The sequence below is a fragment of the Antechinus flavipes genome, chromosome 5, assembly GCF_016432865.1.
Source record: "Antechinus flavipes isolate AdamAnt ecotype Samford, QLD, Australia chromosome 5, AdamAnt_v2, whole genome shotgun sequence".
Lineage (NCBI taxonomy): Eukaryota > Metazoa > Chordata > Mammalia > Dasyuromorphia > Dasyuridae > Antechinus > Antechinus flavipes.
This window is the reverse complement of record NC_067402.1, coordinates 187,564,651-187,769,095: the sequence shown is the minus strand read 5'-3', so window position 1 is coordinate 187,769,095 and position 204,445 is coordinate 187,564,651. Positions and strand designations below refer to the sequence as shown.

The window sequence follows — 204,445 nt, the reverse complement described above, 5'->3', positions numbered from 1 at the left end:
ATCAACGCATTTGCCTTATCTGAGTGAGAACTATACAACACCCATGATCCCCAATCCCAAACTCGAGGTACTGTGTTATTTAAAGATTTAAAATAGGATTACAGGGAGGACAATGTTTAACACAAAGAAATGAGGCAATGATAGTAGAATCTCCCGAGTCATCGAGGAGATATTTGGAGGTGGGGAGGAGAAACCAGGAGCAGTAGGGTGGAGCTTATTGGCTGACCCAGCTTGTAGGAAGGGAGAACCACAGGAGAAATGAAAGAAGGAAATGCCCCATGTCACAAGCTTATTCTGAAATATGGAGTAGGGGAGCCCAGCAGGAAGGGAGGAATGGGGGCTTTTAATACGGCGGGTGGGGGAAGGAGAGACAGGAAGCAGAATATTTCCATGTGAGGCAGTGCTCTGGGCTTCTTGGATTGCTGACACACTCCCTGCCCCCACTGCCACACCACCCACACACTAGCATCCCCCCACCCACCCTGGGAGAAGATTCCAACCAGAGCAACAAAGATGTTGCATGTATCTTCTGCTTCTGTATAACCACTTGGTTTTTTAATGTGTATATTTTTATGTACGTGTTACCCAGTGTGTATGTATTTCTGTCTGTGTGTCATTGTTTAGGGTCTCCTGCGTGTCCTTTCGAGGTCATTAACAAACGGTTTGATTTTTAAGGATAAAATGACCCCTGGTGGCCAAACTGGAGAATTGGCTCAGACTTCTCTGCCGGCTCTCTCGTGTTAAAGCAGGGGGATGGTTGGTGGTTAGTGCCCTTGATGGCTCTCATCCTGCCACAGAGAACCAGATTTGGTGTCTTTCTAGGGACAGTGCAAGCTCCTATGACAAAAATGTGGGCTGCTTTTGCTATATGAGCTCCATATAGCACTAATATAGCACTAATTTCCATTAGTGTCAATGATACTAACTGGGAAGAAAAGGAATGGCCAAGAAATCTAATGAAATGGATAAAGTATGGGGCACTGGGAGCCCCTCGCCCTCTGAACTGCCCCTATTGGTGGGAGGGACTTTTTTCATAGGGAAAGTGGAGGTGGGTCTCCCATCCTTGAATCCTCTGTTTGCTCATCTTCAGGTGCCTAGAGGCTTTTAATTCCTTTTTAAAGGACTGAATTTTCTTCCCTAATTCCAGCTCAGAAATCAGTTATATTGCTTTCTTATACTGCTTTCTTAATGATGCAGAGGAAAGAGCCCTGTATTTGTCAGCAGATGACTTAAGTCAAATCCTATTTCTGTCACTATATGACTTAGGATCTCAGATTCTTCATCTATAAAATGAGGAGGGGAGAGGGGCTCTTTTATAATTCTTATCAGGTTTGAATCCATGATCCTATGATTCTCACATCTTAATCTTTGAATGTCATCAGAAATAAAATCTGAAGGAAGATTATCTCAATTATACTTGTATGAAGGGACTCCTCCTCCTCCTCCACAGTTTCCCTGTTGTGCTCTGGGTGCCCTTCCATTTTTTCTCCTAATTGTATTCTTGAAATAACCTTCTGTACATCCATCTCTATCCCTGCCCCTAATTCTGCCTTCAATTTTGTATGAACATATCCCTTTATGCAAATAAGCATGAGTAAGCTGTCTCAAGCACTTGTCACCCACATACATACAAATACCCAGATTCCTCTTCCCTGTAACATAAACTTGATCTAATCATGAACTAAGTGAAGTCCATTTAGGTGAGGACTGCTTTACACATTTGAGTTTCTCTAGAGGTTAGTGAGCTCAAACTAAAGCAACCTAAATTAGTGTGATAGTTCCCTACCTACTCTCTGAAAAGAGTCATCAAAAATATAGACTTAGTCCACAGAACACAAGAAAAATGTTCTGGAATGGTCCCACATTGAATTGTGGGGGTGAGGGGTGGATGGGTGGTAAGCAATCTCCACTGAACACAGGCCAACAATCTGTCTCCATTTTTCATTAGCCAATAATGTTCTCTAAAAGAAGGAGAGAATAAGAGCATCTATTCTCTAAAGTAAAAATTTGAGGAAAATTATTAATTCAAATATTTAAATACATTCTATATGCAGATGACCATTTTAGATAGTAGAGAAATGTAAAATTCAGTAAAAACTCTCAAGAAACTTACAACACACCAGAAATGCATTAGAAAGGGACAAAGCCAAATCAAGAACTCTGAGAAGAGCAAAGACTTCAAAGTGGAAGAGCCATTTGAGTTGAATTTTAAAATTGGGATGGAACTAATCAATAGGTAAGAAAGAAAAGGAAAACATTGCAACTATTAGGAACAAACTGCACCATACCCTGTGGAAAATATTACTTAGTGGTCTAGTGTATGTGTTTGATGATTCATTGAAAGAACTGAGATGTTCATTCAGGAAAAGAGACATGGAGACAAGAGAAATAGTTGTCTTTTTGTATTTTTAGGACTGGCTTATGGAAGAGGTAATTGACCTGTAAGGTCCTCTAAGCTTCATAAGGCAGAATGAGGAGTAAAGGATACAAGTTTCAGACAGGCAGATTTAAGTGTATAAGGCCAAAATTTCTAGTTATCTGAGCTGTTTTTTTCCAAGTGGCATGGTCTGCCCAGGAGGGAGTAGGTTCCTCTCATTAAAGATCTCTAAGCAAAGGCTTGATAATTACCTGTTGGGCAGGTTGTGGAGTAGATTCTTTTTAGATAGGTAAGTAGACCTAGGTGTCCTCTGAGGGTCCTTCCAAAACATATTCTGTGATATATGGCTGGACAAATACAGTGGTACCAAACTGTGAAAGACCTAGAATGCCTGACAAAGAAGTCTGAACTTTATGGAAGCTAAAAGTAATTCTTGTTTATGGAGCAGTTTTCCATAAGTTATCTCGTAAAGATCCTATGAATTATATGCCTATTTTACAGGTAAGAAAACTTAAGGCTCATTAAGCAATTTGTTCAAGGCTACACAGGAAATGAGAGAGATGAGATTCAAATCCAAGTCTTCTGATTCTTAAATCTCAGGCTCATTCCATCACACTAGGTCTTTCCATCCCAAGAGGTATTGATGCATTGCAAACAACTGATACCCTACAGAAGTTAATGGTGAAGGGGTGGCTTGCATTATAGTTGCCCCAAGGGGGGGGGGAGGCTGCCCCAGACCAACAAAGGAAAAGTATGTTGCAAAAAGTTGAGAATCCTAAAGATACATTCCTTGCTTGATACCTCACAACATGGGGATGATCAAACAAGTATTTCTGGGGAAAAACTAAGACTTCCTGTAGTTTAAAAAAAAAAAAGAGGGGGGGCATATCCAATATTGAAAATTCAGGCTTGGGGAACAGTGTGCAAAGCAGGCCAAGCAAAGTAGTGTGATGTCAGGTCATTAATGAAAGTTTTTAGGTACAGCAGCCTCTTTCCCTGAAGCAGTTATTCTAAGAGCCACAAGGTAAATGCCCTATTGCCCTCTGGTATAATTTTACTTTCCGTGTGTGTGTGTGTGTGTGAAAGGAAAAAAAATCTGAGAACCAGATTAGGGAGAAAGGGTAATGAAGGACATTAGTGATATATCCAGGATCAAGACAAAAATAAGTTGAGAATTGGGGGTGGGGGAAGCAGTCTGGGACAAAACGATTGGAAAGAGTCTGGAAAAGGGTGAGCTAGATTGAGGGAAGATGGAAGGGAGGGGAGGGAGACAGACCAGTGCTGACACAGCTGAGATGTGTGGAACAGACTTGGGATTTGGCCCACAGGTCAGGCTTCTGGCAATGTTATGGGATGGAGAGGCCTTAGGAGACATGGAGAGTATTATGGGCTGGAGCAGCCTTAGGAGACTGGCCAATATTATGGGCTGGTGAGGCTCAGATCCAACTGGAGGCAGGAGGAAGGGGTGCGGGGTGGGAAGGGGGGAGGAAGGGGGAGGAGGGAGTATTATGGGCTGGCAAGGCCTTTGGTGGCCAGAGGGGGGAGCAGGGGGGAGTTGGCACTGACTGCATGTGACCGAGGTGGGGGTAGCCTGGTGAGTGGAATGGGTGGGGTAGGGAAGCTTATTATGGGATGCTTCTTTGTACCTACTGCAGGACTGCCTCTCTGGGAAATATTATGGGATGGTGTGTGTGTGGGAGGGGGAGTGGGGTTGAAGGATTATTATGGGATGATGGTGCAGAGTGGGGAGGATAAGAAAGCTCTTCTTTGCCCCTCCCCCCTCACTCTCTAAGGTCAACCCTTTCACTCAAACCATTGTCTTCTTGGGGGAACACCTGATAACCAGTCCCCCCCTCCCCAAACACTTCGGTTTTTCTTCCTTTTTTAAACTGCCCCAGCAGTTTCTCTGACAAGTCGCCACCTTGGGTGTGGGGGGGAGGCTCTCATTCCAAAGTAATGGGGGCTAGCGTGTCGCTCCCCACCACCTGTACATCATTCCCCTCTACCTGTCACCACCCCTCAGCTTAAGCCTTCTACTGCCCCACCCCCCCACCAGGGGAGACCCTTGCTGCTTCTCCCTCCCCTCTCTTCCTCTCCGGTTCCCTTCACAGCAGTAACCAGTAAAACAGGCAGACAACTATTATGGGATGGCGGCTCCCGGCAGCTCCGCAGGGAGGGGGCGGTCACCGCGGAATGTCTCCTGTGGGTGGCTATTATGGGATGACCGCCTCTTTTTGGAGGGGAGGGGGGAAAGAAGGCTGACTATTATGGGATGTGCCCAGCACAGCTGGGTGGGGCTGCTCTGGGTAGGTGAAGCTTAGGAAAGAAAGAGGAAATTGAGAGAAGGAAGGAGAAGAGAGTCGAGAAGTTGAAAACTATTTGGGGAGTGGGTGGGGAGACACCTAGAGTCGGATCTAGCATCCTGGTAAGAGGAATCTAGAAGTTCCTTTGAGATGGCAGTTTTGAAAAAGGGACCTTTTCCCTCCCCCACTCCCCTCACTCTCACCGTGCCCTCCTTCTCCAGCCCCATCTCCTCCAGTCTCGTGCCAATGTAGTCCAAGCGTGGACACCTAGATTCTGTTCCTAGCTTAGCAAAGAGTCTGGGTAGATAATTCTGGAAAGCACCCAGACTGATGGGCTCCTTCTCTCCTTTCCCATCCGCCAACTCGGCCTAGGTTCTAAATGATGAACTTTGGAGTGTATGTGGAGTAGTCTGCTTGTGTATCTTCCCTGAGCTGCAATTTATATGAAAAGAGTTCGATATTATTAGGACTGGGTCAGCCACCTATCCATTTGACCCTACCCTCAGGCATAACTGGTTGCCGCATACTGCCCATTCCCATGACCTCATCAGGGTACAAAGAGACAGGTACTCTTCCAAGTCAGTTTACTGTAGGGGAGATGGGAAAATGATTGGATTCCTTTCCTCTTATGAACAGACTATCATCCTCAACTAAAAGAAGGATTAAGAAGATGAGTATTAGGATATATGAGTTCTAGATCCCATTCTCAACCTTTTCTGAGTGTTCTCCTCATTTCATTCTCCTCTGTCCTATGGGAAGAAGATAGAACTCTAAGGTAACCAGCTAGAGTTACTACTTGACTGGGTATATTAGACAGAGGACTATCCTCCTCTGTCTCTAGGGACCAATCACACTGGTGATTTATAATTTATCCTAAGAGTATCATGGGGTTAGGATAACAAGGAGGAAACAAGAGGGATAAAGAGAAATCACACAACACAACACAATATATACACACAAACAACCAACATATACAAATATATACTTCTTGACCCTATATTGAAACCTGTTAATTGGCCCACCTTGTTCTAGTTGACAATTCATCCGTCATACAATAGCCAAATGCTCTTAAAACATACATTTGATCATGTATCCTATCCTACTTAAAAATCCTCAATAGCTCTCTTGCCTCCAGGATAAATATAAACTCTTTAGCCTATTGTTTAAAGCCCATCATAACCTCAACTCCACCACCTTTTCAAATACGTTCATATATCTTACATTTAAGCCAAATGAGACTACTATCCCCTTGGCATTCCATCTCTTCTTCCCTCTTTTCCTTTGCAAACTCTTTCCTCCATTTCTAGAATGCACTCCCTTCTTACTTCCTATTCTTAATCTCCTTCTCTACCTTCAAGCATCAGCTCAGGAAACATCTCTTTGAAACCTTTTTTCATCCCTTTAGTTGTGAGTGCTTAATTTTCTCCTCAAAATATATTGCATTTTCTTACCCATGAACATGTATAAGAGAATATAATTTTCCTGAGAGCAATTAGTCAATAGATATTTATTAAACACCCAGTATATGGTAGACTGTGCTAAGTACTAGAGATACAAAAAGCAAAAGATTGTCCCTGAATTCAAGAAGCTCAAGATCTAATGGAAGAAAAAGCAAACAAATATGTACATACAAGCTATATGTAAGATAAATAGGAAATAATTAAGGAGGGAAGGCACTAGGATTGAGAGATTAGGAAAGGCTTACTGTAGAAAAGGGGATTTTAATTGGGACTTGAAGTGAACTAGGGAAGCCAAAAGGTGGAGAAGAGGAAGAGCATCTTAGATGTGGGGAAATGCCTAGAGCAGAAAAGTATAAATGGGAAGGTAAAACTGGAAAGTAGGAGGTGACTAGATTATGAAGAACATTGAAGGCCAAAGGATTTGCATTTGATCCTAGAGGCAGGTTAAAATAAACTAGAGTTTATTGAGCGTGTCGAGGGTGGGGGGAGGGATGTGTGTGACATGGTCTGACATTCCATTTAGGAAAATCACTTTGTTGGTTGAATGTAGAATGGGTTAGAATGGGGAGAGAAAGGCAAGCACACTAACAGGCTATTGAAGTAGTCCAGAGGTGAGGAAATGAGTTTCTGTACTAGACAAGTGGCTGTGTCAGAGAAGGGGCCATATTCAAGAGTTGTTGCAAAGATGAAATTGAGAGGATTTGGCAACAGGTTGGATGTGAGGGATGAGACATAGTGAGAAGTCGAGAATAACATCAAGATTGTAACCTGAGGTATTAGGAAGATAGTGTTGCCCTCAACAGTAATAGGGGAATTAGAAAAGAGGTGAAGAGGTTTAGAGGGAAAGAGAATGGATTTAATTTTGGACACATTGAGTTAAAACCTCTGACAATCAGTTCAAGATGTCTGAAAAGCAGATAGACACGTGAGATCAGAGATCAGCAGAGAGTCTAGGGCAGGATAGGGAGATTGAGAATCATCAGCATAAAGATGGTAATTAGATTCATAGAAGCTAACAAGATCATCAAGTAAAGTTCCATAGAGGGAGAAAAGAAGACAGCCAAGACAAGAACTCTGAGAGACAACTATGGTTAGAGGATGTACCTGAAGGACGGTCCAGCAAAGGAGTTAGAGAAGGTATGGTCACATAAATAGGAGGAGAAATGGTCAAGAAAAGAGAATATCAAACATTGGTAGTGACCAACAGTGTCAAAGGCTATAAAGAGGTCAAGGAGAATGGTAATCATCATTTGGTAAACATCAGTTTTGTCTTTGTTTCATCAGAACCTACAAGAATTTGTTGGTTGTTATTGAATTGAATGAAAGATGTTCAACAAGAAAAGGTCTGCAAAATGAAGCTGGGATGTTGCCTTACTTGCTTTATTTGTTCCAGGCTTGCTTAGAGACCAGCAGCATAGGAAAGAAGAAAAATTTTCCATGTAGGAAGCTATTTTGCAGTAGGTCAAATTAGAGTTAATAGGGATCTAAAGTAGAATAGTGACAATGTGTTTGTAGAGAAGGGGACTGATAGAAGTATGGCTATAGTATCAAGGAGACTTGGCAGTTAGTTGGCTATGTAGTAGAGAAGTAGCAGAAAAGAATGATAATTGTAACTTCAACAAAAATAAAAGTTTTAAAGAGGAAATAGTTTAGAGGGGATGATAATTCCATTTTAAACATGTTGAGTTTGAGGTTCTGGTAGGATATTCAGGTGGGAGTGTCCAAAAAACAGTTGGTGAAGCAGGCCTAGAGCTCAGGAGAGAGATTTGAGCTGGATATATAGACTTGGAAATCATTTGTTTTAGAGATGACAATGTAATATTTGGAAACTGATGAGATCACTAAGAAAGAGTATTCATAAAAAAGGACCTAATCAGTATAGTCATATAACATTCTCTAGCAGCACTTAGAGACAATGGGAATTGTGAGGATAACCTGAGTCAAAGTTTAGCAATCTGTGAGTAGTAAATGATGAAGAGGCAAAGCATTCAAGGGCAGAAGACATTGTAGAGCTGAATTGGATAACCAGTGTCGTGCCAAGATCAGAGAGTTAACTAGCTATTTTGGCTTCTAGGGCTAACAACACAAAAGATACCTATTTTGCATGTAGTAAAACACAACCAGTTGATCAAGGGAAGAATGATGACAAATTGCAGAGCCCAGGAAACAAATCCTAGTGAATGAATCCCAGAAATACTTTGAAACTGCTGCTAACATATTTAACCTATATTGGATTACTTGCTGTCTAAAGGGAGGAGGTAGGGAGGGAGGGAGAAGAATTTGGAACACAGAGTCTTGCAAGGATGAATTTGAAAACTATCTTTGCATGTGTTTTGAAAACAAAACTATTATTAAAAAAAAAAAGAAAAGAAAAAGAAACTGCTCTAAGGAATGAGAGGGGTGTCTGCTATCCATGGGAACAAAATGGAACTAGGCTGAAAAAGAGCACATTAGAGGTGTTGAGGTATACCTGAGGAAAAGGAAGTATCAAATTTATCTAATTATTTTTGTTAAATGCAAAATTCAGTTATTTCTTAATATGGAATTCTCTCTGAGATATTCTCAACTCATACTCAAAGTTTGAGTTCCCTAGAGCAGCCAATCAAAGGAAGTTGCCTGAGTTCAGTCAGTTACCTTCATCCAGTGGCCAATGCCTGATCAGATAGACTGATGAACTTCTTCACTCTTTGTGGTCAAGTTATTTAGGTAATCTCTTTACACCTTATAATTGAGCTGTTTGGGAAAACTCCTAAACATGTCTTTTCAAAATAAATGTCAGAATTTAAAGCATCATGTCTGGAAAACCTCAGTTCCTCACCCTAGCTATTATTCTGGTCAATACTGTCAAGAGAGGAAAGTGAAACTCAACAAGGGATAGTAGACTGATGTAACAAGGGAAAGTCTTGAAGTCTTAATGAGAATGAAAAATAAGTTTAGGAGGAGTGAGACAAAGGAATTCTATAATTCTTCTCTTCTATAAAGATAGATTATGATCATAGTGAAGAAATTTCAGTCTAAGATCATAAAAATTAGAATAGTTAATCATGAGATCTCAGAAGTGATTACTCCAGTGGGTGGCTAAGGTGATCTAAGAACATAGGCCAGGGAATTTAAGAGGTAAATGAATGGATTAGTGTGTTCTAGTTAACATCAATGTAAATCTGGAGGTTCCCAAGTAAAAAGGCAGGTGTCTACATTTTAGAAAGGAAGATTTTAAACCAGGTATTGAACTCCTTGAGAAAGGTTGATGTCCTGGGGCCTGATAGATGACAGTGAAAAAGTATAAGCATTTAGTTTTATATAAATGGATGGGGGATATATAAATGGATGGAGGATACTTCAAAGGAGAGGCATTTGCTGAATAATGCTGGAAACAGTATATGTAAATGTAATGAATATCAAGGAGTATGCTCCTGTGAAGAGTTTTTCCATAGTAGATGGGGCTCAAAATCACAGGCATGATATGAGCAGGAAATGAGAGTTTTCCAACTGTAGGCTATCGATATAACTAAGAGACTGCTAGGTTGCTCAGTAGATAGAGCACTAGGCCTGGAGTCAGGAGGAGTTGAGTTTAAAGCTGGCCTCAGATACTTATTCTCTGTGTGTCTCTGGGTAAATCTCTTAATCTCTATTTGCCTTAATCCACTGGAGAAGAAAATGGGAAATGACTCTAGTATCTTTACCTGGAAAACCCTCTGGCAGCACTGGCATATTATTGTCCACAGGGTCACAAAGAGTCAGACAACAACAAGAAGAAGGGGACTCTACCTCCAGGGTCTTTTGATATCTGAGCATGGCATTGGTAGCAGGGCACTGGTAAGTTTCTGCTTCTATTTCTTGTCAACCAAATATTGAGGAGATGATGGTAGAATTGGCTAATTGAAGTAGATGTATCTTTTATTTGCATCAATAAATACTTCCAGGGTTTCCTTCAATTCAAGGTCAGGATAGTGATAGAGATGAGGCATACTCAGAAAAGAACTGTAGGAGAAAAAACAACAATGATCTGTTTAAAGAGAAATGAATATTTAATAAAAGATAGAAAAATAAAATGACTACTGTATTACTTACAGTATGTATGTGTGTGAGTAGGAACATCCATGAGGAATGAGTGAGAAAGAGGAAGATGTACAGTAAAACTGGCCAGTTTTTTTATTCATAAGCAAGAATTCAAGGACATTCCAGGTAAAAATCACTTGGTTTGGTTAGAATTCATGACTGAAATTGTTTTCTGCAAGATTACTTTTTCTGTGCCCCCCCATTAAGTTCAATCAATATTTATTAAACATCCACTATATGTAAGATATTGCCCTAAGGGACACACAAACAGAACAAGAAATTTCTGCTCTCAATCAACTTAACTGATGTCTTTCTGCAATTTCTGGCATTGGTGACCTCCATTTTTTGATACTCTTCCCTTTTTAGCTTCCCTGACACAACCATCTTTCCTGATTTTCCTCCTGTGTGTTTAATTTAATCTTTCTCAATCTCATTTGTATCTCCTGTTCTTTTTCTCCCTACTGCAGGAGTCCCTAGGTTTCTATTCTAAGCCATCTTCCCTTCACTTTCCATAGTCTTAGTTTTCAGATTCCATCTTCTCTCATGGGTAACTTGCCATCTGTATAACAGATAACTCCAACATCTATATATCCAGACCTAATTTCTTCCCTGAATTCTAGTCCTGAATCATCAACTGCCTGTTGGGTATTACCACCTGAATGTCCTATCTACAACTCAAATTCCCTGCTACTCCAAACATTTTCTTCTTTCCAGACTTAATAATTTTTGTAGCACATATCCAAAATACCCAAAAATCATCTTCCACTCTGCCTTCGCTTTTACTTTCTATATTCAATCATTTCTCAAGGTTTTTTTGTTTTTGTTTTTCAGCTCTGCTTCCACATCTCATTAATTCCACTGCTCATCATTCATCCCACCACCTCCCTAGTTCAGCTTTTCTTACCTCTGACTAGGACAACTGCAATAGTCTCCAAATTGATATCTCTTCTTCCAGTCTTTTTCAAACCACTCTTCACACAGCTGCCAAGTTAATATTTCTAAAATACATCTGACCATATCTTCAGTGGGTCTGTTTCCTTTGCAATGAAATTACAAGCTCTTCAGCATGGCATGTGAGATTTTCTACACTCTGAATCCCATTGAACTTTCAAACTCTTTTTGTAATACTTTTCATGTACTTTATGTTTCAGCCAAACAAGCCTAACAACTATTACCTTGTGTTTGGCTTTCTATCCCCTCTCTCAGAATCATCCCACAAGCCCAGAATGCTTTTCCTCCTCATTTAGGTTTTTTTCTTATGCTCATCTTCCTTCAGGGTTCAACTTAGGGTACCATCTGCTCTCTGATGCCTCTTCTAACTTACACCCTTCTAGTTGGTATTTTTTCCCTCTTCAAATTATCCTGTATTTATTTTTTTGGTATGTTTTGTATGTATATATGTTTTATCTTTTAAACTTTTTTTCAAAACATTCAAAATACACACAAAGATAACTTTCAACATTTACCTTTGCAAAACCTTGTTCCAAAATTTTCTCCCTCATTCCTTTAGCTCTCCATCTCTACAAGACGGTAAGCAATGTAATATAGGATAAATATGTGCAATTCTTTTAAAAATATTTCCATATTGTTTTATCTTTTTAAGAAGATATATGATTCTTGAGTGCAGAGACAATTTTTTTTTATCCCAAGCAATGAGCATAGTACCTTAAAACCCAACTTCTTAAACTGTGGTTTGTGAACCCATTTGAAATCTTATAAAACTGAATGTGAGGGTCACAAAATTATGATTAATTATCACTAAATATTTTATTTATATACTTATTTTATATACCTATGTACCTGGGGTCATGCAAAAATTTTTTCTGGCAAAAAAGGGTTATGAATGAGAAAAGCTTAAGAAGCCTTAAAAATCTTAAAATATCTTCAGCACCAAGTGCTTAACGAATGTCTTTTTAATTGAATTAAACACTGAAAGAACAATCTTGTATCTTAGGTATATGGGAAGAAATGGATGGGTGTGATGATATTAGGGGAAGGTAAATTGAAGCCCAGAGAGGAACAAGGTTATTTAGGGATCTAGAATAAGGGGAAGATAATATTCCTAGTATCTGACTGTTTTTTGATAAAGGCATTTAACAGAGTCTCTCATGTTACCTTGGTGGACAAGTTGAAAAAATATGGATTATATGAATATGGTGAGGTAGATTCAATACTGTTTGAATGACTAATCTCACAGTTGAAAGTTCCAATCAACCCAATGATTCAATGACTTGAAGATAGATCTCTAGTGGAGCATCCCAGATATCTGTCATTGACTCTATGCTATTTAATATTTTTATCAGTTACTTAGAAAAAAGGCATAGGTGGCATGCTTATCAAATTTGTAGATGATAGAAAGCTGAAAGGAGTACACATTATATGACAATTGGGATCCAAAAATATCTCAATAGATAGGAATATTATGTGGAATCTAATGACACAATTTAATAGAATATATTTAAAAATATAATTATAAACAATACCATGCATAATACAATTCTTTAAATATGCTTTTTGACTAATAATATTTAAATAATTTAATTTCATTGTATAAAATAGTATAACTTTTTGCTTTCTGCCATAATATACTTTTCTCATGTATCATCTGGCCATTATGTATATACTCTATTCTTTCGGTTCTGCTTTTTTAAAAATCATTTTGCATTATTTAAAAAAATCTTTCCAGATTTCTTTGTATTCCTCACACTTCTCAGTTTTAATTGCACTATAGTATTGCATTACATTAATGTTCCACAATTTATTCAGCCATTCAACAGAAATATATCTAAAATCTTATACTTGAGTTTTTAAGAAATCAACTCACAAGTACAAGACAAAAAATACCTGCTAATCAGCAGTTTATTAGAAAAAGATCTAGGGGTTTTAATGGACTTCAAGCTCAATATGAGTCATAAGTGTGACAGCCAGCCATAAAAACTGGTGCTATCCTTGTTGCATTAAAGAGGCACAGTGTTCAGGAAAAAAAAAAAAAAAAGTAGTTGGCACTACTTTCTGACCTAGTCAGATGACTTCTGGACTATTTGCATCGCATTTTTGGATGAGATCTAGACAAGCAGGAGTGACTTGAAGTAGGGTGACTTGGATATTGAGACTGCCATAAGAAAACTGGTTTAAGGAACTACCAGTATTTAGTCTGAAAAATAGAAAACATAGTAGGCAGGATGGGATATAACTATTTTGGGGTGTCATGTGAAAGAGGGATTAAAATTTTTCTGCTTGGCTCCTGAGGCTAGAAGAAGGAGCAAAGGGTACATGTTGGAAAGAAACAGATTTAGGATCTCTATAAGAAAAACGCTTCCTAAAAATTAGAGATATGTAAAAATGGAATGGTCTGTCTTGACAAGTAGTGAGCTTCCCCTCACATGTAAAAGCAGAACATTGATCTGCCAGGTCTGATGCAGAGGAGATTTGTGTTCAAGTACTGATTGGATTAAAGAGCTGTGAAGGTTCCTTTTAACTATGAGATTCTGTGACTGCTCTGTCTTTCTAAAGGAGAAATTGGCTTCAAGAGAGAGGAGGAGATACTTTGTGGTTTGAGGGGCTTAGAAGAGATATAAGTGAAAGTTGTGGGAATGGAAAATACATCTTTGCTAGTTTTTCTGAACCATCAATTCTCGGATTAGATAAGAATACCTGTGTGTATAGGGAAATGAGCCTGGAATTTAAGGGGAAAAATGGTGAATTAGCAGCCTATTATGAGAATGCATTTTGGTGGAAGAAGCCCTGCTTCTGTTTAACCATTAATATCTTCCACAGTGTTTAGATTCAGGAGAGCAGACTTTCTGAAGTCAATACAGAGATTGAGAGAAAAGTCTCGGTTTAGGGTACAAAGCTATTGAAAGCTTGCTGAAGACAAAAAGTCCAAATCCTGCTTATTTGGGGGTATTTCTCTGGGGATTAATGTTTTTCAGGTAGAAACAAAAAGATTTGATGAGATATGGAAGAAAAGCCCAAGCACAGCATGTTGGACCTCTGAAAAGCAAAAGGAACTAGGTAGGGGTGAAGAAGAGGCCTCAGATATTTTCTAAGCATGGTTTTCAGGGTTGGAAGAGGGGGTAGGAACAATCAGTTCACAAGGATGGCTATTTATATAGTAGGTAGAAGTGCCACTTGTTACAGTAGCTCTAGGGTGAAAAAGTTTGATGGGATGGTGATGCATGTGAAGGAAAGGATGGAGAATAACATAGATTATCCTAGAAAAGCAGGGACAGATAGAGTTTGAGGGTGGACTAGTTGAATGGGAATGACAAGAAGCGTTTTGAGATATAATGGGAAAGTCATTAAAAAAGAAGGAATACTATCAAAAATGTAGTGTGTAGTAGGACTATATAGCATGTTAGGGGATTTTAGTGAGTATCCTGAGGAAAATGTTAATATTTTAAAATTCTGAAACTCTGAAGAGATGAACATAAATGTTTCTTAATATGACTAACAGGCTACCTTAACCTGAATCTAGGTGAAGTCTTTCTGGAACTTCCCTTGAATGACAGCCATCAGGGACTTCTTATTGGCGATCATTGCTGAGAATTAGTTACCATTGGTTTTGTGATATTGAAAATCCCAGCTGATTTGTGAAATTATCTATTTCTCAGAACTCCCACAGTGCTTTGTACTGCACTCTCATAGTATCTGATATAAATTTATCAGAGGCATTATGGTTATTTGTGTACCTCTCATCCTCTGCTAGATTGTTAGCTTTTTGAGGGCAAGCAAGGCATTTTGGTGATCCTTCCAGGCCTAGTACAATGTTACAATAATGTCAGAGGAATTAATTAGTGCATTGTAGGATTCTGGTGAGCAGTAAAGTACCCACTCCTGGGCGTGTATGGAGGGGCCTCAGTCCACATAAGAGATAGGAGTTGCTTAGGCATGTTGAGGAACAAGTCCCCAGGGCTTGAGGGTAGGGAAGAGAGCCAGCTGGAGTTTTATGTGATAGTCTTTGCATTGGGCCCTGTGAATATCATGGGAAAGCCTAAGAGTTAGTAAGCTCCATGAAAGTGGCTCATCTACCTGGGAAGGTGTCATGGGTTGGTAAGCCTCACCAGGATTTGGAGTCTAGGAGTCTCCAATTTTCCATATATCCGGGTGGGGCTCCAGGTGATCTCTTTCTGAGTATTGGAGATTAGAGTTAGGAGGCCAGGGTGTAGGCCATCAGAGACTATCACTCCAGGATAGCTCTGGCTCAGGGTGGGGTGGAGGGTGTGTGTGTGTGTGTGTGTGTGTGTGTGTGTGTGTGTGTGTGTGTGTGTGTGTGTAGACTGGACAGTGTGGGTAGCCTCCCTCACCCTCACTGCTCCCGATGATTAGTATGGACTGTGTGTCTGGAGATGGGGGAGGTATGAATGTGAATATTATGGGCTGCCTGGCTGGAAGGGTATTGGGGGGGGGCGAGATATTATGGGATGTGACACTAGGTTGTTTCTGGGCTTATTATGGGATGTCTGGCTGCCCAGCTGCCCCTGGTGTTTACTATGGGATATCTGGATTGGAGTGGAAGACTTGTATTATTATGGGATGTTTTGAGAGAAGAGGTGATTAGATGTCCATCTGTGGGGTAACAGTGAGGGTGCTGATCATTATGGGACATCTGCATATAGGGGAGGGGTGATTATATGGGCTGCTAGACTACAGGGTGAGTGTAAAGGATAGGGATGGTGGTGGTGAGACTATTAGAGGATACTAGCCTGGAGGGGCTGGGGGTTGCTACCAGGGGGCTGGTTATTATGGGATGTCTTTATAGAAAGGGGGGAGACTGGTTATTATGGGATGTGTGTGGGAAGGGGCCCTGAATGGCCGTTGTTGCAGAGGGCGAGGGTGGATATTATGGGATGTCAAACTGGGGGTGGATTGAGGGTGGTTATTATGGGATGTCTGTGGGGGATGGGGGGTGAGTATTATGGGATGTAAGGCTGAAGTGCTGGGAGGGGTGGTTATTATGGGATGGCCATGGAGAGGGAGGGGTGAGAGGGATCATTATGGGATGTCAATCCTGGGGGGTTAGAGTGGGGAAGTTGGCAGGAGAATGGTTATTATGGGATGTTTGGGGAGAAAGGGTTGAGTTGCAAAGGAACTGAGTATTATGGGATGTCCCTAACTCTGGCATACATGTGTATGGAAGTGGGGGAGTCCACGAGTATTATGGGATGTCCGGGAGGTGGGCGGTTGCTCCGGTGACACGCGCGCGCGAGCGATGAAGGGGCGGGGCCAGTGGTTGCCTAGGCGACGAGGGGGCGGGCGTTGCCGGGGAGACCCAGGGAGGAAGGTGGAGGGTGGGGGGAAGGGGACTGGGGAGGGTTGGAGTTGGTTGGGGTTATTATGGGCTGTCCGCGGGGGGGCGGGGCTTGGGCTGTGGGATTTCCCGGCCGGTGTTTCGGGCCCTTTAAGAGGCGAAGCCGGAGCCGGAGCCATTTTCCCCCCTTCGGCCGCGGCGAGGAGGAGCTGGAGTGGGAGCGAGAGCTACATAGAGCTGGACCCCGCGGCTCCGGGGTGAGGAGGGGGCGGGGTCCCCGAGGAAAGACCCCTACACACACACTGCTTTTCTGAGAAACTCCCCGAGGGGTCCCCTCCCCTCTCGCGCTAAAAGCCCCTTCAAAACCGGCTGGCTACCCCCCCCTCGGTCCCCTAAGGACTCGGGGGGAGCAGAGCCCTCCCCCACTCAGGGCTTCGAGGCTTCTTCTCGGACCTCTGTGAGGCCCTTCCACCCTCCAGGACAGTGGGGAAGGGGCGGCTTTTTATTATATCAGGCGCTTACTCCTCTGCTGCCCTTTGCTAGCTTGTTCCCCGGGACACGTGGCTTAGCCCCCTCCCCTAGGTTAGTCCCCAGACCCTCACCCCACCCCTTGCTCCCCATTCCGGACCGTGCTCAAGTCTGGAGACTCCACCCGCCCCCTTCCCTTGGCTCCCTGGAAAAACTGAAGAGCTCCCGGAATCAGCTGCCCTCTGTGGAGACTGACCCCTCCCCGGCGTCCGGGAGCAGCCCCTTCCCGCCCCCCAGTGACCTTCTGCCTTCGCGAATCGCCCCTTCGCAGCCCTCCCCTTCAGCCCGCTCAGCGCAGGCCCCTTCTTCCCCATGGCCCTCAGCTGTCCTCCCACCACAATGCCCGCTTGGTCCTGGAGGAGGGGAGGGCTCCTTCCTTCCTGGCCCTGCCCCACCTTTGGCCCTAGCCTCCCCTACGAGGAGCGAGTATGATCCCGGACCCTTCCCCCTTCCACCCCGAAACGCTGAAGAACGAAGTTCAGCTGAAGTGGGTTTTGCTGTCTGGCCCAAGTGGCAAAGGGAGTGGGGGGGTTGTGGGGTGGTGGGTGGAAAGAATAGGTGGGGGTGGGTGGGGGAGGGGGACAGGGACAGTGCACGTCACTGACTGTTCTCTCTCTTTCTCTGTCTCTCTTCCCCCCTCCCCCCCTCCTCTGCACAGTGACTCGGGCCAGCACAGAGGGCCCCAGGCCGGAGGCAGGAGCAGCTGGGCCAATTCCCTGGCCAGGATTGGAAGGGGATGGCTTCAGGCCTGGGCTCCCCATCCCCCTGCTCAGCAGGCAGTGAGGAAGAGGACATGGAGGTGCTTCTAAACAGCCTTCCCCCACCCCATCCAGGTAAGTGCTCTGAAGGGACCAGAGGCTGGAAAAGAGGAGACATTTGGGGCCTTCTCCAACTGACTCTTTTGGGGTAGGGTTGGGTAATGCCTCTCTTTGCAGGATCTGAGGTGGGAGGGTATCTAGAGGGAGTGGTTCTCTTCTGCAGAGTTCTCCTTAAAGAGGGTGATGGCAGCCATGTGTTTCTGCCTTGGGCATTGTGGATTGAGATGTCTTGGAGATGACATCTAGTGCCCATTTGTGCCTGTTGTAGGGTTTGAGTTCATGGTGAGATAAAGATACTGCTGTATGTGAAACTTAGAATGAGTAAGGTAGCACTAAACTTAGGTTACGGTCAGTCAATGCTTTGGCGCTTGGCATTAGGGTTTTGGGAGAGAATGGCCAAGCATCTCTGAAATCCGGTATGTTTTCGGGAGTGTAGGGGTCATTGCTGCCTTGGAAAGTATAAACAGGGATTGCTGGGTTCTCTTTTTCAGTTTATTTTTAGCCAGTGATCAGTTACCGGTTTTCTGTTCTCTGAGCTGACTGAACTGTGCAAAGTTTGAATCTCGCTCACAGCCGGGATATGGAGCACTTGCAGCCAGGCAAATTGCTGGAGTGTTTTGGTTGGGGAATGAAAGCTGAGGGAATATGTTAATGATCTGAAAGACAAGGTTGATGATTTGGGGAGCAGAGGAGCCCCCCAGGACATTTGAGTAGCAAAGAATCCATGTATTCTTTTTTAAGACTGTCCATCATTCTGTTTAAGGAAGAAATGTTTAACAGAAGACCTTGTGTCTGGGAAAGTATGTTTGTCTTGGTGGAGGGGAAGAAAATATAGGGGTGTGTTATATGTGTTTGGGGTGGGTCCTTAAGCCAGGCAAATTGAAATGTTGGATTTACCCTGTGCATTCCGGAGATGGTACTGACCGGTCCTGAGGAGTAAAGCTTTGGTTCATTGCTCAGATGGGGAGATGTTGTGTGCTTCTCGTGTTTTCTCTGCCTTTAAACTGGCCTTTTTGTTCTCTTACTCCTTTTCTTTTTTTCCCCATTTTCAGATTTTCTTATCCTCACTATTGTCTATTCATGTGAACTTTCTTCCTGTATCTGATCTTGAAGCATCAGAGAGACAATGTAGTTGAGTCTTGGGATTCAGATTCTGTCTTGTTAGTTGTGTGATCATTGGCCAGCCAAACCTCTCTGAGCCTCAGTTTTTTGTCTTTGATTAAATGGAGATAATAGACATACAACTAACTTCACTGAGTTATTATGAAGTTCACATGAGACACTGTATGTTAAGTACATATAGTTCTATATAAATATTAATTGCTCTTGCTGTTGTAAATTTTCTGTTATCTGAGCCAGGCATCTTCTCCATCCTAAAGGCTTCTGTTCTGGCTTAGGTTCCCCAGTGACTCTCTTTTTTATTTTTATTTATTTATTTTTTTTACTCTTGACAAAAACTGGGTTGATTTAGATGCTTCTAGATTTGTGGTTTTTGAAGTTAGAAATCAGGGATATATGCAGTGGAGCCTCTTCCCTTCATGGTTGTTTGGATGTATGTCAATCCCTATCTTTACCTGCCCTTTGCTTTAGTCTGATTTAATGGAGAGCCACATCTTGAACTTTTTTGGTGTGTATAGGCTAAGGAAAAATGAGGTTGTCCTGTTGTCTGAGGAAGTAGGGTGGTCCTAGCCTCTTATTGACAAACAGTAGATTGTGGCCTAGAGACTAAGGTAAACGACAGGTAATTATTCCCTTTCTCTCTCTTCCCCCTCCCCCTCCCCCCCATTGGTCCCCAGGGCTGGGGTTGTTCCTGTCCTAGCTGGAAGCTGTATAGACTCCCAAGATGAACTCTGCCCCAAGCTGTTCTATGACCCAGTTTTTCCACTTTGCCACACCCCGTTCCTGTCCCTTTCCCAAATCTTCCTCTAGATTTCAACTTGTATGATGTTGGCCATGTCAGCACATTCTTTGCCTGAGATATTGGGGGGTATTTGTGGGTGGACTAGGATGCACCTCTTGCCTCCTCATGCCCTTTGCCTTCCTCTCAGAATTATTGGGGTTCTAAAAAGGAGGAACTGGGATGTTGTTGTTCATAGGATAACATAGGAGTGTTCAGAAAAGGCCGTCCAAAAAATTATTCTTCGTGGTGAGATCTAGGCCGGTGTCCTGTTCCCTTGGGAGTGGGAGGGGTTGCCTTGAGCCTAGTCTGATCCTGAGCTAAGTAGGCTAGGGGGCCTGATGGGGCTTTGTCTAACCTGAGGTCTGTTTTCTAGTGTCTAGTCCTGGGAGGGAAGAGCCAGAGGCTGCTTAGGGGGTAGATCTCCAGAGATTAGAAGGTAGAAGCTTAGTATAGAATTGGAGGAAGAATGTTGTTTACGTTCCTTGGGACAAATGTATGAGTCTTTGAAACTTGACGAAAATGAGAGACTTTGTTGGGTATCCATTCAAATGAAAATAGCATTGTGGGATGTGCTTTAGAACTTCTTGCCATGGATTCCCACTACAAACAATGGAATATCAGAAGTATGGCAAGGAGATTGTGTATTTGGGTAACTCTCAATGTCCTACCTATGTTCTGGTCTTTAAAACAATGTTTTTTTGGCAGTGTAACTCAATCTTTTGTTAGCAATTGTCCCCTGTGTATTTATACTGGTTTTCATTCTCTTGAGACCTCTCAAGAAGAATGTCAACTTAAAAATGGGTAAGAGACCTGCATCTGGGGCCTTTTTGAAAGGGGAGGGAGGGAGAGGGAAGGAAAGGAAAGGACAGGAAAGTTCTCATTGAGGATAATTTCTTTCCCCTTTCAAACCTCCCAACACTTCCTGTCTGCCCTGTATTGGCAAGCCGGGTACCCTAGGTGGCTTCTGTGGTCAGGAGCCATTTTCCTTCTCCTAAGTTGTACCTCTCTTACCATTTCTATAATGGGTGGAAGTGGCCAGAGAAGAAGGGAGTAAGTGAGCTAACATGGATTTCTGTTACAAAGGAAGCAACATCTGTCCTCCTCCTCCCCTTTAATGCCCCCTTCTTACCTCACTCTGCCCAGCAGCCTTGTATATAACCTTAGGCTTTGTGCTAGTGTGCCCAGAGCCAAGAGGGAGGGGGGTAGCCAGATGGGAGAAGGCTGGGTTGGAGGGAGTAGTAACAGTTGATTAGACTCGGCCCCAGGGGGGAGGGTAAGCTACTGGCCCCAGGGGAGACCAGAGAGCAGGAGCTTGAAGGTGGGAAAGAAGGAGGAGTAAACTATTGAGGAAAGGGTTGGTGAGGAGTTTTGGGGTAAGTGTTGGCAGTTGAGCCTAAGATCCAGAGGCTCTGGTTGCCCTGAGTAGCAGTGGCCCAAAGGGGCTGGTTAAGGGTGTGGCTACAGGAAAACCTGGAGCTGAATTGTACTCATACTTTCAGAACATTATTGGAGAAAGAGGCATGCTGCTATATCTCCTATCTCTCCGCTGATGTAATTTCCCAGGTTAGGGATATCTTGTCAATTAGAGTGTATCCTGATAGAATATTGGAACTTATTTTAACTTTCCCTGAGAGTTACCTTAATTCAGAAGCTATGTTAATGTAGATAAAGAAAATTGCTCTTAAGGCTCTGGGGCTCTGTGATAGGCTAGAGATGGCTGACTCACTATAGTGGCCCTGTTTAATATGCATACAGTTTTTCTCCTTGGACTTCTGGAGGAGAGTGAAGAAGGCAGATTCCCCTTAGAATTTGGGGAAATTATAGTTGAAGATTCAGCATTGGGTCCTAACATTTACCTATCTTGCTACTTCTCCACATTTTACCCTAATGAACTTACTTAAGAGAATGAAGAAGACCCAGAGGAAGACTTATCAGAGGCAGAGACTCCTAAACTCAAAAAGAAGAAGAAGCCTAAGAAACCTCGGGATCCTAAAATCCCAAAGAGCAAGCGACAAAAAAAGGAGGTGAGTGAGGGTGGCTGAGGTATGGTATGAATGGAGGTAGGGTGGAAAAGAAGAAAAATAGAATTAGAGATAGGGAAAACGTGTGTAAAGGAGAGACTTTGTATAGGAAAGGTCTGGGATAAGCCAGGTGGCTGTCCCAAGCCAGCATGTGTGTAGCATGTGTGTGTCTGTCTCCCTTTCCCTCTCCTCCCCCTCCCTGTTCTAGCGTGTGCTCTTATGCCGGCAGCTGGGAGACAGTTCTGGGGAGGGGCCTGAATTTGTGGAGGAAGAAGATGAGATGGTTTTGCGATCAGACAGCGAGGGCAGTGACTATACCCCTGGCAAGAAAAAGAAGAAGAAGCTTGGACCTAAGAAAGAGAAGAAAAGCAAGTCTAAGAGAAAGGAGGAGGAAGAAGAAGATGATGATGATGATGACTCAAAGGTGCTTCTTCCCCCCTTCACCCCCTTTTTCACGTTCCTTTTATTTCTTTTGACATCTAATAGTCTCTTTAGAGACTTCTCTTGTAAAAAGCTTAACTTCTAGTTCCTTCCCCTTGTGGTAGTATTTTGATTCTCAAGGGTTCCTTCTTATCTCTTATTATGTACCTTTGAAAAGATTGCCAGGGGTTTGATTCTCTTCCCTTGGCCTTTTTAGGAGCCCAAGTCATCAGGTCAGCTACTAGAAGACTGGGGCATGGAAGACATTGACCATGTGTTCTCAGAAGAAGATTATCGAACTCTTACCAACTATAAGGCCTTCAGCCAGTTTGTCAGGTATTTAAGCTAAGACTCAGGAGTCCTTAGGAAGGGAAGGGGAGCATGTAACTCTTTTTCAGTCTCTAGTCTTGCTATTTTGTCTATTTACCAACCAGTGTCTATTTTCATCCTTCCCCAGACCTCTTATTGCTGCTAAGAACCCCAAGATTGCAGTTTCCAAGATGATGATGGTTCTAGGAGCCAAATGGCGAGAATTCAGTACCAACAACCCCTTCAAGGGCAGTTCTGGGGCCTCAGTGGCAGCTGCAGCTGCGGCAGCAGTAGCTGTAGTGGAGAGTATGGTAACTGCAACTGAAGTTGCTCCACCTCCACCCCCTGTGGAAGTACCCATCAGAAAGGCCAAAACCAAGGAGGGTAAAGGTTAGTGAGATAAGATAGGAGTATGTAGTTGTCTTTCTTTATCTTTGAGGTTGAATTTGAATCTCAGATTTAGGTTGAGTTTAGGGAAAATTAATGTTGATAGACTTAGTTTAGACCTATTGTAAGGAGGATTGTCTTTTTTTTTTTTTTTAAATCTATTGCCCAATGATATTTTCAACAAATTTCTGTTAAGTGCCACACATGGAAGGTCCTGTCCTGGGCTCAGGGGATAAGTTAGAAAAGCAGAGTAGTCTTCAAGGAGCTTGCATTTTCTGGGGAGAGGGGATAGGTAGTGGAAGATATATTCTGTATGACAATATGTAGGAGGGAAAGAGCATTGACATTTGGGAGTGACAGGAAAGATTTTGCAGAAGTGCCAATTTTACTGACCCTTGAAGTGGGGAGACGAGGATTTTGACAAGAGAAATGAAAAGATAACATTTCAAGAAAGAGGAACATCGTTTGGAAACTGATTTAATCAGCTTTGGCTAGAGCCTAAAGTGTGAAGAGAAGTAGTAATTTGGTAAGATTGGAGTTAGATGATGGTGGATCTTACTGGCCAGTCTGAGGAGGTAGAACTGTTTTAGGTATTGCCTGTTGAGACACTAAGGGTTTGAATGGAAAAGGAATGGGGCACAGGTAATGACATGATCAGATCTTTTATAGGAATTTTAGTTTAATTGTGGGGAGGAGGACTGGAAGTAGGTACAGCAGTCTGTCAGGGGAGCCTAGATAAGATTTTGATGGCTGGAAATAAAATGATAGCTCTGTGATTTGGACTGAAGAGAATGGATGAATTTATAGGACCGGATAATTGATTGGACAAGTTGAGTTTGAGATGCTGATAGAATATCCAGGTGGAAATGTTAAAGAAGCAGAATTAATAGGTCTTCATAATTGATTGGATTTGGGAGATGAAAATAGAAGAAGTAAGGATAACTTCTGGGTGACTAGGATAAATTAGGAATGTTTAAAAGTGGAGTTTTTCAGTAGGGAAAAGATCATCAACTTTTATTTTAGACTTATGTTTTTGAAATACTGATGGAACTTCCATGTGGAAATGTCTGACAGGTAATTGATGATGTAGATCTGATGACGTAGGAAAGCACCGAGTGGATACATAGATATGGGGGTCATTTTTGTATATGTGATAACAGAACTCATGGAATCAGGTGATATTATCATGAAAGAAGACACAGAAAAAAGGACCAAGGACAGAGTCCTTGGGGACTTCCACTATTTGGAGTTAGAAGATGGAAGGTGGTTTAGCGAAGGAGCCTGAAAAAGATTGATCAAGTAAATAGAAGGAGAAATCAGGGGAGAAGCAGTGTTATAAAAACGGGAAGAAAGAATATCCAGGTACATATGGTAGTTGGAGAGCAGTGGGGTCAGCAGTCAAACTAAAAAGATCAAGAAGGATGGAAAATGCTACTGGATTTAGTAGTTAAATTGTTGGCAACTTTGGAGAGAAAAATTTCAGTGGAGTAATGGGATGAAAGCCAGAATGGAAGAGTTTGAGAATTATGAGTGGGTGGTGAGGAAGTAGAGGCAGTGAGTGAGCATAGATGATTTTTTTTCAAAAAGTTTATCAGTGAAAAGGAAGAAAGGAGATTGGTGATTGGAGCTTGAGTAGGATAGGGTTAAATGATGTGTGTGTGTGTGTGTGTGTGTGTGTGTGTGTGTGTGTGTGTGTGTGTGTGTGTGTGTGTGTTTTAAAGTGTGGTAAACCTGACATATTTGTAGATAACGGGTAGAATCAGAAATAAGATACTAAAGGTGAATGAGGGAATAAAGTCAATAAGGCAGACTTCTGGAAGCCTTAGAGAGTTGGTATTTGCATTTGACTTAACTTTTCTTTTAGGTCCCAATGCCCGACGGAAACCTAAAGCTAGCCCCCGTGTGCCTGATGCTAAGAAGCCCAAACCGAAGAAGGTGGCACCCCTGAAAATCAAACTGGGAGGCTTTGGCTCTAAGCGCAAGAGGTCTTCGGTGAGAATCTGCATGTGGTAGGGTCACCAAATCCTAAGGAGGAAGTACCCTGGAACAGGATACAGCAATGGATATAAGTGTGGGAGGTTGTCGGCAAATGATAAGCTAGACATCTAGTATTGTCCTCTAGTATGCTAACATTCTCTTTGAAAGGTGAGAATGGTACTTTCCTCACCATATACATCTTTCCCTTGGCTGGGGCTTCTAGCTCTCTGATACCTTTTATCCTGCCAGAGTGAAGATGATGACCTGGATGTGGAGTCTGATTTTGATGATGCCAGTATCAACAGTTACTCCGTGTCAGATGGTTCGACTAGTAGGAGCAGCCGCAGCCGCAAGAAACTTAGAGCTACCAAAAAGAAAAAGAAAGGTGTGTTTCTCTTATGTCTTTGTATGGTTATTGGTGAGGGCTCAAATCCCCTAAAAATAGGACTGAGATTTGGGTGTGGTATCATGATGGGTGGCGGGTTGTGCTACTTACTGGGCTTCCCCTCTTCCTTGCCTAGGCGAGGAGGAGGTGACTGCTGTGGATGGTTATGAGACAGACCACCAGGACTACTGTGAAGTGTGCCAGCAAGGAGGAGAGATCATCCTGTGTGATACCTGTCCCCGTGCTTACCACATGGTCTGCCTGGATCCTGACATGGAGAAGGCCCCGGAGGGCAAGTGGAGTTGTCCACACTGTGTGAGTATCTATCACATATGGGCCCCTTTGGACTTGAGGGAGGTTGTATTCTGTGGGGATTATGGGGATGAAGTTTGTGAGATTTAGGGGAAAGGATGAAATTTGAGGGAAGAGATAGATTGAGAATGGTGGGGGGGTGGGACCTAGCTGTGATTTCTTACTACAGGAAAAGGAAGGTATCCAATGGGAGGCAAAGGAGGACAACTCTGAGGGTGAAGAAATCCTAGAAGAAGTTGGTGGTGACCCTGAGGAGGAGGATGATCATCACATGGAGTTTTGCCGTGTCTGCAAGGATGGTGGGGAACTACTCTGCTGTGACACCTGCCCCTCTTCCTACCATATCCACTGCCTGAATCCCCCACTCCCAGAGATCCCCAACGGCGAATGGCTTTGTCCTCGTTGCACGGTGAGTGCCTGACTTGAAAGGAGTGGGGAGGAGTACAATTCACAACTTACAGCTTTATTTTTATATGATAACTAAGCATTTTGAGAGTAAAATCGCAAAGGGATTGATCAGGAAATAGCTTTTTTGGCCCTTTTATAAAACCCTAGGCTACTGGTGATTCTGGGATTCATCTGCCTTGGGCCAATACTGGAATGGTGTAGGGCAATATGGTTAATGCTTTGTCCAGTTGGTACTGAAGTAGTGTCATACTAGAGCAGAGCACTCTGTTCCTGTCCCTGTCTCAACACTGCTTCAAGGATCCTATCAATTCATACTGCTTTATTGGAGCCACATAATGCTCTATAATTTTCCATAAGTCCAGTTTGCCAAATCTATTGACATATCAAGCTTGATTATCCTGTATATTTTTTTTTTTTTGAGAACTAGACATTTGGTTGGTAAAAAGCGATTAGGTGTGAAACATGCAGAAGATTAATTTCTGACTGTACTGATAAGATATAGGCTATGTTAGGCCTACTCCTTAGTGTGCTATATGTTTGTATTTGTTATTTTTCTTAGTGCCCTTCACTGAAAGGTAAAGTTCAGAAGATCCTGATTTGGAAATGGGGGCAGCCACCATCCCCTACACCAGTGCCCCGACCCCCTGATGCTGACCCCAATACCCCTTCTCCTAAGCCTTTGGAGGGGCGACCTGAGCGGCAATTCTTTGTGAAATGGCAAGGCATGTCCTATTGGCACTGTTCTTGGGTGTCAGAACTACAGGTAAGTGAGAGTGGCTGCATGTATTCTCATAACAAGAACTGGGAGATAAGGGGAAAGATAATATTCCAAGACAAAAAATAATATCTTATTTGATAAGATGCTTTCTTTTTTTTTTTTTTTCTGATTATAGCTGGAGCTTCACTGCCAAGTGATGTTCCGTAACTACCAGCGTAAGAATGATATGGATGAGCCACCATCTGGTGACTTTGGTGGGGAGGAAGAAAAAAGCCGTAAACGAAAGAACAAGGACCCCAAGTTTGCAGAAATGGAAGAACGTTTCTACCGCTATGGGATTAAACCTGAGTGGATGATGATCCACCGTATCCTCAACCACAGGTACCAATAAAGCTCATAGTTGTCTCTTGGGGTTGGCAGGAATGGGGGAAGTGGGGGGGGGGAGATAAGATCTCTGTGAAAGAGAATGAGGACTCACTTTTTTCTGTTCCCAAGATTGAACAAGTAAAAAATTCATCAGTGTCTTATACAAAATAGATGTGCAATAAATATTAAAGGAATCCTCATGTTTGAGCTGTTAGAAGAGGGAGGGGAGTTGGTTGGTATTGCACTTGGTCTGAGGACAAGAGCTTATGACCCCCAGAGATAGAATATGCATTAACTCAAGAACACAAAGAGAATGAGGTTTCCTACTGTGACAGTTCTTTCTCTCTTTTTGGTGCCACAGTGTAGATAAGAAGGGTCATGTCCACTATTTGATCAAATGGAGGGACCTGCCCTATGATCAAGCATCCTGGGAAAGTGAAGATGTAGAGGTGCAAGACTATGATCTATTCAAGCAGAGCTACTGGAACCATAGGTGAGTGAATATTTGAGTGGCTTCAGAACAGGAGAAAGAGACATCATAAGGGCAGGCATTTAAAACTCTCTCTTCTTTAGGGAGCTAATGCGGGGTGAGGAAGGACGACCTGGCAAAAAGCTCAAGAAGGTTAAGCTTAGGAAGTTGGAGAGGCCTCCTGAAACTCCTACAGTTGATGTGAGTTGGGACAGAGAAGAGGAAATGACTTAATTAGGTGGGAGGGTATATCATGTCTCTGTCCAGACCATGTTTCATTTGATGGGAGTCCTATAAATAATGACCTGTTCTCTCTAACATTGATTGTTTTAGTAATTTTTCTTTTCCTCCCTTCTCCATGTTTTTGAAACAGAGAGGGTTTTATTTCCTCGCTTTAGCCAGCAGGGAAAACTAAAGCACAAAGATGGAGAAGGGGAGGGGAGGATAGGTCATGAAAAAATTCCTGGAGAAAAGTATTGTGATACAATGGAAAGAGTGCTGTATTTGGAGTCAGGAAAGACTTGGGTTTGAATCTACCCTTTGACCCTTAGCTATGTAACCATGAGCAAATTACTTAATCCTTTTTAGCTCTTGATTCCTCATCTGTAAAATGGTAATATTATAAATATTGTAATAATGTAGTATTACAGATACAATTGCACATACTCGTAGCGCCTTACAAAGTGTTTGAGGATCAAAAAATGAAACGTTTTCACAGAGTACTTTTGCATATATTAATAACAGCATTGGCTCATATTTATATGTACGTTAGAGCTAGATCCCAGCAGTCATGATCTTCAAGTAAAGCTCTTTTCCTTTCTGTTTGTCCTATTTTGGAAAACAGACAAGAAAGTTGCCAAAATGAACCTTAGGAAGGAATTGGTAGAAACAGATTTATTTAGTTTGGAGAAGGGACACTAGAATTTGTTTACCTGAAAATCTTTTAATACCAAAACCTCCCATTTGTTTGATGGATTAGTTATCCTACCAAGAAAAGGAGGTTAGGACAAGGGAAAAGAGGGAATAATGACTTATTCATAGATTTTTGTGTTGATATTTAATTAAGGCTGGAAAAGGCACTTGATATTACGAAGTCAGCTTCATCTTCAGGGAATATAAACTTATCATCTGCCAGTTTCTGACTTCTCACTATTTTTTCTTTCAGCCAACAGTGAAATATGAGCGGCAACCAGAGTACTTAGATGCTACTGGTGGGACTCTACATCCCTATCAGATGGAGGGATTGAACTGGTTGCGCTTCTCCTGGGCCCAGGGCACTGACACTATCTTGGCAGATGAAATGGGCTTGGGCAAGACGGTTCAGACAGCTGTCTTCCTTTATTCTTTGTACAAGGAGGTGAGAAAGAACACATCAATAAGATTAACTTTTCTGTCTTTTCAAAACTATTTACTTATTTAGTGCTGAGGTAGAAAAGGAGAATTTGATGTAATGGAGGAGATAAGATAGAAAAAAGCATTAAGCAACAAAATATAATTAGTAACAGAGAGCTATATGAATCTTTGTTCAGGGCAGGTTGTGCCAGTTTTATCAGATCTGTGGGAGGGATTGGTCTGAGAAGGCCCCATGTAAGAGGAAAGTTTTGAAGGAGGGTCAAAACAGAGTTGGAGGGTTAGATTGAAGATTGATGCTGATCCCTTTTGTTCTTTTTCAAGCTCTTGGTGTGGGAAGGGACTGAGGAGTTGTATATAGAGTGGTTTATAGACAGGGGTAGTTTTTAAAAGAACCTACATGCTTCTCTTCTACCTCCCTCATACCAGGGTCATTCAAAAGGTCCTTTCCTAGTGAGTGCCCCACTTTCTACAATCATCAACTGGGAGCGAGAGTTTGAGATGTGGGCTCCAGACATGTATGTGGTAACCTATGTTGGAGACAAGGATAGTCGTGCTATTATTCGTGAAAACGAATTCTCTTTTGAAGATAATGCTATCCGTGGTGGCAAGAAGGCTTCCAGAATGAAGGTATCTCAGAGGGAGACTTGTCAAGAGGGAGGAATAGCTCTTTCTGGACAAGCCTCTTCCCTTGGGATGAAGGAAAAGGGATGGTCTGGGAACTGGAAGATGCTTTTTACAGTAGAGGGTTCTGAACATCAATGATTGGGCTTCCTTCCTTTGTAGAAAGAAGCATCTGTGAAGTTTCATGTATTGCTGACTTCCTATGAACTGATTACCATTGACATGGCCATTCTGGGCTCCATTGATTGGGCCTGCCTAATTGTGGATGAAGCTCATAGGCTTAAGAACAATCAGTCTAAGGTAAGCAAAGTTTTTGGACTCTCTTGTTATATGCTACCAATTTATTGAAGGTGGGGAATCTCTCAGTAGTGGGTAGAATAGAGAATGGCCATTCTGTGGCCATCCCTTTGTTACAAAGTTTTCAAGGGCTAAATTAGCAAGCTTTTTAAATTAGTAAAGCCGGTTTGGAATTCAATGGAATCAAGTTGAGGCCCATGAGTAGCATGAAGTGATCTGTTTTTCTTTTTCTCTTATATTTCCCCTATGCCCTACTAGTTTTTCAGGGTACTCAATGGCTATTCCCTCCAGCACAAGTTACTACTAACAGGGACTCCTCTACAGAATAACTTGGAGGAGCTTTTCCACCTGCTTAATTTCCTCACTCCAGAAAGATTCCAGTGAGTATTCTTACATTACATACATCATTTCTCTTACTCACTTTAATCTTACTCCCCTGCCCTCCCCCAATTTTTTTTTCCTGTTTATCATATAATTCTCCTTTTTTCCCCACCCTTTGATAAACTATTTTTTTTTTTTTTTGATAAAGCAACCTGGAGGGCTTCCTAGAGGAGTTTGCTGACATTGCCAAGGAGGACCAGATCAAAAAATTGCATGACATGTTGGGGCCTCACATGCTTCGACGGCTTAAAGCTGATGTTTTCAAGAACATGCCCTCTAAGACAGAGCTGATTGTGCGTGTGGAACTGAGTCCTATGCAGAAGTGAGTTGGAGAAATGTTCCCCAAAGGGACAAGAAAAACACTAAACCCACTAAAAATATTTAGAAAAATCTGCTTGTCCCCTGTAATATTTCCAATATTCACACTTTGCCCTATTCTGGGAGCATTCCAGTCCTGGGGCATCTGGTGATAGGGAACAATTAAGGCCTGAAGATGCTATCAGTACCAGTGTCAGAAAATGTTTTTTCCAATTTTAGTCAAGTTCTGACTTGACTAAAGTCTTTTAGGTTCAACCTAATTATTTTTAGGCTCTAAGCCTAGTGTTTTTTAAAAACTTTCTGGGTTCCTGGACCCAAAACCCTGGGTTCCTAGATCCTTAAGGTATGGTTGTTTCAAAGTTTGGTAATATGACATTCTGTTCTATCTGCAGGAAATACTACAAGTACATTCTAACCCGAAACTTTGAGGCACTCAATGCTCGGGGTGGTGGCAATCAGGTTTCCCTACTTAATGTGGTGATGGATCTAAAAAAGTGCTGTAACCACCCTTACCTCTTCCCTGTGGCTGCCATGGTAGGTCCTGAAACCTCTTTCTTTAATGTTATTTTAATTGTACCCTTGTCTTCTATTTCATTTTTTTTTCTACCTTTTATTCTAGGAAGCACCAAAGATGCCCAATGGGATGTATGATGGCAGTGCTCTAATTCGAGCATCAGGGAAGCTACTTTTATTGCAAAAAATGCTCAAGAACCTCAAAGAGGGTGGCCACCGTGTGCTCATTTTCTCGCAGGTATCAGAAGGTGGTGGATTTAAGTATAGGAGAGATAGATGATAAGGGGGTTCTTAATAGAAGAGTTCCATTAATGTATGACGAATATATTTTCTTGTTAGATGACCAAAATGTTGGATCTGTTAGAGGATTTTTTGGAACACGAAGGTTATAAATATGAGCGAATCGATGGGGGAATTACTGGGAACATGCGTCAGGAAGCCATTGATCGTTTTAACGGTGAGAGGTTGGGTTACGTATGTGTTATTGGTAGAAAGGGGACAAAATACCATCAGATTTTTCTTTTAGCTAATTACCTTTTTTTTTTTTCCCCCACACAACCAGTTTTCTCATTTATACTTGCCACAGGGAATTTATTGAATAGGGGAGGAAATGCAGAATAGCTTGAAAGGCATGTCTTATTATTTCAGAAAGATATCTAATGTGCCATGTTTTGTTCTTTTTCTTTCAGCACCTGGTGCTCAGCAGTTTTGTTTTCTTCTTTCTACTCGAGCTGGGGGCCTGGGAATCAATCTAGCTACTGCAGATACTGTTATCATCTATGACTCTGACTGGAACCCCCATAATGACATCCAGGTGAACAGGATCAGATTCAGTGATTCAGCATTGATGCTGTTTGTTTATAAAAGATCCCCTACTTTTTATGAGTAGATGCCTAAATGAAGAGAAAACAGAAGTTTTACTTTGCATAACTTTTTTTATAAATAAGATATTGGGTGTGATAGTTGTGCTGTCAGGGAGCGATACCTCAATTCCATCTTTTTCCAGCTTTTTGGTTGGGAAGGTTGCTATTTCAACAACAGGAGGCATTACAGACCTTGGTACTTTGATTGGATAGAAGTACAGAGGCAGGGGTCAGTGGAGCAGGGAAACAAGGTGATAGACACTTGAGCTTTTGCCTCTATCTCTCTCCCTCTGTAGGCTTTTAGCAGAGCCCATCGAATTGGTCAGAATAAGAAAGTGATGATCTACCGTTTTGTGACCCGAGCTTCAGTGGAGGAGCGCATCACACAGGTGGCGAAGAAGAAAATGATGCTTACACATCTTGTAGTAAGGCCTGGCCTGGGATCTAAGACTGGCTCCATGTCCAAGCAGGAGCTTGATGATATCCTCAAGTTTGGCACTGAGGAATTATTCAAAGATGAAGCCACTGATGGAGGTAAAGATTTGGTTAGGTCTTTATTGGTATATTGAACTAGAGAGTATGGGACCTGGAGTGATAGATCTTCTAGGGGAAAGTAACTTAAATTCTTTGACTCATTCTATTCTACCAAATACCTCTTGGTGTGCTGTTTTATGTGGGATACTGTTTTCTCATAGGAGGAGACAACAAGGAAGGAGAAGACAGTAGTGTTATTCACTATGATGACAAGGCCATAGAGCGACTGCTGGATCGAAATCAGGATGAAACGGAAGACACAGAACTTCAAGGCATGAATGAATATTTGAGTTCCTTCAAAGTGGCCCAGTATGTAGTACGGGAAGAAGAAATGGGGGTAAGTGACAATAGAGAAACCCTGCGACCCAGCAGTCAGGACTAGGGTGGTATTTAGAATAGGAAGAATACATTCTGTAGGTATACATTTCTCTACCCATTTTTAAATTCAGTAGGTCTAAATTGGCCTTTGTACTAAGAGACTTTTGGTGGCTCTTGCCAGTATTCTTAATTTTGTATCTTTTTCTATTTTCTTTTTAATCCTTTTGTTTCTGAAGGATTACTCCATTGCCTCATTGTGGTATGGAAATTTTCAAATATTAAGCTAGAGGAAATAAACATTATGAGCTTTTATCATATTGGAAAGACTTGAAACTTAGTCAAGTTTTTTCAATGGATGCCCTCAGTTTGCAGGAACTCAATTGTAAGGAGGCAAGACACTTTTTGATGAATTCTTTGGCCAAGAGAATAGTAGAAAGTGAACCTAAGCCCTAGGCTTGGTTTTAATCCTACTTTTAAGTCACAGTAGCATCATGGTAGGGAATGGAGCAAATGGATACTATGGGGAGGATGGCAAAAAATGTGTTGAAAACATGGTTTAAAGTAAGAACTCCCCCCAAAAGACAAAAGACCAAAGAATTGTAGTTACAAAAATCTTATGCTTCTGTGTCATGCATATTGTCTGTCCTCCACTAGAGAGTCTATATGCTAGTTACAGCTGGGATCAAATTATATCACTAAAAAAAAGACTTATTATATACTGATAGAAAGAAACTGGTTACTGATGTAGTGATGTAGTGATTTGTAACAAGTATAAAAATTCTAATTGAGAACATAAGACATTGCAATTGAAATACTTCAAAATTGCTGTTGATTATGAATGACAGTGTAGGGATAAAAGAATAGACATTGATTCAGACTTTTTAGTATTTCTTGAGGACACCTAAAGAGGATAGAATTTGGCCTTAGGCAGCAAATACTTGATCGGTTTGCTAAAGAAGAAAAATGGAAAAGATCTGTCAAGATATTTTCTATAACCCAATGGAACATGACATTTGAATTTTAATCCCACAGTTCTTGTTCTATAGTGGGAAGAAATAAAAATGGGAGAAATAACAAAGATAGGAAAAGTGTCTGGAAGAGACTAAGGCATCCGCTAAGGATGATTGCTTCTTAAAATATTTGAGAGAAGAATACAAAACCTGAGTTAGGAAGGACTTTATAAATTACTAGTCTACTTCATACCTGAACAAGAATCCCTGCTATAGTACACCCAACAATTGACCAGTCTTTGATAGGAGATCTCCAATAACTTTTGGAGAGAGTACATATGTACTTTTGGATAGCTCAAATTGCCAAGAGGTTTTTTCCTTACATCTTCCTTCCTGTATCTTCCATCCATATCTTCATTCTAAGGCCAAGCAGAAAAGTCTGTACTTGAATTAAACTGTTGCATGTTCTTAGTCTTATCTTCAGATTAAATATCGTTGTTTGTGTAGAGAAGTAGCATTGTAGAGCAGATAAGAGTGCTGGATTTGATGTTGGGAAGACCTGAATGCACATTTAGCCTCTCATACTTTTTGTGTGACCCTGAGAAAATAAATTAATAACCTTATTTTCTCATCTGTCAGATGAGAGGCTTATACTTGTCTAAGGTCCCTTTTAGTATTATGTCTATGATTTTATGTGGCATTTTCTTGAGGTCCTTAATTACTGATTGTCTTATTTATACTTTCCAGTTTACTAGTATTCTTTAGAAAATATGGACTGAAAAATGAACATAATACTCCAAAAGTAGTTTGACAAAGAGAATTTGGTGAGACTATACTTAGTGTACTGTACTTCTCTTAATGCAACACGTTACCATTAACTTTCTTAGTTGCCATATCACATTGTTGATATTTCTCAGGTTTGCTACCTAAGTGGCCCTTTTTCTTTTCTTTCTTATTTTTTGTTTTCTTACATCATCCCCAAAAGAGTAGCTTCTGCCCCTCCTAATGAGATGTCCATTAAAATGAAGAGGGAGGGAAAAGTCACAACTGATCGAAACATTGAGCCAAGTCTAAAAACATGTTCAATGTGTATAGTATTTGTGACTCCCTCCAACTTTATGAAGGGCCCCTAGTCTTTTTCAAATGAACTGCTGTAATACCATGCATTTACCACATTGTAGTTTAGAAAGATGATTTTTTTTGAACCACTATTCACACTTTGCATTTGTCATCTTTAATAGATCAGCCCACTGTTAAAGTTAGTCTAAAATCTTTTTGAATTTTTAGTTGTTGCTCCTTGTATGTGTTATCTGTTGATCTGGTAAGCATACCTTCTAGCTATACCTGTATTTATTTTAAAATGTTAGGCAATACAAGATCAAATATAAATTCTAGATATTGCCTTCCTGTGGACTACTTTTGGGGGTTTAGCCATTCAGCCAGTTCTGAATCTATTTTTACTATTGTTTATACTCTATCTCTCCATTTCCTCCTTTTATCCCCCCTAAAAAAAAGAATGAAACTTTGCTAAAACCTAGGCAAACTATTTACAACATTTCTTTAATCTAACAGGTTAATAACCATGTCACAGAGGGAATATAACTAGTCTGGCATGACTTGTTCCTAACGAAGCTAGTCCAGTCTTGTTTGCTGCTTTTTTTTTTTTTTTCTAAAGATATTCCCACCATCTTTTTCATAGCTAAAATTTTGCCAGGAATTGAGCCTATTGGCCTATAGTTTGCAGTGATATTTTGCTTTTCTCCTGTTCTCAGTGATCTTTCAAAGAACATTAACAGTGGTTCAGCAATCATGTTTACTAGTTCTATTCAGTGCCCTGGAATGCAGTGTACCTGGGACTTGAACTCATCAAAGTAGCTAGATGCTGTCTTCTTATCTCCTAAATTATCTCGAGTATCCCTTCTCCATTAGTCACTTTTGTTCTCCATTAGTCACTTTTATTCTTTATTTTGTATTCCAATGATTATTCAGCTTGTCAAAGGGAAAATAGAAGCATGTTAGGGATAGAGCAACTCCGCCTTCTTTCTGTTGTCTCTTTACTGTCTGATCCACCCTCATCAGCAACTCTGATGATTCTTTTTCTCTTACGGTATACTTAAAAGACTCCTCCCCCTCCAATCCCCTCACTCCCCCTCCTTCCCCCACTTTGCTTTTCTTAAGATCTTTTCCTCAATTCTGTACCTTGGAACTTCTGACATTTTTTTCTTTTACAGTACTGTGCCACACTTTTGTATTCATCCTCTTTTTACCTACTCTTGTTTTCATGTTCTTTATGTCTTCAGAAATCTAAGATGGTTGACGACTTTCTTATTCATCCACATTGATCTCTTTTGATAGTTCTGCAGTTTTCTCTTCATAGGTCTTGTTTCTCTATCTCTAAAAATTATTATTTTTTTTTAATATGTTTCCCCCAGAACTTTCCCTTTTTTGGACTGATAACTAGAAAGTGGAAAAGTATGCACTTTGTTTCTAGTCACTTATTGCTACAAAGAATTACTACATTGACTATTTGGGTATATGCAAAATCTTTTCTTCCTATAGAATTTTAGTCTATGGGAAATAATTATCCTTTCTCTGAAGCTTCTGGAATCTTCCCTTTCAAATCTAGAGTGTGTTTCAGACTATTCCTGGCTTTCCTCTGCTAATTACATTCTGAGATGGAATAATCTTTTCTGTCAAAAATTCCTATCAATTTTTTTTAATTGCATCTAAAAACTGCTGTGTCTGCCTTTTTCTTCCCCCAATCATTTTCAGATTGCTTCTCTGCCTTTTAAAAAGAAAACAAGCAAAACAGAACAAAAAAATCTTAACCTTGTCTTACAGAATATATAGCATTTCATTTACTTAATCTCCAGTCTACTAAGAGGCTACTAAGATCACCTGTTCTCTGGGTTCCTGTGATTTCTATTCAAGCAAGTGATTCTTCCTTATTAGTGAAAATAGAATTTTCCCTTGTTGGTTGCCTCAGCTTTTGAAGAATAAAATTATCAAGGCAAGGCAAGATATTATTAACTACTTGGCCATTGGCAGAAAAAGTTATAGCAGATATCTAGGTAAATACAGTTCTTGCCTTTTAGAACTGTCAGATATTCGCTCCAGTTATTTATGAACTAATACCTTATTCTGTAGAGGTGGTGTGTTGTATACTCTGATGACAGTTTCTTTTCTATTGGTACCCATTTGATACTTTTAAAAATCTGTAAGTATACTTAGTGATTTCTTTTTTTTTTTTTATTGTTACTAATTTTTATTTTATTTTTTTCAAATAACAAATCTATTTTGATTCTCCCTTTCATGTGCCATTGCAAAAATAAAACCTTTGTAACAAATATGCCTTGTCAAAATAAATCTCCACATTGTCTATACCCAAGAAATGTCTCATTTTATACTCTGAATACATCAAGATCTTCATTATGAAACATATTTTATTATTTGTCCTTTGAAATCCTGATTTCATTGAAGTATTCAGAATTCTTAGGGTTTTCAAAGTTGTTTTATTTTTACAGTATTCTTGTTTATTGTATAAATCGTTCTCCTGATTCTACTCACTTCATTCTGCATTAGTTCATACAGATTCACAGGTTTCATTATATCTTCTTATGCTACAATAGTATTCCATTACATTCATAACACAACTTGTTCAACTGTTCCCCATTCAAAGGACATCCTCTTAGTTTCTGGTTGTTTGCCATAGTAGCTTATATATATATATATGTATATGTATATGTATGTATTTTTGCATGTTGGGTTCTTTTCCTCTCAAGGTTTTAGGATGCTATAGTATATATACTTTTGTGATGGTAGTGCAGAAGTGGGCATTGAGGAGGACAGCAAAAAAAACTGGGAAAATCCATCTGTAATAGTAAAAAGCAACAAGGTCAAAGATCCATAGACAACATACTACTCCTACTATATATCATTAATACTTTGTCTGGAGTTGTTGTTTTCTTAAGGGGATTTGTGGCAAAGAAGTTTTTTTTGCCTTTTTTTTTAAAACACATCCCTAACATGCTTCTATTTTCCCTTTGACAAGCTGAATAATCATTGGAATACAAAATAAAAAGTATTTAACACAATACTTTTCTTCTACCTCTTTAAGCACCTCTCTTTTAACAAAGAAAAACAGTTAAGCAAAACCAACTGACAATAACTCCATCTGTCAGCATATTCTGGTCACAGTATCATTCTTGCTTCCAATCTGCAGGGTTTGTTTTTGTTTTTTTTTCCCAATCTGCCCTCAGTTGTGATGAACATTGCATTTCATCTAAGTTTATCTTTTAATGTTTACATTATTGTAGTCATAGTATATACTGTCTTTGCTCTTTTTGCTTTTTGCTTTACTTCATTTCACACAGGTTTGCCTATTCTCTGAATATTTCTTTATCATTTCTAAAAGCATAATAACATTACATTGTATTCTCATTCATTCATTGCCCACTTTGAATGGGTGTCCATTTTGTTTCTCATTTTTTCCTACCACAAAGAGCTCTGGGTTGAATTTTTTGGGGGGATGTACAATGATCCTTTTTTTCCTGACATTAATCTTCTTGGAGGATATATGCTTAGTAGGGCCATTACTGGATCAAAAGTTGTAAATATTTTACTGATTCTTGGCATAATTATAAATTGTTTTTCTGAATGGTTTTATCAATTCATGTTTCTGTCAACAGTTTATTAGTATGTCTGACTTCCTTATTGGCTTTGTTCTTTAATCATTTTTGCCAATTTGGTAGATGGGAGCAAAAACTCAGAAATTTTTTAAAATGTGAATTTCTCTTGTTAATGTGAGTTTTTTTTTTTAAGATGATTGGTTGCATTTTTTCTTTTGAAAATTTTTTGTTTATATTTTTTGGGCTTCTGTTGTTTTTCATCCAAATATTATCCATAGTATGTTTTCCCTATTGAGACCCTAGTTTTCTTTATAGGGATTATATCTTAACACGTAATACGATTCCATCATTTTCCTATCCTTTTAAGGTGGATTGGGCTGTCTTAAGAGGTAGTAATTTAAATTCCTGCTTACAGATATTATCTAGTGGAACCTTCGATGCTTGTTAGTGAGGTATATGGTTCTTTTCCAGGAATGAATTGAACCTAAGTGGTTATGAAGTCTTGAAATTAGGAGAGTTTGTGTTGAATCAGGCATATCCTTTCAGAATCATACTGCATTCATGGATCTCATCTAACCAAGTTTCTTAAGATAATGAGATCAAATTAGTCTTTTTGTGTTGGGATATCTGATTTACCTTGTTGGTTACCCTTACTTTAGACATTTTTGTAAAGACATCTGAAGCCCTGGGTTTTAGTTACAGGTTCCTTTGTTAGATTTCTACATACTGTGAATTTCTGGGTTGTGTCTACTGCTATTTTTTTTCTTCCTACATTGTAGCTATTCTGTGGTATCTAGCTTAGTGTACATTAACAATTTTTCCTTTCCTTTACCAAATTCTTGTATATGTGGGTGGAGAGGGAATCATGGACCTCATTGCTGAAAAAATACAATTAAAAAAGCATTAGGTATTACCTATCTACCTATATTTATTACTCTCTTTACAAGAATAGTTTAATGTGTAGGACAGCTTGCCATCTAGGAGAGGGGGAGGGGGGAAGGAGGGAGGGGAAAAGTCAGAACAGAAGTAAGTGCAAGGGATAATGTTGTAAAAAATTACCCAGGCATGGATTCTGTCAATAAAAAAAATTATAATTATTAAAAAAAAAAAGAAACCAAGAATAGTTTATAAACTTATCTGAACCATCCTACATAAGTCATTCATGAATAGAATATTTCCAAATATTCTATAGTAGACCATATCTTTATAGTTGTACAGTCATTTGAAAAGTATAGAAGTATGTAAGAGCATCACAGTATTATTATTTCTTGATTATTAAGAATGATTTGATAGAGTAAAATATCAAGGTGAAAATTTTCCTCCCAAAAGCATCTCTGATGGATGATAAAATCACATAAGAGCTCTTGAAAATGGTAATGACAATTTTATTTGACTTTCTGCTTATTACAAATAAATAGGACAGAAATATAGGTACTTAATAAATGATTTCCATAATCATGGAAGGTGTCTAGTAAGGAGTCCAGATGGAAAAGGTAGTATTCGTTAGTTATGTGGCAATTGCCTCAATGTCCCTAGAGCACTCTGCCCAGGAACAGTGCATAATCTCTTAAATGAGAGTCATAGTAACTCAGATTTGGTTTAATTACCTGTATAAGGAACCAGATGGACAAAAGGAATCCGTTGTGTAGGTGTGAACAATTGGATGGAAAGTCTACAGAACGTATAGCATATATATATTACACAAATATTGTGGATATACAATGAACTTTGTCCACAATTGAATATTGAAAGAGAGAAGGCTAGGTTGCACTTAAGAAATTGCATTCTTTTTGCATTCTATGCTTTTTGAAATAAAGGTCTATATTTAAAACAGTTTTATGGTGGTATATGGTTGTCAAGTTATGGAAAACCAAAAGCTCCAAAGAATTCAAATTTTAGATAGGACAGTGGTAGAAGTCTGCATGAAATATATTATCAAAGAATTGCTAGAACAATCATAAGCAGTAGCATGCAGAGGATATCACATAGAAGATATATTTCTAGGAGGTAGACGAGCTATGTAGTGATGGGGAGGTGTGACTGTTGGACTTTAAGCTCAAGTAATATTTATGTATATCACAAGATTTGGTGGAAGAACAAAACTTCTGTGGAAGATTTATAGGAAAGGAACAAATTTCATAGTATGAACAGGCATTAGTAGGTTGCAATCTAGTCTGCTAAAGGTAACATGCACATTAATGAATCTGCTCTTGTTGAAGTGTACATTATGGAAGTACTTGAAGATCATGTTACTATGTGACTGAGGCATAAAAGCTCTGTTAGATACTTTTATGTTTACATATATGTAAAGAATTACAAAAATATTTGATAATTGCTGGTATTGGGAAATCTAAAAGAAGGGATTACTGGTCACTAGTGTGTGAAAAATAATGAATTTTAAAAAAACTTGTAGGGGAGCAAACATTTGGATATTGTAATAAGTATTTTGTAAGGACTTTGAATTTAATAAAATCCCATAGATGGCAAAGGCTTGTGGCCTTTTTATTTCAATAAGTATTAATTAAAGTATTTCAAACCACATTTATTAAACTGCCTATTTTGTGCTAGGCATCAATTTTTGCTTGAGTTTCTTTGAAAACCTTGAAGTCCAAACAGATATGGTGTATAATTATTCTGAAAGTTTGTAAACATTTTACACGTCTGAGTGGCATAGGAACTTTGAGAACCTGTGTAGAAAGACCTCTCCCCTCCCTCCCCCTTCCCTTCCCTACTGAGTTTTGATTACATCTGTCTCAGGAGGAAGAAGAAGTAGAAAGAGAGATCATCAAGCAGGAAGAAAGTGTGGATCCTGACTACTGGGAGAAGCTGCTGCGACACCATTATGAGCAGCAGCAAGAGGATCTGGCCCGAAACCTAGGCAAAGGGAAGCGAATTCGTAAGCAGGTCAACTACAACGATGGCTCCCAGGAGGATCGAGGTGTGTCTGGCCGGCCCCATCCCCTGCCCTTGGGCCGCTCCCCTAGGGCCGTGGGCCCCGCTCATCTGCCCTCTCTCCCTCCAGATTGGCAGGATGACCAGTCAGACAATCAGTCCGACTACTCAGTGGCCTCAGAGGAAGGCGATGAGGACTTTGATGAGCGTTCAGAAGGTGAGAGTGATGTTTCTGGAGATTTAGGGTATCAAGAATAACTAATGCCCCTTTCATTATCATTCACCCATGCACTTTCCTTATACTTCGTTCTGTTTCCTTTTAGCTCCCAGACGGCCTAGCCGCAAGGGCCTGCGAAATGATAAGGACAAACCATTGCCCCCATTGTTGGCTCGTGTTGGTGGAAACATTGAGGTAAGCAATGGGAAGCCCCATCCTCCTATGAGAAAAGGTAGATTCAGAAAAGGTCTGTGTCTGATGTCCATTGTAGGAGGGAACCTGCTTTCTTCCTCACCTAGGTACCTTCTTCTTCAGGTACTTGGCTTCAATGCCCGCCAGCGGAAGGCTTTCCTCAATGCCATTATGCGTTACGGGATGCCTCCTCAGGATGCCTTTACTACCCAATGGCTTGTGCGGGACCTGAGGGGCAAGTCAGAGAAAGAGTTCAAGTGAGTGAAAGTTTGGAGAGAAGTGTTGGTCAGGGCAGGGTTATGTCTTGCTGAGTGCTTCTACGATGGAATTCTCTTGGGATAGGGAATTCTGCTTAGTGTGTCCATAACCATTGTGAAGCACAACAGTTGTTGATAGAAAATCATTAAGCTAAGTTCGCTGCCAGAGTTAGAGCATGAATTGTTATGTAGAGTTCTGCCTATTAGGGAGTAATACATAACTTTATTGGAAGTTAGTGCTAAGTGTTGGGTGATTTGTTCTGCAGAATGTCAGTTTGCCTATATAACAGTCTGTTCTACCTTTTTACCTAGGGCATATGTGTCTCTCTTTATGCGTCACCTTTGTGAGCCAGGAGCAGATGGGGCTGAGACCTTTGCTGATGGTGTACCCCGTGAGGGCTTATCCCGGCAGCATGTTCTTACTCGAATTGGTGTTATGTCACTTATCCGAAAAAAGGTGTGATCCCAACCACTTGATTATGATTGAATGAAAGTATGAATGAATGAAAAGGGATATATTACATACTTGCTTTGAATTAAGTACTAGGGACATTAATAAAAAAAAAATGGCTCTTATACTCAAGGAGCTTATAATCCAACAGTAAGTAATTAAGTTTACATTAAGGAAAATTAATAAAATAATATATATATATTTAATAATAATATATATACAATATAAATAAATATATAGAAGTAATAAAATAATTTTAAAAATAAGGAAACCTAATACACTTATTAGTGAATAGGAAAGGGAGTTTGGGTTTGGGAGATCACAAGTATGGCGAATGTCTGATTGCTGGCAATCTGATTGCCACACCCTTTCCCAGAACAATGGTAATCTTATCAAATAGAGCAAGAAGTGAAATGAGAGTGAGGGATTGTATTTGCTGTGGCATTGCATGAAGTTAACATGATGGGACTGTTCTCAAAATGAACTCCCCTCAAGTAGGATATTATGGACTGAGGGCAGAAACCAGTATAGTAATGGTACTTAACAGTGGAAGAAGCATGGTCTATATTGGGACTAGAGAAGGACAGATATCCCCCAAACTATTATGAGTTTGGGAAGGATGTGAAGGATAACCAGAAAGAAAATGGTAGGTCCTATGGAAAAGAACTCTCATTGCTTGAGGCAAAATTTTACTCTCTTTTCCTAAATGGTATAGGTTCAGGAATTTGAGCATGTCAATGGGCGCTGGAGCATGCCTGAGCTGGCTGAGGTAGAAGAGAACAAGAAGATGTCACAGCCAGGATCACCTTCACCTAAAACTCCTACACCTTCCACTCCAGGAGACACACAACCTAACACTCCTGCACCTGTGCCACCCCCTGGTAAGTCTGGCTTTTTTCTTTTCCCTTCTCCCGTTCCAGTCCATGCCTATTATTCCTTTCCTGCTTGCCACTGTGGCAGGAAGGCCAGAGGTAGGACTAAGAGCAAATCATCCTCTCAGATTAGGAGGGCTGCCCTGAGATGGGGCTGACTCTTAAAGGCACAAGAGGACACTTTTATTTGCCTAATATATATTGTTGAGTATCAGTTTTATGGAGCATTTCACATGTGATATAATAGGGTTTTTAATCTCTAATAAGAATCCACATTTTAAAATTTTACCCTATTTTGACCACTTAAATTAAAAAAAAAAAAAACCAATTTCTCAATCAGATGTAATGATGCATGCTTTGTTTATTGGAAGGCTGAGACTGGTGGGTCTCTTGATTGGGAGTTTTGAGCTTCACTAGGGCTAAAGTGCACTGAATGTAAACTGAAAAAGTTGGCAACCTAGGGAGTAGGAGGACTTCTAGGTTGCCTAAGGGTTGAATGGAAAGAGATCAAAGCTTTCATGCTGATCATTAGTGAGTTTGGGGGCTGTAAGAGAAAACTGCAGTTCCAGCTTGGGTGAGAGAAAGTATTTCTCTCCTTCTGCCTTCCTATCCCCTCCCCTGCAAAAAAGTACCAAACACACACAAATTTGTTTTCTAAGACAAAATGTCTTTTGTATCACAGGAGCTATACCCAATATAATCCAGTCTTCTACAGGCCATGGTCAGTGTGATTTCATGTACAGGAAAAAGTTAGTTAATAAGGAATGTTGGTTACCTTTGGGTAACCTTTTTGCCAAGTTTAGGGCCCTATTCCCACTTTTTTTTCCCCTAGATGATGGGGTGAAAGCAGAGGAGAATAATAACAAAGAAGAAGAGAATACAGAAGGAGAGAAAGAGGTGAAACCTGCAGCTCCCGAGGCTTCTGTGGAGGTAAGAATTGTGGTGGTAATGGCTAGGAAATTTGTTAATGATGTTGGTCCTAGAGAAAATGAACTTAAATCCTCACTTCCTTTGGTGCTACCTATCCTACTGTTTATTTTTTTTATTCCCCCTTCCTCCAAAGGCTACACAGCCCTCTGCATCTAACCCAGAAGAGGAAAAAGTTCTGGCTGAGCCTCTGGAAGGAGAAGAGAAGGTGGATAAGCCAGAAGTCAAAGAGAAGACAGAGGAGACCATGGAGACAGAAACCAAAGGTATCAGGATTTCTGATCATGGATTCCCCCCATGTAGGTTTTGGCTTTCAGCTAGATCATAGCATTAGAGAGATCTTGAGTTTAGGGGAATATTATTTTTAAAGAGCATAGGACAAGCTAAATTTTAAAAAGGGTGGGTAAGAGGAGTTTAGAAAATTTTCTTTAGCTTTCTATCTTTGTAACTTAATTGAAGAGGCTTAGTATTAGGATTATTCATTCTGTTTGGGTCATGAAAGAGTATCTGGTATGGGGAGGTATTATTTCTTTAGTTTATACTTTATTTCATTTATTTGCCAGGTGTTGCTGAAACGGAAAAGGTAGAGGAGAAAGCAGCAGTGGATCTGACCCCAATTGTGGTAGAAGACAAAGGTAGGTATCTAGAGAAGATAATTTAGACTAAGACTGTGACATCAGAAATTTAAATTTTAAGATATAGTCTTGTGTTTGCTTCAAGATCTTTGTCTCAGAGATTGCTCATAGATGTCTGTTAAAGTACTGATATGAAAAGAGGGTTTGAAGGACCTAGCTCAGGGTGACTGCATCCTCTATGTTGGAATCATAGGATAGAAGCTTATCCAGGGCTGATCTTTCTCCCAAATATATTCTTCAGAGGAGAAGAAAGAAGAAGAAGAGAAAAAAGAAGTGATGCTTCAGAATGGGGAGACTCCCAAGGACCTGGGTGATGAGAAGCAGAAGAAGAACATCAAGCAGCGTTTTATGTTCAACATTGCAGATGGTGGCTTCACTGGTACAAATGATCATAGGAGTTTTAAGAGGGTTCTTTGACAAAGATCATTTGCTTTTTAGGTACTGGGGAGGGAAGAAAAGGTACTTTTTCCTAGGGTGATAGCATACAAAGTTTCTTATCCTTATATATAATTTTTTCTTTTAATATATTTCCCATTAAGGATATAATTTGGAGGGAGTATTGAATAGATAGAAATTCCCTGAAGGCCCAGGTCACCAGGGTTCTTTTGTTACCCTTTTTAAATTCCAGAGCTGCATTCCCTTTGGCAGAATGAGGAACGGGCAGCCACAGTCACAAAGAAGACCTATGAGATCTGGCATCGGCGGCATGACTACTGGCTGCTGGCTGGCATTATTAAGTATCCTTTGTATTTTTTTGTACTCCAGTTTATGGAAAGGTTCTCTTGGGAAAGGATAGGGAAGATTGAGCTCAAAGTGACTTGGGTTCTTGCTTTTCCTATTGTTTTTTGTTATTTGTCTTTTGTTTCCTGAACATCCTTTTCTTAGCCATGGCTATGCTCGGTGGCAGGACATTCAGAATGACCCGCGCTATGCCATTCTTAATGAACCCTTCAAAGGTGAAATGAATCGTGGTAACTTCTTGGAGATAAAAAACAAATTCCTGGCTAGAAGGTTTAAGGTGAGCAAGGAGAAGAGGAATGTAATCTTTGTTTTTTTTGTAGCGGTAATCAAAATTATGAAAATACTGGCTAAATATTTTTTGTTGGCCTGTGGAGTATAAGATTTTGGATCTGGAATTTTAGGGTTGGGGGTAGGTAACAAATGTAACATATATGGTTCTTTCAGACTTAATGGCTTATTTGGGAAGAGAGAAGAAGATAAGAAATGTTAAATAACTTAAGAATTTAATGATCAAATCCCAAGCAAATGGTTCATCATCATGAATTTGGGTATTTCAGTGGGAAATAAGCACTTACCTGGAGTGCAGGAAAGTTTTCATGGGAGAGATGAGAGCAATAATAAAAGTGATACAGTATAGTCAGAGTGCATAGAAACAACTGAATTCAGTATGAGACCTATTGTGTGTAAGGTTATGTGTGATGACCACACATTAGGAGTACAAATACTAACATAGAATTGTACGTGTCCTCAAGAAAATATTAAAAATTTGAAGAGAGAAAAGGGAAATTGGGAGGATTGAAGGAGGTTTCAAGTTGTATATGACAATATTAGCTGAGATTTGAAGAGGAAAATAAAGATTCCTGATGGTGATCATAGAGAAGTGTATTTCAGACATACAAAATATCTATAGTTAGGGAGGAGAAGAATGATTTAGCTAGAACTTAGAGAGAATGAAATGGGCTAATGTGAAATAAGGCAGGAAAGAGTCAATTGTAGAGAGCTTTAAATGCGAGTTTTTGGAAGTTTTATTTTATTTTTAAACTTTTAATGAAGCTTTTTATTTTCAAAACATATACAAGGATAATTTTTCACCATTGACCCTTATAAAACCTTATGTTCCAATTTTCTCCCCTCCCTCCTACCTCCTTTCCTAGATGGCAAGTAATCCAATAAATGTAAATCCAATATAGGCATATGTATTTATACAATTATCTTGCTGCCTGAGAAGAATCAGGTCAAAAAGGAAAAAAATGAGAAAGAAAATAAAATTCAAGCAAACAACAGCAAAAGAAATGAAAATGCTATATTGTGATCTCAGTTCCCACAGTCTTCTGGCTGTAGATAGTTAGGAGTTTTATTTTACATGCACTGGGAGCACTGAAGTAAGGAAGAATCCTGAAAGACTCGTAAGGTCATGAATCTGAATCTCCTAGAAGGATGGCATTATCTCTCAGAAATAGAAAAATTTTCCAGAGGCAAATTTGTCTTTCCCCAAGAGATGTGATTAATAATAATGGCAAATTAAGGTCTGATAGGCAATTGGTGATAGGGATTGGAGTTCAGAATAAAGATAGGTGCATCATTTTTGTAGACGGTAGCTTAACTAGAAAATGAAAATAAAATATTTTGTGGACAGCAGATAGTTCAGTCTGGCTCTAGAGCAAAATAATTTTTTAAAGGGCTAAAGACAAGGTCAGAAGGCCTGGGTTTTGAGCCAACTTTGAATAAAGGTCTTACTGTCCAATTTAGGAGTTTGTACTTCACTTAATAAGCAGCAGAGAGCCTCAGTGATTTTGAGTAGTGGAAAAGGACATGATTATAGAATGTTTTAGGGAGATTAATTCAGTAACAGTTTGTAAAATGGGTGATAGTAGAAATGAAAAAATTGCAGAGGACAATATTGGAGTAATTTAAGTATACCAAGAGATAAGGCCCTAGAATAGATTGGTAGTATTGGAAATGAAACAGACACAAGAGATGTAACCCAAAAAAAAGAATTGTCATAATTCAGTTACTGATTGGATGTTGTAGGTGCAGTAGAGAAAGGAGAAGAGGATTAAAAGGCCATTCTTGAGTCTCAGTCTGGGTTATCAGGAAAATGATAGTATCAGTAGCAGAAATAGGAAGGTCAGGAAAGGGCACTCATTTTGTAGAAAAGATTACAAGTGTGAAGTTGCAATGGCCAATTTTTATATAATTGGAAATGTCTGTTAGACATTTGGAAACAAGATTGGAATACAGGAGACATTCAGGACTGGAAATAGAATGTATTCTGTAGTCCAAAGATTGAATCTTGGAGGAGGGGGGACCCCCCTGGAGTGAAAAATTGGTAGGGAAATGAGAAGCTAACTCAGAAGATAAAAAGGGATAAATTAAAAAAAGATGCTTCTTGATTTTTTAATTCTGTAATAGGGAAAGCATTTAACTACTGTTCTCTTGGTAACTAGCTTCATATAGAAAAAAATGGACAAGAAGACCTTTAATATTAATTCTTCTATTAGACTAATTTTTTATATATATATATTTTAAACTAAACATTATTTAATGTAGAACATAATAGGTACGTTGTCCTTTTTACTAGTAGGATTCCTTGTCTTCTTATTGATTAGCTTTGTTTTTTAGAAGAAAGCATTTTCCCTTCTTGTTTTCATTTTTTTAAATAGCTTTTTATTTACAAGATATATGCATGGGTAATTTGGGTAATTTTTCAACATTAACCTTTGCAAAACCTTCTATTTCAACTTTTCCCCTCCTTCCCCCACTCCCTCCCCTAGGTGGCAGGTAGACCAATACATGTTAAATATGTTAAAGTATATGTAAAATACAATATATGTATACATAGCCATACAGTTATTTTGTCCGACTTAGATATAAGGTAAAAATAACCTGAGAAGGAAATAAAAAATGCAAGCGGACAAAAGCAGAGGGAGACGAAATGCTATGTTGTGGTTCACACTCATTTCCCATAGTTCTTTCTCTGGGTGTAGCTGGTTCTCTTCATTATTGAACAAATGGAAGTGATTTGATTCAGCTCATTGTTGAAGAGAACCATGTCCATCAGAATTGATCATCATATAGTATTGTTGAAATATATAATGATCTCTCCTGATCCTACTCTTTACACTCAGTGTCTGTTCATGTAATAGACTATAAGATTCTTGAGGGCAAGGGCTATGTCTTTTTTAATGATCTCCCCCAGTGCCTTTAAACACGTATATTTTTGAAGTTCAATAAATGGTTATTTTTCCATCTTTCCATTTCCTGTAAATAAACCATCTTTAAGAACCTGTAAAACTGTATATATGGTAAACAGAATATTTTATCCAGTTTTCCTCCCTCTTCTCTTCAATCTGACAAGCTCTTGGAACAAGCCTTGGTGATTGAGGAGCAACTGCGTCGAGCAGCTTACCTGAACATGTCAGAGGACCCTTCCCATCCTTCCATGGCCCTCAATACCCGTTTTGCTGAAGTGGAATGCCTGGCTGAGAGCCACCAGCACCTGTCTAAGGAGTCAATGGCAGGAAATAAACCAGCTAATGCTGTCCTGCACAAAGGTAGCCAGTGGCTCGCCTGCCTATTCTGCTTATTCTCTCTAGTTTCTAAAACTGTTTTCTGGATGTCTAAGGTGCTCTGCTAAGGCTTTATCATTTGCCTTTAGATAGCTGTACAGAGAATTCGAACCAATATATTTTTCATCAAAAAATGGTGTTAAACCCTTAGTATTTAGTGTCATTAAATTCTGCTTGAATGTCTGGAGAAGGATTAAACATTTTCTTTAAGATTTTTTTTCCTTGTTGTTGAGATATATTTACTTTTTTTTTTTTTTTTTTCAAATTTTTAGTAAGAGTAGCATGTTTTTCTCCCCTTAGAGAAAATTTTTCTGAAGAAGGAAAGTTTGGCAGAGAGGGTAAATGAAGGGAAGAAAAATGTTTCTGAAATGTAGTAGGAATTAGAAGAAAGCCCAGAGGAAGGAGAAAGAAGTTTAGAGTTTCATAAACTCAGAGGAGTTTGGAATAGTGCAAATGAAGCAAGAGAAAGTAGAATTAGGATAGCTTAATGGAATTTTGGAATTTGGGGTTGAATTCCCAGCTCTAATTCTTAGTTCTGAGCAAATCAGTACATCTCTATAAAAGGCCTTCATCTATAAAATGAGGGGAGTCTGACTAGATAACGTCTAAAGTGTCTTCTATTTCTGAATCTGAGTCTTTGAATTAAATATGTAGAATAAAGGTGATTCAGGGAGAATTTGGAAGACTACAGAGAAAGTAGATACTTGACTTTTCCATTTATTCCCCAGTAGCACAATGATGATCATTATTCACTGAGGTTAGAGGAGGAATAGGGGAAGCTACTTCCCTTGATAGAGCTTAGAGCTCAACCGCCTCCACTTACAGTCCCACGCTTATGCCTTTCTTCTTGTAGTTCTGAAACAACTGGAGGAATTGTTGAGTGACATGAAGGCTGATGTCACAAGGCTGCCAGCCACAATTGCCCGTATTCCCCCTGTGGCTGTGCGGCTACAGATGTCAGAGCGCAACATCCTCAGCCGGCTGGCAAACCGGGGCCCTGAACCCACCCCACAGCAGGTAGGCTTCTTTAAAGCCAACTTCCCAAATGGGGTGTGAAATGGAACTTGTAGTTTTCTTAGATTTTACCTGATGATTGAGTGATTAGGCCCCGTTACCTGCTCACTTTGGAAAGTAGTAGTGAACTAAGTATTGAATTTTCTCACTCTGTCTTTATATCTTTTACAGGTAGCCCAGCAGCAGTGAAGATGCAGGTTGATGATACCACCTTACCACTGAGCAGTGACCCTCCCCCCCCTTTGCCCCCAAGCTTATCCTCTGGGGACTTGAGTCCCTCTTCCTTCCACCCCTTCCTCATTTTATAAAGGAACTACTCCCCATGTCACTTGGGAAGGGGAGGAAGTGAGGGGCTGCATCGACCTTCCTGCCAGAGAGACATGCAGCAGTAGCGCCGGCGCCATCTGCAGGGAGAGGGCAGGCCAGTCCCTCTCCGGGTTCAAGGCCTCTTCCCCACTGTAACGTCTGTTACACATAAACTCTTGTGGGTTCTCACCAAGCTCGGAGAAAATGATCTGAAATTTCTTTTTATGTTTTTATTTTATTTTTTGTTTTCTTCTTTTTTGTTGGGGTTTCGGATGGGCCGGGCCCCTGGGCGAGACACAGCTACCTCCGTTGGCATCTTTTTAATACCAGGAACCGAGCGGCTCCAGCCACTGAGCGGCCAGAATGAAATAAAATGGGAAAAAAAAAAAGGAAAAAGGAAAAAGGAAAAAAAAAAAAGAAAAAGAACCAAAAGCATTAAAAAAAAACTTCATAAAAATTGAAAATAAAAGTTTCCTTGTATTTTAGCCTTGTTCTTGTGTTTGTTCCTATGCTCTAAGAATATTCCTTTGTGGCAATTTGTGGTGGTGGTGATGCTTGAATATCATATACATTTATAGTGCCTTAAATTATTCCTGACTATTCTATAAAATAGTGAAAAGTAATCACTTTAGAAGACAAGTGAGATGCCTAATGTCACAGCTTCTGGATTTTTTTTTTCCCCACCAAACTTAACTAGTTCCTATTAGACCTGCAGTGTTGAGATAACCTGCTTTGGGATGACGGGCCCTGCAGTGGGTTATGATGAAGGAATGAAAAGGAATAACAAGTGCTAAGTGTTGTTGATCCCTTCCTTACTATCCTCTCTAGAGAAACTAACTTGGAAAGAATAAAACTGGTTTTGGAGGCCACAGAATGTAGCATTTGATCCACATAATATAGACCAATCCATAATGAAACTGGCTTTCTGGACAAGATAGTTCTAAACTCTGCATTTTCTTTGCTTTTCTCCATGACTGTTTATCTCAGGTTGTCTTCCTGCTGCTTTCATGTTTCAGCTACCTCCCAGTCCCTCATCTTAGTGCCTTCCCTTTCACATTATCTCAGAATTTAGTTTGTGCATAGTCATTTGCATTGTTGTCTTCCCCATTAGAAAGCTTTTTAACCTGCTAAATTCAGCAATCATTTATTGTTTACCATGTGTCAGGCAACAGGGAAAATAACCTGCAGGTGACTACATCCCATGGTCTGTACTGTGTAAATGGGAAGTAATCTCAGAAGGAACTTTGCCGAAGGTGAGATTTGGGCCAAGTCTTTAAGGGTAAAGTTAGACTTGAGGCAAAGATGGGGAAGAAGAGGTGAAATAGAAACAGTATTCCCCAGGGAATTGGTGTGGGGAAGGTACAAGACTCAATGGGCTACATAGCTTTGGATTTAATTACCATCTCTGCTGATATTCTCAATTTTTATCCAGCTATGCCTTCTTGCTGATCTTCAGTTTTGCTTCTCTCACAGCCCTAGTAGGCATTCTGAACCGAATCAACATGTCCAAAATTGAACTTTCCCTTCCCCCTTACAAGTTACCCTGTTACCGCCAAGACCTCCCAGGCCCCCAAGTGTAGGAGTCCTCAATTCCTCTGACTCCTCCCATCGCCAGGATTAGTCTGTTTTTGCCATGCCAACATATATCCGAATCCCTTGTCTCCTGAGCTGGGCAGGCCTCTTCCCCTCACGTCTGGGTTATTACCATCCCTCCCGCACCTTGCCGTCAAATTGCAGCTTCCTCAAATTGACTGTGCGCCCCTATCTAGTCCATTGGCTTCCTATCACCTCCACAAATACTAAATCCTTTGACGTTCAAAGCCCCACATGATGCGCCCACTTCAGTCTTATCCCTTGCCCCAGCCTCAAGTACTCTTCCGGGATGATGTCCTTCTCCAGCTCCTGACCCGTCAGGCCCCGAACGCTCTCCCAAGACCCACTTAAAATCCCATTTTGAAAGTCTTCCGTGCTCCTCAGTGCTGAGCACCTCCCTCCCTCTGACTATCTTGACGGTATCCCATCTGCAGCCCGTTTTGTGCATAGATGTTAGCGGTTTCCCCCATAAGATCGCTATCCCTTCGGGAGCAGGGGCTTCCTTTTATATTTCTTTTGTGTTTCCAGTACGTGTCTGTTGTTAGACTTTCTAGATGAGGACCGTGATATCCGAGAGGTGATGTCACGACACAGAGGTGAATTAGATTTGAGTGAGGGAGGCCTGTGCGAGGTCACCTGCCTCCCTTCTCTTCCAGCTATCTGGGTCTAAGGCAAAATATAGATCAAGAGGACTGGAGGTGGTCCAGCATGAGTTTAATCAACGTTTACTGACTGACTGACTGACTGACCGGTTTGGGGATCAGGTTCTCAGTGCATGCGCGCAGGACTGAAGGCCGCTCCTATAAAGCTTAGGCAGCCAGCCAGAGGATTACTTAAGAACGTCGCGGGCCGAAAGTAGCAAGCGGAAGGGGCGGGGCGAGGGCCCGCCCGCCGGAGGCTGAGCGTCCGGGCGTCTTGCGTTAGCACGTTCGCGTAAAACCCCTTCCGGATTGTGGGGCGTGCGGACCGCGGACTTGTAGGTGCACGTGGACCCGGTTCTTGGCTTGGTAAGGTTGGGTTCAGGCCCTCTAGGAGCCTAGGGGACCAAGGACATTAGCCCCTTGGGATCCCAGAGCTCAGAATTGGGTTGGGAAAGGAGATCTCTGGTGACCCAAGCTTCCCTCGGGCTGACAGAGAGAGCCTTGATCGAGGAGGGAGACCGCTGACAGGGTCTTCCCCCACTTCCCTGCCGCTTCGGCCACCCCACTCCGGTCTTGACGCGTGGACCTTTTTCTTTGCTCCAGCGTCATGGGGCGCAAGTTGGACCCCACCAAGAAGGAGAGGCGCGGCCCTGGCCGAAAAGCCCGTAAACAGAAGGGTGCTGAGACCGAGCTCGCCAGATTCCTGCCGCCAGGTGAGAACCCTTCTTCTGGCACTCTGCTTGGTTCTGCTGCTCCCTGAGGGAGCCCTTCCTTAAGGAGTTATCCTTTATTCCCTCTTCCCACTTGTAGAGTATACGTCACACCACCTTTCCTGAAACCTTTCCTGGTCCTCCCAATTGCTAGGATACTTCTTCTCAAAAGTGTTTTGTGTTCCCTTTGCATGGAAATTTTTTCCTCTGCAGCACCAGACAAAGACTAAAGTGCCAGTAGGTGAGAAGTCTGGAAAGAAGGCTTGATTTTGTTTTCTTTTTCCTGTTATTGATTTGGTCCGGAGTCTGATGTGTGAAGGCCTGGACCTTTTCTTCCTCAGAGCTGTGGGACGCTTGAGATGTAGTTAGCCAGAGCTTTTGAGTTTCCGTAGTCCTGTTCTCACAGGCCCCTTAACCCCTGTTGTGCTCTCTTTTCTACAGTGCTTTTCCCCCATGTAACTGCTTCTTATTGCTGTCTTTTAATAGTTGGTGATGAGAGTGGGAAGAGACTCTCCAGCCGTGCCAGGAAGAGGTGAGTTTGGCATAGCCAGGGTAAGTTGGGAAGGAGGATTGTCACAATCCTTTGGATAAAGTAAGTTTATTTTAGAGCTTCTGGGTATAAGTGTTTGGGGATGCTGATGTAAAGCTCTATCAGTTTAGAACTGTGAGGAAAGCATATCAAATAAGAGACATATTTTCATTCTTTCATTCTTTGCACTTTTTCAGGGCAGCCAAGAGGAGATCAGAGTCTGCAGGGGTACCTGAAACCAAGAAACTATCTCCTGGTCCAAAGCCTCTAACAAAAGGTTGGTGTGAAAGTGGGAACAGGGATTTTAGTTTGAGAAGAGGTCATTAAGCACAATGATAGGTGTGAGCTAATACAATAATTCAGGAGAAACAGTTAGAAACCGCTTCAGATGGTGGAATATTTTGAAGATAGAAAAGGTTTCTAAGTTTGGTGGAGGGAGTGGGGTGGTTGGATCATTCAGATGTATGCCTTTGGAATCTTTAGCTGGCTAGGATGCTGTTGAACACCTATGTTTCCTACAGGTGCTGTCCAGCCCTCTGGGAAGAAGGGACTGAAGGCTTCTGGACTCAAACCTGGAAGTCAAGCATTGTTTGTACCTGCCAAGGGCAAAAAACGCCCCGCCCCATCTCATAGTGATGAAGAGGAGGATTCTGAGGACAATGATTCAGGGAATGAAGGAGGTAGCTGGGCTTCTATGGATAGTGAAGATGACATGGTAGATGATTATGGTGTGGCCTCAGAAGAAGAAAGTGATGAAGATGATGAGGTAAGCATTCAGGATGGGATTTTGTTTACTCGAAATTTTTTTAAACTTAATTTTGGTAGAAAAAACCACTGGACTTGCTTAGGGAGAGACTTAGGTTTGACTCCCACTTAAAGCTGTGCAGTCATAAGCGAGAGTATTGTCTCCTCAACTACAAAATGAGGATAACACATAGGATCTATCTCATAATATGTACTATGATAATAAGAGAGAACATAATTTAGTGGATAGATTAGTGATCCTTACAGTTAGGAAGACATGGGTTCATAAGTCCTACTTTTGACATATACTATTTGTGTTACCATGAACAAGTTTTCCAAGATCTCTGTACTTGGTGGAAAGAATTTTAATACTTAAACCAATCTGTCCTCCCCCCAGAATGCTTGTTTTACAGCTATATTGTTGTTTTTTCTTATAAAAGTGAATGTTGAAATCATATTTACTTTGGGTTTTTTTTTTTATTTTTTTGAATATATATTTTTTATTATAGCTTTTTATTTGCAAGGTATGTGCATGGGTAATTTTTCAGCATTAACATTTGCAAAACCTTTTGTTCTAACTTTTCCTCTCCTTTTCCCCATCCCTTCCCTCAGATGGCAGGTTGACCAATACATGTTAAATATGTTAAGAGTGTAAGTTAAATATAATATATGTATACATGTCCATACAGTTATTTTGCTTTTACAGCTATATTGTTAAGGAAAACCTCTTTGTTTCAATTCAATTTAATTCAATTCAATAATTAGGATGTCAAATTTTATTTTATGAGAAATAGCATAGTAGTAGAAAGAATGTCACACTTGTATTTAGGAGACTTGGGACATGTTTCATTATCATTGTCATGCCCATTGATTGTGAATAGACCTCAGGACTATGGACCAAAGGATCCATATGCCTTTTCTGATTGACTTCAGCTTGATTGAGTCCAGTTATCATCTCTTAAGAAAATGACACAGATATATATGTATACATATACATATATATACATATATATCCAAGTGTAAATAGACATCCTAAAGGTATTCGAAAAACAACTCACCTTTGCTTAGAAACCCACTACACTTTCAGACTTCTCTAGTATTGTTGAAGATTCCACACTTCTTTAATCACCTAGATTTGACACCTTTGTGCCTTTTTTTTTTTTTTTTGTCCTCACTCATTCACTAACATATTTAATCAGTTGCCAAATCCTGTTACTTCTATTTCCATTGTATATTTGAAGTTTTTTCCCCATTCACTCGGTCATCATTTTAGTTCAGGCTTTCATCACTTCTTACCAAGATTATTTGCAATAACTTCCTTTTTTGGTTTTCTTACTTCAGACGTCTTTCTGGTCTTTTACACACCTACCAAAGTGATTTTTCATAAATGCAAGTTTGGTATCATACACCCTTCTCTGATAAATTCTTATATAAACACTCCCACTCCCACCATTCACAGCTTTGCATTAAAGCTATACCTGAACTATTCACTGTCTCCATGATCCATCTATAAATCTTAGGGCTAATATTAATTGTATTGTCATGAACATATCACCAAACTTTGTGCTCAGTACAGGAAGTTTTCAATGAGAAATGAAATGTATACCTACTTCTCCAATATTTGGAATGCCTGAACTCCAGAATTAATTTTTATGTAAATAGACTCACATGCATGCTCTCTCCCAAGTCAGAATGTAAGCTCTTTGATTTTTCCTTCTTTTTTTTTTTTTTTAACAATGCTTTTAACACAGCAAACATTTATACTCTGCCTCAGAGAGTTGTGTTGAGAAATGTGCTTTGCAGACTTTAAAGTGATATTAGTATATTCATATCTTTAATAACAATCAACAAATATAAATGGACAAAGAATACATTAGCTTTTAATTTAACCGAAGAATGATAAACATCTCTGTGCTTTGTGATGCTTTTTCTTACTTGTGTGGAAAGGTTTGGTTATTTTTCCCCCCATAATTTGTAGTTAGCTATAGCATACAATGTGTTCTAATTTTGCTTTCTGCATCCCTTTGTATAGCCTTATGTTTCTCTGTTACAATAGAATAGTATTACATTTGGTTGCTATGCTATAGTTAATTTAACTTTTATCCTCTCTCATATGGAAGTTGTTTTTAGCCTCTTTTAAAAGTAAAGCAATTTATGAATATCTTTATGCAAGTATATCTCCTTTCAGCAAAAATATGTTAGGTTTTGTGTTATTTTTTTGGCAGTCTCCCAAAATATTATATATTTACATACAATTAGAATAATACATACTCGATTCTCTACAACTCTCTGAACACTGAATTTCTTATTACTAATTTGCCAATTGGGTGCTTCAATTTGTATTGTTCTAATCATTACAAGTTTTGAAAGTTTTTTCAAGACATTATTAACAATTTATGTTTACTGTTTTCCTTGGGAAATTGTTTCACATTCTTCTATGGTTCTTTGAGAAATCACAGATTTAGATTTTTGGTTGTCAGCCATTTGTAAGGCCTATTTTCTTTGAAGACTTCCCCTCATATTTTCAATTGAGTGCATTCTTTTTGTTGTTTTGTCTTTTTATATCATCCATTTTCTCTCCAAAAATTTATTTTGTTTCTTTGATAGCTAATATTATAATTCTTTTTCTCACATCTTAGTTCAGAAAATTGAAAAATTGATATTATTAATGTGGTTGGAATTTACTATAATAGTCTAATATGTGGGACAAAATTAATTTCTTCTCACTAAATTGCTCTTTAATTTGTTGAGTTTACCAAACACTGATCTCTTACAAGCATTTGATTCTGTTTCTTGATTTCTCTGATGTCTCATTGATATATTTTTTTAATTTTTATTAATTATTTTTAATTTTTTAAATTATATATATTGTTATACATTTTTTATTATATATAATTATATATATAACATAAATATATATAAAATATATGTGTGTGTGTGTGTGTGTATATATATAATTAATAATTATAGTTATAGTTTTGCTAGATTTCAGAGTTTTTCAGGGTGAGTTCCTTTTCATTGACTTTTTTTCCTTACTCCTTTTAAGGATTTTTCTTTGTTTTCCTGAGGGCAAAGGTCCTAAGTACAACCAGTTCTCTCTTTGGATTGGTTGGTCCCACTGCCCTCTGTCTCTTTCTTCTGATATGTGCAGGTGTATAATAACAGTACCAACAATATTCATATTTCATTTTAAAGTTTGCAAAGTACTTTACACAGATCTCATTTGAACCTCACAACAACCCTTGAAAAAAGTTGAAGCAAAGTGATATGTTGAAGAATTTAAAGTTGGCATTGTTTAAGTGCTTGTTTTCTCTCTCTGCCCACAGCTTTTACCCATTGAGAAGGCTGCGCAGAAGCAGAGAGCCCAGGAAGCAGAAACTCTGTATGTCTTGGAGGTCCTAGTTGTGGGTGTGTGCAGAGGCTAGGATGGAAATGGTTATTAAGGAGCTGGAACTCTTGCTCTCTAAAGGCCCCTTTCTGACTTGTGGCAATTTACAGGAGTCAGTGGAGTTCAGAAGACACTGATGATGATGAGGAGGAGGAGGAGGAGGAAGTGGAACATTCTTCCCAGCCAAAATTCAAAAATGATGATGAAGAAAATGAAGATCTTCAGATCAACTTGGACAAGGATGAAAAATTTGTATTGCCCTCTGGCAAGGAGATAGAGGAAGAGAATATCCTTTTAGGATAGATACTGGGAAGGGGGTTGTCTGTGGTGCAATTTGATGGGGCAGGGGAGACAGTAGATTTGGTGAAGGGGGTTTGGAATAGATAGGGATAAGTCAGATTACATTGGATGGTGTTCCTTAGCATGATCACGTGCCCAGGCTCCAGATCTGCAGTCTGTACACCAGCGAATCCAGGACATTGTTGGGGTGCTGCGGGATTTTGGGTCTCAGCGAGAGGAAGGTCGGTCTCGGACTGAATATCTGAGCCGACTTCGGAAAGACTTGGCAACATACTACTCCTATGGAGATTTCCTGATTGGCAAGATAATGGACATTTTTCCTCTTTCTGAGGTATTAGTGATACTAATCATCCTGCTGTGGTTCTTTTCTTACCTATATTTTTTATTATGCTATATCAAGCTATTTTGCCTCTTATTGCTGCTCATATTCTCTTATGCCTAGTCCCTTGCCATCCTAATCTCCTTTCTTTCTTTGAAGCTAGTGGAGTTCCTTGAAGCTAATGAGGTTCCTCGACCCATCACTCTCAGGACCAACACCCTGAAAACTCGCCGACGGGATTTGGCTCAGGTGAAGGGTGGAAATAATTAGGAAATGTCTCAAGGAGGATCCGTTTCAAATAAACCCAGGGATAAATTGCCTATTATACATGGGCACAATTGTTGATTTGGGGGGTAAGGTAGAATGCTTATTTTTAAGCTTGGCCCTTAAAGATTCATAGGGAGACATAATAGCTGTCTTCAGATATTTTCAAGCTATTGTATGGAGATGGAATTAAATTTACTTTTCTTGGCTCTGAAGTCAAAACCTGAAGCAATGGATAGAAGTTGTAAAGAGTTCAGATTAGGTTTGATGTCAGGAAATACTTCCTAACAATTAGAGCTGTTTGTTAGTAGAGTAGGTTATCTTGAGAAGAAGTGGATTCCTCAAACAGAGACTGGTTTATTACTTGTTAGTTTTCTTCCAGTATTATATACAAATTTTATTATATAGTCCATGGAAATCCCCATAAGTCTCAGATCTGGAGAGAAGAGAGCTGTTCTGCATAGTAGCCAACATAGGGTCTTGCTGCCTTTGCCAGTTTTTATACCACTTAATGTAAAATGCTATATTTTAATGTAATGTAAAAATGTATAGGTTACAGAACCTATACAAAACCAGACGGTAGACTCCCTAGCGTGGGCTATAGTTTGGCAATCTTAGTGTAGAGAGATCTGTAGGGTATCAAATTTTAAATAAGGTAGCACAGTTGGAGTAAAAGTGCCATTCTAAATATTTCAGTTAGAAGGGGTCCCTTCTATTAGTGTGGTTCAGTGATACAGGAGGGGTGATTCAGAGCTTTATTGGACAGCATGGATACTTGCAACAGGTTATTGGTGCTTTTGGTATGGTCTAAGTATCTTATGGGATGTAAATATCTTTTTGGGAATGGATCTTTAAGAAGGAAAGGAATATAAGGACTAAGGTCACCTTAGCTAATTCAGTTCAGCAAAAATAAATACACAAATCCAAGTATTTTCTATACGCGAAGCCCAATGCTTGGCTACAAAGATAGAAACAAAGCTGCCTCTGAGAGAGAATTGTTTCCATGGAAATAATGAGGAGGGATGCAGGTTGAGACCAGAGAGACACAGTGAAGGTGATGATAGGTGAAGAGAGTTTTCTGTTGTGAAGATGTAGGGTGGTACTAGTGCCCCATTTTTAGGACCAGGTTTCCACATCCCAGGCTACCTTCCTGAACTTTCCTCGGTCCTGGACCTTGCAGTGCCTGCAACCTTGACATGCTCTTTCCTCTTCCAGGCCTTGATCAACCGTGGGGTGAATCTGGATCCCTTGGGTAAATGGTCAAAGACCGGACTGGTGGTGTATGACTCTTCTGTGCCCATTGGTGAGTGGCTTCTGTTTCGTTGTTTCCTAGAAAAGCAGGGCTTCTCTTGTCTCCTACTGCCCCATCAGAGATTTTTGTGTACATCTCTTACCCTCTCACAAGGTTGTCAGCGCCTGCGTTTTCATATGTGCAGTTCCAGTCTTATTTATATTATGTGCTTTAATGTTTGTAGAATCCCACTAATCCCACCCTTCTCTGCTTTTTTATCTTCTCAGGAGCCACTCCTGAGTACCTGGCAGGGCACTACATCCTTCAGGGTGCTTCCAGCATGCTGCCTGTCATTGCCTTGGCACCACAGGAACATGAGCGTATTTTGGATATGTGTTGTGCTCCTGGGGGCAAAACTAGCTATATAGGTAGGGAAATGCAGAGTAGAGATGTTTCATTTAGTTCAGGAAGTACATTTTCATTCAGTACTCTGGGAGAAGGGGGTTAAGGTGAGCCCATGGGTACCAGAACCAGTTTGTAGGCCGGAAAGTACTTCAGTAAAAGTGAAAATCAAATCCACAGATTGAATATTTTATCTTGAGGTGGGAAGTGGGACACAGTCATCTAGGATATTGGATTGAGATAACTAGTTGATTATATGTGTGAAGTACTGGGAATTAATTTGGCTTTTTATTGAGTAGAGATAATAAGGTGGGCAGGTAATTGATATGGGGACACAAGCACAAACTGAAATATGATGGCCTAATACAGCCCAACTGATGAAGAACACAGGAGTGATCCTTGCCAATGATGCTAATGCTGAGCGTCTCAAGAGTGTTGTAGGCAATCTGCACCGTTTGGGGGTCACCAACACCATCATAAGCCATGATGATGGACGTCATTTCCCTAAGGTTAGACCTAGAACCACCGTTGTTTCTCTTTTATATCTCCTAATTTGTTCACATTTCCAGGTATTAACTCCATGTTTTAACTTTGATTGTAATCTATAAGGGCTTGGGGTGAGGAGCCATTCTGAATAGGGAGGAGTTCTTTTGACTACTTCATCTTCTTCCTGACCAGGTGGTAGGAGGCTTTGATCGGGTTCTGCTTGATGCCCCATGTAGTGGCACTGGTATCATTTCTAAGGACCCATCTGTGAAGACTAACAAGGTGAGGATGAGGAGGGAAAAGGGACAGAATAGATATTTTGGAGGAAAAAGATACTGGTATGGAAGGGGATGAATCTGGCATAAAAAAACGTCATCTTTGGCATGTTAAACTACTAAGGGAAGGCATTCTGTTTAAACAACAAACTTTTCTTCCTCCCATTTTCTGGAAAGGATGATAAAGACATCAAGAGATGTGCTCATATCCAAAAGGAATTGCTTCTGAGTGCTATTGATTCTGTTAATGCTGCTTCCAAGACTGGAGGCTACATTGTCTACTGTACTTGCTCCATTACGGTAAAGGCATCTGTTACATTGGAGTGTGGGCAGAAATGGCTGGGGGGAGAATCTTAGTTGTTGATAACCCTTCAGCTCCCTCTTATTCTTTCCCCTTTACTTCTGATGTCATCTACCCCTCTCAGGTAGAAGAAAATGAATGTGTGGTAGAGTATGCCCTGAAGAAGAGAAATGTGCGGCTGGTACCCACAGGGCTAGACTTTGGCCAAGAGGGCTTTACCCACTTTAGAGAGCGGAGATTCCATCCCACACTTCGCTCTACCAGGCGTTTCTACCCCCATACCCATAACATGGATGGCTTCTTCATTGCCAAGTTCAAGAAATTTTCCAATGCTATACCTCAATCTAAGACAAGTAAGAAATCTCTTCTCATTTATTCAAATTCTCTCTAGCCACAAAATTGTTATCCATTTCCCTTTGTCTCTTGCTTGCTTGGAAAGCTCCATAAATGTCTTCCACTCCCTACTCTACTTGAATGAAAATACTTCCTTAGTGCGCTTTATTCTTAATAAATTCCTATAATAATGGTGCTTTCCTCATAATAAATTAAGAAATAAAGGGTAGGCATCAATCACCATTTTAATCAAGAAATTAAGACTTGAGTATTGTCCACATTCATATAGCTAGAAAAGATTCAAAACTTTATCTTCTAAGAATCAGACTCTCCCAGATTAGTGCCTTTCAAAGTAGAATCTAAACAATACAGAATTTTACTTTCTTCCCTCTTTCATTCCCCAAACCAGGTGACTGTATTTGTCTTGTTTATCTGGCTAATTATATCAAAGAAATGGGAATTGTATTTTTCTTTCTTTTCTAGATTTCCTGGCCTTGTTTTTACCTTTTTTTTTTTTTTTAAACTGGATGGCACTTATCCCTGAAAGCTGCCAGCAGGAGAACATCTAAGTTCTGAGGAGATAAAGGCTGGGCTTGAGATTTACATTGGTTTAGGGAAATCTGGGATAAAGAAACTCCTTCCATCTCTGCCTCTTGTGGTCCAAGAGAATTGTCTAGAGCACTGATAAGTTAAATGACTTGCAGGAGTTGTATTTGAACCTGGATCTTCTTGGCTCTGAAGTGAACTTTTTACTCCTGTAACTCTGAAGTTATTTTCTTGTTCATTTTGAGATCAGAATCCCAGAAGTTAAGATGGTGACTCCAGAAGCCAAGTCATTGGTTTGAATGCCAAGAAATGATCCAAGAAACTTCTGGAGTTTATTTTTTAAAAAGTCATTTTAGTACAAAAGGAAAGCATCAAGTTACTGAGTTCTTTTTACAGTGGTTTAAGAGATAATAGATAAAATGTCATGCTTCAGTTATATGCAATGTTGGCTCCTTTATTGCACTTTGCTTCAGAGGCCTACATTGGTTTTTCCTACTTTATTCTCAGTCATTCAAACTCATACAATCCTTTCACTCTAATCCCAGGTGATGCAGTAGCCAATCCTACAGACTCCACAGATGCCAGGCTGACCAACGGACTTTCTTCAACTAAAGCCCAGGGGGTCCCCCAGCCTAAAGTCAGCCCTAAGCTTGATAAGACCACCAAGAAAGCTGGAAAGGCGAAGGTGCAGCAGCTAGGAGCTGCAGGGATAAAGGGCCAGCAGCAGCCGACTAAGAAGACTCTTTTCCAGAATGGGAAGTCTGTTCATAAGGGCCCCAGGACTCCTACAGCAAGGACTCCCAGCTCCAGCCAGCCTCCCCCCAGGAAGAAGCAGAAGTCTCAGACCTGACATGGCTGACACTGAGGGGTCTTAAGACTCCTAGACTGGCGGGACTTTGGGGCCCATTCTGCCTGGGTGCTGGGCCTGGTCTTGGGGACATAAGTACTAATATGGACATAGCCTTGTATACACATAAATATGCCCATCCCCCTCTGGCTGTGTGAGACTCGTTATTGGTTTGGGAGACTGAGGGGATAAACTCTGCTGCCTGTTCCCGGTGGGGTGGGGTGAGGACGGGCCAGTGCCGGGGGTTGTTTGGAACCTTCAGCTCCTTTGGTGGTCGTGGTTGGCTTATAAGGCCAAGCAAGCTCCCTTGGAGACTGGCTGCCGGCCTGGCTAAGGTCCCTTCTAGTGGCCGGGGCCTAGGCTTTCTTAGGCTGCTTCCGAAAACGGAGCGGTGCGGAGCTGCTGTGGTCCAACGCGGAGTAGCTAGGGGCCCCCCATGCCGGCCTACAAACAAACGCCCACTCCCCACCAGCCCCTGGAGTCGGGCTTTTCGCCCTCCGTTGGACGGCCGGGATGCTCGCTCGTGCCTCCCCTAGACGCTTCCCATTGGCTCCCTCCGTGGTCCCGCCCATGTCCTCTCTTCTCATAGGCTCCTCGTCCGGGCTGGCTCCCCGCCCTGCGCCGGTCTCCATCTCGAGGCGGAGAAGCGGTTGCGGCCATGAACCCGTTATTCGGCCCCAATCTCTTCCTCCTGCAGCAGGAACAGCAGGGCCTGGCCGGGCCACTCGGGGGACCCTCGCTGGGAGGGGGCGACTACCTGGGCGGGGGTGGGGACTTGCCTGCGGGTCCGGTGGCGGCGGCGGCCCCCACGGGCATCCCCCAGTGGGAGCCGCTCTCGCTGGCCGGCCCAGGACCGGCGCCCTCGCCACCGCCCGCCGCCATGGCCCTCCGCAACGACCTGGGTTCCAATATCAATGTGCTGAAGACGCTCAACCTGCGGTTCCGCTGCTTCCTGGCCAAAGTGCACGAGCTGGAGCGGCGCAACCGGCTGCTGGAGAAGCAGCTGCAGCAGGCGCTGGAAGATGGGCAGCAGGGCCGGCGGGGCCCCGCGCGTCGCGACCAGGCTGTTCAAACGGGCTTCATCAGCCCCATCCGGCCCCCGGGGCTGCCCCTCGGGGCCTGGCCTGCTTCTCGAGGCCTCGGCTCCCCAGCGCGCTCCCCCGCGGGCCCGCTGGTGCCCACCGCGTCGAGCCTGTCATCGCCCGCCAGCGCGCTCGCCCCGGGGGCTGCCTCGCCTCACTCCACGGTCACGTCCACCCCCTACTCCTCGTCGGCCCGCTTCATGCCGGGCACCATCTGGTCCTTCTCGCACGCCCGCAGGCTCGGGCCGGGACTGGAGCCCACCTTGGTGCAGGGCCCTGGCCTGTCGTGGGTTCACCCCGACGGCGTGGGTGTACAGATCGACACCATCACCCCCGAGATCCGGGCCCTCTATAATGTGTTGGCCAAGGTGAAGCGGGAGCGAGACGAGTACAAGAGGAGGTGAGGCTGGGGAACGGGGAGCCCCACCATCAGATGGCCCCTGAGAGGGAGGGATTCCAGGCGGAGGAGTTTAGAGAAAACAAGGTGACAAATTCTGGGGTGGGGGAAAAGCAAGGGAGCTGTGAACCTGGGAGACTATAGAGAGAGAAGTCCCCCTCCCCCCCAGAAAAATATTTTTCCATAATCCAGAAGATTCTGTAATCAGCCTCAATTTCAGGGAGGCTGTACAGGAAAGAAAACCATGTAAAGAGGGAAGTTATGTATGAGAGCCTCGGTTTTTAGCCTCGTGTCTTTACTTCCTCTCCCCTCCGTGTTGCAGTGTTTGGAGGGTTATGCTAATTGGAACTTTAACCTAGGGAATGGCTTGGGAGATGAGTCTGGAAGTGTTTGTGTAGAGTTATCTTTTTCCCCCTTACAAGTCACTGGTCCTAGGGCCCAGCCCTGACTATTCTCATAAGCAACTTGGGGAGGAGTACTTTGTGTTCAGGGGACAAAAGTAAATGGCATGAGAGATCTCTTTTGTCTCAGAGACTACACATTTAATGGTTTGGGAAGGGGAGGGGAGAGGGGGTGTATTGGGGTGATCTTAAACCCCATTATTTCCCAAAGTGGGGTCTGAACATACATACTGGGACACCTGCCAACTGGGGGCCATGTTCTAGCAAGGCCAGAGGAAGTTTGGCAAGGATCAACTAAATGGGGTAAGTAATAGGTATTAAAGGGAATATTCTCTCCTGAAAGAAGAGGGAACTGATCATGGTTACTGGCTTTGAGTGGAGAGACAAACATAGACGGGGACAAGGAAGCTGGAGAAGGGGCCAAGTTAGAAAAAGTTGGTAAGACTCCATGTGGACACACCCTATGAGACAGAGAAGTGAGGTCAGGGATGGGAGTGTCATGAGAGGGTTGTACAAGTTGGGAAGATGCCTCCTGGAGCCCCATAGCCTAATTCTCTCAAAAGAACAAAACAAACTTTGCTGGGGCTCTAGGACCCCAGCAAAAGAGAAGGAAAATGTGCTTTGATGGATTCCTTAGAGCAATGTATACAAGTGATGATAGTTTCAGCCTTATGTACCACTGGGAAAGGAAGAGATGTCTGTTGGGGAAAACTTTGTTATTTCAGATTTCCACAATGTTTTAATCTCTGATCATCCCTCTAGGCAGATTTAGAACTGTCACTATGGTGGTAGTGATATTATTAACTTATCTCAAGGTTTACCAATTGCTCTATAAATGAGAGTATTTTTGTATTTCAGGGATTGGTGATGATTGATGAAGTGATAGGTATGGATATAGATGAATGTGTTCATGAATTTTGTTTTGGGATGTGTATGATGTGAAAAGGAATTTTTCATTTGGCTTGAAAGGGAACAGCTTTTTCACTGAAACCTTTTCTGCCTCTCCCTGCCCCCTTATAGAGCTAGTTCTGACCTTCTGGCTTTCTGTAGGGGATTCCAGTATACAGCAACGCCTTTGTTGAATAAATATCCTTAAAGATTCAGCCACTTTGAGATTCTAGTAAAATATTGTTTAAGACTAGTTTGTCTTTGTGCTTGTAGAGGTCCATATATTGCAGTAAGTTATAGAAAGGAGCTAGGTTTTTGGATTGACCCATTTATAACCACAGGAATAATTGGCATTTTCTGGAAATTATGGGTTTTTGTTGTGGTGGTACAATTTTTAAAAATTGTTTTATTTTTATATTTTTGTTCTAGAGTAGTTTGCCTCTGGTCCAGCTGTCTAAGGCAGCAAAGAGCTATTCTTAGGGGATAGCTTTGCTCATAACACTGCAGTATCCTGATGTGCCAAGGTCTTTGTAGCCAGCATTGTTTAGTATTTGACATACATTCTTTCATCCTAAACCCTCTGTCCTTTTCTTGTCCTCTTTATGTGAGCCCTTAGGATGTTGCTCTCATCCAGCCATTCAGGCCCCAGTCTGGGGGACAGAGGATACATATATGTTGAATTGATAGTTGAGGCCCCTGAGTTCTGTTTTCAACTTTACACTTATGTGACCTGAGAAGGGGCTCTTCCTCTCTCTCTGAGACTTAGTTTTTGTTTTTTGAGTGTGGTGTTTTTGTTTTTGTTTTTTTTTTCATTATAAAATGAAGAAAATGATCTCTACTCTCTTTTCAGCTCAGGAATCAGTAAAGCTCTCTCTTAACAGAGTTTTACATATATCTCCTTAGAAGACAGGTGTTTAGAAGGAAATAGCAACTAACCCCAGAACCTAATTCTAAAGCTCTCCATGGGAATCCATGTTGTAAGTGAGACCAGGGTACAATGAAATTCTTTTGTAACCAGGATAGTACAGGCACTGAAATCTGCCTTTTGAGGAACAGCTGAATGAACTTCCTTTGCACAGAAAAGTCACTTAACCCCTTCTGAGTGTCATCTTCCTTATCTATTGCTATCCCAAGATAGCAATAATCTCAATAGTATCTACTTCATAGGATTATGAAGCACTTTGCAAACTTCAAGTTACTCCACAAACTTGTTATTCTCTAAGTGTAAGCTGCTTTTTGGATTATTAGCCCCAGACATCTCCAAAAGATGCTTCTATGACCAATTGCTTAGAAGGGAGTAAAGTTAGAAGATAGCAGTAATAATAGCTTACAATACGCTTGAAAGATATTCTCTCCTTAGATATATCAGTTCTGTGAACAAGTTGCTATGATTATACCTATTTTACAGATAAAGGAATAGAGGTGCATGTGGAAAAGAGAGGGAAAAATTTGAAACACAAGGTTTTGCAAGGGTGAATGTTGAAAATTATCCATGTATATGTTCTGAAAATAAAAATCTTTAATTAAAAAAAAAAGAAAGAAAGAAATAGAGGCCCAGAGACATTGGATGGATTATCCAGTTTTAGAACTAATCAAAAGTTTGCTCAGGGACTAATCTAATGCTCATTATGGTGTTGTACTTCTCTAAAAGTAAAGAGATTTGACATATTCTGTGTGGCTGCTGCAAAACTAAAACCAATGGATAGAAATTAAAGGAACTCAAATATGGGCACACATAAGGTAGAACTTACTAATAATGTGTTCCTTATTCCAGATAGTGTTCATCTCCATCTGAATTATTGTAGAGAGGCTTCCTGCAGGGGATGGAACTTTGGATTAAATGGTCAAAGCCTTTTCAGCCCCAAGAATCTGATTCTGCTTCAGTAACTCTGATCATGGGATACACCCTAAGTGTACCCCTTAATGAATTCTTTAAGAAAATAGTACTTATTCAGACTTCTGGGTATTTATGCTCAGAGTGCTTTGTCAATTTAAGGACTTCCTCTAACCCTGTGGTTAAGATTCCTCCATTTAGTTTCTTCTTAAATTTGACAGGATTCATACCAAAACAATGCTTTCTGTTCTTTCATATGCATCTTGCTCAAAATCTACTATTAATCTTTGCCTTCTCCCATTCCAAAGCAAATCTACTTCTATCCCTGATAAAAGAAACTCAGCAATGGCACTTTACCAGCCATGACAACACAAGTATCCTGAGTGGCGTAATATGTGGAACCTAGTTGAGCAAAAATTGGGGACATAGAAGGCACCTGGAGAGGAGTTGAAAAAGGAGGGGGTAGTGAGCTGGTGAACCAGAAGTGATGACAGCAGGGCTGGCTGCTGGACTAGCTTGGGTGAGTGTGTTGGGGTGGCCATTGGGGGCAGTCGAGCTGAGGTAGAGAAGTTATTATTAGGAATACTGCAATGCAGATGGGGAATGAAGTCTCCAGCAGAGTAAGGAGAGCATGGGCCACATGAGGGAGGATAGTGAAGAGAACAGGGACTGATTAAAATGAGAAAAGAGAAGAAACAGAGAGATTTGATTCTTGAGTTGCAGAATTTGTTCTTGCCTTGTCTCTTTGTAATCACCAACTTAGAAGCCTGTCTTTATATCTTATTCTTTCTGTTTTGGAAGGGAGTCCTTTCCTTCAGAATGCACTGTGAATATAGATGGAGGGCAGGGAATTTGGATAAGGGATCATGTTTAGGAGAAATCTATCATTTCAGTCTAGATGGCTGTAATATTTGAGATAACTTAATGAAATCATACTTGAAGCAGTAATTACCCATTCTGTGATATGGGTAATTCTCTAATAGTCAACAGTGATCTGTTAAGTACTTACATATCATATACTTCAGGTATTTGAAAAACTTGCTTTACAAGATATGATTTACCCTGGCCATACAGCTAGTATAAGAGCAGTTTGAAACCCATCTTGTTATGGGAGAGGCAGTATGGGATGGTGGAAAGACTAAGGAACTTTGGAATCAGGACAACTGATTCACATTCCTCTCCTGACATCAGCTGTGTGATCATAGACAAGTTTGCCTCTCAGAGCTTCAGTTTTCTTATCTGTTAGAAAAGGATAATGATAACTATATCATTAACTTACTTCACTAGACTTGAAGGGGAGGATTAGATGAGGTAATATATATAAAGCATTTTGCAAACCTACAGATGTTAGCTGCAGTTCTTACTATCAGCCTCAAGCATCTCTTTAAAAAAATGTTCCTACTATTAGCCTCCTCTCTCCATCAGTAGCATTGGCTCAAATGGCTGATTTCTAATTTTGATTTCTTTTCTTGGGAATGATAGATATGTTCTTATTTCCCTTTGGCCTGCACTTAGCCTGGATGCCCCAAATTCCTTTTGTACATTGCTCTAGAGCCAGCCCTGTTAACACCCCCTGGGGCTCATGAAAGGTAGATAAGGGTGGGAAGAACCTGGAGCTTAGGAGTTTGACTTCCGAGCATCATCTGAATTTGCTGTTTACAAACTCTGTTGATGCGGTATGTGTCCTGCAGATGCTTTACAGGGTTAAATGGCCCCCCAGGAGGCAGGGGAGCAGGCTAGAGGAGCTCTGTTCTGGTGCAGGCAGGAGGCGGGAGCCCGGATCTGTGGAACTGAAGGTGGGAGACTGGACCGGGTGGACTTGGTGTCTGGTGTGGGCAGGAGGTGGGAGACAGGTCAGGAAGGCAGCTTCTTGGAGCTGGGGCACGAGTAAGCCGGGGCTAGTGAGCAGTAGGTGGCCAGAATGTAACAGGAAGGCAGTTGGTGAGTGTCAGTTGCCAGGAGCTGCTGGAGCATCCCACTAAGGGCCACACCCAGGCTGTGGCTGCAGCTGTCCAGCATAGCTGAGTTTGGGGCAGCATTAAGTACCTACTGTGTGCCCAGTCCTGAGAATAGGAGACAAAAATGACAGAGTTCCTTAGGAGGAACTCAGGTCCAATTGGACTTTCAACCTCCAGCCCACCTTCTTCAGGGAGTCCAACCTTAGAAGCTTGGTGTTGGCTCCTTTTGTTGGCTCAGATAGTACTGTCTGGGGAATGGAAAAGAGGGGCATATTGGAAGTGGGAGGATTTTGTACCGATGTCCTCTCCATTCTTTCAGGTGGGAAGAGGAATATACAGTTCGGGTCCAGCTGCAAGAGCGTGTGAATGAGCTTCAGGAGGTGAGGGTGCCTCTGGGTGCAGTGTCTGCCTCTGGCTGTGCCTCTAACCTTCCTTTGGCTGTGCCATTAATGCCAGGGCATTTTTCCTGACCACAGGAAGCCCAAGAAGCTGATGCCTGCCAGGAAGAGCTCGCCATGAAGGTGGAGCAACTCAAAGCTGAGTTAGTGGTCTTCAAGGGACTCATGAGTAACGTAAGTACAGCTGCTACGGCGTCTGCCTGCTTGGGGAATGAGGCTTTTCCTTTATTACTGTTGCCTTCTTCTGTCCTTCTCTTTACCCCACTCCTTGGTAAATATAATGTGGGAAATTCTTAGCAAGGTCCTTTCACCCCCTTGTGTGTCCCAGCGTGTGTGACTTATCTGTCATAAAACAGAAGCTCTTTGCAGAGGGCCCTGCTTATCATGGCCGTCGTTGTGTGTGTTGTCCTGAGGAGAGGGGAGAGGGTGGCACTCCTTCCTCTGTTCTTTCTCTGGCATAGAACCTGACTGAACTGGATACCAAGATTCAGGAGAAAGCCATGAAAGTGGACATGGACATCTGCCGCCGAATAGACATTACTGCCAAACTCTGTGATGTGGCCCAGCAGCGCAACTGTGAGGACATGATCAAGATGTTCCAGGTAAGAGTCCCCGATTGTCCCTCTAAACTCCTTCAGGGACAAGGAGGCCCTGGGCCCCAGGCTTCTCCCAAGCTCCACGTCTCCCCCATATCCTGAGTTGGTCAGAGGAGGGTTGGGACAGATGGAGACACTGTCGGCATTGCTAGCCTGGAGCTTAAGGCCCTTCCCTCTTTCCTGAGGGCCATAGTTAGGGAACTAGAGACATCAGCTATTTCAAAATCTGGCGGGGTGGGGCAAGGAGCAACCTCTGAAAGGAGGTTTGTGAAGCTCTCACTAACACCATCTCTCCCCTTCCCTCTCTCTCTCTCTCTTTACCCTCTGTCTGCTTCTCTTTCTTTCCTTTCATATGCCTCCTTTCTTGCTTCCCCCACAGAAGAAGCTGGTTAGTTTTTATCTCCTGCAAGCTCATTAATGCTTCTAGCCTTGTTTCTAAACTAGCCAGGAGGTTTGGCTATCAGTTTTGACCCACTTGGCTTTTCAGTGCAATTTTTTTCTCTTTCTCTACTCCTTCTCCTCCCTTTCCCCTTGTCTCCTCTCCCTTTACTTTCTCGTTTCCTTTCTTTGTGTCTTTTTTTTTTTGTCCCTTCTCTCCCTGGTTCTGGATTTGGGTGTAATCAGAGGTCTCCTGTGTAGAAAATTCATCTTCATCATTGTAGTTATTAGTTCTGTCATTGTGTTCAGGATTTTTTTAAATCACTTTTTAGCTACTTCACATCTTTACATGGTCATAATCAACCCACATCCCTTGTCTCTCTTTTTCCTGCCTCTTCTTTCCCTGCCTTATCTTAATCCTTGATTCCATCCTTTCCTATGTATCTGTCTTTTTGTAACTTTCCATATTTCTGTGCCTGTCTTTATAACTCTGTGTCTTTGTCTCTGCCCCAACCTTTCCTGCTGGTTTGTCTTTCCTTCCTCCCCCCATCCTTTCCTGCCCCTGCCCTTTCTCCTCACGCACCCGGCCTCGTCTCTGTAGTCTCTGCACTTGTCTCCCATTAAGGTCCCATCCATGGGGGGGCGGAAGCGGGATCGAAAACCTGTCATCGAGGAGGACACTTCCCTGTCTGAGAGTGATGGGCCCCACCAACCTGATGGGGAGGAGGATGAGAGCACAGCCCTCAGCATCAATGAGGAGATGCAGCGTATGCTCAACCAGCTGTGAGTCTCATAGGCCCCAGCCCTCAGCCACCCTCTGCAGCAAGGTCTCCACTCTTCCTGGAGAGGCTGGAGCTGCCCCAACAGTGTTCTCCTGGAAGAGCTCACCCACCCATCCATCTTTACTGACACTCGGGTTCCCTGTCTCCAGGCGGGAGTATGATTTTGAGGATGACTGTGACAGCCTGACTTGGGAGGAGACAGAGGAGACGCTGCTACTCTGGGAGGATTTCTCGGGCTACGCTGCGGCAGCTGCAGAGGCTCAGGGAGAGGTAACAGCTCCTCCCAGCCGCAGCCCTCTGCCCCTTCCAGCCTCCCCTGCCCCGCTGACCTGCCCTTCCTTCTCTCCTCTGCTCATTCTCTGCTCATTCTCTCTGTCCTGTGTGACATCCTTTTTGTACATACTTTATTTTCCCTTCTGCTGCTTTTTGTTCTTTCTGCTGGCTTTTTTTTTTTTAAGCATGTTTTTCTTTTTCACCTTTGCCTTGTCCATCTTGGATGGTCACCCTCCCATTGGCCTCTCCCTCTCTGTTGCTGCTACTGCTCCTTTGCTTCCCTATGTTTCCCAGCAGCAGGAGGACAGTCTGGAGAAAGTGATTAAGGACACGGAATCTCTGTTCAAAACCCGGGAGAAGGAATACCAGGAGACCATCGACCAGATAGAGGTGAGGATGTGCCCCGTGGATGGGTGAGCTGAGAGACCCTCCTGGCCATTCTAAAGAGTTAGTTACCTGAGAATTATTAGTAGCCAGATCCAGATATCATTCATCTCATCCCAGAGTGATGGTAGCCTTCAGTGGTATGGGTAATCCTTTCCCTCTTTAAGAGAAATATACCCTTATCATAACTTCCCATGGACTTGAAATTCATTATCTCTTTACCAGTCAATTCATATGAGTTTCTTCTGTGCACTTAGTCAATGAATGAATAAAAAAAAAAAAAAAAAAAAAAAAACATTTATTAAGCACTTTCTCTGGGCCAAGGACTTTGTTGGACATATAAATAAAAGGTAAAGACAGTCCCTGCCCAAAAGCTCTAATAGGAGAGACACATTTATATGGGAGTGATGATGAGAGGGGGATATTTTGGTGTGGTGGATGAGTAGAGCTGCCATAGGGAGTATATGCTCTTTTCTGGGACCCTAAGGCAGGAGGAACATATAGGTTAGGCAGATGTTAAGTCCAGGGAATGAGGTGATTCATTCTAGTCCTATATGTAATGTGGTAGCTGTGAGAACATGGTGTCAGTGTTGGACTGTTGGGCCTCTATTGGAAGCCATTCTAGTTTCATAGAATCTGCCAGAGTTTGTACTATTGAGTGCTTTGATTGAGGGAGGAGATGTGTCTTGCAGTGTCATAAGAAATAACCTTATTCTTTCCACTTATTTCCTTTCCTCCCAACAGTCATATAGTACTACAATTCTGAGCTTGGTTCAGTGCCCTGACTTCTTGTTCTGTGATGAGAATTGAGCCCCAAAAGGCTCCCTGAGTTATGCAGAGATGAAAATAGTTTCCCCTGCTTCTTCATTTTAATACCTTAAGTGCTTTTGTAGGAGTGGAGCCTCTTTCATCTCTTCCCAGACTTTTGGAGAATCTGCTTGTAATAATTATGGAAGCTGGGGCTCTCCTGTGCATAGGTCAGACCTATATGGGCTGTGACAATTCCAAGAATATAGGAGATTGGACAAAATCCTTTCTCTGTTGCTCTAATGTGGATAAAAGAACTTAAGAATGTGATTGGTGCCCTACAATTCATATTTATTCCTGCACTTTGATAATAAAATCAAAAGGAGTATTCCCCTTCTCTTTTCACATAAATGCTTTTTTTCTGCTGTAAAACTATAAGCTGTATCTCTGATAGAGACTTCTCTATAGAAGTTTGCTTTAGCCATGGCCAAGCAGAGAATGTAAAGTATAGGCATAGCCAAATCAGTGACAATGGCTAGAGTTCAGGAACTGTCTACATTTGCTCTTCTATATCTACTGAAATGTTTCTTGCTTCTCTACTTCTTGTCTCCAATAGCTCGTTGGCCATCTTGGTTCAGGACAATGATTAATCACGTGGAGACTCAGCTAATTACTTTGTAGTGAACTACTCTTTTCCTTCAGAAAGGAAGGAAATAAAAGGAAATCATAACTTCAGACACTACTTTTCAAGTACTTCAAAATGGGCGGCCCCCTTTTTTATTGGATGCTTCTTGAGAAGGTTGTCAATAAATAGCAATGGTGTGGATGAGGCCACAGGGATTGGGAGGAGATAGGAGACTATGGATGAGGACCATGAGACAGGAGGAGATGGGAAGTTGCATTGCAATTAGTTGAAGGGACTGAGTATATTTAGTTTAGTGAAGGGAAGACATTGGAAACATGACTGTACTCTTCAATATTTGGATCAGAAAGATTGGATATCCTATAGACATCTCAAAAACCACCTGGCCACAACAAGATCTCATTCTCTCTTCCCATATATCTGCCTTTTCCCCCCCTTTCTTTCTTTCTTTTTTTTTTTTTAAATAATAGTTTTTTATTTTCAAGATACACGCAAAGATAGTTTTCAACATTCATCCTTGCACAGTCTTGTGGTCCAAATTTTTCTCCCTCCTCTTCCTTCGCGAACCCTCATAGACAGCAAGTAATCCAATATATGTTAAACATATGTAATTCTTCTGTACATATTTCCATATTTATCATGTTGTACATAATGTATAAGAAAAATCAGATCTAAAAGGAAAAAAAAAGCAAACAACAAAAAAGTGAAAATACTCTGTTGTGATCATATTCCATCCCTGCAGTCCTTTCTCTGGATGCAGATGGCTCTGTCCATCACAAGTCTATTGGAATTGGCCTGAAACACCTCATTGTTGAAAAGAGCCACATGCATCAGAGTTGATCATCACATAATCTTGTTGTTGCTTGTACGATGATCTCCCGCTTCTGCCCATTTCACTCAGGATCAGTTCATGTAAGTCTCTCCAGGCTTCTCTGAAATCCTTCTGCTGATAGTTACTTACAGAACAATAATATTCCTTAACATTTGTATACCCTAATGTATTCAGCCACTGGTGATATCCACTCAATTTCTAGTTTTTTGCCACTACAAAAACATATTTGTATGTGTGGGTCCTTTTCCCTTTTTTGTGATCTCTTTGGAATACAGCCCAGTAGCATACCTGCCTTTCTTAAGAATTTTTCTACTTCTGTTAGGGCAACAGTATTTTTTTTTTTTTTTGGTCACTTAGCTTAATAGCTTCGGTGTTATGCTCAACTTTTCTCTCTCTTGCCCATGTGTTTAGTCAGGTACTAAGTCATGTATTTTGTACTAAGCATACCAAGCAATCTATCTTCCCAATGTTTTTTTCTCCTCACACAGGCAACACTGGGGTGTAGACTGTCATCCTTTCTAGCCTGGAGTTGCAGGAGCCTTTTAATTGTTTTAATTGTTTCCTTGCTTCAAGTCTCTCCCTTTTCTGAGTTGCCAAAGAGATTATGTGCTCATGTCACTCCTCTATTTCAACTCTAGCAGTTCTCTACTATTTCTACGTTGAAATGCAAACTCCTATATTTGACATTTAAAGCTTCAACCTAACTTTCCAAACTATTATTCCAAACCATTTGATGCAGTCAAATCATCTGTCTTGCAGTTCCTTTCTTAAAGGTAAGGGTTGTTTTTATGTTTAACTTTGTGATCTCAGTATGTGTATAACGATTCTTGGCCTAAAGGTGCTTAATAAAAGTTAAATTAAGTTTGAAAGTTGTGATATGGAAGGATTAGATTTATTTTCCCTAGCCCCAAAGGTCAGAATTGGGAACTCTTGAGTGGCAAGGAGACAGTTGAGGTTAATTATAAGGAAAAAAACTGTAGTGTGGTGAGGGCTGCCCCAAAGCACAATCAGTTGCATAGACTACTTATTGGAAGGTCTTCATGCAGAGATTGTGGGATTTATGGAAGACGTTATTGAAAGCATCTTTGTAAAGGCAGGGGACCTTTTGAGTGCCTTCTAACTCTTAACATTCTATAGTACAGAAAGGTGAGGCAGTCTAAATACCACTCATCTTTCCCAGTAATTTTTCACTCAAGACACCGTTTTACTTAATAAATGAAGAGGTGAATCTCAGAGATTAAGGTTAGTGGCTGAAGAGTGTTGGCAAATTAGGATCTTGATTTGTTGGCAGATTCATCCTTTAACTTTTAGTAAAATAGAACTTCCTTAATGATGATCTTCTTTCATTTTTTTGTCTTTGAGGTCTTAGCACAGTGTCTTAAACATATTGGGTATGTAATAAATGCTCAACAATCAATTCCCATCACTATTTAAGAATATAGACATTCAAAGGAGAAAAAAATTTAATTCACCATTTATATTAAATGCCTTCTCTGTCATTCTGTGAGGATACTGGAGAGAGGCAGAGTTCATTTTATTTTTTAATAAAATATCTTAATTAAATTTTAATAGCAATTTCAAGTAGACAAAAGAAATTTTCAGTTGATTTTAAATACCACTACAATACCACCCTGCTAAATTAATCAAGATATCAAACACTGTTATTTTAATATATAATAAAAAGCAAAACTTTCCTGTTTTTTTATAATTTTATATTATTGGCATAGCCATCATAATTGTGCATGATTTGTGCATATTAATTTTATATTTACATATTATAAACATAATCTCAATTCTCAAAAGTCTAAATAATTAATCCAGTACTGCGTAATTATATTCAAAAATAACTTGAGTACAACTTCTACATTGAAGTTTCTTATAAATAGTGAGAAAAATTTCTTTTAAAAGTAGCATATGCAAACCATTCACTGAAGATAAATTAACATTTTCTAAGACATGGCTTGCAATTTGCATTGTTAGAAGGAATTTCTGAATTGAGGATCTCAAAAATACATCTGAGTATTTGAGTATTAACACTGTATTCATCTAACATCATTGAGGAATGAAGTGTTTCACTTAAATGAACTTTCCAGATTACATAAGCTTTCTCTTTTTCTCTCAGAATTGATGACTTTCTAAGGTGTTTTTCTTCTGCCTGCTCTCTGGATCCTTTTTTCCTCTGTCCAAGTTTTCTGTTTCCTTCATTCTCAGTTTGGACATGTGGAAACCAATCATGAATAATCTTAACAGTTTGCTCTTGTTGTCAGCCCCCAGTCCCTTCTACTCAGTCAAGAGAATTATATCCTGGCAGCTTTGTCCACTTCTGCACTTTGGCCATAGTTCTTTGTTTCAGGCCGGGGAAGCAGTCCATTATCCCAGATCTGTCTTCCTAACTGACTTTTCAACCCATGTCAAAAAGCTTTTCTTCTGGGAAAGCTAACCTCAGCGTGTGTATGTTTCAAAAGAGAGCAGCAGGAAGAATGTTCCTCCTAAGCCACACTGACAAGGTTTCATCTCTCCATACTTAAATCTTACAGATAATTTAGAGTCATCAATGTAGTTTTGTTTATACCTTTCAACCCAGTTAATTCTGCCCTCATTTTTCCTTCTTCCAACTACCTCCATCTCTCTTTTGACTCTCCTTACTGTTACACTGATAGAGCATAAGCCTACAGCAGATACTTAGCATTTTTCCACAAACCTAGGTTGCCATGAAAACCAAAGAAAAAGAGAATAGTATAGTCAACTTTTTTTAAGACTCACTCTGATTTATTTAAATTTGTAAATTAAATTTAAATTTGTAAGTATATGGCTGCTTAATTCTTCCCATCCCCCACTACCAGCTGCTCCTGAAGGCCCATATTTGTCCATCCTGGCCCTTTCAAATATAAATTCCCTAAGTAGTAGGAACAGGTGCCACAATATTCCTTTGGCACATAAAAACTGACTCTTGCTGCCCTCTTCCCTTTCCAGCTGGAACTGGCTACAGCCAAGAATGACATGAACAGACACTTGCATGAATACATGGAAATGTGCAGTATGAAGCGGGGTCTTGATGTGCAGATGGAAACCTGCCGCCGGCTCATCACCCAATCTGGAGACCGGTAAGGGTCAGCCCTGCTTGCCTGGGGAACCTGGAGAAAGAACAGTCCCAAACAAGCCTAAAGGGTTGTGAATTTAGCCCAATTGACTGTTTCTGTAGAGGTCTGCTGGATATCTTTAGTATAACAGACTCCATACGTCAGACTAGACAGTTGAATAAGATATATAACAAATTGAACAGTGCTAATCTGGTCTCTCTTGTTCTATCTCTGGTCTAGCCACTTGGGCTAACTTGCCAGATGTAGTTTTAAAGGTTGCAGAGGCTAGAAGAATAAGTACAGGGAAAGTGAGGGTGGAGGTGGAGGGGTGGGACAGATCCTTCTACCTGGCTCCGCCTCTTGCTGAGTCTTTATTCCTGGGTACATTTGTAGTGATTTTCTAGGGAGGGGTTTTTATTGTTGTGCTTATTAGTTTATTAATCCCCTCAGTGTCACTGATTATGAGAATAAAGGTATATCTGTTTTGGGAGAGGAAAATGGGCTTGGGTTTGTGGTGGAGGTAAATTAATTCCCTCGCCCATTTTTTTGATATCCTAATCACTCCTGAACCAAAGTGATTTTGGTGAAGAGAAAACACAAATTCTGGCCCTTATCTCTGTCTTACTGGCTGGGACCCTGAGAACAAGCCACTTAACCTATCTCTTAGTGTCTCAGGCAAATCTTTAAAAACAGATGCTGGATCTGAGTAGATTTTGCACATTTCCTAGGGTTAAATGCTTACTAGGCAGTGTCCCCTTCTCCTGCCAGATGCTAAGAAGAAACCAGGCTATTGTCTTTGGTGCTTCTCCCTAATAGAAAGGTAGAGGTAGGGGAAAGGGAAAGGGAGGCAGACCACTTCATGAACTTTTTCTTGTCCCAAAGTATTAACTGTTTTTTTTCAGAAAGTCTCCTGCTTTCTCTGCGGTCCAGCCTAGTGAACCACCACCGAGTGAGACAGATGACTCTGATCGTGATCTCTCATCTGATAGCTCCATGAGATAGGGGGTCCTCCTTGACACCTCCCCCTACCACGGAAATGACATGCACTGGAAATGGGGAAAAGCAGAAGTCACCTGTGTCTTGGATTTGGGATGTAGGAGACAATTCCTTAGCCCTTCCTCTTGGGGCTAGGGAGTGGGATGTTACACAATCAGAATACTTGTACCATTGCACCAAACGGACCCAGTCCTAGGGTGCTGGGGAGCACTGCTCCCTTCCTTCTTCCTCATAGTCCCCCGATTTCTGTGGTGGCTTCTGGTCTCACATCAAACTCTCAACAAAGAGTGGGGCACTCTTGAATCTTCATTAACAGGTGCCCACGGCTGCCTCATATTGAGAAGTATTAAGACTTAAGCTAGTGTGGTTCCTCACCTCCTCCATCATGCTGTGAAACAGTGCTGCTGCTTACTGTTCTGGATCCCATACTGGTGCTAACTGGCCCATGTACTGGTATAAGCTGGACCAAACCAGAAGTCTCAGGGCCAGTGAAATACGCTTAGTGTGGAGGAAAGCAGAGCTGGCAACGGTGCCAGCTCAGTTGCTGACTGCAGTGTGTATGTGTGGGTGTTTTTTTTCTCCCATAGACATATCATGTATTAAAAGAGCCTTGATATCCCAGCTCGGAGGATTGTTTCTTTGGGACCAGGGAGGTTATGCCCACTTTAGGGAGAATGAGATCTGGGTTTTAAAACTTCCATGGCTAGCTTTCTCAATTTTAGAGGGAGGGGACTGAATTCACTAGAAGTACCTAGCATTCCTCAATCTTGGTTCTACCAGTTTAGGAAAATATTGGAAAAATTAAGCCATAATATTTATGCTGTTTTTCTGCTCTCATTGGCCAGTTTGAATTGGTATGGTGGTAATCATTAACTGGCTCCCAAACTATCCTTTATTCCAGGTTTCTCTTCAATACATCAGCAGATAGACTCAGTAAAGAAATTGGCTACCAGGTGACTGACTTCAGTCTCTCCAGGCTACCAAACCTGTCCTTGAATACCACCTTATCATTCTTAAGACTCAGAAAAAACACCTGTAATTTCTAGCCCTATTAAAATATTTTTACTCACTACCACAGTAGAGTTTAAGAGCAACAGCTTAGAATCCTTTACATTCATTCTTGTGCTATTTTTGATCTCAGTATGAAAACCTACTAGTTGCTATCCTTTAGGTTAAAAACCCAGATATTTGAGGCAGTCTTATCTATGTAAAAATTAATTTTCCAGAAAAGACAAAGTAGACAAACGCACTGAATACGGTGACTTTATTGATGGTACACAATATAGGACACTCTAGGCTTCTCTCCCCTACTACAGGGATAGCTTTGGACAATGATGTGAATGGGGCATGAGATCCCCAGTATAGGAACATAGGTTAGGGATGTGGGCTCCCCAGTGGTGGAACACTTATTTTGGCTGGGGATGAAGATCCATGGCTTTCCACTTTACTCCTTGGAGGCCATGTAGACCATGAGGTCCACTACGCGGTTGCTGTAACCATACTCGTTGTCATACCTAGGAAGAGACACAAAGGAAAGTTGAGTTTAAATAGCTTAGGAGGGCAGCGACAGTGCCACACCTGTTGTGGCGAGCAGCTTAAACCCCTCTTTCCTACAGACAACCCCACAAAATTCACCTTCCCTATGCCACATACCAGGAAATGAGCTTGACAAAATGGTCATTGAGGGCAATGCCAGCTCCAGCATCAAAGGTGGAAGAGTGAGTGTTGCTGTTGAAGTCACAGGATACAACCTGGTCCTCTGTGTAGCCCAAGATGCCCTTCATAGGTCCCTCTGCTGCTTGCTTCACCACTTTCTTGATGTCATCATATTTGGCCTAGAAAACCAAAGAGCCAGAGGGATTCCAACTCCTGCTGCTAGGTGTTACCCAGGCAGGGACTCCCAATCCCCGCTGTCTAAGGCCACACTTACGGGTTTCTCCAGGCGGCAGGTCAGATCCACAACGGACACGTTGGGAGTAGGAACGCGGAAAGCCATGCCTGTGAGCTTTCTGCACAGAGAAGGGTATTGTGAGTGAAAAGGAAACCATCTTCCTGCTGGCTACGGCTTCCCCCCCAGGCCCTCTAAGGGGCAGAAAAGAAACGGATTCTCTTACCCGTTCAGCTCAGGTATGACCTTGCCTACGGCCTTAGCAGCACCGGTGGAAGCTGGGATGATGTTCTGGGCAGCGCCACGCCCATCACGCCACAGCTTGCCGGAGGGGCCATCGACTGTCTTCTGAGTAGCAGTGATCGCATGAACTGTGGTCTGCAGCAAAAAGGAAGGATCAGACCAGGCCCAGCCCAGCCCAGCCCAGAGTAGGTCAACACACTGGTCCATTATCACAACTGCTTCACTGCCAGAATCTTTTAGGGTAAAATGACACCCCCTCCCCATCATTTGGGGTTATCAGAACCCCAGAGCTTATTCTGTTGCAAAATGAGAAAAGGGGCCCAATTTTCACCCCCCGGGATTGTGTCCATACCATGAGTCCTTCCACAATGCCAAAGTTGTCGTGAATGACCTTGGCCAAGGGGGCCAAGCAGTTGGTAGTGCAGGAGGCATTGCTGAGGAAAAAAAGAGAAGTCAGATGGAAACATCTTGGCTGAAATTTCATCCTTTTTCCCCCAGTGCAATTAATGTCCTTTCTTGGAACTCCCTTCCCTGGGCCAGGCCGACTTCAATTCTTGACTCCTTTTATCAGCCCCACTTACCTGACAATCTTAAGGGAATTGTCATATTTCTCATGGTTCACTCCCATCACGAACATCGGGGCATCAGCTGAAGGCGCAGAGATGATGACTCGCTTAGCTCCACCCTTCAAGTGAGCCTGAGGCAAGGGAAAAAAGGAAGTGAAGGAGCCTGGCCCCACCCTATCTGATGGCTGGCCAATCTCCCCAAGGAAAGGCCTTCACCCTGAGAATGGAGTTGGCCTCCCTTCTACTCACCCCGGCTTTCTCCATGGTGGTAAACACGCCAGTGGACTCGACGACATATTCAGCTCCAGCATCTCCCCATTTAATGTTGGTGGGATCCCGCCTACCAAAGAGTAAAGAGGCGATGACTTCCTGTGCTCCTTGTATCTATCTCCCCCAAACCCAGTGTGCCGCCCCATCCACCACACTCACTCCTGGAAGATGGTAATGGCCTTCCCATTGATCACCAGCTTTCCGTTCTCAGCCTTGACAGTGCCCTTGAACTTGCCATGGGTGGAATCATATTGAAACATATAAACCTAGAGAGGTGACAAGGGTGTGGGAAGAAGCCTCAGACACAGCAGAGATGGCTTGTCCACCCCTTCCCTTGCTGCCCCCAGCCACCACGACATCTACCATGTAGTTAAGGTCAATGAAGGGGTCATTGATGGCTACAATGTCTACTCCGCCTGAGTTGAATGCAGCACGGGTCACCAGGCGTCCGATACGGCCAAATCTGGCAGAGGAGAAACCAGAAGCAAAGTAAAAAATTGGGAGGTGGAAGCTAAGAAAAGTAAAGGTTCTAGGCAAATCTATCCAGGAAAATGGTTTTTCTAATTGGCTATAATATAGCCAGCTTGAGAACCAGGAAGATTTAGCTCAAGTCTCATTGATATGAACTAGCTAGAAAGCTTGGGCAAGTCACAACCTCTCAAGGTATCAAGAAAGGTTCTTTCATCTGGTTCTACTAAATGGAATCAGATCCAATTCCTATCTTTTATCCTACAGTATTCCTCAGCCTTTTTTAATAGGCCTGCAAGCATACTTTAAGACATTCCTGTCAAGCAGGCTGGGCATAATTTAAAATCGCAAGGTAAAGGATTGTTCTATTGTATTGGGTATAAATGTGACCCCTTCCCCCATCCTTTGACAATCTAGGATCTTTTAATCTATCCTTGAGAGAAAAGTGCCACAGATAAGCAGTACATGTCACTTACTGCTCAGGCACTGTGAACATACTTTATATTATCTCAGTATCTGCCAGGATCCAACCCCCAGCTAATTTCTTGGCTTCCAGTTCCCAGAGGTAGAGGACTTCAGAGCCAGAGCTCAAAGTGCAAGATTAGGTTAGTAATTAATGACCAAAAGGGTAAAGCTCCTCTTCTCTTCCTCTAAAAAAGGATTTTTCAATATCTACTTTCTCACCTACCTGTCTAATTACAGAACTCTAATTTGATTACATTTTGCCACTTGAGATCATTGGGGAGGTTCTTTCTTTCCTGCCCCAATACTAGAGATTTTATAGTGTTATATGTAAGAGAAAATAAAGCTAGGTTCCCTGACTAAAGAAAGGTCAGGTAGTTATATTTAGCTTTAGGGTGGGGTAAGGGAGATCTGGTTTCTGGGAGCCAAAATGGAGAGAGGGGCAGGGTTCCTAGGAATCACAGACAACCTAATCCTCAAGATGACCTTTACAGGGCTGGCCTTTGAGGTAAGATTGGCTCCAGGGATGGGGAAACCCAATAGATATATATGTGCTAAGGCAAGAAAATGAAATGGACATGTTACCATGTTAGGATAGTTTTACAGTGGAAATTTTCATTTCTAGACATTCATGACTCAGCATTAGGCTACAGCCACCACACCCACAAATCACTTTGGGAAGAAGGGGTTCCTCAGAAACCCTAAATCACATGGATATTAGCGAGGAGAGCAGGATTTTTGAACATAAAGAACTAAGCTGGGGGGGCTAACTTTTTCTTAAATTTTTATTCAAAATGAAATTAGACTCGATGATTCTCTTATCTAAAGTCCCTTCGAGATCCGAAGTCCTATAATTTAAAGACTAGGATGGAGGGAATGGGAGTCTTGTTTGTGAAAGCCTGAGAAATAGGCAGGGTAGGGAACAGGTAGCTAATGAAACAATCAGCGTCTGTAACAGACAAAAGGCGTCCTAGTGCCTCTCACCTGCCCTATTTCCTAGCAGGAAGTATTTCTCCTCATCTTGAAATAGGCACGAAAGCGGGTGAGTCAAGCAAAGGGAGTGGAAGAGATGAAGATCTGAGGATCCCTAACGGTTGCTCACTCATTTCCTTCCCTATTACAACATGGCTGCCCGGCTGACCCATAAGAAAAGGCGCCCTCTCCCTGAAGTGAGGTGAATTAGTCGGGGGGAAAAGAAAAGTGCTAATGAAGGGGGAGAGCAGGAGCCCTTCCCCCACCCTTCTCCCCCCCCCCCCCCACCTCCCCTTCACGTGGCCTCGGAGGGCGGGAAAGGACAGAAGAGAATCAGGGGAGAGAAGCTTCTGGGAGATTTTTGCACCCAGTAGCAACAGCTGGGACAGCTGCGTGGGGAGGGGGGAAGGGGCGGGGAGAGAGAAGATGGAGGGGGGGTGGTGTTAGCACCGGGGCAGAAGGCACCATTGAGTTTAGGCTGAAGCCCTTGCAGAGCTCAAGCCTCTGACCTTGGAGTCTCCTTGGAGTCTGCACCTGCCCCATCTTCCTCCCCACCTCCCCAGGGTCTCAGACCAGAGTTTAAAAAATAAAAAATGCTCCTCGTTGGATTACCAACAAGCAGTCTCGTGCCTACGGCTAGGATAGGCTGCAGCGAGCCCCTTAGGGTTAAAGCGGCTTATTTGTCCCCGTTCCCTCCCTCCTCCCTCTGAAGCCTGCCTGGATCCCACTCACCCATTGACTCCGACCTTCACCATCTTGTCTCAGGGATGTTACCAAAGCAGCGGATCCTGGGGGCAGAAAATGCGGTTGAATGAGGGATCCATCTCCCTCCCTCTGAGAAGCCCTCTCCACCCCACGCCCGGGCCTCCCTTCTCACCCCCCTTCCCCCATCTCAAAGCACACCTAGCAGTCTCCGAGGGCGTGTGTGGGGTAGGATCCACCCGGAAACCGGGTAGCGGGGCTACCCCCTCCCCCGCGGGGCTGCTCTTCCTCCTTTGCGAGGATTAGCTTCAGCGCCACCCCACCCCCTCCCATCCATTCATCCCTCCATCCCAGGGATGCGCAGAGGGGAGGGAGGACCCCCGGCGTCCGGTCTCCATCCTCGTCCTCCGCAGCCTCACGTCCCCGTCCGTGTTCTCATCCCTCCCTCTCCTCCCACCCGCTGGCTCCCGGAATACCTCACGCCAAACAGATCGCCACCCCTTCTTTTCCAACATGCACCTTTGTCTCCCCTTAAAGAGGGAGGAAGCGAAGGCGCACATCGCAGCTCCCCCTATTCTCGCTCCGACCCCCATCTCCCCTTCCCCCCACGGTCCTTGTTCCCTCCGGAGGATTTACCTGGCAGCGAGCTTGGGAGAGGAGCTGAGAGCGCAAAGGGAGGAGCGAGCCAGCTTTTATAGAGCGCCCAGACCACAGCCCCGCCTCTTATACTGCGCAACCAGTCCCGGGGCCTGAGAGCTGGGGCTACGTGCCGCCCTAAAGCTCCGAGCAGCTGCGGAGGCGCAAAGTCTCCTCCTGCCTTCCCCTCCCTCCCCCTCCCCTCCTCTCCCGACTCTCCACTGCTCCCCCCATCTCCGCCTGCATTCTGGGCCACTCTAGGCCTGAGTGGGGTGGGGGTGGGGAGGGGATCAGGAAGCAGACCCGGGCAGCTGCTGGAAAACGGGGGTGGGGGGATTGGAGATTAGGGGAGACTAGAGGAATCCGTGAAGAAGGGAAGTGATTGAGGTAGCCATAAGGGGACTGGGCAGTGGCAGTGATTGCTGTGAGATGATGGGGGGAGGGGCAGAGACTGTGGGATTCTGCACGTAGTGAAAAGCCTGCTTATGTGGACATGGCTTGAATTTGAGTCCGTGCATCCTCGAACTGGGGCTTTGTTACTGCATGTCCGAGGCCACAAATGGGTGATAAAGGGTCCACACGCGACACTCCGATTCCAGTCTCCCAAGCTTGGAGTTCTTTTCCTTTTCACGCCCACCTTTTGCAAGTCCCCGTTTCCTTCTAGACTCTCCTAAAGCACCACGTTCTTCTGCACGAGGCCTGTCCTCGGTCACCCAGGTGCTATTGTTTTTCCCACCAAGGTTACCTTGTATCTGTTTTGTACATGCTTATATATGTGTACGTTGTTGTCTTTTCATTTAGAAAGTGAGGTCTGTGAGCAGAGTTTCACTTTTTTCCACTTCTTTTTAAACTTTTTCATCCCGGCGGGCTGATAAGAGGTACTTAATTAACATCTGGATTCACATTCTACCTCCACACTGTGTAAAATGTGTGCCCTTCAAATTGAGCATTACCATTAAGTTCTTCAGATGTTGATTTCCATATTTTAAATTCAAATCTGGCTTCAGGCACTTAGATACTAGCTGTGTGATCCTGGGCAAATCACTCAAATCACTCAATCAAATCCCAATTTCTTCATCTGTAAAATGAGCGAGAAGAAAATGGCAAACCATTTCAGTATCTCTGCCAAGAAAACCTCAAATAGAGTCACTCGAAGAGTTGGACTGGACTGAAAAACAACAAAAACGGGGCTAATCAAAGTTTCACTACCTGCCCCACTTTCTATGGTTACTTGGAGGGATTTCTTTTTTAAATTTCAGGAGCAATTTAGGAAAGTTTTTTTTTTTGTTTTAATAATAGCTTTTTATTTTCAAAATACATGCAAAGATAGATTTCAGCATTCACCCTTGCAAAACCTTGTGTTCCAAACTTTCCTTCTCTCCTACTCTTCCCTTGAAGTAATCTGGTGTAGGTTAAACATGTGCAATTTTTCTAAACATCTAGGAAATAATATTTTTAAAAATCAGTGGGGAGTCAGAAAATTAAGGCTGCCACCTGATTAGATGAAATTAAGACATAGGAAAAGGGACTTGGAGAGCAAGGAGGAAGAGAAGGGGTCAATTAGGGAAGCTTTCCACTTCTGGGAAAGGACATTGGATTGAGAATCAAAAACGTGGGTTCTGGTCTTTGCTGTTTTTTTTATCCCCTGTGTGACCTTGGAAAGTGAGTCTTTTCATCTACAAAAGGATTTGTACTAAATGATCTTGAAGGTTTTTTCCAGTTTTAAGACCTATAATCAGCGTAGGGAGCAAGAGGTCCGTCTCACTGTGGGAATGTGGCCACACTAGGTGACTAAAGTCAGCTCTGTTGCCTTCCATCTCCACTTTCCATTTTCTTTTCTCCTTTTCTCCCTTTGCAGACCTACAAAGGCACTTCTCCTTCAGTCTTTACGGTAATGACGAAGGAACAGCTGAGAAAAAGGCAGGGGTGGGGCTCCCCAACCCCCATTTCCCACTCGGTTCTGGCCATCGGGCAGCATCGGTATCACAAAGGCCTTCTACCTCGGGCTTCTTCCCCGGGACTAAAACGTGGGAAAAGAGGGAGGCTCCAGCTAGCTGAAGGCCACTCGGGTTTACCTTCCGGAGCAGAAGAAGCAGCCTGGAGGGAGACTACATAATTTCGGCAGATTAAATCTAGCTCAACCTGCATCATCCCAATGGCTTTGTTACTTTGCTCCTGGGAGCCTGTGGCACTGTAGAGAGGCGGAGGAGGAGGAGGGGAACATTTATCTCTCGCTCCTCTCCTCCCCCACTGCTCTGGAGTGGGAGCCTATCACCCTGGTTACAGCTAGGATGAGGAGGAAGGGCACAGGAAGGAGACTGAAGCTTTTGGAAACTTGGGAGGTGCCCAGTCCTGACTGAGAACACAGTGCCCCTTTCATGATGGGATCAGAGTGTGAGGTCCTCCTGGGCTCGGGTTCCTTCTATCCTGGGATGTGGAGACTAGTTTAAGTCTGGAAGTCTCCTTGGTGTGCTGGTACCAGCTGTGGCCTGAAATTGGTCTGAGTTAAAAGGAGGGTATCAGGTTTACAGAAAGTGGGTCCATTTCAGTAACTGCTTCAAGAAAGAAGGGAGTGGTCCTTTTATTTATTTCTCTAGGTTCCAACTTCCCCTTCAAAAGAGGAGGGATTGCATCAAAATGGGTTGACTAGATGAGCCTCTATAAGCTCTGAATTAAGATTCTAATCATGAAGTCACCTTGGGAATGTGGCTAAGCGGGCTAGGAGAATGGAATCCTCTTGTTGCACTGAAAAGATAAGAAAGGGAGATCCAAGGACGGCAGGTTCATGGGTGGGGGGCATTCTGGGGGCTCTGCTGGCTCAGGGTAATTTGAGCTCGGCCCCCAGCCCCTCTTGAAAAAGCCAGTGGCTAAATTTAGCAGAGTGATAACCTTTACTTTAAAGGTTAAGAAAGGGTGGTGGTGTTCCTCACTGATTCGCTGTTAGCCGCATATGTCCTGTCCTTTTCCAGAGACTGCTCCCATCTTCAGTAGCTCCTAAGACCAGTTTGTATTCACGCTTGGCAATCGGTTCATGGATTTAATGAGGCATCAGACAGAGAAGGAAGGGGGTGGGGTGCCTCTGTGCACAGTGGAGACTGTTGCTTTTGCTCTTGTGGGAAAGTGGCAGAAACAAGCTTTGGGGAGGAGGAATACGTGAGCACTTTCATGCAACCATGCAGCATAAAATGCAGGCAAAAAAATAAAATCCGTCTTAGAGATGAGAGCTTTTGCCACTGTAGCCCTTCAAGGGCACAGGGCAACTTCTCTCCTCACAGATGGCAACCCTGAGGACCCTCTGTTTTAATGTCCTCCCTTAAATAACTCTTTTCAGTCCTTCACTCCCTTCTCCTCCCCCAATCAGAGAGGACGCCCCAGAGCCTCTTTATTTTATTCTATATTATTTTCCCAGAGGAAAACTATCTACTGTTGTCATTCAATAAATGTCTGTCCCATGTCTCTCGGCAGCTTGTGTTATAGATTGGCATAGATAGAACAAGCCTGGTAAGAGGTAAGCGACCTTCTCCCTCTTTATTGGCTGCTTCTTTACCACCTTCAGACATACCTGTCCTTTAAAACGTTAATCTTTTTAAAACTGTCACTAGATAGGTACTCATCCTTGCCTCAAGCTGTCAATCCCCACCTTTCCTTTACCAACCCAAATCCTAGATAATCTTTACCCATTACTTTACCTTTCTCACTCTTCAGCCCTTTGAAATGTGGCTGTTTTCTCCCCACATCAAATGGCCAAATCTTATTGTCTATTCACCTTATCGGTTCCACTGTTGACTCTTTTGTGACTATGTCTGGCGCATATCCTCAAGGCTTGGTTTGGGCCCTTTTTTTCCTTCTCTCCACACATTTTCCATGACATCATCAGCTCCCATGTCTTTAATCAGTAATACCTTTATGCTAATGACTTAGAACTTCATATCCAATTCTGCTCATTCCCAGACTTCAGTCCACAACACCAATCTCCAACTTCCATCAGGACATTTTCAAACTGATAGTCCCATAGATACCTCAAATTCAACATATCTGAAGCAAGAGCATTTTCTTCTCAAACCTACCTAAACCTTCCAAATTTCCTTTTGTGACTTCATTGTTATTCTCAAATCTCCCCCATCTACCTCCTCTTCATTCAAATAGCCACTGTCACAGTTCAGGCCCTCATCATCTACTATTTATTTCCAGGACTTTTGCAGTAGCCTCTTAATTGGTATTCCTGCCTCAAGTCTCTCATTACCTAGATCCGTTATGCACACTGCTGCCAATGTGATTTTCCTTTAGTTATAGAACCATGTTCTTCCCTACTCTATAAATACCAGAATTTCCTTGGCTTAACTTTTAAGGCCCCCACCTATCTTTCTAGGCTCACCATATATTTCTCTCCTCTTTCCCATTCTACAATTTAGCCAAGATGACCTCTCTACTCTTTCCATAAGATGCTTCCTTTCTGGAATGCATTTCCTCTCATCTTGTTTTGCCAAAGTTCCCTTTTAATGTTGTGACCCAGTTTCTCTAATTGTCCTATTTAGTTATTCTGCTTTAGGCTGTAACTTTTCCCTCTTAATGTTTAAGATAAAGGTTTTATAGACATTCCTTCTTAATGTTTGACAAGATAAAGGTTTATCCATTTTAGATGTCATTAGAATATCAGTAACTTCCCTCCATTAGGTTATCCCCACCTAGGTACTTCCACTATGTCATTGTTTTTGTTATTCTATAAAAAGCTTGCTGTCCCAATACTTGGGGCTAGATTCTTTGAGATGATAGTCTCTTCTAGTCCTGGGATCAACCATGGATCCATTGGTGCAAGTATTTCTCCCCATTTAATAAACTATTGAATTGGTCTCTAACCTCTGTTTTGCTCAGTTTCTTTGGCATTACAATCTCTGCTCATTCCCAGACTTCAGTCCACAACACCGATCTCCAAAGTCCATCAGAACATTTTCAAAGTGATAGTCCCATAGACACTTCAAATTCAACACATCTGAAGCAAGAACGTTTTCTTTTCAAACATACCTAAACTTCCAAATTTCCTTTTGTAACTTGTTACTCTCAAATCTCCCCCATCCACCTCCTCTTCATTCAAATAGCCACTGTCACAGTTTAGGCCCTCATCATCTACTATTTATTTCCAGGACTTTTGCAGTAGCCTCTTAATTGGTATTCCTGCCTCAAGTCCCTCATTACCTAGATCCATTGTGTACACTGCTGCCAATGTGATTTTCCTTTAGTTGTAGAACCATGTTCTTCCCTACTCTATAAATACCAGAATTTCCTTGGCTTAATTTTTAAGGCCCCCACCTATCTTTCTAGGCTCACCATATATTTCTCTCCTCTCTCCCATTCTACAATTTAGCCAAGGTGACCTCTCTACTCTTTCCATAAGATGCTTCCTTTCTGGAATGCAGTTCCTCTCATCTTGTTTTGCCAAAGTTCCCTTTTAATGTTAGGATCCAGTTTCTCTAATTGTCCTATTTAGTTATTCTGCTTTAGGCTATAACCTTTCCCTCTTAATGTTTAAGATAAAGGTTTTATAGACATTTCTTCTTAATGTTTGACAAGATAAACGTTTATCCATTTTAGATGTCATTAGAATATCAGTAACTTCCCTTCATTAGGTTATCCCCACCTAGGTACCTCCACTATGTCATTGTTCTTGTTATTCTATAACAATCTTGCTGTCCCAATACTTGGGGCTAGATTCTTTGAGATGATAGTCTCTTCTAGCCCTGGGATCAACCATGGATCCATTGGTGCAAGTATTTCTCCCCATTTAATAAACTATTGAATTGGTCTCTAACCTCTGTTTTGCTCAGTTTCTTTGGCATTACAATCTCTGCTCATTCCCAGACTTCAGTCCACAACACCGATCTCCAAAGTCCATCAGAACATTTTCAAAGTGATAGTCCCATAGACACTTCAAATTCAACACATCTGAAGCAAGAGCGTTTTCTTCTCAAACCTACGTAAACCTTCCAAATTTCCTTTTGTAACTTCATTGTTACTCTCAAAATCTCCCCCATCCACCTCCTCTTCATTCAAATAGCCACTGTCACAGTTTTTAGGCCCTCATCATCTACTATTTATTTCCAGGACTTTTGCAGTAGCCTCTTAATTGGTATTCCTGCCTCAAGTCCCTCATTACCTAGATCCATTGTGTACACTGCTGCCAATGTGATTTTCCTTTAGTTGTAGAACCATGTTCTTCCCTACTCTATAAATACCAGAATTTCCTTGGCTTAACTTTTAAGGCCCCCACCTATCTTTCTAGGCTCACCATATATTTCTTTCCTTTCCCATTCTACAATTTAGCCAAGGTGACCTCTCTACTCTTTCCATAAGATGCTTCCTTTCTGGAATGCATTTCCTCTCATCTTGTTTTGCCAAAGTTCCCTTTTAATGTTAGGATCCAGTTTCTCTAATTGTCCTATTTAGTTATTCTGCTTTAGGCTATAACCTTTCCCTCTTAATGTTTAAGATAAAGGTTTTATAGACATTTCTTCTTAATGTTTGACAAGATAAACGTTTATCCATTTTAGATGTCATTAGAATATCAGTAACTTCCCTTCATTAGGTTATCCCCACCTAGGTACCTCCACTATGTCATTGTTCTTGTTATTCTATAACAATCTCTGCCTCAAGAATTCTGCTTTTCCATTAAGATGAAATTTATGCAGTACATACAACACTGGGCCACCTAAGTTCAAATTCAGTCATAGAAATTTTTACTACCTCTGTGACCATGGGCAAGCATTTAACCCGTTTGCCTGAGTTTCCTCATCTGTAAAATAAGCTGGAGAAGGAAATGGCAAACCACTTTAGTATCTTTGCCAAGAAAACCCCAAAAGGGTCAGACACAACTGTACAACAAAAGCTTATGCAATTTCCTTCTACAGGAAGTCTCTTCTTAGTCTCAATTATATAAATGTACCCTCCCACCCTACCTTACATGTATTCTGTATGGACTTAAACATGTACATCTATTTATTTATTTATTTTTTAAAGTAACTTTTTATTGACAAAACCCATGCCAGGATAATTTTTCACATTATCCCTTGCACTCACTTCTGTTCCGATTTTTCCCCTCCCTCCCTCCACCCCCTCCCCCAGATGGAAAGCAGTCCTATGCAAAACATGTACATCTTAAATAGGTGCATATTCTCTCCCCCAAAGGAAGATGGGCTCCTAGAGCAAGATTGATCCACTTTGGATTTTATGTGCTCTGTGCCCAGCAAGGTGCTTGATAATACCATGGATAGTTAATGCTTAATGACTGAGGCTATAGGTAGTAGTTGACATGCAAATGGCAGGAAATGTAGCTGTAGGGTCAATCTGGTAGCCCAGAGGTCATGAATCATACATTTAAGGAGCTCAAATCCTCTGAAAGCAGAAGAGTCCCCAATATAGTCAGATGTTCTGATCTTTCTACATTTGATACAGGTTGGCTCAGGGTTCCTAAATAGAGCAAAGAAGAAACAGGGAGAGTATTGCTATTGCATCCCGGTAGGTGAGGGAACACTCTTAGCAGCAGCACCTTTGTGCCTTCAAAGTTAGTGTTGAGTAGGTTGAAAGGAGGAAAAAACCATGATTTCTCAGAGGGGTCATGATGCTTATTTGAGATTTCTATGACTCACCAGCCCTCCAGGGTGTTTGAAGCCTTTCTCTGGTTCTTAATTGATTATCCTTCCATTACGGTTCCCAGAAACAAAGATAAAGAGTTTCTAAAGATTTCTAAAAGAACCCCAACTTAAACCAAGGCAGGTGGTTAAGGAAAAATTCCTAGGAAGTACATAAAATTTTTTTATTAAAAAAAAATAAAATAAGGACATAGGGAAACATATATTACATAGCGAGAAGAGCCAACCTGGCTCAATTATTTCTACCGAGTCCCCTCTCTCTACACCACAGGGATGGGAGGAGGGCGCCTTAATGCCTTTTGGCTGCGGAGAGATGCTCTGCGGATAGGGGTGGTCTTCTTAGGTGTCTCATCATCTTCAGTCATTTTTGCTGAGTACTCTGAGGAAGAGACGCCCGAAAGGGAAAATAAGGCTGAAGTTGGACATAAAGAATGGGTCACTCAAAACGGATTGGCTACAGAAGAAGGGGATCTGAGGGACTCAGGAGGCTCCAGTTCGTATTTTAATTGTGACCTCAGCTATCCATTCGATATTTATAGGCTTCCATCTCCTAATGACAGGCTGAGCCCAGACAGCCTTTAAGGATTCTTCCAGCTCTCTGAATAGCCTAAGATTCCAGAATCATGGGGCAATAATGGCCTCTAGTTTAGGGCACATGCACTGTTGACCCTAGAGAGTACTTCACTATGGATTTGAAACATTTACCTTCATCACTGGATTCATCGCTGGAGAAGATGATTGCTGCCTTCTTAGAAACTACCTTTCTGGTACTTGGACGCTGTTTAGTGGTGCCCCGGGGCTGAGGCGTAACAAAGTCACTATCTGAGGTAGTAGCCGGATGCCCTGGATCAAGAGATCATAAAGATTTGGCTAATTAGTCACAAGATCCTTAGTGAAAAGACCTTCCTCTCTCCTCTATGTTTCTTTTTTAAGATTACAAATATTTAAAAGATAAATCAATTTACTTTCTCTTCTCCCTATCCCTATACCAAACTAAAGAAAAACAAAATCTTTCTAACACACATGCTCAGTCAAGCAAAAAAAAAAAAAAAAAAAATTCTCTTACTGGCCATGTCCAAAAAATGTGTCTCAATCTGTACCCTGAGTTCACCACTTCTCTGTTAGTGATATCATTAGTCCTCTGAATTGGTCAAAGTTCTTAAATCTTTCACAGTTGTTTGTCTTGCAAGAATATTGTGATCGTATAAATCATTTACTTGGTTCTGTTCACTTAATTTTGTGTCAGTTCATGCATTCCTTTATGTTTTCTTTACTACTTCTTCTCTTTATGTTTTCTTTACAACTTTCCCTCTTTCATTATTTCCACAGTACAGTAGGACTGCATCATATTCATATAGTATAATTTGTTCAGTCAAAACTTCAATTAATGGGCACCCTGATTCCAGTTCTTTTCTTTTTCTTTGACCTCTTTGTAGTATAAACCCAGTAGTGGTATCAATGGATCAATGAGTTCATAGTTTGTTAACTTTTTGGATATAGTTGCAAATTAGCTGGGTCAATTTATCAGTATATTAAATGTACCTCTTTTCTTCTAGCTGTCCAAGAAGTTTTTTTACATTTTCTCTTTTTTGGTTTAACTTTGTTAATTCAATGGGGGAGTGAGGTGGAACCTCAAAGTTGCTTTAATTTGCATTTCTTTAGTTATTTGTGATTTTGAGCATTTTAAAAAAGTTATTAAAAAAATTTGGATTTCTTCCTCTGAACATTGCCTGTTCATATGCTTTGGCCATTTAAATCTGAGGAATGGCTCTTCTTAAAATTTGACTTTTTCTCCTAGTTGGCCACTCTTTTAATTTTAGCTATATTGGTTTTATGTGTGCAATACCTGTTTAATTTTATGTAGTCAAAATGACCCTTTTTACCTTCTATGAATTCTTCCCTATCTATAGATCGAAAGGTAATTTCTTCCCTACCTCTCTCATATGAAAGTCACATATCCATCTGCAACTTCTCTTGGTAAATGCTGTGAGCTGCTGGTCTCTACTAAGTTTCTGCTAGATTATCTTCATTTCTAATCTGTGTCCTAACCAATAACTTCTCATTTGCGCCAGTGTTTCTTTCATACATTTTAACTTGAGCTATCCAACATACCATTAATGTGTCTTCTAGTTGTTGGTTGGGACAGCTGATCAGAACCTTGGTTAGTCTCAGGCTCCTGTGTTCCATCTAGTCCTCGTGTGTGACAGGCCCGAAGTTTTTGTTCAAATTCATCCACCAGAGCCTGAAGTAAAAATAGTTATTGTTGTTTAGGACAAATAATAAAGTCTGGGAATAATCTAAGCCCTACAGTCTTATTTGCCCTAGCCCTGCTTGGAGGTAGTAGAGATGTTTATATTGTTACCTCCAGAGAGAAGAGCTGTGGGTTCTACTCACCTTGGCTTCAGGTTTAGCCCAGCGACGAAGCTTGCCTATAGCTGCCAAGAAGGCAGTGAAGATGGTCTCATCAGACAATTTGTCTCCAAAACATTCAAAGTTGTCTTGCATCTTACGGAGACCTCGTTCTGTCAGGGGTAGCAACGACAAACAGTAGGCCAGATCTCTGTGTTGCCTCTCAGTCCTGAGGACACATTGGAATTCATGAGAGTAGAGAGATGCAAGTATCAAATCAAGTAATCAAAAAACATTTGCTGAGTGTTTACAGGGAGCCAGATATAGTAGATACTAATGCAAAAGTCAGTGTCTATACTCAAAAAGCTTTCATTTTACTGGACACATATAATAAGTTCACGGAATAGTAACTTTAGGAGAAATGTTCACAGATATACACAGCATATATCCAAAAAAAATTTTTTTTTACAATGTAGGACAGGGGTCCTCAAACTTTTTAAATAGGGAGCCGGTTCACTGTCCCTCAGACTGTTGAGAGCCGGACTATAGTAAAAACAAAAACTTTCTTTTGTGGGCTTTTAAATAAAGAAACTTCATAGCCTTGGGTGAGGGGGATAAACATCCTCAGCTGCTGCATCTGGCCGCGGGCTGTAGTTTGAGGACCCCTGATAGGGGTATAGGGATAGGTACTAAGAGCTGGGGAAATCAGGAAAGGCCTTTTAAAGGAAGTGATGGTTGAGCTGAACCTTGAAGGGAACTAGGGTTTCTAAGAGGCACGTATAAAGAGGAAGTTCATTCCAAGCACAGGAGATAACCTATTCACTGTCATTTCTGAAGACAAAAATGCAGGCCAACTTGCCTAGAATATAGGGGAAGAAATGTGTAACCAGCCTGGAAATAAAAGCTGCAGTCATGTTGAGATCTTTAAATGTCAAAATAGGAAATTGTATTTTAAACTAAAGATAACTGTGAGACATTGAGGTTTCTTGAGTACAAGTGTGATCTACATTTTATTGAGATCTACATTTTAAGTGTGTCATTCTGACAGCTGTCAGGAGATTAAATATAGACTGAATGCATGGAGCTTAACTTATGAGTTATTATAATAGTCTAAGAAATGATGAGTCTGGATATCTCTCATGTGCACCTGTCATCAGAAGATCTTAAAAGCCAGAGCAGAAACAGAACATAAGGGGTCACTGAATCCAAGTTACTCATTTTACAAATAGAAGTCCAAAGATATTAAATAACTTGCCCAAGACCATAGGGATGTTAAGTCCCACAACCATTAATAAGCTATTAAGTCCAGGCTTCTTTCCACTGAAGGATCACACCCCTTGTGGTCCTCATCAACCATGACTCTAGTGAGCCTCTGGGGTTGGGAAGGAAGCAGGGGAGGTCTTTTCCCCTATTCCCTTCTATGGAGGGTTCTACACCCTGTTGTCAGCGTACCGGGCTGTTCTGAACCTCTGGCACAGCTTCTCCACCAGACTCTCTGTCTGCTTGTCCTTGGTGATGTAGGATAGAAGTTGCCTGTGAGGAAGAGAAGAATTGTGATTCCCTCATTAATAATCCTAACCACCAGGATCTATCCTCTCCTACTCTTACATTACCTTCTGCCACTCCCTTGCCTGGGTAGGACCTTCTTTTCCACCGTCCCATGTATTTCTTTTTTCTTTTTCTTTTATGAGGCAATTGTGGTTAAGTGACTTGTCCAAGGTCACACAGCTAGGCAGTGTTAAGTGTCTGGGGCCGGATTTGAACTCAAGTCCTCCTGACTCCAGGACTGTTACTCTATCTATCGCACTGTCTCCACTGCTCCAGTCCTATGGATTACTAAATGACCTGCTGACCTTGCCTACCTAGAGATTTTAATGCAATCTCAAAGAACAATTTGATCAAGCTGTAACTCAGTAGGATACAGAAACTAAGGGAACAATTTTAAAATGAAAAACAAACTGAAGGAGGCACATGGACCAGGTAGAAAAAGAAATAGATTTTTGCAGGTCAGGGAAGGGAAAGATGTTCCTCTATAAGATCCCTAGCAAGTGTTACTCTAAATACTCTAACAGTTGAAATGTTATTTTTCTTTTAAAATCAATTCAATGATCTGTCCTCTGGATCAAGCAGAACAGATCATTTTTCACAAGATCCTTCAAGTCTTTGAAGCCTGATGTCATTCCCTTTTCTCTGCATATTCCTGGTGGGTACCCACTCTGTCACCAGGAAAACTCAAGGGGATGCTTTGTGGACCAGGACACGAACCTCATGATGATGTGAAAAGGCTCTTCCTCCACTCCACTCTCAGCATCAGACAGGCGACTTATAATGTCAGGAAGGAGATTGTAGACTACATTGCCCTGTAGGGGAGAGAAATAGAGGCAGCTGGAAGTACCTGTCAGACATGCACATTCTTCTTTCAGCCTTTCCTGGATGGGCTCATTCTCTCACCTTTCCAGCAAGCTCATTGAAAAAGTTCTTTGCTAGAGCAGCAACTTCAGGTTCTGGATCAATAAGCAACACAGCCATCTCGCTCACCTGTCCCTTCACCCTCACCAGATCCTTCAGGATTAGGTGTGTCATTACCAGCCCTGCCGTTTTCCGAACTTGAGGAGCTGGATCCCGGAGTCTGGGGAAGACATATAAGGCCAGTTCCAGTTTCATTCGGGGGAAAAGGAAGCTTTCCTTGTGGGGACCAAGGCCCTGTGTGTGGTACCAAAACAACAAGTTCTTCCTATTTTAGCGCCAAGATATCCCCAAAGCATGACCCTCCATCACCCTTCATAATGGTGACTAAAAAGGGTTCAGAGGACCTCAGACAAGGGGCAGAAATCAGTGTCTTGATTTTTAGTCTTAGTTGTCCAGGTCAGCAATACAATTGGTCTCACATCAGCATATGGCACAACTGGAATGTATACTCAAGAGTTATGTTGTTTAAGCTATGTTTCAATTACCAACTCAAATGATTCTTGCCTGATTTCAGGTTCCTAGCCCTTCGTGATAACTAAGGCCCATGGTACGTCTTACCTAGCATAAAGGTTAGGAGTCCAGGGCTCTACTAAGTTGGGGAACCGGATCGCCAAATCCCCAATAGCCACCATGAGATTGGATCGAACCACAGGAAGTGAAGACTTTTCCAGCATAGTGAAGAGGAGGCGGAGATGGGAATCACAGAAAGTGGCACTGGAGGCAGAGAAAGGAAGGATACTCGAGGAAGTGATAGTCCCTCAATTTTTTTTTAAAAGAGTGTGCCATTAAACAAGGCCTACCTGATCATGCAGAACTTGCCAAGAGCTAGTGAAGCAGCTGTAGAGAGGGTTGGGTCACTATAGAGGCCAGGATTATTACAGACTTTGAGCAAAAGGGGCACAAAAGCGGAGAGTAATTGTTTGCCTGTTGGGAGAAAAATCAAATCAAATTTTAGGCAGAGACAGGAGCTGAAGTTGCATGCAATACATAACCCTCGACCCAGCAATTGCACTATGGATACCAGTCAAAAGGGAAAAATTTTTTTGCACAAAACCATTCACAGCTACTTTATCTGTAATAGGAAAAAATTCAGAAATAATCTCTACCTACTGACATGCCATACAGTGGATAGAAAGCTGGGCTTAGTTTCAGGAATTTACAGTATTAGAAACATACAAATGTAAGTAGTGTGACATTGGGCAAGTCGCTTAATCTCTGCTTTGTTTTCCTAAATTGTAAAATAGGGATCATTACATATTAATTATACAAAATAACATGTTATTTTATATATGTGTATAATAACCACCTCTCCCAGCATTGTGGTGAGTTTCAAATGATATATTTGTAAAGCACTTCTTATTAACACACTGCCTGGCTTAATAAATGCTTTTCTCCTTTCTTGTTTATATATTAGTGTATCAATTTAGTTAGATACTATTGTATTATAAAAACAAGAATAACAAAAAGAAATATGGGCAGATAGGAGGTGATACAAAGTAGGGATGACAGAATTAAAAGAATGGCAACAAAACAGTGGCAACAAAATCTTTGTATACAGATGGACAAGATCAGTAGCAGAGAAAATAAGCCATATTGTTATTATTTTAAGTTTGTATCCTATTTCTCTAATAAACTCCTGTTGTTCTGATGCCTTTATAGTGAAACAGAATCATGCTAAATGTGTGAAGCCTAAGACTAGCCTATCTTATCCAACTTAGAGAGAGACTCTGTAAGCTTCGGGCCAGACTGTGTCTGTGACTAATAGACAAGCCAATGCCCAATCTAGCTAAGTACAGAGAGGTTGGCTACACAATTTTTTTTCTCCAAAACAACTTATGTAGACTTTCTATTGCAGTGTGAACTGCTGATGAAGGAAGGAGTGACACCAATTACATAATGAATGCTTGAATTTAGAGCTAAGTTGTACATTATAACTTAATCAAAATGTGAATAATTTGAATTCTCTTGGTGTTTTTTTTCCCCCAACCCATATTATATTTTTACTTATTGAAGATGTTGTTAAATTTCCTTTTAAAATCATGGTTTCTTTTTGAAAAGAAAATGAGCTTGGGATAGAGGAACACCTCTTTCTTCCACCCTCATTTACCATCCAGTAGTTCCATCTCACAGATACTTCGGATCAGCTCTGCCTCTGTATCATCAGCAGAAGCACCTACTAGGCCCAACTCTTCTTCCATGGTACTCTCATTGCTGGGATTCTAGTGAAAAAGATGGGAAAATCATGAAATTATTAAAGACAATTAAGTTTGTATTTTGCTTCTACAGAATTAACATGACACACTAAATTAAAAGAAAAGTTGGGAACAAAATCCTCATCTCCTACTCCAGGATTATTTCTAAATGACAATGTAAGCCTTCAGTAGAGAAGACACAGAGTTCAAAATCAGGTAATCTGGCTCAAAAAGCAAAAAATTGTTACTAATGTTTTAAATAATTTGAGTATAACTTGTTACATCTCAGTAGCTTAAATTAGGTAATTTCTTCTAATAAGTTGAACACAGACATACATACATACATACACACACACACACACACACACACATATGGATACATATGTATACCTAATGTATAAAAGGGACCTTGGGTTCTTGAAAACTATCTTTCGGGGGTGAGAAGCTTAGCTAAGTTGGAAGGGGCTCATCATCAGATTGTCATTATTTGGTCATGGTAGTTAATTAAGGCATTCTAAAAGTGTGGTGCCTTAGTCTGGAGCACTGGAAGGAGTACACACACTGATAAAAATCATACAGCCTAGTATTTATTAATGAAACATTTTTATTATTATAAATCTATTATATGTGTCACTTTCTTTTTGTCAGGGGAAAGGTGAAACAAGAGAAAACAGATTGAAAATCACAGGTTGGCAATAATAACCATAATGATGATGATGATGATAGAATAAAATCTTAAATTTTCAGCATTTAAAAAAGTAAAACTCAATGATTAACATCAACAAAATGATTTTGTTCTGTGTCTGTCATTACCTTTGACTTTATTGAATAACATAAAGAATCTCCCCTTCTTAGGCAGAAGAATACAAATTGTTGTATATATATATATATATATATATATATATATATACACCACTCTGTTCTTTCAAAACTAGGATTACTGAGATCTCACATGGGAAAATGCTCTGAAGTCACACAGCAAACAGAGGAAGGGCTAGCATGTGGGACAAGTGCTCAGATACCCCAGCTGACCTTTTCCTTCTGCCCTTTGGTCTTGGCTTCCTCTTGCTCTTCTTTCAGAACTCGGCGTCGGCGGAGCTCACTGCTCACTGCTTGCTCTAAATGCACCAGTTGTTGTAGGGCCACATCACCAGCCAAGGACAGCAGGTTCATCAGCAGGAAGGTGGGAAGTGTAGGTGCTGCTTCTACAGGAGAAACAAGCACTTATACCTCAGAGCTCCTCTTCCCAGATTATTTACATACATACATACATACATACATACATACATACATATATATATATATACATATATATATATATATATATATTTACCCAAACCATATCTAGAAAGGTGCATGTCCTCCTGAAATCAGACTTATACAATGCCAGGTAACAGGTTCAAGATGGTTACAGGTTATATTTGCTTCTATCATGTCCTATTTTCCCATAAGTACCTACTCTTTGCTCCTTGGCAGTTGAAATGCTAGGAGGATGGGAAGCAGGACATGAAGGGTTTCTGAACGTGTCATCCTGCCTGAATACCACTGGTTGGAGGTGGGGCCTCTGTCCCAACCTAGGTATTAAACATCCCCTCTCTCTAGGCACTAGCCTGGTTCCTACTTACTACTGCCCTCCTCAGTTGTACTTGGGTCCTGTATTCTTTCCAGAGTCTGCTTTCCACAGCTTTGTAATAGTTGAGCACAGATCAATTCAGGTCCTTCTGCTAACTGGTAGATAAGGCTCACTGCTACTTCCTTGAAGGGGATCCAGAGTGGGTCTGGATAGACAAAACCTAAAAGAAACTTAGGGAGTTATCTATTTCTCAAAAGGACATTTCCCCTTTCTTCGTTCCTCTATCTTGGCAACTTACCTTTAATCACCATTTCCTGAAGCCGTTCAAATAATCGGTGGTCTTGGGGTAGCCGGAATGGGGGGTGGTTTTTGCCCAGGCCACGCTATGATAAACAAGAGGGTGAATTCTGGAGCAGGCAAAAATCATCTTTCCTACCCCAATCCAGGCAGTGTATAACCACCCCACACTCACCTTTTGACTGTCAGAGATGTTAGCGATGGCCTGGCATACCTGCTGGGCCAGGCGATAATCCTGTTCTACCTTTTCTTCTAGTGCCACACTTAGTAGTGTGTCCAGATTGCTGCCCACAATCTCTGGCTTTCCTCTGGGGAGAAAAATGCAGGGGTTAAGCATATTTATATAATAGCATATATCCTAAATGTCTACTGGGTAATAAACCTACAGCACACTGGAACTTCCAATGGACAGAAAGAGCCCTTGAGCTTGGCTTTGTTCTGGGCCTAAGCCTCATATGTACATCATCATCCACATTGCTCAGTTTGCTATTACTAGAAGGCAGAGGAAAATGACAACAAGTCTTCCCTCAAACCTGGTCTCTTCTCTCAGAGCCCACTCTATGAGCCTTACTTTGCCATCATTCCAAGTAACATGACAGAGGAGCAGCGCTCCAGGGGGGAGCAGGAGACCTTCTCAGTAACACGTTCCCACAGCAGTTGGGTTACTGCTGGCTTCAGTTCTCCTTTCTGCACAAATTCACACAACTGAAAAAAAGAAAACATAAAGAAGACTTATCAGGAGATTAAAAAAAAAATAAAGGTGATTTCTTTTCCTCTCCCTATTTCTCTGAATACTTTTGGACAGAACAGTTTCAAAAGGCAAGGTAGCACTAAGAGCAGGTGCTCTATTTTTTCTAGGAAATGTGTAAGAACATATCAACTGATCATACTAATTAATACTTCCATCAGGTAATTCCCAAATCTATGGTCTTGAGCCCTGACTTGTATTTCAAATCATTCATAGCTCCAACTGCAACATGAATATTTCTACCTACTAAGATGACTTTTTTGAAAGAAAAATTTTAAAAAGAATTTTTAAATGTTTTATAGTGTCTTTTGATTTTACAAGTCATTTTCAACATAATGATCCACTGACTCTTCCTTTGTAACAAAGAAAAAGTTAAATGAAACCAGCCAACTGTTGCTGACAGTGCTTGCTGACAGCACATGAAATTCCATGCCCAGGAATCTTCTCAATCTCTCCAGAAAGAAGGAAGGTTGTTTTCTCACCTGTTCTCCTGGACTGAGATCATTCATTTTAATTAAATGGAGCTTAGCTTTATTTAAGTACTGTATTTACTCATTATAGTATGCATATTCTCCTTTTTCTTTTTATTTGACTCTGTATTGGTTCATAAAAACCTTAACTTGTGTTTGAATTCACTATATTCATAATTTCATATGACAGATTTCCCCTCCCCCCCCTTTTTTAATATGGGATGGTTTTTCTTTTTTCTTTTTTTTTTTTTTTAATGTGGGGTATCTGCTCAAAGTCTTGGTGAGGAAATTCCTTATATGAATGTATTTTGACAATTATTATGCAATTTAAAGTATTAAAGCTTGCTTGGGAAGAGGGGTTAAGTGATGTATGTATGTGGTGTGCGCATGCATTAGTCACGCAGGAATCCTCAAATTATGGCCCGCGGGCTAGATGTGGCAGCTGAGGACTTTTATCCCCCTCACCCAGGGCTATGAAGTTTCTTTATTTAAAGGCCCACAAAACAAAGTTTTTGTTTTTACTATAGTCCGGCCCTCCAACAGTCTGTGGGACACTGAACTGGCCCCCTATTTTAAAAGTTTGAGGACCCCTGTACTAGCGCATACAATTTGTCTAACCACTTCCTCAGTTAATGTTTCCAAGTTTTTTGCTGCCACAAGAACTATTAATATTTCGATACAGATGGAATCCATGTGCAACACTGAGATCATTCTAAATTTGCTCTTAGTTTGTCCACCATGACTAGTTCTGTCTTTTATTGTCAGGGACCTTTTTGAATATAAAGAACCAGCATGTTCAAAACTGAACTCTTCATCTCCTCCATTCTCACAAGATCTAGTAGTTGGAAGGAATCTCATAGGAGTTTTAGTCCAACCCGTGTCGAACAAGGCTTTTCTCCCACTCTAAATAACTGGTCATCTGGCATTCACTTCAAGATATTCCATGAAAGCGAACCTCTGACTTTTTAAAGAAGCCAATTCCAGATCTGAATAACTTTAACAAATAGAAGCCTTTCCTTATTTAAAGTCTAAATTGGCCCCTTTGCAACTTCCACTCATTTCTAGTTCTGCACTGAAGGCCAAACCAAACAATTATGATCCTTCTTGTTTTTTCACTCAGGCACAAAACATTGGGAGTCATCTTTGACTCTTTCTTTTCCATTTTAGTTATCAAGTCTGCCTTTTGATTGAAATGTCCAATATTCTTTCCATCCTCGGCATATTAGTACAAATCCCTCTCATTTCATGTTGGTATTATTGCCTGGCCTCAACACTTGTCTTCCTGCTTCCAATTTCTCATCTCTCTTCAATCCACTCAGCATACCTGTCAGCTTAATTTTCCTTAAGTAAAGTTGGTCTACTTTCTTTTTTAAGACAAATTTTATCCATTCTTTACTTAAATGCTCCCTTGTCATTGTAGTGAAAGAGCTCTCTCCTTCACTTCTATAAATTTTATGATAGGACCATTTTTATAGTCATGATCCAGTTTACTGTGTTATGTGATGTAAAACATTAGTCTATGTCTAATTTCTACCAGACTACAGGAAAGTAGATATAGGAATGCATCATTGGTGGAATTGTAATTGATTCAATGACTCTGGAAAGCAATTTGGAGCTATACCCCAAACGATACCAAATTAAACACAGACTAAGATATCCTCTGATTGGGTAAAACTATGTTTAAGTACATATATCACAAGGAAATAAAAGATAATCTACAGGCGATTTTTAATATAAACATTAGCAATATTATGATTTCTGTTATTGTTGGTGGTGGAAAATGGAGATAACAAAGCACCTCTTTGGTGGATTCTTCATTTCCAAAGCAAGGGAATTAGATTAGATGGCAAATGTCTCTTTCATAAACTCTAGCATTCTATGATTCTAGGTTATCTTCCTGTTCAAAAATGTTCATAGGATTCACATTATCTACAGTAATAATAACTATGACATCTCATATTTATATGGTGTTTTAAAGTTTACAATGAGGTATAGTTGTGCCAGTTGTTGCCCCCTTCTCCAAACCTTCTTCCCTCTCAATTTACAGGGATTCTCAGCAAGGCAACTGTAGTGCCACTAATAGTACCATCCCCTCAGCTTCATCCATATTGGTAACCTCAGGACTTTAGGGTAATAATGCTTTATAATAGTTTTGGGACCCCCTGATTTATAGGAAAAAAACAGGAATACAGTGCTGTCACATTCAAAGTTCTCTAGAATCTGGTTTAATTTTATTTTAATCTTTCCAATTTCATCTCCCATTCATTCTGCTACAGTCAGACAGGTTATTTCCTTTAATACCTTCCAAATACGCCATTTCCTACCTCTGAACCTTTGCTCTGGGCTGAAGATTGTCAGGAATTCTCTTCTTTCAATTTAAATCAAACTCATTCTTCAAGACACAGATCAAATCCTACATATTCTATTAGGTTTGAGTTCCTTCTCATAGACTTTACTGCCTAAATTAGTCCTTTTGGCACATAACAGTATTTTAATACTATTTAAATATTTTGTCTTCATAGATAGATCATGAACTCTTTAAGTCTTTCTGTGGAGGTTTAAAAAAAGAATAAATGTTTTTCTTTTGCATTCCTCATCCTGCCTAACCCAATGTTGGGCACAAATTTACTAAGCACTTGATGAATAAATGCTTGAAGTTAAGACAGAATATGAAGACACTTACGATTTCTTCCAAACACTGAATTGTCCCAAGTGAGGCATCCACCAGGAGCAAAGAGAGGTTCTGAATTAAAGTCTGGGCCTTGGCTCTGTGGGATCAGCAATAAGCAATTTAATAAAAAAAAAAAAAATCCATTTACAATTCCTTCAATTTTAATTTATATCAGGAATGCAGGGACTCTTAAAGAGAATGCACAACTTGGGTTATAACTTGACTAGTGAGGCTTCTGGCCTGGAACAATGATAAGCTGACACAACTATCAGATGGAATTTCTGAGAAGTCTATTGTTTAGTTTATTATTTCCCTCATAATCTATAGCCCCAAAGTGCTGCTTCTAGAAGGGTTCCTTGTGAATGAGTGACTAAAAAAATTTCCACCAAAAAAACCCCCGACCCCATAAAAATCAATTAAAAGGAAACAGAAATGGAAGGTTCTCTATATACCTGGCAGAATCTCCTTTGGGATGGAGGTAGAGCTGGCGGTAGGCATTGAGCACAGCTTCCCTGACACCAGGTTCCTTGGACCACACAAGGGGTAGCATTCGACGTACCCCCAACAGTGCTTGTGGTACTCCAAACTGGTACACCATTACAAAGAACTCAATCACCTCTTGTACCACTGAGGAAATAGATAAAAATGGTCATTTCGTCTCAACATATCATTAAAAAGTAGCTACTTCTTTCTGGTCAAATACAGTTCTGTGGATAGAAAATTTCCCACAACAATCCAATTCCATGTCCATACTTATTGCAAATAGAATTTATTTGCTGCCAGTTCATGGATGAAGTGATATGATAAGTCAATCAACCTAAAGAGACAACAATCTTTACCTTTAAATAAACTATCTATGAAATACTAAGAGGATGGTTGCTTCAATCTTTGAACCCAGGGACATTAGCTCCTCTTCGCAGAGGGGCCCTAGCATACCTGAAGTGGTGTTTTCATACATCATCTTGCTGATGATACCAATGGCTTCAGTGACTTGCAAAGAAAAGTTGTAGGCATCCTGCAGATACTGTACTAGCATCTCTTGCTTCACTAATTCTTCTTTGTCACTATTATTCTCTACCATCCCATGTTTGTCCTCAGGTACAGCTTCCATTGAGGCTGTTTTGTCTGGAGAAACCTGTAGATTCTTGTCCTGAGTGGAGCCTGTGGGGCCTAGAATTGTAGTTATTTTTAATTGTATTGAAATGAATGTTTACAAAATCCTGGCAAACATCTTTAGATCTTTCCCCTTTTATTAATTTGGACCAAAACTGGTCACACCTCTCCAATAATTTATTTATTAAATAAATAAATAAAAAATAAAGGTTCCTTGGTGGCAGAGTGAATCCTTAAATCTTTGAAGATTTCACTGAGGTTCTTAGACTACTGTCATTCTAATGCTATGTGGGTCCTGATGGAAAGGGGAATAGGAATATTACCTCTGAAGATGTTTCTTAGTAGATTCAGGATTTTAGTCTCTTCTGATTCTTCTTGGTTTATATGATTAAAGGGAGCTTTGTCCTGGAAGTGGTGCACGGCCGTTTGGGTGAGAGTGATGGCATGCCTGTAAGAACCCATTTAATCAGAAAAACTTAAAACAGAAACGCATCAAGCTGCTCGCTTTTAGCTTGACTCAGTCTCTTTATAGTTTTCCTCAAGGGGTATTCCTAATTTCAACAAATCTTCAATGTTGTTGCCAACAAGGAATAGGGTGTTTCTACTAAATAGATGAGGGTTGCTTGACATATATAGGTAGACAATTACCTTTGGTCCATAATTTCAAAAGACACAAATTTCTGTCAAATTCTCTAGGAACTCAAATCAGGGTTAGTAACACAAAGCAGCATAGGGCTTAGATCCAAAAATCAAATTCTTTCACCAAAAGTCACCTTAAATCTGTTTTAAAATATTAAGTAAGTACTGTTTAAATATTGCTGAGGAAAATTACAGGTTGCTTGGTGCTAAGAGAATTGTTATCATATTTACATTACAAGAAATATCCAATCTGGGAAAGATTTCTATTAGAAAGAGCCAATTTTTATTTCTCTATTCTTCTTTAAAAAGAAGAGATTAAAAAAAAAGAGAGAGAAATCCAAACCACTAATAATGAAAAAATATGAATCAAAGAACTCTTGAGTTTTTATTTCATATGTAGAAAATTGTAAAAGATGGCAAAAAAGATCAAACAATCAAGATTCATAGAAGGGATTGTGGAATAATACATGCATTAATATGTTGTTTGTAGAACTGTGAATTAATCTAAGTATTCGAGAAAACAATCTGGAATTACTCTAAGAAAGTAAGAGAAATTTCCATTATCTCCTTCTTCCCCGCCTTTTGTATGAGGTTCAGTCTCTGTGTGTGTGTGTGTGTGTGTGTGTGTGTGTGTGTGTGTGTGATTTAAGTGACTTGCCTAGGGTTACATAGCTAGTAAGTGTTAAGTGTCTGAGGTCTTACTGACTTCAGGGCTGGTGCTCCATCCCCAAGGTCATTTAGTTGCCTCGTGTCTATACCTTTTAAAAGACCTACAGGTTGCACTGCTAAGAATATACTCAAAAAAGGTTAAAGAAAGAAAGAAAGATACCATATATTTCCTGCAGATTTAAAGCAGCACTTTTTGTAACAGAAAAACACTGGAAACTAAGTAAATGTCCATCAACTGGGAAATGGCTAAACAAAGTTTGATATGAGTACAATAGAAAGACTTTTATAAACTGATAATATAAGACAATCTATACATTATCTATAACAATGTAAAGAACAAGTAAAATAGGAACTTTGAATCAATTCAGTCATTCTGGAGAACTATTTGGAACTATGCCCAAAGAGCTATAAAACTGTACATATATTTGGACCCAGCAAAAACACTACTAGGTCTTGATCTCAATTAGGTGGGAAAAAAAAGATCTATATGTACAAAAGCATTTATAGCAGCTCTTTTTGTGGTGGTAAAGAACTGAAAATAAGGAGGATGCCTATCAATTGAGGCATACCTGAACAAGTTATGGTATATGATTGTAATGTAATATAAATGTATAAGAAATCATGAGCAGGATGGTTTCAGAAAAACTTGAATAAACTTATATGAGCTCATACAAAGTAAAATGAACAGAACCAGAACAATAGCAATATTGTAAAAAGATAATCAAGAAAATGATCCAAGAAAATTCCAAAAGACGCATGATAAAAACCTTTACCAAAGTCCAGAGAGACAGAACTGATGAATTCTAAATACAGACTGAAACATACTTTTTAAAACCTTATTTTTCTTATCTTATTTTTTTTTTTTTGTTTGTCCTTTTGCAACATGACTAGCATGCAAATAGCTTTAGGAAATGCCTACTATGTGCCAGGTACTGTACTAAGAACTAGGATGTAAAGTAAGCTAAAAACAGAGCCCACCCTCAACGAGTACATATTTAATGGTGAAAACAAATATAAATAATTAGGTACATCCAAGATATATTCAGAATCATTAGAAGGTAATATGAGAAGGGAATATAGAAACTCCAAGGAATTGAAATAGCCTCTTTCAGAATGAAAGACTGAGTACTGAAGAAAGCCAGAGCAAATCACTTAACCTGTTTGGTCTTCAGTGTCCTTTTCTATGAAATGAGGGAATTATAGCATTAATAATCCTCTCTATTCTAAGGAGATTAATGAAGGAAAAGACCCATGTGTATAAAAATACAACTGGGGAATAGCTGAATAATCTATTGTATACAGATTATTGGATAACTTGTATGAATGTAGCAATTATTAGGCTTTAAGAAATGGTCAAAAGGATGGTTTCAAGGAAATCCAGGCAGACCTGTATGAAGATTACAGAATGAAGTCAGAAGAACCAGAACTTTGTAAAGAATTAAGAAATTTGATTAAAGAAATGACCATCTGTGACTCTTGAGGACTGATGATGAAAATATATGTACCTCCTGATAGAAAAGTGGTAATTTTAGGGAACAGAAGAGACATTCATTTTGAGACACGCCTAAAGTGTGGATTTATTTTGTTTGATGATGTATACTTTACAGGGATTTTGTCTCGTCCACTCTCTTTTCCCCCAATTTTGGGGAGGGAAGTAAAATATTAATAGCATTGTCAAAAAAAAAAAAAAAAAAAAAAAGGTAGTGAAGCACTTAAAAATGTACTGAAAAGAAGGAAATTCAGAAAGGAACATATGAGGACAGCTTTGAAAGTAATATATTCAGCTTTTTATATACCTAAAAGGAAAAGCAAGCTGTATTAGACATCTAAGAAAGTCATAGTTTTATAAGCCCTCATTATCTGTTATACTCTGGACAAGAAATCATCAATTTATTTTATATAAATAAAAAGGGTTGAATTTGATGAAACATCTAATTTAAACATCTCTTTTAGCTCTAAGCTTCCTCTTCCTTATAATAATCTTTGTGACCAAAGATAGTCTTGCAGGATACCATATTTATGTTAGGAGACTGATACTGTAACAGCAAAGTCAACTGAAAAGTAGCAATAAGACAGGAACAATACCAAAAAGAGAATTTTGTTATGAAAGCTAAGGAAGGAGAGTATCCAATAGGAAGGAGGGAATAGTTAGCAATATCAAAATCTAGAGAAATGAAATGAAAATTGAGACAAGGCTATGGGAGTAATGCTGTGAGTTCACTGATGACTTTTGCAACTTCTATCACTCCATCCCTTCTATTTATTTTTTCCCAATTCATCATTGATGAGTTAGTTTTATTGTTCTCTCTTCACAAACAGCATACCCTCATCTTACTGATCTTCATGGCCTGTCATATCTCAAAGCTTACTGATTCCTTTTTTATTCATTGTGTGCAGTGATGATTAGTCATTTGAATTGATTCCACTACAAATTCATGTTATGTAAACTCAGCTGGATCCTGACTGATGCATAGTAATCTTCTTATTCTTGTCTAATCAACGCTTACATGCCTCACAATTGTTCCAAATCTTTTGTCTCCAAAACCTTTCCCTATGTTATTTCCTCCCCGCAACCTTCCCCCTTTAGTTTATAATCTTGCCTCCTTTTGTACCAAGAAAGCATTTGTCATCAATTTTCTCATATTCTTTACTTCCATACTTCAAAATCCTTGCACATTTTCATTAATCCTTTCCTTTGCTCCAGTCTGAAATAGTCCTACTTTTTGTTAAGCTAACTTTTCTAAGTATGCCCTTAGACTACTCTTGGAATTTGCCCCATCGGTAGCTCCATCCCTTTCCAGTGGATCCTGTCATTAACAGAGGGCTTATAAATATGCCTATAATGGTCTTCTCACTTTAAAACAAAACAGAACCTTAATTTGACCCTGTCATTCATTCCATTAAACTACTCTGATGCATGGCTATGCTTTTCATAGCTAGATTCATCTACTTTTAAAACTTTTTACCTTAAGCATGCTTTTCATTATAGCATCAATCCCAGTTTTTTCTCAGTTGTCATCTTTTTGATTTCTCTGCAGATTTCGACACTGATTGACTACCTTATCTCTATCTTCTTAGGTTCCATGGCAATATTCTCTTTTTGGTTGACTTTGCTGTTATACTATCAATCTCCTAACAACAGTATGGTATTCTGCAAGACTGTCTTTGGGTCACTCAGGTGATTCCCTACATCTATATGTCTATTTAAATTCCTAAATTCCCTTGAATTCTGGTCTCTAATCACCAACTGCCTTTTGGATATCAAAATAAAGGTTACATTAGTATCTCAAATCCAACAAATCCCAAATGGAACTTCTCTTTACCCATCAAACCCCTCTCTCCTCTCGGGTTCACAACTCCTGAGTTGCTTGTGATTTTTCCTTCACTGACTGCCCATATTCAATCAGTTAGTAAATCTTTTAATTTCTTACCTCCACAATCCTGTTCATTCAACTTTTCCTTTTTCACTATATGTCCATCAATCTAATTCAGGTACTCATTACTTCTCACATGGTCTTGCTGCATAATTTCTGAATTGGTCTTATTGCCTCCAGTCTCTTTCTGCTCTAATCCATCCTCTGTATAGTTACCAAAATCACTTTCTAAGCCATGGATTTCATTATGTCATTTCTTTGCTCAAAAACATTCAGTACTCTCTGCTGCTTCTAGGAAACAAAATAAACCTCTTGACTGTCACTAAAGACCCATTATAATCTATTTTCCAGTATTATCTCACATTTGATTCAGTAGAACAAAACACTCCTTACAGATTTTTACAGCAAGATTCTCCCATCCATATATCTATATCACTGCATCCAGACTCCTTAGAAGATGTAACAACAGAAATGGCCTGTTCAAACAACGTGCAAGACATAAACTAGGGAAAAATATAAGAACAAGAGTTCGATGATCTATATGGAGAGATCTTTTAGATGCTCCTGTTTGCTGACTGCATTAAGCTCCAAGACACTTGGGGCTTCTTGGAAGAGATCTGTAATCATCCATAGAATGTGGTCTGTCCATCTATACAGGAAAGACCAAGTGGAAGAAGGAGGTTTATTGCATAGATTTCAAATGCATTTAGATGGATATAGGTCTAGATTAAATTGATTCGACAGGACAAAAAAAACAATTATCTGGACCCAGAATTGAAGAAAAAGACAAGAATAGCCAGTATGCTTTTGAATGACTGTAAAAGTGTGACCCACAAAAGCAAATATCCATTTTTAATGTTTAAAATATTGCTATATGGCAGTGAGACATCGAACACAAGTGCCTCTGAAGAACTCATGATTCGTATCACAAAGAAGTCAATGAAGAGGGTCAAGGTGAGTGAAAACATAACCAAAAAGAAACTCAAAACAGGAGTAAAGGACATCATCAAGGAACTGTATGACAAGAAGAAAGAATGTGCTGTTACATGATAAGTGAGAGAAAACAGAGGGCCAAAGCATTTGTCAGGTGAGCACCCTTTAGATGTTGAAAGCAAAGATCTCCAGCACAATGAGTGGACACACTGTGACAAACTTTTGGAAAAATATCAACAAGAATCATAGAGAATGGGTAGGCACACATGGATTACTATCTGCATCATTTGAGGAAACTCTTGCATTATTAAGATGATAGATCATATTGTGTCCCTTAACACACTCTATATTCAAGCTCAGTTGAACTTTTATGTTATTCCCTAAACTGGACATTTCATCTCTTTGTGTACAGCACAGAATTATTCCTTATGTCTATGATGCATTCCTTCTCTCATTTCTAAGATCTTTCTTTTTCCTTTAGGCTCACTTCAGATTCCATCTAGTTTGTTATGGAATATTCCTATCCCTTGGCCACAGTTAGTGTTCTCTTTTCTCAGAGTCCCTTCTACTTATTTGTCTATATATGTGTGTCTCTCCAATAGAATATAAATCATATGACAACAGAAGCTGTTTCTTTTTGTTTTCATTTCCCCTAATATGTAGTATTACATGTAGAAGGAAATTAAGAATACTTATTGTTACTAAATCGCTCCATTCTGATTAAGATGGACAGAAGTCACTTTTGTCTGGAGAGGATTGGGACAGGACATCCAAAAAACCGTCATGGACTAGGAAGCACATGACAAGGAGAGACTTGACTGATTGGAGACTGACGTGGGATAGGGGGAAAGAAAAATCCATTCTAGATATGGGAAGTAGTTTAGTAAAAAAAAAAAAGTACAAGGGCAGGATAGGTACTCTAAACAAAGAGAAGCTTGGCTAGACTATTAAGGTAGGGAAAGTTATCAGATAAATACTGTAAAGATAGTTAATTTAGGGGGGGCGAATGGTTTGAAAGTCAGTATCAAGACTTTATATTTTACTTGCTAGAAAGCAACTAAAGGCATTTTAAGAGTGATGCTGTCAAACTGATACATTAAAATTTTCTGGGCGGCACTAAGAATACGGTCATAGAAACTAAGAGAAGAGAGGATAACAAAAAAAAAGGAAGGAAATGGCCAAAAGAGTTTATATAAAGTTCAAGTAGGATGAAAAAAATTCTAATGAATTTAGTAGTAAGATATCACCTAATAGAGAACTATTATAATCAAATAATGGAGATAGATACCAGGCAGCAAGGGATTAAAGGTGGATTATAAGGATGAGTCAAGATAATTTTTTTCTTCCAGTTTAGCAGTGAAAAGGAAGAAAGAAAAAGAGGGGACAAAAGTCTGAGGAGATAGCAAAGTCAAATAAAGATATCTAAAACAAAATAATAGAAGGTATCAAACTATACCTGGATACTTATTTCCTAAAGACTGTTTTCATCTAATCATCTTTAAATTTTATATATGTCGCTTGAATTTATTTTAACCATTTTTAGAGAGAAAAGGACAAAAAAGTATACTTACCTCAAGCTCAGAAAAAACTGTTCACTAAAGATAATAGGCATCTATCTTTCAGATTCAGATCACTTGGCCTGATGAGAACACTCAGAATTATACTCTAACTTCAATTTCTCTTCAGATCTCATCAAAGTTGAAACTAAACTATAATTTTAAATAAATCAACAGTAGATGTTATTTCCTCCCACTTACTTATAACTAGCCTTGACAAGAAGCTGCTGGATGCGCTTTGCCACTTCTTCAGCTGTTTCTGTATCACCAAGGTTTTCTCCTCCCTTTCCATCTCCTTCAGGCAGTTTCAGGAGTTGCTGCAAAGTGGACTGAAGCTCTGGCAACATGGCTTCCCACTCCTCCTCAAGATCTGGCACCACACCTAGGGAAAGAGACTTATTTAATGTGACTTCCAACCTATATTTGTTCTAGTACACTAAAAGAGTTATCTGGATTAGAGCTCACTGGGAGCTGTAGCTCGATGCTTGGCTCTCATTTCCTGCAACTTCTCTGTCTCCTTCTGAAGTGGTCTGGAGAGGTCAGTATCACTTAGCTATGAAAACAGAATGGATACCAAGAATTACTAAAGGCATCTAATCCCAATTCTTATATTTATAATCTTTTTCTGCTGAGCAGACAGGTTACTTACCTTACATGAATAAGGGTTGTTGGCTAAGAAGGTGGCCAGCAGCTGGATAGCATTTTTACTCACTAACACTGATTTGTCAGCTAGACGCCCCACTGCAAGGGTCACTACTGCCTGGAAGCGTGTCAAGGGAAGTGCCTATGAGGAGAATAAGGGAAGTCTCAACTCATAAAACACAATATCCATCTAAGCCACAGTATATTTGATATTTCTGACTTGACTGGGTGACTTTTATTTTTAGGAATACTGATATAATATAGGATAGCTAAGGAAGTTGTTCTTGGTTAATCAAGAAGGTCACTAATGAACTTAAGTGTTGCTTTGAAATAAGGGTTAAGAATCTCAACACTTTATATAGGATGACCTTTGTTACTACTGACAGTAAAGACGTAACTTTATAGGAACAAACAGGGAAAACTACAGTACTCCTTTGGGGTAGATGTAGAAGCTTTAAAGTCTGGACACTTAATTCAGCCTTGACAATCAGATATAATCTAGATTGTCAGGCCCCTTCTTCATAAGAAGATCTCACCTTTTGCTGAACTATTCGAGTAAAAAGTTGTAACACCCGGCTTCGCACAAACGAGTTAACATCATGACAATGGGCCTGTAAGGTGTCCAAGAACTGATCCCGAGTGCTCCGAGCGGCCTCTTCCAGCTGATCCCCATTCAGCACCTGCAGCACCATTTCTGTCATAGCGGCAAGAACTGCATTGCGCATCATATAGCTCTAGCAAAAGGAGAGAAATGCATACTAAAGGCTTCTAAGCAAAAGCTGAGGCAAAGAGGAGCAATAACTAACTTAAAACAGTTTTTATTTGTAAATATTTTAATTTCCACAAAATATATAACCATTCAAATATGATATCTCAAGTCTTAGTACAATTTTAAGATACTAAAGTTTAAAAGATAGTACATGACATGGAAAGCTTTCAGTGAAGGGCGAGTAGGTTTTTAGTTTTAAGCTATTACAGCTTACTAGTACACTAAGACTTTTAGAACACTGTAGAGAGCCATAGGTAGTGGGGGAACTCTTAGTGAGGTATAAGACCCTTCAGCCCAGAGGGAATCTGCTGATAATGTCTGGTTCAGCTTTCATCTCCCCTTAGGGGCATCTCTGTCTTCCTGAGAAGGGGGAGGGAGGAGGGACCATCTGTATTCTACTTGAAGCAGGGATACTTACAGTAAAGAGATGCATTAACATATTACTAGCAGGGTGCTTATAGTTAGCACTTGTACAGTGTGCTGTGGTGATGTAATACTACTATAGTTAGCACTTGCTCAGTGTGCTGTGGTGATATGATGGTACTATAGTTGGCACATGCTCAGTGTACTGTAGTGATATAATTGTACTAAGGTATTTAGGGGCTAAGAGGATTTGAAAGAAATGGACTCCATCTTTGACCATCCATGTGGGTGCCTGCCTCATCACTCCTCCACTAAGACCAAGGACTCAGGATGATCCCAAGATCCTCCAAAGAGCTAGTCTGGATGATATATTTTGGTACCCAGCACAAGGGCTCTAGAAAGTACATTATAGAACGTCAAAAGTCTTATATAGGAACAAGAACCTAAAAAAAGACAGCACAAATGAAATTAAACCCAAAAAATCCCTAAAATTATGCAAAACACAAAAAGTGGCAGCAAATTTTACACACACACCCACACCCACACATTACATACATACATATATATATACACACACACACACCCACACATACACACATACCTTATTTGTTTTTTTTTTTAAATCATAAATCAATCCAAATTAACAGAATATGAAAGGAATCTTAATCCAGTTTTAGAAAATGAAATTGAAGAGATGGAGCCAAGATGGTGACATAAGAGCAAGGACTCACCTGAATTTTCCCAAATACCCCTACAAACAACTTTAAAAAATGAATTCTGGAGCAACAAAAGTGACAAAAGGATGGGTGTAAAACAATATTCCATCTCAAGACAAGTTAGAAAGTTGGCAGGAAAAGTCTGTTTCCCTGGGATAAGAAAGGAATGCAATGTATACTTCAATTACACTGCAACCTTCCCCTTTCAGAACTAGATAAATCTAACCAAAAAATAAGAAAGAAGTTAAGAAGATGAATAGAATTTTTTTGGGGGGAGGGGACAGGGAAGAAGACATGATACCGACTTCTGGATGAAAACTGAATAAAAAGAGTAATACATGGCACCTCCACATAAAAAGTGACTATGTACCAAGATATAAAAACCTCACAAACAATTGAAGAAAAACAGAAATATTAAAATGTATCCCTTCCAAATCAAAATGCAAGAAAAATTACACTTAATAAAGGTTTGTGAAAACATAACTGAAAATCAAAAACTAATATAATTCTAAAGAATTAATGGGTCAAAGAACAAATCATATGAACAATGAATCATTTCATTAAAGAGAATGACAATGAGACAACATAACAAAATTTATGGGACGCAGCCAAACTGGTACTTAGGGGAAAAATAACATCACTAAATACTTATATCACTAACAAGGAGAATGGACAGATCAATCAATTAGGAATGCAACTAAAAAAAAAAAAAATCAGAAAGACAAATTAAAAATTCCCAATTAAACACCAAATTGGCAATCTTGAAAATCAAAGGAGACTAATAAAATTAAAAGAAAACTATTGAGTTAATAAATAAAATTAGGAGCTGGTTTTATGGGGGAGAGAACCCCAGTAAAATAGATAAACCACCGATTAACTGGATTTAAAAAAAAGAAAACCAAATTGACAGTATCAAAAAAACAAAGAGTGAACTCCCCACCAATGAAGAGGAAATTAAGACAATGATTAGGAGTTATTTTGTGAAATTATAAACCAACAAATCAGACAACCTAAAAATGGATGAATATTTACAAAAATATAAGTTGCCCAAACTAACAGAAGGATACATAAATAACACTATTTTAGAAAAAAAAAATCATCAATGAGCTCAAGAAAAAAAATTTCTTATTGAAAACTTTCTTTGCAAGTATTTGAAAAAATAAAATACTATTAAAAAAGTTTTTAAAAAATTCCTAGATGGATTCACAATTCTACTAAACATTTAAAGAATTATTAATTCCAATATTATATAAACTATTTGGGAAGATAGGCAAAAAGGTGTTCCATCAAATTCCTTTTATGACATAAACATGGTGCTGACACCTAAACCAGGAAGAGTTAAAAGAGAAAGAAAACTATCGACCAATTTCCCTAATGCATATTGATGTAAAAATTTTAAATAAAACACTTAAACAAAATACAGCAATATATCACAAAAATCATACACTGTGACCAGATGGAATTTATATCAGGAATGCAAGGCTGGTTCAATATTAGGAAAACTATCAACAAAACTGACTATATCAATAACAAAATCAACAAAAATCATATGCTTATCTCAAAAGATGCAGAAAAGTCTTTTGGCAAAATGCAACACATGTTCCTTTTAAAAACTCTAAAAAATAAAGAGTGAATGGAGTAAATTTAAAAAAAATAAGTAGTATTTCTCTAATAAGAACAAGTATTACCTATAATGGGGATTACCTAGAAGTCTATCTACTAAGACAGGAGTAAAACAAGGAGGCTTGTTAGCACCATTCTTATTTAATATTGTACTAAAATATGTTAGCTATTGCAATAAGAACAAAACTATCATTCTTTGCAGATGATATGAGTGTCTATTTGGAGAAGCCCAGAGAATCAACTAAAAAAATGAGTTGAAATAATTAACAATTTTAGCAAGGTCAGAGGACATAAAATAAACCCACATAAATCATCAACTTTTCACATATTATCAACAAAGTGCAGGAGCAAGAAATAAATTTCATTTAAAATAATTGCAGGCAATATAAAATATTTGGGAGTCTACTTGCCAAGACAAAAAACAGAAATTGTATGAACCCAATTACAAAACACTTTTCACACAAATAGTCACATCTAAATAATTGGAAAGATTAAACTGCTCATAGATAGGCCATGCCAATATAATAAAAACAATTCTATCTAAATTACCTTGCTTATCCAGTGACATACCAATTAAACCACCAAAAAGTTATTTTTACAAGCAAGAAAATATAATAAAATACAGCTGGAAGAAAAAAGGTCCAGAATGTCAAGGGAATTAAAGAAAAAAAAAGTGAAGGAATGTTAGTATTCTTAAAGGTGCTAAGTAAGTGGAATTGAGGAAACAGTAGTTAAATCGGTTAAATCTATTTTAGCATTGATTTAATTCTACAACAAATAATGGTTTTCTAGTGATATAATGATTGGTATATACTCAGTGTGGAAGATATAAGGAAGAGCTGTCAGGGCCAGAGAAGGAGAAGCCCACTAGAAGCTCTTGGAGCCTCAGCCAGGACTCCATCAAGGAGATTCACAAGTCAGAGAAGGCAGCTTAAGTTCTCGGAACCAAGACTACAGAAGGCCTCTAAGAAAAACTAGCCGAGCTCCAAGTGAAGGAGATAAGACTTTGAAGGAGACAATAAAGGATTTGGACTTTGAATACCTGGTTGCATTTGAGGTGATTACTCTGAACTGAAATTAAGGCTGCTCCCAGAAGCCCCCCAAAAAACCTGCTCCCAGAAAAGATTACATTTTAAAGAAGATTACAAAGGAAGGTGACTGGAGTAGTAGACCTCAAACTATGTTACAAAGTGGTAATCATCAAAACAATCTGGTACTGGTAAAGAAATAGAGGAATGAATCAATACAATAAATTACATACATAACATATAGTATGAGATAACCATATAATCTTGTATTTGATAAATTCAAAGATCCAAACTTGTGGGACAAGTGCTCATTATTTGACAAAAACAGCTTGGAAAACTATAAAGCAATTTGATAGAAATTAGATATAGACCAACACTTCACATCATTTACCATATACCAAGAGAAGGTTAAAAATAGATATATGAGTTAGACATAGTGCTATCATAAACACATTAGGAGAACATGAGTTAATTTGCCTGTCAAAGTTATGGAGAAGGGAAGAATTTATTATTAAACAAGAGTTAGAGAACTTTATAGAACATGGTATTATAGTAATAAGTAAAATGGCTAATTCAATTAAATAATGGATAAGTTAAATCAAAATTAAAAAGATTTTGCACAAACAAAACCAATGTAGCCAAGATTAAAATAAAAGCAGAAAACTGGGGAATTTTTTTTAATAAGTATCTCTGATAAAGGTCTCAGCTCTCAAAAACATAGAGTACTAAGTCAAGTTTGTAATTCCCCAAATGATAAAAAGGATATGAATAGGCATTTTTCAGGTGAAGAAATTAAAGCTAACTATATGAAAATGTTCTAGATCACAATTAAAAAATGCAAATCAAAGTAACTTTGAGTATATTAGAGTAGAAACCGAAAATGACAAAATGGAAAGGATCGGCACAGGAATAAACTGCTGGTGGAGTTGTGAACTGATTCAACTATTCTAAAGAGTAATTTAGAACTATGCCCAAGGGACTGTAAAACTGTGTATGCCCTTTTACCCAGCAATATCTAGATCTGTATCCCAAAGATATAAAAGGGAAAAGGACATATTTACAAAATATTTATAGCTCTTTTTATGGTGGCAAAGAATTGAAAATTAAGGGAATGCCCATCAATTGAGGAATGGCTGAACAACTTATGGGATATGACTATGATGGAATACTATTATGCTAAAAAAAAACCCTGGACTTACATAAACTAATACAAAATGAAGTAGAACCAAGAGACCATTTTTCACAGTAATAGCACTGTACAACTCCAGAGAAAAAAGTAATGGAATTGGAATGCATATTGAAGCATACTATTATTTTACTTTTTCTTGTTGTCAGTTTTCTTTTATAACATAATTAGTATGGAAATGTTTTACATGACTGCATATGTATAATCTTTATTCCTTGATACAGAACTATCTTTTCTGGGCATGGGGAATTGGATGCTATGTCTTCTAGGAATTATATTCTTAACAGACAAGAAATCAGTGCTCTTCATGATTTTCATTTCTTTTATCAAGATTTTATTTAAAATTTTTGATTTAGAATTAGAAATAATGATTTATAGTTGTTTCTTTGCTTTACCTTTCTTGCTTAGGTATTTCCTTATAAAAAGAAGTCTGATAAGAGTGTAGGCAGAAGAGAATTTGGAAAGTCAAAATTGTAAAAAAAAGTAGTTAGAAACTGTTTTACATGTAATTGGGAAAAAATATTACTTTTTTTTAAATGCATGAAGCTAAAGAAAAAAAGAAAATGAAACTTAACTATATAAAGGAACTACCAAAGGAAAAAACTCTTGAGTCAGACATATTTACCTGTGAATAATATCTACATATAATACAAATTATTCTGAAAAACACTTTGCCAAACGTCTTCCCCTTTTTTCCTCAACAAAATTTAGAAAAAATAGGCCCTTGACATTAGTGATGAAATTTCTGGAACTTGAGTGTGTTGTGATACAATGTGGAACAATTTCTAAATGAATTACTAAGATAGACTGGAGGAGTACAAGGAAAAAGAACATAGATCTGATTAGTGGATATTGGGTAGACATATACATTGTACAAAAAGTACTTCATCTGAATCCAATTCTTCCTGTGCAACAAGAGAACTGTTCGGTTCTGCCCACATATATTGTATCTAGGATATACTGGGACATATTTAACATGCATAAGACTGCTTGCCATCTAAGAAAGGGAGGGGAAAAGTCAGAACAGAAGTGAGTGCAAGGGATAATGTTGTAAAAAATTACTCAAGCATGGGTTCTGTCAATAAAAAGTTAGAATTATAGGAAAAAAAAAAAAAGAGTACTTCAAGGTGGATTATTAAAAGAAATAAACAATCCCTGCAAAATTAACTAGTCACAGAAGCTACAGATACTAGGTTTGATGTAAATATTTGACTGCATAGTTCTGATCCATAATCGTTTCTATATACACAGGTGGGGAAAGATAGACATGGATGTGAATATAATTAAGGGCCATAGAAAATGCTCATGACATGCAGCTAGATGGCACAGTGGATACAGCACCAGCCCTGAAATCAGGAGGACCTGAGTCCAAATCTAACCTCAGACATTTAATACTTCCTAGCTATGTGACCCTGGGCAAGTCACTTAACGCCAATTGCCTCATGGGGGAAAAATGCTCACGAGTAAATATTTATGGTTGTCCTTTTTTGTAGTACCAAAAAACTGTAAAGAAAGTAGGTAGCCATCAATTGTGATACATGGAATACTACACTCTTAAGAAATGACAAATATGAGGGATTCACAAAAAAATTCAGAGATTTGTATAGACTGAGGCAGATTTATGTGAGACCTATACAATAAGTAAAATGAAAATAAGATTGAAAATCCAACCGCAATCAGATCAATTGCAACAACCAACCTTGGGTCCTGAGAGCAGATGGTGAAACATATTTCCTGCTTCTGGCTAAAGATGAAGGCTAAGATCAGAATGTCACATATATCATCAGAATTTACAGGATGGTTTTGCTTTATTGTTTTTCTTCATCACAAGGTGTAAACTCATGAATGATATTGATGTCAAGAATAAAAGGCAATAATGCAATATTAAAAATACTTGCATATGGTAGTGGGATGAGTGACATCTCAAATCAATGGCATGATGATTGAGCTTCGTCTTAACTTTTACACAGCAATGGAATATTCATCCCTCCCAATTAATCATGAAAACTGAATTTTAGGTACTGCTCTTTCAGGAAGGAATATGGGAAAAAGAAGTGATGGTGCAATAATCACATTAAAAAAAATCAAAATCATACATTTAATTTAACAAACATTTCAAAATATATATCAGGTAACCACACTAGTAACTGGTTATTAAATCATAGGATATCATAGAGGTGTGCCTCAAACAATTGCTTCTTTCTCCTTACAGATGACAGTCACCTCCTATTTCCTTCATCTGAGTAATTCAGCTATCTTACCCCTGCTATCCCTTTCCCTTGTCTCTGCCCCTGAGCATTTCAATTTTATCAATTCTTATTCCTTTTTCTTCCCATATTCTATCTTTCCACTGGAAATTAAGGACCCTGATGCCATTATCAATAAACTTTCATTTATTCTAAATCTCATCTTGTGCTCATGAAAACATGTTTCTACCTTATGACACTATATTAAAGCCATTCTCCAACTGATAAATGGTCAAAGGATATAAACAGACAATTTTCAGAGAAAGAAATTAAAACCATTTCTAGTTACATGGGAAAATGCTCTAAATCACAATTAGAGAAACACAAATTAAGACAACTCTGTAGTACTACTACACACCGGCAGATTGGCTAAGATGACAGGAAAAGACAGCAACGAATGTTGAAGGGGATATGGGAAAACTGGGACACTGATATATTGTTGGTGGAACTGTGAACAGATCCAGCCATTCTAAAGAGCAATTTGGAACTATGCCCAAAGGGCTATCAAGCTGTGCATACCCTTTGACCCAGCAGTGTCTCTACTGGGCCTTAAAGGAGGGAAAGGGACCCACAAAAATGTTTGTGGCAGCCCTTTTTGTAGTGGCAAGAAACTGGAAACTGAGTGAATGCCCGTCAGTTGGAGAATGGCTGAATAAATTATGGTATATGAATGTTATGGAATATTATTGTTTTATAAGAAACGATTAGCAGGTTGTTTTCAGAGAAGCGTGGAGAGACTTACATGAACTGATACTAAGTGAAGAGAATAGAACCAAGAGAACATTGTGCGCAGCAAAAAGATTATGTGATGATCAAATCTGATAGACAGGGATGGCTCTTTTCAACAGTGAGGTGATTCAGGACAATTACAATAGACTTGTATTGAAACTGTGGGGACTGAATGTGGATCACAACATAGTATTTTCATCTTTTTTTTGTTGTTGCTTTTTCCCTCTTACATCCCCCCTCTTTTAATCTGATTTTTCTTGTGCAGCATGATAATTGTGGAGGTATGTAAAGAAGAATTACATATTTAACATATATTGGATTACCTGCTATCTAGGAAGGAGATGGGGGAAAGGAGGGAGAAAAATTGAGAACATAAGATTTTGCAAGAATGAATGTTGAAAACTATCTTTGCATGTATTTTTAAGAGAAAAAGCTATAATAATAATAAAAAAAAAAAGATTAATGACCATCTTCTCTAATACTTGGTTGCTCTTCTTTCAAGTCATTATGTATAATTTTACTCTTAAGATAAAAGAGCAAGAATAAGCCTACATCAGTTCCACTTTTTACACCCCCAGAAAGAACCTAAAAATCCTTGTGATTGTTTTTGTTAGAGATCTTCATTCCTGTTAAACGAGCCTATTCCAAAGGAGGGGTAAAAAGCAAAACTGTCAATAAAACAAGCTTCTAAACAAGGAGATTTAACAAGAGATAAATTGATTCCCAAATAAGTATTATAATCAATGGAAAGAAGAAGTACAGTACAAATGGAAAGAGCACTGGCTCTGGTATTAATGGTCCTATGTCTAAATCTCAATTCTAATACTTACTACCTCTGTGATCATAGCCACGTCACTTAACTTTTCTTGATCTCAGCTTCCACATCTGTAAAATGAGGGGACTGTATTATATGGCTTTTGAAATCCCTAGTAATGCCAGATCAATAATCTTATTAATTTCTTCTAAGCATATATGCTTTATCATATATATGATTTTATTCAGCAACTCAGTTGTATCTGTAGGAACACACACACACACACACTTTGTCTTTACTTTAAAAAAAAAAAAAAGGCCATGTTATTTCTTGTTTTTTATTACTTTGCATTCTTAAGGTTCTTCCTGTCCCTATTATTGGCAAAAAACTATAAAGTCATTAATAAACCAACTGTCTAAAAATTTTATCTTCATATCCTGGGCAGGTAAGAATTATCTCTTCAAAGATGAGATCTCAGGTTCAATTATCAAATTAAAATTTATATTTGGCTTCTAACTCTATGACTTCTGGGGTAAATACATGTATATACATTTTTGAAGTGGATATGTGTATAGGAAAGCAGTTCTGATCAGAATGTCCTAGCCTACTAAGAGAAATCCTATTTGTAATATTCAGAAAGTCCAAAGATCTCTAGGTTAGTTTTCTTTAAGGATATATAGCCTAACTATTAGTATAGAATACTGGAGGATATTGACAACCATCAAGGATACAGTCAGACACTGAAGTCTCTTGAAGTAAACTACTTCATGGAGTTTATGTGAACCCTTATAAATATCTATGCTCCTCATTTTGCCATGAAACCTAGAGCCAACTTACCACACCCTGAGAAACCCACTTTATGTATATACACATTGACAATGGGTATCTTTCATTTTGCTTGTGAGGCCACTACTCCCAATAAAAGAACTTTTGCTGCTAAAGAGTAAAGACCATCAAACCCTGCAAAGTTCAATTTAGTACCCCTTCTCTGGCCTTTATGCATCTATATTAGGCCATGCCCATGCCTGGAATATACCTCATAAGAGTTCTCAGGCAGAGTATTTGTCATTAAGACATACCTCCCATCCTCCATCCCTAGTACAACTCTTATGCCTTAATACAATTGGGCTACCCCATTGTGTATGCTGTAGTTTTTCCAATAGAATATCAGCTCCTGGAAGACGAGACTATTTTGATTTTGAAACCTGAGGCCTACTATAATGGCTTGCACATGGAAGGATTTAATTTGTTGACTTAAACATACACCTGAAAGGCACAGTTACAAATAAGAATTTTACTATAAATATCTATTACTCAGCCCACCTCTCATAACATGTCTAAAATTCTTAATAAACAACAATTTTATCCATTTTACTGAGAAAGAAACAAAGAAGGGTATTATCTGCCTTAGTTTGTGAAGCAAATTTGTGATAGTTTGGTGGTAAACAGCAGTCTGGTTTTAGGGAAGTAGTTCTTGACCTGAGATATGTGAATTTCTTCTTTTGGCTGGGGGGAGTGGGAAAGGGGGGAGGGAGGGAGGTGGGGAAGGCAGGGAGAGAGGCAATTGGGGTTAAGTAACTTGCCCAAGGTCATACAGCAAGGAACTGTTAAATATCTGAGGCTAGTTTTGAACTCAGATCCTCAATGACTTCAGGTTCAGTGCTCTAACAGAATTTTGATAAAATTTTCTTTGTAATCCTATGGGTTTTATTTTATGTAATTAAAAACACGATTCTGACAAGGGATCCATAAGATTCACCAGATTGACAAAGATCCATAACACAAAAAAAGGACAAGAATCTGTTTTAGGACTTTTCTTAGGTATTGCACAGGAAGCGATAGAATGAAAATTTGTGTAATTTCATATTTGTAATGGGGTTTGTATTTTTTGCCTTTTCAATGGGAGTGGCTAGGAGGAGAATGAGAATTTGAAATTGAAAATAAAATAAAACTAAATTAAAAAGAAAAGACCTTGCACATGGTATAAAGGTGAATTAAATGGATGAACAGATTGTCTCCATTGGCTCTCCTGAGAATTCACAGAATTCGCTTGGGAAAAAAATCCCCTCAAGCCAGAAGGGGAGAAAAAAACTGGGGGTGGGGGAATCTGAAAAAGCTCATTGTTTAGAGGAAAGTAGGCAGGCCAGATGGCAGCAAGAAGCCTCAGCCTGAGGAAGGGATGAGATCTGGAGCCAGAGCTGAGTCATTCTTGCTGGACAAGAATTGTTCTGTCCCCCTACCGGGTCCTAATGTAACATTGAAAAAAGTAGTGAAGCTGATCTGGTCCCCTTTTACAAGTTAATTTGCTGTTTCTGTAAACAAGGAAATTCAGGGTAATTATGTTTCCTATACCACAAAATCCAAACAATCCCACTTCTTTAAAATGAAGGGATCTCTAAAGAAACAAGGCATTGTGGCTAAATTATCTTTTCAAATAATCATTAGAGATTCTTAAGGGCAGACCTACCTCTCCATCCAAGTGATCCAATAAGACACTCATACTGGACATCATTATAGTTGGGACTTGTTCTGCTAACTCTGTCAGAAAACTTGCATAGCCCTTGGCTCCTGAAGTGTCACGACTTAATTCCTGAGGGCACTTTTGTCCAATTTCTCTATGTGAACAAGAAAATAGTCAGGTTTTAATAAAACGGAGCTAATGGAAAAGGGTCTGAGAGAACTGATAAAGGAAATTCAGAAAATCACAAATTTTTCTATTTCCCATTTCAAATGTCTCTTGTGTAAAGATATGAGAATCAAGGATCACAATACTGAAGAGTCTCACCTTACAATTTCTCCCACTATGCTTTTCATTCCATACTCAGTTGACCAAACGCTCACAGCTGCCACTAACACAGATACTAGGTGTTCAAAGTGCTGCAACATCTGGATGATTTTCAAAGTAGCACCTGTTAAAATACTTGAGATCAGCAATTAGGGAGGGATAGCTAATATTATAGCTAAAATATATATAGAGCTTTACAGTTTGCAAAGCACTTTAAAGATATCTCATTTTCTTCTCATAATCCTAGAAGGGAGGGTACTTTCAGTTTTCTCATTCTAGAAATGAGGAAATGGAGGCAAACAAAAGTCAAATGCCTTGCCCTGGGTCACAAAGTTAAGTGTTCAGATTTGAACCCAATTTTCCTCATTTGAAGCCCAGTGCTCTATCCACCAAGCCCCCTAGTTGCCTGACTATTGAAGCAGTTAGGAAAAAAAGGGATTGATTACTCACTAAGCATGTGATTGTAGCGTGTCAAAGCTACCCCAAGGAGATGGGTGATTGCTTCCCTAGTTGGGCGGTTCTTCTGGTGGCTAATGCTGGGATTCTCAAGAAGTCGGTAGCAGCAACCTGTTAGCAGACTAGGAGAATGGAAGATATTATAACTGATGAGAAATAAGGCAATGAAATGGGAGAAAATAATAGCTGCTTGTCAGAATAATTCCCAGAACATGTCTCATTCACTCCATTGTCACCGCTAAAAGCAACAGTCTGACGTTCTTGGTCTTCTTCCCTTTACAGCTTTTTTTTCTCCAACTCTCCTCTCTACTGTGCTTCTCTTATGAGCTATTACAATTGGGAGTTGTTTTAATCGATGTTTTGACATTAATAATATAATGGGAAGAACTTGTTTAATGAACAAATCTACATACTTACATAAAGCTCATGATGGTTCTGGTTACTAATAAGTCTCTATTCAGAGAGGTCTATTGCTCTTAACTTTGAGAAATATTTGAAACATTATCTACTCTTCTTTCTGAGGATTATACTTCCTTGTCTTTCTGCTGGGAAAACTGAATCAGAGTGAGAGAAAGCTAGAAACAGAATCTCTATTGTTCCCCAGTCCCTATAGTTGTTAGCACCATTACTAAAGATTTAAAATCTCCTCTTGCTGCATTAGTTCCTGCCCTCCATTCTAATTACTTACCTGACAAATTCTTCTTCAACCACTGAGTGGTTCCATAGGCGGTAAATATCTAGCTGCAGAAGCTGTGTTAACATCTGGAGAACTGGCTGCCTTGCTTCTTCCCAATCAAAGCCTTGAGCTTTGGTCCTACTTTTCTTACCCTGAAAGGAACATAGAATAAACTATTTCAAAGAAAACTGAGGAACTCTGAACTGACAGTTTAAGCATCTAAACTAAAGGCTATCAAGAAAGCTACAACAGAAAAATCATACTAGAAGAAACATTAAAAGTTTCAATATAAAATACAGTTGCTACTTTAATCAAAGAAGTCTGTACTAGAATGCCCTTGGTACCTCCCAATAATCCCACCAGAATCCCAACCAGAAATGAATGAAATAAGAAAGAATGCTCTGAACTCAAGTTTTCTTCTTCTCCCACCACCTCCCTTCCTTCCTGTCCTCCCCTTAACCTCCTACCTGTCTCCCTAGTCAAGAGCGCCAGGAATTCCAAATTACCTTTCCTCCATGGTCCTGACCCATTAAGCTTGTCTTGCTAGTTGTAGTCTCAAAAGATTCCATGAGACGGATCAGGATATAACAATTCATTTTGAGGGCATTGAGGTGGGCATTTCGATCTGACACACTCAAAGCTGTGTCATCTAGGACAGCTGGGAGATCCTGGGAATGACGAGACACCACTGCAAAGGGCAGGATCCGGGAGTTAACCATGCTTACCTTTACCATACACCAGATTCACTCTAACCTCCTATGACTACCCCTTCAGCCATCAGATTACCAAAGATCTGTGCTCATCTCTTGGTGGCTATAACAAAAGCTAAGCCTTCTGGGACCCTTGACCTCAATAGCTTAGGCTTGTCCTGTTACCTCTGCCCTATTCTAGCTACCAGGATCTTTCAGTGGCAGCCAGGAACTCTCCCCTTAGGGGAAGACAGGAGCAAGAGGTGGCACTTCCTGTTGGTCTGCCCTTACAGCAAACAAACACAGCTCTGTATTGCCCACCAAGATTACAGACCTGGATGTAAGGTCAGGGTCCTAGAGCTCAACCAGACCAGCCAAGTAACAATAGCCTTGGTATCATCACATGGCTTCTATTGTACAGGAAGAGGGCTGCCCCCAATTTCTACCACCCCCAATCTTGTAAGTACCTTTCATTAGGAATTCCAAGGTGTCTTCCTTGAGATCAGAATCTATATTTCTAAAGTGACTACAAGAGAAAGAAAGGATGTAAGACAGGAATTTGAAGAGCACATTCTTTTTTAAAAATAAAGCTTTTCCGAATTTCACCTATTTTTGATGAAAAAGCCAGAACTTAACAAAAAATTTGATCTACAAGTACAGAACTCAAGAAAAATCTAAAAAGGTAAAGATTAATCTTGAGAACTATATTTCGGCTATAAAGATGTATAAAGAATACAGATATACTTTGTTCTAGAAACTAGATGTGGAAAGGACATTGTACCAGAAAAAGGGGAAACTGGGGGTACTACATTTCATGAAGAGGCAAAGAAAACCTATTATATCTGAGAGAAAGAATGGAGAGGGATGAATATAGTGAGTATTTTACTGAGTTCAGAATTGGCTTTAAGAGAAAAATTTTAGACATTTTAAAAATAAAGCTTTTCATTTTCAAAATATAGCCTTACGTTTCAGATTTTCTCCACCCCCACCCCACCCCCCAGCAAGATGGCAAGTGATTGTTAAATATGTTAAAATATATGTTAAATCCAATATGCATACACATATTTATACAATTCTCTTGCTGCACAAGAGAAATCAGATCAAAAAAGCAAAGTAGATGAGTAAGAAAACAAAATGCAAGGGAACAACAAAAAGAGTGAATGTTATGTTGTGATTCACATTCAGTTCCTACAAGTCTTCTCTCTGGGTGTAGATAGCTCTCTTCATCAAAAGATCACTGGAACTGGCATCAATCATCTTATTGTTGGAAAGAGTCATGTTCATCAGAATTGGTTGTTGTACAATACTATGTGATGATAATTCTGATGGACGTAGCCCACTTCAACAATGAGAGGAACCAAATCAGTTCCAATGGAGCAGTAATGAACTGAACCAGCTACACCCAGGGAAAGAACTCTGGGAGATGACTACGAACCACTACATAGAATTCCCAATCCCTCTTATTTTTGTCCACCTGCATTTTTGATTTCCTTCACAGGCTAATTGTACACTACTTTAAAATCCGACTCTTTTTATACACCAAAATAACTGTTTGGACATGTATACATATATTGTATTTAACTTATACTTTAACATATTTAACATATATTGGTCAATTTGGGGAAAGTGGGGGGGGAAGGAGGGAAAAAGTTGGACAAAAGGATTTGCAACTGTCAATGCTGAAAAAATACCTATATTTGTAAATAAAAAGCTATTAAAAAAAGAATTAGTCGTTTTATAATATTGATGTCATATACAATGATCTTCTGGTTCTGCTCATTTCACTTAGCATCAGTTCGTATAAATCTCTTCAGGTCTCTGTAAAATCCTCCTCTTGATCACTGCTTATAGAACAATAATATTCCATAAGATGAAGAGCACATTCCAACAGAGATCAAGAACAGACTAACAGAATTGGTTAAAATGCAGGGAAGCAATGTTTGAAATGGTAAATGACACAAAACAATAGAAACAGGCTAACAGGCTTATTATAAGAATAAATGACCATCAGCAGAGTTCCAAGTAAAGTACCCAATACTATAGAGTAGTGGCCTATAATTAGAAGTTCAGGATTAACATTCAATGTAGAAATATTTTGAAAACAAACACAGATAGTCATCATTTCTTTTTAAGATATTATTAACTGAGTCACTTACTGTAATATGCTATAGAGAGTGTCAAAATGCTCCAACACAGCTAGAGGTCCCCGAGTTCGAAAGGCAACCTGGAACACTGATAAGAAGTCAGAAATCAATGAACTGTCTTAAGAAATGAATTCCATCTACAGATTAGAGGACAAAGAATCAAGTTCCTTTTTTTTTTTTGGGGGGGGGGTATAGACACAGGAGTTAGGGGCTTGGCTGGCATAAATTAGGTGTGATTACATTTGACACTGATCCTATATACTAAAGTCCTCCACTGGATGGTTCAAGAGAACAGATAAAGATTTCATTCACAGCTGGAGAAATCTTTTGCTCATCAGTCAAAAGAATATGAGAATGAGAAGTTTATTATCTTCATGAGAATTAAAAGTTGAAGATGACACTTAGATTGTTGGCCTGAGGGACTGGGAAGATGGCTATGTTCTCAAGTCCCACTTCTCTTCCTGAAAGTGACAGTTTAATGATGCCTTCAAGACACCAAGAGTGTTCTATGAGGATAATCACTAAACAATTTTAGAAATATCTACTTTATTCTCTGGATTATTGAATGACCTGATACATAGAAGATAGATACATAGAAGAGAGAAAGAGGATTTAAAAAAAAAAAGGAAAAAAGAACGAGATAGGTATCTTTCTACACACCATTCTCTCAGATTTGATGAGGCTTAAAGTCAGAGATAAAGGAGGTCAGGCCAGAATACTCTCTTGAGTCTTATGTTCTGCTACCTCATTGAGCTGCCAGCACTAAGTAGTAACATATTCATGTTGTCCAATGGTAGTATAAAACTCTTGCTGTTATTTGATAATCACTTTTGGGCATATAACTCCCAAATCAACATCATTAAGCCTGGCATTTCTCAAGAATTTCCATTTGATTCTTCCAACTGTCTATTATCTCAAATATTTACTTTAAACTAAAAACTGGACTCAGCATCTAGATATCCCACAAAACTGGTTTTCCTTTCCTGTTACCCCATTTCTGTAATTAGTGCCACAAGCCTACTAATATTTTATAAAAGGAACCTTGAGATCATCTTCTAAGAATCATTCCCTCTTCTTTATCCCTGTATCTGTCATCATATTCTATAAGTTTTTCCTTCTAAAAAATCAGCCTTTTGCTTTCTATTTCCAGTACCATTCAAGCTCAGGCCCTTATTATGTTCAGATTATATTTTGTAATTGTCTTCTAATTGGACTCCTTACCTACACAGGATATGAACAAAACTCAGAAGGGACACCAGAGATCTAGTCTGACCCAGACCTCAACAGAAAACTAGAAGGGATTGAAGATCTGCAGTTTTAAATTTTAAAAGTATTAAAAACAGAGAGAAAGAACATCTCAATAACCTTGAGATTACTCTCAAAAGAAATTCTCCGTTTTATTGAACTCATTGAGTTCTAGAGGGCAAAATGTCTTTTTAAGAGTAGCAAAACTGAAGAATGGGAAAAAGGGGTGAAAAATAAAGCTGATATCTTACCTCTAAGCTGAGAAGGGAGCTGTTTGACAGACAGAACTTCTTGTACCACATACTGGTTAATTCCTCCACTTTTCAGCAGCTCCTCTGGAGACAGTGGTAGATGAAACTCACACAACTGAGGGGGCATCTTTCTACAGGTTCACTAGGCTAGAAAACAAAGAGAATTACTAAGGACTGCTTAGCTCTGTGCCAATATAATATTGTACAAAAAGCAATGAACTCAGAAAACCTTTATTTTATTTTGACAGTAGTGGTGGCAGTGGCAGCAGCTGGAGCAGTAGTAGCACCACTATATCTGTGAACAAGTTATACTTTCCTCAAATACAAAATACTTGCCCTGCCTACCTTGCAATGTTGGGAGAAATAATATATTAAAAGTCATCTGATGCACATGACAAATATGGAAATGTTTAGAAAAATTGCATGTTTAACTTATACCAGATTGCTTGCTGTATTGAGTAAGAAAGATAAAAATGATTTGCAAACTATAAGGAGCCCTAAGATTCTCTCCATTATAACAGTGATGAGTCTTACTTCTTGGATAGAGTTTTAAGAGATGACCCAGTACAACCCCCCTCATTTTACAAATGAGAAAACAAGGCTCTCCCTTCTCCTCTGCTTCCAGGCTTCCTTCAGGTCCCAGTTAAAATCCCGCCTTCTGCAAGAAGTCCTTTCACACCTCTCTTAATTCTAGTGCTTCCAGCTCATCTATCCTGTGGGATAAAGTCAAATGCACGAAGCCTCTCCCATTAGACTCTACATTCCTTGAGGCCAGTGTCTGCCTGTTTCTCCCTCTTCTTTATACCCCTAGTATTAAGTATATAGTAGGCATTTAAATGCTTTCTGAATTGATAACCGAACTTTCTAAGTCTTAACAATCTTGTGAGAACTAGGCTGAGCCGCCAGTGTTACTTCCCATTTTATAGGCAGGGGTGCTGGGCGTCTGGCAAACCCATTAAATCCCGACAAACAACCCCGGGCTTCTGAGGCTAACAATCTCATTGCCTTTTCACTTTCCTCTTAATCCCAATAGGGCGGACAGTGGAAGCATTAATTTCTAATCATTTTAGGTTTGAGGAAGACCCAGAGACGAACTCAAGCATGTGCTGCAGGGGACAGAATTCGGCCCTGCACGTCCAAGTTGCACAGTTTTAGGCCGCAAAGAGGAAAATCTTTCAAATTCAGGGCTCTCCCGCAGCAAAATGGGCGCTTCACGTCACTCAAGCGGCCTGAGAGCTGCCCTCCGGGACCCTCTCCATACCTCTCGGGCTCCCTCGTTCCTCAGGTTCCACGTTCTTTAACCCAGCACGCAGGACTCCTAGAACGTCTCCCACCCAACTATCCCCCACCCCCCACCCCGCTACCCTCTGCAGTAGCCGACAGTTACAGAGCGTTCCGCTCTTAATTTACTCACCCCTCCTAGTACAAATTAAGAGCCGCAAAGAAAATTCGAGCGCCGGAGGAACGCTCGAAAAGATAGCCAATCAGTGCTGCGCTTCTAGGGCACCGACCAATCACCGCGCAGCGAGGGGGGGGAAGGACCGCCTTTTTACTTTGAGGCGCGCGGACGAAGCCTCAAAACAAACCTTTTTAAATCTCAACGGTTATGACTCAAGCCTATCGCGGAGTTCCGACCAATGGGAAAAGAGTAGCGGGTCTGTCACGTGAGTCCTCGGAAGTGAGAAAATCGGGGAGCTTGTTCAAAGTTAGATTGTTCTTTAAGTATCTTCCTATTTACTAGTCGTGGAGAGGATACTCTGATCATGTCCCGGGTGGAGCTCCAAGGCTAGGGTGCGGTTGAAGATGTACCTGCGGCTAATCACCCAGCCACTGGAAACAGCGGCAGATCGCAAACCTGAATTCAGACTTGGCTCAGTTCTAGGCAATAAACCGTGCATCCGATTGCGTGTGAAGCTTCAGAGAAGCAGCCATGCGTAATCTCCTCCTGACTGAGTCTTAGGCCTTCCAAGGCCAGCTTCCCCGCTAACGTGTTCCTTATAGCTGCGAGACACCTAAGGGGAACCGAAGGCTAGCCCGAATGCCTTTGGGTTTTCCCTATTTTCTGGTATAAGGCTCAGGAAAATCTTCAGCAGCTCGAGCTGTGAAAGGCAAAAATCAGTGTCCCAAAAACCAGCGTACTGCCTTCACATTCAAACCCTAAAGCAGACAGTCTATTTCCGGGGGCGAGTTGTCCCTCCTGGAGGCGGGGCCCGGTGCTTGTGGAGGAGAAGGAATGGGGCGGGGCGGGGGGCGCGAGTGAGCCTGGAATAGAGGAGTCTGGGAACGACAGAAATGAGCTTCCGCTTGCCTCTTTATGTGTAAGGTGAACTGAAGCGGCCGGCTGCCCTTTCGCAGAGGCCTCTGGGACGTTGTCCTCGCTTTCCCAGAATTCTGGGCAGCACCTGATTGCCGCGTCTGGCTAATGGCGTGGTCCCTGCCCCGGTGGGCGGGTGGGACGCTATGGCGCTGCGCAGCCGGGGCCGCCCGGAGCTTCTCCTTAGGTAAGTATCCCGGTAAAAGGGGAGTCCAGACATAAGAAGACTCCTCCGTAGGGCGCTTGCCGATTGCTCTTAACGTTCCTTCTCCAGGCATCCCTAAAACAGCCCCCGTGAAGACAGCCCTCCCGCCCCTTAAGGTAGTGGATCGATGGAATGAGAAGAGGAGCCTGTTTGGGGTGTATGACAACATCGGAATCCTGGGTAAGAATAAACACTGGGTCGGGCTGGGAGGTGGAGGAGCTCCGGGAGAAGTTTAATTCGTTTATTTTATTTATCTTAATTCTCGGGGGAGAGAGGAACCAAGGTGTACGTTCAGGGGGTTATTTGCCTTTAATAACGCGTGAGAATGAATTGCTATTCCCGGGGCCTTACGAAGCAGTTTTGAGCTGTAAGAGACAAAATAAAGGAAAATTTTAAATACAAAGGGTATTTTTAATAGTCGCCTTCACCTTGATCTCGGTCTGATGTGCCTGGAATTAAGAATGGGTTCTCCATTTGCCCCACAGGAAATTTTGAACGGCACCCCAAGGACCTGATTAAAGGGCCCAGATGGCTCCGGGGCTGGAAAGGGAATGAATTGCAGCGGTGTATCCAGAAGAAGAAAATAGTGGGAGATCGCATGTTTGTTCAGGACTTACACAACCTAAATAAGCGGATCAAATACCTCTACAAACAGTTCAATAGAAAGGGGAAGCACCGATAGAGAACTCTAGCTAGTGATGATAGGAACCCTCATCCCTCATCTGTCACCCGTCAGGGACACTTTTTGGGTAGAGAAACTTCTCAGTGTGGAGAAAGGCCTTTGTAATGTATTTATAATAAAATTGATCGACTAGCCATTTGCTTTTTCTTTGCTATTCCTTTTCGTGCCTATCTCACCTCTAAACTCTTCTGTAACCTTGTAAGCTCTGTCCTTGACTCATCATTTTGCCCCCTGCTGATTGAAGGATTACATATAATAGATTTTTAGAATTGTAAGGAAATGTAGTTACCTAGTCCTCTCTCACCTTGTACAAACACCCAACTCAGCATCTCTGGCATGTTAGCCCTTTGCTCTCTCATGTTAGCTCTATCACCTTTATATCACTAGTTCTTCAGAAGTAGTCTTTGTATCCATGGTGCCTTGGGCATAGTAGGCATTTGGAAAATACTGAGTTGAGTAGACTTGAAAGTTGTTTCAGAGTAGAACTCAATGTTAAAGTAAGACTTTTTCTCGTGAACAACTCTTAATTGTTAAGTGTTAAGAACACTTAACTTGTTTTCAAGTTAGTAAAAAGAGCTTGCTACTACCATTCAATGTGGTCTTTTTATGTTTCAAAAGTACTGTTTTGTAGCTCCTTTCTTATCCTATTTAGAATTTATTCCTAGAGATCCTTCCATGTTGCCATCTTGTAATAGTGGAATGGGAGTTAAATTCATGTTCCATGAGGCAGTCTAGTCACACTTGGCTCCTTCTCTGGGTGGAGGAAAGCAACAGGAATTGTGTCAATATTTGTGTGAATCTTCAGCTAGCCTAATTCTAATGGGTATATTCAAGGTTGTGTTTGGAAAGGGCACTAGCTCCCTTTGTCTACTTTTAGTCGGCATAAAAGAGTCCCAGCTGGCCATAAAACAGTTTGGATTAGGTCCTTGCTGCATTGTTTTATTTTTATATCAAATTATAATTAAGAAAATTCCTGATATTAGCTTTCTCTTCTACCACCGATAACAATTTAGAATAGAATCAACACTATAACAAGAATTTATTGTTTACTTGTATAAGGTGCTATGTGCCAGAGAAGTTTAAGACTATGGTCTCATGCCTTATTTTGGGTGATTAACTATGTATTCAAGAAAAAAAAAATCCAATACAAGGTATTGCATAGTAATTATCAAATGACTTTTATAGACAGGAATAAAGAAGAGTTAACAGTAGGGAAGGTTTTTGTGGATGAGATAGAATATGAACTGGATCTTTGAGGAGATGAAAAAAGTGAAGTGAGCAAAAGGATGGAGACAAAGAATGGCAAACTTGTTTTTCTTTCACTTGTATAATTCATAATAATTTTCTGTTGCATGTTATAACCTGAAAGATATGTTGGCTGAGTGAAGAACTAGCCAACAGTCTTAATCTGGAAGACTTACTTGTTCTAATTCATTGACAAACTGGCTATGTGAACCTGGACTAGTCACCTACTGGCTCAGTGCTTCTGGCAACTCTATAACTCATATTGCAAAACCATGAGATTTGCATTAATAGAGTAAGTTTCCTTCTAGGAGTTCTTTATCCCAGTGAAATCTGGATTCCCAGCCAAAGAAACCAAACCACAGAATTCTTTCAGTTGGAAAGACTTCAGAGGCCATTGAGTCTAACCTGTACCTGAACAAGAATGCCCTTTACAGAGTGAGAGATTTTAAAAAGATTATTTCATTTTGTCATCTTGATAACCCTGAGCAGACAAAATAGTTATTTTTGCCCTCTTAACACATGAGGAACTAAGTCTTTGGATCTAGTGAGGAGCTCCAAAGTGTCAGAGTGGTGAAGTTGAAACTAAAACCCAGGTTTTTGGATTCCCAGGGAGTTCATTATGCCATTATTCCTATCCCCATTACTAGATCACACTGACAAGCTAGCTTTCATATAGTGCTTTAAGTTTTATAAAGTGCTTTACATGTTATCTTATTTGATCCATACCCCAACACTATGACATCAGTACTGTTATATGCTCATTTTACAAGTAAAGAAACTGACACTCTTAAGTATATTTGAGAGGAGGGTTTCAAGGCAGGTATATCTGAGGGAGATTTGAACCCAAGTCTTTTAACTTTGCTTTCCTTTCAGGTTGCAAATTACTTGTATTATTGCATATTACTCCATTAATTTGACTCTTAAAACTTTCATATTTTTCAAGTAGAGTTTCTAAAATTGGTAGTTTGTGTTCTATTTGGTTAATATTTGATTTCTCTAAATATTCAAATCACATACAAAGGACCTATGAAGGAAGACACTATTTCTAGAGCTGATAATTAGAAATATGTGCAAAATGGTTTTACATATGTAACTATATTTACATTTTTGTCAAATCATGGCTTTCTCTAGTGTGATTTGGGCAGAGAAGAAGGGAGACAGTTTGAAATTTAAAATCTAACAAAAATTTTTTTAAAGATAGTATTTATTTGTAAAAGGCTTTATAAACGTAAAAGTTTTACATAAATGCTAGTTATTATTACGAGGGGAGAACTCATAGCTGTGAGATAGACATTAGAATATTTTATTATGAGGATAGTTAGATGTTGCAGTGAACAGAGCACTGGCCCTGAAGTCAGGAGGACCTTAGTTCAAATTTGGCCTCAAACACTTAACACTTCTTCTCCCCTTCCCCCAAGAAAAATGTTTACCATGATAGGACTTTTTTATGGTTATTAAATTCCTCATAATGATGAATGAGAATGGAATGAGATATAGTAGTCGAAATACTAAAAAATCAGTAATTGGACAAACCTGAGTTCTAGTCCTAGTTATGTTTCTAATTAGAAGAGGGGCTTTAGACAAATCACTTTGTGTATCAGTTTTCCTCATTTTAAAAATGAAGTTTTTTTTTTTTTTTAATCCAAGGTCCTCCATTACCAACCTGATTTCAAATTATTTATGATTCCCAAGTAAGACTAGATTAAAAAAAACAAAAACAAAAAACCAAACCAATTCCTTTCCCTGCTAATTATCCCTCATTGCTCTTCATATCAACTCAACCCTTGCAGAGTCTGTAAATTGCTCTGCATGTCCCTTCTCTGTTAGCCTCTGGACTCATCATTCATTTTCTCACACTCCTGCCTTTTTAAATTCTATGAAACTTCACTTTTTTTTTTTAATAACTTTTTATTGACAGAACCCATGTCAAGGTAATTTTTTACAGCATTATCCCTTGCACTCACTTCTATTCTGATTCCCCCCCTCCCCCCCTCCCCCTCAGATGGCAAGCAGTCCTTTACATGTTAAATAGGTTATGGTATATCCTAGATACAATATATGTGTGCAGAACCAAACAGTTTTCTTGTTGCACAGAGAGAATTGGATTCAGAAGGTATAAATAATCCAGGAAGAAGAATAAAAATGCAAGCAGTTTATATTCATTTCCCAGTTTCTTTCTTTGGGTGTAACTGCTTCTGTCCATCCTTGATCAATTGAAACTGAATTACCTCTCTTTATCAAAGAGATCCACTTCCATCAGAATACATCCTCAAACACTATCGTTGTTGAGGTATATAATGATCTCCTGGTTCTGCTCATTTCACTTAGCATCAGTTCATGTAAGTCTCGCCAGTCCTCTCTGTATTCATCCTGCTGGTCATTTCTTACAGAACAATAATATTCCACAACGTTCATATACCACAATTTACTCAACCATTCTCCAATTGATGGACATCCATTCATTTTCCAGTTTCTAGCCACTACAAACAGGGCTGCCACAAACATTTTGGCACATACAGGTCCCTTTCCCTTCTTTAGTATCTCTTTGGGGTATAAGCCCAGTAGAAATACTGCTGGATCAAAGGGTATGCACAGTTTGATAACTTTTTGAGCATAGATCCAAATTGCTCTCCAGAATGGCTGGATGTGTTCACAATTCCACCAACAATGTATCAGTGTCCCTGTTTTCCCACATGCCCTCCAACATTCCACATTATCTTTCCCTATCATTCTAGCCAATCTGACAGATGTGTAGGGGTATCTCAGAGTTGTCTTAATTTGCATTTCTCTGATTAATAATGATTTGGAGCATATTTTCATATGTCTATAAATAGAAACTTCACTTAACTAAAAAAACAAAAAGCAACTATCCTTTGCAGGCCTGATTTAATTTTTAAAAAGCTGGAACTTTAATACTAAAAAGAACATTTTTGTGGAGCAGAGCATGAGGAATATGTGAAATAACCTCCTTTTTATTGTTTTTTAAAAGATAAAATAAATTTCACTTATATGTTCAAAACTATTCTGCTTTTATGTGCTCCTGAACATGTGTACATTATAAATTTTGTTTCAGTGGGCTTTTTTTTTTCATAACAGTATTACTAAATCTCCCTTTTCTAGACTATCCCCGTCCCATGAAAAGCCAAGAGAAAGGAGAAAAAACCTCTTGTAAAAAGTAAGAACAAACATAATAATCCATAGTTTCAGGGTCCAAAAAGGTATGTCTGTCTGTACTTTAAGGTTATTATTCCTTTAGGAATAGGTAATATGCTTCATCATAGGTTTTCTGGAGACACTGCATTAGTATTGAACTGATCAAAAATCCTAAGTCTTTCAAAATTGTTTTTACAATATTTGTATAAGTTGTTCTCCCAATTGTGCTCTCTTTACTCTGAAACACTTTATACTATCCATGATCCTCTTCAATCATCTCTTGTTATCTGTTAAGGTACAATAATATTTTCTTATGTTCATATACAACAGTTTGTTCAGCTCTTCCTCAATTAATGAATACTCTTTAGATTCTAGATTTTTTTTTTCTTCTCCTTTTAGTCCTTTTCAGGATCAGGAAGTTTGTTTTGCTTTTAATGATTTTCCCCCTTCTCCAGTTTATTCCTTTTTTTTTTTTTTAATTAAAGCTTTTTACTTTCATAGATGAATAATTTTTCAATATTGACCCATACATAGCCTTGTGTTCCAAATTTTCCTCTCCTTCTCAATCTCCCCTAGATAGCAAGTAATCCAATGTTATACATGTTAAAATATATGTTAAATCCAATATATGTAAACATTTATACAGTTATCTTGTTGCATAAGAAAAATCAGATCAAAAAGGGAAAAAAAAAATGAGTAAGAAAACAAAAAACAAGCAAACAAGAAAAAGAGAATATTATGTTGTGATCCATACTCAGTTCCCACAGTCCTCTCTCTGATGTAGATGGCTCTGTTCATCACAAGATCTTTGAAACTGGCCTCAATCATCTCATTGTTGGAAAGAGTCATGTTCATTAGAATTGATCCTTGTATAATATTGTTGCCATGTATGATGATCTCCTGATTCTGCTCATTTCACTTAGCATTAGTTCATGTAGGTTTCTCCAGGCCTCTCTGAAATCATCTTGATCCTTTCTTATAGTCCATACCATTCATCTACCATAATTTATTCAGCCATTCTCCAACCAATGGGCATCCACTCAGTTTCCAGTTTCTTGCCACTATGAAAAGGGCATGCTACAAACATTTTTGCTCATGTGGGTCCCTTTCCCTTCTTTATGAATTCTTTGTGTTATAAATCTAGTAAAATATAGCTGGATCAAAGGGTATGCACAATTTGATTGCCCTTTGGGCAAATTGCTCTCCAGAATGGTTGGATCCATTCACAGTTCCACCAACAATGTATAATGTATCAGTGTCCCAGTTTTGGCACATCCCCTCCAACATTCGTCATTGTCTTGTCTCCTCATTTTAGCCAGTCTGAGAAGTGTGTAATGGTATCTCAGAGTTGTCTTAGTTTACATTTCTCTGATTAAGAGTGATTTAGAGCACCTTTTCATATGATTAGAAATGATTTTAATTTATCTGAAAATTGTTCATATTCTTTGACCATTTATCAATTGGAGAATAGCTTGAATTCTTATAAATCTGAGTCAATTCTCTACATATTTCAAAAATGAGGCCTTTATTAGAACCCTTAAATGTAAAAATGGTTTCCCAGTTTATTTAATCTTGTCTGCATTAATTTTGTTTGTGCAAAAACTTTTTAACTTGTTATAATCAAAATTATCTATTTTGTTATCAATAATGGTCTTCAGTTCTTTGGTCACTAATTCCTTCCTTCTCCACAGATCTGAGAGATAAACTTTCCTATGTTCTTCTAATTTGCTTATAATACCACTTATAATCACTTATAATTAAATAATGAACCCAATTCAACCTTATCTTTGGTATATGGTGTTAGGTGTGGGTTGATGCCTAGTTCCTGTCAGACTAGTTTCCAATTTTCCCAACAGTTTTTCTGAAATAGTAAATTTTTATCCCCAAAGCTGGGGTCTTTGAGTTTGTCAAACACTAGATGGCTATAATTATTGACTATTTTGTCCTATAATCCTAACCTATTCCACTGATTAACTATTTCTTAGCCAATACCAAATGGTTTTAATGACTGCTGCTTTATAATATAGTTTTAATTTTATTAATTAATTCAATAGTTTTTTTACTTTCAATTTTATTGATCTCTCCTTTTATTTTCAGAATTTCAAGTTTAGTGTTTGACTGGGGGTTTTTAATTTGTTCCTTTTCCTAGCATTTTTAGTTGCAAACCCAATTCATTGACCTTCTCTTTCTCTATTTTATACAAATAGGCCTCTAGAGATATGAAATTTCCCCTTATTACTGCTTTGGCTGCATCCCATACATTTTGGTATGATGTCTCATTATTATCGTTTTCTTGGGTGAAGTTATTAATTGTGTCTATGATTTGCTGTTTCACCCAATCATTCTTTAGTATGAGATTATTTAATTTCCAATTATTTTTTGGTCTACTTCCCCCTGGTTTTTTGTTGAATGTAATTTTCATTGCATCGTGGTCTGAAAAGGATGCATTTACTATTTCTGCCTTACTGCATTTGAGTTTGAGGTTTTTATGTCCTAATATATGGTCAATTTTTGTGTAGGTTCCATGAACTGCTGAAAAGAAAGTGTATTCCTTTCTGTCTCCATTACATTTTCTCCAGAGATCTATCATATCTAACTTTTCTAATATTCTATTTACCTCTTTGACTTCTTTCTTATTTATTTTGTGGTTTGATTTATCTAATTCTGAGAGTGCAAGGTTAAGATCTCCCACTATTATAGTTTTACTGTCTATTTCTTTTTGCAGCTCTCTTAATTTCTCAGTTTTATTCCCTACTTGGCTCATGGTTTAGTTTGAGGTGTTCCTCTCCCAAACTCTGTACAATCCTTCTTTATTTCAAATAAGAGTAAGATTCATCTCATGCATGAGGAGTGTCTTCATCCCTCCAGTTGTTATTGCCCTTCCCTCATATTTATCTTTGTACTGGTATTTATCTGACAGTGCTGTTGCCTGGGTGTACATTAGGTAGGTATCCTGAGTGACCCTGTTAGTTCTGCAGTGGTATTGACCACACAAGAGCTTGTGTCCTTATTTCTGCAAGCCTTCGGAGAAGCAAACTGCCAATTAACCAACAAATAAGTGTAACGGAGAGAACACCTTTTCTAGAGTCATGGTACCTGAGCTCAAATCCTGTCTGACATTACCTCTGTGAGTGCTGGCATGCCACTCTCTGGGCTTATTTCTCAGTAAAATATGGGAGTGGAAGAGGAAGTTCTTCCAGCTCTACATCTGTAGTTGGACATTTTGCCCACTAGGTGGTGCTACCCTCAAGACACCAGCCAAGTAATTTGTGCTCCTTCCCAATTGCCTATCAGATGTTGCCCTCCTTATAAATTCAAACTATCTCTCTGTCTCAGCAGCCTAAACTTTCATGGCTTTCTACCCACAGTGGTCACTGGCTCTGGATTTAACAGTGACCCAGCCTAGGAATCCAGTGATCTTCAATGTGGGGTATATGCAAAATAATCCATGGAATGGTGGGAAGAAAATATATTTATACACACATATAATCTAAAAAAGAAATTAAGCTTTTACTGAATTTAATTTATGGATTAGCCCTGTTCCTACTTGCTCCACATGTCAGATAGTTGTATTACATATGGAAGGTGAGTTATACAGAAAACAGTTCGTAAGTAATACTCTCTGCATACCTCTAGTAAAAAGGTTGGTGGTGAGTTCTCTTAGATTCTCTTACTCATTTCATTACTCAGCATACTATATATTGTAGTTTGTGTACTTGGCCAATGAGATTTACAAATCCCAACAATTACTAAGTGGAGAATTAACTTTAAAAAGATTCCTGTAAAAAGCCTCAGATTGATAATGTAAGTCCAAGTGCCCAAGAAAATGGCATAGCTAACACTTCTGTTTCTCCTTCTATTACATTATGATGTAAAAAGTTAAATGACAAGAAATAGAAGAAATCCAATATTATAAAGATATTTGAAATCTGGATTTACATTATTATAGTTAATAATATGGTGCAGCTAGATGGTGTAGTTGGTTAGAGGGCTGTTTCCTGGAATCGGGAAGATCTCAGTTCAGATTTGACCTCACACTAGCTGTGTGATCCTAGGCAAGTCACCTAATTCTGCCTCATCAGTAAAATGAGTTGGAAAAGGAAATGACAAACCATTCTAGTATCTCTGCCAAAGAAAATCCCAAATGGAGTCACAAAGAATTGGATATGACTGAAAAATGACTCAACAATAATTAATAATGACACTTGTCCCTAAATGTATTTGGACCTTGAGATTTTAATTGATGATAGTATGACACAATGTTAAAATAACATTTTTAAAGTTTTTCTTGCTGAAAAATGTATTGCATATAAAAACTCATCTGCTCACTGAAACTTGGTATTTTTCCAAAATGTTTTGGTATCTTCCATATGAATTTTCAAATTATAAAAAATAGAACACCTTTTAATTAGTTTGCAAGGACCACTGATTTGACATCAAGAAAGATGGAAATTTACTAGCCACATTTCAACAAAAACCCTTGCATAATTAGTAGATAGGATTGAAAATTTGAGTCATGATTTAGTGAGTACAGCCAAATGATGCATTTCTTCCATTTGGATCTAAGAATCTTTGCATGGTTTCTTTTTTCACCTATGACAATCTTTAAAAAGCAACTATTGAAACAAATTGAACTTAGAACTAGACATCACAGAATGTTAAATCAAAAAAATTTTAAAATTTTAAAATGAGCGTATTCAATCATATTTATCTCAACAAAATACTGTGATTTTTAGTGAACAAAAGTGAATCTATTTCAAAATAGTTTTTATTCCATTATTCAGCTTTAATCCCTATTTTTTGTTTTTTGATTTATAATGTACTTTCTGTACAAAGTCAGAGCTTAAAACTACACAACTTCTGGGACATGCTGTGTATTAATACAACACAATCGCTGCTACCAGACTGGCAATGCCTGCCTTCCTCCTCTCCATTCAGGGGCTCTCTACACGCGGACTGGGTTCTATCCAGCAGAACTGGTGTCCTGATGGAGGGCGGGCTTCCGGCGGGCTACCCTCCCAAAGCTCGTTACCAGTTCTTCGCACTCCAGCTATAAGGGAGACTCGTGGGCGGGGTACTAGAGAAGCCTACCCTCCAGGGCCTCTTGGGTCTTTTCATTGGCTAGCAGAAGGGGGGAGGGGCGCAAGAAAACAACATCCCTTCAATAATTGGCTGATAGACTCCCAGGAAGCCGTTTCATTGGTAGTCGAAACATTTCGACGTTAAGTCATGCTCCGACCTCTGGGACTCGTTAGTGATTGGTCCTTCACGAACCGCGAAACACGAGGGCATGTTACTCAGCTCGTGCGCTAATTGGCCGGAGACTTTGCAAGAGCCAGGCGGGAGAAGAAAAGCAGTCCTCCTTTCTTCGATTTGGGGTGGGGGAGCAAAGAAAGCGAACATTTGGGAAAGTGTTCCGATTGGCGAAGGCAGAGGGCAGGGCCGAGGAGCTTTTGGCGGGTCTCCGGCGCCGCTCTACGGATCTGTCTCCGCAGGGCGCTGATTGGACCTTTGGGTTGCTTACATCACCGTAGAAGGCGGGGCCCCTCCCAATAAATTCTAAAAGCCGGCGCTGAGGCTGCAGTAACTTTAGCTGCAGTTTACGCTTGCTTTTCTGTGGAGAGGTGGAGACCGTGAGTCGAGTCCTGCAGAGGACGTCGTCGCAGTCGCAGCGTCTCGCGCAGGCTGCCTTCGCTGCCGCCCCCGAGGAGACGGACCCTTCCACGCCCTCTCCACTAGAGAGATGTAAGTGGAGCCTGTTGATGGGTGGGGAGCCTTCGGGGCCCGTCCTACCCCCGCCCCGGACTCTGCAGGGGGTAAAATGGCGCATTGCAGCAGCAGTCGCCAGTGCCGCGGAGCGCCCACCCCCGGGCTACGCCGGCCAGGCAGTATAGGTGCTTTCTTTCGTCTAACCCCACTGGCGCCCCAAGGTCCTCCCCCCGCCTCCCCTGCCGGGGTGGTGGGTCACCAGGGACCCTAACGCTCCGCACCCTCCGCCAGGAATTCTGACTCCAGACTTCGGTCTGTGTGTGAGAGGGGCGATGCGTGCTATCCCTCAGGGCGGAGGGGGGGGCGGGTGTCTCAAATGGGACAAGAGGTATTGTGGACCACTTGGTCTCGCTGGAGCTGGACCCGAGGCTTCTAGCCAGTTTTCCGTCGTCTGTGTCTCTGCTGTCTCTTGAGCCACATACGGGGGCGTGTGCCCACGGTTGGCTCCGGGACCGGTGCCCCCGCTGGGGGTGGGGCAGGGTTCCCCCGTAGGCTTTCTATGGGGGATGTGGGGAGCAGGCAGGCAAGAAGGCGTCATTTCAATCTGGCAGGGTCCACTAATAAGTATGCCTTGTAAGCATTTTTATCCTTCCCCGTCTTTTCTCTGTCTTCTCTGGAGCCAAGTAGATCCAAAGAATTTTTTCATCCAGTTTATCTAGATGATCCTCGTTTTTCTTACCGAGCCTGTGGCAGTCTATTTTCCTAGTTATCTCTCCACATTATCAGTGATGAGAATGTGCTTTCTGAGCCATGACCACTTTGGTGATGGTGTTTCATTATGGGTCAGCTACTCATCTGAAGGGACTTTTCCAAAATACCATCAGACTCCAGACTAATTCATATCATCATTGGGCTTCTTTAATTACCTCTGATTTAATTTGAATGCCTACACGTCCTTTAAATCATATTTGGTCATTTTAAATACTATATGAGTCCTAACATTCTAATTATTTAGGGTATTTATGAGGGGATAGTGAAGGCAGGGGGCTTCCCTGATTAAAGTTCTAGTTGGCAAAGCCATGTGGAGAGTGCTTAATGAAATGGGTCCTTGCTGGTGCAAAGCATGGAGCAATCTCTGACCTTAATGCTGTCATTGGTGCTACCATTCTGGCCCTCCTCCAAAACTAAAACGGCCAGTCTAGGACCCATTGAATCTTTTAGTCTTATTTCATGGATCAAGTTACTCCTGGTATAACTTCCTGGTAGAGTCTAGGAGGAGTAGAAAAAGGTGAATTGTTAATTTTCAGAGGAATTATCTATACTGGTTTCTGAAAAGTTAGCAAAGTAATCTGGTTTAAAATGATACTGTGTGTGGAGGGGATGAACAGTGAATCTGGTTTTTAGTAACTTTCATAGTCTATTTTGCCCTTTGAGATCTTTTTCTCTCAGTAAAATGTAGGGTTTCTTTTCCATTGTGTGGTAGGAATCATATCCTTAAACTTTGAAATAACAGAAACCATAACAGGAAATATTTTTTCTTATGTGAAAGGAGTTTCACATTAGAGCTTTGGAAATTTTAAAGGAAAAGGCCTCATTTTGCTTTGATATGAGCACAAACCTGTTTAGAAGAAGATTCCTGTGTCAGAGACTCTAGGTGGTGTTTAAAGGCATCTGAGTGGATGGTTGGAATTCATATCATGAACTGCTTTGGAATGGGAAAAGCTATTGAAGAGAACTTCCGAAAGACCCCATACTGTATCTAGAAAAGGAACAACTAAGCCATGATGTATGTGCTAGCACTGGGAATACAAGTCTGCAGTCTCATGACCCAATGAGAAGCACCTTCTTCTTGTCACCTTTTTACAAGGGAAGATTCTTTCTGAGCAAGCTTCCTCCATTTTACCAATAAACCTCTTTTTTGGTAATTCTCCAAGTTTTCTTATATTGAACAGCTTCAGTATTAGTAGCTACTGCATAGAGCATAACCAAAATAGGATCCTTTTAAACAGACTCAGCTCTCTTTCCCTTCCCTTCCCTTTGTACTTGGAGAACACTGCTATGCACAAGAAACTTCTTCAATTCTCTCATCAAGACTCACATACCAAAAGACTAGTGTTTTCATTCCCTAGTATCCTAGGTTGTTGTTATAAATTGGCAAAAGTGTCAGAAAACATTCACATTCTGGAAACATTTGAATTTGGTTCATATCAGAGAAAGAAATCCAAACCATCTTCCTTGCTGCTACTCTAATTACAGTACTAAAAGTTACTATGTTAGGGTTTCTTGCCCCCCTACTCAAAGATTAGCCACTTCTGCTTTGAGTTTGTTAGGAGGATAAGAAAATTCCCTTTTTTGTTTTTCATGTGCATTTGGTTTATTTCCCTCCTATTTCAATAGGTCTGCTCCAGCACAGCCACCAACACCAGGGGCCCCAGAAGGGGGTGCTCCAGGGGGAGGCCCGCCTCCCAACACAACTAGTAACAGGCGACTGCAGCAAACACAGGCACAAGTGGAGGAGGTAGGTAAAGACTTTTTGCTTCCCCTACGAGTGATGCAAGTCAGTAATTAATAAATTAAGATATAGATTGTGAAACTATCTGAAAATAAGAAGTTGAAGAGACTTTGATGCTATAGTCCAATCTTTCATTTTACAGATGAGCAAACTGAGGCCTAAAGTGGTTGTTTATCCATGCTACCAGTTAGTGGCAGAGCTAGAATTCGAAAAGCTTGATTTTTTTTTTTTTTTTGAACCAATGCTTCTTGCATTACACACACTTTTCTTCCTCAGGTGGTAGATATCATGCGAGTGAATGTGGACAAGGTCCTGGAAAGGGATCAGAAGCTGTCTGAATTGGATGACCGCGCAGATGCCTTACAGGCAGGAGCATCACAGTTTGAGAGCAGTGCTGCCAAGCTAAAGAGGAAGTACTGGTGGAAAAATTGTAAGGTAATTATTTTTCTTTCTTCATTCCTTGGGCCTAGAGTTAGTATAGTAACATCATTTAGTTTTTACTTTTTGCTTGTCCAAGTGCAGGATATTTTCCCTTGAACTGTTCTGAGAAAAGTTAAAATAAATCTTCAGAGCTTACCATTTTCCTCATTGGTCCCATAGAGTACTTTACTGACTGGCTCTGTAACAACTCCATATTGTATCCTGGAGTAGCTTTTGAGTGGGAGATCATTTTGTTGTTCACTTGTTTCAGTCCTGATTCTTTTGACTTTATTTGGAATTTTCTTTGCAAACATACTGGAATACTTTGTCATATCTTTCTTCAGCTCGTTTTACAGAAGAGGAAACAGAAGCAAGCTGAATTAAGTGGCTTGTCCAGGGTCACACAGCTAGGAAGTGGCTAAGGCCAGATTTGAACTCAGGAAGATGGATCTTCTTCCTGATTCCAGGCCTGGCACTCTATCCATCATGCCACCTAGCTGTCCCTGGGAAGGGGATAAGGAAGAAATATATCTTCTGAGGATATTGGCTTTGGAGATGATGCTTCCTCAGTTGTGCTGACAGATGCCATAAATGAAGAGTATGAGACCAACTTAATTCTCACTTCTTTTACTGACCAAGTTTCATTAAGCTCTCTTTGATCCCTAGATTCCTTTGTAAATGGGAGATTACTAATATTGCTATAAGAGTTCATTCTGTAATATTTCAGAGTGCTTTGTTCACCTCAGAGTACTACAGAACTGTAAGCTCTTCCTAGAGAATTATGTTTTAGAGCATTTTCAGAAGAAATGTATGACTTCCAAAAATTGTCCTACAAATAATTTCATCAAATTATTCTAAATCATTCAGCTTCCCCCTAAAAAAGACAACATTATCTTATATCTCTGAAATTCCCAGGAAGACTTATCGTGGGTCTGTTTGTCTAAAATACTTTTTAAAGAAAGGCCTACTTTATATTTTTGTACCAAAAAAGCCCGACTTTACACCATTGTTTTTAAACATGTGTATAGAAATCTAGTCCAATTTATACCCTCCCCCTCACCCCCAGTAATGCCCTGTAAAATAGGAGCAAGTTATTCTGAATATCATCATGTGCTTATTTCATGAGACAAGGTACTTGGGGATGAAAGGAAGGAGAAGCCCCCCCCCCCCCAAAAAAAAAAAAAAAAGGTTTCATTGCCTTCCATAGTGGACCAAGAAAGAAGAGACACCAATTACTGTGGAGCTTACAAATGACTTGAAGTTAGGAAAAATTACCTTTCTAAAGGAGTTTAGTTGATTATTGGTAATTGATTCTAGTACCTTGCTGAGGAAAGATGTGTTCCTAGACACATATTTCTGTGAAAATGTTCAGGTGCCTATGATGTCTAAGTTGAGATCTGGTTCTTTTTTTTTTTTTAATGGAAACATTTTTATATGTCATGGATAGGGGAACATTTTCCCTACAGAAACAAAAGTTCCAAATGAGTAGAGACTTACCAGTTTTTAGATTACAGCATGTTAAGGACCTTCTATATGATCTTAAAATATTAATAAAAACATCCAAAGAGAAGTGAAATATCATGACTGTTTGCAAACGTAGCTTCCATTTATAATTCTGTACAACCAAGAGACTATTTTCTTAGGCCATATAAACAAAAGAAGGGCATTCAAGGATCTAGCTTGGTCCATTAGTTTACCAAGCAGATATCAGAAGAAATCTTTATACCACAATAAAGTCTTCTGGGTGTCCTGATAGTTCCATAATTGCTTCAAGGAATGGGGAATTTCTTCAGTGTGGCATTTTAAAAAAGGCAATGCTGGATCCTCTTAATTCTTCTGAACCAAGGGGCTTACTCCCTGTTATCTTTTGTTTTCCTAGATGATGATCATGCTGGGAGCCATTTGTGCCATCATCGTGGTAATTATTGTAAGTAAGTATCGTTGAAATTACTGAGGGTGAACAGGTGGGAAAGCCCCAGAATCTTCTTCCCTGCTTGCCCAGGGAACTGGAGGTACTCTGGGTGAGCTATGGACTGACTGCCTCTTTCTGTGGGACAGAGAGCCTGGCCTGGTGGGGGTGAAATAGAGAGACCACCACACAGGACCCAAGCACCTCTTGGTGCTGGCCAAATCCTTCCTCGGTGAGATTTTGGAGGGAGGCCAATTCTCTGGTCTTTGGTGCTCCTGGGAAAACATTGGGGTCATCAGTGCCTGACCGAATAGAATGTCTAATAACTTGGGTTAATTTGCCCTCTTGTTTTTCCTGTCTCTTTCTATCCGTGCCTACCTGATTCCTGTCTGCAGTCTATTTTTTTACTTAATGTACCACCCCTCCTTCATTCCCCACACCATCAGAACTCATGCCCCTTTCCCACTGTCATTTCCCCAGCAGACCCAGGCCATCCACTTTGTCTTTACCCAAGCTCCTTCATCTCCTCTTTAGTTGCTTTGTTTGTACCCAGACCTCCTGCACTGGACATGCTGCTCATGGGGCGGCTGCATTCTCGCTCCAGGAAGCACGAGTAGCCAGGGTTTGGCCCCTCCCCTTCAGAAAACACCCGTGCCCCAGCCCAGGAAGTGGAGTGGAAGTCAGGGCAGAAGCAGGTCAGTCAGAACAAGTCCAGAGGAAGCTGCCCAAGTGGAAGCTGGGACCGCAGGGGCTGAGGCAGTCTGGAGTGAGGCTTGGGGAGAGCATAGGGAAAAGGCAGTTTCTTCCTCTTACCTTCTGCAGCTTCTCAATGGGCTCTGCAGTGTTAACAGGGTGGGAGAAGCTTGACCTCAATAACAACCATCCTGGGCCATCAGAAATTGCAGTGGTGATTTTGATTGTACAGCAGAATAATTTTATTGCAAAAGATAGTTCGGAGTCCGGAGCAATGATATGTGGGGTCTGATCATTATTTTTATAATTAAGTACAGTACTCAAAAACCTAGAAGACCTAGAGTTGTGTCCACTCCCAGGGCGTTCCTGTACGCAGTGTTTTTCAGAAGATTTCCCGCCCTCCCCTGCCCCTGCCACTGCCGCCGCCGCCGCTGCTGCTGCTACTGCTTTCAGTCTGGCCCAGGATCTGCCATTGTGCTTCTGGTGCTACCATTCTGTTTACCACAGAATTGGTGGGTTTGAACACTTTTCCTTTTAACTTAGAAAACATTTGGGGCACAATTTTGCTTACTGTCTGCTCCTCATTTAGAATTGGTACCTAGAGGCTGATAAGTCAGGTCAGCTCTTAGTAGACAAGTCTAATAGTGTGTGAGAGGACTCAAAAATATCCTTTGCAGTTGAAATTTGAGCCTGTTGGTTATTCTTAGTCATTATAAAGATATTGGAGAAAAAACTGCCCTGGGAACTGAACTAAGTGTAAGGCAAGGTAAGGTAAGAGACCTCATTCAAAAATAATGAGTCTAAAATAAGCATTTATTAAGCACCTTCTCTATACCAGGCACTGTGCTAAGCACTGGGAGTACAAAGGAAGGGTAAAAACAGTCTCTATCTTCTTGAGTTTTTTTCCTTATGGGGAAGATCATAAATGTCTCCATATGGAACAGATCAATGATAGTCTCAGAGAGAAGCTAGTGGAGTAGGTATGGAAGGAGAGGGAGGAATCGAGAATAAGGAGGACCTCCTGATAGTCGCCAAAGTTTGGCTGGGATGAGATGGCCTTTTTATAGTTGATGGGTTTTTTTCTCCTTTCCCTTTGATAGCTAGAAGGTGGAAGTTTGGGAACAGGAGGTCCCTGATATCTCCGCAAAGTCCTTTCTCAGCTCTGCCCTGTTGTCATACCAAAGACAGACATGGTTATAGACCCAGTCTGGAACCAGACTATAAGACTTCAGGGAAATCCAATGTAGACACTAAACCTGTATCTTCCTGTTGTGGGTCACAGCTGTGTGGCTGTGCTGACAGAGTCATCAGTTTGCCACCTCCCTACCATTTAGTACCTCTTCTCTCCAGGTCCATCTTCTACTTGCCCCTTCATGCTAATTTAAACTCTTTCCTTCTGTAGTGCTTGGGTTTATTGACCTAGGCAGAGGGATCATAACTGTGTCCAGTTTTCTGACAGTATCCTGGGAATTTCCTTCTAGCTTTAAGACAGGATGCCAAATGAGACTCCTGGGCAGGTACAACAGTGACCTCTTCTCTCACCTTTATATATAGACAAGCAAAGGGAGTGTAGGGCTTGGGGCTGCATGTTCACCTTCCATGCACCACCATTTTATTTGCCAAAAACACACCCTTCCCCAACCCCTGCCTACTTCCATATTCCCTTTGTCCTGCCCTGTGGTGGGACTGAAGAGCTGGAAGGAAGCAATGAGTGTACCTCTCCCAACGTCTCCCCCAAGAAGGTCTCCACTATCCTCTGGGCGCCTTCCTCTCTTGGGGGGACACCGCTGGAGAAGAACCACCACTGTCCTCGCTGCCTCTAGAGCCAGGAACAAACCAGCCCCTGGGCTCACTAAGCCCCAGCCTCTTCATCACTTTAAGCGCTTTGTCAAAGGATTTTGCATTCTGGGTTTTTGTTGTGCCTAAGAGCTCCCTTCCAGTGACCAGAATAGATTTTTCCAAACCTTGGAGTGGGGGTAAAAAGGGGAAGGCATGTCTTCCCTCAATTTTCCCGCCCCATGACCTGATTCTGTCTCTTTGCTATCATCCCCATGCATGGGCAAAAATGCTGTTGTACACCCAGGACTTTCCAGCCAAATGAAGCAGATTTCCCCATGTTCCCCCATCCCTTCCGGTTTGTCATGAGCCGCTGTGGGGTTTTTCACTGTGTCTGTTGTCCCCTTTCTGTCTTTCTTTCCCTTCCAATCTCATACTTGTGTAAAATAATAACAGTTGTATTCCAAGTAAGGCATGTAGCACATTTACTAATTTCGTGTATTCTGGGAAAAAAAAACAAAAAAACAAATTCCTACCACCAACCTGATGGCATCTGGGTGACTTGGCCTAAATTGGGGGCGGGCTACCACTGGGGCAGATTTCTCCATAGGTTAAAGCACTGGTGCTTCTGTGCAGTTTGCTCTTCTGATTGAGATTAAAGATACCCTTGTATGTTGGCAATGGAACTGGTCTCCACTCTTGTGTTCTGTGTGCTTTGATTTCTCATTGCAAGCTGTGTAACTGTCTGTCCTGAAGCAGGTAGGTGGAAGCCGTCCTGAAGCCAGCTGATGGAAGTGGTGACAGAAAACTGGCCTGGGCATTGTGGCTGCAGACATTCTCTGTCATACATTTCATTTCCTTGGCACTGCCAGAAATAACTTGCCATCCTCAGACCCTGTGTTGTCTCTATTCCTGAATAGAAACTTGTGCAGAACAGATTACCAGGTATAATTACCCCTCTGCTCCACCAAGCAGTTAACTGGTGCAAAAAGTTGTGGCCACACAAGAAAGTGTGAAACAAATAAAGAAACAGCTGTAAATAGATAAAGGGTGAACAGAAGAGGGGCACAACAGAGTTTCTGATCTTCGGGCAGCTGAAAAATACATTGCTGAGCCTTTTCTTCTTTAGAAGAGTCTAACTTGTTAATGCTTAATGGTCTAAGCAGCCTGAGGTCAACTTTGTGAGCATTTCATACAGTGTATTGTTATAGTCTACAAATTACTGACAGGCAGCTTTCTAAAAGACTAAGTTGCATATTAGGTGACCTCTGAAGTCTCTTAGCTCTAAAACTGACTGTAAGGACTCTTCCATGCTTTCTGGTTTTTAGAAGGAAGTTGGACAAAGTAGAGGAGACCTATTTCCTGGGACTCTGAAGATGGTAAATACGACACCTCCAGTATGCTTTATTGCTTGCACTTGTAGTCTCAGAGCCCGAGGACAGATTAAGCCTGTGCTATTAGAGGGCCCTTTTGGGGGCACCCCCAAGGATTCCCATCATCAGAAACTGAGTTCTCTCATAATCAAATTTTCCTGATGATCCAAACTGATTCAATAAGTAGTCTTCCCTCTAATGTGTAAGGAGAGCAAGCGGTCTCTCAAGTCACCTACTTAGTATAGTTGGCAAGATGGGTGGCATTCCCCTGCATGGAGTAATAGGCATTGGACTTGGGAGGGACTTGAGTCCAGCTTCAAGACATTTAATAGATATAAAATCCTGAGCACATTACAGCCTCTTTGGACCTCATATGTAAAGGTAATTAGACTTACAATTACTACAAGAAGGAACATTAGAAATTTGAGAGATGAATTTAGCCCAGTATGGCATAAGACTGGTGGGAGAAGAATGTGGGGAATTGAGGGGCAGCTTTTAGGGCTCTTCAGAGTGATGTGCAACAGGGAAATTCTAGGGCTGGGGAGTTGTCAGGAAGGAAATCAGAACCCAAAGGAGACCACTGCCAAGCCTCAGCTTGGGACAGTGAGAAGGGCCAAATCAATGGAGCCATCCAGTGTTCCCTGAGCAAGAGAAAGCCAATCTTGCTGGTATCCCAAGCCCCAGTTGTGGATAGTACTGTTCCAATCCCCTTTGATATGTTTCCAGCCAGCTTCCTTTGTTCTCCCCCATCTCTAGTTTATTAGTGCCTATGGGGATCGCCCCAGAATCTCCACCCAGGAAAAATAGGGGTTGGTTCTACTAATGCCAGAGAACATGGTCCTGCACTGAGCAATTAAGAGATTGTGACTTGGAGTTGTTCGATTGTACATTTGACAAACAGAACCTGAATAAATAAATACCCTCTGAGGCAGAGAAAGCTCTCATGCAGAGAGAAGGTGGCTTTGAGGGATGGTGGACAATAGCCTGGGAATTGATTGTTCTTATCCTTAAGGATCTCAGCATTTCAAATTAAAAGACTAAAGAAGATCCATTTTAATGTTTCCTCTCAGCTCAGAGATACAACAACTTCTCAGCCAGAGAAGTGCATCTGTTTTATTTGTACATATGGACTCTCCATCATAGTAGAAAGGCACTCAAACCAAGCCCTGCAGGATGCACCAAGTGTGCATTGCTGCTCACCACAACCTCTTAGCTTTACCACACTCAAATGAGTTCCTTGACAACCGTCTCTGTCGTTCTTAAAGGCAGATGAAGACTACTAGGTGAGGGAAGGGAAGACATGGGCAGAGGGTGGTGGCCAGAGCTCCTAGGAGGTGTCCGAATTGACTGGGAGGGTTCTCATCTCCTACCCTTATAAGTAGTCAGGCTAGAGCCAGGCTAAGGTGGAGAAGGATGTTGTCCCATCAGCAACACCTTGATCAATCTGGCTTAGGGGAAAAAGGTAGTCTCAGGCTTTCGGTAATCTTCTTGAATGGGCACGGTGCTCCCTTCTTCCTGCCTCGGACAGCAGGGGCCTGGCTCTACCCCGGATCTTGTTGGGCAGAGCTTGACTGGCTGCTGCTTGTCTGCAGACAGAGTAAAACAGGAAATACAAGTGAGAGGAAAGGGGAAATGGGCAGATGAGAAAGGAGAGGAGGATCCTCAAAAGTGTGAGGAGATGGGGACTGGAAAGTCAAAGAAGCTGAATAGAGAGGGTAAATTTTACGCCCAAGTAGGAGAAGAAAAGGAACAATAGTAGAGTGAAGGCCCAAGAAGATGGCAGTGGGGTTTGAGTGGAAGGAAAGGACATGGAGGATGAAGTGTCATTGAGGTAGAAATGAGGCAGGAAAAGGAGCAGGAGAGAGGGAATGGTATCCATGAGGTACCTTGTTCCTTTTTGAGGTAGCAGTTTCTTTGTTTTAGGATGAGCCAAGTCCCATGAATGAGCATGGTCAGAATCAATCCACAGAGGAGGAGGAGGATGTAGATGCTGACATGGTTGGACGGGGCTGTTGGAGCTGTAATGGGCAAAGGACTGAGGGGATCTGTCAGAGGATCTCCCTCTCCAGTGCTACTTCCTACTCTGGCTCCCCTGCTTTTCAGATCAGTCACCCAACTCCACTTCTGCTAGCTCTCACCCAGGAATGGGAGATTTTCAGGACTGGTGATGGAACTTACGTGGGTTTTGGGCACGTCTTGTGGCACTAGTGCCAGCCGTCTCTGGAGAGAAGAGACAAGAATGAAGACCAATTGATTTTCAATCCTGTATCCTGGCTCAATATCTTTTTCAGTTTGTTTTTTGTTTTTTGGGGTTTTTTTTGAGGGAAAGGATGGGATGATGAAGGGGATTCTCTTCCCATCACTTCCTCTCTAGGTTTGTCTTTGAGTACAAGATTTAAGGTCCTGTTTTTCTTTTTATTTCTTTTGAAACATTTCATAATTTTACTCCCTCCTTCTCCAAAAATCCTATGGGGAAATTTTCCTTCTGAGAACCCTCTTTGAATTATGTATATATATTTGATTAGCCAAAATATGCCACCCCCTCGATTTGCCTCTTCAACCCCAAATTCCTTCAATCCAAACTTATGTAAAATTAAAGCTTTCTTAATAAAATGTGAGAATAAAAAATATTAGTGTATTAATAAAAAGCAAAAACAAAAATCAAAATGTAAATGTCACATCCTTATTGAAAACCTAATAATACACACTCCACTCTCCCTATTTTCTTGGTATCTCCCTTCTAGCAATCCTTAAGCAAAACTGATCAACAAAGTGCTTTCATATAACAATGTATGCGTTGCACACTCATAATCCCTCACCCCATCCCCACCAGTTCTCAATACCTCTCCCAGACTATTCTCTTCTGGTATTCTTAGAAGTTAAAGGTACAAATTTTGGGGGAAGAGGCAAATATGACTCCTGGAGGATCCCGGGAATAAGACGCTCTCACAGCTGAACCTTTTGGGGTGTCCGATCCCTCCCCTGTGCCTGCCCCATTTGGAGAGGATTGGGGAGCCATGTCCTACCAGAGTAGTAAGCTGAGTGGGTGTTGATGGGGTGTTGGGGCATGGTTGCAGGATGTGGATGTAGACTTCTGACGGGATACTGGGACGAGCTCAGCAGGGATGTAGGTTGGGGGTCACAGTTGGTGCATTCTTTATCTCGACACTGTTGCCCCTCAGGGCAGGCACACTCTGTATTGGTAGTGATGTTGCATTTCTGAATTGAGAATCCTGAGGAAGATTAAGGTCAGGGAGACGTTTGCCAGGAGGGTCCCCCTTATCATCACCTCTCATAACATTCACTAGAATGGCCCAGGATCTAGGGACAACTGAGATGAGATTCCAGTCTCAGCATCCCTGCTGCTATTAATCATCCTGACTCGGCCTCTAGCTCCATCCCCACCTGTGTTCTCTTCCCCTTAATTGGGATTCTGTCTAAATTCATCTCCCAGCTGCATCCTCAAAGTACTCCTGGATTTTCACTGCCTCCCTACTGTCCCCAGTGTCCACAGCCCCCCTACTTTGTTTCCAGCAGCCCCTTCCCTAGCTCCTCCTTCACTGTTCCTTCATGCCCCCAGCCCCATTCATCTTTCAGCCTCACCATTATTACAGATTCGACAGCTCTCACATTGGCGCTGGGCATGGTGGTCTGGGGTGAAGGACAATCCAGGAATACAGGATTTACAGTGAGGATCCTTCCCATCACCATCACAGTCCCCGACTAGGAATGTGCCTGTGAAGAGACCCAATGAGGGATTAAGGGCCTGAGGAATTTAACCCTGTTCTCTATCCTGTTTGGGGTAGAACATCTCACTGACTTCAGGATTCCTCAGTTACTCTCTTCAATTTTTTCTCTCTGAAATTTGTGTTTCTTTACCTGCATCTCTCCACTCCCTCCCCCATTGCTCCCACGTTTCTGTCCCTCACTCCCATCCATCCCCTTTCTGGTTCATTCTTACCTGGATTACATAGTCGGCAGCACCATGATCCTTGCTCCACCTGGTACTGTCCTTGTGGGCAATGACGCTTGGATATTACCCCTGGTGAAAGTCCTACCAGGGTCCCCAGTACCCACAGCCACCAAGAAGTTCCCGGAGCCTTGTTTCCCATTCTCAGATTCTCTGTCATCTCTGCCTCTGCTCTGTTCAGGATTATTCTGGTAGGTTATTTCCTTTTCCACCTCTTGCCTGTTTCTTCAGATATGGCTAAGGAAGAATTTGTCTGTTGCTCCAGCTTAGAACTCTGCTAGACAAGGACTCCTGCTGTGACTCACTTCTTTCTCGTGGCTCCCTGAGCCCCCATCATCACTGGGCCAAACATGGTCTCCTCACCCCCCTTCTTCCCCTTTGCCATGTGCTAACCAAAGCACTAAAAGGCAGACTCTGACATAAACAGCTTGTGAGCTGCCTCTCTTCTGAGACACTCCCTTCCTCTGCCACTAACACACCCCTCACAACTATACCCTTTTATCCCCTTCTGTCTCCGAGTCTTATACATATACACTTGCCTTTCTGACGTGCTAGTTATATGGGGTTCCAGAATTATGGAAGAGACCTTCCACTGAAGGCCATCCAGTGTACCCCATATTCCATTAGGGACCTAGAATAATAGCATAGGTTAATTTCTATCCCTTCTGTTGTATCTGACAAATGATTGAGTCCTGAGAAACTTTGAATAGTTACAAATATTGGGAAATTTTCTCTCATAACAACGATGATATGATCACAGATTTAGGACAAGGAGAGACTCCAGAGGTCCTCCAATACATTTTACAAATGAAGAAACAGACCCAAAGCAATTGTGACTTACTATTATTCACATGGCACTCTAAGGGTTACAAAACACTTTATTATCCATTATCTGTATCAGCACAAGTCAGTTGGGGTTTTTTGACCCCCTTTACAAATGGGGCTAAGTCTAATGATAGTTTGTATAGCTCATTCATATCTCCCACTCAAGACTCAAGTCATGAAACTATATGAGTTTGGCCCATTTTCACTTCCCCAGCCCCATTCAGTGTCTGAGCAAGCACTGAACTTCCAATTAACGAATGAACATGGGGTAAATTTAAGTTTAATCCTATTGCCCTATTACAAGGTACGTGAAGAACAAAAAAATGGACTCATTAAAATTTGATTATCAAGGACTGATGCAGTGGCTGTCCTCCCTACATCTGCAGAAACACAAGATAGCATGAGTATGGGAGGCCTTGGTATCTATCGTCAGTGTTAATGACAACCTCCATGAAGGTAGATCCCACTTTAACCCTTTGCTTGCTTCTTTTCTTATATATACGATCATATACATACAATTCCATATCTCTTCTTTTAGGCATATATTTTAGTTTCTTTATATTATCATTGATTAACAGTACCTTGAAATATAGTGATTGCTTAATGTTGTTTGGGGGCTAAGGGGAAATATATCTTTACCCAGACCCACTATTAGCAGCCTTCTTGCTTATTCATGTGCTGTTGAATGAAGCTGGAAAAAATCATAAATCTTTGCTGAATGGATCTATTACAAATATTTGTCACATAATCGCATCAGGGCTTTCACTGTGGCAAGGCAATCCTTTCACACCTTTCTAAATCAATTCTCTATGCACCTCATCACAGAATCCCAAGCCTTTTGACCCCCTCCTCAAACCTCTCCTGACTCTTTCTCAGCTGAGAATCTTGTCTAATGGTTAGTGAAAGAAAATTGGGGCTATTCATGAAGAGCTCCCTTTTCCTTCTTCATCTCACATTACTCAGGTGTCCTCCAAAGCTATTTCCTCCCTCCCTGGTGTCTTCACATGAAGAGGTAGCTCTTTTTGCCAAGGGAAAATCTCTGCACAAGTGTTCCCATTCCATCTTCTTCAACAGATTGCCCTTCTCATCTCCACTCTTTCATTAATTTTCGATATTTGCCTAACTACTGATTGCTTCCTTCCTTCCTATAAACATGTCCATTTCTTTTCCATCCTCAAGAAACTCTTAATTGGTGGCATCCAGTTGATGCAGTGATTAGAACATCAATTCTGAAGTCAGGAAGATCTGAGTTCAAATTCATCCTCACACACTTGCTAGTAAGGTGGGCAAGTCACTTAACCCTGGTTGCATAAAAAGAGAGAGAGAGAGAGAAGAGAGAGAGAGAGAGAGAGAGAGAGAGAGAGAGAGAGAGAGAGAGAGAGAGAGGAGAAAGAAACACTTACTTGGTTTGTCCATTGCCCTGCAAATCTTTGGCAATATCTTTAATTTCCTTTCCTGCCTGCACTCTGGAAGAAGGTCATCTACATGCAATTATTCTAATACTTCCTTTCCCCTGTTCTCTTCTTAATTCTCTGCAGTTTAATTTAGTGCCTATTATATGCTAGAGACTGTGCTAAACCCTTTAAAAATATTATCTCATTTGAACATCACAATCACCCTATGAGGTGAGTGCTATTATTACCCTTTATTTTACATTTGGAGAAACTGAGGAAGACAAAGGTTAATTGAGGCTGGATTTGAACTTAGCTTCTCTAGGCCCATTGTGCTATATACTATATCACTTAGCTTCAGCCTTATTCAACTGAAACTACTCCCTCCAAATTTAACAGTGATCTCTTAATCTCCAAATGTCATGGCCTTTTCTCAGCCTTCATACTTCTTGAGCTTTCTTCAGCCTTTGACATGCAATCATCCCTTTCTCCTAGGTGCTTCTAGTGTTTTGGTTATTTTGTTTGTTTGTTTGTTTGCTTGTTTTTTTAGATTTTTGTGACATTGCTCTTTCCTGGTTCAACTACTATCTCCTTCTTCTCAGCCTTGTTACCTAGACTGTACCTAATAACTATGAGTTAATCTGTCTTGGGCTCTCTTCTCACTCTATCCTATTTTGTTTTATAAGCTTATCAGCTCCCATGGATTCAATGATCATCTCCATGCTTGTGATTCTCAAATCAATTTATCTAGTTGACTTCTCTCACTTGACCTCCAGTCTCGTATCTCCAACTGGACAGCAAGTCCCATAGACATCTTAAACTCAACCTTAGAACTAAACTCATCATCTTTCCACCCAACCCCTCCCTCTTTCTAACTTTTCTGTTGGGTCTAGGGTACCACCACCCCTCCAGACACCAAGGCTCACAATGGAGCTGTCCTCCTTCACTCCCCACTCTCTCCCAGCTTCCCCCTTCTGATATTTGCCAAGTTCTGTCAACCTCTTTTTCTCTTGGCAATTGCAATAAACTGTTGCCTCAAATCTAGAGCCCATCCTCCTGCACTCAGTCAAATTGAGCTTTTTAAAGTGAGATCTGACAATATCTCTCCTCTTTCCTCTCCATTCAGTAAACTCAAGTGGCTTCCTCTTACCTCCGGGATCAAATATAAAATCCTCTGCTTGGCTTTTAAAACTCTTTATAATGTGATCCTTTTCTCCTTTTCAGTGTTATTTTACCTTTCTCTCTGCTTACTTAATGATTCAATTACATGGACTCTTTGCTGTTCCTGGAACAAGATATTCCATTTCCCGACTCAGAGCATTTTTTTTTTACTGGCTATTCCCTGGTTTTGGAATTCCTTCCCTTACTAAGTACTTGTAGATCATTCCCCCATCATGGACCATTACATTCTTTACCTAATACCTAAGGATAGCTTTGTTATTGGAGAATATTGGAGAAGAGAGCATCTGCCTTTCAGTTGGAAATCTCAGCTAGCTCCCCAGTCCGACCTTTCTCTCAGTCTCTACTGGGGTCTTCTGAAATCCCTAATCCCCCAAAGGAGGCTGAGGCATGGGGGACCTGTTCTACTCCCCCATATGCTTTGCAGCATAGGGGCCTTGAAGCTGTTTGTCTACTTCTCTTAAAATGACTCTATGTTTCCATTCCCCCTGCCCAATCTACCAAGTCACATCCCCTGTGGTCTCAACATATCTGCTATATGTTTTTTTAATCTTTTTTTTCTTGTTTTTTGCCTCTGTTCTTTTTATCTTTTTGCTTCTACCCACTGTGGCCCCTCATTAGATTTGGCTTTCTTGAGTAGGCGGAGTTGGTGGTCGCTTCTGTGAAATGATTTCAGAAAGTCTTCAACCCAGTGTTTCACTAAAAATATTCTTCACAGCCTAAAAAGCTGCCTGAAATCCAATCATTAGTGATTCATACATTTGGATCTTCAATTTGATTCAATTCAACTTTTTTGCTTTTTACTTAGGGCTGAGGGAAAAACAAAAATGAATAGTATTTCACATTTATAGGGTGCTTTCTTTATAGTCAGGACTTTTTAATTTGACAGGAAAAATGTATCTTTATTTCAACCTATTTGATTCCTTTGTAATCTTCTGTATTTTCCTGCATTCATTTAAAAACATTTCTGAGAAGGGATCCATAGGTTTTATAAGACAACCAAAGAAATCTGTGATACTAAAAAAGTTAGGAACCCGTGTACTTAATGGTATAGATTCTAGAGAAGAGAGAGCTGATTGCAACTAGGAAAATTTGAATTCAGATCCCAACTTTCACACATCCTAGACAAGTAATCATTTAACTTCTCAGAGCTTTCAGTAATTCTAATGAAGATAATAACCTTTTTTAAAGGAGGGGAGTCTCCTTATCCACAAGTTTCTTATGCCAAAGAAATCATAGTTAGCCTCTATCCCTACCTTGTGAAGTTGGAAGTGAGAATATTAACATCATTTTACAGATGAGGAATTAAAGTAGTAGAATAATTACTTTAGATGGCTTGTCAAATAGCCAGTAATTGCCAAACTACTTCAAGACCAGCACTCTTTTCACTGAATTGGAGCAATGTGGATCTTTCTCAAAAAATTGAGAATCTAATAGGGAAAAACAAAGTATACACATAGATTTAAAAATTACAAAAAGTTCAGAGTATGCTGAGACCTTAAAGAATAAATCAGTCGCTCCTGGCTTGAGGGATCAATGTAATAAATGTTGGTTAAGTCAGAATCTATGCTGGGCACTATGGATAAGGCACAGATAAATAAGAGGGAGTTTTAAGTTTGAATATAAGTAACAGTATGAAAGCCTATGTATCACAAGCCTCTCAAGAGGTAGGCAGATTCTGCTTTTCCTGTGAAGATCCTGGGAAATTTAATTTGTGAAGGGATGAGGCAGGATTTGGTCTCTGTTCTACAGGATTAGAAAAGGAGGAGGAGAAGGACCATGACTAAGACTGGGAAGAGCATATGGCTGAGGGAGAATTGGAAGAAGCTGCTGAGAGGAAGGTGTTGTAATGGGACTGAGCAAACATAATGGCCAAAAACTTCATCTTGGTTCCTTCATCCTTCAGTTGTGGAAGTGATAACAGCAGTAGCAGCAGCAGGGACTAGACCTAGAGACTGGCCATAAGACTGATGAATATTCCCTGGTGGTGAGTGCTTTCTCTCCAGAACACTTTTTTCTGTCCATCTCAGACTCCCTGTCCAGTCCTCAAATGACTTTCATGGTGTTTCCTTTAAGAAATAATCCCCTTCACTGCTATGCAAATGTTATCTTTGACAAATTAGAATGTTCATAGAGAGCAGTTCTGAAGAGATTTTATATTTCACACAATATAAAAGCTAAGACTCCACAATTTTCTCCCCACTTAATAGTATTTTATTTTTCTAATTGCATGTAAAGACTATCTTTCAATATTCAATTATGTAAGATTTTGAGTTCTAATTTTTTCTTCCTTCTTTTCCTGCCTTCCCTTCTCCCCAAGACAATTAGCAATCTGGGAGTAATATAAATACAATCATTTCAAACATATGTCCCACATTAGTTGTGTTGTAAAAGAAAAATCAAAACAAAAGGGAAAAATCATAAGAAAAAACAAAAAAGATGAAAATAGTATACTTTTATCTGCATTCAGCTTCCATACATAGATGACATTTTCCATCCCAACTCTATTAGAACTATCCTGGATCATTGTATTGCTGAGAAGAGCTAAGTCTATCATAGCTAATTATCATACAATGTTGTTGTTACTATATAAAATGTTCTTCTAGTTCTGTTCACTTCCTTCAGCATCAATTCATAAAAGTCTTTCCAGGATTTTCTGAAATCAGCCTACTCATCATTTCTTATAGAAAAATAATATTGTATTACCTTCATATACCAGAACTCATTCAGTCATTCCCCAATTGAGGGGCATCTATTTATTTTCCAATTCTTTGCCCTGGCAAAAAGAGCTGCTACAAACATTTTTGCACATGTGGGTCCTTTTTTCCCCTTTTATGATCTCTTTAGGATAGAGACCCAGTAGTGACTGCTAGATCAAAGGATAGGCAGTTTGATAACTTTGGACATAGTTCCAAATAGGAGGAGCAAATTTTATTTCATCATGTTGAACCCTTTGAATGAGAAATAAGGAATAGATTCTTTGTGGATCTGAGACATTTACTTCCCAAAGTCCAAAGGCTCATGAATATCCATTATTTTGGAGTTCCTTAAGATAGGGGAACTGTGGACCCTAACTAATCTTCCTCTTCTTTCCTCTGTCTCTCACTTATCTTTGGAGGAGTTGAAGAAGGGCAAAGAAAGTAGTCACTAGAAGACAAAAGTTCTATCTCCAAGATGGCCCAGTAGGTGGAGGCCCAAGTGTTCTATATTTTCACTTTCTGATTTGGAAAGGTAGGTCTTCTCATGCAAGATTTGTCCAGTCGTGTCTGAGTCTTTGTGACCTCATGAAGCACAGTGGGGTTTTCTTGGAAAAGATACTGGAGTGGTTTGCTATGTTCTTCTCCAATGGATTAAGGCAGACAGAGCTAGTAAGAATATGAGGCTAGATTTGAACTCAGATTTTCCTGACTCCACTTCTAGTGTTCTTTCCATTGAACCTCCTAGCATGTCCTAAGACTTCTCATATTACATCTAGATGCCTAATGTTATATATGACAAAAGTACAAAGTACTACAAAAACTTCAGAGAAAAAGGAGTTATTGTTGGGATTCTGTTCCTCCCTCATCCCTTAGTATACACAGTTCAATATTTACCCTAGTCCTGCCTTCATTTTTTTTTTTATTCCCTGTGGTTAGTCTTTATGTACTTTTAGTGTGATGCTGAATCCTATTGTCTGAATAATGGAAATATTATATATGTGTGTATTTACTCATCTTTTCCTTGGTTCATGGAAGGAAGTTAGATAGTGATTAAGAAATGTGGGTAGGACATTCAAAAGTTTGTCCTTATAAAGAAAATTTGTGTTTCACTGATACAATCTTTGAAAACTTTTGCAATAAGATGAGGTATCTTTGAGGAGAGGAATTTATCATACCACTTGTAAAACCAACAAAAACTGTATGATCACATCAGTGGATTTGGAAAAGTTCTTAGGATCTAGACCTGTGAGTAAAAAGCAATCTTATTTACACATGTACAGAGGGACTAAAAGGAACCTGGGCCCCAGTCCTGAAAATTCTACTTGGAGAGGAGAGGTCGAGCAGCTAACAATTTGAAGCCACAAGTAATTATGACTCTTCTAATCTGCATCTACATAAAGTAGATATTTCAATGGAAAGAGTCATCTATCTTCATTATCTCTTTAGACTCATTCTATTCCTTGATAACCCTGCTATTAGCCAAATTGTACATTATCATATCAGTAAAGTTTACATTTTCTTGACTTGATTTTTAAGAACATCGGCATTTGTAAAGCCCAATTTAGCTATGATTACTTCTGCCTTAGCTCAGTCTGGCTAGTAACTAATGATTCACTTATTATTGATAAGAAATAGTGTTTTGCAAAAGCTGGGCATTAGGTCACAATGGTAGAGAGTTGGGTGTTCACATTTGACAGATAGTGAGGTCACAAGTCCATTTCTACGCAAAATGGTGAAATTTCCTACTAGTATGAGGTTGGTGCTTCTTATGTATATGTAGGTAGGAAAAAGAATGTTGTGATGAAGAGAAATAGGATAAGATCTTTGAAAGATACTTGACCTTCAGTCTTTTTTTTTTTTTTAAATATCAGCTTAGGTTCAGTCAAATCTAATCTAGAGTATGAACATTCTTCTAAATAATTCATAATTTATTTGGTTTATTTTGATGGCATTAATTCAGGATTTTAATCTTCCCAATAGTATTGAAACTCCCTAATTCCCCTAGTTCTAGTAAGATCTGAAACCTCTACTTCCCAGATTTCTTACTACAGTGAAAGCAAAAGCAGCAATGTTAGCTTTATTGCCATGACTAGGAAGACCTGAAATCACAGATTTCTCACCCTATCTTCTATATTTTGTCAGAGAAACATATGTGCCCAGATGCCATTTATGTAAACCTACTATCAGTAATTCTTGGGCTCAAAAGTTAAAGCAGACAATGGAAGTTTTGATTTGCTATAATCACCTCACACTCTTACTGTATGGCAGGTGACTATCATTCCCTCTGACTCCTGTAGAGATGGCTTTGCCTCCTGGCCATTCTCCAGGTGAAATTCTGATGAGTCAGAGAGAAAATCAGTAGATATTCCAAGGTCAGGAGCAGTCTTCTGGAAGGGAAAGCAGCCACATACCCTTTGCTCCTTCTCTTCCCCTAATTTCCCTTCTCCCCAAACATAAGAACACAGAGTGAAGAGAAGAGAGTGGAAGTTGTGAGGAGGTTATTGTTATAATATAAATCAGCATGGAGTAAATCTTCGTGCTGAGGTGGTGGTAATAGGTATAGAGAGAAAGCAGAGGGTATGAAAAGTGTTGCAAAAGTGAAATTAATAGGCCCTGATGACTAATTCAGAATTAGGAGTGAAGGGAAAAAATGTCCAAAATAATCAATCCCAAAGTTTAGGAGAGATAGAGGAAGATGTCAAAGTGAGATGATTAGAGGGAAAGACAGTTTTGGACATGGTGAATTTGTGTTGTTAATGGGACATCCAAGTGGAGATTTTTTATGGCCTGGAGCTCAGAGGAGATTGGATAGTTATCTGACTAAGGTAGTAGTGGGAGCCACAAAAGTGAATGGGACTGCAAAAGGAGAAAGTATAATGAGAGAAAAGACAAGGGCCAAAGACAGACCTTTGGGAAGATACACTTTGGGTCTGGAAAAGGATGAGGAGCCAGTAAAAGAGACAAAGAAGGAGCAACTAGAAAGGGTGGAGAAATAGAAATGTCAATAAGCCAAATACCCTATCCTGTCTAGGGTTTGTGCCTATTTTCCCTGGTTCCTGTCATCCCCCCTCAAAAAACACCCAGAAAACAAAACAAACAAACAAAAAACAAACTCCAAAAAACTTCCTCCATTGCTCAGGGACCCCAAATGACTGGGGAGAAAACAGAAAGATCGACTTCCCTTCATTCAATCTCTCTCTCCTTAGCAGTGGATGTCACGGGGAAATTCAATGGTTAGCTGTAATTGGTGGTAGTCATCCTGGAGTGAAAGATGGCTCAGCAGAAACAGGTAGGCTTTGATGTTCAGGGAGGCAGTCATTTTATGATGACCCCAATATAGCACAAAAGCCACTTCTTTTTTCTGCTGCCAGATAGACTTAATAAAAGCAGGAATGTAGGCCAGGAAGATTGAAGACAATAACTTTACCTTCTTCACTTAGTCTTGCTGTTGCATGCCAGTTTTGAAAGGATCTTAGAAATAAAATAGCTATTGGAGTACTTGCTAGGGAGGGAGGGAGAAATATATGGAAGACAAGGTTTTGTAAGGGTGAATGTTGAAAACTATCTTTGCATGTAGTTGGAAAAATTAAAAGCTATTGTAAAAAATAAAATAGGCTTTGTTGTTCCGGTTGGGTTTTGTTTTCAGTGGTCCCTGAAATTGGTTTGGGGGCACAGAATAGAATCATGGTAAATAGTTGGTACAGGGAATTTCTAACTCACATAACTGTCTGAGAGCACAAATTTCAGCACCAAACACAAGCACTACATCTCAATCTCTTCATGCCTCAGGGCGCTCTGTTTTTGTTTGCCATTTGCCTGTGTGATGGTTCATAATATTAGGTATGACTAAGGAGTGGCAAATCTGCTATTAGACTTTCTAATCACTGAACCAGAGCAGATCAGAGCTGAAATGGCCCTAAAGAAATAAAATTTAGAAGTTGATCAAAGACAGAAACGTATTGGCTGCAAGACCCAACAGATTCCCAGCAGATGACTCCCAGGGGTCCTCAGAGAAGAGCACCATGATAACATCACCAATGAAAATGTTAAGTGAGAACTTCTCTGACCTTATGTATTTTCCAGGTATTTCTATTTCCCAGAGTTTGCTTCTTTATGCTTGCTTTATTGTGTGGGAATACGTGTTCTCTGTCCTTAGCTATATGTTCTGGTACTTAGCTATATGTTCATCAATAAATCAAATAACATTAATTCTGAGGAAGACTAGACTGAGACAGAGAAAGGTATAAAATGGCATTTGGGGTGATGGTATTAAAATTACACTAAAACCAAGTCTATACCTCACCCAAAAATATATTGGAAAGTAGGGAAATGAATAATAAAAGTGGTCAATAAAGCAGACACCAAAAAATAATCAGCAAACATTTATTAAGTGATTATGAGGAGTTAGTCACTGTACTAAGATTCTGAGTATACAAAGAGGAAAATTAAGTGGCTCTTACTCTTAAATAACTTGTATTCTATATATGTAAAATACATATATACACACATATTTAAAAAATAAATATATGCAGAATAAATACCAAAGAAATATAAGGCTGTTAAGAGCAGTGTAGCTAAGAAGAGAAAGCACCAGAAATTGAGAAGATCAGAAAAGGCTTCCAGAAGATGGTCTCTGAATTATGTATTTTTCCCCACTTTTAATAGTATTTTATTTTTTCAAATACATGCAAAGATAATTTTCATTATTCACCTTTGCAAATCTTATGTTCCAAGTTTTTCTTCCTTGTTCTCTCCATTCCCTTCTCCCCAACATTGCAAGCAATCCAATATAGGTTAAACATGTGCAGTTTTTCTTAACATATTTCCATATTCATCATTCTGTACAAGAAAAAAATCACATCAAAAGGGGAAAAAACATGAGGAAAAAAAACAAGCAAAGAAACAACAACAAAAAAGTGAATATACTATGCTTTGATCTACATTCAGTTCTGAGTTATGTCGTGAAGGAAGTGAGGGGTCCTACCAATTGGATAGAATGAAGAGGGCCAGACCTGGCAGATAAGCCAGACAAATTCATGGAGACTGTAAGTGAAGGGTCTATTTGACAAGCACAAAGAAGGCCTTATTAGTTGGATCTTAGAATATGAGGTAGGGGCAAGCAGCAGGGGAAATGATTCGTACTGAGATTGAAAAGATAAATGGGGGCCAGATTGTGAAGGGCTTTAATAATGAAACAGAAGAGTTTATAGTTGATTGTAGAGCCACTGGGAGTGCACTGAGTAGGGGAGTATCAGATCATTTTGGTAGCAGTGTTAATTGGAGTCAGGAGAGATTTAAAACAGGGAGGTGAATTAGGAGTCTATTAAAAAGTCATGATGATATTTAACATATATTGAATTATTTGCCATCTAGAGAAGGGGGTGAGGAAAAGGAGGGGAAAAAATTGGAATACAAGGTTTTGCAAGGATGAATGTCGAAAATTTTCCATGCATATGTTTTGAAAATAAAAAAACTTTCATTAAAAAAAAAAGTCATGATGACCTGAAATAAAGTGGGAGTTGTGTGGATGCAAGAGTTGAAACCGAGGGAGAAGTTGTTTGACAACTGAATGGATACATGTCATTGGGGAAAGCCTTTTCTATGAGCACCCTCCATGTGTATACTTTTGTCTTTCCCTATTGATATTATATCCCATGGAAATTATTTGTTCTTATCTCTTTATTTGATATTCAATTTGGTTGGATATTGTCTGTTGTAACTAATATGTCTCTGGCTTGTTAATAAAAGGTGGTAGAGATTTATGACATGGTTTCAAGGGGATGCTGATATTTGGAGCATTTCAAACAGGGTAACTTTTCTGGGGGGGAGGGAGGCAGAAGCAGAGAGACAAGAGAGACAGAGATAGAAAGACTACAGAGATAAAGAGAATGAGAGACAGAGTCAGAGACAGAGAGAGAGAGAGACAGAGACAGAGACAGAGACAGAGAGACAGAGAGAGAGACAGAGAGAGAGACAGAGAGACAGAGAGACAGAGAGAGAGAGAGAGAGAGACACACACACAGAGACAGAGAGAGAGAGAGACAGCGAGAGAGACAGAGAGAGAGACAGACAGAGAGAGAGAGATCACCCCCTGTGCTACAAAATAATTTCCGTTCGAACTGTGTTCACCATATCTTTAGACATCCTGAAAGAACAGGATGTTGATGAGTCTAAACCAGATTCAGCTTAAATGCCAAGCCTCTCATAAGTGTGACAGAGAGGAAAACATAGTGAGCTGTAATGTTCAAAACATCCCTTTTTCCCAGGGCCCCTTACCTGGTTTATGGTTTTCAGATGCTCAGATCTCATTTGCCCTTACCTATTCTTTCTTCTTTCTTGTATTCTCTATACTCTCTACATGTCATATCCATCCAAGTAGATTAAAAACTCTGTAAGAGCTTTTTACAGGTAGTTTTTTTATCTATTTCCCCAGCACTGAGCACCGTGTCTTGTATATAGTATGATGAATTATTATAGAATATTGATGAATATTTGCTGAATCTTTGAATTGAAATGGTGTCCCTGCAGCTAAGAGAAGAGAAATGTTATGGTCAGCGGCTCATGGATCAGTCAGCTAGTCAAGAAACATTTAGTAAGCGCCTCCTGCTCACCAGCCACTATTAAACACTTGGGGATAAGAAGAAAGACAAAAGTCAGTTCAGTGAAAGAGACAACATGCAAATAATTATTTAGAACCAAGCTACATACAGGATAAATTATAATCATCATGGGATCATGCAGTAGGGAGCAAATTATTTGTAACAAGCTGTAATTTTTATGTGGCTTCAGTTTGTGACAATAGTGGTCGAGTACTTCTACTTTCAGGATGACTGACTAGATGAAACTGGACTGAGCTGGAACACACACATTTCCTTCTTCTCTTTTGTTGGGTTTTTAATTTGGTAATTTTTTTTCCCCCTGAGGCATTTGGGGTGAAGTGACTTGCCCAGGGTCACACAGCTAGGAAGTGTTAAGTGTCTGAGACCAGATTTGAATTCAGGTCTGGCACTCTATCCACTGAGCCATCTTGCTATCCAAAGAGTTAGAGATTATCTTTTTTTTTTTTTTTTTAGGCAATTGAGGTTAAGTGATTTGCCCAGGATCATACCACTAGTTAAGTATTAAGTGTCTGAAGCTGAATTTGAATTCAGGTCCTTCTGAATCCAGGGCCAGTGCTCCATCCACTGTGCCATCTAGCTGTCCCTTAATTTGGTAGTTTTAAAGAATGGATATTGCTCCAAAGAAACAAGCAAGTGTTGTAATTCTGACAGAGCACAATTCATTGACTATTAAATAATACTGTAGTAGTTGTTTGTGTAGAGAAGTCAAGCCCCAAAGAAATAGGATCATTTGTGCCAAAGCACAAAGACAGATACAGTTAAAAGTTATGAATAACACCAAGAACTGAAAAATATTTCTCTAAAACAGCTTATTTAATTCTTCAAAATAATCAAAAATCCCAAGAACAGGACAAGCAGAGGGGTTGTTAATTGATTCCTTTGAAGTGTAGCATTGTTTTGAAAATGGAAGAACAATAACATTTTTTATTTATTTGTTAGAGCTTTTTATTTTCAAAACATATGCATAGATAATTTTTCAACATTTACCCTTGCAAAACCCTGTGTTCCAAATTTTTTCCCCTTCCCCTCTCCCCTAAATGGCATTTATATTAAAAATATATAATAACGTTAGGGTTTTTTTTTAAGCTTTTTATTTATAAAACATATGCATGGGTAATTTTTCAACATTGACAATTGCAAAACATTTTGTTTCAAATTTTCCCCTCCTTGCCCCCACCCCTTCCTAGCTGGCAGGTAGTCCAATATATGTTAAATATATAATATTAGTTTTTAAAATCCACTAACCATTATATAGCAAGAAAAATTTCATCATGAGCAATATGGTAACACTGTACTGGAGGTTAGGAAAAAAACATTCATCAAGCTGTGTGCATCGTAAAAGACACAAAGAAGAAAAACTTTGCTGTTCTTAAGAAAATTTTAATTTGGGGCAGCTAAGTGACACAGTGGCCAGAGCACCAGCCCTGAAATCAGGAGGACCTGAGTTCAAATCTGGTCTTAGACACTTAACACTTCCTAGCTGTGGGACCATGGGCAAGTCACTTAAGTCCAGTTGCCTCGCAAAAAAAAAAAAAAAAGCAAGAAAGAAAAAAAAGAAAATTTCAATTTATTTGGTAGGCTATGACATGTAAAAAAATAAGTCTAGCCCAAAGAAAGAGCTGGTAAGAACAAAGGAGAGTTCTAAACATCTGAAAACCATGTTACTCACTTTTTCATTCAACATTCATTCAGCATCATTCGAATAATAATAATAGCTAACATTTGTATGGCTCTTACTATGGGCCAGGCACTGTGCTAAACATTTCACAATTACTATCTCATTTGATTCTCACAACTACCCTAGGAGTATGTGTTATTATTGTCCCTATTCTATAGATGGGGAAAATGGGGCAAACAGGTTTTTGCTTAGGATTGATTACACAGCTAGTGTCTGAGGCCATATTTGAATTCAGATCTTCCTGACTGCAGGCCTGGGGCACACTATCCACTATCCATCTTACTGCCCCCTCCCCCAAATCCAGACAGGCCTATTTTATAATTTTAAAGCTTTTTCTAGAATATTAAAGACCTTAGAAGTAACAGAGTCCAACTCCTTCATTTTGCAGATCTGTAAACTGAAGTTCATAGAAAGTAAATCACTTATTCAAGATCACACAGGTGCTAAGTGGCAGAGATAGGATTCAAATTCAGGTCTTAGGTCTTAAGTATATAACTAACTCTTTTTCTTTCTTCCTTTTTTTTTTTTTTAAATAAATATAACGTTCTTTCCACAGTACCATGCTACCTTCCACCCCAGATGAAAACTTTATAACAAAGGAATTTTTAAACATGTCCTTGATTTGGTGATTAACTAGTAGGATTTTGTTGAGACCCTAAGCATGTTCATAGATAGCTGGGAAAGAGCAAGTAGCAAAGTAGATGAAAGATTCATAAGAGAGGGGACAGTTGTTAAGAGTATGGAGGCAGGTGTGTGTGGCTGGGGTGGATTGGGGATAAGATGTCTTGGGGAAGAAACTAGGGGCCATTGAAACAAAATGTTATTTTTATCCCTGCAATCAGTAGAAGATAAGAATTTCAGGGTAGAACGACAGATTTGGGAAGTGTTATACGTGTTAAGCTGGTTAGGAAAATGGAGTCTAAGGCAGATTTCCTTTTTCTCCACATTCTCTTCAGTGTGGGAAGGAAGGAGTCTTGGCCAGGGATGGAGTAAGAGTAACAAGGGTTGGTAAGATTGTATTTTCCTGGAGTTTGCCAATCTTATTTTAATTGGTGATCTCATTAACATTCAATTATCATCTCTGTGCTTGTGATTCTCAAATCTACTTACTTAGCCCTAACTCTGCTGATTTCCAATCTCACTTCAACTTCCTGTTAGACATTTTGAATTGGATTGCAGTAGACATCTTAAATTCAGTTTTATCCAAAACTGAACTCGTTATTTTTCCTCCAAAATCTTTCCCCCTTATTCTATTAAGGGCATCCCCATTTTTCCAGGACCCCTGGCTCATTCTCTAAGTCATCCTCATCTCTTCACTCTTTTTTAACCCCACATATCCAATTTGTTGCCAAGGCCTATTACCTTCTATCAGTCAGACTGGAACTGGCCTCTAACCTGTGGGTGTCCAGAGCTGCACGAGGCAAGCTAGAGACAGGAGAGTCAGGGTACAAGCAGAAATTTAATTTGAGCATAAGGAAAATGATGTCTGTAAATGGAAACCTCCCCTCCCAAGTAGGAAGGCTTATCATGCTGAGGGAAAGGGAAAGTGTATGTATGTATGTATGTATGTATGTATATATGTATGTATGTATCTAAATATCTAGCTACCTATCCATCTTTCTCTCACTCTCTCTGTCTCTCTCTCTCTGTGTCTCTCTCTGTCTCTGTCTCTCTGTCTCTCTCCTTCTCTCTCTCTCTCTCTGTCTCTCTGTCTCCTTCTTTCTCTCTGTCTCTCTCCTTTCTCTCTGGCTCTCTGTCTCTCTCTCTGTCTCTGTCTCTCTCTCTATCTCTGTCTCTCTGTCTCTGTCTCTCTCTCTGTCTCTCTGTCTCTCTATCTCTATCTCTCTGTCTCTGTCTCTCTCCGTCTCTCTGTTTCTCTCTCTCTGTCTCTCTATCTCTTTGTCTCTGTCTCTCTCTATCTCTCTGTCTCTGTCTGTCTGTCTCTCTCTCTGTCTCTCTCTCTGTGTCTCTCTCTCTGTCTCTGTCTCTCTCTCTCTCTGTCTCTCTGTCTCTTTCTCTGTCTCTCTCTGTTTTTGTCTCTGTCTGTCTCTTTCTGTCTTTCTCTCTGTCTGTCTCTGTCTGTCTCTCTCTGTCTCTGTCTCTGTCTCTGTCTCTCTCTCTCTTTCTCTCTCTCTCGACCATTGCATCCATTCTGAGATCTTGAGTTGCTGTTCCCACGGGTCCTATGGGAATAATTCTTAAGTTCATTATTTCAATTTTGGGGAGCTGTGATTACTCTGTTGGGCACAGAACCAGAATTCTGTGATGGGAAAAGGAGTATAAGGAACGGGGATTATAAGTATGTTAGAGATGTTGGCTCTCAGATCCCTAGACAATCAGGAGAGTTAAAATGATAAATCCCTCGGCTGGTCAAAGCAATGCATTTTCCAAGGGTGTGAGATCACCCAGAGCACAAAGGATTATTGTTATGCAAGCTCAGGGCACAGCCTTTTTTTAGAGGCCTTAGCTCAGGGAAACAAGGGTTTTCCAAAATGTTCTGACACTTCATAGCATGTCTCTGACACTACCACTATCCTGATGCAGGTTCTTATCACTTTATACCTGGACTGTTGCATAACCTGCTGGTGGATCTGCCTGCTTCAAGTCTTCCCTATTCTATCTTCTCTTCAGCTATCAAAGTGATCTTTGCAAACTCTAATCTGACCATGGGACAGTCTACGCCCCCATGCAATAAATTCCAATGATTCCTATCTATCACTTCCGGCATCAAATATAAAATCTTCAGGCATTCAGAGTTCTTCCTAACCTGAGCCCAGCTCCACACACATTTCTAATTTTCTTACCCATTATACCCTTTCACATACTCTGAGAGCCTATGACATTTGGCTGTTTTACATAAAAGAATCTCCATCTCTTGGTTTCAAGCATTTCCACTGGCTATATCTTTTACATGGAATACTCCCCCTCCTCATCTCTACATCCGGGGTTCCTTCAAGTCTCACCTCCTTTAGAGAGTCTTTCTTGATCCTTCTTAATTCTAATGTCTTTCTCTGTATACCATTATTCTGTATACCATTTTTGTTCTTAATTATTTGCATGTTGTTTCCTCCCTAAAATTGTGAGCTCCTTTGTGTCCTACGTGCTTAATGTGGTTGCCTGGGACATAGAAGGTGCTTAACAAATATTTATTGACTAATAGAAAAGATTTTATACTGAAAAGAAAGGAGCTGATAGAAGAAAAATCTTTCTCTTTATAGCAACCAAAGTAGCTGCCATAGAGAGGAGTGACAATTTAAAAGAAGAGAATCAATTAATAGATATTTATTAAGTGCTTACCATATCCTAGGCACCTTGCTAGGTAGATACTACAGGTAGAAGTATACAAAGAATGAAACTGTCTCTACTCATAACTAACTTATTTTCTAATGAAGGAATAGTAAGTAAATATAGAAACACATATAACAGTATATATACATACATTCAGCACAAATATAAAGTTAATAAATACAAAAATACAAAGTTCAATATAAAATAGTTTGGAAAGGTGGCCCCTAGCAATTGAGGGGATCAGAAAATTATTCCTGTGGAAGATGGTGTCTGAGTTGCTTAAAGCAAGAGAGAGACTCTAAGGTAAAGGGAAGGAAGGAGTCCATTCTAGACAAGGAAGATAACATTTGCAAAGGCATGGAGGTGGGATGCGCCATTTTAATTGGATTACAGAGTGTTTAAAATGAAAAGCTTGCTGGATTTGGAATCAGAGGAACAGGGCTTAGCTCTGTGCCTTACAACCTGTGTAGTCAATCTCTCTAGATTCAGTTCCTCCTCTGTAAAATGAAAGGGCGGGACCATATAATGTCTAATTTTCTCCTTCTAAATGCATGACCTTATGATCTTAGTACAGCCGTTGGGCAACAGACACTGGCTTGGAAACCCACGGATTCTTGAATTTATGAGGTAGCCGCCAAAGCTGGCGGTATCTATTTCTCAGGACTTTTCTCAGGCTTGCCGATTGCTAGTTGCCAATTTGTGCTCAGGGAAGAAACAGAAAGGCAGAAGGAGGCAGATTCAGGTTCACCTTGACAAGTACATGTTCCTGCTGCCTCGTGTTCAAGATGAAGGCCAGTATTGCCACTGAGTCGGGGGTGGGACAGGAGACAAGGAAGGGAAATTCTCTACTTTCTTGCTTGAAGTTCAAGCTGAAAGAAGAGAGAAAAAGGCAGGGATTTATTTATTTTTTTATTCCTTTGAGAACCTGCTGAGTGGGTGGTACTTCCTAACTTAGTCCCCAATCATCTTGAACACAACCCTAGTCACAGGGTCCTAGGGACCCATCCGGACTTTTGTGTCACATAAAATCTTTATCAAGGGTGCCAAAGCAAACCTCCCACTGGATGGGAACAGATTGTATGCTCAGCTCCTAGTCTATTCTTTCCACACTCTTCCCCCCGTTTTAATAGTTGTTAAACCAAACAAATCAACTGGGGATACATGGAGCACATTCACTGACAATTTTTTTAAAAAAAATTTTAAATTTTAATTTTTAAAAATATTTTTAATTTTTAATTTTGTGAGGACTGTGGGAGACTCAATCATTGTCTTTTCAGTTGCTTCCCCCATGCCTTTTATTTTTCAGCCAGGTCCAAATAGTACTATTCTTAATGGGCTCCTGAATGCTTTGCAAATTATTCCAACAGTACATTCAGTACAGTTCTTTTGACAATCTCAAAATGAACAATCTTTTGTGAGGGCACAGATCCAACCTACAAAGTTGTACAAATTCAACAAGTAAACAACATTTTACAAAATTTTCATAGGTCTTCATCTGCCTGGCATTTAAAAGGACCCATGTCATCCTAAAGAAGCAAAGAAAGGACAAAATTTAAATTAAAAAAACAAGAAGGAACCCCTCCCCCCCAAATAAAAAAACACTAGAAAAAAAGGAAAACCAGTTTTTCCTGACAGAAGAGAACTAATAGAAATGAAGACTTGAGATTAATGAACTATCTTCACTACCCTCAGATGATAAATCAAACTGTCCTGCGTGAAAATTCATCCCCTGGGACACACAGGACAAAGCATAAATTTCTCCAGTGAATCCTTGCAAAACCAATGTACATTCGAAATGGAAGTCTGAATGCATTTAATGATAGAACAAGCAGGCTATTAAAAAAAAAAAAAGAAATTCATACTCAAATGAACCTGAAATGTGTGGAGCTCCTGAAAAAGCACCAGGCACTTTGGCTTGATTTAGAATCAACCCCCAAACTCCAAAATAAGCTCCCACAATGTAATCTATCGTCCAGTGAGCCTGCCTCCCACAAAAGTTCTGTGGATGCACATGGAGGCTGAAATCATTCCAGAGACAACCTGTTCTGGCCTGAACCTGACTTAGGCTAATTCCTTGATGGCTTAGGTTCAATATTGCAACAAAATGAGACATTTGGAGATAATTCAACAATAAAAAAGGAGATATACTTAGCTATAGAAGAAGGAAATCCAATAAATACAGACATTGAGGACATCTTGATTTGATTCAGTTGAATGAAGGTCTTTGTCTGAGTTACTCATTGAGATCTATCAACTATAGATGTATAAAGTGGGGTGTTCCCACCTTATATTGAGGTAACCAGGAAATTATGTCAACAACCTGAATTTTTAATCCTAGAACAACTAAGACTGGAGATGATTTTTAATGCCTTTTAAGGGAAAATTAACTTAACTAACTTGAGAGAGGGAGGAATTAGGATTGTGAGAAATAATTCATTTGGAACCCTTCTCTATTCCAATCAGTATTAATCAATTTGCTATGATTCCTAAGGGATAGTGATTGTAAATTCCATAGATTAGGCCCCAGAGCTTTGAATTGCAAATTGTAAATACTTATTTTTAAATATTTCTTTTTCCTTGTTATAGTGGCTAAGCTCACCAAAGAGAGGGGAATAAGGATTTTCTTGAATTCTGGCTCATTAGGTATTGTTCTTGTCTACAATCTCCCTTAAAAGGAAATTAACAGAATTCCTTCTAGAAAGAATTCTCATTGTACTAAAAAGATGTCAGGTATAAGACATTTATTTGCTCCCTCAAGAAATGTTTAAAATATAAGTATATGAATATGTGAAGCTTTATAAAACAATAATTCATTGCCATAATTATATTGCCCTCAAAAATGATAGTAAGATATTTCATTTTTACTTCAGACCTGAGCTATTAAAAAAACTTGAGAGCTAGGGAAAGATGATCTGATTGAAAATGACTCCAAAAGATGTATAATTGCAGTTGGTGGAGTTGTGAACTGATTGAGCATTCTATAGAGCAATTTGGAACTATGTCCAAAGGAGTATAAAACTATGCATTCCCTTTGACTTAATAATACCACTACTAGATCTGTTTCCCAAAAGAGATTAAAAAAAAAAAAAGAAAGAAAAGCAGCTATAAATACAAAAATATTGATAGCAGGGCTTTTCTGATAGCAAAAAAAATGGAAATCGAGGGAAGGCCTATCAATTGGAGAATGGTTGAATAAATTGTGGTGTGTGATTTTGATGGAATATTATTGTACTGTAAGAAATGATGAGCAGGATGCTCTCAAAAAACCTGGAAAGACTTGCATGAGTTTATGCAGAGTAACAGCTAAGAATACTGAAAATAAGCTATCATCTTACAATATTACTCTATGACCCAAGACAACTCTGAATGACTTAATGATAAAAAAAAAAAAAATGCTGTCCATCCCCAGAGAAAGAATACTTTTTTTTTTTTTTTTGCTTTTCTTATTTTTCTTGAGATGTTTTTTCTTTTATTGGTCTATATTTTCTTTTACAATATGACTATTATGGAAATATTTTACTTGACTACACATTATTACTATATTGAATTTCATGCTTTCTCAGTGGGGGGGGTAGGGTAGAGAAAGAAGAAAGGAGAAAATTTGGAATTCAGAGTTTTAAAAATGTATGTTAATGTATTGGTCATCCTGCCATCTAGGGGAGGGGGTGGGGGGAAGGAGGAAAAAAATTGGAACAAAAGGTTTGGCAATAGTCAATGTTGAAAAATTACCCATGCATATAACTTGTAAATAAAAAGCTATTAAAATTTTTTAAAATGTATGTTAAAATTATTTTTTAATATATTTTATTTATATATATATATATTTTAATATATGACTGGAGAAAAATAAAATACTAAATAAATTTTAAAAGAGAGACAGATGTGTAGCTGCAGGAAGCGCCTCCTATTAGGCCTCTGACTTTGACTCAGGAAGCCAAGAATTCTTGTACTGACATAACTAACCAGTGTTGGAAACATGTATTTTTCAGGTTGCTGGTTCCTAACCAATGCCCGGAGAAGAATTAGGTAGAAAAAGAGACCTAAGACTCAAGACGCATGGAGTCCAAACCATGTTCCTGCTGCCATGTGCTCAAGACCGGAGCCTTTGGGGGCGGGAGGGAGGGTGAGACATCTCCCCTCCCCCCAGGGAGGGCCTAGGAAGAGCTGGCAGAGTCCCCAAACATTCAAGCTGTTTCTCCTTCTTAGAATCTGCTGAACGGGCTGTTCTTCCTGACTCAGGCACCCAGAAAAGTGGATGCAACTCCAGTCACAGGGGCCAGCAGACCAACCGGGAGCGGATGTCACCTGTGTCCTTTATCAAGGATCCAAACATCCCACTAAGAGGGGTCAGAGAGCACCCCTAGCTCTATGGGAGACGTTCCACAGTGCATCAGAGCTTCTTTTTCTTCCTTCTTGTCAAGCATTTATGGGTGGGGATGGGGGGGAAAGAGAAACAGAACCAGTGTGGGCAAATGATGCTGTTTCTCTGTTTCAGTTTCAGTCTCTGTCTCTGTCTCTGTCTCTGTCTCTGTCTCTCTGTCTCTCTCTCTCTCTCTCTCTCTATTTATCTCTGTCTGTCTGTCTCTCTTTCTCTCCCTCTCTGTCTGTCTGTCTGTCTCTTTCTCCCTCCTTCCCTCCCTCCCTCCCCCCTTCTGTCTGTCTCTCTGTCTCTCTGTCTCTCTCTCTGTCTCTCTTTCTCTCTCTCTATTTATCTCTGTCTGTCTCTCTTTCTCTCCTCTCTCTCTCTCTCTGTCTCTCTCTCTCTCCTCTCTCTCTCTCTCTCTCTCCTCTCTCTCTCTCTCTCTGTCTGTCTCTCTGTCTCTGTGTCTCTGTCTCTGTCTCTATCTCTCCCTCCCTCCCTCTCTCTCTCTCTCTATTTCTGTTTCTTTCTGTCTCCCTGTCTCTCTCTGTCTCTGTCTCTCTCTGTGTCTCTGTGTCTTTCTGTGTGTGTTGTGTGTCTCTCTCCCCCTCCCTCTCCTACTCTCTCTCTGTCTGTCTCTCTCTCTCTGTCTCTCCCTCCTTTTCCTCTCTCTTTCTTCTTCTTCTTCTTCTCTCTCTCCTCTTTTCCTCTCTCTCTCTCCTCTCTCTTTCTATTTCTCTCTCAGCCTATTTCTGTCTCTTAGTCTACATCTCTCTCTATCACTGTCTCTCCTCCCTTCCTTTCCCTTCTTTCTCCCTCCCTCCTCCACTTTCCTTATCTTTACTTTTCCTCTCTTTTCTCCTCTCCTTTTTTTCCCTTTCTTCTCTCCTCCTCTCCTCTCTTTTCACTTCCTCTCCGTTTTCCTTTCCCCCTCTTCTCTCTCTCAGTTCTGTCTTTCTTCTGCTCTTGCCTTTCCATTTAAATTTGACCTCAAACATATAGCTCTCTCTTCTTAGTTCCTCCTTATGAACTCTGGGCATGAGCACTTCTGGATCATTACTCTGCCTTTGTAAGCGTGTTTGCTTTGCCTAATAAAGGGTGTGGCTGAGGTGGCTGTATCCAATGAGAGTTCATTGATCTTGATGGAACTATTCAGATATAGGGTAGGAGCTGAAATATCTCTTCTGTTTATTTGTATTATTTTTAGAATCAAAATTTCATTTTTCTCTAATCTAACTTCAGAACCCAATCAGTGCTATTAGAAGCATCTAGGTGCCATGATAGATAGAATACTGGGTCTGGAATCGGGAAGACCTAAGTTCAAATCTCATCTCAAATATTAGCTGTGTCATCCTAGGCAAGTAAATTTAACTTCTGCCTGACTCTGTGTCTTCAACTGTAAAATGGAAAGTGTAGCATCTACCTTCCAGGATTGTAATGAAGATCAAAGAAATTTGTAACCGTGTCTGTAGTAGGTGCTTAATAAATGCATATCTCCTTGCTCCCTGCCTCCCACCCTCCCTAACTCCCTTCCCTTCTGTGAGAAGTCACATATGTGCTAGGAGGACAGTAGTCTAAAATTTGTAGAATCAGCTTCCTCTGGTGGCCAGTGAGTATACTGCAGCTTTTTAGGAGGAGTTGACATTTAGTCATTTTTTCACCAGGATCTCACTCTTTGTGACCTTTTTGGGTTTTTCTCGGCAAAGACACTGGAGTGGTTTACGATTCTCTTCTCCAAATCATTTTGCAGATGAAAAAACTGAGGCAAAAAGGGTGAAGTGACTTGCCCAGAGTCACATAGCTAGTAACTATCTGAGGCCATATTTGAACTTAGCAATATCTTCCAGATTCCAGGTTCAGCACTCTACCAGAAGAAAGAAGTTCTCGGAGAAGCAAATGGCTGATACTTCACCTACCAATATACGTATTGGACAACTCTAATTTTGTACTTCCTTTTTGGTTAATTAATAGCCACATCTTTCCTATAGTTAAGATTGATAGTAGACTGATTGCATTCGTACAAGAAATAGGAGTCATATATGTCAAGTGTTACATAACATTACACGTTAGGATCTAAAAAATTATCACTCTCAGTCCCTAGAAAATCCTTTCTTATTCTCCTTTATAGATTTAAAAAAATACATATTTATGGGGCAGCTAGGTGGCAGAAGAATAGAGCACCAGCCCTGAAGTCAAGAGGACCTGAATTCAAATTTGATCTCAGACACTTAAAGCTTCCTAGTTGTGTGACCTTGGACAAGTCACTTAACCTCAATTGCCTCAGCCAAAAAAAAACATGTTTATTTTGATCATATAAACTATTAACTTCTTCCCCCTGAGATTACACCATCAGTACACAATTATCCAATTATATCATTAGAATTAAGTGAGCAAAACTAGAACTATTTATGTAGTTAACAGCCACATTATAGAGAAAAATAATTTTGAAAGACTTGAGAACTCTGACTCATGTAATAATCAGCTATAAAGACTGATGATAAAGCCTGCCACCCATTTTTTTACAAATTTTATTTTTTTTAAATAATTTTTTATTGACAGCACATATGCCTGGGTAATTTTTTACAACATTATCCCTTGCACTCACTTCTGTTCCAACTTTTCCCTTCCCTTCCTCTATCCCACCTAGATGGCAGGTAGTCTTAAATATGTTATAGTATATTCTAGATACAATATATGTGTGCAGAACTGAACAGTTCTCTTGTTGCACAGGAAGAATTGTATTCAGATGTAAAAATAACCTGAGAAGAAAAACAAAAATGCAAACAGTCCACATTTATTTCCCAGTGTTCCTTCTCTGGATGTAGCTGCTTCTGTCCATCATTGATCAATTGGAACTGAATTAGATCTTCTCTTTGTTGAAAAAATCCACTTCCATCAGAATACATCCTCATACAGTATAGTTGTTGAAGTATATAATGATCTCCTGGTTCTGCTCATTTCACTCAGCATCAGTTCATGTAAGTCTCTCCAGGCCTCTTTGTATTCATCCTGTTGGTCATTTCTTACAGACAATAGTATTCCATAACATTCATATGCCACAATTTACCCAGCCGTTTTCCAATTGATGGGCATCCACTCAGTTTCCAGTTTCTAGCCATCACAAAAAGGGTTGCCACAAACATTTTCTGCCACCCATTTTTTGACAAAGGTGATTGATTCAAGATGCAGAGTAAGACATTCTCTTTGAGACAGTCAATATAGGAATTTCTTTTATTTAACTATTCTTGTTTGTTTTTCTTTTTCCTAAAGGGGTGTATGTGTAAAAGGGGGAGGAGAGATAAATACAGAGTAGCTCCCCTCAAACAGAAAGTAAAAAAGGAAAAGAAAATCACTGAGAGTCTTTTTCCTTCACATTTTATTTATTTATTTATAATACATATTGCTTTGTGAATCATGCTGGGAGAGAAAAATCAGAAAAAAGGGAAAAACAATGAGAGAGTAAAAAAAAAAAAAAAAAACCAGAAAAAAGTGAATATGGCATGTGTTGATTTACGTTCAATTTCCATGGTTCTCTATGCTCAAAAAGTTATCAAACTGTGCATACCCTTTGATCCAGCAGTGTTTCTACTGGGCTTATACCCCAAAGAGATACTAAAGAAGGGAAAGGGACCTGTATGTGCCAAAATGTTTGTGGCAGCCCTGTTTGTAGTGGCTAGAAGCTGGAAAATGAATGGATACTCATCAATTGGAGAATGGTTGGGTAAATTGTGGTATATGAATGTTATGGAATATTACTGTTCTGTAAGAAATGACCAGCAGGATGAATACAGAGAGGACTGGCGAGACTTACATGAACTGATGCTAAGTGAAATGAGCAGAACCAGGAGATCATTATATACCTCAACAACAATACTGTTTGAGGATGTAGTCTGATGGAAGTGGATCTCTTCGATAAAGAGAGCTAATTCAGTTTCAATTGATCAAGGATGGATAGAAGCAGCTACACCCAAAGAAAGAACACTGGGAAATGAATATAAACTGCTTGCATTTTTGTTTTTCTTCCTGGGTTATTTCTACCTTCTGAATCCAATTCTCCCTGTGCAACAAGAAAACTGTTTGGTTCTGCACACATATATTGTATCTAGGATATACTGTAACCTATTCAACATGTAAAGGACTGCTTGCCATCTGGGGAGGGGGTGGAGGGAGGGAGGGGAAAAATCGGAACAGAAGTGAATGCAAGGGATAATGCTGTAAAAAATTACCCTGGCATGGGTTCTATCAATAAAAAGTTATTAAAAAAAAAGAAAAGGAAAAAAAAATTTCCATGGTTCTCTTTCTGGATGTAGATGTTTTCTCTCTAAAGTTTATTAGAGATTGCCGTGGAGAGAATTTTTCAAATGGGGAAAAGAGAATGAATAACAAAAAGAAGCACAGAAAAATAGGACAGTTTTGAAAGGTACGAGTTGAATTTATCATATTTTAAAAGAAAAGCAAGAAATACACAATAGACATTTGTAATTTCACATACTATCCACTTTTTCCCCCCTAACATGTATAAGGAAATGATTGCAAAGTTCAGAATAAAAATAAGTTAAACAAACAAACAAAACCCTGGAAAGTTTAAAAAAAAAAAAAAAAAAGGATGCATTTTATCACAAAGGGTGAGAGTAATACCCTGGTGTATAGGAGTGTTGCTATGGAACATCAGGCAATGCTTTACCCTGCAGATGCAGGCCTGGCTCTGATTCTCATGGAATTTTCCTGTCAGAGTCACAGAAATCTAGATTCACTGAAGCTAGGAAAAATTGCTTTATTCATCTATTCACTGCCTGAGTCCTTAGGGATCATTCCATTCCCCTCTCAGTTATTGCCAAAGGAGCAGAGCTTCATGAATTCTCTTGATCACACAAACCACATATTTCACTCAAAATAGCACATAGAATGGCAGAATTTGAATCCTAAGCATCTTATTCCTAGTTATATTCCCATTTCTCTCTAAAATTGTTTTCAGTCCCCCCTTTCTACAGAGCTTTTAATAAAAGTGGCTTTTTTCTCCCCTGACAGAAGGGGATGCTGCCTTCTGGGAATTAAGTAAGTGCCTTGAATATGGACATTATTAGGTGGATGATTTCATAAATCAAATCTAGGTACAAGTCAAAAAATATAGGTATAAGGTACTGCTCTTTCATATATGAACATTTTAGATGCTTAAAGGGACAGAAAAATAACACTTATTTAAGGAAAATGGATATATTCACATTATGAAAAAATACATTCTTTTAAATCAAATGTTGAAATGCAGACTATTCTGAGGACCTAAGAGGGAGAGCATCTGATAAAGAAAATATCCTGAGAAAACCTGTTTTGTTTGAAATCAGAGCACTTCCTGAGATACTGTATAGTTTTGTAGGCCATCAATTCATTTGCATGTAACTTTTCAGAGTATTAAGGATGTAAATGATAAATGATAAATCGAATAGTCTATAATTTGGAGACTAAGGGATTATTATATAAGGACTGGTGGGAAGGATAAGAGAAGGGAATAAAATTTCATTAAGCACCTACTATTTCCAGACACTAGGCAATGTACTTTTTACATATATTATCTCATTTGATCTTCATAATAACCCTGTGAAATAAGTGCTATTATTATCTGTACTTTAAAGTTGAGGAAAGTAAGGCAGGCAGAGGTTAAGTGGCAAGTCACATAGCTAGTGTGGAAGGCTAAATTTGAACTTCAGGTCCAGTACTGCTTCCACTTTACTATCTACTATTTGAAAGAAAGGTAGAATATTTTTAGTTTTACATCATGTTAAATTTATGTCATGACTCTAATTTTAGATATTAGAAGTTGGAGAGGAAGAGCAGAATATCATAGAGGTAAAAGATGATTGAATGAAGGTTATTTTCAGGAGATGAAACTGAGTCCTGAGCCTGGAGACTTGGGTTCAAATCCAGCCTCAGATACTTACTAGCTATGTGATTCTGGGCTACTACTTAACCCTGTTTGCCTCAGTTTTTTAATTGTAAAATGAGCTGGAGAAGAAAATGGCAAATAACATATGGTGTGAGGGCTTGCCAAATCCTTTTCCAAGCTGCTCATCTACTTTGTGTGTCCAATTGGTCATTTAACTCTTGCCAGTGGCTCCAAGAAGCTGTGCCATTCACAGCGGCCATACCCGGTAAAACCAACTGGGCAGATGGGCTAAACCAAATTTATGGTAACTTGTCAGGCTTCAAACCTGTTGGTGAATTTGGAAGATGTTTACTCCAAGCATTTGAAGACATCTCCTGGCAGAATGGGCAGATGAGAACAATTTGTTCTACTTCCATGGGGCTGTGGGGCATTTAGGGATTGGTCTTAGAGATTGGTCAGACATTAAAGAATCCACGGTCATCCATTGCGTTCCAAGCCATCACTGTGATGTCATTGGACAACCAACAGCAGTCATAGCATACTGTTGTTTCTGAATCTGTGCCCTGGAAATGATCTCAGCATGTGGAATGCACTACCAGACTAACTATAGACTGCAGATTTCATATTACAATTTTTTGAATACTATTCCATTTCTTCCTCAGATTAAACTGGAACCCGGTCAGTCAAAGCTGTTTTAGAACAGTTACTGCTATGTGGGCTCAGCAGTAGATGGGAGGATAGCAGCCTAGTTTTTTGCAGTCCTGTGGTGAGAGCACAGGCTTTTAGGAATGGACTACCTTTTGAATATATTACCAGTCCTGAAGTATCAAGCACTCACTGGCTAAAATACAATTGGGAAATATTTAACAATACATATAAAAATACAATAAAACATAAGCAACATTAATGTGTGGGGTTTGGGAGACCATGGGAGTTAAGTGACTTGCCCAGGGTCACCCAGCTAGTGTCAGAGGGCAGATTTGAAATCAGGCCCTCCTGACTCCAGGATCTTTGCTCTATCCACTGTGTCACCTAGATGCCTTAAGGTGTGTTTTTCTATGTCAATATATGCTGAAAGTTATCTTTATGTGTAGTTTAGTGGCTCCGCTTTCTGAACTTGATGCTATTCCACTGGAGGATAATGGACAAGGACTGAATTAGTGGTTTGAGTACAGTGTCACCTGCTGGACATTCTAGATATGGTACTCAATTGGTTAATAACTTTTGCCAGATTATTAACACAGTGACACATTTTAATTCATCTATAAATTTAGCAAAGACTACAAGCCACACAATCAAAAAGCTCCATGTGGGGCCTGTATTAGAAAACTAATTATAAAACTAATCAAAAAGTACCGGAGAGGTGTGGTAAGTGTAAATAAAAAAATTGCAAACAAATTCTGGAGTAAAGGATTACAAGGGGAAGATATGGTCAGAGTCAGGGATAACTTACATCTTGTGTAATCCATTTGTATACTCATGTGAGCATGAGCACGCAAGGAAGGCTCTTGTCATTGGACTCTTACATCATAAGAATCAAATATGGCAGAAATTCATGGAAAGGTTTTTGATAAGCAAGAGGGGCAAGAATGCCCAAATCAACAAGATTACAGATTTTTTTTGAGTATTTGAGAAGTAATAACAATAGCTAATAGTTCCATTATAATTTAAATTTTATTTGATTGGTTTATTTTTTTCAATAACTCTATTAGATAGGTAGCCCAAGAATTTTTAATCCCATTTTATAAATGAAGAGATTGAATCTAGGAGAAACTATAATAGGTTTTAAGTCTTAGAACGGCATTAAAATTGTTTTTAAAGCTTGTGTTGTTTTCCTTTGTCCCATGGAGTTGGCTAATGATTGTAGAGATTGTAGATTGTAATATTTCTCTTTTTACCTTCAAAGCAACCCTGGAAGATAGATGCTATTGTTATCCCCATTTTCAGATGAGGAAACTGAAGTAAACAGAACATCTTCACACAGTTAGTAAATATCTGAGGCTGAATTTGAATTCATGACTTTAGTTCCACCATTTTATCCATTATGCTACTCAGCTGTGTCCAGAAAGCATTTATTAAAAATATCAATTGTATGTTGGACATTGTGTTAGGTGCCAGTGATTCAAGGACAAAGACAAAAACAAAAATTCTGCTCTCAAGAAACTTACATCCCACTAAGGGAAAGGAATATATACAAAACAATTATCAAGTAGTTTCTAGGAAAGGAACTAGTACCTGGAGGAACCATGATAAATTTCCTAGCAGCACTTCAGCTGAGTTTTGAAGAAAGCTGGGAATTCTAAGAGGTGAAAGTAAAGAGGGAGTTCATTCAAGGAATGGGGTGCAACCTTGCAAAATATGGGGATGGGAGATAAAATATCATTCATTAAGAACCGCAGTTTGGCAGGAATGTGGAATGCATGAAATATAGTAATTTATAATAAACCTGGAAAAGTAGGTTGAAATAAGGCTGTGCATGTCTTTAAAAACTAAAAGGAGAAATATATATTTTATCCTTTTGGTAATATGATGGTACTGAATTTCCTGAGAGTGTCAGAATATCAATTTGGCAACTATGTAAAAGGTGAATTGAAGAAGTCAGGGAAACCAATCAGAAGGCAATGCATACTCGTAAATGGCCATAGCATTTGACAAAGCCAAAGACAAGAACTCACTATTTGACAAAAATTGTGCAGAAAACAAAAAAAACTGCATGGAAGAAACTAGGTATAGACAACGTCTTAAACTGTATACCAAAGATAAGGTCAAAATGGGTATTAATTTAGACATAAAGTTCAATACTATAAGCAAATTAGAAGAGCAAGGAATAGTTTACCTGTCAGATCTATGGAGAAGGGAAGAATTTATGACCAAACAAAAGATAGAAAAAGAATTATGAGGTATAAATGGATAATTTTGATTATGACAAATTGAAAAGGATTTGCACAAACAAAATCAATGCAAGAAAGATTAGAAGAAAAGCAGAAATCTGGGAAACAATTTATATCACAAGTGTCTTTGATAATGGCCTAATTTCTCAAATATATAGATAATTGAGTCAAATTAATAAGAATAAAAATCATTCCACAATTGATAAACGGCCAAAAGATAAAAATAGGCAATTTTCATATGAAGAAATTAAAACAATTTAAAAACTACGTCAAAGAGCAAAGTACGCATACCCAGAAATATAACTACTAGGTCTGTATCTCAAAAGAGATTTTAAAAGTTTAAGGGGAGGGAAGAAAGAATCTATTTGTGCAAAAATATTTCTAGCACCCCTTTTTGTGGTGACAAAGATTTGAAAACTGAGAGGATGCCCATCAATTGAGGAATGACTGAATAAGTTGTGGTATATGAATGTAATGCAATACTATAATGCTATTAAAAATGATAAGTAGGCAGATTTCAGAAAAATCTGGATTTACATAAACTGATGCAAAGTGAAATGAGCAGAATCAGGACAATATTGTACACAGTAACAGCAATATTATGCAATGTACAGTTGCGAATAACTTAGCTCTTCTCAGCAATTCAGAGATGCAGACAATTCCAAAGGACTCATAATGAAAAATGCTATCTAGATCCAGAAAATGAACTGATAAACTTGTAATGAAGGTCAAAACATACTATTTTTTACTTTACTTGTGTGTGTGTGTGTGGGTGGGTGTGTTTCTTTTGGACTGTTTCTTCTTTCAAAACATAATTAATATGGAAATACATTTTGCAAATCTCTATAATCTATATCAAATTGTATACCATCTTAGGGAATAATGAGGGAGAAAATTTGGAACTTGAAATTTTATTTTAAAAATTGTCTTTACGGGTAATTAGGGAAAAGGGTATATATATATATATATATATATATATATACCCTTTTCCCTAATTACCCGTAAAGACAATTTTAAAAATAAATATATATGTATATATAATATACATATAAAAATAATATATATATAGGAGACTACTGTAGTATTTAGTTAGAAAATCATGAGGACATGAACTGTTAGCAAGAACTATTGTGAAGGTGGAAATTGGCACTGATGGGATACCAGATGAGCAAGAGTGAACCTGTAACTCCATTCTCGAATAGCAACTCTGCTTGACTTGATTCCATCCCAGCCAAGATAATCTGAAATCTCCTGGAATCTTAACACCTGAAATCTCATTAATGACTCAGGTTTTGATGTATCTTCTCAATTTACCCTCAGTTACCCCAGAGTAAATTAACCTCCTCCTAGTGCTTTCCTTTATTAAGGGAATCCAACTTTCCTGGTTCTCTATCAACAACTCTGCTTGAGTTTGACTACAGAGCAATATGCCTCTGCCACAAAGAAATAGAAAAGTTATAATAGGGGAAATTTTGAGAAGGAGGAGGAGGAAGAGGAGAAGAGAGAGGGAGGGTGGAGAGGAGGGAAGGAATGAAAGAGAATTATTGGGGCTGGGTCAGTCTAGCATGCCCATGGTTTATTATAAATTCACTGCGCATTTTGTTAGCATGATCTTTTGTGGTAGAAGCACTGCCTGATAAGGCTCCAGACAACATAGATTAGGCTTTCTTTTTTTAAGGGCTTCTAGGAGTGTGCTGGATCCAACTCTCAAGAACTGCTTGTTAAATTTTTTATGTGACTTTGGAAACTGGCAAATACTACTGACAGAAAATTGTTTATACCAGATATAATATCAACACTGTCCCTTAATCATTCTAACAATGCCATGAATTCCTGCAGAGTCCTTACATTTCTACCCTTAAGATAATGTAATTTAGGTTGAGCTGAACCACACCTTAAGTCCCCACCCTGAGATTTTGTCTTGAAAAAGAACAGTTTAAGCTAGATCTAAGCTTTGAAAGTCCTTGCCCCCTTCCCTGGGGATTCACCTTAGAAAGGGCAAAACATCAGAATAAAGTGGTTTTCCTTGCTCAGATTACTTAAGGCAGCTGAGATTTCAAGACCAGGCCTTGCTGCCTCATACTGCCTCCTTCCACCTCTGCTCCTAAAGACATAAGAAGTTTTTGCATAGGTTTTGGAGTTGGGAAATCCACTGTGTTATGCATTCATAGAACATCTCCAAGAGTGACAGGTTTGCTAGCTCTTTATCTCAATTAAAGACTCTATTCTTCAATTCTTGTCTTTTATTTATTTCAGGATGAATCAGGACTTGATGTATTGTTTTATTAAGAATCTGATGGAGAAAATATTAATAATGCAAATTGTTGGAGTTCAAGAAGATAATATGTGGTTTGAAAGAATTCAGGACTCTTGAATTCAGGTCTTCCTGACTCCAGACCTGATGCTTTAACACCTGGGATTAACCAACAGAAGGAAAGCACTAGCTTAAGAAAAATCAGGAAAGGCTTCTTTTAGAGGTAGGATTTTGGCTGAAATTTGAAGGAACTCAGGGGGCAGAGAAGCTCGGACTTAGAGGACAGATGGTGATAATGGCAGGAGTTCAAGAATTTGAGTATTTTTTTGTGAGATCTCCAAGAAAGGCAGCATCACTGGACCACAGAGTACATGGAGGAAAGAAAGGAGTAAAAAGACTGGAAAGGTAGGAAGGAGGATTTATATTTGGTTTTGGAGGTAATAGGGAGCCAATGAAGTTTTTTGAACAGGAGAGTGCTGTGGTCAGATCTGCATTTAAGGAAGATCATTTTAACAGCGGAGTGGAAGAAAGGCTGCAATGGGGAGAGAGACTTGAAGCATGGAGGTAAACCAGAAAGCTATTTCAATAATTCAGGCATGAGGTGATAAGGGCCTACACCAGAGTGGTAACAGTGTAAGAATCATACACTCAGAGAAAACTGTGCTCCTTTTAGGAATTTACCAGGGGTTAGCAGCAATCTAACAAAAGCAAGAGCAAGACAAGGATTTTTATTAATCACATTTTTGGTGTCCAACGTGGGGTGAAACCTGTGACTCAGATTCTCTCCAACCCAAGGTAAATCTCCCCATTCCATCCTCTAATTTTATAGTTAGCATTTTTAAAGGCTTACAAGACACATATCTGATAATTCAACACAAATAACTTGAAAACTGTGTCCTAATTTTTGGAGAGTTGCTTGTTAAATATTTATCAGCTCATTGCTGACCTTATCTCACATCTAACTAGGTTAGTTTTTACACAAAAGATATTAAGACCATCCTTGAAATTTATTTGGCCAGGGAACTAAGGTTTGAACTACTACTGATTTAGCTTCTTGGTAGCCTTCGTACAAATGCTGGTGTGCAAGAAGTCAGGTATAAGCTCCCTTATCACTAGCAGGACACATGGCAAATACAAAAGAGAGACAACCCCAGTGGATCAGGACTCTGTCCTTGCTGAATATCATTTTCATGCTATGGCTAAATAAATTTCTTTTTGTTAAGTGTTAAATGGTCTATACATTTTTTCTTTCTTATTCTAGTATTGAACTTAAGCCACCATATTCACCTGAGTCACATCTGGCCTATAATATTTGTTGTAAGCCAATGGGACAAGAGCAGAACGTGATTCTCATGGTTGAAGTAGAGGAATAGTGATTTGGAGGAATTTGGGTTTTGAAGATTAGTTTTATGAGCGTAGAATGTAAACAAGTTCCTTGAACTCTTTCCACCTACTCAGGTCAACACTTTTTCAGCAATGTATAAAGAGTTGTCTGTAGCACAGAGATGTTATGTCATTTACTCATCAAGCAACTAGTATGTGTCAAAGGCAACACTTGATTTCTGGTCCTCTTAGCTTTGAAGTCAGCTCTTTATCATTCTGCCTCACAATTGGTTCTTTGTGTATGTATATGTATGTTTATAGTGTTTGGATAATTACAACCTTATATGTTATCAGAACTACAAAGGAGAACTAGACAAGATAATAACAATATTTGTTTAGAATAATTAAAAGTCAAAAATTTTAAGACATTTTTTTAAATGAAGAAAGAAGAGGTGTAACCTCACCAGATCTTAAGCTATATTATGAGGCTATAATAATCAAAGTTATTTGGTTTTGGTTAAAACATACTGAAATAAATTAGTGGAATGGAAAAGATAAAGAAAATCCAGACGCAATAAAATAGGATAACTTACAATAAAATAGTTTGGTAAAAACTCTGGGAGCTGAGATGGAACTTCTTATTCAAAAGCAACTGCTGGGAAAAGTAATTAGGCCCCAAATAGGTAAATGATATTAATAAAAAAGGCCACTTTTTTTTTTTTTAAAGACAGAGAAAAATAGGATGTACCTTTCAGATTTATGCCTTGGAGGGGAAATTCATAACCAAAAGATAAAAGAGATTATAAAAGACAAAAAGTATAGTTTTTATTATATGAAACTAAAAAGTATTGAATGAAAAATAAAATGCAACTAGAACCTAATGGGAGAAAAAAATCTTCCTGTGAAATAACTCTGATAAAAGATATGTAGGGAACTGGTATAGATATAATCTAGTTAGAGAGATATAAATGACCAAAAGATGCTGTTCAACAAACAGGTAGTTAAGGGATATGAAGAGTTTAAAAAAAAAAAGGCAAATGATTAACGACCATATAAAAATGCTTCAAATTACTAATATAGTGTGGGTTTTTATATCTCTGTGGGAAGGCCCAGGAAATTCTTACAAAAGGAAATAATCTGTGAGATATGAGAAAACTGTAGTCCTGAGATGATCAAGACTGGAAGACAGTCATGTGATTAAAATGAGTGGAACATGAAATCTGAAAATCACTATCCAGGATTTACTGCCTTTTCTTTCTGCTCACTTCCCTTGAGATCTGAACTCTCTGCAATCAGGGAAACTATAGCAAATCCACTTATTCATAGGATTGCTGACCTTTAGGGATCAAGACAATAGCTGTTGTCTTTGAGAGATAAATTTTTAGCTTACCATGCAAAAAATGAGGGGTAGAGATAGGGAATGATTGCTGTCAGACTGAGATTGTAAGAAATTAACTTGCACAGGTAGTCCATATCTTGAGTCAATACCAACTGGCAATGATCTTTTGGTCATTTATATCTCTCTAAATAGATTATATCTATACCAGTTCCCTACATATCTTTTATCAGAGTTATTTCATAGGAAGATTTTTTTTCTCCCATTAGGTTCTAGTTGCATTTTATTTTTCATTCAATACTTTTTAGTTTTATATAATAAAAACTATACTTTTTGTCTTTTATAATACGCAACAGTCAAAATGTGCCTATTTTTTGGAGAAACCACTTTCAGTAATCATAGCATTTTTAATTGTTGAAAATGGTTATTTAGATATCCAGAATATAACACAAAATGAACTGTTCCTAGTTCATGAGGGACTCTTTCCCCCTACTTCTTAATAGTATTTTATTTTTTTCCAATTACATGTAAAGATAGCTTTCAACATTCACTTTTGCACCTTTTTTTTCCTCCCTCCTTTCCTTCTTTCTCCTGTCCCCAAGACAGCAAGCAATCTGATATAGATTATATATGTATAATCATTTTAAACACATTTCCATATTAGTCATGTTGTAAAAGAAAAACCAAAACAAAAGGGACAAAAGGGGGAAAAAAAGGTGAAAATCCTCATTCAGTCTTCATAGTCTCATCCATTTCTGGGGTGGATGGTATTTTCTGTCCCAAGTTTATTGGAATTTTCTTGGATCACTGTATTGCTGAGAAGAGCTAAGTCATTCACAGCTGATCATTACACAGTATTACTGTTACTGTGTCCAGTGTTTACCTGGTTCTGTTCATCAGCATCAGCAGGTAAATCTTTCCAGGCTTTTCTGATATCAGCATGCTGGTCATTTATTATAGAACAATAGTATTCCATTACATTTCATATTCCACAAGTTATTCAGCCTTTCCCCAATTGATGGGCATCCATTCAATTACCAATTTCTTGCCACAAAAAAGAGCCGTTACAAATACTTTTGCACATGTGGGTTCTTTTTCCTCTCTTATGATCCATGAGCATTCTTTTAAGCCATCCATTCATTAATTGTGTGGGTTAATTTCATTTCTATTGGTTTTGGAGGTAATAGGGAGCTATTATTTATAGGGATACTATAAAAATTGGAATGTAAACCTTACCAAATGATGCTTCAGATATTATGTTCCTGGCTTAATACTTATAAATTTCATACTTATAATACTTATAAATTGTGGCTGAAGGGGATCCTTTAGGAACTGTCCTAAGAGACAATTACCTGCTCTCAGTATTTCAACTTAAAAACTGTACTTTATATGAGGAAATGGAATGGTTGTGAACAACTGGACATATTCTTCCTGTTCTTCATGTCCCAAAGGAATTGTTTTCCCATAATGTCACCAGTCTTGGCAGTTTTTCCCACAGGATAAGAAAGTTTGCTAATAACTTTCTTGTACAATGTGGCAGTACCTTCCATCAATTGGTAAGAGCTCCATTTCCCTTTCTAGTGATCAGTTTGCTGGATTAAGCTACTGTTAATATTTATGCAGAATTAGAAAAGAATATATATATTTTTGCCCCTATGAAAGTCATCCAAACTCTCAAGGAGAAGTCATTTCTTTCATAGTGGTGATATTCCAGGATCAAATGGCTTTGGATATCTACAGAGCCCATCAAGGAGGTACTTACTTTTTCCCTAGTTGCTACATTACCTTTATGTTGACCTTAGGGGAAATATTTCTGATAACCTTGTGAGATTAAAGATGCTGTAAAGTTATTTTATGATGTATTTGAGGATGGCTCTAATTGTGATTTAGGGAAGCTGTTTAGGATTTTCCCAATAGACAAAAAATTCTATGGCTTGGGCTCAGTAATTGCTATTCTCATTTTTTGTTTCTGTGGGCAATATTTTATTCAAAGTTGTATCAGACCAAAAAGTTCTCTCTAGTACTTTTCTAAAAGCTGACACAACCATGCCTTGAAGAAAGGAAAAAAATTATCCTTGAATTCTTTGCCTAGATTAAATGTCCCAAGGATAAAATTGTTTTTACTAAGGATCAGGTTATTGAAAGATTTTTTTCCACCTTTTTTTCCCCTTCAGGTATATTTTTCTCATTGAAATTCAGAGAAATACCTGAAATGTTGACAATGAAGTTGATTTCTATGCATTGAATCATGCTTTCTTGTGAACTACATTTATAAAATTAGAGTTATTTTGCAGAATATTTGATTTCTTATAGAAATTATACTTCAAAAGATAACAGAACTTTCAGAATTAAAGTATGAAACTATTCTGATTGAAGCAATTTGTGCAATTCTTTTTTGTGGAAAACATACAGCCAAAGGACATGTTATCTGTATCATAAAGGAGCCATAAACCCTAAAGTACTTATTTCAAGGATCTGTCAGTTGATCCGTGTGGAATACTCATTCCATGTGTATAGACTACAACTTTAAGGCAGCTTAGTAGATGATCTTTTGGGAGTTGCTTTGACTGAAATTATTGTTCTTGAAGGTGAATAGTTTCTTTTAAAATACTTGGTTTTCTTCTTTAGTTGTGTGAAGAAATTGGGATTAAGTGATTTGCCCAGGGTCAGAGAGCTAATGAGTATTAAGTATTGGATTTTTATTTAGATTCTGCTGACTTTAGGGCCAGTGCTCTATCCATTATACTATTTGGTTATGCTTATGTTTCCTTCTTCTTCTTCTTTTTTTAATTGAAGCTTTTTCTTTTCTTTTTCTTTCTTTCTTTCTTTCTTTCTTTCTTTCTTTCTTTCTTTCTTTCTTTCTTTCTTTCTTTCTTTCTTTTCTTTTCTTTTCTTTTCCTGAGGTAATTGGGGTTGAGTGACTTGCCCAGGGTCACACAGCTAGAAAGTGTTAAGTATCTGCGGCCAGATTTGAACATAGGTCCTCTTGACTTCAGGGCTGGTGTTCTATCCACTGCACCAATTAGCTGCTCTGAACCTTTTTATTTTCAAAACATCTGCATGCATAGACAATTTTCAACATTCATCTTTGCAAAACCTTGTGTTCCAAATTTTTTCTCCCTTTCTTCCCTCCACCCTCTCCCCCAATCAGCAAGTAATCCAATATGTTAAACATATGCAATTCCTCTATACATATTTCCACAATTATCATGCTGCACAAGAAAAATCAGATCAAGAAGGGAAAAAAATGAGAAAGAAAATAAAATGCAAGCAAGCAATACAAAATGAAAATACTGTTGTGATCCAGACTCAGTTCCCAAAGGCCTCTCAATGGGTGCAGATGGCTTTTTTCATCACAAGACCATTGTAACTGGCCTGAATCATCTCATTGTTTAAAAAAGACATGTCCATCAGAATTGATCATCATATAATTTTGTTGTTGCTGTGTATAATGATCTCCTGGTTCTGTTCACTTCACTTAGCATCAGTTCATGTAAGTCTCTTCAGGCCTCTCTGAAGTCATCCTGCTGATTGTTTCTTACAGAACAATAATAGTCCATTACATTCACATACCATAATTTATTCAGCTATTCCAACTGATAGGCATCCACTAAGTTTCCAGTTTCTTGTCACTCCATAAAAGGGCTGTTACAAACATTTTTGCATATGTGGGTCCCTTTCCCTCCTTTATAATGTCTTTGGGATACAGGCCTAGTAAAAATACTGCTGAATCAAAGGATATGCACAGTTTATATGGCCCTTTGAGCATGTTTCCAAATTGCTCCCCAGAATGGTGGGATCAGTTTACAAATCCACCAACAATATATTAGTGTCCCAATTTTTACACATCCCCTCCAACATTCATCATTACTTAGCCAATCTGAGAGGCATATAGTGGTACTTCAGAGTTATCTTAATTTGCATTTTTCTGATCAATAGTGATTTAGAGCATTTTTTGTATGTCTAGAAATAGTTTTAATTTCTTCATCTGAAAATTGCTGTTCATATCCCTTGAAAATTTATTAATTGGAGAATGAAGGAAGATTTTTAAGAGAGTATAACAGACTCAATTTTGTTCTGTATTTGTTATTATGTATATTTTTACTTTCTTCATGATGATTTTATGGCTCATGCTGAATGTTTCCTTTGGTACCTCTCTTTCCCTTAATTGATTTATTTTACAGAAGAAATTTCATAATCTCTGAAACAGTTCCAGAAACTCATCCTCTTCGCTTTATACTATTTAATAAAGGCTGTTGAAGAAAGTTAACAAATGTTGATTAACTAACTGACAAAGAAGATAATGTTTCTTTGGACCCAGTGAAAAGGCTACGTTAAAAAGTACATTCTTCCTCCCTTCCTCCCTAACTCTTTCTCTCTCTCCCTTTCTCACTTCTTCCTTCCTTTCTCCTTTTCCCTGTCTCCTTCCCTCCTTCCTTCCTCACTCACTTCCTTCCTCCCTCCCTCTTTTTTTCCTTCCTTCCTTTCTTCCTTCCTCTCTTTCCCCTTCTTCTTTCTTTTCTTTTTTCCTTCTTTTCTCCCTTCCTTTTTTCCTTCCTTCATTCTTTTCTTTCTTCTTTCCTTCTTCCTTCCCTTCCTCTCTCTCCCTCCCTCCTCTTTCTTCCTTCCTTCCTCTGTCCCTTAATCCCTCCTTCTCTCTCTCTCTCTCTCTCTCTCTCTCTCTCTCTCTCTCTCTTTCTCTCTCTCTCTCTCTCTCTCTTTTTCTGTGCCTTTTTTCTGCCCAAGTACTCTGTCTAATCTTACCAAAACTGATAAAGTATGTCTACTTACATGACTTATCTTACTCAAACTCTCTGGATCCCATCTCAGGAGGAGAGTGAATATGTATTGTATGTGTGTGTCTATGTATATATGATGGGGTCTGGGGATACAGAAGCACTGAGCCTCCCAAAATATGTTAGGGTTCTGGGACATATAGACCACCAAATGTTGTGATATGGGGCTTGGATCCCCAAAACATATTGAGATTTGGGGCTGGTGTCATGAAATACCTCAAGAGAATCTCCAGGTTTAGACCATGTCCAAATCAAGAGGCAAAGATTTTATTATTATGCCATTGATTGGAGGTTAAGTTCCAAAAAGGAGTTTAGCTGTTAACCAGGGGAAAGAGAAGAGTTAAGTACCCTAGTGGAACTCACCATTAACAAGGGGGAAGACTCTTTTAGGACAGGCTAATTTCCTAGAGAATTTGCTGCCATAAGATGGGCAGTTCCTAATGAATCTACCATTGTGACCCTAAGCAGGCTAATTCTAAAAGGAGTTACCAGTATGTTCTTTTATAAGAGAAAAATAGTCTCAGGGATTGATATCATAACTTTCCCTTCTGATTGGATACAATAACTGTGGGGTCAAGATAATTTTATCAATGCAAGGAGTTCCTATAAGGAATTCAACAAGGGCCTATTGCAATAATGGCCCACTTAGAGATGAAAAAAGGCCTACTTAATGAGATAATTCTGCTTGATTCAGGGATGTCAGCTTGGACAGTAATAAAGGCCCTCTCTTATTAATGCTCCTCCCTATGATTTGCCCTTTTTGTTGTCTTTTTGTTGGGCTCTTGCTCATCCCATCATTTGTGTGTATATATATATATATATGTTCATGTACACACATCCATATACACATGTATATGTGTATGTATACATATATGTTTATATATGTACACGTGTCCAGCACCTATTGACCTTCGGTGTATTTTTCTGTCTATATCCTGTGGTGGCTTAGTGGCTAGCAATTAGGGTTAGGTGACTTGCCCAGGGTCATACAGCTAGGACATGTTAAGTGTCTGAGACCAGACTCAGGTCCTCCTGACTCCAGGGTCAGTGCTCTAACCATCATGCCATCTAGCAGCCCCAACCCTGAAAATCCTTAACAGAGCAAAAGGGGAGGCTGGAGTGTAAGGAGGAAAGAATCCTGAGTTCTGAAAATGTCAGCTACTGAGAACATTGTCTGTTGGTCATTGAAGTCAGGACTGTTTTCTCCCAATACATTTCCCTTGCCTTTTTTTTTTTTTTTTGTATGGATCTTGGTCAGGAGCTCAGGTCCTAGAAACAAATATTCCTTCTCTCCCTATTCACAACCTGTTGGTGCTTATGGTTTAGATAGAAGAAGAACTGGGAGGAGATTCTCAGAGATGGCTGGAGATGGATTCCTCCAAAAAGTTCTGTTTTTTCCTTAAATTTTTGCTATGTTCAATAATCTATGAAGCACTGAATGTTGAATGAATCCTGAGAATGGGATGGAGGGAAGAGGAAGGAACATAGAGAAGAAATTCTAGATATAGGATAGGTACTCTAGAGCTATATGTTTCATATTTTAAAAAATATTTTGAACAATACCTTTTTTTAAACAGTATTTTATTTTTGAAAGGATGGTTTTCAACATTTATTTTTTGTGTTCCAATTTTTTTCCCTCCCTCCTTTACTTCCCTGTTCCCTAAGACAGCCAGCAATGTAATACAGGTTAAACATATTGAAAAACATTTTGTAATTAACACTCACCATCACTGACCAATTGGATACCAGAGGGATGGCTGTTAATATACCCAGTATCTTAGAGGTTATTCTCTAGATAGGATTTTTCTAAATGTTAGTTCATGAACCCTTTAGCCTGCTCCCCTTTAATAAACAGCCAGTAGATTCAATTTATTTATTTTTGCTAAGGCAATTGGAGTTAAGTGACTTGCCCAGGGTCACACAGCTAGGAAGTGTTAAGCATCTGAGGTCAGATTTGAACTCAGGTCCTCCTGACTTCAGGGCTGGTGCTCTATCCACTCCACTTCACCATCTAGCCGCCCCTAGTATTTATTCTTTATTTTTAAAAGAGCATTTCTTTTTTGGTATCTATTCAAATAGCATAGCAGAAAGTGTAGTTACAAAGAAATTCCTTCAACACTAGAGGGATATTCTCCCACAAATTTGAGTTTGGACTTTTTGGAGTTTTGGTGTTTCTGCTCTACTGGTCAATCCACTGATCTAGCATCATTCTTTGCTTGGTAATTGTGGTTTTTTCCCACCTTTAGCTGAACTGGACTCAAATCATACAGCACTTTTTCATTTGGAGCTTGTTTGAATGAACAAAGCTCTTTCAGCTAAGCCTTTATTTTTAGTTGGATGGAAGCTTCTTTCATTTGCTTTTTTCAGAACTAATCTCTGAAGATATTTGTTGTCATCTCCATAAAGTCCATGCAAAGACCCTTGTCCATCCCATCAACAAATTCTTCCTGGCTTCTTTCAATACAATCATTTTCACCTCCCTTATTTTTGAGAATCTTTTGAGAATTTTCTCCAGATGTGTGGCTAGGGACAGAATGTGAATACATTCTATATCTGGAGACATGTTTGTTATTTTTGACGTTTCCATAAGTGATTAAGATATTCCCCCGTCTCCCACCCTCCTGTTATTGTTCTGTCCTCTCTGACTCTTCCTGACCTTATTTGAGGTTTTCTTGGCAAAGATACCAGAATGGTTTGTCATTTCCTTCTCTAGCTCATTTTATAGATAAAGAAACTGATGCAAACAGGGATAAGTGACTTGCCTGGTAAGGCAGGGAATATCAATTTTGCCTCTGAAGACTTTCTCTTTTATTGTTTAATGTATTTATTACCCTCAGCAAACTTTGAACTTTTGCTTAAATTTCACAAGAGCAGCACCCTTTCCCTCCTCCTCCTCTTTAATTCTACTTAATTCGTTTGATAAACCCTCTATCTATCCAATAAACTGCTCCATATTTGACGGCTTCAAATTGTGGCCCCTGAACTGTAAGGAACAGATTGTCTTTGAAAGCTTTTTACCCTCTGATGTCTAGAGGAAATATTGCAGCCTTTAGAGGGGTTCTATAGCATATGGTTCCAGGAGAGCAACACCTGGTGGACTGCTCAGATATTGCACCCCCTCACTAAATAATACAAATATCCCATGGATCACATAATCATTACACTAATTACACTAATGAGAAGAGGAACATTAAATAAAACAATTCTGAAGTTTCATCTCATACCCAGAAAATTGGACAAGAAGATTAAATGTGGAAATAATCAAAGTTCATGAGGCTATGGGAAAACCCGTGTGCTATATATAATGCATCTTTTGTCTGTTTGGAAAAGCATTTTGGAAGTTGCTAGAAAAATGACCAAACTTTCTGTACCCTTTGATCATTGATATCACTACTCAGCATTTATCCTTAAAAGACCCAAGACAGGTCTCATATTCAACAACATTTTTATAGTAGTGCTTTTTTCTGGTCCTAAAGCAAATTGGGGGGAATGGTTGAACAAATTGTGATAAATTAATTCAGTAGAATGTTTTTATACCATAATAAACAAGGATTATCGAGACAGAAATTTGTAAAGATTATGAACTTATTCAGGAAAAACCAAGAAAACATGATGTACAATGGCAACAATAATGTAAAGGAAAATGGCACTAAAAATTAACATTCATATTAGTGTATTGACAGATCTTGACTTCAGAGGACTGATGATTAAAATATGTCTCAAGAAGAGGCTGACTGCTGGTATAAAATCAGGCATATGCCATTTGACATGATTAATATCAACTCTGTATGTGCTTTTGACTTATGCAAACCTAAGGTAGTAAAAATTAGAAGGGAAATAGATAATGGGGGGGATGGAATCTTTTTAACAAAATTCCTTGATAAAGTTCTTATTTTTAAGATATAAGGAATTGATCGAAAATTTTAAGACTAAGAACTATTCTGCAATATATCAAAGGATATATAATGTAAGTTTTTAAAGGAAGAAATTTATACTACCAACAATCATATTAAAAAAGCTTAAGGTTGTTAAAAATTAAATGAAGAGTAAAGCAATCCTAAGGTTCCACTTAATGTCTTTCAGACTGACAAAGATGACAGAGGAAAAGACAATTGCTATAGCAGCAAGGATGACAATACACTAGGACACTGTTAGTAGAACTATGAATTAATCCAACATTATGGAAATCATTTGGAAAATCTCCAAACTATGCTTATCTTTTGTCCTAACCTTACCACGAGCCATATACCACAAAAAAATAAAAGAAAACAAAAAGTATTTATATGTAGACATATATTTATACCAGCTCTTTGGGGTAGCCCCAAACTGGGAACTTATAAAGGTTGATCTCTTTTTGAGGAATATCTAAACAAATTGTGATAATGTAATAGAACAATAATAATAGTTTATGCTTATATAGCACCTTAAGATTTGATATAACATAGAAAATATTTATAAAAAGATGATAAATAGAAATATTTACAAAAATTTCCCATTTGATCCTTACAACAACTTGGGAAGGTAGATGCTATTATTATACCCATTTTTACAGATGAAGAAACTGAGTCAAACAGAAGTTAAATGACTTTCTCAGGATCATATAGTTAGTATCAGAGGCAGGATTTGAATTCAGTTCCTGGCTGCCATTATGATGATGATGTCATGAAACAATGAAATAGACAATTTCAGAAGAAACTAGTACACTTATGATATGCAGAAATAAGTAATCAGAACAAGGAAAGCTAATTTTTTTTACAATAGTAACATTAAAAAGAAAAACAACTCTAAAAGATTTTAGAATTCTCATCAGTGCAATGAGTCCAAAAAATGAAGATGAAGCATACCTTCACCACTTAATAGAGAGGCGATGAACTTAAAATGCAGAAAGATTTCTATATTTCAGATGTTGCTAAAGTGAGACTTTCTTTTTCTAAACTTTGTAGCTATATAATGAGGCATTTAAAAAAATTTGCTCAATGAGTGTTAATGGGAGGCAGAGATTAATAAAAATGCCTGAAAAATTCCTTAATATAGTTTTAAAAGGAAATGATAATGACATAAATAAAGCATTTAAAAAGACAAAGAATTAAATTTGTGCACAAAATAAAAAATTACTGAAAATACTAAAAACAATTAAATTTCTGCATACAAGAAAAACTTAAAACATAAGCTATAGGTATACCTAAAGTGAGGAATTAGAATAAAAACATATTTTCATAAACAGAGGGAATAAGTATTTGTAAAGAGAGGAGCAAAATTATTCCTACTTGCAGACCCATGATTCTTCAGTTAGAGGATCCAAGTGAATCAATTAAAAAAAACCCAACTAATAGACAAATATCACTTTCTGCAAAATTGAAAGATATAAATCCATAAAATTCATCAACATGCCTGCATATTATTAACAAAAAGTAGTAGGTAATTACGTAAAGAACAATTTATTTTGCTACAAAATACATAAAATGTTTTGGAGTAAACTTATCAAGACATGTGATATAATAGCAAAACAATGTTTACAGAAATAAAGCAAACCTAACTAATTGGAAGATTATTCAGTGTTCATAGATAAGGTTGCTCAAGAGAATTAGGCAAATAATTACAAAATTCATAAGGAAATATAAAAATATCAAAAGAAATAATGAAGAGAAGTAGAAGTGAAGGGGATTAGCATTACTAGATATTCAATTCTATTATTAGCAAATAATTGTCAGGTTAAACAAATAGAAAAAACAGATCAATTAATAGATTGCAAAAACAAGACCTAGAAGTAAAAATAAACAAGCTAATTATCAACAAATCTTCAAACTATTGAATTCTTTATTTGACTAGAAGAATGAAAAAACTGGAAAGCAATTTGGAAAAAA

At 39.6% G+C, this 204,445-nt stretch overlaps 8 protein-coding genes and 2 non-coding genes across 27 annotated transcripts; 6 read left to right on the top strand and 4 right to left on the bottom strand.

The window, feature by feature from the left end:
- The first annotated feature begins 16,589 nt into the window (after positions 1-16,589).
- CHD4 (chromodomain helicase DNA binding protein 4) lies at positions 16,590-50,801 on the top strand. Of its 6 annotated transcripts, none has more exons than XM_051962884.1 (40): positions 16,590-16,706; positions 17,636-17,810; positions 21,598-21,719; positions 21,946-22,140; positions 22,354-22,472; positions 22,594-22,835; positions 24,697-24,824; positions 25,059-25,194; positions 25,331-25,509; positions 25,676-25,915; positions 26,474-26,677; positions 26,808-27,013; positions 27,360-27,491; positions 27,572-27,668; positions 28,633-28,824; positions 29,247-29,447; positions 29,604-29,741; positions 29,997-30,118; positions 30,268-30,441; positions 30,830-30,971; positions 31,057-31,188; positions 31,290-31,407; positions 31,640-31,764; positions 32,110-32,347; positions 32,509-32,684; positions 41,001-41,181; positions 41,266-41,352; positions 41,459-41,547; positions 41,668-41,801; positions 42,114-42,258; positions 42,968-43,133; positions 43,957-44,054; positions 44,188-44,317; positions 44,615-44,686; positions 44,928-45,065; positions 45,315-45,423; positions 45,572-45,704; positions 48,786-48,981; positions 49,850-50,013; positions 50,182-50,801. In XM_051962884.1, the coding sequence occupies exons 2-40, from the start codon at positions 17,714-17,716 to the stop codon at positions 50,197-50,199; spliced, it is 5,715 nt and encodes a 1,904-aa protein (XP_051818844.1). In that variant the 5' UTR covers positions 16,590-16,706; positions 17,636-17,713; the 3' UTR covers positions 50,200-50,801. The 6 variants fall into 6 exon arrangements, with proteins under 6 accessions (XP_051818844.1, XP_051818842.1, XP_051818845.1 ...); XM_051962882.1 differs by having other exon boundaries at positions 48,786-48,984; XM_051962885.1 differs by having other exon boundaries at positions 21,925-22,140; positions 25,370-25,509; positions 48,786-48,984.
- LOC127539513 (small Cajal body-specific RNA 11) lies at positions 43,170-43,306 on the top strand. The gene has a single exon (XR_007947948.1). It is a non-coding gene; the product is annotated as a small Cajal body-specific RNA 11 (non-coding RNA).
- Positions 50,802-52,821: 2,020 nt separating the features above from the next.
- NOP2 (NOP2 nucleolar protein) lies at positions 52,822-63,372 on the top strand. Its single transcript, XM_051962162.1, has 16 exons — positions 52,822-52,916; positions 53,154-53,263; positions 53,747-53,792; positions 53,987-54,066; positions 54,311-54,555; positions 57,860-57,915; positions 58,032-58,207; positions 58,353-58,552; positions 58,700-58,789; positions 60,020-60,107; positions 60,323-60,463; positions 60,807-60,946; positions 61,116-61,205; positions 61,376-61,498; positions 61,624-61,852; positions 62,924-63,372. The coding sequence occupies exons 2-16, from the start codon at positions 53,158-53,160 to the stop codon at positions 63,226-63,228; spliced, it is 2,115 nt and encodes a 704-aa protein (XP_051818122.1). The 5' UTR covers positions 52,822-52,916; positions 53,154-53,157; the 3' UTR covers positions 63,229-63,372.
- A 106-nt stretch (positions 63,373-63,478) lies between these two features.
- IFFO1 (intermediate filament family orphan 1) lies at positions 63,479-79,515 on the top strand. 9 transcript variants are annotated; one of them, XM_051962171.1, is made up of 9 exons: positions 63,479-64,707; positions 70,105-70,165; positions 70,262-70,357; positions 70,645-70,785; positions 71,783-71,940; positions 72,089-72,209; positions 72,510-72,602; positions 77,792-77,922; positions 78,801-79,515. In XM_051962171.1, the coding sequence occupies exons 1-9, from the start codon at positions 63,884-63,886 to the stop codon at positions 78,898-78,900; spliced, it is 1,725 nt and encodes a 574-aa protein (XP_051818131.1). In that variant the 5' UTR covers positions 63,479-63,883; the 3' UTR covers positions 78,901-79,515. The 9 variants fall into 9 exon arrangements, 8 of the variants coding, with proteins under 8 accessions (XP_051818131.1, XP_051818130.1, XP_051818128.1 ...); XM_051962170.1 differs by having other exon boundaries at positions 72,507-72,602; XM_051962168.1 differs by having other exon boundaries at positions 71,759-71,940.
- Positions 79,516-80,131: 616 nt separating this feature from the next.
- GAPDH (glyceraldehyde-3-phosphate dehydrogenase) lies at positions 80,132-84,610 on the bottom strand. The gene is made up of 10 exons (XM_051962172.1): positions 84,496-84,610; positions 82,225-82,324; positions 82,021-82,127; positions 81,841-81,931; positions 81,607-81,722; positions 81,378-81,459; positions 81,009-81,160; positions 80,825-80,903; positions 80,548-80,729; positions 80,132-80,408 (listed from the first exon to the last, which is right to left on the bottom strand). The coding sequence occupies exons 1-10, from the start codon at positions 84,516-84,518 to the stop codon at positions 80,339-80,341; spliced, it is 1,002 nt and encodes a 333-aa protein (XP_051818132.1). The 5' UTR covers positions 84,519-84,610; the 3' UTR covers positions 80,132-80,338.
- Positions 84,611-92,894: 8,284 nt separating this feature from the next.
- Positions 92,895-134,283, bottom strand: NCAPD2 (non-SMC condensin I complex subunit D2). 3 transcript variants are annotated; one of them, XM_051963654.1, is made up of 32 exons: positions 133,514-134,283; positions 132,100-132,246; positions 130,616-130,691; positions 128,927-128,985; positions 128,277-128,458; positions 127,783-127,922; positions 127,089-127,216; positions 126,639-126,762; positions 126,321-126,468; positions 114,976-115,173; positions 114,447-114,581; positions 114,263-114,350; positions 113,999-114,179; positions 106,950-107,074; positions 106,450-106,683; positions 105,966-106,140; positions 105,526-105,610; positions 102,196-102,329; positions 101,800-101,932; positions 101,626-101,710; positions 101,380-101,547; positions 100,787-100,959; positions 99,670-99,781; positions 98,363-98,486; positions 98,121-98,276; positions 97,545-97,722; positions 97,359-97,453; positions 96,546-96,626; positions 95,139-95,322; positions 94,857-94,986; positions 93,450-93,587; positions 92,895-93,123 (listed from the first exon to the last, which is right to left on the bottom strand). In XM_051963654.1, exons 2-32 carry the CDS (start codon positions 132,224-132,226, stop codon positions 93,005-93,007), a joined length of 4,215 nt encoding a protein of 1,404 aa, XP_051819614.1. In that variant the 5' UTR covers positions 132,227-132,246; positions 133,514-134,283; the 3' UTR covers positions 92,895-93,004. The 3 variants fall into 3 exon arrangements, with proteins under 3 accessions (XP_051819614.1, XP_051819616.1, XP_051819615.1); XM_051963656.1 differs by having other exon boundaries at positions 114,976-115,119; XM_051963655.1 differs by having other exon boundaries at positions 133,686-134,283.
- On the bottom strand, positions 128,543-128,867 carry LOC127539524 (small nucleolar RNA U85). The gene has a single exon (XR_007947957.1). It is a non-coding gene; the product is annotated as a small nucleolar RNA U85 (small nucleolar RNA).
- A 103-nt stretch (positions 134,284-134,386) lies between the features above and the next one.
- Positions 134,387-135,434, top strand: MRPL51 (mitochondrial ribosomal protein L51). The gene is made up of 3 exons (XM_051963657.1): positions 134,387-134,600; positions 134,688-134,798; positions 135,104-135,434. Exons 1-3 carry the CDS (start codon positions 134,522-134,524, stop codon positions 135,298-135,300), a joined length of 387 nt encoding a protein of 128 aa, XP_051819617.1. The 5' UTR covers positions 134,387-134,521; the 3' UTR covers positions 135,301-135,434.
- A 9,572-nt stretch (positions 135,435-145,006) lies between these two features.
- Positions 145,007-180,271, top strand: VAMP1 (vesicle associated membrane protein 1). 2 transcript variants are annotated; one of them, XM_052000265.1, is made up of 5 exons: positions 145,007-145,443; positions 147,805-147,925; positions 148,196-148,354; positions 150,219-150,270; positions 179,730-180,271. In XM_052000265.1, coding segments are annotated over exons 1-5 (375 nt in total). In that variant the 5' UTR covers positions 145,007-145,441; the 3' UTR covers positions 179,771-180,271. The 2 variants fall into 2 exon arrangements, with proteins under 2 accessions (XP_051856225.1, XP_051856226.1); XM_052000266.1 differs by lacking the exon at positions 179,730-180,271 and adding an exon at positions 150,644-153,403 and having other exon boundaries at positions 145,257-145,443.
- Positions 154,395-158,512, bottom strand: CD27 (CD27 molecule). Of its 2 annotated transcripts, XM_052000264.1 has the most exons (6): positions 158,052-158,510; positions 157,694-157,825; positions 157,117-157,323; positions 156,269-156,310; positions 155,977-156,108; positions 154,395-155,676 (listed from the first exon to the last, which is right to left on the bottom strand). In XM_052000264.1, exons 1-6 carry the CDS (start codon positions 158,218-158,220, stop codon positions 155,540-155,542), a joined length of 819 nt encoding a protein of 272 aa, XP_051856224.1. In that variant the 5' UTR covers positions 158,221-158,510; the 3' UTR covers positions 154,395-155,539. The 2 variants fall into 2 exon arrangements, with proteins under 2 accessions (XP_051856224.1, XP_051856223.1); XM_052000263.1 differs by having other exon boundaries at positions 155,586-156,108; positions 158,052-158,512.
- Positions 180,272-204,445: the final 24,174 nt, after the last annotated feature.

Coding starts and splice junctions, on each gene's coding strand:
- CHD4 (XM_051962879.1), top strand. CDS start 17,714: ATGGCTTCAGGCCTGGGCTCCCCATCCCCCTGCTCAGCAGGCAGTGAG. Junction 30,442..30,829: donor GAACTGAGTCCTATGCAGAA/GTGAGTTGGAGA, acceptor TTCTATCTGCAG/GAAATACTACAAGTACATTC. Junction 32,685..41,000: donor TACGGGAAGAAGAAATGGGG/GTAAGTGACAAT, acceptor CATCTGTCTCAG/GAGGAAGAAGAAGTAGAAAG.
- NOP2 (XM_051962162.1), top strand. CDS start 53,158: ATGGGGCGCAAGTTGGACCCCACCAAGAAGGAGAGGCGCGGCCCTGGC. Junction 58,553..58,699: donor ACATTTTTCCTCTTTCTGAG/GTATTAGTGATA, acceptor CTTTCTTTGAAG/CTAGTGGAGTTCCTTGAAGC. Junction 61,853..62,923: donor TATACCTCAATCTAAGACAA/GTAAGAAATCTC, acceptor CTCTAATCCCAG/GTGATGCAGTAGCCAATCCT.
- IFFO1 (XM_051962164.1), top strand. CDS start 63,884: ATGAACCCGTTATTCGGCCCCAATCTCTTCCTCCTGCAGCAGGAACAG. Junction 71,941..72,088: donor CAGCGTATGCTCAACCAGCT/GTGAGTCTCATA, acceptor CCCTGTCTCCAG/GCGGGAGTATGATTTTGAGG. Junction 77,923..78,800: donor ATCACCCAATCTGGAGACCG/GTAAGGGTCAGC, acceptor GTTTTTTTTCAG/AAAGTCTCCTGCTTTCTCTG.
- GAPDH (XM_051962172.1), bottom strand. CDS start 84,518: ATGGTGAAGGTCGGAGTCAATGG. Junction 81,460..81,606: donor AATTCCCTTAAGATTGTCAG/GTAAGTGGGGCT, acceptor TTTTTTCCTCAG/CAATGCCTCCTGCACTACCA. Junction 80,904..81,008: donor GTCATACCTGAGCTGAACGG/GTAAGAGAATCC, acceptor TTCTCTGTGCAG/AAAGCTCACAGGCATGGCTT.
- NCAPD2 (XM_051963654.1), bottom strand. CDS start 132,226: ATGCCCCCTCAGTTGTGTGAGTTTCATCTACCACTGTCTCCAGAGGAG. Junction 128,459..128,926: donor CTTGGAATTCCTAATGAAAG/GTACTTACAAGA, acceptor TGCCCTTTGCAG/TGGTGTCTCGTCATTCCCAG. Junction 114,582..114,975: donor CTCGAATAGTTCAGCAAAAG/GTGAGATCTTCT, acceptor TTCTCCTCATAG/GCACTTCCCTTGACACGCTT.
- MRPL51 (XM_051963657.1), top strand. CDS start 134,522: ATGGCGTGGTCCCTGCCCCGGTGGGCGGGTGGGACGCTATGGCGCTGC. Junction 134,601..134,687: donor CGCCCGGAGCTTCTCCTTAG/GTAAGTATCCCG, acceptor TTCCTTCTCCAG/GCATCCCTAAAACAGCCCCC. Junction 134,799..135,103: donor TGACAACATCGGAATCCTGG/GTAAGAATAAAC, acceptor TTTGCCCCACAG/GAAATTTTGAACGGCACCCC.
- VAMP1 (XM_052000265.1), top strand. Junction 147,926..148,195: donor CACAGGCACAAGTGGAGGAG/GTAGGTAAAGAC, acceptor TTTCTTCCTCAG/GTGGTAGATATCATGCGAGT. Junction 150,271..179,729: donor CATCGTGGTAATTATTGTAA/GTAAGTATCGTT, acceptor TGTATTTTTCAG/GTTGCTGGTTCCTAACCAAT.
- CD27 (XM_052000263.1), bottom strand. CDS start 158,220: ATGACAGAGAATCTGAGAATGGGAAACAAGGCTCCGGGAACTTCTTGG. Junction 157,826..158,051: donor CTGCCGACTATGTAATCCAG/GTAAGAATGAAC, acceptor GTCTCTTCACAG/GCACATTCCTAGTCGGGGAC. Junction 157,324..157,693: donor CTGTCGAATCTGTAATAATG/GTGAGGCTGAAA, acceptor AATCTTCCTCAG/GATTCTCAATTCAGAAATGC.